This window comes from Opisthocomus hoazin, chromosome Z (assembly GCF_030867145.1).
Source record: "Opisthocomus hoazin isolate bOpiHoa1 chromosome Z, bOpiHoa1.hap1, whole genome shotgun sequence".
Classification (NCBI taxonomy): domain Eukaryota; kingdom Metazoa; phylum Chordata; class Aves; order Opisthocomiformes; family Opisthocomidae; genus Opisthocomus; species Opisthocomus hoazin.
Genome location: NC_134454.1, coordinates 64,893,243 through 65,178,023, shown reverse-complemented (window position 1 = coordinate 65,178,023; position 284,781 = coordinate 64,893,243). Strand labels below are relative to the sequence as shown.

The following is a 284,781-nucleotide window of genomic DNA, read 5'->3' as shown; positions in this document are numbered from 1 at the left end:
TTTTGCTGAAAGTTCCAGTGCTCCCCTTTGCTTACCTCGGACCTGTTACTGTGCATCAGCTGTTTCTGAGCATATATCCCAAGGCTAGGACTGATTCCTGCCCAGATGTCTAGCAGAGCTACAGAGCTAGTGCTAAACTCCACGAGATGCTCACACTGTTGGTCTGAGGAGCAGGTGGTTGGCAGGACAGCATCTCTGAAATGAGTTTTCTTCTCTCTGAAATTGGGAGCTGGCTTCACCTGGATAAAATCACCCTGTTCAGAAGACAGAACAAGCTTAGCTTTGCTCTGCCTTGTGCTGCCAGAAAACAGATGCTGACAAGATGAAGCAATAAGCCAGGAAATGGTAGAGGTATCTCCAGCCTACCCTTGGTTACTCATCTGTGCTGGGGACACCCTTTGCCATGTGATAAACTTACTAAAGGAGCAAAGATGACTGTAGTCTCACTGCCAGCACTGTCTAACACAGCAGGCAGCCTGGGCCCTGGAACGCTGTCAAACTGCTGTGCAGAGCCACCCCAAAAACTCCTGCAGAGAAGACATCTGCATCCTTCCCAGCCTGTATCAGCCAGCAAGTTCTCATGCTAAGAAAACTTGTGAGTGCTTGCTCAAGTTAATTTTTAAGCCATCTTCCCAAGCTGGATTTGACAGCTCACGTGTCATACACAGTTTTTATTTCTGTCATTGTCTGTAAAATTCTTATGTATAACTTGAGCCTGATCAGAAACACCTTCTCCTAAGAAAAATCCAGGGATCCCCAGAGACTCGCCTGGTTCATAACACCACCAGTGCAAAAAGCTCTTCCTTCCACATCCACTTCTTTTGAGTTCTGAAATAGAGAGAAGCTTTACCTCTCCAAAAAGCTAATGAAAAATCTACAGCACTCGGAGTAAAAGTCCTGGATGTGGACTGAAGAAAATGTCACGATATGCAATAAGTCTTCAGATACCAAAATATCCAAGCGAATGGCTTGTGTCTTTTTTTACAATATACTTTAAGCCATTTAACAGGACAAAGACTTTGGCACAAAATATCTCTGTGTTTTGGCAGTACCACTATTTTGATACTCAGTTTGGATTCACTTTCAACTAAAACAGAGAAGCTCAGGCAGCCACAGAAAGGAAAGCACCTATGACCAGAGGCATGTCATGTAAGTGGGCATCAAGTGTCTAAGTATCTTTGGCCTGAGCCTCAAAATGTCAATACCAGCTTCTGGAAGAAAAAAAATCCCAACCATCCTGCTGGACCATGTGAAGAGAGAACTCCAAGACTTATGCTGGGATTAATGAGAGACATTTGTGCCCATGCATGGAGCTGAGCGGTGCCCGTGGCAAGGAGGAGACCCTAGGCAGCCCCAGAGCCACAACAAGCTGCAGGAGGAAACCTCTGCAAACCACCGACTCCTTCTCCTGCATGGGAGCCCACTTGGGGCTTTCTTGTCCCAAGGTCACTATTGTGCCCATTATCACCAAATAATGGGATGTGTGGGTCTGCACAGGAAAGGAGCTATGCAGACTTTTAGTCAATTAATTTCAGAATTGATTCTCTCTGCTGCCGGCATCCTCTACAGCTAGCAGGGCTTTTCACTGCAATCCAATGCAATGCACACACCTTTGAAAAATGATGCTTTCAAGCCTGCCCTGTGGTGCAGTAAATTTGAAAGTGCTCTTAATAATAATAAGGATCAACATTGACTTTAATGGTCCTCAAACCCTTTGTGTAATTTCATTAGCTACCCAACACAGATGCAGGCAGGGGTGATGTCATACTTTTTCCCTTGCTCTGAAAACTGAGTCAGGCGCCAGAGATAGAAACCAGTTTTATTGCCCATAATCAGATTAAAGTTTCTGGGAGTTGGTGATAAATTGGTGATTGCCAGAGTAATCTAGAAATACAGAAGGTTCTAGCGAAGATGTAGCACAGCTCAGATTGGGGCAAAGGTCTTGTGGACTGTATGCAGAGTTGTGGATGCCATCAGATGCCTGTAAGCACTCTGAATCAGCATGGGCAATCTGGCATTTAATGGCACTCCTGTCAATGAAAGCACCAGAAAAGAGTGCAGTTTCACAGCACGGAGCAACCTGTGTGTTCACACTAATGGTGACTCCCAGAACTTCCCTTTTCATTGCAAAGTCCATTGGCACAAATACCTCATGCAGGTACTATACCACCTTCACCTGGCCAACCTAGCACTTGTCTGTGTGTCCAAGATCTCTCCTGACCCAAACTCCTGCCGTCTTCCTCTGCCTGACATGGTGAGCACCACTGAAGGTCTGAGTTTGTCAGCACTTTACCGCAGGCTGCTGTCTTTGCCAAGAACGGGAAACAATAGTGGTAACCTTGTGATATCTGTGGACATAGAGCAATGTCATGACCTCCACTTCACCTTGCAGAACTCAGACCCAATGGATTGAAAACAAAGAAGAAAAAACAGAACAGCAACCAAAGAGAAATGAGGAAACTGGAGAAGTCCAGACCATTGACTGCTTTAACAAGACCCTTTAAATAAGCTGGTAAGATGCAATTACCTCATCATCTAAATATTGCAGCAGTAAAATCAATGCTACTTAAGGAGTCTGACAGTCAGTTAGGTACTCTCTTGATATTTGTGAAAGTCAAGGCAATTCAGTGTAAAACATTGATTCATGCAGAGATATCATTAAAGCACCACAATACTAGTCCCCTAATGGGTACTGAGAAAATTAATTTATTCCAGCTATGGAATTCTGATAAAATCAGACCTCTGAATCTTCCTCTTTAGCTGGATAAAGGGTTGTTTTCTAGGTGAGAGTTCTTCAGCAATGTCGTTGATGTTGGGTAAGAGGTTCACACAAGACCCAGCACATAACTGCCTAACAACAAGTTAGGATATAGAACAACCCTCAGGATGGGCTTGCTGTGTATTAACATCATGACATCATTACCCAGTGGGTAATACTAGAAAATGTGTTTTTTCCTTTACCAGGGTCATAAACACCCAAATCATCAAAATTATCTAAGTCCTTAATATCTTCTGGTTAGTAGAAGAGGCAGGTATCTAGCCGCCTTTCGGCATCCCTGAATATCCAGTGATTTATGTATGCTACAGATGTCAAGTGGAGGAATAGATTGCTGTGAAAGGCTGTGGAATCTCCATCATTCAAGGTTTCTTCAGAGCAGATCTGACAAACATCTGCCAGGAATAACCTGTGCACCATTGCTCCTGTGTGCCAGCCAAAAATGGGCTGCACAGCCTCTTGAGGCTCTCCAGCTCTACAACCCTAAAAAAGCCCCGATACTCATTTCATGGGTTTTTGATTGCGTAGGAAATCTGTCTGGGCTTTTATCAGATATTTAGATAGCAAATCAGTATTAATTTAGTCATAACAATCGTACCTAGAATAAAGTGGATCAATTTTATTTCTGGCATGATGTGACTTCCCTGGAATTATATAAGGGATGAACTTAGTTCAGCATTTGGATAATTAATAATCTATCAATGTCTTGCATTAATGTGGATATTGAGTTATTCTACCATCATTTAAAACAGTGGCATCACTAATGAGACCATTAACTATAGAGATCACAAAGTCACACTGGATTCATGTTTTCATTATTTCTAGCTAAGGTTAGATTTTAGCTCAGCCAGTTAACAAATGCCAGAATGATGCTGGCCCAGAAAATACGCATCTCTTAATTTTCATTAAGATGTCGTGGAGAATGCTAGCAAACAGACAAATGTAGCTGTTTTGTATCACAGAGTCCTGCTAGACAGAGCAAATCTTAAAAGTGTATTATCATTGAGAACATGATACACAGCTGTTTTTCGTATATTATTTTTGAAATTATTTGAACTGTATCAAATTCAGAAGCTAATTAGGATCTAGTTCTGGAAAACACATCAGCTCCTGCTGAACTTCAAATACACAAGTATCTTAGCTGCACTGAAAACAACGGCTAAATTTAAGCTCACACCTGAGCATTCATAGGACAGATTGTCATGACTGCTCATGTGTGATTACAAACACAAAACTTATCCCAGCTTGCTGACAAATTAACAGAGCTTTACAATCTTTTCAAGTTGAATTGGTTTGTGAGTCTGAGGTCAGAGAGAGGAGTCCCCACTGGAAGCTCCATTTCAGACTAGTCAAACACCAGATCCAACCATTAAAATGTTCTTTAACTTTGGGCTTCTTAAAACTCAAACTTTAAGACTGACAATGTGATCTGGAATGCAGAAAAATTATTGCAAGAGTCTCAGTAAAGTGGAACTTTTAGGGTAATCTTTAGATATGACATCATTTGGTGATGTTTTTACTATTATGTCTCTAGCAAAAATGAAGTAGACTTTGAAAGATGAGAATGGCACCTCAGTGCATCATATTATGTGCCAGACTGGCAACATAGAGTCATATTATAATTCACCGGGCACCGAGCCTATTCTTCATTGACATTCATAAAGAAAAAATATTAGGAGATCAGGAATACAGCAGCAGTCAAGATAAAGAACAATCTGATCCCTGCCACACAGTGTGGTTCTTTAAATATTCAGAATATATCCCTGCAGTGATATCAGCCAGGCAAAAGGAAGTATTCTCTTGGGTTCACCAAAGACAGAAAAAATGACCACAGATGAAAAAATATCCCACAATAACAGGGGCAGCACTGGTTACAGCTGTATTGCCATTGCTGGCCATGCACAAGTTCAGACTCCAACTCCATCAAGTGGTTTGCGCCAGCTGTAGCCACATTTTAGGCCTGGGCTGCCTCATGCCAGCTCCTTCCACACTGTCCTTGGTCCTCTGCCTTCCTACTGCTTTGTTGCCCACTAACAAGGCCATCTAGCCAGCAAACCTTCTCCCATGTTTCCGCACCCCACACAACCTTGTGTGTTCTTCTGTAGGATGAGAAATGCTAGGGAAGAGGTTGAACTGATCTATGTCTATTCTAGAGAGCAGCAGATCCAATGTCAGTCAGTGCGTATTAGCGTGAAAAACAAGAGAAGACAGACATAGGGTGCTCTCCTGGAATTTTTCTTGCCATTCTTGTTTTTCCATGCTCCTTCCCTTTTCATGACTCTCATCCCCTTTTCATGATCTTCACTGGTAATGAATCAACATGAGTTCTCACTGACCGACACCAGGCATAGGAGCAGAAACTCTGGAAAGAATCACATTTTCTGTATTTCCTTGCCTTGTCACAACTTCTCAGAGCAAGGCACGAGTTGCTTGTTTCCCCCAAGCCCCATTCCCAGAGACATTTCCCAGTGATATGAAGCAGCATCAGGGAAGTCCCACTAATGAGGAAGCTTGCTATTCCTTCTGTGTGCTGCACTGTAAGTCTGCAGGGAGCTTCATGTACCAGTAAAACACAAGATAAAATGACTTCTTTAATATATTTCTTGTAGTTTCACAGATGGAGTAGAAGCTGTACCCAAGCGAGGTGACAAAGTCTCCCATGCACCCCCACAGCTCTGCTCCCAGAAGCACAGCAAGAAGATCTGGGGGAAGTACCTCCCTGTTTGGTGCTCCTGAGATAGGAAGAAACCCTATATAACCCAGATCAAAAGTGGATGAGTTGTACCCTCACCCCAGGATTCCCCTTCACCAGTAGAACTGCAGGAACAGAACTTGAGCGTGTAATCATAGAATCATAGAATCGTTAAGGTTGGAAAAGACCTCTAAGATCAAGTCCAACCATCAATCCAACACCACCATGCCTGCTAAATCATATCCTGAAGTGCCATATCTACATGTTTTTTGAACAGCTCCAGGGATGGTGACTCCACCACACCCCTGGGCAGCCTGTTCCAATGTCTGACCACTCCTTGAGTAAAAAATTTTTCCTAATGCCTAATCTAAATCTCCCCTGACACAGCTTGAGGCCATTGCCTCTCATCCTATTGCTAGTTATCTGGGAGAGGATCCCAACATCTGCCTCACTACAGCCTCCTTTCAGGTAGTTGTAGAGAGCAATAAGGTCCCCCCTCAGCCTTCTCTTCTCCAGACTAAACAACCCCAGTTTCCTCAGCCGCTCCTCATGAGAGTTGTTCTCTGGACCCTTCACCAGCCTCTTTGTTCTTCTCTGGACACACTCGGGCAACTCAATGTCTCTCTTGTAGTGAGGGGCCCAAAACTGAACACAGTACTTCAGGTGTGGCCTCACCAGTGCTGAGTACAGCGGCACGATCACCTCCCTACTCCTGCTGGCCACACTATTCCTGATACAAGCCAGGATGCCGTTGGCCTTCTTGGCCACCTGGGCACACTGCTGGCTCATGTTCAGCCGCCTGTCAACCAACACCCCAAGGTACTTTTCCACTGGGCAGCTTTCCAGCCACTCCTCCCCAAGCCTGTAGCATTGCATGGGGTTGTTGTGACCCAAGTGCAGGACCTGGCACATGGCCTTGTTGAACCTCATACAACTGGCCTCAGCCCATCGATCCAGTCTGTCCAGATCCCTCTGTAGATCCTTCCTACCCTTGAGCAGATCAACACTCCCACCCAACTTGGTGTCATCTGCAGACTTACTGAGGGAGCACTCCATCCCCTCATCCAGATCACTGATAAAGATGTTAAACAAGACCAGAGGCAAAACTGAGCCCTGGGGGACACCGCGTGTGACCGGTCACCAGCTGGATTTAACTCCATTCACCACCACTCTCTGGGCTCGGCCATTCAGCCAGTTCTTTACCCAGCGAAGCGTACACCCATCCAAACCACAGGCAGCTAGTTTCTCCAGGAGGATGCTGTGGGAAACAGTGTCAAAGGCCATGCTGAAGTCCAGGTAGATGATATCCACAGTCTTTCCCTCATCCACTAGGTGGGTCACCTGGTCATGCATCCATCATTGCACTTGGTTAAGTATTTTCATTAAGGTGTTGGGAACAGCCGTTTTGCACGCCAGGAGAGAGTTACTTATTCATGCCCCAAGGATTTCCTACTCTACACCAGTCTCAGCCACCACTGTGTTATAGCTTCCTACGGAACTGGAAGTTGAGTATCTTCCAGAGAACCCTCTACAGGCTAAGCTCTTATATTTAGCCTTACATGTTGAAATAAATAAGGCTGTATATGAAGCCCCACTATTTTCAAATGTCATTGAAATTATAGTTCTGTAGGTTTTGGCTTTATGTGGCTTTAAATCTCATTTTTAACAGTGTAAGAACACAAAAGCAGAGAGAGGAGAGAGAGGGAAGGGTCAAATTTGTATGCTGCTGAAACTGTGTTGTGCTGATGAGACTATGCTGCTGAAAAATCTACTTCAGGCTTTCATGTGATCTTGATTAATAATTTTTAGGCCCAATTTAAGGATGCAGAGAGCAACTGAGTGTTACTAGCTACACTGTTTACACAGTAAAGTGAAACAGTCTAAGTGCCAGTATCTCGTATATAATTATTTGGCTCATTAACCTCGAACAAGGTCAAATATGAGAACCTAGGTGCATACACTTTCCTTCTTTGTTCATGCAGAAAAGCAACTCATGTTGACATCAGGAGAGATTTAAGAAAAAAAGAAAATATACACGATCACACAAAAACATCAGTAAGTAAACACAAGTGAGAAAACATGAGCAAGTGCACTGACTATGTTAGGGATGGCAAACTGACTCCCCAGCTGTGCTGGTGGTGATGATGAGGGTGCTCCAAAACACCCAGGCTCTGCTATTCCAAAGCAGATTCAGCTAAGACTTAGAAAACCCTTCCAGGGAAAGTCCTTGGCCTGCTGAAATCATGGAGATTTGTCATCTCTCACGGTGCCTGGAACTCACCTTTAAACCCTGGGATACTTATGAGAGCCTGTAAGAGCTTTAGATCACTTTTCTTGGGCTTTTTTGGGGATGATAATAGATAGCCAAGCTGTACAGCAGAAGAATGAAGTCAGTCAAAATTCTTGGTAACTTTGAAAGTTAGGTAGTAGATGCAGCCAGACATACCTTTTATGCTAGTATCTACCCCATATATAACACAAAAAATATTATGGAATCTGTCAGCAGGTAGGTGATTCCACCGTCTATGGAGTTATTCTTGGGTTCATCTCCTGGACTCATCAATAGGGCAGAAGCAATTAGCTCTTACTGTTAGTGCAAATAATTTCAACTATGGAACAAAGAAGCTCTTAAAAATTAAGATTTCAAATAAGGAATCACTGTAATAAGATCATTTTGTGTGGTAATGATGCTCAGACTTCATCCTGCACACAAGGTGGCCTGACTGTGCTTTCAGCACACTCTTTATAATGGTGCTGATTTCTCCTGCATGTGGATCACATTGCTATATCTCACACCGTATGCAGGAAAAGATAAGAAAAGAGACAAAGTCTGTACTACCATTCCTGGGCAAACTGGAATCTAAAATGTTCATAGCCAATGCTGAATAGTAACAGTAAACTCCGACGTTGAGTAATAATTAGACCACAAATAGCCATTCTGGACATGATTAGCGGCCGTGTGTTCAGATACTGGGTAAGAAGAATATCACAGGCTTGCATGGGCTGCTGGTTGGGCAGCAATACTAAGCAGAGACACGCTTAGCATCGCTACAGCAGCCCAGACAGATTCACAGTCGGTCATTCTCATCCATCCAAGGAAAAGACAGGCTCTGTGCCAAAGGGGGTTTCCATCTCTGACATTTCACGGCATGTGCCATCAGATGGCTCAGGGTAGAGTGGGAAGTTTATTAGCAGTGACTGGAAGAGTTAAGACAGCTGTTGCTTTCCACTGCCTTTCTGAAAGCCTTGGAGCACCAAACTTGTGGGGAATGTTATCTCCAAAATACTGGTCAAGAATGCAACTGTGGGGAATTCAAATACATAAAAGGTTACAGCAAAGAGGAAAAAAACTGCTGTCCCCATGCCCGCGGTGGAGCAGACCAGACAGAGTGGGAGTACGGCAGCAGACTAGCTGGACACAAGCTAGACATCAAGGGAAGCTCTTCAGGAGCAAGGATAGCAAAGCCCTGAAACAACTCACCTGCAAAGGCTGCATGCAAAGCCTCGTACAGAGGGTTGCTAACAAAAGTAACCCACCTTGTCACGGTGGCAGGAGACTACCTTGGTGAGCTCTTGAGGGTCTTTCCAGACTTGCAAGTTTTCACGTTACACAGGCAGTAAGTCCATACAGATATCAGAGTCACACCACGTTAATAGTTGCACACGTCTTCTTTAAGTCACATCAGAAAAACAGAAAGTTTGTTCCAGAGAAAGTCCCACAATCTGCATGCATGACTTCACCATATCTCAAATGGCTAAACACCTGGAATGATTGTGCTGTACCTCTACCTCCTAGCAATACGCTGAAATGCTGCTTTTCCCTAGTCTCTGTGGAGTTACTAGTTCTCTCCTTCTGTCCTCTTCTGTGTCCACAGAGGCTTCAGCTATCTCGGACCCCCAGGGCAAACAATTTCAAAGCTTTGGCAGGTATTGAAGACATCTGGCAGAGTGTATTGCCTGGACTCTGTACTCCCCTACAACTTAAGAGAGACACCTCAAAACCCTACCAGCATGTCTTTTTTATTAGAAGCTTTCACCTTTTGATGAAGAGTATTGTTGGTCATTATCAAAGTAAAGTAGATCAAGTGGCAAGTTCTCTGAAAGTAGATCGCAAAAATCATTTTGTGGCAGAACGTAGTTGAGATTTGACTTTTTAAGCAGCTAGAGCCAAGCAAAGAGTCTGGAGTGAATGTGGTGTCCTACCACAAGACTGAAATATGGGAGAACATGAGAAGTCCAAAGCAAGAAGGACTTCCGGGGAAAGACCAGATTCAGTGTTGACAGGCATCCCCAGATGGGTCAGGACCAGCACAGGGCACAGCAGAGTTGCAACTCAAACTTGCTGAGTTTACCACATGCATTTCAGTTTCCTTGAAACATTGCAATGATCATTGACCAGATATTTTTTAAAGAAAGTCTTTTTAATTGAGGCAGTTTTTTCTGGTGCTAATGAAAACCCCTTCATGATTAATTCAGTATCCTGATATTTGAAGAGCACTGATGTTGTGGTATTATATAGCTATCACAGAAAATTACCACTTCAGGACAGATGGTGCAGTGGTGTTGATGAGTAACAATTAAGCCCAATCATTTAAGGCCTCTTCTGCTCATTGAAGGCATCCACTAAAGATATGTATTTGAAAAGTAGATATGACTTTGTTTCTTCTAGCAATAAATAACCCCATAGACTTTCTAAAGGACCCTTCTTATATCTTTAGATTAATTAATTAAAGGGTCTGTATTTGAATTGTGACTTTTGATTCTCTTTCCTAAGTGTTCAACGGTTTTAGAAAAAGTTTCGTGTCTTACCCTAGAGTTACAAAGTACTTGTATTCATTGAAGATTGATCCATTTTGTATCACTGTTTAGTTTCTAATTTTGAACAACCAGAAGAATCAGATCTTTAAAACTTTGTATTTAAGGAACTCCACAAAGGCACAGGGAAGAATGTTCCAGCTCCATCCCTGAAAAGTACAAATGTGTTGTTATTTCAGTACAATATAATCTGTATAAACTGTAAAGTGAGGTGACTAACAAAGATGGTTTCATGAACAAGGGCATTTGGTATTTGCTCAATAGAAGAAGAGAAAGATGACTGAAATGTTGCATTAAATTGTTGCATTAAATGGATAACAGTGATTTGATATCGACTGAAATACAGTAAGACCCATCAGACTCTAAGAGCAGATGGGTGACAAGCATCTCCTTACCAAGAGTAAGCTAGCTGATAATAGGTCTGACCTCAGCCTGGTTGAAATGCTTGCCTGCACCATGCATGTCTTCTTTTACCTTCTCTGACCCACCTCTCAGGTTCTGCCCTCAAGCCACACATGGAGGACTAATAATCTGTCCCATTTTCAGCCTCTAGTAGGATTCCCTCCATGCGTTGGATGCCCTGCCCATCTGGAGTCCTCTGAAGGAAGGGCCTCATAGGAGCACAGAGAAGAGAGGGCAGTGCCTGGTCAGGGTGCTGCATCCCTCACTGTGCAACAACGAGTGATACTGGGAGAGATGGTAGAGCTGATCCAAAGTCCAAGAGGGTCATTATAGTCCATTGCCTTCACCAGGATCTCCAAAAAGTCAGGCAGCTGGTGGGGGGCAGCCAAGGCAGTGGTCTCCGCATTTATATCTAGAAAATCAACACTGAGAGAGAAATCACTGAATTTGGTTGTGGTGGTAGGCTTGAAATCCAGCACATGGGCTGAGCACTGAGGCCTTCAGAGACAGCCTACAAACAAGACACCACCAGGAGGCCCCCAGCAAGCCAGACACTGCAGTGTTGAAGACTGTTGTGGTGACGTGTTAAACAGATGTGCTTAAACAAATCTGCATTGGAAGACAAGACCTGCTCGCACTCTGGGTCAAATGAGGAACAGCAGGGCAGGACTTGTAGCTGCTTACACAGGGCTGAGGAAAGCACAGAACCTTGAAGTCTTGAGCAGAGATGCTGCTGGGAACACCAGATTCAACTGTAAGCTCTCTGCAACCAGGTCCCTTAATGAAAAAGTTTAAACTCAAGGGATCCTCTGTGCTGTCTGTGCTGGTAATAACACAAAATAGTGCTGGAGGAAGCCATGTAAATACAAAGCTGGGAGAAATAGCTGTTCAGATATTTACAGAGATAGAGCAGAATCATGATGGCTCCACAGATGACAGTGACTATTCATCCCAGTTTTCTAATGAGAGCCTATAGCCTACGACACGGTCATGTTAACCCATTGCCCTCTTGTCTCCAGATAAAAGAACATAGGGGACCAAGGGGACAGAAAGCACATGTTAAAGAGCTGACTTGTGCCTTGCGATTATCCTCCTCCTTCCTACATAATAACGTCCTCTTCTCTATTTATATTCACATCTATATTTAATGCTCACTGAAGACTACAGACTTGTGTTTGATGTTCAGCTGACGACATGATTCATCACAATCCTCATTTTTAGTAATGGAAAAAGGCCGTGGTAGAAAAAAACAGATGAGACTGCTTTTCATCTTGGTAGCCATGTAACCTTTATGTGAACTTGGAAAGTCATACAAAGAATGGCAGCCTCAGCCTATTGCGAGTGATTCACAAAGTTTTCTGAATGCTGCGTGATCTCCCCTAGCAGTATTTAATCTCTCCTTCTTTAAAGAACACTCCTTAAAAATAGACAGCAAATCACCCATTCCTTGACCTACCATTTCTGTTTTTGTTTTTAACATGAGATGTAAAAAACATTCTATTTATTATAAAAAGTTTTTTTAAAAAAACAGATGTTATCATTTCTATGTCTGCAATCCTACAAATGAAAAACAAGGAGCATAGGTCAATTACTGACTTGTTTTTCACGCTCTACCCTGCAGCCAGAGCCACCAGTGTTATGACTTCCAAGCAGGTGGCCAGATAGGAGCATGGCACTCCCTTAGTGGACACCAACAACAACCCTCTAAGAACAATCTACTACAGAGTCACTGAACGCAGACAACCAAAGAGCCTCTGATATTGACTCACAACAAATAACAGTCTGGTGCTCTTCCTTACGAGAATAACTCGAGCACCAGACTATTTAGTGTCATGGAACATCTATGCTCAGACTCTCCTATGCATCCTTGCATGGAGAACGCCAATGTTCTTGGGGTTAAAAATATTCCTGTGCACAGAAGCTAGTTGTTACCTATTATTTAGCCACAATTTTATAAATCTCTTTGCACAGAAAATAGATTTACCTCCCTGTTTTCCAAACTAGCCATTTTGCCTTAAAATAACTAACATCGGCCCGTTAGAGATCAGACATAGCTGGGTTAGATGATACTATAATTTAAGAATATAATTTAGCACTAACTTTTTAACACCAATGTGAAAGACTGAAATTCCAGTGGAACATGTGAATTCATTAAACGGAAGTATTTTCATTCTTCAGAATGCGTTCTTTACAGAAACAAGAAATAATATAAATAACCTCCAAATTCACAGTAGCTATTAGGGGTACTACAGTTTTGTTTCAATTAAAAATTCTTTTAATTTCTGAAAAAAGAAATGCATGCATCCATCCTCTCTCTCATTCCTGCCTCCCCCAAAGCAGCTTTGGTCAAAGCTGAGTTACAGTGAGCAAGGAACCCAAAGAGCTGGCTGAAACTGCACCTGCATAGTGCCTCCCTAAAAGGGGCAGGTGACAGAGGCAGGCTCATTTGATAACATCAAATCACACTCCAGCACCACTTGTTTGCTCAAAATCACTCCTTGGTCCAAAGTGTCCTGGAGCTGCTGCCATGCTGAGGAACTGACATCCAGCTCTCCAACACAGCTTCTCCCAGCAGAGAAACGGAGCAGAGCCTCAGCCTCAAATGCCTGCTGCAGTGATGGGGCAGGGCAGAGCGCACGCACGGTGCCCACTTGGGCATGCCGCCCACCCTTGGGAAGGGGCCATGCCCGGGAGCATACAGACCTTGGCACCCAGCCTCCCGCCACCCCAGAGCGTTTCAGCAAGTGTGCCCATGCAGCCCAACCCTCAGACCTAGCCATGTGTCCCCCCTCATACTGATTCCCAATTTTGCAACGTCCACGGCGGTTCAAGTCCCCCAGAGAGTCAGCCTGTGACCTCCCTCTGGTCCATCCGTCACTCCATCTGCCCATCGCTTCCAGTGGGCAGCAGAAGTCTCTTCTGCCTAACATGTATGCTGAAGCGACTGGTGCCAGTGCCCATCGCTGCCAATACCTTCTCTTCCCTCTCTCCCTTCCTCCCTCCCTCACTCTTCTTCCTCCCACTGGAGCTCCCAGCCATCACACAGCCCTCAGCTGCACCAGGGCAGCTGTTGAGGTGGGCACAACCAGATTGTGGGACCAGCCTGAACTAAGCTGGTTCACTCTGGTGGGCTGTTTTTCAGGGGGCTGATTTTGTGCTCCCCTGCTGACGAAGTGAGCCGGGACGAGGAGAGCAGGAGGTTGATGCTGCTGACCTGGCTCTGCTACCACGAGAAGGACTTGTCCAAGTCTAGCCTCAGTGACACCATCAACTGGAACGTCTGGAACTGGGCGCAACATTTTAATCTGCACTGTCACTTACACAGGTGCCTCACAGGAACACTGTGGGGGGTGTTCTCTTTGCATGCTTACACTGTTTCTGTGGACTTCTCTTCAAATAGAATGGCATTTCTCACCTCCCCTCTCTTCTTTCCATCAGCCTTACCTCCTCCCTTCCTCTTGCCATCGCTGCCTGTGTGCCTGACTGGTGGGGCAGGAGACCCAGCACCTAAGCAGGTACTGCAGAGGTGCAGGAGGCGACCCGGGCAATGCAAGACAACACTGCAATGGCTGTACTAGAAATCAAGGAGGTCACATCTCACATGTGAAGGCAATTGCCAGTCACTGTCCCACTGTCCCTTCCCTCAGCACGGGCTACGCAGCACTGCATAAGAGAAAATCTGGCCCATGAACCTCAGAAAATTTTCCCCCAGATGCGCGAAGAGGCTAAAACTAGAAGGACAGATCAGCTGCAGCTCTGTTTTCCTGCTATACCCATCCCTCCCCACATCCCTATTAAAAAGCAATGATTGAAACCTATTTCCCTCCTTGTTATTCCTGCATTATAACTGTTTGTAAATGCCATTTTTTCTTTAATTACCCTTCCTACATATACATGAGAACGATAAAGAACAATCCAACATTGCAATTGAATTACAAACGCATTGCACACGGATGTCCTATTAACTTCATAGCAGTGATGTGTTACAAAATGCAAAGCGCAGAAAAGGGGGTAGTAATTTGTTTTAAATATGTTAATTAGGTGGAGCAAATGCCTATTGCCGGAGAAAAGAAAATCACTGATTGCAAAGTGTGCCTTCTAGCACGGATTTCACAGGGCAAAATGTAGTTAAAAAAAAATACCTTTATTCGTATTACAGCCTTTTAGCATAAATAGCTAATAACCAATTTACATTAATGGTATTGGCACAAATGCAAATTAGGTTCTTTTTGTTTGTATTGCTGAAGTGCAATTCTATTGCCAGACGATTGTATTTGGCCATTTCATTAACTGGAGAGATCTAAGAAACAGATACAGTTCCAGGGCCTGCCCAAGGAATATTAATATGGAAAAGAAATTGCACCGTACACCTGGTTACAAGCTGGGGCCTCACAAAGAGCGCATGTGCTTTTCGCACCCGAGCCTGTTCCTCCATCACGCATGCCGGCACAAAGAGACCATACCTCAAGTAGGCTGGTACTGTCTCCAGTCAGGTTCAGAAACAAGGCCTTCCAGTCTCACGCGGCTTTTCAAGATTCCAGCTGTTTTCCTGTCCTGAGTCACAAGCATCAAGGTCTGGGGAAGCTGGCTGCCACCCACCCCAACCAAAAGAGAGGGCTGGAAAGGCATGACAGTAGTCTGCGGTTGTCCACTTAGGAGAGGGGGGACTTGCATCCACAGGCACGGTGGCTCCGCTGGGGACAAGTCCAGCCAACATGTCAGAAATGGGGCTGTCCCCTCCCTACGGGGCTGCGCTTTCCAGGTCCATCTCTCCCCTGCTAGCAATGCACCTGACTGACTGGTTTAGAGCACCCTCCTCCTCACCATAGTGAAACCGTTCTGCAGCCAAGAGATGCACCGTGTACCTCCTTCAGTGTAGTAAGTGATGCGGAACCTTGCACGGGATTTACACCACTGCTTCTCCCCATTCCCCAGGTGATGGTTTTCCCGCTTGACACCCAGAAAAAGGGATGGTTGCAACATAATGATTTTTATCGGTTTAGATGGCAGGTGGAGAAAGCGGCCTTTACAGCCTACTAAATCAATGCTTCTGCTAACCAAAGATCAAGTGCAAATGTTGGCAAATCACTGGCAAGGCATGTGAAAGCCACACAACCCCGCCTGCTATAGCAATAGAGATTTTCCATTTCAGGCCTCATTCATCTGGGACCTTTCACATTCACAGGGTCTTTCTTTAGTCACGCTATGTAAGCAGGTACTGTATATACTGAAAGCCAATTTTCCCATACACTTAAGTATGCTTCTGGAGGAACAATAAATCATGAATCTATTTCCAATTTCATTACCCTTTATGTGATATTGATACAAAAGCATCCCTTCCCCTCATGTGCTTGCTTCTTAGATGAAGGCTAGAGGAAAGGTTTCATTTCTTCATGCAAATTGGCAGTTAGCTCTTTTCCTTTCAGCAATACAGAAAGCAACAGACATTTTCTACCGCAAGAGGATTTTGGAAAAGGGATGCATGTATTGGTTGTGTGTCAATTCGATTCCAAGCATGCAATACACTGGGCTAAATTTTGCCACCATCAACACCAGTATAATATCTCCAGAATGTCCCTGATGGACACAGAATGATTTTTTCCTTTTGAACACGAACAGACATTTTAAAGAATTGTTACGTAAATATACATATATGTATGTCAACAACAGCTCCCTCTCATCCTTACTATGAGCAATGTCATTCTAGCAGATCGACAGAATTACAGTAGATCTCAGCCTTGTGCTTATGATGTGCTGTGCTGTGCTGCAAATCAAGAATAACTTCACTAAAGACCATCAAATTCTGTTGATGCAACTCCAATGTATATGAGGTCAGAAAAACGCTTTGCGACCTTTGGGCCCTCTTGCCCACTACCTGCACAGAAAATAATGAACTAAGCAAACACAGTAGGCAAGATAATGTCATTCCTGTAGCACACAAAATACTGAAAACAATTAACAACATCAGCATTACAAGATGAGTGTTATGAATGGCCAAGACTTCTGAGATGTAAAAGAGAAGAACCACTTCTCTGCAGAACTGGCACCAGGAAACAGAACCCATCATATGAGATCAACACTCCAAGCTTGTTCCGGTTTGGTAATTACTTAAAGTAGTTATCATCTGACTGCAATTAGGTGGAGTAAGTGAAAGACTTCATGGTTTCACTTCCATTCCCAAGCAACAAGACCAATGCTCCAGCTGGCTCACGTGGCTCTCCTTCATATTATGAGCCATACAAATACTGAACTGAGCTAGTTAGGATGTATGTTAAACTTATATCATCCAGTCCAAACCCCATTATCTGAATACAAAGACTCCCAAGGGGTTCCATGGGGTTTGGATCAGATCTACATGACACATGCCAGGTTTGTAGGGCCAAAATGAGCTGACTGCACCAGTGTAATTTCAGCATAACTCTATTAAAGTCAGCGGGGCTACTCTGATTTATGAGAGTCTGAGAGAAGAATTTAACCATTAGTGGTTTGTACTGGAATACAGCATGCTTCTCATTTTATAACAGTCCTAAAGATTTGGGGTTTATTTTGTTTTTTTAAAAAAACTCTAATTTTTTCTTTCAACTGTAGCTATTACATGTTCTCCCAATGGTTTTTCAGAGGTAAGATACCTCATGTAATGAGCTCACAATTTCTTCCAGTAAAAATATTCATTATAACCTATAATAGGGCAGGAAAGCTTTTAGTACAGTGTACTCTTTGACCAAATTCGGCTCTCACTCACACTTCAGTGGGATTCTTTTCTCACCTGACATCAATAATGTTGCCTGAGAGGAAATGAGAGAGGGGATTGGTCAATTATACATGTATAATTTTTACAGAACCAGTTGGAAAGTGACAGAAATAGTCATCAATGAAGACTAATGGGAAGATTCTGGGGTACAGAAATAACGATTTACTCTTTCACTCTAAAGGCAAGAATGGGAGGACAAAAAATGGATGATCACAAGAGCTACAATCTGATACGGAGTAGCGTGTTTAGGAGTATATGGCTATTAATAAACTCATATGCTGGTATTTCTGTATGAATAGTATCTCCAAGCTTTATGCAGCTGCCACAGCCTCAGCTCACATTTAAGTGAAGGCACCACCTGCTGCTCTGAAGCACTGATCGGTCTGAAAAGCTGCATAAAACTACATTTGCTTCTCCTGAGGCTGGGTGGTTGAGGCAGCTCTGATAAGCGGGCCATCCCTGCTGGCCACCGGTGCAGAGGAACTGCAGGGGAGCAGCAGCCACCTGCATACCTCCCCAACACACAGGAGTCGCAGTATGTTGCAGGTAAATCAAGCCATCTGCAAGGAAAGGGAGTTTTTTGTTTTCAAAAGTTATCATCTCCTGCAAGGGAAAAACATGTTTCTTTCTCACTGGGAGTAGCACTGTTTACAAGAAAAGGACACCAAAATCAGGCCGGTCTTCCCAGAGAAGCCCTACAGACAGACAAAAGCTCAGCAGAGTTTGGCTGCCGATTTCATGTTTCTTACAATCCCTCTGAAGCTTTGAATGCCTTGGTGTCATTATTAGGGGATAAAACTGCATATTCCATAAACCTACCTCAATCTGGCAACTTTTACAAGTGCTAAATTCCCTTTTAAAAGGGTGTTAAAAAAAAAGTACCAAGGCACAGATATAATAGCTTGGATTTAGTCGGTCAAAATCAAGGGCAAGTACAGAAGACCTATTAAAAAAGTGAAATGGCATGTGCATCCGCATCCAGTGGAGGTGGGTGCAGTGATGTACAGCATAGTTCAGACTGCCCTGTTTGCCCAGAGTCACTGCATTACCAGCACTATATCCTAACTAAAGTGCTCTGTAAAAGTGCTTTGGAATACAGAAGTGCAAGAGGAGCCGCATAAAACCAAATTCTCCTCTGTTCTATTTAAAACTTCAAGGCACCAGTAAAAAGAGAATAAATATCCCTCCTCACTTTATGCAGATGGGAATATCTATCATGGAATGACTGATAAGCCTTATTGGAAAGTCAGCCTTCCAGGTGCTGCTCTGTGCTGCCTCGCTGCGTGACATGGTGCCATACCCACAGGGCACAGCTGCAAAGGTGGTGGGAAGATCCCTGACAGCCTCTCTGTGCCGGCTGCGGACCGACCCGGGCTGGGGCAGCCACTACTGGGACGGCCTGAGGAGACGGCAAGCTTGCTGCAATGCTTTGGCCAGGGACCGGGCCATGAGCCCTCACACGTGCCCCATGGCTGGCCCTGCGCTGCATCGTACCACTCGCCAAACCTGGAGTATTTCATTTCAGGGAAGGAAATAGGGATGCTCCCGGCCATCCATGGCATCGGAAAGGATGTGCCAATAAATGCCCTGTCTCTGAGTGTCTCACTCCTTGGACACCTTCTCTTGGAGACAAAAAACTCTTGCCTGTGGTCTTTACAAATCCATAGGGTGTACAGGAACAAACAAATCACCTAGGGCAATTTCAGATGCCTGGAGACCTCTTCCGTGCCCATTTGCAATACCTGCTGGAGGAGTGAGGTAAATGTTCAGCAGACAGCAATCAGTCACTGACAAAGCCAAACGCACTTCAGGAAGAGGACAGGACAGGATTTGCACAGAAAGGCAAACAAGAGGGTGAAGCTGCCACACCAACACAACTTTAAATACAAACTTGTGGTCCAGAACAACTGCCTGCAGTACACGTCATTAAAACTTCTGGAAAAGGGACAGCTAAATGAAACTTCTCATCCAGGAAAAAATATCTCAAGGAGAAAGATGAATCAGGAGCACAGCAACCTCCTCCCGGCATTCATCTTGCAACCATCACCGCCTGCTGAGAAGGGGTGCCTTCGCAGGGAGGAAGCTCCAGTCAGTGCCCCCCACAGATGTCGCAGCTGTGAGCCCTGCACCCCGCAAGCCCGCAGCACCTCCTGCCTGCTCTCCTGGACAGCTCTGCTTTCAACTGCTGGCACTCCAGTCTGCAGCCAAAACACAAAAATACGGGTGCCTCAGGGCCCCTCCGAGGACTGGAGCATCACCAGCCTCGGACACAGACCCAGGTGACCAACAGCATTGAGCATGCAAAAACTTCGGTAAATACCAGACTGAAATTGTACTGAATTGTGTGTCTGTCTTATCTTGAGCTCCTGTCAAATGCAGTCACTTTTCCCTTGCTCACTACCTCGGCAGCCAGTGTCACTGCAGAGGGCAGTGAGCCTGCCGGACCTGCACACTGAGCCGCCTCACACCCGCACACGCGGGGCACGGCCATCAGCCTCTGCTCGCCCCTCACCAGAGGCTCCACTCACGTTTCCAGCTCTTCCCTTCAGCAACAAGTTTCTGGAAGGTCTCACTGATCGCTGGCCGATGGGCTGGCCTCTGCTGCATGGGTACTAATCTCCTCTAACTGCTAGGTGGTGGAATTTTTAAAACAGCTTCTTCTGTGACCAGATTGTTGCCTGCAGTGCAAATTTTGTTTGCGTTGTCTATATGGGGATGTTTGTTTCTAAACTTTATTGTTTTCAACCCATCTGTGTATAAGGACAGGTGTGAAGGAAATCTCTTACTTGATGTTTCTTATGGACATGTTTCTTAGAAATGAAAGTGATTAAAGAAAGTGACCTCATCCATGTCAGTCTCAAAATGGGCTTCATTGCATTGCAAACATAACAAGTATAATTAATAAAGATGCCGTGTTATTTCTAGAGAAGGCTACCTTCAAAGTCGGAAGCAGTGCAGCATCTCCAGCAGCCCGGCATGGAGAGCTCCCACCCATGGGGACAGAGCGATGGGTCTCTGCAGGGAACCCAGCAGGCTGACAGCACAGCTGCCTGCGGCCGCCACAGCTGGTAGAGGGGACGTTTGAGCAGCTGCTGGGGTGCGAATGGAGCCACCGTCCTTCAGAGGATCTCTCTGAGTCAGGCCAGGGACAATTAGGTCTATAAAAAATATTGCACCAATTTAACAGGGACCATCTGCTCTACAGAGGATGCTGGGCAGGATTCATTTCATTACCCAATGAGTCCCTGCAATCCTCACCGAAATCAGATCCTACACTTTGCTTCGTTGCCCTGTAGAGTCCCACAATTTCATCTGGCCAAAGAACAGCTGGTTTCAGTCTGACTGAGACATTTTGGTCTGTCTGGGCATCCAGTCTTGGTACGAAAACATGTGGAAATAGAAACTCCATCTCCCACCTCCATAGTTTACTCCAGAAATACCACCCACCCTGCACTATGGCTCCAGCCAGTTACACCTTTCTCCGCCACATTAAATAATCTTTTAATAACTACTACCCTCTCTCTGCAGAAAAGTTACTCATCACAAGTAAATCACCTCTCTGATAGATAACAAAGACAGCTAGTGCCTTAGTCTTGGATTCTGCAGGCATAAAGCAAGGAGAGCCTGACAGGAGCAGCTTCTCCATAACCTTCTTTTGAGAGGATGAAGACCCTCGGAAGGGAGTCATCTCCTTAACTTTGCCCAGGTCAAAACTGGTGTCCAAGATTTCTCATTTGGTAAGAAGGGACAGCAGCCCTCAGTCTTTGTTGTGTGACTTAGCTTTAATACACTGAAATTCACTTGGTGTAAATGAGTGCACTTCCTCTGAGTGTGCTATTCTCAGCAGTAGTTACTCATCCTTGTGGTGGCCTTCGCTAATCCTTGTGATGGTATAAAATTTTAAACAGAAGCTATTCTACCTTTAGAAAAAGGCAGGTGGATTTGAAGACCTTTATAACGTGTGAAGCCAATCGCCTGCTTGTGCTACATCTTTGTAGCTGGGTCTCACAGGAAAATTTGTCCTGTCATCTGAGAAGTGCCTCAGAAAATCTTGGCTAGAGCTAATCAGTGACCACTTCTGCTGCTTCCAAAGAGAGAAGGGTGAAGAAGCACACCTCTATTTGCTGCTTCAGGGTCATCAGGAGATAATAGCAGTGCAGTCAGCAAATGTGGTGCAATGCACTGAAGATGCCTACATCTCACACCTATGTTTACAAATAGTCTAGTGAAAACACACCAAAGCTCTTGTTGCTGGTTGTTGCCTCCAGGTGACGTTTCCTCAGGAGCAGAAATATGGAGAAAATATAGGTTTCCTTCCACTGGATGGCTCTTTTCAAGAGCTAGAAGCAGTGCCCAAGGTCTCTGCCAAGTCACACCAGGCCCACAAGGCAAACACACTCGTGTGCAAACACAGGCTGATGATAAGGCTGCCCCTCGCTGCTAGAAAGTGTCTCTTTGCACGGTCTCAGAGGAAGGATGGTATAATTGTTACCATATGAGTTGCAGATTTAGGATTTCCAAGCCTGCGACAGCTTTGTGATCTTCAGCAAGTCAATTAATACCTTTCTGGCAATTCTTCACTCTCTAAAAAATTTAAGGATAAAAATGCTTCCCTATTCACGGCAGGTTGTGAGAATAAACACAGCTCAGATGCTGAAGTGCTGAGATAGTGTGATAGTGTATGTGCCATAAAAAGGAAATGTCTCATGAATATGTTGAAGAAGACAGAAAACAGATTAGACTTCAAGGAACAGCATATGTCAGTCTAGCAATGTACAGTCATTGTACAGACATTTCCACAGCTTTCTCCTCTTCTGCCACGAAGGACTAAAATCATGGCCCACTGGCATCATCTTCTTGCCATCAGAGAAACAGTTCTCCGTCAACAGTATCAAAAACTTCAGACAAGATCTTAACCATGAACAAAAAACTAATAGTAAAACCTGCCTGGTGCCTATAGCCTGTCACAAGGAAGTGATGGCGCACGGGGAAATATTTGTAACAGAACGAGGTTTATATCATGACCTTGATGAAATCTCAAAGCCAGGAAAGTGCCTTTGTTGTGGAAGAGAGGATTACCCAGACTTACCACAAAGGCAAGTCTTTCTGGCAAGTTGTATCTGCTTACCAAAATGGCTGGGTCCAAATTTGCCTAAACCTCAGGAAAGGTTTAGCGCTTGTTTTGAAAGACAAGAGATGCTGAAAGGCCATGGTGTTCTAAGCAGCCTGAGTGATCCTCAGGTAAAACAATTGGTAACGCTGGTGAAAAGCAACCTCAGGTACACCACCTTGGACCTCTGTGTCCAAAAATTACCTCTCGGTTTAGTTCATTACTCATTTACTCAGACAGGTTATTCTGAGCCCCTGTAGTGCTGTACGTAATCTGTCCAGTGCAGTACATGTAGGCTTGACCTTTACAGTGGAGCGTCTCTACAACTTCTCAAATAGCCCTTTTTGCTTTGACCTTCTCAGCATGGTAATATTGATAGAAAAATTGTTGTCATGGTTGGGGATAAGAGCCACGTCCTCAAATAAAACAGCCTGTCACACCTTATAGTACTAAAAGATAAACAAAAATCTCTAACTAGAGAAAAGAAAAATTCCGTGAACCTGTAGCAGAACTTCATGCAAAGTGGCTTGTAAAACCTTCCATGGGGCTATGGAAAAGAAGTTCTTGAAAGTTCCTGGGATAAGCCCAGTGAAATAGACAAAAACAGTTTGGGGATAAACATGATGACAAAATTGGATGGACTGAATACACAACCAGTGTTAAAAGAGAAGTGTATGAACCAGGAAGGAAAAAGTAAAAAGCAAGACCAGAACTGGTTCTCCAGTGGTGCGAGAATGTCGTTCTAGGAACAACATTAAGCTGTCAGAATTTGATCTAAGCAGAGCAAATCTGTGTGTCCATTGTCATGAAAAACAAGCGGAAGATAAACACAATGACGAACAGCACAGAATATTTGGGTGCACATAGCCAGAAGTGAACACCTGCATCCAGACTGCTCCCACAGCTTGATCAGGGCACAGACTGGGTTTCTCTGGGTACACTAACCCCTTGTTATACACTGGTGTGCAGCAATACTTTTGCTTGTCTTCTGTTTTTATCAGAAAAATACAAGAAAGCATCAGCAAAATAACAACACTTTTGGGAAAAAAAAAAGTTTTCGTTCTGATTCTGTACTCTGCACACAGAAAGACAGAGTTATATTCTCTTGGGAAGCAGGTGTATTTATATCACATTTCTTCTTTTTCTTTCTCTTAAAAAGGAGAGGCATTCAAAAATAGCATAGCGTCATTTTAAAACAGGTTTATCATCTGGTTTTCCAGTTTCCCTTAAGCTTTTATAATTGCAAAACCAGGCGCATGGGAGGGATGCTCTGTCCTACGTAAAGAAGGTGCCTCATGGGCAACCCAGTCATGGTCACCCAGACGTGGTCACATCTCCTGCCCACGCCTCAAACTCAAGCTCAAGGTTTCTCCCTACCAGAGAACTTCAAAAAAAGACAGTCGTGGTTGCCTTTGTCCCTTAATTTTCAGAACACAGGCTCATAAACGCAAACAAATGACCCTCAGTCCTCACTCACACAATGGTCTTTTTACACTTTTCTGGAATTTTAAAGAATCTTTCAAGGGGGTGTGTGTTTAACATTTACTGTCTTTCCAGCACACACTGCTATCTGGAGCCTTGAGTTAACAAGACTCATTATTTCTCCATAAAGATGTCTTTCTAGACGAGCTTTCTGATCTTCTTGTTTCTGTTTGTGATTGAAAGTGTAATGTCCCAAACAGCCAGTGTAAATCATTGGAGTTTAATTATCAAAACCGTTTTCTCCTCCAAGTAATCTTTGGCTAAACGAGTCAATGTGACAAGTAAAGAAGACAGGAGTTTTTACAGACAGCTTGTATGCACCGACATAATGTGGACAGCAAGTGCACATGTAAGGTTTTTATTTCCGGAAGTTCTGCATGATCAGATCACATCCTTCATACTGGAACAGGCAAAACATGGTGCACAAACCCAAGCACAGCTCCTTTGTCTTCAGATGGGCTGTTCCACTACAGGACTAACAGGATCTTACCCAAACTCATCCACGTGAGGAAACTCCACAGTGGCTCCTCTGGGCATCTTCAGGGGACAGCTGGATGCAGACCCTGCATCCACATTGGAACTGATGATGACAAATCTAACACTGTGTGTGTGTTAGTCAAACAGTAATGTGGCCCTGCAAGAAAGTCAGCAGCTTGGATCTGTGACCTTCACAGCCTGAAGTGCTGAATCTGTCCATTCAAGCAGTTCAAGGGCAAAAAATGTGTACATTTGCTAGAACTGTAAGAATATTTCAAGTTAATAAGCTGCATTAATGTCCAAAAGTTAAATTACAGTCTTTACACTTTCTCTGCCTTTCCTCTGAATACTCAGTTCCACTTGTGCATGTACAGACAAGAGAGATTTTGAATTAATAAATATGGTATTATGGCATGATCCTTTAAGCAACTGAGAGATGAAAGGCTGATTTTTGTTTCAGTCCTAAGCACACTGACATCAGGGGTAAATTTGGTGCTTGATGCAAGGGATTCAGCAGTGCAACTGACATTGAAACTAACAGTATCCACAAGATAAACAAAATTACATTCTCTTCCTTGGACAAGAAATTAAATACAGATTGCAACTTACTCAAAGAGTTAAAAGTCAATTACTTTTTCCAGTGAAATCAATGAGAAGGACTTTCCATTTTAGTTCATCAGACTTGCTGCCCCCTGAGAAGTGTGACTTTATCTGGAATCTTTATCACCATTTACCTTCCTGGGTTGATGGGTTTTCTTCTTTCTTTCTTTCTCTGCCTGATTGGTGATTGGTCTCACAAATACAACATTCATTTTTTTCCAAAGGCAGTTCCACTGCTTTCAATAACTGGATAAAATTTTGAAAAATCACTGATATTTTCCTTCAAGACATTGTAAATGCTGAAACAAAGACCAATATTAGCTGGACGAAACATCCAAAGCACACATGCCTGTTAAAGTGGGGCTGCAGATCTATGGGGACGCTCTAGCCAGGATCAGCTTTCATCCAGTAACCTCTCTGAAAATGATGTGTATACTTGGACTTGTTCTTCATTTGTCACTGTTTGGTTAAGGCAGGTATCACTTGAATGGACTTGCCCCAGGACAAGGGGCAATGGGCACAAACTGAGGCACAGGAAGTTCCGTCTGAACATGAGGAAGAACTTCTTCCCTCTGAGGGTGACGGAGCACTGGAACAGGCTGCCCAGGGAGGTTGTGGAGTCTCCTTCTCTGGAGATATTCAAGACCCGCCTGGACAAGGTCCTCTGCAGCCTGCTGTAGGTGACCCTGCTTCGGCAGGAGGGTTGGACTAGATGACCCACAGAGGTCGCTTCCAACCCCTACTATTCTGTGATTCTGTGTGATTCTATGATTGATCTTTCTCCGTCACCAGTAGCAGTATGCACGACAGCAGACAGTCACTCATAAAACCGCTACAGAATATGGAGTAGATGTGCCTGAGGGAGATCAGGCTAATGTCTACACTTCACTATTTCAAAAGATGTTAATTCTATCTGCTTACATGTACCAAACCGAAATTTTGTCTAGGGGATTGGGTGTTGGCATTGCTGTCTCCAAGATCTGGCCTGGTTTCCAGCCTGACAACTGTCATTCACTCTCAAAACCACATGTCCACACAAACGTGACATCTCTTCTCTTTATTTTCCATAGGATGTTTGTTGCTGATCCGGGGCTAGTGTAAAATTAGTGCACCATCCCAACTTATGTACAGCTATACCAGCCCAGGCAAGCTGAGGATCCGGCAGTCAAATCACCAGGGCCCAATTTCTAACATTATTTAATAACGATCATAACATTTAGCTGCTAAGTAGCCAAAGTAATTAATCACATCACTCTCAGTTTCCCATGCCCTGTAGCTATCCTGCTCCCTGCGGCCACTGCTCTGCAGCCCGCCTGGTGTGCCAGACCACACAAGGGCTCTGTCCAGCTGGTTTCACCCCATTTTGGGCATTTGCACCCCAAGTCTGTCCTCGTAAAGATGGATGTGGAAGATGCAGCAGGGACACAGGTGCCAGTGCGGCAGGGGTGGGAGAAGGAGCTGAGGGTGCAGCCAGCAGTGCCAGAGCTGTGGTGGTAAGGTGTAGCTTGCTGTGTAGTCCCCAAGGGGAGGGGACATGGAGAAACAGGGTTTGTGTGAATAGCACTTGTCCCCCTTGATACTACTGTATGTAAGTACTAAATACATATACAGTATATGCAGCGTTTGCTATCAGTTACCTGAAGGAAGCTATCATTTTAACGACTGATCTTCTCACGGTGGATTTGTTTTAGTCTTGAATTACAACTTGCAGTTCAAGGGAAAAAAATCAGACCTATACTCCCATTAAAAATCTTGGTTTAGACTAGGAGAAAGAGGGAGAGACCCAGATCTTTTGCAGAAGAAGCAAAGAGCATGAAATATCCCATGCAGACAGGCGACGGGTTTATCATCATGACCAAGGCTCTGTACAGCAACACCTGTGTCAGCCACGCAAACAAAGCTGCACAAAAGGCTTTCTGATAGCCGAGGCTGTGATAAGCGGCAGACTCTGTCGTTCAGCAATTACCCGCATGGGACACACACTGCGTTCCAGCATTGGGTCTCCACCAGTTCTGGAAAGTGGAGCTTATCTTGCCGGGCTCAGCTATGAGCCATGTCCAGCTCCGACAGAGGTCCCTCTGCTCTGAGAAGCACCTTTCCACTACAGGAACTCGCCCCTTCTGGTGTGGTCTGCACCCAAAGTGCCGGCATGCACCGAGCAGCCATGAAGGAACTTTATTTTGATCATGTTGTCCATGGAAATACAGTGCTTTCAAGCCACGGTGGTGATTACATAGGTTGTGGGCTTCTGATAATCATGTTTTTGGCTCCACGTAGATGTTCAGGACAGCCTAGTGGCTCAAAGACTGTTTGGGGGCATTAGAGACCAGTTCAGCTCAGCCACAAACTTCCTGGAGATAAACTGCTCAGCCTGTTCTGTGACTCATCCTCCGCCTATGCAAACAGAGCCATTATCTCACAGGGACATCCAGAGAACAAAAGAACCCAGAGATTACTGTGCCCTCACCCACACCAGTGCTGAAGGCCAGGAAAGGCCCCCGAGATCCCACTCTCACTATTCTGCCAGCAGCTGGTCCAGGACAGACCATCAGCTCTGAAAGTTCAGACCGTTTAGGCCTACTTTTATCCTGACAGAGTTTTCACGTGTGCTTATACAGCCAAGATTATAAAACAGGCTCTGAGACCACTAGGGCGAGTTGTAATGTCATAAAAAAACCCAGTGAATCTCATTGTTTCTCACATTTCATAAACAAAGATAATAAAGCCAGATTTTTTTTCCTGAAATACCAATTTAATTGATAAATTAAATTCTGTTGTTCGGCTCCACTCAAGATACTACATGTACTAAAAGGATAAAGAGGACAGAAGTGGAAAACTGTCTACATTACGAAGATGAAAAGAATAAACATTGTGATATGTGCAAGCCCTCTGAAAACCCTACCTTTGCTCTTTATTTTATTTCTGCCCTGTATTTTTAAGAACTCAGCTGAAGTAATAAATATCCCACCTTCTGCCACTGGAAGAATCACTGCATTTCACAAAACAGATGTTCATACAGAAAGTTCATACAGCTTATTTTCAAACAGATTCATATATATTCAGACAGATTATTAACCCTCTGATCTTTTGGAATGACATTCATGTATGTGTGCTTGTACATATGCATTTCCTTCACTACATACATTATTAGCAAACAGAAATGCTTGATTTATAAAAGGACAACAGCTGGCTTACAACAGGATCCCAGTGGCCACTACTTCATGGGATTTTTATAGACCACCATTACAGCAACATCGCTAGCAGTGCTTCACATATCATAAACAGCATATCTCAACAGCACAACAAAGAGCATGAAGAGCTGTCAGAAGCAGGGAAGGTAAGGGAAACAGCCTTCCCACCACAGCAGCAAGGGGCAAAAATATAACTACTCTAGGCATAAAAGCTTGTCACAACATAACCTTCCTATGTGACAGTATGTAGTCTTTGCTATGCATTAGCATTAGTATTTACTATGACAGTGAAGGTGTGGCATCTGAGTACATAGCAAAGGGCCGGAGGTGCAGAGTGTTGGGTTTCCATCAAAGGACTCAGGGTGGGGAAGAGAGAGGAGACCCCACACCAGCCTTGGTGCCCTGCCTGCTGTGTAGGGCAGCAGCCCCAGGAGCGCTGGGGCCAGGGCATCTTCCCCAGGGACTGGCAGCAGCCACCCCTCTCTGTCATCCTCCCTTGATCGCCCATGGGAGTTTTCCTCCCCAGCATGCTGCCTGGACCCCAGGTCTGGTTTGGAAAGATTCCCCCCACAATGTGTTTTCCAAAATCCTGCCCTCTGTCCCAGCAGCAATCCCACAAGGTGCCTCGTCCCTGGCATGCAAAATGCCAGGAGAGCATGGGTCCCATGGCGGAGTGCTACCCAATGTGCCCCCAAGCTGCCCCATGTGGATAAACGAGACCCCCAGCACACTCAGAGAGACAGAGCCCACCTCTAGCATACCTTTGCCCTAAACTCTGGGGACATGGGCATCTTCATACCTTCTCTATCCTTTTTCTTTTAAATCTTGTGATAACCTTGGCAAAGGGGAAAAAAAAAACAAAACATAATCATGAGAGAGCCCTCTGCTGGTAAATTAATTTCTGGATGGAGAAGAAGTTACAAAATTTGGCTTGTGTTGGGTTACTTCTCAACCGCGTCAGCAGATCTGTAAGGTTATACAAAACAGCGTCCTTTCATAACTGCGTTAAGGGAACAAGGGCATCTCAAAATTTATGTGCTTGGAAGATGGTGGTGAACGAGGTCCCCAGGTTAGGGAAATCAAGTTAGGACAGTTCGCTGCTGATTTCCTGGGGCAGATTTCACTACTGAGTTAAAACCCACCGACATTAGAGGTGACCTTACAATGTAAGTCAAAGGAAGATGCTGCAGGAGTTCAGGCTGAAAGCAGAGGAGAGGACACACTCCCCATCCCCTTCCCGCACACTGATTATCCAGATGCATTGTGTACGTGATGAATATCAAGTTCTTATACAAGGCACAAATCTGGCCTGCCATGTGTGCCACACTGGCCGTCATCTGGGTGCTGGGTATGAACACTCTCCAATCTCTGCATTTCAGTCCTACTACAGCAGAGGTACTGATGTGCCAATTCTGTTAGGACAACACTATCACCTTTGAAAAGGCATTTAGGGCTGAAATAAACTCAGGGAAGAGCAGACAGCTGATTAGGTGTAGGCTGGCGGTGGTGTGTGACTGGGAGGGAATCAGTGTGGTGTCCCTCTGTGAGTAATGGGGATCACACCCCAGGGCAGGAAGGCAATGCTTCCTTCTCTACGCAGCCTTATCATAACCCTCCCTGGGATTCTGCCATCAGTTCTGACCATTCGGTTATCCATGACGTACGACAAGGAAAGGGAAAAGCATGAAAAAGCACAGGTGAGGGATACTGCACTCCAGGTATTTCTGTTATCTTTCTCCACCAAGACGATTCAAATTTAAAAATGCCCGCAGCAGTCTTTCCCCTGCCACTGCCGATGGCCGTGAGCGCCATGCCGCGGTGGGTGTCCCCTTGTTTTCAGTCACCGGCCACACGTGGGAGGGAGTGGCACGTCTGTACGGGACTGCCCCTGACAAGAGAGGGACTCCTAAAAAGCACGACTCTGTCAGCACCCTCAGTATTTATAAGTTGCATTAACACCAAGCAGCACATGTTAGGGCATTGATCTAAAAGCTGCCTGATAACAGACAGAGAAATACTACATTGATGATATACGGCAAGGGGAAATACATCTGGGAGATAATGACAACTTGTTGCAGTTTGAAATGGTGACAAAATGTGATTATCTGAGGTAAAAATATGCTACTAATCATCTACCAAGAGGTCAAGCGTACTCCAGCTTCATGGTCCCCCTGCAAAGGCCAGCAATGAAAAGTGGAGGGAACGAGCTGCGTGATGGCTTTTTTCTCACCAAGAACAGCTTTTTTATGTTCATCTATTGAATTCTAAAACAGCCATTTTGGAGAGAGATCCTTAATAAACTGACCTATTCTCTGCAACACTGGTTTCATATTTTTCATTTGTTTCCTAATATAATCAATAGTAAAGGAAAGATTGGGCTGTAAGTAAAATTGCTCATGTGGGCAGTCAATGGCAAGCAGTGAGAGGATGTTTCAAACACTCCTGATGACAATTAACATCTCAGAGAGGGTGTTGCAGCCCTTAGTTGGGCCCGGGTCAGTGCAATGTCAGTGGGAACAACTTCTGTCAGACATCACACCTCTACCACACCACAAACGTCTCGTTTTTTGGAAAAATGCAATGCACTCAGTACGTATTTAGCAGCAGTTAACTTCTTTTCGCAGGGAGACTACAGGATGCGCAGTCCTTACTCCAAAGAGAGGAGCTAAGCCCTGCTGTAGCGTGGGCAGGGCAAAAGAGGCAAAAGTACCACTGGACCCCAAACTACCCCTATCATGAACATCTATTGCCAACAGGACCCAGGCTGGGTACCTTTCCTGATCATCCTCTGCTGAGCATATCTTCCTCTTCGGTGGATTTGAGAAATTACCCCTGACCACCAACAATCCTGGCCACGGGCCAGCACACAGGTTTCTTTGGTCCTTCAAGTGGGCTATTTCATGTCTCCCAGGAATGCCTGCCACACCTGGCAGGATCTGCCCTGCAGGAAAGATACCAAGAGCCTCTTTGTACATGTTTATACTTGGAGCCCAGAAGTTCATCTAAGTGCCATTTGCAAGTAGAGGACTTCCTTCTTTTTTTAAGTAATCTTGTTCCAAAAATTGCAGTACTGACCTCAAAATGGATTTTATCATTATTATTTTATTTATTTATTAAAATGTAGGTTTGCACTTAAAACAGAGAATGCTCTCCAGCTGCCAGCTATCTTACGCCAATTCATTATTCATAATCCTGATATTAATTTTTTAGATGTTAAGCTATTGTCCAATAGCCCATTGTGACATTTTGGGGTGAGGGGCGGAGTGGAAATGAATGCTTTTGAAGTGGGCCAGACTCATTGTACAGGCATTGCAATTGCAAGTACCCCTCACTGCTCCACTGCTGACTTACTCCTCTTCTGCAGGGTGATTTGTTGGACCCAGTAACGCACCCCAACAACCTCCTTTGCACCCGTTTGCCTGCCAGTGTGTGTGAAGGGGACATGATGTACAAAAGGATTAGTTGGTCTTTGCTGTTGAAGGTGGGAAGAGGCATCAAATGACACCAGATTGGAATCAGGTACTTCCACAATCTCTTAACAGTGTTCTGAGGCCTCCAGTTATGAGCAAGTTGGAATTTTCATTATCTAAGTGACAGTCAGGTCTCAGTAGCATGCGACCAGCCAGCTGGGCTGTGGTTTAGCCATGTTGCAAGCGCCAAGAAACTGGGATGGTTTCACGCAGGCTCCCCTGGGACCAGAGTCACTGCAGTCCTGTTCACATGGAGGGTCACTGCACCAGTGTACCTCTCTGTCCCACAGCTTGGGGAACTCGGTTCCTTGCCCAAACTAATGCCATCCGAGCTTTCTTCTCCCCTCACGCCTTTACTGTATGTTCTTGGGCCTATTTTCTGTATAGCTTGCCTTAGCCAGCTTGTTTCAAACCATCCCCCTGGTCTGGGTGACCAAGAAATGTCACTGAAATTACTACGCAAGAACAAGAGAGGAGATATTCAAAAGCTCAGATGAGGATGAGAGTCTCATTTGTGTCTTTTTGAAAATTTCCCTCACTAGTATTACAAGTGTATCTTGAGAAGGATGCCTGATAGTGGCAACCCATCTGGTGAAAAGAAAGACAATGTTCAAACAAGAGATATATTTGCCAAAACCCAGTGCAGAAGCATCACTGGATCACATCCCAGGTGTTAAGTGCGTTCCCCTGGGCACTCTCTGCTCATACACCTTTGCTGTATGCCAGATCCTTACTCAGCACCTTCTTCAAAGAGAAGAAATAAAACCTTTTAGAGAGTCTGGTGAGACACCCAGAATCAGTGTTGTAACACAGCACCCACTTTGCAGTGCCTCCAAAACCAGCTAGCAAATGCAATACTCCTCTCACTTTCTCATTCCGGTTTCTACTTGTTCCATGAAACTAAAATCTCATCTCTACACAAGCTTTGCTCTATAATTCACTCTCTGGTCACTGTTTAAAACATAACAGATTCCAGCCATAAACTGCTTCAAATATCCTGAGAACTTCTGCAAAGCACAATGCAAATTTGAAAAGTTCAACCCTGGTGCTAATGCAATAAAAGAAGGCGAATATGATTCCAGATATACAGTTGGTGTAATGCCTTTAGGAACCGCTCCATCAGTTTGATTTAGAAAATGATTGCATTAAGTTCAAACAACTAAATTGGATAAGAGGAAGACGGATTTGTTGACGTAAATCTTGTCTCTGGGTTCCAAAATCCTCCAAGTAAATGCAAATAAGAAAATACATACAGAAAGAACTGCCAATTTCCCCTGAGGAGATCTTTTTTCAAGGAAGTATAAGTCCATATTGGAAATCAATCCAGTTGTTTATAAAGCAAGAAACCTCTATTGGAATTCAGCAGGAAGGAACATTGGAAGCAAACCATCAAATAGCAGAGAACAAAGGGAAAAAACACCCAAACTATATGCCCTAACCTTATTGTTTTCAAAAAATGGTTCTGATTCTGACCTCATCTGCAATAAATCAGAAACAACTTGGCATGCATCAGCCGAATATCACCAGCTCAAAGCAAACAAAATGCAATGGAAGAACAATGAGGAATAGGCCAGTATCTTCCGCAAGGGTCACTGTGAATAACCAGCATGGGGAAGAAACATGGCAGGAGCAATCTTTGGCAGCAGAAATCCTTTGAAAACTTTGCACGGACCTGACACGGTGTGCTGGTGGCAATCTTCAGCCTACCAACTGACAATGATAGCTATTCACTTTAATATTTCTCCTGCGATAAGAGTCCTGTCAAACAGTATCAGCCTTGTGGCAACAGAGAGCCTGGGCAGAGGCCAAGGTAGGAGACGAAGGATTTGTCTCCTTTCCACTTGTCCCTGTTCCTACAGTTCCCCAAAACCGAGAGGAAGAGAGTCAGGGAGCAGAGCTTGCTGGAGGCACCTTTCCACAGACAGCTGTGATTTTACCAACTGATTCTTCTTCCAGCCCAGCCTTGTTAGTCCCCAACCTCCTGCTTAAATACGTAACTGAATATTGCTTCACTGAATTAGATAGAAGATCTGGGAAATAAGTGCAGTTTCATGCCTTAGAAGTAATGGGAAAAATTATCGATACGTACGTCTGTGTAATTCTGAACAGCTGTCAAGAAGTAAAAAGAAACAAATCTGAAATGACACTGTTATGCATCTCCATATAAAATTCTTTCCCTGTAACCATTACTGCTCTTTCATCTGTTATCCAAGCAGGGGGAAACATTTGCTACATGCTGAATTATCTCACTAAGGTTATTCAAAGCTTTGATTACTGAGCAATGCCCAATGGCTGGTTGGCTACTCTCTCCATGCCCGCAGGCTGGTGTGGCCATGCCAGCAACTCACAGCCCTTCAGACAGGCGGCGACAGTGGCAGTGACGGTGTCAGCTGCCCGCGCTCAGCCTAGGTGCTGGTGCAGGTGAGGGGGACCTCAAGCCATGCACTGGGCATGGGCTTTGGGGAGAGGGATCCATTTTAAGGGTTGCCAGCCTGGAGGAGCGTAGACCCTAGCTTGAACTCACCCCTAATTTGAGCCCAGTCATCATGCAAGCAAATGTGAGTAAGGTAGTTGTAAATCCCAACAAGCGGCATGGTTGCAAAGCTTATTCTGGACAGAGGCTGACAGAAATGGAAAAACCCACACTTTATCTCTTCCTGCACAGGCTGAAATCACAAGGGCATCCTGCCCTTGCTGCGTAGCCATAGGACTTTGGTGACTGCAGAGGACAGGGACTCATCCCTGTGCCAGCAGCAGGAGTGAGCCGCCTCCAGTGTCTCTGCCTGCCCAGGCACCACCGCTCCTTGGCCCGTTTCAGCCCTCTGCCCTGGCGAACAACCACTCTCACGTCTCCAGAAATGCTTGGTGGACTGGGCATACTCATTTCTTGTCCCAGCGGTATGTACTAGCACAACCCTAGCGCTTGACCAAATCTCGAGCATGTTACTGATCCATCAAAGAGTAAAATGCTCTCTCCTGCTCGGCACAGTAATGGAACTGCCCGAGAGCCCTGCCATATGTGGTCTGTGACCTTGTAGACTAGTGCCCACATATTGTTTAGGCATTTCAGTTAAATCAGTGATGCCAACCAGTATCACCTCTTTCACCAAGATGAAACCAAAGTGGGTACAGCAATCCATTTGGAAAAGGCTGATCCCACGCTGGTTTTTGAGGAAGGCAGGGGCAATTATTCTGAGCAAGAGAGAGGGTCTTCTCGTTCTCTTTTAGTGACATACAGCTCAGTCTTTGACAAGGAGGCATGCCCTAATACCAGGGCTCTGATCCCATGAGGACAGCGATGAAGCTAAAGGCCAGTGTTCCTGGCTACTGACCACTGGATGAATGGGTTTATGCACAGAAGAAAAAGCAAGCTGCGTGCCTTTCCTTGGACTTTGCTGGTTAAAACCTGGAGATCCCGAACTGCTGCATGACTACAATATCTCAGCCCAGGAGAGGACACAGGTTTCCTCAGAGACAGGGCTGCGGAAAGTGAAACAACGAGAGATCAAAAAAATCTCACCTGCCGTTCAGCCAATGTTTTATCAAATAAGAACGCTTCATTTCTCCTTGAAAGCCAGTTCTCACTGATGCTGACAGATAATCTTGCACTGTCAGCTCATATTTTTGTGATCTTTCCCAGGGGACTGAAAGAACCTTATTAGTATTACATAATTCAGTCTTCTATTACCCTGTTTAAATTGTGGCTGTGACATAGCATGAGGGGCACAGGTACAAACTGTAAATGCAAAGGAACAGCTAAGCTCACTGCAGGTCTCACTTTGTGTCTTGCAGAAGTCCCTCTGGAGAGGCATCATCTACAGCTACCTCACTGCAAAGGCCCATCACTCAAGCCACAGCAATTCATTTTTCATCACAGGAGAGGGAGTTGGTTGGGATGGCATCATCACAACTCCACTTCCACCTTGAGATGAGCTTAGCCTCTACCAGTGCTTGTCCTCAAACCTTACCCCACTCTTGTCCAGTACCACCCTGATGCAACAGTCTGCTTCCGCTCCTTCAATGTCCACAATCAAAAATGTCATGGACATGCCTCTGAGATATAAAAATGTTTATCCTGCCCCTAGGAAATCTCTAGGTCAGCTGTACATTGCCATGATACTCCCGTAAGAAACGGAAAAATATGTTCATCCAAAAACCTCAGGTTCTGGAAAGAGTGGTTTTGATCCTAAAACGTTCCACTGCTGCCTCTGCTGCTAGAAAGAGTCCTTCTGGCCCTGTGCATGGCCAGCTTTCAGCCCTGATAGCAATTTCTTTTCCCAGGGTCACCTGCAGGAAAAGAAGAAATAGGAATCGGACATCCCGACTCGATTACACTTCAATCATACAGCCATGGCCTTCTCTTTTTGCCTTTGCCAATTTTATACTGTCCTGCTTGCAATGATGTTCATGCTCTACATCACCTCTCTCATAGAATCACAGAATCATAGCATCACAGATTCATAGAATCATTAAGGTTGGAAAAGACCTCTAAGATGATCAAGTCCAACCATCAACCCAACACCACCATGCCTGCTAAACCATGTCCTGAAGAGCCATATCTACACATTTTTTTAACAGCTCCAGGCATGGTGACTCCACCACACCCCTGGGCAGCCTGTTCCAATGTCTGACCACTCTTTCAGTAAAAAAAGTTTTCCTAATATCCAATCTAAACCTCCCCTGACACAACTTGAGGCCATTGCCTCTCGTCCTATCGCTAGTTATCTGGGAGAAGAGACCAACACCCTGCCTCACCACAACCTCCTTTCAGGTAGCTGTAGAGAGCAATAAGGTCCCCCCCCAGCCTTCTCTTCGCCAGTCTAAAGAACCCCAGTTCCCTCAGCCACTCCTCATAAGACTTGTTCTCTAGACCCTTCACCAGTCTCGTTGTTCTTCTCTGGACACACTCCAGCAACTCAATGTCCTTCTTGTAGTGAGGGGCCCAGAATTGAACACAGTACTCTTCTCCAAATGAAAATCAATAGAAGTCACTGCTGGTTTAAAAAAGGAAGCAAACAAACTTTTTTGGTAACTAACAATTGCTCAGAAAGCACTAAAGCACTCCAGATGTCCACACCACATCAGGTTTCTAGAGGAGTTAAGTGTTGTGTCCAGACTGTTCCGCTTCCCCTTGCTGCTTCCACCATGAAAAACCAAACTCATACATTGCGCTTTACTGAAGAGTGTATCAGGATCTACCATTCTGTACCAACCTGGGGAAAATATGGAGGGGGAGTATAATAGCTGTAACAACAAACTCTGTGTATGTATCAGCCAGACCTATACCTATACTGGTAGGTAAATATAGTGCATGAAAACCCCCAGGAGAAGCGCGATTATGGTAACAGTGGCTTATCTGCATGATATTTGATTTACTGAAAAGGAGCTAAACAAACAGTGATATCTCTCTGGCAATGTGTCCTATTTCCTCCTTGAACGGTAAAGTATTGAAAAAAGAAAGCAAAAAGACTATTTTTAGACACTGTGAGTCCTTGCCAACACCCCGTTCCCGTGTCTCGGGCAGCTGCCACTGCTAAAGGTCTGGGCAAGGAGAGTGTCACCACTGCTGGGAGGGCTGGCAGCCTGCATCCCTGCAGCACCTCGCACAGCACCGCGTGATGGGCGCAAGGCAACAGCCACATCCCCACGAAATTAATAGCAAAACTTCTGCTGAATTCAGCCAGGTCAGGGTGTCATACAGAGACTTTTGCAGCAGGCACATCCCCTTCTGGCTTCACTTACTGCAATGGCTAATTAAATACATTTCAACTAGAATTCACACCTGCGGCGCATCATGTTGTCCTGATGGTGAACCTGGGTACAGCGATTCACCCCAGGGATGAGGAAGACTCTGCTGGCAGCCTGAGGTAGAGGAGTCCCCACTGTGGAGATGGAACAGGGAGTCCACAATGGGAAAAAGATAATTCAATTCTCCTTTGAAAAAAAAAAATGCATGTGGAAAACACTCAAGTACATATAATTCACACCTGCTTTTTTGCTAGAAGTCTGGCCTCAGGGTACGTGTAATGATGCAAATTAGAAAAACTCTTATTTGAGGAAATTAACTGTGCAACCACAAAAAAACTCCTTCACATTAAAAATGTGTTTTTCTTATAAAACTGAAGAAATCCTGCTTGGGTGGTAACTATTTTGCAGTCATCTCTGGCATATTATTTGCGTCAAGACGGGGACGGCAGAACTTCTCAGGGGAACCTCACACAGATATTTCAAGGGTTTCTTTTTTGTTTCTTCTCTTTTTTTTCCACTTTTCTATGTGCAAAACCTAATGGCTTGTTTTTCTCTTTTCTCAGAGAATAAAAATGATCCTGATTCAAAGCAGCACTGAAATACAAGGCTCTGCCAGATGTTACATAAATGATGATGTAATGCAGAAGTATTTCATTACACATGCAGCTCTGTTCTTCAGCCCAGCAATGATTTATTACATTTTGTCAATCCCATTTTATGTACCCACATCATTTTTACATCATTTTTCTTCATGACATTGTTACATTCTCACAGAAGCACACAGAGATAACATCATAGCAGTGCAGGCAATGGAGTTAGCATTTTGCAAATAATGTTACTAATAAATAAGTATACCAGAGAAGAGGAAATGGTCTGTCTGAGAGAGTGAAAAGCAAATTTACCTTTGAATAATCTGATGAGGGGAAGAGGCCATAGGTCCAATAAGAAAACTGCGTTTGTATCCTCTCGGAGCATCTTCTGCCTTCATGCAGAAAGGTGAGGAAAAGCTGCTCTTGCCTCTTTTCAGTTTAATCTCACATTCTCTTTGTTTTCCTAATGTGTTCTGTGTGCTGCCAGCTAGCTCTCATACACCAGCTGCTTGGTCAAACAGATTCATCAGCAAGTGTAATAAGATCAACGCTTAAAATCTGTTTTGACCCTGAAATTACCAAGCCTTTGGGTAGATTAGCCCTTTTTTTCTTGATCTTCCATCAAGGTTTGTTAGAAAATCACACCCAGCAACATCGCTTCTCATTGGGAGAAAAAGAATTCCAGAAACTATAAGCTGAAAAGACATGAAAGTCATGTCAAAACAATGCAGCAGGATACTTAAAAGAAGCCTTCCTACAGCAATACGGTTAAAGAAAATAACCCTACTAATGAGCGGGATGCCAAAAATCCTGTTAGACGACTGAAACAGGGAAGCCTTCTTTTCCTGGAGACAGCCATTAACCTGCATCACACAAAATGTTGCAGTGAGAAGCTGCAGCTGATAATAATTTAAAATTTTCCTTTTCAAAGGAGCACAGGGCCAAATTCTGCTTTTGCTAGGTCACTAGAAAAAGCAAGGAAATCTGCTATTTTAAATCGTGTGTGTCCCTTGGGCATATAAAAGGCGTATCCCTGTTTTATATGGAGTCTCTGCAGGTCAGTATTGTTACTCAGTAGTACAGGTCAGCAGAAGACTCAAGCATATGCTTAATTCTCATTCATTTCAATGGTTAAGCACATGTTCAGAGATTTGGCTAAACCAAAGTTTCCTTCTCCTGTTCTTCAAGATATATTTGGGCTGTATTCCAAAGCCCATTAAAATTTGTCTGAGGCCACCCACCGACTGCAATGCATCTGGGATTTCATTGCAGAGCACTCAGCCCACCCTAAAATGCCCGTTTTTCACAAAGATGTGCTTCAACACTTACAAACAGCTGAGTGCTTTTCCAATCTCAATGTCAAAAAACAAGCAGTCCAGAAAGCAAACTGCTTTCTGCTCCAGGGCATCTCTGAGTAGCTGCCTGGTCTGCAGACTACTCTTACTGTCTAAACCAAGTGAAGAGATAAGCTGGGTTTATTTTTATTCCTTGCCTGGGTTTCAGACCATTTGTAATTAATCCTCTAGTTGCACTGGTAGGCTGGGACATGGCGCCTACGATTGTTTGTGGTCCCCAGCTGGTGAGACTACCCTTTCCACCAAAGGTAAGCAGAGAGTAGAAGTGGAGAAACCTCCTCTTTCCACAATTTTTTCCATCCCTAATTAACACAAGATCTTGCCAAGCAGAATCTTTAAAAAAAAAAATTACGCCATTCTGCTTCTATTGTTTATTTACTTACGTAGACCCAACCAGCCATGGCACTGCAGTATGTCATCACTACTGCCATTACGCAGTTCAGAAGAGAGGTGGGTGGGAAAGTTGGGGCACAGAGAAGGAAAAGGACTTGCTCAAGATTGTGCAGAAGATGAATGGCAGAGCCAGAAACTAAGCCAGGTCCCCCATGCCCCTGTCCTCTCTTACCGGACCTCACTATTACAGTGAAATGCTGACTGAGAGCAGAGTTTCACTTCAAGCAAAACATTCACAAGTAGTTTTGGAGGTTCAGCCTGTTGACCAGCTCATTCAGGGTCCACTTCTCTGGGGTGCCCAGCAGCAGGTGAGATGCTGAGCGGCCAATGTGACGACACGTTTCTGGCAGGGCAGAACACCCTGCCTGACTCCAGGCATCACTACTGGGGTCCATCAGGCTCTGAGGACATTTCCAAGGTTTGGCTTAGAAGCTGGCATGGCTTTCTGTGCAGGGGCAGGAAGAAGGACTGGGTGTTCAGCTGTCTCACAAAGACTGAAATAACTGTGAGCATCGCAGTAGTGCAACACAGCCGTCCTCTCAGCCTTGTCCTGTGAAAGGACACATGGAAATGGAGAAAGAACTTTTAAGGTACCATGGCACACATGAGGCTATAACCCCTCAGTGAGCGCAGGCTGCTTATATCTTCTCATCAGAGTAAGAAAAAAAAAAAAGTTTATTATCTAACTAGCCATGAAATTTAAACTGGGGCAAATGGGAGTTTGATTTCTTTTCAGATAAAAGAGATGTTAAAAATGAGAATTTTATCTTGCGTGGAGGCGTGAGGAAGTATGAGACAGAATCCTTCTTGATTACAATCTTCCATCATTTTGATTTTATAATTACTGAATGGAATCAATCAGCTTCCAATTGTTACCTTGGCAAAATATTAAAACATCATTACTTGTCATACTTATTTCACACTTTAGCAAATTTTAATAAACTGAATACATGAGAAATGGTCATATTATCTTTCACAGCACTGGGATGCTAATGACATTTCTATTGATTTTAATTCACATTTGTTGGTCAAAATAACTCAGATTCAGGAAAGGCATGGAATCCCATAATCAACACTAACAAATGAAGACTGCTGAGCACTGAAATGGCTAAAATGGAATCATTAATCAGAAATATCATAAAATAATTGCCAATGAGCTAGGGAGGTCTTGTCTTCCTAATCATCACCCTTTATGGTCTATCGATCCATTTATAAGGGGTACATGTTGGTGACCTCTCCGTGAGAGCGCTAGGATGGAGGTAAAGGAGAGCACCACAAAGCAGGCAACGCAAGACGAGCAGGGGAAGCCGTCTCGGACACAGCTGTCCATCAGCCATGACAGCCATTTTCACCACCCCGGCATTTTGGTGGGAAGCCAGGATGCCTCCTTGGGGATCTGGCCTTGCTGTGGTGGAGTCCTTTTCCTCATGGTGCTCATTGCCCAGGCGAGACAGGACAAGCCATTGGACCTGCCAGCAGAGTCCCTGCCAGCACCAGCCTCTATGGCTGTGGTGGTGAATCCCACAGTACCATGTGTATGCCAGCTCTCGTTCCTGCTGTGTCAGCCCAGTCCATGCAGGGTAGCAATGCCTCTTCCATCAATAGAGGGATGTGGAGCAGTTTTGAGAGGCTTTTTGGGGGTTCTGAATACCTTTTAAATACAAATTATAGGACAGTCTGCTTCTCTTACCACCTGTACTGTGAGTAAACTAATACTCTAAGTTATCCAACTAACCTAAATAATTCAACCTAGTAAGACAAGCAGAGATACTCACTGCTCAATATTTCCAAAAGTTTTAAAAATCTAGTCCAACCAGCACTTTTTGGATGAAATATATTTCGTTGTTTGAACTCATATTGATGCTTTCTCTCCTACTTCTAAGAACAATTTAATAGCAAGATGATGTAATTAGATCTTGAATTACTCAGACTTCATTACTATTGTCAATACATTGCAGAACATTTACTAGTATACTCTGAAAGTTATAAATAATTAAAACTTAAATACATTTGTTGAATTAATACAGTACATTTTGTGATACATTTTTTTCCTTCTTCTCCCATGCTCCAATACTGAGGTGCTATATAGCCTACAGATCTGCAAGCTTTTAAAAATCAGCTCATCTCTAAGCCCTTGAGGAGTGCCATTAACACCAACAGAGCTAGACACAGCTTTAAAGTTGAGCATATGCAGAAGTGTTTGCAAGACCAAGATTTAGCTTTCCTGCCTTCTACTGATCTCCTTGAGCTCCCATGTCTGTCAGTGGAGTAAGTAGGTTTACCATCCCGTAAGGCAACCCAATAATTGTGTCTCAAGCCTTTATTGTTTTAATGCATGCACTCACAGACATACGCAATCCACTGATTTACAGCAGCATTTCAGCAGTCATGGAGCACATTAGCAAAACTGTAACTTAGCTGAACTACTACCAGAAACCTTAATTGTCCCTCTCCTCATCGTCACCAAATGTAAACATGGATGGGCAGGAGTACTATATGACATGGTTTTACTGTGTGTAATGCAAAACAAAACCTTTATCAGTGCCCTTAAATAGGGTGTGTTTGTTCTATCGGTGCTGTGATTTTTGTTTCGGAAGCCTCACACATCATAGAAGTATGGATGTAGTGTTGTATTTCTGTCATAAGCACAACGATTTGAGACCCAGCTTTACTAGGCATAGAGAGTGTATACTTACTGTGGTAACCCTTAGAAACCATGTCTCGTCCTGTTACACAGTATACTCGCACACGTAACTGTTCAGCACTCTCTGCCCTAAAAACTGCTGACTCCTTTGCAATGCGTCATACAGGAGCAGATGAAGTAGTTTATGCATAGCATCCATTGCAAATCATTTAACTACATAAAGAAAGTGAGATATAGGTACTCAGAAAACAACAGGTGGCATGTTCCTTGGTATATTCCTGCAGGAAACAAAGGACAAATTCCCTGCATTGCCCCTGTTGTAGAGATTATCATTTAAGCAGCGAAAGAGGCTCCTCCAAGCTGCGCTGTGAGCACAGGCAAGCCAGAGGTGAGGGTCACTTCTACACCATACAGTACTGAATGAAACACAGAGATGTCAGGAGGGATGGAGGGGACCTCTTCAGAATTTGGCATGGATGAGTAGATGTCTACGCACAACGCGAACTGGGAACATAAGAAAGAGCTGCACAAAGCTGCATCATCTCAGAGTTTGACTCTTGGGTGTTTTAAAAATATATCAGGGCTGACTGCATGTCACTGGGTCATGTTACAGGCTTGGGCAGCACATTTCAAGGCTGTTCAAGTCAAGTTTTCCTGATACTCTCTCCCTCTTCTATCAGACATATCTGCTAGGCTAACTAAGGCATTCTCGTAAGCAGCAGCAACATTGCAAAAGCTAATACTTATTTTCAGATCTATCTCTGCTAAAGGTAAAATACAAATATATACAGCAGGTAAATGGAACTGAGATTGGAGCCATAATGAAGGGAATCATGGAAGCAGCCAGTGAGCTGGACGAGCAGCGCTAAAACCCAATAGATTGTAAATACTAATATTCTCCCACTGCAAGATGATAAAACATGTTTCCCTTGTCCCCTTCCACCTCCTCAGAATGGGAGATACCATAACGCTCAAATGCTTTAGCAGAAGCACATACTACACTGGTTTTTTATGCTTCTTGGTGCTTAAAATCACTACTCCAAGCAAAGCCACTCGTGCACTTGCCTTCAGTTTGAGGCTCCAAGCAAGCTCTCCCAAACAAATTGTTCATACCCACAAAACCAAGAAATTCTGGCCTCTGAATTTCCTTGGCAACAGGTCAGCAGCCAGCAAAACATCCTCTGATATCAGCCCACAGGACTTCATGTCCTCACCAGGAAAATGTGGTACCAAGAAAACAAAACCACACTAACTCACCAGGAAGCCAGCAGCATTTTTCTTCTGATTATAGCAGCTCAGGAACAATCAGGCGCTGTCCTTCACATCCAAAGGCACAAGAAGAGACGCTAAGTTTTATCTTGTTGACGATTTGTTGATTAACGGCTTCTTAACAGTCGAGGTCATTTACTGTATATCCAACATGACTGACGCAACACGCCGTGGTAATAATCTCATATCAGAGCGACATCAAAAATGAGCTTTGAGGACAGAATTCTCCCTTTCCTATTCCCACATAATGGCCATTTATAAAGCTACAACAAGCCTCAAAGTGCACCTTGAAACATCAAATTTAAATATAGAAGCCTGACTTGCAAATTAAAATGAATGTAGGAGAGTTTACTCGCTATAGGTTTTGAGCCTTACGGGCCTCTAATGGTATCACTGTTATAAAAAAGTATATCAGTAAAATAAAGACAGTGACACAAAACCAATAAAGCAGATAAATTTGGAGTCAAGGAATCATTCTTACACTGCCTTAGTCCCTAAAAGAATAAAATGTGTTGCTAAACTAAAGCCTCAACAAGATGTCATCTACTCTTCCTGTTTTCCTTTCCATGGTCACTGGTTACCAGGGTTTCTCCCTTCTAATCAGTTCCTTTTTAATATCTTGTTCATACTGGGTGAAACATTGGCTCTGGAGCACACTGGCTCTGAGATTTTCCATTTACTTCATCAGGGCCAGGACTTCACACTTGGATTTTGCTGTGCCTGTGGCTTGGCATAGCCCTGCAGTGCCCCTTCTGCCCTGCACCTCTGCCTGCTGCCTGCCCTTCCCAACCCTCTGTCCACCACACATCCCCACAGCTCCATCGGTAGCAAGAAACTCTTACCTCTTACTGAGTGCATGGCTCATATATGTGTATGTGTATGGATACGGATATAGATATGGATATGTATATGTATCTATGTGTGTATATCTCTAATTCCAAGGAGGGAAAGATAAAGTACATACCCCTAAACTAGAGATTTTGAATATGTATAAGTTCCACTGCCATATTACCTCACACAGTTATCCTACCCCAGGATGCAGCTGCACAGCCCAGGCCACCTCAGAGCATCAGGACACTGGAGAGGTGTCATCTCCTGGTCGCCAGGATTTGCCTCCCCTCTGCTCTAAATTAGGTGGGACTTGGACTGCAGTTCCTGCAGGTCTGATATGTGGTCAGGTGCATGGGGACATTCCTGTCCTCCCTTCACTGAGGGTCATGGCTCTCCTGGGGCTTTCGTTTTGTGTAGTCCTCTGCTTGTCTGGCCATGGGCTGACATGGGTGAGTCACCACCATAGGGAAGAGAGAGACATGCGGGTTTCAGGACTGGGGAGGGGCTGCAGGTGAATGGGACACTCTCGTAACTTGTTGATATTGCCCTTCTCTGTTATAACCATAATACACTTTTAACATCTTTGTAGATGTATATGGAAGTGTCAATTCTGTTGTTATTATGTATTGTTAAAGAAGCTATAAATGCCTTATGACTCAAGGATCTCCAGTCAGAAGAGAAGAGCTTAAAAATGGAACAAAATTGCCATCCATAATTTAAATGGGCAGCACTCCCATTGAAAAATGCTTTTCAATTTAAACTCTATTAACAGGAAATTAGGAGATCTCCCATCACAGTGTTATTGTTTATTTTAAAATGAAAACTAAGAACATAAAAATACTATCAGCACAAATGTTTGATAGACCCAGAAATAAATTAAACCGTCTATTACTTTTTTTTTTACCCCCAATGTTTATCTTATAGTCTCCCGCAATTTAAATCTAATAGACAAAACTATTAAGAAGGTAGTGTAAATTGAAATTTTGGGCCAACTCCTCATTGCTCTGAAATCAATGACAGAACTGCCATTGATTTCCATAACATCAGGATTTAGACTCAGGTGTTTGTATTAACAGTAAAGACACCAGAAAAGGGGCTGACCCTTGACTCTTTGCATGACCAATCTTCCACCGGTGTCAAGAGGAGAACACCACAATCATCATTTGTAAAACAAAAGTTTCATATTCGTTGTCTGGATTCACTTGTAAAAAATATATCTAGATATAGATGTGATGTGTATGCATTTAGGGATAAACATATGCATACATTCGTGTGTGGCTGCCGGTGCAGCTGTGTGTACCTATATATGTCAGTGTAAGTATCCCACTGCACTGCCAAGGTGGCAAAGAGAGTGTAATATGTTGGCTCTGGGAATTTAGTCCCTGTTAAATAGTTACATGTGCAATGCAGAGTTCAGCAAAACAGATAAGTCAATATTCCAGCATATGGAGTTCCGTGTTTTTATTTGCGGAGCAACCAGTAGCCTGAGGCATAGTTCTCAAGTGTCAAAAACTACCTGATTTAGAAAAATGACAACAACACATGCCTTTTCTTCCAGGAAAGATTCTGAAAATTCCTCTTTTCAATTTCGACAGAAATATAGTAACACCAATCTTTCTCATAACACGCTGGTTCTTCTGTGGCAATGTCTAAAAACAAGAAGTCTAAAGAGATGCAAAAAGGAGAACAAAAAGGCTAGCTAGAATTTTGCAGACCTCAAGAAAAACATAAACTGTAATCGCATTCACAATTAAAATGTTCCCAATCATTGCAAGACAGCCAAGAAAGTTCCTAGCTTTCTTTAATTTATTATTTTTATTTTTATATGAACTGTATTGGCTCAGTCATTCCTTGATCAAGTTTTCATCAAGGTTTGCTTTTCCCATATTGTGTTTTTAGCTAAGAATTTCCACGTGTTTACAGTAAAGAAACGTGACTTTTTGCAGTATGAAACTGCTTGTTTTTCTAGCTCATATCTCTTGTCATATGCCCCAAGGGCTTGGTCTCCACGAACCAACCAAACCCCACAGAGCACCAATAAAACCTGATAATAACTAACAGTGTCAAAACATCTAGGTAAATGGGACAATGCCCTTCAGTGAGCAACAATTTATAGGAGCACTCCTAAAGAGGGAAACAAGTGTATAGGATGAGGTTGGTTCTTCCGTGACTTCAGCAGCAAAACCTGCCCCATCCCCCCAGGCTGACTCCCAGTCCTCTTCTCCCTCCGGGTCGGTGCCCCGAGCCCAGCTCACAATATGCCCTTGATACAGCAGCGTGCTGCAAATGAGAGCAGCTTCTCCACGTGTTTCAGCTCCTTCGGCGCTGGGATGCCTGCGCCACAGGCCAAGCCTGCTCCCAGGTCCGCACGTCCATCAAAGAGAGCGAGAGAGGAAGAAGCAGCACCGGGAGCTGCTGGGCTACTGGGGTTGGGTTTCCTGACACTTTGCCTCTCAGGCTTGGATTTTCTAATCAAGTAAGGTGAAGCCTTCTTTTATGAGGAACATCCAAAATACCCCTCTCCCGCGTAGATTTTCTATGGGGTTCAATCAAGGGTGAACACAGACAGGTGCCAGCCCCTCAAAGGTGTCACAGAATCACAGAATGGTAGGGGTTGGAAGGGACCTCTGTGGATCATCGAGTCCAACCCTCCTGCTGAAACAGGGTCACCTACAGCAGGCTGCACAGGACCTTGTCCAGGCGGGTCTTGAATATCTCCAGAGAAGGAGACTCTACAACCTCCCTGGGCAGCCTGGTGTCCTCCATGGCACCTCCCGTTTCTGTCCAGGCTGTCATTTTCATGAAAATTATTTTAAATCAATGCTTCTACATCTCTAGCTGAAATTAGCCCATAGGTCCAGGTGAAAGGAGCAAGCACGCAGACATAGATGCACTCTGTATGGCAACAACAGCTCTCTTTTTGTGGGGAAAAGGGGCAAAAAGGATAGGTCTTTGCCATTATTGGTACTGACGCCAAACTTCCTGACAGGAACTCATACAGGAAAAGGCATGTTGATTTCTTGGTGCTGCAGAGGATATCAAGCTGCAAGACCTCTTAGCTGTCCCAGTTAAATCCCCAGGCTTTTCCTCAGATCCTCTTGCGCTATGTGACTGCCATCAGAGCTGAAATCTCTCTCTCCTGGCAGCTCAGATGTTCGTGCTGCTCTGAGCCCCCCCACCCTCTCTGCTCCATCCCCTCTGCAGCTTCAGGTTTCTCCAGCGGCTGCATCTCCAGAGGCTATAGGGTCAACACATCTCCTCCTGAGGGTGCATTGCTCGTCTGATGTCCCCACTGCATGGGGGAATCTGCAGCAGCTGCCAGACTGAAGACAGTTTTGCACCAGCATCATCCCAGACACATTAGATATATCTACGGGGTAGGTCAAAAGGAGGAACAGGCCTGCTCTGCCTCCCCGGCAGGACGTCAGCCATGCCATCACGGAAGGTGTGTGGCCACGTCAGCCTGGTGCTGAGCTGAGCAATAATCCTTCTACATGCATGCAGCAGGCACTCACTCCAGCTGAGCCTCTCGCCACAGCATGCTCAGGCTGAGCTGCTTGGTGTCCAACCAGCTTGGAGCATGGGCAGAGCCAGCACCATCCCTCCAGGCTGCCCCGTGGCTGTACATTAATGGCTGTAAGACTAAAGCTCTCCATGTCATGGCACATTTCAAGTGCTTCCAGCTGCTCCAGATATGAGAAAAATGAGCCTTGGTAATACGCTGCACTAGCAGGACGGAGACATGACATCTCCCTCAGCTCACAATCCCAATAATTTTTATCAGGAGACAGAGAGCAGCTAGATGGCCTCCAGTATGGACTACCAACTTAGCCAGCGCTTGTTCCTGAAATCTGGTAATCTCCTTCTTCCATATGCCATCTGTCTTTACACTCACTATCGAATCCAGCCCTAGCACAACAGGCCACTCTGTTGGTTTCAGTGGACCCACCCTTGTGGACCCCAGTGTCAGATCTTGCCCTTTATCATCCATGATCCTACAGGGCTGCCCATCAGCTGCTGCTCTCTGAGTGCACACAAAGCAACCATTCATGCAGGAGCATCCGCTCCAAGCGAGCTCAGTGATCTCAGGCTGTTGCAATAACCTTGCATAAATCCTTTCTCCTTTTCTTTGTTAATCCACATACTGAAGGAAAGGCCACTTCAAAGTGAGACTCTCGCCCTGCCTGACATCATGGCACTTTGAGATAATTCAGAGCAGTTATGATAAATGTTCTGACTGCTGGCATCAAGAAACAACGGGCTCACAGCAACATAAGATTAAACATGTTTCTACAGTTATCTGGGAAATTGTCTTGCTGACCATGTCCTTTCTTGCTACTTTTTACTGCCTGAAACAAACAGAGAACCTTAGAGGGTTGTGTGAAATACAGCTGCAGCACTTTAGACCCCCACAAAAGGCAAGGAAGCTCTGTCAGAAGAGAGTTTTCATTTGTCAGGTAGGAAAGGACAAGTTTGTAGCCTCTGCACCACAGGCTCCTCTTGGTCCACTTGAGAAGGAAGCAGTGCTGCTTACAAGGGCTAAATCTCACTGCAGGGAAGGTAATGCTGCACCGTTAGCTTGATGGAGTGAAGTTACACTCTGTCAAGAAAGAACAAGCCCGGGTGGCAAAAGCCAAAAGGATTTGCAGTAAGAGGAAGCATGTCCTGCCAAGGCAGAATGCAATGCGAGCCTTGATCCCAGCCACCACCTGTGCCAAGGAGCCTGGTACTCTAGCCCAGCCATGAAAACACTCAGCCTTGCCAAGGATCAAGTGAGAGCAGATGGAGCACGCTGGGGAGCACGAAAACATGAGCTCAGAGCTGTAGGCAGGACCAGACTTCGAAAGAAAAAGAAGCAAGAAGTAGTTCATCAGAGCACCTCTATCTTAACCCCTCTCCTTGCGAAAGCCACTCAAACCATTTCCCAACCTCAGCCTGGTGCCCAGGTGTGTTCACCACTTAATTTCCTAGCTAAGTGTGGGCTCGATGAGTGGTCAGTGAGATGGATTGAGAACTGCAGAACACTGGCAGAACTCAGAGGGTTGTCATCAGAGGCACTGAGCCCAGTTGGAGGCCGGTAACTAGAGGTGTCCCCCAGGGGTCAGTACTGGGCCCAGTCTTGTTTAACTTCTTTATCAACGACCTGGATGAAGAGTTAGAATGTACCCTCAGCAAGTTTGCTGATGATACCAAACTGGGAGGAGTGGTAGATACACCAGAAGGCTGTGCTGCCATTCAGCGTGACCTGGATAGGCTGGAAAGTTGGGCAGAGAGGAACCTGATGAGGCTCAACAAGGGCAAGTGCAGGGTCCTGCACCTGGGGAGGAACAACCCCATCCATCAGTACAGGCTTGGGGCGGACCTGCTGGAGAGCAGCTCTGTGGAGAGGGACCTGGGTGGGCTGGTGGACGACAGGTTGACTATGAGCCAGCAGTGTGCCCTGGCTGCCAAGAAAGCTAACGGGATTCTGGGATGTATCAAGAGGAGTGTGGCCAGCAGGTCGAGGGAGGTTCTCCTTCCCCTCTACACTGCCCTAGTGAGGTCCCATCTGGAGTACTCTGTCCATTTCTGGGCTCCCCACTTCAAGAAAGATGAGGAGCTGCTGAAGAGTGTCCAGCAGAGGGCTACAAGGATGGTGAGGGGACTGGAACATCTCTCCTACGAGGAGAGGCTGAGGGAGCTGGGCTTGTTCAGCCTGAAGAAGAGAAGGCTGTGAGGGCACCTTATAAATGCTTACAAATATCTGAAGGGTGGGTGTCAGGAGGATGGGGCCAAGCTCTTTTCAGTGGTGCCCAGTGACAGGACAAGGGGCAATGGGCACAAACTGAAGCAGAGGAAGTTCCGTCTGAACATGAGGAAGAACTTCTTCCCTCTGAGGGTGACGGAGCACTGGAACAGGCTGCCCAGGGAGGTTGTGGAGTCTCCTTCTCTGGAGATATTCAAGACCCGCCTGGACAAGGTCCTGTGCAGCCTGCTGTAGGTGACCCTGCTTCGACAGGAGGGTTGGACTAGATGACCCACAGAGGTCCCTTTCAACCTCTATCATTCTGTGATTCTGTGATTCACTGCTGCTGGATGTGTGCTTTTCTACCAGCCTGCTTTCCTAAGCATTGCCTACAGGTAATTCCACTGGCTTTGCGTTCATCGTCTCCCGAGATATTTTTACGTGTTGGCCACCCTTAGCTACTGATGGACCAGCAGACGTCTGAGAGACATTCATTTCCCAGACTTTTGTCAAAATACGCAGCCAGGCAGAGGAGAGAGACCTAGACCAGTGTCCCACTAGGGAAAAGTCTTCAGTATGAGTTTGACCCAACTACCAGATAATAGAGAATCCACATAGATTAAGACCATTCTAAATGCCTCAATAGCAGGAAAAGTTTCATTCAGGCTTAATTAAAGATTCAGTGGCTAGAAAGTCATTCTAGACAAACCACATGTCATTTATAGCTATGGGTTTGGCAATAAAAATATTCCTGTGTTCACAGTGCCTTTTTTAATTTCTCTTCCCTCTTCTCCTCACCTTACCTGCTTCATAATGATGTTCTTTAAATCAAAAAAAGTCTTTTGTTCAGCCCTATGTTCCAATATGGGCAAAAATGTATCCTCAGCGTAAGATCTAGCTCTCTAGGGACCAGGCACTATTATACCTCTTGTCAAACCAAGACCTGAGGAATACCGGTATGGATGTTAACAACTAACGGTATGGGGAAGAAGCATGATATATCCCAGGACAACATAAAAGAACACAGCTGCCTGTTCAAGCAGTAACATACACACAAGAGCTCAACCATGGTCAGAAACCCTCCACTCTGCATCCTGACAAAGTAGACCGGCTGTCCCCCAGGGGCCTGCAGAAGAGGAGATGAATTTGTAATGTGAATTCTGCCTTCAATTTATGGCTTAATTTTAAAATAACTGGAAATAAAACATTAAGAGGAATATCGCCCACAGTGAGTAGTCTGAAGTCTGCTTTCTATCACCTTCCTACAGCTTCCATTTATCTCTGTCAGCACGGAGAGGTTTCTGAATGTGCCTGTAGTACAAGTTACGCATTGGGCCAAGCTTGTTCCCAAGGCTGAGCTTGCCCACCATCCACATTGTTTCAAGCCCACACATCTGCAGTCCTCCACACCCAGGAGCCTCAGGTCCAGGCGCTTACTCATGGGCCATACACAGCTTACATCAGCACAAAGCCAGACACAGAGAGGCACAGTCTACCAGAACGCAGCACATATACAGGGTTTTCAAAGCACATTTTGCTATATTTCTTCTGAACACATGCCCAGGGGCTTGTTTTTTAAGCCCCTGAGCAGTATTTTGGGGGAGGCAGGAGAACAGTGAAGCAGGTTCTCAGGACTTAGACCTTGTATTGCCTTGAGTCCACCACGTCTCCACCATCTCCCCTGCCTGCATTACCAGCTCTCTTGAATTTTCTGCTACTTACAGAAAATGTAGGTGGGCTGGTGTAGACTGACCATTAACATTGTTATCTCCGTACCATCCAGGAGGTTGAAGAGGACAAGGTTTTTATTGCTAATGTTCACATGATCGTGACTCTGTAATTGCTACCTTCAGTCATGCTGGGGAAGAGGGAAAAATGAGGCTAAATGCTTTTGAATGGGGTTTGTGCGGTTCATCTTCTCAGAAGCACGTGTTGCTTGTTACTCAGGACTGTTACGGGGAGGGAAGAAATACAAAGTAAGAGCTATCTGAAGCTGCTGTTTTCAGATGGAAAGTTAGCATCATGCATTTGTCTCTACTCACACTAGCCATGCTTCATGAGTTTCCTAACGCAGAATTCACTGTGTCAACAAAACAGAACATGTGTTAATTTACATCCTTAGGAAGGAAAGCAGTAAATCATTTCTTATGGTTCAGGTGCTCTACTCACAGCACCTAATTAATTCTGACTGGAAAGCTGCAAAAACATCTGTGAGACAATCTCAAGTACTTATTTCAGGTTTACTATTAAATACAACATAATGAACTAGGAATCGATCTTGAGGTTAAACCACTGGCCTAGGACTGAGGTTCATTCCCCGACTCAGCTCCCTGTGAAACCACATCACTTCCCTGGCCCTTGCTGTGTGTTCTCTCCACAAACCACACGCACTACCCTGCGAGATGCTCAGCTCTCTACACGCTTCGCCGCCACCAACGGGCCAACACCCTTAAGAGGGGACATGGGAGGGAGGACTGATCTCTGCGGTTTTTTGCTTTTCTCAGGCAAAAACCCAGGTCAGACCGCAGACCAGCTCTCAGCAGGGCCACGCACCTGAGCACGGAGCTTGGCAGAGCAGGCTGACCGTCCTCCAGACGGGAGGTGCCGGCGCCAGCCAGACCCCCACCACCGGCCCCCTCTGCACCGAGCATGGCAGAGCCAGGACCACGCCGGGACGAGGGTGCCAGAGCCGCAGCGAGCACCACTGCTCAGTGCCGACAGTTTGCAGCCGGGAGTGGGAGGAAAACCGTCGCCAGAGACCCGTGTTAACGAGTCTGAGTAACAAAAGCTGCTTATATCTAAACAAATGCTTCCTGATAACACAGAATTAAACTGACAGGAAGCAACACACATGTTGGAATACAGACTGACAGACACTTTAGTATTTGTTTTATGTAAATTTGAATAGGCACCATCATCTGTGACCAGTTCAATAAGCAACACAACTCCCATTCCAGCACAGCAGCCCTGTGTATGTTTTCTCAACTTTTATTTTCTGCTACATTGACCTCAGCTACAAATTTCCCAGCAAAAACACAATAGACAGTTTATGTCACATTACAGGAAATCGCGAAAGCCTCTAAAGTGACCCTGATTTTCAGGCTCTTTTCTGATTTTCTATCACCCTTTTTTTCCCTTCTCATTCCTGCTACACAGTTAATATTGGAACTTTATAACAGGAAAATGTCATTTTTAAGTCACAATAAGGTTTTCTTGCCATGTCACTTATTTTCTCTGAATTACTACAACAGAGGCGCTTTTTTTTCTTTCTCTTCCATCACTGTAATTTTTCTAGTTTACATAGTGATATACACGGATATACAACAGCAGTGCAAGACGGAGATTCACAGCAATCCAAGTCACGACATTATTTCAGAGACAGCTGCCCTCCTTTCCTCCCTTCCTCAGACACCAATACTGAAATTTTCTGCAAATTGCTGTGGATCAGTTTAATATCATGACTGAACCGAAATCCATGAACCACTGATGTCTGCACACTTTCCATTAATGCCGCTCTCTGCTCAGTTTTCCTTTGCTGTACGAAAAACAAAAGAGCACAGCTTGCATTAGAATCAGAAGGAAGAAATGCAGAAGCCAACTCTTAGCAATGTCACTGTCCTCTCACACCAAACCAGAAAGAAAAGACATTTTCTGCCTTTCCAATTATTTAGCTAATCCCAGTGAGCTTTTCCTGGAACAGATATCTGTGTCGCCATTACTCAATAAATACAAAGCTATTAAGATATTTTCTAAACAAAACTCTTGATGAAAGCACAACTTGGAATAAATGCCCATCAGCAGCACAGCTCTGCCAGAGCTCCCCCACCAGGACATTTGCCACTGTCCTGAGTGTGCCTCCCCGCAGACCCGAGTCCAGAGCCGGCACCCCGTAACCACTCCTGCGTTTGGGGGCACCCATAAACATCCCTTCCTTCCACCCAGAAGGAAAGTGCTTGATCTTTCTTGACAGACTAAAAGCCCAAACCTGAAATGACCCCACAGCTCTTCATAGAGCACAAATTTAAGTACGTTTGGTTTCAAGGGGAGGGGATTTCTTTTTTCTAATCTATCATAGTTAAGTGTAATCTTGAAATGGCAAAAAGAAGTACATCACTTAGAAAGTGTCACACATTGTTTTTCACTTCAGTTGCCCCCAAGATCTCCTTTAGTAGAAAAAAATGAAAAAGTTTATCCTCCAAAATTTCTCTCAGACTTTTTCTTCCGAGTTTCCCTTGGTCCCACCAGGCTGCAGCAACAACCAGCTTTACTGTTTCACAGGAACATCTCTTAGGCATGCGTTCTCCCTTTTACCACATCACATTTTCATCGAGGAGTACAACAGATAGCCTAGGACCACTGCTAACACTCCAACTACACTTTTTGCCTCGAGCTCTTACCTTGTAGACAACCTGATTTCACAACTCAGGTCTTCAGGAACATCCAATATTTAAGCAAACAGAAACACAGGCTTTGCAAGGATCCTAAGAAAAAATGAAAGAAAACCCCCCACCAAACTAGCTTAATACATATTTAGAACTAAAAGAAACAAATATCTACATATGATTTTATGCCTTGATTTTCTCACCATTTCTGCATGTTTTGCAGGGTTTAAACAGAAGCCCTTTCAAACCCTGTCTAAGAACCCCACTTCCTCCTGTGTATGGCTTCTCTTTCCAATCATAAAGTCTCTGGGTTTTTTTGTCTATTCTTTCTAAAACTTTAGTTTCTCTCTCCTTCAGGCATCCTTGCGGACTCCAACTTTGCTGTAGTTAATAGTCACTTATTTTCACCATTCCCTTGAACAATCCTAACCTGTTTCACCAGCTGTTTTTTCTTCTGCAACTTTGTTTTTCAGTTACCTGCCTCCCATCTTTACGGCAAGGCAGCAGCCATCTATGTGTGCAGTCCTGCTCCACTTGCACAGATGAACATCGACTTTTAACAGCCCCTCAAACTGACCCTGGCAGGGTCTAGTAACATGTATTCTCACAACTAGGGGAGACACGGTATGTTTTCAGACATCACAGAGCTCACACGCGGGCGCCAAGACACCTCTTGGCCAAACCAAATACCACTGCACAAGGCTGATGAGCCAGGGGTGGATCTCCAGTATGGCAAGACCACAGGCAAATCCACACACACATAAGCTCATGTCCTAGGTATGCTTCTGCACTTACAGGTGAGGCAGGACCGCCAACGTGGCTGGATACGTGTCCTCCCCAACGGCTCTCTGAGCCAGGGTTCCTGCCAGAGCGCACAGCCTGGGCAAGGGTGCCTCGCCACCGCCCCAGCCCAGGACACCCAGCACCACCAGCAGCCAGTGATGTCACCAGGCCCGGGTGCACGAGACACGCATTGAGCAGGAGCTCGGCAAGGACCAGCTGAGTGCATCGAGGCCTACGGCTGGGACAACACAAGGCTTGTGCAACGAGCTGCCACCACCCACGAGTTGCAGGCGAGCCACTGATGGGCAGCAACCAGTCCCAGCACGCCATGTATTCCCACCCTTAAAGAGTGTTGAGGATCCATGCCTGCATCCTCTGGTCCATGCAATGTTGTCACTTAATTCACACCTCTATTTTTTGTGTTTCTCCCAATTTTGGTCCCAAAAAGCTCTCCCCTGTGCCACTCTAGCCTTCTTCTTTCCCCCTCTGCACAGCTCTGACCCACTGGGTGGATTCTCACCCTTTGCCCGCTCCCACAGCACTTGGTCCCCCTACTCAGACCTACGGCCATCTACCAAACCTGCCTCTGGTGTGCAGTCTGCTCCCTTGTGCTGTTTGCCAACATCTCCATCTCCCGGACACAGTGCACATGGCAAATAACCAAACACCTTTTTTTTTTTTTTTTGTTCCTGCCTGCAAACATTATTGACATCTTCTGGTCGATCCATGGGCTTCAGGTAACTTCACGCTGCGAAATGAGGGCTTCTGGACAGGAGACAGAACCTGTGCATTCAACTTTCAAGGGATGTTCACAAGGCAGCTGAAATAGCAGAGGCAGCATGTCTCTTAACAACCTTATGCTTGCCATGCAGAGGTCCCCAACTGCACTGCAAATCTTTTTTTTTTTTTTTGCAAAGCTGCAATTAGAAAATAATAACAATAAAAAATCTTTAATTTCTGACCAGCAAAACTCTGAAGTTTTCATTTGCCAACTGCCATACTCCTCTGCGCTCCCATCCCTCCCTCTCTTCCCAGTTAGTCTACCCGAGGTGGTTCCTTCAAAGAATTCTAACCTGCCGCTGGCCATTGCCGAGGCTCATTCAACATACGATGCGAGTAGGAGTGGACTTGAAATAGGCAAGGGAAGTAGTTACAGTCCCCCTTCTTTTCACCTCTCCAGTCTCTTCTCTCTGAGACACTTGATCTGTATCCCTTTCCATTCCTCCCCCACTCCACCTCCCTTCACATCAGTTGATTCCAGATTTCTTTCTCCCGCCTCAGTGCTGAAGCGAGGACCAAAATCATGTGTTGGGATGTCCCAAAACCAGGGAGTTTGATACACGGCTGGAAAAAGGCTGCTAGCTCACAATATGGTCATTTCCAATCTTCTGTCTCAATTTTCCCACTAGTTTCAACCGGACATTTTAGTTCCCTGTGCTCTTCCGTAGCATCTCCGTAAACTGTTACATTCCCTGTGTGTCATCCAGGATGTTGCTATGCTTTACCTGTGAGTGAAGCAATCTCTGTGCAGAGACTCTGGTGGTACACTGGAGGTGGGGTGATACCAGCTGGGTGTCAGACACTTCACTGAGGATCAATGCCAAAACTCACCATTGTGGAGGACTTCCCAGCTTCGTGACCATTACTGGAAAATTCTGAGCTACCTAGGGCATGCATGAAGAAACAGCTATATAATGGCTTCACAAGCAAGATCAGGCTTGGGTAGAAGCACAATGAAGTTGATGCCTTGCCCCAAAAAGCGGGGGCACCAAGGGAGGGAAGCTGATTGTAAGCACAGCTACAGGTGGGAGCACGAAGAATTAGTTATTCAAAGCAATGACAGTGCTCAGGCAACTCACAAGGCACTTACGCCAAGGCTTCCGACTCACGCACTGAATCACCAGGCTGCCGGGGGTGGACTCCATTTTGTTTGATAGGTCTTAAACAAAAAACCTGATCCGAACAATCTGCATAATTAGAAATTCATCTAGGAAACGAGGATCACACCAGACTGCTGAAGCACAAGGTAAAAAAAGAAGAGATACCCAGTGAAGGATGTTGATTCGAAGGTCCGGTAGGAAAAACCTAACAGTACAATGTATACTGTTAAGCAGGTATTTTTTATTGCGGCGCTGGGCACACGGGGGATTTCTCCTCCAAACATGCGCACCAGACACCCTGTTGCTTCAGGTTAAATACAATCACACATGTAAATATTCATTATATTTCTAGGAACTAATTAGCATATGTAAATATCTTTCACGCATGTGTGTTAGCATCTTTGGGTGGTCTTCGGGAGTCCCAAGATGAAGGCCCATCCTCTTCATCACACTGTTTGCTGATTGACATTTGTTTCTGCGCAAACTCAGTTCTAGGATCATGTATATCGTGTCCTTCAGGTTGTTTGGCTCTAGTCTTGTTGCTCTCTTGGCGCCTCCTTATCTCTGTAGCTTGGCGCATTTGCCCTGCCAAGGCCAAGCTGTCATGAGTAGAACTATTTAGGAGTCTATTTTATCCCACAACCATCCCAATTACTTGCTGAGAACCAAGACCACTTTTGTTTCACTTAATTATTCTGTCTAACGACTAAGTGATAGCTTGTGCCCATGTCCTTCCACTACATTCCTTAATGAGAAAACAGGGATTAGTGTAACAGTTACTTCGTTAGATCACTATGCATGCAGAAATACAAGTTACAGTACTAAAGACTACTAAAAAACTATAAAATATTAAGGTTTTTTGTTATAGTTTCACATTTCTTACAATCCCCTCTATCAATGTGCAGCAAAGGTCCTGAGAAAAAGTAAAAGACTGAATGTATTTTTGGTAGAAGAGCTTACAGGCTTGGAGCCATCAGCAGGGAAATCCTCTCCTGCTGCTTGATCCTGACAGTGGTCAGGACAGTAAGGCTTTGGACATAGTAGTACAAAAAAGACAGGCTTGCATAAAAAAAAATGCAATTCCACAATGCACTTCTAACAGAAACAAGATGCAAGGCTGTACATACTGACCAGCTTCTTCAGATGGAAAGCGGTAATGTAATACACTGCAGCCAATCGCTGCAACCTATTCCGTCCGACTCCTGACAGCACAATGTCCTGCGAAAATGAGAGTGAATGGTACAGAGGATTTTATTATTGAGAACGGCTGCAGTACACAGATACAGCCCCACGTTCAGGGCACTGGGCACTCTGAAGCCTGCTGAGCCCTGACAGAGCCTTACTCAACAGCACCGCACACGACACTACCGTGTTACTGGAAAGCGGCAAAATAATTCACTCTCTAAAACTTGTTTGGCGTTCTAGAAAGCGGGCATTCTTTACTGCAGCACTGGATGCGCAGGGTACAGCCCCGCCCAAATGTGCGTGCTGAAAAGACACAATTACTAGGCATTTATGCCATGCTAACATACATGTCCATTACATTCCCGAGAAATACTTATCATGGCTTTTCCTAGAACTCATTAGCATACGTTAATGTTCTTTGCGCATGTCTGTTGGCACCTCCGGGTGGTCGTAAGGGGTCTTCAGATGAAGGCTCGTAGTCTTCATCACAGCTTCCACTGGTTGACCTTGTTTCTGTGCAAACCCAGTTCTAAGACCACGTATACCATGTCCTTCCAGGTTGTTTCATTCCGGTCTTACAATCATCTTGCATCCTCCCTATCTCTGTCATTTCGCACATCTGCTCTCCTAAGGCCGAGCTGACTAAAGAGGGTATTAATCAGGAGTCTCTCATCTTACAACCACCCCAATTATCCATGAAGAACCAAGACTTGCCTTGGTTTTAGTTGTGCAATGATTCTGCCGACCTAAAGTGAGAACTTCTCTCTACATCTGCCACGTTACACTCGCTACATCCACAGGCATCAGCCGTAAGGCAGGCTGAATGCACCACAACGAGTGTCGGGACAAGCACGCTGCCTCTAACGCACCGTAAAACCAAAGCTGAAAGCAGGAGTGCGGGCTGGGAAACCAAACCACGAAAAGCGTGTGGCAAACCCCTCTTTAGCAAACACGCGGCGTTACTTAACCACTCTTTAAGCGCCGTTTCATTCCCGCTCTGTTCGCCGGTGCCCTGGCACTGCCCGCCCAGCGCAACACTGAGGTGCGCAGCCCCACGGGGGGGAAACAACACAGCGCGAAGCCACCAAGCTGCTCCTCGCAACGGGCACCCGCGACAGGCACCGGGCAGGACCCAGGCGGGCAGGCACCGCCCACACCCGCCCGCAGCCCGCAGAGGGCGGCGAGCCCGTGGGCGGTGGCAGCGACCGCGCCCGCCGACGTGCCCTCCGTGCCCGCCCCCCCGCCGGGGCGCCTGCGCGCTGCGCCCGGCGCCTGCGCGCTGGCCGCCGGGCGGCCCGCCTTCTTCTCCCGTCCCCTTCCCGCCTCCCTCCCGCGATGGCGGCCGGCCGGCCGTGCAGGACGAGGTGTCCCGGCGGCGGGGGAGGCGGGCCGCGCCGCGCCTGAGCGCTCGAACCGCTTCCCTCACGCCTCTTCCCTCGCAGGAGCGCGGGGCCGCGCCCGCTCGCCCGCCCCGGCATGGAGGAGAAGTACAGCGGGCAGGCCTTGGCCGCCGGCGGCGGGCTGGGGCCCGTAGATGTGTCCAGCGCCCGGTAACGGCGGCGGGGCGAGGGGGGGGGAGCGGCCGCTCCGCCGGGCGAGCTCCGCCGAGGAGGGCTGCCCGTCGCGATCCGTCCTTGCGGGGAGCAGCGGGCATCGCCCTCAGCCGCCCGGTGTCCGGGGCCGCCGGGGAGCCGAGGGGAGGGGTGGCGGGGCCTGGGCGGCGGCGTATGCGCGGTCGCGGGTGCGAACTGCCCTCTGTGCTCTCGCAGGCTGACTCGGTACATCGTGCTGCTCTGCTTCGCCAAGGTTTTGAAAGCCGTGGGGCTGTTCGAATCGTACGACCTGCTGAAGGCAGTGCACCTCGTGCAGTTCATCTTCGTCGTGCAGCTGGGGTGAGTGTGCAGGGGATGAAGCCTCGTCCGCCGCTGGTATGGCACGCTTTGTCCGCAGTGTTCTTTGTCAGCATCAGGCTTATACCCTGCGTTATGTTATTGTAGATTAATCGAGGAGGAGAAGGAATAACAGTGGATCCAGGACAAACTCTGGTCATTGCACTGTTTTTTCTTCGTATCTCTGCTCACTCTAATTTCAGAATCGTAGAACGTCTGAACTTGGAATGGACCCACAAGGATCTTCAAGTCCAATTCCCTGCTCCCCACAGGACTACGTCAAACTAAACGATATGACTAAGGGCATCATCCAGATGCTCCTTGAGCTCTGACAGGCTTGGTGCCATGACCACTGTCCTGGGGAGCCTGTTCCAGTGACCAGTCACCCTCTCTGTGCAGAACCTTTTCCTAATGCCTGATCTGAACTTCCCCTAATGCAGCTTCATTCCATCTCCTCATGTCCCATCACTGGTCACCAGAGAGAGGAGATCAGCAGCTCCCCCTCCACTGCTCCCTGCGAGGAAGTTGCAGGCTGTGATGAGGTCACCCCTCAGCCTTCTCCACTCCAAGCTCAGCAAACCAAGTGACCACTGCTCCTCCTAAGTCTTGCCTTGAGACCTTTCACCATCTTGGTCACCCTCCTCTGCACACGCTCGAACTGCGTGATGTCCTGCTGATACTGAGGCACCCAAAACTGCACACAGTGCTCGAGGTGGGGCTGCACCACTGCAGAGCAGAGTGGGACAATCACCTCCCTCAGCCAGCTGGCTGTGCTGTGCTTGATGCACCCCAGGACGTGTCTGGCCTTTTTGGCTGCCGGGGCACACTGCTGACTCCTGTTCAACTTACTGCCAATGCAAACCCCCAGATGTCTTTCCGCAGGGCTGCTCTCCAGCCTCTTGTCCCCCAGTTTGTACATAAAACCAGGGTTACTGCGTCCCAGATGGAGAATCCAGCACTTATTCATGTTAAATTTCATATGGTTGGTGATTGCCCAGCTCTCTAGTCTATCCAGATCTCTCTGCAAGGCCTCTTTACCCTCGAGAAACTTGAACATTTTTGCTGCTTTAAAACTGGTCATACTATGACAGTACTGGTAGTGGGAAGCTAAGGTGTGTCCAGATTTTCTTCAGAGGGGTGTAGAAGACAAGCTTTCTTCCTTACAATTTGTATTCTGTAGTGTTGTGAGCTTCAACTGCTATTTTTCCCTAAACGAGAACTGAAGCGTAGAAACTGATAGCAAATACGCACAACCAACCTTTGAAGACACAATCATGTTTCGTGTTTACCTAATATGATGTGGAAGAGTATTTGTGTAATAACTTTGAGAGAGCTGGAACATTTAGAACTTCGTTTTGTCCTTTTCTTTCAAAGTTGTTTACGTTTCTGGGCTTGTCACTTATGTGTTCCCAAGCACTGTAGTGTAATTTCCCATCACTTTTGCTGTTTCTTACAGTTTCCGATAAGAGTGTGTATTTGTCATTCCATATGTGAATAAGCCTACGGCTGTATGTGCCTTGCTAATGAAAACCTCAGAACAAAATTTCTCCTCAAAACTTCTGAGATCAGTTATTTTGATTTTTGTAAATCACAGGCAGACTTCTCATTAGCCATTCTCTGAAGAACTTGCATTTAAAATTGACCAGAACTGAAGTTCACTTGTGATCACCTTCATACTGGTATCTGACACATGTAATGCAGCAGGGAAATAAAACCAGTGAGTGTGGTCAGTGTGGCCTTTTAATGATAAATGCAGAGGAAGCTGTGTTGTCAACTGAACCCGATATGTGAGACCTAGTTATTTAGAGCTGGTTTAAATAAAAAGCCAATGGCTAATACACTAACAGAGAAAACTTTCTCCTTTTAACAGGTCTGCATTTTTTATGGTTTTGTTTCAAAAACCATTTTCTTCTGGGAAAGTGGTAACCAAGCGTCAGGTAAGTTGACATATGTAATACGGATTCACCACTTGGTAGATATTGTAGACAATGCGTCTCTTGCCAAAAACAAAAGCAGAACAAAGGTTACTCCACTTGGAAGATGTGGTTGCAAGTTCCAGAAGCATGTAACTAACTTTGTGTCTAGTGCACTGTAAAAAACAATCAGCATTTTTAGCTTTTGTCAGCTCCTTTTGAGAGTATTGTGAAAAGATTGGTCCTTGGTTCTACTCAAGCATCTGTTCCGAGGATTTGATTTTCAAAAAGAGCTTAGACTACTTAGCCAACTTCGACAGTGTCAGAGGGCAGTTTCTCGACTGCTGGGAGGTCAAAGTGCTCCAGTTATGTCGCCCACACCAAGAGAGTGCTTTCTGCGTGGTGTGCTGTGATGAGGGGCTAGTCTGTGCTCTGCAGACCTGTGTGGAGTTTCCAGTATACCAAGATGTCAGAGTAGGGCCAGGTTGGAACGTGCTGTTTTGTAAGAAACATGTTTTATTCACCTGTTCCATGTTCATCTTGGTTTTGTGTAATTGTGTGCGCAAAAACTCTTGATCCATGCACAAAGTCATCAGTGTATGTGCTGAGAGAATCTGAAAGACAGCCTCGGAAGTGTTCCACACGTCAGCTGTTTTCATGATGAGACATGTAAGGCAGAATTTTAAAGTGTGAATGGGAATAAGGTGCATTTTTGATTTGTGTTTGGAAAAATCTGTCTATTTACAATTTCAGTATTGCTAAAAATTTTAAAATTTTGGATTTTGAAGATGCGGTGGTTGTCGTAGGCACGTTGTCTTGTTTAATGTATTTCCGAAACAAATTACTTTTGTTCAAAAACTTGCATTTACAGTTAATAATGTATCAAATAGCTGAATTATAATCTGCTTCCTGAAGAAAGAATTTAACACATGCATAAACACATGCATGTAGACTTAAGGTCTTAGTCTCTTTATCTTGAGTGTTTTATCTAGTTCTGTTTATGTTTATCAGATACATACAGTAGATTACAAAATAAATGTGATCTTCGACAGGCTTTTTGTTAATAACATCTCACACTGTACTATAGAGTCTAGGACTGTGGTAGAAAAGAAAGAAGTAATTGTAGTTCATGATACGTCCAGACAAAACTTAGTTGCCTGGCAAAGTAGTTAAGAAGATAATCATACTCTAAATTTTGCAGAACTTGCAGAGCATATGTTTTCCCCTCTCTTTCTACAGCTACTGTGCTAAAAGAATGCTAGTAATACAGTGTTTGTTTTGAAACTGTGGAGAAAATAATAATGAAATACCTTTCTTTTGTAGTGGATCAAAATTTTTAAGCATGCTGTTGTGGGATGTATCATTTCACTCTTGTGGTTTTTTGGCCTTACTCTTTGTGGACCACTGAGGTAAATACATATTTACTGTAAAGAAAGTTTTGTCTTTTTAAGCTAATTTTTGTGATCTTTCCTTATCTTGCTTCTTAGTTTTGTTTTGTGTCCGTTAGCCCACGATGCCAGCCTCTTGCTTTATTTTTTAGATTTTAAATGGATCTTTGTGCTTTTTCCTGTGAACTCTGTTGTGCTTGGCAAAAGCTACATATAATTTTGTGTAGAACTTGTAATTTTCTTCATTCGTTCTTTGACAAGATGACAGTGAAGTTCTTCATAGTTCTTAAACTGTTGATGTGAGTGATGCAACAAGATCACTGGCTGTCATACTGACTGTGGTTTTCATCATTTCCCTAGTCTTACTAATGTCACCCCAGTTGTTTATTTAACTGTTTGAAGTCCGTGGCTTGACAGCTAGTGATAGCAGCTTGTATTCCTGTGCCAGGTGGCTAGAATCAGTTTCTGTATTTGTTGCAGGACACTGCTTTATCTGGTCATATGCCTGTGCTGTGTTGGAACTTGGTAGCGTTAGTGCATATACCAGAGTAAAATCACTTCTGCTGTTTGTTAGCAGCACTTACTGAGTAACTACAGGAGAATAACATTAGACTTCCAAAAATGAAGGTTAATGTATTAGAAAGCATCTTCCATTAGAGAGAGGAAGGTAAAGCCTTAAATGATAAGTTCTATGAAGTTGAAATTTTATCCTCTACACAGGAGAAGGCATACCTGAGAAGGATAGGATTTCTCAGTACTGCAGTGCCTTTTTGGATGCTGGCAGTCTTCCCAAACAGAACCAGTAACATAGGCCCTGGCAGGCTGTATTGATGTGCGGAGAATGGCAGAAGCCTTTGGTAAACTTGTCAGCGATTATTGCTTTCGTGTTCTGCTCTGGAAAGCTGTGAGTGTAGTTTGTTAGTCAGCCTTTGCTATCGGCAGGAGGCGGCGTGCAAGTTAGGATTTCTGATTTTCAGCAATTAAGAGATTCTGAGGTTGCATAAACTACTAGACTGTCAACACCTCAATAAATAGGATGTAATACAACAGAACAGGACCTGTCTTTTCTGGGAGCTAGAAATTCTGGTTTAGAGGTGGAATTGTAATGAGAATAATAATTCCACCTTGAGCAAGGTAGTATCTTCTTGTCTTACTAGAATAAAGTACAGTTTAAAGTAATCTATAAATGAATAGTTTTAATGTGTTCCTGGAGTTCTGAAGTTCTTTGTTTCGTGATATGTCTGGCTGTCTGCAGCTAGATCTATTGCTGGTGAAGGCAAATAGATTTGCTTTTATCCTGTAGAATTGTTTAAACTTGCTGTTGAAATCACAGGATAAACCTTTGACTTCTGTGTCATTGAATTTTAGCTGAAATAATATGCATTAAGCTTGTGAGGTGGACGTGTTTATTTCACTATTTTATAGGACATTGTTGCTGTTTGAGCATAGTGACGTGGTTGTGCTATCACTCCTTAGTGTCTTGTTCACAAGCTCAAGTGGAGGACCGGCAAAGGTATTTAAAAATTTATTTTACCAAATGTAAAAAAATACTGAATGCTGTAAATTCAAGTACTTCTTTACCTGGAACAGTGTTTTGGACCTATGTTCGTAGAAATTGTGCTTTTTTTAGTTTAATTAATGGTGAAATTATGAGATGTACTACTTGAAATAATAAAGATGGCACTAAGAGAGAAATAGTGGGTGAAGCTGGTGGAGATCCATGGCAGACATCTGAAAAGTTTTTCTATTTGTAGGTGGAAAAGAACCTTGAGAATGATTTTCACACTTCAGCATGCTTTGTAACAGGGTTTTGGGTTCAAACTGACAAAAGTGCATGTGTGCATGTTTTGGTCCTGGCCTTTAAACACCAAGTCCAGCAGTATGGTCTCCAGATCCTTGCCTAGCCTTTTCAATGTTTGTAGCTTTTCACATACTTTGTTTTTTCTGCCAAAAAGTTCTCCAGGTACTTCAGTGTCTGCATGAGGCTATATGTGCTGAATACTTGGACCCACTCTTTCACTTAATCAGAGCGCTATACTTGAGACATCCTTTGTCTGAGTCACATTACCATTTCACAAGGTGCTCTCTGACTGTGCCTAATCAGCCCTAACTGTAATTAGCTCATCCCAGCATCTAGCAATCTTGGCCACCTTCGTGCAAAACCAGTGATAGTTGGAGGAAGATACCTCATGATGCTGTATGCCTGAGGCTAGAGTACTTGCTGTGCAAGAGAAAATCTGGCTTTGGTGCCACCTCAGGCTGGGAGTTTCGAAATCTCTGTCTCATAACTGCTGCTGGAGTCCCCTAATTACTTCTAGGCTGGCCTTAGAATGAGTAGCGCGGTCATCTGATCTGACACTCTATGCCTGCTGCCCCCCAAATTGAGATGCTTGGGGCATCCAGCATGAAGCTCATCATCTAGAAGACATACCACCCAAACGGTAAATACAGAACTTCAGAGAGGTTCTTTGTCAATGTATACCTTAGTGGGCCACGCTTGGCAGTTAAGCCGCATATCTAAGGCAGCAGAAATAAGGGAGTGATAACTCTGTCCTCTGAATGTTTCAGCTTTATGAAGTGAACTGTGGCAAGGAGAAGTCAGCTGACATTTCAAAACAAGAATGTGATAGCTGTATTTCGCTTCAGAAGCTGAATTGTAATAGTATTTTTTAGCTGTAGAGCTTAGTATCTTGCCAAGATGATGAATACCAAAATTGCAGTGTCTGAAGTCAGGGTGGTGAAAGCTCTGTGAGCTGGGATTTCATAGCTACCTCCATCGCTTCCCCGTAAAAGCACTGCAGGTCTCTGCTTTCTAAGAGCCTTAGCACAGTGCCCTAGCCTTTACCTCCCTGAGACAAAATTCTGCAGTTTGTCCACCAGATCCTGTTTATAGCTCCTTGATGCTACAGAATACTAGATCATCAGGCTTGCGTAGCTGCACATTCTGACTTGTAAATTACAGGCTTCTAGCTTGTTACAATGATGATTTGCTGAGTTATCTGGTAAATCTGGAAACCGGAATTAATATAAAATTATATTGTCAAGGTCACTTTTTTAAAAAGAAAAGGGGGGTTCATGATTGTTTTCTTACTAAACTAAAATACGTTTACATTGATCAGGAAGGAGGGAGGGAGGGGACTGATTTCCTGGATTTTTTTTATCTGTTACAGCACATTATAGAAATATTGGGCTGGTTTTGTTTTTGTTTTTTACAGACAAGAGGTGCTGCTTTTTTCATCATAGCTGTTATCTGCTTGCTGCTTTTTGATAATGATGACCTGATGGCTAAAATAGCAGAACATCGTATCCTTTCTTGCTATGTGGAAGAGCAAGTGCCTATAATTGCTGGAGCAAAGAGAATATGAAGTTGAGCTCACTGACTTAAATATGCTTGCATTTTTCTTGACAGGAATTTCACCTTTGAAGAATATTATAGTATAAGATTTTACTTTTACGTCTAAATACCGATAACTACAGCCAAATGAATGGCATTGCTTACTTTGATAACTTAGAGCCCAGCTATAGATTTAAAGTTGTAGTTCAAGGCTCCCTGTCCATTTGCATGTATCGGATCACTTAGGATTACTTGAAGTGTTTTTGGTGAGATGTCCTGACATCTTCCATTAGGATCAGGTTGCCCAGAACCCCGTCAAACCTGACCTCAAATGTTTTCAGGGATGGAGCATCTGCCACCTCTCTGGGCAACCTGTTCCAGTGTTTCACCACTATTATCTATTCTGAATCTACCCTCTTTTAGTTTAAAGCCATTATCCCTTGTCCTATTGCAACAGGCCCTGCTAAAAAGCCTGTCCCATCTTTCTTATAAGCCTCCTTTAAGTGCTGAAAGACCGCAATAAGGTCTCTCCGCAGCCTTCTCTTCTCCAGACTGAACAGCCCCAACTCGCTTAGCCTTTCCCCATAAGGAGAGATGCTCCAGCCCTCTGATCATTTTGGTGGCCCTCCTCTGGGCCCAGACCAACAGCTCCATGTCTTTCCTGTGCTGAGATCTCCAGAGCTGGATGCGGGACTGCAGGTGGAGTCTCACCAGAGCGGAGTAGCAGGGCAGAATCCCCTCCCTCGACCTGCTGGCCACGCTGCTTTTGGTGCAGCCCAGGATACGGTTGGCTTTCTGGGCTGCGAGCGCACACTGCCGGCTCATGTCAAGCTTTTCATCCACCAGTACCCCCAAGTCCTTCTTGGCAGGGCTGCTCTCCATTCCTCCATCCCCCAGGCTATATTGACCCTGGACATTTCCCAGACAGATGCAGGACCTGCACTTGGCCTTCTTGAACCTCCTGAGATTCTCACAGACCCATCTCTCCAGCTTGTCCAGGTCCTCCGGATGGCATCCTGTCCCTCAGGTGCATCAACCACACCACTCAGCTTGGTATCATCTGCAAATCTGCTGAGAGTGCACTTGATCCCACTGTTTATGTCATTGCTGAAGATACTAAACAGTTCTGGTCCCAATACAGACCCCTGAGAGACACCACTTGTCATCAGTCTCCATGCAGACATTGAGTCGTTGACCACTAATCTCTGGATGCGACCATTGAGACAATTCCTTATCCACCGACCAGTCCATCCATCAAATCCGTATCTCTTTTAATTTAGAGAGAAGGATGTTGTGGGGGGCCGTGTTAAAGGCCTTACAGAAGTCCAGATAGATGGCATCTGTTGTTCTTCCCTTGTCCACTGATGTAGTCACTCCCTCTTAGAAGGCCACTAGGTTGGTCAGGCAGGACTTGCCCTTGGTGAAGCCATGTTGGCTGTCTGGAATCACCTCCCTGTTCTCCATGTGCCTTAGCAGAGCTGCTAGGAGGATCTGCTCCATGATCTTCCCAGGCACAGAGGTGAGGCTGACAGGTCGGTAGTTCCCAGGGTCCTCCTCTCTACTTTTATTAAAAATGGGTGCAATGTTTCCCAGTTTCCAGTCACCAGGAACTTCACCAGACTGCCATGGCTTTTTAGGTATCATGGGGAGTGGCTGAAAGATTGTTTTGTGCTTTTGCAGATATGGTAATCTCAGTTCATCTGCTAGGCTGAAAAGTGATGTGAAGTAGCCTGCAGTAGCTCCAACAACAGTGGACTTGAAGCTGCAAATGGAAGCTGGCTAACATGCTTTCAAAGCCACTGAGTAAATTGGAAGTGATTCTGAATTATATTTTTAACAGATCATCTCATCATAGTGAAGTGTAGTGGCAAAGATGGGCAGTAAAAACAAACAAGGTGAAAGTAAACTTTCTCAAGGAAGAAGGAAAACATGGAATTACAGATGCACATGGTATATTCAGGAATAGTGTCGATTAATCCACGAAGTTTTCAGTGACTATGTTCTCAAGTTTTTAAATACTCTTTCCCCGCCCCCCCCCAATAGTGTTACCTGTTTATTTTCTGTGGAAGTGTTTTCACCTTTCCCAAATTTTAGAGGATCTGACAAATCTTAAAGCTCAGTTTGCTTACTTCTGCTTACTGCAGTCTTCTGCTACCTCTACGTGTTCTTTGGTTTGGAAAAAAAAAATCATCAAATGAAACTTTTCCTTAATTTTTTTTTATTCAGCTGAGGGGCATCATGACAGTGCTCTTACCCATGTTCTGTATACAATCATTGCTTTCCTAGGTGTTGCAGATCACAAGGTAAATAATTTGTATTTTAGTAGGTTAATATTTATCTAAGTTTTCTAAGTAAGAATTTCACCAGCTCAGAGCTAACCGAGGCCTAAATCAAAACCAAAAAGTTCAGCATCTCCAGCCAATGTTTGAACTGAACCAGCACTATAATTTTTACATACTGATTGAGCATGAGCAGCTTCAATACAGCAAGCCAAACCATACAAAATTCAACTTACGCAGCTGATAAGCACTTTGCTGTAATGTGTAACCTAGAAAGTCTTGTTAAAGTTATCAAAGTATTCTGTCATCAGTGTTCTGGACATTCATAATGCTTTGCATACAAGCCGTCCCTTGCTCACTTTTGGGGTCTGTGTTTTGTTGCTGCTGCTTTATCTTTCCCCAGTCTTTGCTTTACATTATGCACTTATATATGAAGACAAAGACTCTTGATACTTCTCAGTAGTATAGTCCTATTATAATTTGTGGCATGAATAAGTGAGTATCAGAATCTTAGTGTATGTGGGATTAACCTGGCTTATTGAGTTGTTCTGTTAGCTTAGTCTTGTTGCTGAAGGGATTGCATTGAGGGTTGACACAGGAGAAAAAGAAATTAAGAGGAGCTGAGAAAGTATTAATATAAAAATAAATCAAATGTTAGAGCGACTGATTAACTGTGTGCAAAGCAAGTGTGATCTCAGGTAGACGAGATGCTGTGTGTGTATCTTGTGATTAATTTATAGAACAATTTTGAAAGAAAATACAGTGAAGAAATATGGTATGGTGCGATTAAAGGTAAGTGAATGAAAAGGTTATGAAAAGCTTAGAGGCCAAAATTACGTGACACTTTTCAGGTTTACATATGCTTTCAACACTTTTGAATAATAGAAGATGGGAAACTGAGTTTTGCGTGATTTTTCTTTTTCCTTGTATGCTGTTCACTGCCAGTTTGCCGCTGTTGTATGTCAGTTTACAGTATTGAGAGTTCTAAACTTCAGGTCATATTAGGCTGTTGTGAGTAGTGCTGAGGTATAACCACGTATGCTATGTTACTGTTTTTAACTAGAGTAACAATTACAGGAAATAGCCTGTCTTTTGGCTTTTGTTGATAAGTTAAAGAAAGCATATTAATCTTCTTTCATGTAAGTGTCACTTTGTTTGGAGTGAGGTATTTGGCTCTTAAGAAATGCTAACGGGATCCCTCTATGTTTCCAGGGAGGAGTACTGCTGCTGGTACTGGCGTTGTGCTGTAAGGTTGGTTTTCACGTAGCTTCCCGAAAGCTGTCTGTGGATGTAGGTGGAGCCAAGCGTCTTCAAGCTTTGTCTCATCTTGTTTCTGTCCTTCTGTTGTGCCCATGGGTCATCGTCCTCTCTCTGACCACAGAGGTAAGATAGTGCAAAAAAAAATCCTATCTTACAATGCTTCTGCTTCCAAAGTGCAATTTAAATCTTCCCTTTAAAATATCTTTGAAATTACCAAAGTTGCCATCTTTATTTTTGTAGTAAGCTATGTTTGAATTTTTTCCTCTATATTTCGGTGTATATCTGTGTGATACCTTAATTTCCTCTTTTGTGTAATAACTTTGTTCCACCTTTCTGTCTCAGATATTATATCCTGGGTTCATATACTGACATTGCACAAGTATTAATGACTGTAAATACAGGGCTCTTTTATTCCTGAGGAGCAGGTTATTGTAATTTAAAGATACGTTCGTTATGTCTGCATGCTTAGGGTGAGTACACCATTGCAAACATGGCGTTGCATATGGCATTGCTTTTAAGCACATGAAAGTATTTAAAATATGGTACAGTAGTGCGTGTTAGCTGTATGCGTCTTTCCATAGCTGGCATGTTGGTTTTATGTGATAAATTGAAACTATAAAAGTATTTATGTTTTGATGAATTGCTGAAAACATTTGTAATGAAAGTGAACTAGATTTAATACTGTACACACGATCACATCTAGTGGTGAACAATCCTGTTTGAAATCTATTTTTTGTTGCAGAGTAAAGTAGAGTCTTGGTCTTCTCTCATCATGCCTTTCGTCACAGTCATCTTTTTTGTTGTGATCCTGGATTTCTACGTGGAGTCCGTATGCTCTGTCAAGATGGAAGCTTCCACGTGTGCTCGATATGGATCCTTTCTTATTTTGATTAGTGCGCTGCTTTTCGGCAACTTTTGGACCCATCCAATAACAGACCAGCTTCGAGCTATGAACAAGCCACCACATCATGAAAGCACAGAGCACGTTCTTTCTGGAGGGGTGGTAGTTAGTGCTGTCTTCTTCATTTTGTGTACGTATTCTTATTTATCTTTTAATAAATCTATTGTTCCTGTGACTGGTAAGCCAATCACAAAATGGATGTGTGCAGAATTCTTTTGGATGAGGTTTTATGGATTCTTTTGAATAAAAAGGGCCTGTAACTTTGTGGTTTTTTACTGTCTGTCTACAAAAAAAAAGAATGTAATAGGCCTGTTCTAGTGTGGGTGTGATGATCTAGTCTTACGTAGCAATGAAATCTAATGATAAACCTCAAGATGAAGCTGACAATCACTTTGCTGCCTGCAAATTTCATGTAAGCTTTGCTTGCTGATAAAACACATCATAAAATAGCTGTGAAGCTTAGAAACAGCAACAAAAACTTCAATGCTTTCCTTGCAGCTGCCAATATCCTGTCCTCCCCCTCCAGGAAAGGGCAGAAGGGTACCCTTATTGGCTATTCCCCAGAAGGCACTCCTCTCTATAACTTCATGGGTGATGCATTGCAGCAGAGCTCTCAGTCGTTACCGCGGTTTATTAAGGAGTCGCTGAAACAAATCCTTGAGGAGTATGATTCTAGGCAGATCTTCTATTTCTTGTGCCTAAATCTGGTAAGTGCATGGGGTTTTTTTCCAAACCCAGTCATGGTGGTACATACATAATACAGTAAGAAGAGTTATTCTTTAAAAAGTTCCCAAGATTGATTGTTTAATTTATAGTGACTCTTGATGAAGTAGTTTAATTAGATGGAATGTTAAAACAGAAGAGTCTTATGCTAATCTTACAGTAAGTGGCAGGTCACTTTGGTTCATTGTCAGAGTGCGGCACTGTTATACCAGTAAGTAAACACTTGTATGATGATACGTTTAAGATTGAGGTATCTCAACGTTACGAGCAGGTAAGCTGAAGCTAGTAAAGCCTTCAAAGATGAGGACAACAAAATAGTAAATGTGTGTGACTGGTTAGTGTTGTTTTGGAGTAGGCTCTTTTTATTTCTAGCTTCTCTCTTTCTCGAATGGGAAAAGATCATGCAGTAAGCAAGATTGACAGAACCTCATTTGCAAAGATATCTCTTTGTTCTTTGGCAATTATGCAAGAAAATAGGGGGAGAAACATGAAGTTTCCATGATAACTTTAAGGAATTCCATTACGGAATATGAAAGATGGGAAAGAAAGTTTATAGGCAGACCAATTACTAACCGTAAATTATACAGGGAAAATGTATGTATTAAAAATGTTTCCTTGTGTACCCTTCTCAAAACTAATTCCTAAGGTTTAAACAGCTAATTGGTGAAGAAAATTTTTACAGAACAGTTGACATAAGACACAGACATAGTTGCTATAGACAGCATTGCTTTTATACTAGTAATAGAACAGATCAGAGTTGTTACATTGTTTAATGACAAAATGCTTAAAGTATTGTCTGCACAACATTAGTTTAAAATTCTAAATGAAAACTTAAATTTACTCCTGTAGAGGGTTGTAGGTCTAAAGCTGTTGGGAGGATGGGTTTGAAAATGTCTCTTTATAGGCTAGGAATGTGTTGCTTACCTTTGTTTCCTTGGAAGAGAAAGAAAATGGTCTAGAAATACTTCGAACAATACCTTTGAAAACTATCAAGTCTCCTATGAGAATGGCTTCCTGGTAGCTGCCAAGACATTAAATTACAAGTTAATCTTCAAGGAGAAATTCAAACTCTCTTTCATTTCAGGCTTTCACTTTTGTGGAGCTTTTTTATGGAGTATGGACCAATAGCCTTGGTCTTATTTCTGACGGATTTCACATGCTTTTTGATTGTTCTGCATTAGTGATGGGGCTTTTTGCAGCTCTCATGACAAGATGGAAAGCAACTCGCATATTTTCCTATGGGTATGTATATTAGATTCTTTAAGGACTATCTGAAAATTATTCTACTTGCTTGTTTTCAGAATGCCTTGCTATAAAGATATGTTTGGGAGGTTTTAATGGTGCATGCCACTAAGAGTATTTTGCTGTGTCTCTTCTGTTTTATTTGTGTTCCTGCTATTCCCCTCTTACTCCTGCGAAAAAATGTCTGAAATGTAATTTTCATTTATCTCTGCAAATAAAACTGTGCTACTGTGAATATTGTTTAGAAATTGCCTCACTCTATATATGTGTGTCTGTCAAACAAAAATATGTGTTGAAAGTCAGTGTTTATATGAGGATTTCAGTTCTGCTGACATAGCTCAAAATTTCTGTTGTTAGGCTGCATAGCAGTTTAGCCGCTTGAAGCCCTGAATGTGCAGTATATAGAAAAAAATAGTTTTGTATTTATAGCTTTATACCATCGGTGTTTCGATAGTCACAGACCTCTTGAGCAGAAATAGATAACCCGGAAATTAAGCCATGATTTTGTGGCATGGAGGAAAAAAGCCAAATCTATCTAAACACTGTATTAAATGTATTAAAACTTTGTTTATTGTAATTTTGAAGTATGTTCAGAGTACCCATTCTTCACTCTCAAAAGGACGTATGTTTTCTTTCAGGTATGGGCGTGTAGAAATTCTCTCTGGATTTATTAATGGCCTCTTTCTGATGGTAATTGCTTTCTTTGTCTTCATGGAATCAGTGGCCAGACTGGTGGATCCTCCAGACATAGATACAAATATGTTAACTGTAAGTTTTGTCATTCTGTTTGAATGTTGTTTGGCAGTTAACGGTTCATCTATAATTAGGGAGTCTAAAGTTGCATACTCAATAGATCTAAACTGTGCCTTGACTTTTTAACGTATTCTAATTTTAAACTACATCTAGTTTTAAAATATGAAAATTTATGGAGAAATTAGAACAGCTGATTTTTTTCTAAGACGTTACAGCTCTAGTCTTTTTCAATGGTGGTCTTTCTGCAGTAAAAGATACTAAGGAAATAATCTGTACAAGACTAAACTTGGTTCTGCTGTTATGTATGCCAGTGTCAATGATTGCAGAAAATATTTTGTACTAGCCTCTGAGAAACCTCAAAAATCAGCCAGAAACCAGAATACTATGCTGAGTGTGTTACTAAACAATGTGGCATAAACAATCATGAAGCTGTGCAGAGCTAATCTTAACTACACCTGTGTCTCTCTACCTTCCACAGCCTCTTCAGGGGTTCCCACTTAAGTTTTCAAGCTTCCATCCCTTTCTTTCAAATGCAATAGTTTATTTTCTTCAAACTATTTCTTTTTATTTTGGAATTCTGCAAACCCAAGCCTTCATTTATCGCGTTTCCAGCTTCACTTGTTTTCTCTCCCACACGCACATATGATTTTGTGCTCTCCTGCTCTCTTCAGTAACAAAGAGAAAGATTTTTGTGTGGGCACAATTAGAAACATGCTGGAGTCGAGGCCTGGGCTTTTTTTTCTTTTTAATCTTCAATATGTGCTCCTTTTTCACTACTGATTTTGTTTCTTGAGGGTGGCAGGGTTACCCCTGCTACATGAGCGCAGTTTGCATAGCCAGGGAAGGGTCTAACAACTGTTGAGCAGGACTTGCTTAACTCCTTTATTAGCTGGAATTACTCTTACGCTTTGCTAGTTTTTCAAGAGAATAGGAGAAAAATAAGTGGACTATAAAAAGCACAACTCAACCAATAAACCAATAATTGCTGTTTTCAGTTAAGTAAAATTTTAGATAGAATCATAGAATCATGAAGGTTGGAAGAGACCGCTAAGAATTAAGTCCAACCATCAGCCCACCACCACCATGTCTGCTCAGCCATGTCCTGGAGTGCCATATATACATGATTTTTGAAGATAAGCATGGGTGTCTTAGATACAATAGACTTTTTTTTAGGGGGGGGAGGAGCCAATGAAAGCAAAGCTCATATTCAAACCACTTTATCTCTTTTTGAAAGTAAATAACATCAATCAACCCTTCTTAAAGCTAAATTTTCTATCTTGTCCTGATTTGTGGATACTAGGTTTTGCATTTTGGTGGTTGTTATTAGGTGGGTTACTTGGGAAGGTTGGGGAGAACGTAGATTTTTTTGAGAGAGGAAGCAAATTCCTTTGAAACCAGCTTCTATACTGAAAGGAATATGATGAGAAATCCATATTATAGTAATCCTCTGTTGCTGTTAATGCTTCCACAGTTTTCTTTAATTAGGTGCACTGATTACCATGTTCCAGAAAATGAACTGGAACACCTGGGAAGATGTAGTGAAGTTAAAAGACTTCTCTCCCTCTTGCAGCCAGTTTCTGTTGGAGGGCTGATTGTAAACCTTGTGGGTATCTGTGCCTTTAGCCACGCGCACTCCCATGGGGCTTCTCGGGGAGGCTGTCACTCACACGATCACAGCCATTCGCACCACGGGCACAGCCACAGCCATGGGCACGGCCATTCCCACGGTGACCATGGGCACAACCATGGACATTCCCACAGCTCTTCTGGAGGAGGCATGAATACCAACATGAGAGGCAAGTACAGATTGTTGAATCATAAATGATACATGTGATTTCCAGCAGACTTTGAAGATTTTCAGAATCGGAACCAGTACTGTGCATCATTGTGAAAATCTCTCTCCAGAAGTGATCTGAAAGCTACTCAGTGTGGTGTACATGAATTTCTCAAACTGTTTCTTTGTTAAGGAGTTTAACTTGAAGAAACATAACTTAAAATGTTTCTTTGCATCGCTTTCTTAGATGTGGGTAATACCTAAGGACCAATAAAAAGCATTAATCTACAGTCTTTGCTAACTTTAATAAACAGTCATTGTAAACCTTACTGAATAAGCTGAAAGTCTTTGTTTCCAAGTTCCATCTGGAACCGAAAGTACAAGGTTTCTCTATCTCTAAGATACTACCATGCTTCAAGGTATGACATGACAGCTGGTCATGGGTAAAAACACTGGGGGAGGGGATAAGAAGTAGAAGAACAAATGCAGACCAGCAATCTTGAATATGCTTCTATTTGTGATTAAGAAGATAAGGTGGTGAAGTTGAAACTTTCTTTTCAAATCTGAAATCAGAAGCTAACTGAGAAGTATAATATATATAAAATTTCTGCGTAGCTGCTACTTAGATTTTTTCCCTAGCGGTTAGAAAGTAGTTATTTACCAGCTGCCTGGCTTATAAAAAAATCTGTACAGGAACGAGTTTTTTGTGTGAGCTTCTAAGAGCATAAGCATTTTAGTGAATAGTCTCATATTTCATTGGTTATTTTATGTCCTAATTCAGTTGGCTGTTCTGTTGTCTAGCAGTTTTGTGAAATGTGCTCTTAGCTATTTCAGTGTTCTTTAAAATCCAGACACATAACTAGCATTAGTCTTACAGATGGTTGGAGATTATTTTTCTGTGCCCATTGAGTGTATGTTGAGAATGCTACCCACCATTAAAGAAGTATAAAATATAAAATTCCTAGCAGTAACAGATAGACAATCTTCTTATAAAATTGCAGCAGAGTTGGCATACAGAAGACACATTAATATCTGTCCACATTATCTGGCCAATGCATTTACACTGGTCTTTTTATCCTCTGTTAGGAATCAGTGAGTCCCTCTATACAGAGTTAAATGATTATGCTGTATGATGCAAATCCCACTAACAGTTTAAAGACTATTCATGTTTGGTTTAGTCTGCGTATGTCTGCCTGCATCATTGCGCTGTAAGAGTAAAAATGGATTTTTTACATTAATTGGTAATTAAACGTTAGAAAAGCTAAAGGTTTTGTTTAATTTTGCACCAGATTGGGCAGATAGTCGCCTCTGTTTAGCTTGAAGGGGTGTCTATTATATTTAATAAACTCTGCTGTGTTTCCACTATTGAATGTATACATACAGTGTAAAAAGAACTGTTCAACTTAATTACTTGGTTTATTTTGTTTTCAGGTGTGTTTCTGCATGTGTTAGCAGACACTCTGGGCAGTGTTGGTGTCATCGTATCCACGATATTTATTCAGCAATTTGGGTGGCTCATAGCTGATCCGCTCTGCTCTCTTTTTATTGCCACATTGATTTTTCTTAGTGTTATCCCACTATTGAAAGATGCCTGTCAAGTGCTTTTGCTGAGGATACCGCCAGAACAGGAGAAAGATCTGCATGCTGCTTTAGAAAAGGTCAGAACTACAATTCTAAATGTTTTCATACACAAACATACAAAGCTATAACTATTCTTAATAATTACTAAACTCAAGTAGTTCAGTCTGACAGCTTCCATTGTCTTAGACATCGTCGTGTCTCCAGTTGTTTTAAATCTGTGTTGCAGAGATGTGGCAGGATTAGGAGCTCTACTGATTATGTTGTTTTGCAACTAAAACAACTTGCACTGTTTTTTGCTTCTGTGGGTAGCTCGTGATTTCAGACAAGTACAGTAACAGTGTGTAAAGGTACTTAGTACTGAGAAAGTAACGTAGCAATTCCCAAAAGCTTGTGGCCTGTTAAAACTTGGTGTGTACAGTTCAGGCTGCAGGATTGTACCTTCAGCCTGTAATGGCAGGTTTTCTTATTTTTCTTTTTGTCCATGTCTTGAAGGGCATGCTGTTTCACAGTAGGTGAGGTGGCAAAAGCAGAGCTGTTTCTGCTAATTACCTTTTCATTCTAGTCCGTTCTCTTCCTGTCTGCTGCAGTATGGTACCTGCTTTGGGGCAGTACTTAGTCTTCACTGCTGGCTCGTTTGAAATTCCTGCCCAGAATCATAGTGCAGATCTCAGTGTGGAGAACTCTCTGTCAAAAGAACTAGTTGCGTGTTCTTTGTGGATGCCATCAACTAGAGGCAGAAAGGAAGACAATCCTGATGGTGTCCTGTCTGTTAGTGGAGGAGGAGATGTGTTCTTGTCTGCATGAGAAACAAAAGAATAAATGGAAATTGGCTGGGAGAGACTTGCATAGTGAAAGGAAAGTGAGTGCAGAGTGGGGTTTCACTTTTTGGGGAGGGAAGACAGCAATTCTGGGAGAATGAGGAAAAAGCAGTTTTTGAAAACAGTCAAAGAGCAATTCATTAAAAGCTAATAGGAAAAGCATTTTTAAAAGTACATCACAGTAAACCAGTGTGCTTGCTGTAGGTTGACCCCAGCAGGTAGCCAGGCATCCACACAGCCACTTGTTTGCTCCCCCTTTTACCAGCACCGCTGCCAGTGGGACGGGGGCAAGAACAGGAAGAGCAAAAGCAAGAAAACTCTGGGAGCAATATACAGGCAGTTTAACAGGTGAAGGAGAGAGGAAAAAACAAACTAAAAAAAAGCAATGCAATGGAAATCAGTCACCACCTGCCACAAGGGGACTGATGCCCAGCCAGTCTCCAAGCAACAGCCACCCTGGAAGCCAAAAACCCCCTGCTTCCTCTACTCCGGTTTTTGTTGCTGGGCACGGCGTCACGTAGCACGCCGTATCCCTCCGGCCAGCTTGGGTCAGCTCTCCCAGCTTCCTGCCCAGCCCCAGCCTGCTCAGTGGGGCAGGGGCAGAGTGGGGAACAGAGAAAGCCCAGGCACTGCTCAGCGACAGCCAAAATATTGGTCTGTTGTCAGCACCGGTTTAGCCACAAACCCAGAAGGCAGCGCCTTAATGGCTGCTGTAAATAAAGTTCGATCTGTCCCAGCCAGACACAGTACAAAGATCAAATAAAAAAAAAAAAACAGATAAATCCTAGGAAGATGTTACGTCTCTGAGTGAAGTCCAGCTATGATAACTAAATCGCTGCTTATCCTGGGTGGTGAGCAGATGTCCTAGAAGTGGTTAAATGCCCAGGTAGCTTTCTGATTAGTCTGTCCATTGATGTTATTGTGATCTGTATTCTGAATCAGTTTTCCCTCATCCTATTCAGCATTGCACTCTGCTGGGTTTTTCATGTAGTTTGACTTTTACTTTCTAGTCTTTGACAGTAGTAGCAAGGTGACCTTTCAGTACTACGTATTTGTGAATACAGCTTAGCTGGAAAGCTGCTGTGCTGTACAGCTTTGTTTCCCTGTGAAATATTTGCCACCAATATGCGTATACATACAGAAGTTTGAAATGTGTTCTTTGTTGCTAATGTGATTTCTTCACAGATTCAAAAAATAGAGGGAGTCATATCCTACAGAGATCCTCATTTCTGGTGTCACTCCGCAAGTGTTGTGGCAGGTACAATACATGTGCAAGTGGTATCGGATGTGACGGAACAGAGAATTGTACAGCAGGTAAGGTGAAAAGTTCATAGACCCTATTGTCTTAATTTCTCACTGTGTAGCCCCTTTGCAGCCAGAGACTCAACTTTGAAGCTGCTCTTCGTGCTTATTTTTGTAGCTCTGAGGTAGTGTCTCAGAGCTGGTCTCTAATGTTGTACTTCCCCTTGCCTGCTAGCTCGGAATTAGTTGCATAAAGAGTTGTTTGCTAAAACATCTGCCAAAAAAAAAAGTGTGGGTTTTTTTTTTCCCCTAACTGTTGAAAGCGGCGCTACATCTTCTCTGAGAAAAGGAGGAGGTGGTGGATTCCATGCTGCAGAACAGGCAGTAAACATCAGGGATATCTGGTTGCTAATCGTGGGTTTATAACTGGCTTACTGATATCTGTCTGCCTTGGGTTGTTTTCTTATCCTTGAAAAGACACTTGCTTCCTTATGCAAGATGCTGAGAATTAGGCGTTACGCAGGCATCTCAAAACCATGCCTTCTGAAGCTAGTATTCGCTTTCCAGAAAATTTAATTCTTTGTGGTGATACTTTTTTAAGCTATAGTATTTCAGAGACAGAATACTGCAAGTTACTGTGAGATGGATATTAAGTGTAATGCTAATGCTAACCATACTATTCTGTTCAGGTTACAGCAATTCTGAAAGATGCTGGCGTAAACAACCTAACTGTCCAAGTGGAGAAGGAAGCTTATTTTCAACACATGTCAGGACTCAGTACAGGATTTCAGGATGTGCTTGCGATGACTCAGCAGCTAGAATCCATGAAATACTACAAAGATGGTACTTACATCATGTGATACAAAGTTGTATTCGCCAAAGGAGGTGTGACTGCTGAAGCTGTAGGGTTCCGTATTCGTATTACTTTTTGTCAGGGGATCTTGCACATAAGTGTACAGAAGCAAGTGTACTATATGTATGAATTTTTTAAGCATACAGTCTTTATTAAAATTGGATCAAAATGCTTTTATAAAGGAAATAAGATAGACTTGAATATTCACTGTATATGTGAAAATTATGGAAATCCTAAATACTGTACTTTGTGTTTATTAAACAGAAGTCTTGCAGCTTGTGAGTGAGCATGGATATATTCCATCTTTTAAGTATGGAACATTGTGATTATAATTTCATTTTAGTAGGGGGAAATGGAAATGGTTTATATGGGAATGCAAACAATCAGATGAAAGATGTTTGTCTTTCAAACATAGCTTGACAACTGAAATTACACGCTTGTTATGGGGAGTAAAAAACATCATGAAGTCATGTTTTTTGCACACTTCGTTAGATAATAGAAATACGCAGTTTTTATACTACGTCTCAGTGTACAAATCTGATTTCTAAATTTAATGCATCAGAGCAAATAGATGATACCATTTTAAATTTGTATCAAATTATTTTTTAAGGCGAGAAATCCACAGGTTAATGGTGAGAAATTGGGAGGGGAACAAAATGCAGACAGTTTTCTGTTTCCTGGGAAGACTCAGAATCACAAAACCACACTGTAAAATAAATTTTTTGTACTTTTTGTATGAATAACTGCAAATGCGGTAGTTTGAAGTTTAAAATAATTAATCAGTGAGCATCCTTTCCGAAACTGGGACAGTGGTCTGGGACTTGGCAAGTTGCTGAAACAAACTGTGAAGTGAAGCTTCTTGACTGGAAAGAGTCTGTTTAAGACAGACTTTAACACGTTGCGGTCTTAATAATGCCAAGGAAAGCAGTTCTCCATCTTGAAAACCCCGACGACAGGGTAATAGCATATGTCTGTAGAGAGGTAGTTGCCTTTACGTCTGTTTACAGTCTTTGTCTGCCCCTTTCCTTCTTTTCTGAAGCTCTTAAATATTTTTCTTGGCATTTAGCGAATCAGTTCAGTGGTTAGCAAGAATGAGTACATCCTTCATCCTGTGTATCGTGGCAGTCTTCTTTTGTCATACTGTTTTCTTGTTCTGGGATTTAGGATCAACACCTGAGTATCATTGCAGAGACTGCCTGTGATGCTAGTGGGGTGTGTGGGTGGAGCGGTGTAGGACTTACACGAACAAATCGGATTCACCAGCACTGCCGTTACAAATGTCCTTGAGCACCTTTGCTTCTCTTGCGACCAGGCTGTTTGTACAGGCTGTATGTTTGTTAAGTTTGCATTCCATTCTCTCCTTCCCATGCTGTGTTAAAACGCTGCCTGTAGTACAGGACTGACTTGAAAAGCTGTGGTCAGAACGTTTCTGAAAGCTGGCATGGCTTCTGCGTCGGGTGAGGCTGACTGCACAAATCACAGCCCCTCGTCCTCGGGGAAGCGCTGCAGAACCAGCTGAGCTCTGGAAGCTGATCCGGTTTTCTTGTGCTGCCTGCCTTTGGCAGGGGTTTTCTCGCCTTGCCTCCCCCAGCAGACTCGGGTTCCTTCATAACAGCGCTGCGATTGCGCCCGGCCTGCGAGCAGGGTCATCTCTTGGCTTGGAAAACGACGTTCAGACAGAATGCTTCGGCTCGCAGTTACATGTGCCACCCGTGTTTGAGGTGGTTCTGCCGGAGCAGACGGCGTTTCACCGGGGGAGCGCTGGCCCCGCCGCGGCAGGCGGGTGGAGAGGGGGCTGCTTCTTTTCACACCGAGCGAGCTGAACGCCACTGAAGGGCCCTCGCGCTTGCCAAGCGTTAGCATCAGCGGGTGCTGGTTTCGCGCTTCGGCAGCAGGCAGCAGGCCCCGCAGCCGGCCGAGGAGCTGGAGGCCGCGGGCGGTGGGCTGGCGCCCGGGTGCCTCGCGGGCGGGTGCGCACTGGCGGCCGAGCACAAGAGCGCGCGTCCGGCGCTGATACTGCGAGTGGGGGGCCCGGGCCCCCCGGCCGGCCGCGGAGGGCCTCGCGGAGCTGCTGCGACGCCAGGGCTGGTGCGGGCCTAGCGGCAGCGCCCTCAAAGGCAAAAGGGACGGACGAGAGACGAGCGGCGGCTGCGCGCCGCCCACCCGGCGGCGAGCCACGCGTGCGGCGACGGGAAAGCTTCTCCAGCGAGGCGCCGACTCCACGCGGCGCGCCTCGGCGCTCTTCCCGCCGAAGCGTCGCGGGGGCTGTCAGGGGCGAGGCCGCTGCCAGCGGGGAGCGCGGGTCTGGCGTCCCGCCGGCCCGCGGGCGCTGGGACGAGGCGGCCGCCAGCCCGCGGTGGCTTTCCCGGCGCCCCCCCCCGCCCGCAGACCCCGGCCGCCTCCGCCCCCCCCCTACCCCGCGGGGGCCGGGACCGTGCGCGTGCCCCTCTGCCCCGCCCGCCGCGGCCGCAGCCCCGCCCCCTTCCCGAGCGGCCGCCCGCCGCGGGTCGCCACGGTAATGCATCGGGGCGGGGCCGCCGGCGACCAATAGGGAGGCAGCGTGCGGCCAATGAGCGGCGGCGGCGGCGGGGTTTAAAGGCGCGGCGGTTGCGCGATGCCCCGTACTCTGAATGCTGTTCCAGGTTGCTCTGCGATGGCGCTCAGGGTTACCAAGGTAGGTGCGGACCGCGAGCTCGGCGCTCGCCCTGGCCGGCCCCGGCCCGGAGACCCTCTAGTTCGGCAGGGCACGGCAGGGCAGCGCGCCCGGGCCCTTACGCGCCCGCCGCTTTCCCCTCGGTGGGGAGGGCGGCGGGGCGCGCGCACGCTGCTCCTCCCGGGGCGCCCCTCGGGCTCTCCACCGCCCGCTCTCCAGTTTCGGGGCGCAGCAGTGCTGGCCCAGCGTCCCCCCGTCCCGTCCCCCCCCCCCCCGCCGCGGTGCTGCTGACTGCCCTGCCCTCTCCTCTCCCCGCAGGACACCCAGTCGGCGACCGGCACGGCAGCGAAGAGCAGCTTGCTGCCCACCGCCAAGCATGGGAAGGTGCCGGCCCCCCCCCGCACCGCCCTGCAAGACATCGGCAACCGCGTCGCCGAGTCAAAGGAGAAGACCGTCATCATCAAGAAGACAGCGGTGCATGGGAGCCATGGGCAGCAGCCCAGCACCATGCCCGCGCCCGCCACCTCCCTGGACAAGCCGGTTGTCAGGAAGACACTCAGGGCTGTCACCAAGGAGCTGGAGCCCAAGACAGAGCCCAAGCCGGACCCCAAGCAGGTACCACCCGGCCCCCACCTGGGCTAAGCAGGGGTGTCACCGCCCCATGCCGTGCCCCAAAAAGGGGGTTGGGAGCCTCCGCCCGGCCCATGGCGGGGCGCAGAGGGAGGTGCTGCCTGTGCTGACCCTGTGTTTCCTTGCAGCCGGAGCTCTGCTCTCCATCCCCCATGGAGGTCTGTGAGCGGGCTATGCCCAAGAATGTGGTGTGTCAGCCTTTCTCTGAAGATTTGCTTGACATCCAAGATGTTGACAAGGAAGATGATGACGATTCGAACCTCTGCAGCAACTATGTGAAGGACATCTACAAGTACCTGAGAGACCTCGAGGTTGGTAGGAGTAGGTCAGGATGCCAATTACAGTGAACCTGTCATCACAGGTGCAGCTGGGAGCTGGTATCCACTCTCACCTGCAGGTTTTCCTGAGGCACTAATAAGTGATCCCTCAGCTTAAATGTAAAGTTAAACTGACCTGGTAGTGTAAACAGATGCTGGTTGTTAGACCAGTCGACTAGTAGTGCTAGTACCATGCTCTTTCTAGCCCACCTTCAGTGAACAAAGAAACCTCGTGGCCTACAGCTGTGGGCTATGCCTGTCCTGAGCTCCTTGATAAGCCTCAAGATGCTACAGGGGTGAGGCACTGCAAGTGCTTCAGAGAAGTGACAAGATCTATTAACCCTGTTCCTTCCACACAGGAGACTCGACCTGTCAGACCCAAATACCTGGCTGGCCAGGAAATCAGTGGGCACATGCGTGCCATACTTGTAGACTGGCTTGTGCAAGTACAGATGAAGTTCAGCCTCCAGCAGGAGACCCTGTACATGACAGTTGCTATCATTGATCGCTACCTGCAGGTGAGTGTCTCTTGCCTGGTGTTGGCCAATGCTTTTCCCCTAAGCTAAAGCATGACGAGCACTGACCAGTAACACTGTGGTTAGATGCACTACCTGTAACAAAATCCAGCTGACCAACAGAGCACTTGATGCTGAGCCCTATGCACTATATAACCCTCTCAGCTATGAACGGTGACTTGATATATCAAAACTGCTCCCTCCTCTCCCTGGTTTGATCTCAAAGCCTTCTGGTACCCCTGCAGATGCCAACAGAGGTAACAGCTGATGTACAGTTACTCTGTATATGCCAGTATGAACATCCTGCCGTAGGACCAACTTTACACGGGCTACCTTGAAAAGCTGTGTTCTGAACCAAGTCATTCAGACAAATCAAATCTGTGCTGCTTCTTTCTACAGGACAATGCTGTTTCCAAGAAGACGTTGCAGCTGATTGGCATCACGGCTATGTTCATTGCCAGCAAATACGAAGAGATTTTTCCTGTCAATAGTGAAGACTTTGTCTATATAACTGATAACGCTTACACAAAGATCCAGATCTGCCACATGGAGATCAAGATCCTGCAAGCCCTGGACTTTGGTCTGGGTCACCCTCTCCCTCCCCATTTCCTAAGGAGGGCTTCAAAGGTTGGACAGGTAGTGTTGAGAATGGGCATTACTGTAGGCAGCATCTGGAAATGCAGTGCTTGACTGTGGCAGCTTGTTAAAGCAGTTCAAAGCTTTTGAGTTCCACAAGAATTTAGCAGCCAGTGTGGTTGAGATGTGTCTCCCATGTAGCAACATGGGAGGCCTTGATTGTCTGCTTTCAGTTGTGTGAGCCTGACACTCCACCCCCCCAATGCCTGCCTGGTACTGCAGGTGACTGCTAGACTGCCACTGAAAGGAGTGGTCCTAGACTATGAGCAGCCTAATACAGCTCAGAACTGCTCTGTGATTAAGCCACTTGAATTTTAAGCCTATAGCTCTGAAAATGTTTGCTAAGTGTTTCTTCCTGCTTGACTCAACGAATGCTTGGCAGGATGCTCTTGCCTTGGAGATTGCCAACACTCAACTCTGATGTACTGCAGGTGGATGTTAAACAGCACTTGCTGGCCAAGTACCTGATGGAGTTGTCCATTGTGGACTATGATATGGTTCACTTCCCTCCATCCAAGACAGCAGCAGCTGCTTCTTGTTTGGCTCTGAAACTCCTCAATGGATGTGAGTGGGTAAGTTATGCTTGTCAGACCACCTCCTAGTTTGGGACTAGGTGTGCCTGTGCACCAGCTTAAAAAGGTTGCTCTGGGCCAAGCGCATGCCTTCTGCTTCTCTCGTGGTATCTCAGCATGTTCTTGTCTTCCCATGGTGCCTCACAAGGGGACAGAAGCAGGGCAGTAACTGTTAATCCTCCCCTTGAGACAGGAGATGGCAGTTGCCCAAGCCCAGCAGAAGACAAAACGCCAGTGTACTTAGATTGTTCTAGCAGGCTTACCTAATGACTTCCTTTCCTTTCAGACACCAACTCTGCAACACTACATGTTTTATGCTGAGGATGACCTTCTCCCTGTTATGCAGCACTTAGCGAAGAATGTAATTACTGTGAATGAGGGCCTCACCAAGCAGGTGGTAAGTCTCACTGTGCAGATGGGGAGTACGTGTGGTTAAGTGTCAACATGTGGTGCTCTGAGGCCAGAGTAGCTGAGCCACTGTGGTCAGACTTGGATCAGACCTGCTCCCTTCAGCTGGAGTGCTCTGTCTTGCCGGAGCAGCACCAGCCAGCTGTGAACGGGTCTGGGGTGCTAGGACAGGCTCAGCTTGATCACCAGGCCTCAGGGGAGCTGGAACAGTGTGAGTTTATAATAAACAGGATAAAGTTAATCAGACTTATCCCTCCACAGACAATCAAGAACAAATACGCCTCCAAGAAACATGGCAAGATAAGTGACATTGAACAGCTGAACTCTTCTCTCATAAAGAAGCTAGCCAAACCTCTGATTAAGAAATTGTAACTTCTCTGTCAGTTAAAGTAGAACACTTTGTACTGTGTGCCCCTCTGTATATAAATGTATTGTATTTGTGTGTGTTAATACTTTTAATAAAGCACTTTTACTTTCTGTGTTCACTGGTGCTACAGCTGGCTTCCTCGGCAGGGGCTGGGGGAGGGGGGCTGGGGGCAGCCCTGGGAGTGGCGGCAGGCAGAGCGTCTGCCAGATCAGCCCAATCACAGTGCAGCCCTACTAAATTAATATTTACTGTAGCCTATTCTCAGTTATAGCTCCGGCCACAGCGCCGTCTCCACCTTCCCTTAGAGGCGACCCTTGCTCTTTGCCCACCCCTTTCACCGCTATTTTTCGGTCCCAGTGACAAGCGCTCAGCCGCGTTGCCGCCCCCCTCCCGCTATTCACCTGCAGAACCCCCGTCAGGAGGGGCCGCCTTCCCCCCCCTGCCCGCCGCCGCCGCAGGGTGTTTTTGCAGGCAGGCCTCGGCCGGGCCGTGGGCCCGGCGGCGGGCGACCCGCCTTTCCGCTCCGGGCCCGGCCTCAGACAGCGCCGGCCGAGCGCCGAGACGACGACGCGGTCGAGGATTGGCCGGAAGCGTCCCAGGCTGCCGGGAAGCCCCGCCCCACTAAGGCAGAAGCAGCCGCCGGCCGCGCTGCTGGAGTGGCGCGCGCGCGGGCTGTTCGAACGTGTCACCATGGAGGCGCCGCGGCCGGAGGCGACGGGCGCCGGGGCCGGGGCGGGGGCCGGGGGCTGGCTGGCGGCCGAGCCGGAGGCCACGGTGGACGTTCTCCAGTTGCTCCGGTCAGTGCGGGTGGGGGCCGGGGAGCCGCTGGGGCTGGCAGCGGCGCGGAGCAGGGCGGGTGGGCTGCGGCGGCCCCCCCCCACCCCCCGGCGCCCGCCGGATCTGACCGCTGTCGCTCTGCCCCTGCTGCAGGCTGAGGGACCAGATGAAGCAGCAGCTCAGGGAGTGCAGCGCTGCGGTTCACGCCGGTAAGCCCGCCCCTGCTCCTGACCCCCTGCGCTCCCCTCGGTGTGGCGTTGCAGTGATAAATAATACGACCTGCGGACCGGGTGTACTTACATTATTTATCGGGAGCGCTCGTTGTAACAATGAAGCGTCTTCCTTACCAGAGCGTCTCGCAGCATTTTCTAGACGGCTCTTGGGGGCGGGTGGGAATGCTTGTGGAACTGCCCTGTGGTTATTGCCCCCTGCCCTTTCTCTGTTTGGGTTTTCACCTCGGACCCCCCGAACTCTCTGGCACGTGATGGCCGTTTTCAGGAGTCTGGTCGATGGGGAGGAAGGGGAATCATGGAATGGCTTGGGTTGGAAGGGACCTTAAAGATCATCTGGTTCCAACCCCCCTGCCATGGGCAGGGACATCTTCCGCCAGACCAGGTTGCTCAGAGCCCCATCCAACCTGGCCTTGAACACTGCCAGGGAGGGGACAGCCACAGCTTCTCTGGGCAACCTGTGCCAGTGCCTCACCACCCTTGTAGTGAAGAATTTATTCCCAATATCTAATCTAAATCTGCCCTCTTTTAGATTAGAGCCGTTGTTTGGCACCGTTAGGGATTTAAGGTGTTTCTTCTTGTTCCCATTGCATTTCCATTACTCATGCCCTCTTCTGCTGAACCAGCCAGCTGCATACATAGAGCAGTGCTGTGAGCCAGCTCTGGCATGTCTGAAAAGTGCTAGGTGGAAATATTTTAAAGCCAAATTCTTTCTCTCGTACGGGTGATTGATGGTGTAGTCTTGCTGACAGTAGAACAGATGATAAGGCATGGAGATAGGAGTAAGAATTGCTGTTACAATAATATTGTTATTATTATATATAATTTAATAATAATATAATAATTATTATTGTTATAGCCATCCAGCTGCTCATCTTTTATGCTCAGTAGATTATACTAAAAAGTCTCTGTTGTGCTGCTTTTAGTGATGTATTTTCGTTGCAGGTGAAGAAGGTTACCTTGATCACACCACTGGAGAAAAGTTTATCAGGAGGTATGTCATTGGATAATTTCAAACATTTGACGTATTTTAAAATAAAGAGGAGAAGGGTTGAGAACTGAACTTGGAGGTTCTCTTCTAGTTACTCCTTCTTAGTAAATCTCTGGATTAGTGATAAGCACTTTGCACGAGACTGGTGAAAATACAGGAAATTAAGAGAAAATATGGGGAAGAAATATTTTACTCAGTCTCCTAATGAAGTTCTGTATCTGATGTGGCTTCTAAATTTGCAGTCCTTCTTGTGATGGCTAGAAGTCACTAATATAGCTCCACATGCTAAAATACTCATGGCCTTAATAATTGGTGGTTTATAGGAAAAATTCTTACTTTAGACATGTTGGGAGCAAGTTAAAAGTGTGATGTTACTTTTCAGTTTTTTGTTGTCCTCACACTGTTTGGGGTTTTGTTTTTCTTCCTTCAGTACCACAGAAGATTTGGAAAGAGATATGGAGGAAGTAAAAGTCTCTTTCCAGAACAAGACATTAGCCTTGCAAAGGTATAATTTTTTCCTGTTGATTTTGAGGTTTTCTGTTTGTTTACATTCATGGACACATACATAATTCTGATTAAAATAGGATTTCAAAGTGATATGGTGTGTGTTACAGACACAAGAGATTTTAGTACCATTGAACCAATAGAAAGGCAAATGGAGATACCGTAAAGGAGAAAAAAAAATTACAAATTGAAATGTGTAAACCCAAAGGTTCCTGCAAAATTGTGAATGTCTGACTGTATAAATCAGTAAACATATTTCTTGGCAGTGTTTTACAAATGCCTGTGAAAAGGTGGAAGTTGATAGGTGTTGTACACCTCCCATGTTACACAGCTGCTCAGCTGAATTCCCACCTTTGCCCAGCTTCCCTTCTGCAGACTCTGGGGTTAATGGTGTCCGAGTATGTTTGGCGAGAGACAGAGGAGTTGTCACTCTCGCAGATACTCATTGATAAGTCTTACTTGTCCTGAGAGTTAAGTTGCATTGTTTAATAATTGGGATATTTAAAAGGTACTGAGTATTTTATATGTGTAATTCCAGTGTGAAAGTGGACATAAATGAAACCTTGAAAACATCTCTTCCGTTACTAATCTAAATCTACTTCTCTCAGTTTCTTGTCAGTTACATGTTTCTTCCCCACACTATGCAGGATCCAACTTACGTTTGCCCTGAGAAACAAAATGCAGCAAAATGACAGTGACTCACGGTAAGGTGTTCTTGGAGAAAGGATGGCTAGAAAGAAATGGACTTTACACAGTTTAATGTGACATGTTTCTACGTTACTTTGCTGTACCTTTTTTAAAGGCAAGCTTCCTTCTTCTAGTTTTGACTGAATGATGTTCTGTCCACCTGGCTAGAACCAGCATGATCAGACCTTTTATACCCTTGGTGGGTTTACATTTGGGCTCTGAATTAACCAGCCTTTGATTACAGAGATCATAATTTTTGATTCACTAGTGAGAACTGTTTGTAGTTAAGAGTTTTTTGTCTTAATAGCTGAGCACATATTACAGGCTTGTAACGGAGCCTTGTCTCTGCTTTGCTGCCTTCGTTAATTAATCATGGAAGAGATTAACGTCTTTGAAAAAAACCTGAAAGTTTCAAACATGTTCAAAATCAGCTTTTAATTTCCTGTCTGATATTAACGGGTACACGTGTATGAAGTGTGGTATGAGAAATTTAATTTTCGTCAGAAATGCAGCTGAAAACATCCCATCTCCATCATGTCCTTGCCGTGCACCAGAATTCAGGAGCTCCAGTTGTTAGCCATTCTCAGCTGGGTAGGCTTCCTTGACGCCTTCCAAGCTCTGTGATCTGAAATGTTGGACAGGCTTAACTGAAAAATCAGAGAAACTGGGAGGGAAATAAGGGGATTGTTTGGTCCCTGCAACAATAGTATAATAACTGTAAAAAAGAAAGGATTCTGTTTTGGGGAAAAAAATAAAGTATGCTTTATTTTGGTGTTAGGGAAAATGGGGATTTTTTGTTTAATCCAAATAACCTTGATTAAAACGTTTATGCTGTTGACTCATATTAACGGTCTGAAGGTGTGCAACTGTGTTTCCTTCCTTAGACTGATCATGGAAACTGTGAAACACATAGTAATGCTCAGCACAGCAATAATTGACTGTCAGCAGGTAAGTGGCCCTTGTAGCTTCTGTTGCAGTTGTGCGGGTCTACAGACCTCAAGGTGGGCAGGTGAACTGTGTGAAAGTGACAGGGCTGCACAAGTCGTTTGAAGCTAAGTAGGTGGCCCAAAGGTGCAGTTTCTGCTGGTGCTAAAATGACTGAAACGATTACTTGAAGTGACTATGTAAGGAAGTCGGCTTCTGGAGCTGCCCTGAAGTTCTTTTGTGGATTGAATTGGCATCTTTCAATATTTTTCGGAGCCAAGCATCTACAATATACTTCATTGTTTTCTTTCAGCAAGCACGTGAGAAGGAACAGAAATTGATCGACATTAAAAGGAAAAGATTGTGTAAGTGTGTTAGTTATACTGACTTTGGTTTATGTTTGAATGTACAGTTTGTATGTTAAAGTTCTTGTAGCAATATTAATTTACATCTGAAGTTACTGCGAAACTCTCAACATAGTTATAAAACTTCTGAAAAGGTAGGAAGTATTGTAAAAACGAGCTTATGTGTTGTCTCCTTGAGCATGAGACTGACGTGTTGGAATGAGAGATGCAAGAAGATACTCAAAAAGAATGTGGTGGCATTTCATTATTTAGTGTAAGCTCCCCAGAAAATTACACAGCATTTAGTAATTTAAATCAGTCCTACAACACCCAAAGGATTTCTCTTTTTTGTCTGAACGCACCTTTATGAAATGTTTGTAGAATAGGGGAGGGAATTTACTTACAAAGAACTCTTGTAATAGTACATATGTTGGTGTCTGGTAGGCTTGTTAGAGTGGGTCAAATTTAGATGTGAAGTCAATCTTCAGAACTTTATAAGGTCATATGATCAGATTTGCCAACAGTTTTAACAGTTGTTGTTTGTTTCATGCATAGGAAGTGGTGTATATGTTGACAGCAACAAATAAACACAATGAAATGTCTGTGTTAATACGAAAAATGAGCATCCTTAATATCTTCAGAAATAAGGGAAGGAATGCTATGTCAGCATTCTTTCAATGTATGAACTGTCCCTAAATGGTTTTATTCAGTCTAATTTTAACCTGATTTCCTACAAAAAAGTAGTAATACTCACTGGTGATGTCCGTGTGTCCCTTGTATGACTTTGGCATTTGCTTTTGACCAAGTCTGAAAAAGCTAAAAAGGTTTTAAACGCCTCTGACAATAAAAGTTGTGACAACTGAAGACAGGCCGTAGGACAGACATTGAAATTATTGTCCATGTCTGGTGGAAATGCAGGCAGCATGCAAAGTACTTTCTGTTTTGCTAGTGGCCAGGGAACCAGTCGACTGACACCAGGTAGCCACAGCACGTGTTGCCTCTTGTGTGAAAGGAATATCTGGAGGTGTGTCGTAGGGGAGGGATGGAGTGTGAAGTTAGGGTTATTGCAGTGGAAGTGCCTTAGATGTCTGTGAGGAAGAAAGCATGTCTTTAGTTCTACTGCTCACCTAACTACTTCTTAACGCTTCATTTTCCTAATAATGGAACAGTGTTAAAAAAAGCCGGACAGCAGAAATTACAGCAAATTCATACCATGATCAGAAAACAAAAGGAGGAACAAGCAAGTATGAAAGTGAACGAAGCGCTGGAGAAGATACATAATAAATTACAAAAAGAAAGAAAGATGACTACTGTAATTCAAAATGTATTCCAGGTAATGTGTTTTAGATTTTAGAAGTAAATTTGCCGTTTTGCATTATAGCCGAGATAACATAGTGTATGGTAAGTGTAACTTCAAACAAAGCTGTGTTTTCTAAAAGCTTTAAGTAAGGATGGTAATGGGAAAATGGCGGTATGAAATGAAAACTTTATTGCTTTCAAGGTGAAAAGCATGAAATTGTCACAATATCCTTTGGAATAATTAGTTACAGAGTTTAGAGGCAGTCTATAAACCTATCTTTATTGCCTCGTTCCCTTAAAGGTACAAGAATAATGCATTTTCTCAGAGAATGTCTGTCACAGCAGTGGCTATATCTCCTTACACTGAGAGCCAGCCCTACACCCTGCCAAATCAGTTCCCCCATCTCGTGGTTAGGAAAAATAAGTAGGTCTGAGTCTCGTGATACTGGTGAGCCAGGCCGCTGCTCCTCGGTCTGCCCCTCCCCAGCACGTGCGTGCCTCTGTCTGTGTCGCCCGCAGGAGCCTTGCGAAAGCCTTGGCCTGCAGCCGTGGCCAGTCTCCAGATACTTTGGCGGTGTAGCTTGCAGCCTCCCGGTTTCCCACGTATCAGGCGCCGCTGACTGGCAGGTCATCTGGCGTGCGGAGTCATGCAAAGTGAGGAAGAAAACCCCCAAGCTGGGATAGGGTGGAAGGGCCTCCTGTGGCATCCTCTGCTCGGAGGGGCTCTGCTAAAGGTCACATATGCTGTGCTGCAGTCTGGTGCTCTGCCTTTCCCTCCGTGACTTGTCCAGCCTTCCTTCGCCTGGCCCTGCGGGTTGGTGACCTAGGCATGAAGGTGGGAGGCACAGTGAGTGGTAAATTGCAGTTACAATGCTCTTGTGTTTATCTGCAAGTGGATTGTGAAATCCCAGTTAAGCACGCACAAAGTTTATTTAAAAACTTTAGAAGGAGGAAAAGAGAGAACATATTGGAGGGCTTCAGGTAGAAGACAGGATGTAACCATGCTGTGAATTTGGATGATCAGGAGAATTTCAAGGACCGAAAAAGAGCCACATATTTTTATGTTGCATGCTGTGCTATGCTACTACTATCTCAAACTGAGAACGAGAAATTAAACATTTTAGTGGGTTTTAGATTAGATTTGTACTGGTTTTGTATTCCAGAAATCTTCTGACCTGTAAATAGAGCAAATCTTCTTTGGTTAAATTTAATAATTCCCATTTTCAATCCAGAACCGCAGGGTGAGAATGTTAACTGTGCTGTGTTGTGTTTGAGGCAAACTTTACTGCATGTAAAGTTTTACAGGGGAAAAAAAAAAATCCCCTCAATTCCTAAGTTTAAAATAGGGATGGTGTGCAAGCACCTCCAGGAAATTCAAAGGACTGGGTTTTGGGTTGTTTGGGTTTTTTTGCCTGTGTGTTGACAATAGGATCTAGAACGATCTCCTCTGTCCCCCCATCCTGCCAACTTAAAACACTGCTGTGAATTTCAAGGGCTTCTGAAATAAAAATTAAAAAACAACTGCTTTTGAGAGATTTTACGCAGAGTAGTCCTTTTTGAAGGCTTTCTTTAACCAATAATCTTTCTTTCTTATAGAATATCATAATTGGAAGCAGAGTTAACTGGGCAGAAGATCCATCCCTAAAGGCAATTGTTCTACAGCTTGAAAAAGATGTCTGTTTTCCGTGAGTCAGGAGAAAAGGAGTTTGATTTCACGCGGTGTTTGTAATCAGTGTCCTAAACTTGGTAGATTAACATGCATTATGATAGATTAATATGCATCATGAAAGCACGCTTCAGTGAATTGAAAATTTAACCTTCCTGGAAGTTTTTCTCCCTGAACAGGCAGAATGTGGCCACGCAGCTCTTGGAAGCAAAGGGTTAATTCCTGGTACACAGTAAATGTTTGAAGAGGCGATGCAGCCAGTGAAACGCCCAGAAGAGCAACTTCACAGCTGTCCAGTTTCCCGCGTCCTCGTTCCCCTCTGGAAGGCGGCAACAGCACAAGAATAACCTTGCATATTTCAGGCTTTTATGTAGAATTGTCCTTAGACCAAGGCTCTGCCGTCTCTGCCCCTCTTCCCGTGGGCACCGCACGGGGGCGCGCGGCCCTGCTCTGCCCCCGCGGAAAGCCCACGCTCATCACTCCTTGGCTTTTTTTTCTTCTTTTTGCTTATTAAAGTATTATGTATCATTTTTACCGCCTACATCAATTGCCCTGTTTGTTTTGACACAGCCCTACCGCCGGGCACCGCCCACCGCGGGCGTGGCCCCACCCACCGCGGGCGTGGCCCCACCCACCGCGGGCGTGGCCCCACCCACCGCGGGCGTGGCCCCACCCACCGCGGGCGTGGCCCCACCCACCGCGGGCGTGGCCCCACCCACCGCGGGCGTGGCCCCACCCACCGCGGGCGTGGCCCCACCCATCGCGGGCGTGGCCCCACCCACCGCGGGCGTGGCCCCACCCACCGCGGGCGTGGCCCCACCCACCGCGGGCGTGGCCCCACCCACCGCGGGCGTGGCCCCACCCACCGCGGGCGTGGCCCCACCCACCGCGGGCGTGGCCCCACCCACCGCGGGCGTGGCCCCACCCACCGCGGGCGTGGCCCGGCAGCGCCCCTGGTGCGCGGGCGGCTGTGCGCGGCAGAGGGGGCTCAGCATGGGCAGTAAGATGGCGGCCGCTACAAGGGTCGTTCAGGTAACGGCGCTCGGCCCGCGCCCCGGGGCGGGGAGGGCGGCGGACCTCGCCTGGCCTGCGGCAGCCGGGGACCCAGGGCCCCGCCGGGGAGGCCGGTGTCCTTGGAGCGGGGCAAGACGCGCGAGGCGGGGCCTCCCCGGTGTCGCCGGTCATTTGATGCCAGTGCCCGGGTCTCTGGCAGCGAAGGGCTGCAGGGCAGCCCGCGCCCTTTGGTTCAGGAGAGGAGGACGCTGGCCGGCGGCTGCTTTCCGAGCCGTCCCTCCTCAAGGTGAAGGTGAGACGGGGAGGCTTCTCCAAGAGGCGTGTTTCAAAAACAGCCAGGCTTCGGCTGCCGAGCTGTAAAACTCCTTCAAGGAACTCTCCACTGTCATCCAGCCGGCTGAATAAATACCTACAGGCAGAGCGCAGAGGGCAGTTCCACCTGCTAAAGCTCTGTAAGCTGGGTGTCAGAGTGGCGGTGCAGAGAACAGCGGTATAGAAGTGGTCGTTTAATGCGTTGCATGTTCCAGTTTGTTGTGAAGGTCATTGTGTATCTGGAAATATGTTTTATTCTCCTTGTTTCTCCTACTACCTTGCCGCCTTCTAGGTAGTCAAGCCACATACTCCGTTAATTAAGTTCCCAGACAGAAAAAGTAGTCCCAGACCTCAAAGTAAGTATTTTCATCTGTAGACACAACTTGCACCTCCTTTGCTTACATTAACTGCTTTGTGTAAGAACCAGCACACAATTTTTCTGTTTCAGCTATGCAACCTTGCTGATTTTGAGCAGAGTTTCTGAAACATGGTTGGTTTAGTTTGAAGGCAGCTCTTTGACTCTTCTTTTTCAGATGCTGTGCCACTGTGGGAAATACACATGCTACATGCATGTCTTTATTTCTTGTTCAAGGCAGATTCACGAAGATTTCCGGTGTTGTTTTCCTCCACATATATGAAGTCCCATTTTTCTAAATACTAATATTTGCCTGAAATGGTTGTGCCCCCGCCTGTTTGAAGCAGCTTTAGGTATTTGGAGATATTTGCAGAAACAATGTTGCGTTTTCCTCATCTCTTCTTGGAGTGCGCGATGTCTGTGGTATTTAAAAGCATGATTATAGGTGGGAGAGCCATACTACTGTACCTTTTAAGAAGTGTTTTTTTGTGCTATTAACTGAGAAAAAAATAATTTCACTGCAATCTTTAAAATTAATTTTTATACCTATTTCTGTGTCGATATTTATAGGATTTCCAATACTATTGCATTTAAACAGTGATGCTATATGAGCGATACGTTGTTTTAATACTCCTTTTGAGTCAATAAAGCATTTGAAACTAAAGTAGGAGACATCTTAAGAAGCTCTGTTATGTTATTCTCACTTCTTTAGAAATGATATCACACCACTTTATTTGCCACGGATTATCACATCTGTGATTTAGGTTTAAGTTTAGGTTATCTATTAACGTTACGAAGTAGCTACAGTGCACATCAGTGCCACTTCTGACTTAACTGTGAACTTTCAGGAAGTATTTTCTGCAATAACTTTCTGTCAGAAATCTGTATGTTGCGCACAGTTCAGCCGAAGGCACCACCTCTCGTGCCAGTGAACTGCTTTCTCAAAGGCCTGAGAACATGTTACTTACCTCTTGTTTATCTCTGCGTCAGAAGATTTTTGTGGCTGTAATTTTTAAGTACGTTAGACTTTTCTACTTTGATGAGGTTCTGTCATCGCGTTAGTAAATTACAGTCTGCCTCATCTTGCTTGAACGGTGTAGTAATAACTGCGTTTCAGTGTACCAGGATGTTACTTCTGTGTAGCCAAACAGAGCTCCGCAGATCAAGACCAAACTTTTAGGGTGCTTGAAAGGCCAGCCAGATTATTCTGCCGTGTTACTACTGCAACATGATGGTCTCAAAGAGGGAAAGGAAAAATGTAGTAGAGACTGTATCTGAGCTAAAGCAACAGAAGTATTAAGTATGGTACTTTTGTGTCTTGACTGCTGATGTTTTTAATTGGCTAATGTGTCTACTATGCAATAGGGGAAAATCCATGACAAATCTCTAGACATTGGTGTATGAAACAAATCTGGAGAAGCTGTTTCTTGTTTTTCCATATATAAGCTGTGTTATTTCTTGAAACAAAAATACTTTGCCCCCTGTTCAGAATATGCTCCTTTTGATGGGCTCTCTTCCCCCTCGCTCTGTATGAGAGCTTCCGTTGATCCTGAAGCGCCTGATGGACTTGGGACTTTCAGACACAGTCTGCTGACCGAGAACGTCTTGAGTGTGCCTCTCAATGGTGGCTGGTTTATTGTTTTTTGTTTGTTTTTTTTTTTGTTAACCAGTGGTGGCTTGATCACATTGCTGCAGGTGTTTGATGTCCCAGTCCTGCCATTAACTCAAACTCACTATGGCGAAAACTGGTTCCTCTCCTTTCTCCTCACTGATCTTTTTGGAGGCAGGCAGGCAACTCTGTGGTATTTTAACTCCTTGCGTTCTTTGATTCATCCAGTCTTGATGCTGCTTACTTTATAATTATGCAGTCCCTCTCTTCCAGCTGTTCAGATGTTGCATTTGTCTTGCTCATTTTTCAGGAGCACTGAGAGGGACTTCCCATGGAAGCATTCTGCTTTGTCAGGTGTTTTAACCTCACGTAGAGAGGTCTGAGTGCTTGGGAGGTAAACATGCTGCTGTGAGACTGTCCTGCCTGGTGGGGTGATTGTGTATTTCCATTGTCAGATCAGCAGTGGTGGGACAGACGGACTTTGACAACACTGCCCTTTTGTCATCTCTTCCCCTATCCTCAAACTCAAGGCAACTTCTCTAATGCGAGTTCCTTCAGCCTAGCTGCTGGCCCTCACCTGCAAAGTACTTCACGCACTCCATGGTCTCTGCATTTCATAACATTGATTGCTGATGCCTGATGTTTGGTGGTCATTCTGCACATCATTAACAAAATTTGATACGATGCCATATTAAAAACGGGTACGACACTGCACTGTGTGTTGCGGTGTCTCATGGTTGGGAGCTTTATCCTTCTGTAAGCCTCCACCTCTTTTCAGTTGTCTGGCTTTACAGTCACAGTAAACAAAAAGGCATCATCTCAGTGGGTCTTAGTTATTTATCTTAGTTATCTTTCTACGTAATTGCCTGCACTCACACACAATTATGATACTTTATGCTTTTTTGGTAAGAACAGCTTCCCAGTGAAAAAGCCCTTGTTAGGATACATGCTTACTTCTGCCACTCGAACGTGCTTTCTTTTACTGAATTTTGTCACTATGCTCTTGATACATTTAACAATAAAAACAGGCCGTGAGAAGTGCCAATTCTTTTAAGTATTTGTTGTAGTGAAGAAAACTGTCAATAACTGGTAACTTTTTGGCTGCTTTTTAATTACTTTTACAGTCTTGTTATGTCTCTGTCAATGGTTTTGTAATGTGTGTTTCAGTACAAGAATCTCTACAAGCAAGTGTGACATCTCTCCATGCTTCAGAGGCACAGCAGTCTGTAGGAGGCAGATCACCACCCTTTCAAAATATTTCACCTGTCAGCAGAGTACGAAGCGCACCAGACACTTCTGAATTAGCAAGAACCTTACCTCAGAAATACAGAAGGAAACTCATGTCGGACGAGGAGATTGAATATATTCAAGTAAGTTTCGTTTATTGCTGTGTATTGTCTGTATGTACCTAGCATTTAGCTTTGTTTCTACACCTTCTTCAAAGTCTCAGATACGGTATTGCATTGTAACTGTTGGTAAGGGCGCGCTCCCAGCTTTCATAGCTTTGATACACAACACCCAAGCTACAAATTCTTAATACGCAAGGTACCCAGCTCTGTAATTAATAATTAGTAGCTTGTGATACCCCTGATCAGAGAGATACAGATTTAAAACAGACATGGAGTCAGCTAGCGATAGTTACAGCCTGCGTTAGTCGCCATCACTACCTGTTTTGTAGCAGCTGATTAATATATAATGTGAATGTGCTGGACAGGAGCACGGGAGTCCATTCTCAGACCAGCAAAGGCTATTCACCAGTCCAAAATATTTCTCAAACTAGTTTTTAGAAGTTATATTTATTGGTAAGTTAGCTCTTCTATTTCTAGTAGTGGAAACATTTTATTAAACTTGATAGAAATATTTTCTGCAATAATTGCAAGTATGGTGTTGTACATGAAAGGCAAGAAAAACCTTTTGATCTGTAACAACTCTCAGATGCAAACACTGATGCTTAAAAAGGGAGAATGCACGAGATTTGAAAAACTTGTGAGAAGGATGTGAGTTTGAAACTAAAAGATGCTTACATAGCTTTGTTGAACGACAGGGACTCCTACAGTGTAATCAGATTGGTAGAGGAGATCCGTTTTCCTCCATGTAGATTGGTGGGGTATTATAATTGGAAATAAAATGAGTTATTTGTCATAGTAATACACTTACTGACCTCTACCATAAATTTTGTAGCGGTAAGTTGTGAATTTTGTTGGCAAAATAATGAATTGAATGCCTTTCTGATTTCTGATGAAGATTGCAGTGGCTCGCCTTGGCTTTGTTTTTACTTTGCACTTTGGAATTCGGACAGTGAAAGTAATTCTAAAACTTGTGTTGACCACTGCTGTGTTTATCAGGCCTCTCTAAAGTGGGCAGGAGTCCGGTTTCTTCGGGGTGGGAGAGGTGGCAGCAGCAGTAATTGTAGGTTGCAGGCGTTGACCTTTTTGTATTCTCCCCTGAAAAGAACAGAGCTGCTGCTGGCAGGTGCTGATACTTGACGCTCTGCCTATGTTCTTAGTTAGATTAAAAACCAGTGTGTAAATACGAAGTTACAGCTAGGTCTGTGTCTGTCGGTCGGTAACAGTGCCAAAGGAGATTTCACCTCCATTTCCCGCTCTTTTAGTGGTGTGTATTTAACTGTCTGCTTTTCTTTTACAGCGTGGAGGTCCGGAATAAGTGTGGAAGACAGTTCGTTGGCCACTATTAAAGTATTGTATGCACAATAAAGGTGTTTCCTCAGTACTGAAAATTGTTGTATACCGAGAGCTTCAATAAAAGCCCTGTGAAGGGCGAGGAGGCTGAGACAAAGCACCACGTGTTAATGTGTGACTGAGGAGGAAATTCTGTCGAACAGACGCGATGCTCACACCATTAAAATGTTTCTCTAATTCGCCATTTGCAATCCTGCCAACGGAACGGAAGCCGCTTTATTTTTCTGCTGAAAGAGACCGTGGAGTCTCGCTGCGGGATGGCGCATGCCGCCGGCGTGGGGGTCTCGGGGCTGGCAGCGCGGTGAGGGCGGGCTCTCTCGGCAGGACCGCAGCCTCCGCCTCTTCCTGCGGGCCCGCGGCCCGGCCCGAGGCGCGCTGGGTGCGTGGCAATGCGCAGGTGCAAGGCCTCAGCCGCGCCCCGCCAGAAGCCGGGTAAGGGGCGGGGCGAGGGCGAGGAGGAGCGGGGCCTCGGCCGGCTCTCGCGAGGCGCCGGCGGCGTCAGCGCGGTGGGCGGGGCGAGGGGAGAGGCGACGCCGGCCGTTGCCGGGGCCGGGGCCGGAAGCGGCTCGGCCGGCGGCGGTGTGGCGGTCCGGCCGGCGGCTCCCCCGGTGGCCCGCTCCCCGCTCCCGCCCCGCCGGCCATGGAAGCGCGGGCGCGCGCCAAGCGCTACGAGAAGCTCGACTTCTTGGGGGAGGGGCAGGTGAGCGGCCGTTGGGGGGGGTCGGTCGCCTCTGAAGGAACGGCTCCGGTGAGGGCCCCCATGTTACCGACGGGGCTGGGCCCCGTGTTGCCCTCCCGGCGGGGCGAGGGTGCCGGGGCAGGCCTGCTGACAGCGGGGTCTGATGGCCGCCCCGGAGGGCAGGGTCTGGCGCCGGCGGGTCTCCGGCCTGGGGCTGTCCCGGGCGTGCAGGGCCTGCCCTCTGCCCCGCCACCCCTCTGCCCCACCGCCGCGCCGACCCGCGCTCTCCCCCTCTCTCCCCCTCTCTCTCTCTCCCTCTCTCTCTCTCTCTCTCTCCTTAGTTTGCTACCGTCTATAAAGCAAGGGACAAGAACGCAAACCGAATCGTGGCTATTAAGAAGGTGAGTGTCAGGGTATTTTCCTCTTGTGTGATCTGGTTGCTCTCGACCTCCCTGATGTTTTTTTTTTTGGCTGACTTAATGGGTAGTGGGAGAATATATGTTTTTGTTTCCAGAGTGTTTTGTTTGAATGTCTAAGTTAACCTGTTTTTAATGCATCTTTTTTTTTCCCCCCTCCCAAGAGACTGGCTTCAGTCCTACTGTGTTTCTGAGCTTCTGAAGGGTTACCTGGTCTGTAACTTGATATTTTGGTTATTTGACAAATTTATTTAAAGAAAAAAAACACCACACATTTCCAAACTTCGAACTTTGTTAGTCCTTTTTTTTGTTTTTAATCTTTCCTCCTTCCGTGCCTGTTTTCCTTCAGTCCAGGAATGTTATCCCTGATTAAGTTTTTTAGAACTGATGGTAGTTTTTTTGACAAAATTTGACAAAAGTGATCTTAGATCTGCAGCTTACTTGTTTCAATATATATGCTGAAAATGTCTGATGTTGTCATGAAGTGTTTCACTTCGTGCTATCTGAAGGGATTGGAGGATGTTTTTGTATTAAAAATAGGTGGTTAGCTGTGCTTTGGGGGTGTGAAAAATGCACATTGCAGTGCTTTGGTTATTTAAAGGGCCTGCTTTACTAAATGACTTGAAGCCTATGAATAGTAAGTAATTTTGTTTGATACACTAATCCATCCTGCATGGTTGCTACTAGTAGCAGCTGTTGTGAACAACATTCTTGTTTATATCAGAATCTTATCTTCACTTTTATCAGCTGGAAATACCGGTGGCAGGGTTCTGGACTTGAGAATTTCAGGACAATAGGTGATTGAGATAGAAGGACTTTAAGCTAGCCCAAGTTTACGGAGTATGCTCGTTTTCCTAGAATGATTCTAAGATGGCTGTCAATTGCTTTGCACTCATTTCTGCTTGGGGAGAAGCTTGTTAGTGGTGTATATATAATTTTGTGGCTGCAAGGCATCGTACGCTGCCAGTTGGGATTAGGTCTGTTTTCAGTGCTGACATGACTATTTTTGAGCTTTTATAAAAGCTAATGTTGTAGAGACAAGTTATTTTTTAAGGGGAAAAAAAACTCCAAACAACCTCAACTGTAGCTGGTAAAGCGCTTCATGTTACTGCAACATATTCTGTCTGAGAAGAGTAAAAATGTATCCCCAGCTGTTGGGGGAGATGGTTTAACCTTATATAATATGAAACATTTGTTTGCAGATTAAGCTGGGACATAGATCAGAAGCTAAAGATGGTGAGTTTTGAAATAAATTCATGCTGCTGAATCTGTGCTTTGTTTGTTTTTGTAAATTGGTACATTAATTTCCCACACCATAACTTGGCTGAGAAAAATTAGCTCAGTTCTTTCGGTGTAAGGCTTCATCCCTTTCCAAGCTTCAGGGACAGAAAGAAGCAGCAGAGATCGCTACGTGTGTAGTAGATGTCTAAATATGAGTATGTAACCAGCTAGATTCTCAGTTTAGATGGAACACAAACTTTAATATAGCATACAATAAGAATCTTTACAGCACTGAGTTTGGAATTCCTTTTTGCATGTCTGTTCCTTAAAGACTGGTGAGAGTATTTATCTCTGTTTTCACATACTTCCTTTGTTCTATTTTTGTGATTTCTGCTGAGATAGAAGTTAATAAAAACAAGATCTTATAATTCTTGTCACTGTGTGGGTTGGTTTTATGCTGAGAAATCAGGTGTATAGAGCAGTGTCTGTTGATTGTGTACCCTGACCAGCCACATGCCTTTAGACACGAGTATTGCAAGTAAAAAACCAATAATCCTGTTGTTCTCTTACAGCCTGTGTGGTGCAGTAGAGTTTTGTATGTGCATAGGCTGCCATCCTTCAGGGGTCCTGCATCAGGTTACCAACTCTCTGGTGAAGAATCATTGCTCTGAACTCTCCAGTTTTGTTCTAAGGGAAAAATTTTGTTCTGGGGTGCATTAAGAAGAGTGTGGCCAGCAGGTCGAGGGAGGTTTTCCTCCCCCTCTACTCTGCCCTAGTGAGGCCCCATCTGGAGCACTCTGTCCAGTTCTGGGCTCCCCAGTTCAAGAAAGATGAGGAGCTACTGGAGAGAGTCCAGCGCGGGGCTACGAGGATGGTGAGGGGACTGGAGCATCTCTCCTACAAGGAGAGGCGGAGGGAGCTCGGCTTGTTCAGCCTGAAAAAGAGAAGGCTGTGAGGGCACCTTATAAATGCTTACAAATATCTGAAGGGTGGGTGTCAGGAGGATGGGGCCAAGCTCTTTTCAGTGGTGCCCAGTGACAGGACAAGGGGCAATGGGCACAAACTGAGGCACAGGAAGTTCCGTCTGAACATGAGGAAGAACTTCTTCCCTCTGAGGGTGACGGAGCACTGGAACAGGCTGCCCAGGGAGGTTGTGGAGTCTCCTTCTCTGGAGATATTCAAGACCCGCCTGGACAAGGTCCTGTGCAGCCTGCTGTAGGTGACCCTGCTTCGGCAGGAGGGTTGGACTAGATGACCCACAGAGGTCCCTTCCAACCCCTACCATTCTGTGATTCTGTAATTTCTGAAGAGAAACTGGGCGCTTGTCTCTGAGTCTCACAGTTGAGCTGACTGCCAGAGCCATCATCCATCTGGCCTTCAGTGGACTAATGTCATTTAAGCATAGTGGTTACTTTTGGGCTATACAGTGTCTAGCTATAGTTCAAAGGTGTTATTAAAAGTAATGATCGTGTTTGGTTTCCTTGTGCTATCTGATATCCTGGTGTACTTTTTTTTGGATCTAAGGCTTTGCCTACCTGCAAGCAGGCATTGTTGATTTAACTCTAAAATAGGTAATTAAAATAGGCAAAGCAGAAGTCTAAAGGAATCCGTGTAGCTTTGCCCAAAGCTTTGCTAGAGACTTATGTGTTGAATTGTATCCCGAGTTTGGGGAGAACACTGTTTTTCAGTTCACGCGCAGCTGAAACTTCCTGTGCAATGTACAACAGAAGCATTAGCTTTACAGTCAATTTTTGTACAAGCCATACATACCAGCATTTTTGAAGGAATTGTTACCCTGCAGTAATCACGGTTTGATGCAGTGCAGTCAGCGTGACTGCCAACGTGCACCATCCACACTTTCCTCTTAAAATTTCGCTGTTAAAGAATTCAAGCAAGGGTGAGCAGGTTTTGGCTACTCTGCCTTTTATACAACAGCAGAAATATAGAAAAACGTGTGTGCCTTGCCTTATTAAGTAATGCTATGTCAAAAGGAAAATAGATACATTCATGAGGTTGGTCAGTGTGCCTCTTTCTGGAAGTGAGACACATTGAAGAACTGGTGCTTGCAAGATGTAGCTTTTCTTGAAAATAAAACCAAAGCTTACAATACTGTGAAAAAGGTGATTTTTTTTTTTTCCCTAGGTTTTTGTTAGAACTTTCCTTTATTCCCAAAAGGAGGGAATTGTTGCTTCGTGATGTAAATCTTGATTACTGTGGTGTAGGATTTATTTGCTGTGAAAGAAAGTGTATGTCCACTTCTGTTCTGCAGCAATCTGCTTATCTGTGGCAGTGTGTTTGTTATTTAACAAATTGTTGAGTGGTGAGAAAGTAGTTTGTAGTAGTAAATCGTCAGTAAGTAACAGAATGAGAGGTTTCTTTGGAGCTTAATGCAAATTCCTTAATTTTGTTCTGTCTCTTTTTTTTTTTTTTTTCTTCTCTAATTTAGGAATCAACAGAACTGCCCTCAGGGAGATAAAATTGTTGCAGGAACTAAGCCATCCAAATATTATTGGTGTAAGTAAAATGAATGCTACTTCTAGAATTAGTCTTCAAATACTTTTGATACAGGTTCAAACTGAAATCTTGAATTATCTGGGTCATGGAGATGCTGCTTATTTTTATTTGAGCTGTTTTCTCCAGCCCCAAATGGTCAGTCCCAAATGGTCAGTAAAGCAATTGTTACAGCAAAACACATATTTCGGTAACAAAGTCAAAGTAGTTTCTTTTGACATCCTTTTACTTTTTAGCCCGGGGCTATGTGGGTATTAATGGTGGGGAGAATTGTGGAAATCTAGATTACCTGATTTTGCATCTCTCTGATAGACTTGCAAATGAGTGCAGTGCTGAATTTACCTGATTGTTTGCTTCACATGGAACTGGTGACAGCAAAAAGCAGGCTGTTGTAAGCAATGGTAAAGTGACATTCATGTGGCTTGCTGGGTTTTAGTACCGATATCTGAAACCTCTGGTGGCAGGAGTAAAACTTGGTCTTTTCAGTTACATGTAGGTTGATTTCCAGCCACAGATACCCAGCAGCAGCTAAACATATTTTAAAATTAGCTAATAGTGATAATTAGATGGTCTGCCATAAATATTAGACCAAAAAAGAATTTTCTAGATATTTAATTGAACTTTTTCAGAGTGGAAATACAATTCTCTTCTGGATTGTGAACTTACTTTCAAAGTGGTTGCTTTAGCTATCAAAGTTAGAAAATGTTCAGGGAAAGACAACTAAAGTGGCAAAGGGATGGAGCATCATCTTTATGAAAGTTTGGGGTTCCTCATTCTGGAGAAGAAAAGGTTGGGAATGGGGAGGTCTGTAAAACTGAAGTGGTAGGTAAAGTGCATGCAGAACAGATACTTGCAAAACCCCACAGTACCAGAAAGAAGAGATGTGTTTAAAACATATTTGCGTTGGGGTGGGGGGGTAATGTTGTGTGGTAATTGTACTACTTTACACAGTGTATACAGTGTGTGGAGAATTTCTCATGTTTGTTGCCAGGAGCATTGCAGAAGCAGGTAGCATCAGCAGTTCAAAAAGGAATTAGACAAATTCATGATCAGCAGGTTGTACCCCTATTAGCCGTCCTGGTAAAATTGTTGTAGATGTTGGAAGTGTAAGGGGCATGAACTGCAAAAAGTTGCCAAGCCTGTGGTCTCACCTGCATAGCATCTCCTTAGTATCTCCTGTTACCATGGTTTCTGTAGAGTAGCCTGAGCACGGTCACTGCTGTTACGAACGATGCAAATTACTGTCTGCAGCTGGGTAATTCACATGGTCATCATACTGAGGCTGTAAGGAATGAGCCACACTGTGGAGAGCATACATTGCTGATCATGGTGGTAGAATACCATGCCAGATGATCTGTTGTTCTTGCTCAGCATCATGTTTGTGTTATCTCAGATTAAAAACTGATTCTGTTGTTACACAGCTTCATCCTGAGAAAGGGTGAAAAAACTGAGTAAGGATGTGGTATTGCAAGTCAAAAACCTTAAGCCAATTCAGCAAGCTGAAAATCCACATGCAGACTATAACGGTGCAGAATTTTAGGAAAGGGGAAGTATGAGAGTATGATTCATCATAATGTTTTTTTTTTTTTTACAGCTTCTAGATGCATTTGGACACAAGTCCAATATTAGTTTGGTGTTTGATTTCATGGAAACAGATCTAGAGGTAAGATTTCTTTAAAGACTTTTATACTTCAGTATCTTTGAAGGTTTGTGAAAGCACGGGCTTACATTTGCCCGTGTTAGATAGGTAACTTTCATTATGTTGGTTGATTAAGATCGTGTCTTAAAAGCAGTTTGAATAATTTGACAATTTTTGAGAGTTCTCAGTTGATAATGCCTTTACTCTTAAATACTTGTCAGCACGATCTGCAAGAAACAGATTATGTTTACCGTGTCAGTTCTCAGGGGCTCCAGTCAGAGCATAGAACCTCAGTCGTAGATCAGCATCTCAGAGTGCAATTGCTAAGCATAATATCATCAAACATGTTCAAGTAAGTGTGATACTGAACTATAACAAGTGATGAGCTGGTACTCAAATCACACGCACCTGGACCATTCTTGTAAATGTAACTGCTAGGTACTTGCAAATCTGCATCTTACAGACATAGTACTACCTAGCGTTGTGGTATGCGGAGCATCTAACTATTGTGGTGTCACTCAGGCCACCGTTTGGGACTGCAGCCTGTTGTGGTTGGGCATGTACTGCATACATGAAATTTTGTGTAGTCTTAGCTGTTTTGTAAGTCTCAAACAACTTAAAGCTTAGGAAGGGCTATTACTTATTTATACAGTAATACTAGCAAGCAAGTAGTGTAGAAAATACTTTCAAACGGTATGTTTACATAGCATTTTAATGTTAAAAAGAACATAACAAGTGTAAGTAGATTTGTTAAAATACAGTAAAGTGGCTGTACCTCCTGGTCGTCTTGGAAATAGACAACTGTTGCATTTACAAAGACTAGATGCAGAGGTTGCGTGGAGAAAGAGGAATAAGTGGGAACATAATTTCAAGTTTACTGACACATCTGTCATTTTTCTGTTTACATCTTTTGTCATGTAAGTTTGGGTATAAACCTGGTACTGAGATAAAATAATAAACTTGTGTTTCCCACCCATTTTCTCGTTTGCTGGTTATGCAAAGTTCATGTAGGCTATCTGGACTCCCCATTTGAATTTCTGATTTCCAGAATAGACCTGTTTTTCTGGAAAAAGGGTGAGAATGGTTGAGAATATGTGACTGACAGTTAAACTCTGGCTTAGAGGATGATACTACTTTTGAGTTGAAAGAATGGAAGTAAGTTAATCTTGCATAGTAAGCTTTACTATCAGTCTAACACTTTACAGGTTATTATAAAGGATACTAGTATTGTGTTGACACAATCTCACATCAAGGCATATATGCTGATGACGCTTCAAGGATTAGAATATTTACATCAGCACTGGATTCTGCACAGGGTAAGCATGTACTAAACTGACAGCCTTTATGCTGTAACAAAAGTCACATTTGATGGAATTTGAGACTAAAGTCTAGTGAATATAGTTTCAAAGTTCTTAGTCCGTAAGCATTCATGCTAGCTGTTTGGAGAGACAACAGGAGTACCAGAAATGTGAAGAATTACTGTTGTGGTTATCATTTGGATATTTATATAAAAGTGTCTCAAGTTACATGTGACTTTGATTAGTGCTGTGAACTGGTCTGCCGTATGGTGCCATGTTCTGGGTTTGTGGCTAAACCGGTGCTGACAACAGACCAATATTTTGGCTGTCGCTGAGCAGTGCCTGGGCTTTCTCTGTTCCCCACTCTGCCCCTGCCCCACTGAGCAGGCTGGGGCTGGGCAGGAAGCTGGGAGAGCTGACCCAAGCTGGCCGGAGGGATACGGCGTGCTACGTGACGCCGTGCCCAGCAACAAAAACCGGAGTAGAGGAAGCAGGGGGTTTTTGGCTTCCAGGGTGGCTGTTGCTTGGAGACTGGCTGGGCATCAGTCCCCTTGTGGCAGGTGGTGACTGATTTCCATTGCATTGCTTTTTTTTAGTTTGTTTTTTCCTCTCTCCTTCACCTGTTAAACTGCCTGTATATCGCTCCCAGAGTTTTCTTGCCTTTGTGCTGTTCTCTATATGGAGCGGGGGGGTGGTGGTGTTTGTGTGAGGATGGAGTGAGCAGGTGGCTGTGTTGGTGCTTCGCTGCTGGCCAGAGGTTAACCCACAACACACTGTTACTGTATTAAACTGTATCGCTTTCCCAATTCCTACAGTTATTTGAAACACTTGCAATGTTTTTTTATTATTCATTTGACAACTACACACTTAAGGCAGAACTGCTGTTCCTGCAGCAAAGCTGGAACACATCTAGAGGAAGGATTTTTTCTTTTTAAACTCTGCAGCTTAAATATGATAATATTCAATTGGGTGTGTTTCACAATGATTTTCATGCATAATGTAATACTTGATTTCCTGGGGGTTTTTAATGTCTGTTTTCCTCACAGTGTAGCCTTAGGATAGAATCAAAAGCCTGCATTTTACATTACTGTTAGGGCATACCTGCTGGGAGGTTCATTATATGTCTGTTGTTATCAACACTGACAAAATTCATTCTTTGCTTTCTGTACTGCCAGGATCTTAAACCAAATAATTTGTTGTTAGATGAAAATGGAGTTTTAAAATTGGCTGACTTTGGCTTGGCAAAATCTTTTGGAAGCCCGAACAGAGTTTATACACACCAGGTAGTAACAAGGTAAAACATTCTATTTTGCTTCTTACATAGTGATGGTGTAGCTGTTTTGCATTGTCTCTGGAAATGCGTCATGTCAAATCAACATGTTCAAAGTCTGGCATTTAGCTCGTGTGAGACGACTGTAATGGCAAGAGCCTCATAAAGAAAACACAAAGGTATGCTTTAAGAATCAGGACTGCAAAATATGGAAGGTATTTCCTTTTGTCTGCTGTAATGCTAAAACTAGTCAGGCAAAGCTGGTTTGTTTCAACACCTTTATTCAAAACGCAGAAATGATACAGCAGTTTCAAATGCAGCCTGTATCAGGTTATTGCATTAAACTGGATTGTTCTTAGGCAGTGGAAGTAGCTGTTTTAAATAACTGTAAAGGTTCATTTTGCATAAAACTAGTCTGTATACTTGGGTCTGGCATGGAGATTTTTGGAAGCTGGAAGGAATTCTGTCTTTGTGTCACTTCTTCAACATAAAGTTTAAAGAAAATTTTGGTTTATAACATGCAAAACTGCCTGTTAAATACTTTTCTCCTTTGCACATCTGCAGTTTTGTTGCTCGTTAATCAGCACAGTTGAAGCTGTATTTAATCTGTGGTTATATTTGACCTCGTGGTAAGGAATGCTTGTTCAGTCTTTCTTAAACAAAACACTTTGCAGGGTAGAGTACAGCTCGTCAGTATCTGAAAAATATGTGAGCGATATCCGCTTTGTATTTCTCGCATTCCTACAATACGCATCATTTGACATGAGCAAAGCCAGGTGATTTTCCCAAAATGTGTTTTCTTCTCAGGTGGTACCGAGCCCCAGAACTATTGTTTGGTGCCAGAATGTATGGTGTTGGTGTCGATATGTGGGCTGTTGGTTGTATTTTAGCTGAGTTGCTCCTCAGGGTGAGTCTTCAAATGTAAGCCTTTTTTATTTGCTCTTCAATGCATTACAACTTCATACATGGGCTTCCAGCAGCAGGCAAAGGCAGTTAGGCTATTTAGGAAAGGAAGAAGAGGAGGGGGGAAAAGACTTCCAAAAGCTTGCTAACTGTAAGGAAAGTTATGTTTTGGAATAGACTGAGGTTTCATAAGCATCACAATCACTGGAAGTCTTTAAAAACAGATGGGTAAAAAAATGGTGATAAACTCTCACAGTCTTGCCCTGGGAAAGGTGGAGTAGATAACTCTTCCAGTCCTCTGAGTGTCATTCTTTCACATGGCCTTGTATCAGTTTTCATCTGCTATCGTTCTAGAAATGTGACATCACAGATGTATGTGTACTCTTGTCCCTTATACCTTGTTTCCTAATAACTGTGAATAGTTATCACCAGTACCTTAATTGTGGGTTTATTTGTCATGAGTAGAAGACTGGTCATTTCTAAGCTGTGGCTAGTTGACAATACTGGAATGAAGCTGAAGGTGAACATCAGGCTAATCCTATGCCACTCCTGAGTACGGTACAGAGATGTAATGGTCCTTAAGTATGTCTTCCTGAAGTAGACCACTTATTATCCAGCTCTTTGGAGAGGACATGAAAGTGTGAGGTGGGGAGTAGAGGGTAGGGGTGCAGACACAGCTGAAAGCCTGAAGTAGCCTGCAGTATTATTTATCTTCCTTGAGAAAGAGGTTTCTGCTTGGTTTTTGCATTGTACTTTACATGTTTGTGTGGCTGTGTCATGAACCAGTTGGGGAACTGATCTGTCTGAAAACCTCTTAGAAGAAATCTTTTGGTTTGGTTTATCCCACAAATGGACGTGCTGGTACACTTTGGCAGTTCAGAAATGGAAATGTAAAGTGGCTGTTTAAGCAGCATTAGCAATGTATACATAAATATGCATTAGACCTGCTAGAGTTGGATTAAACTCAAGGAAAAGCAGGTAAGAAATAGCGCAATTCTGTTGATTCTTTGGTTTTTCACAAAGCAGAAGATCTGTTATGGTTCAGTTTTATCACTGTGAAAGTTTTAAATTTTATCTGTCCTTTTTCTTCCTGAGTGTACTGGCTTGAGGGACAATGCAACATCTAGGAGCTTTACAAAAGCAGTTTATTTTCAAGGGTCTTTCATGACACCAAAATTTAGTACACTGCCTAAGCAGGGGTGTTCATTACGGTATTTCTGTCCTACTTAGTTAAATACTGCCCCTAATGCTTCATAATTTTGCTTTGGTCACAAAGTCTTTTTTCTTGCATTGTGTGCCTGATGTGCAAGCTACAAGTTGAGTTGGGCAAATACCCCCCTTCCTGTCTTCTGCCTAGTTTAAATGAGATGTGACACTGATTAGGCAGTTTCTATCCTAGTGTGTCACTTCTCTCCCTCATGCTGGGATCTCATTCCATCAGTCTAACTGCTGCTTGTATAATCCAATTATAATTCACTTTAAATATTTTTAATAAATATATAGCCTAACCTCAGGGAGCAGATAATGGAGAGAACTCTGTGACTGACAGACTTTAAACTGGCAACTGAGGTGTAAAATCTTTCTTCTCCTGTGTTTAGTTATTTTACATTAATGTGGTGGTGGTTTAAACTTAATGTTTGGCACTCTGCTGTCAAGGCAGTGATATCAAGCCAGCGCTGCAAGAAACCTTCAGAATGTTTTTGGACATCACTAGAAAGCATCAAATATTCAATGTACCTCTCTGTGGGCAGCTGGTATACAAAGATGTTTTGCCCTGCAATTATGAGGGATAGCTCAAAGCTTCTCTCTAGAATTTCAGAAGTTAATTCAATCAAATATTGTTCCTTCTTCCAGGTTCCTTTTTTGCCCGGAGACTCTGATCTTGACCAGCTGACAAGGATATTTGAAACACTGGGAACTCCAACAGAAGAACAGTGGCCTGTGAGTCCTTTTATTTAGCAGACTGATGTTAGATTTACTTGATACTTTCTATTTTAGCGTTTGGAATTACATTGAAGGGTGTACCAGAATACTTGAGTAGTTTTATGGAAGGCAGCTGCCTGATCTCACAAAGCAGAGCATAAGCAGCTGATATTTATTGTTTCTCTTGGCAAATCTCTGATCAATATAGCAGTGTTGTCAGCATTAAGCAGCAGTAATGAAACTTCTCGGTTTCTTTTCTGTGTGTATCCACAGTTTCCCATGGCTATTGGTGTGAAATTATGGTTATTGCTTAATGTTTTTGAGGTGCTTGATTGCTTGTCTGCTTTAGTCTGAAAGGCTTTAATGACTTTCAGAAGTAGGAACAATTTATAGGGACTTAGTTTTGGGATACAGTAAGAAACGCCAGACCAACAGCTTTAGGGATAAACAGTTTATTGCAGAGTAATGGTACTGTAACACATACAAATTAGTAGTACAGTTATCTCTGTTGAGATGACAGTAAATTCAGTAATACCAGGCCAAACTTAGTGTCAGGGCACACAGTGACCTGCCTAATCATGTTTATCAGGCAGACTGACAGGACGTAGGGCATAACTTACGGTGAGTGACTTGGGCCAGCTGAGGGGCACAGGAAGTCCTGAATGCCCTGATGGAGGAAGTGGTCCCCTGTAGTGTGCCATCTATTGATGACAGAAGTTTGAGCACCTGTATCAGTGAGGCAACACAAACACAATTTATCATTGATGGTGACATCTAGCACTAGATTGAAGTCCATATAAGTCACACCCTCCATAGCCCCTCAGAGGGACTGGTGGCTTCTGACCAGCCGCTTGTGGTGCCGATTGGGTCTCTGATAAGTTCGGGTAGTGCAAGGCTGGGGTTTCCAGGTTACAGCTGATGGAATGGGCCTTTACCTCTGCTGGGAGAATGTGTAGCGCAACGCAGGGTGTCGGCAGGAGCCGTTAACACTGGGCTAGGGTGCTTTCACAGAGGCATAGGGGGCTTTTTAACTTAGGGGGGCACAACAGGTTTTGTTGGTAACTATAGCAGCCTCTTCAGGGAGAGAGGAAGATAACAGAATGGGCACAGCAGAAACTACCTTTTGTGACAGCAAGGACAGTGTGGAGCTGAGTGCTGCACCTGTAAGGCCAGCAGCTATTAACATTAAATGTCCTATGAGTGGACCCTTTTTGACTACTTAGGCACCACCATTTCTCAGTGGAAGGTTGATAGGTCTTTATCTGTTCATTCATAACCAACTTAGCTATGCTCAATTCTAAATCTGTGGGATTGGCCAGCGAATAGCCGGGGTCCTCAGTCATCTTGGGGCACTTCTCTTTGAACATAAGCTGTTGATGCCCGAAAGACAGAGTCTTTATTTTCTGCTGGAATTTGTAGTCAGATTCCAGACCCTAAAGTGAGGGTCTGAGCTGCTGATTCTGAAATTTATGTGGTATCCCTCCTCATATTTGCAAGCCATCTTAAGTAATCTACAGTAACAGATGTGTGATAGTGCTTGCTTAATTTGTCTAGGTGTATGTTTGTGAAAGGGCGTGTAGAGATACTTGCAGTGCCTCTATTAGCATCGTACGAAGTTTCAGTAACTGATGGGATTCGTAAGTCTGGTTGGGCTTCAAGAATTTGATGTATTGTTGTTTGAATCCATATCAGACCAAGTATTTCCTTCCCAGTCTTCTTGGTCAGTATATAAAGCTTTATGTATTTTTGTTGCAAAAACTCCCTTTTCTGTAGCTTCCAGCTGCTGGTCATGTTTTTCTGGGGCGTGTGGTGCCACTAGGGGGACCACGAGACTCTCCGATTTCTCCACGAAAGCCTGCACGCTTTGAACACAGGCAGTCTTGTCTTCAGATGCAGGCTGAGTGTCCTGCTGGGCTTGAGCTAATCTTATTGTAGGGAGACAGCTTAGGCTTTGGCTGCAGTCACATGGTGCTCGGCATTTCTGAAACGGTGAATGAAGAGGAATAGGCAGAGTAATTTCCCCTTCATGTTTTTCAGTTTCTGAATTTCTCTAATTAAAATAGCTAGGGAAAAGCTAGGTGAGGCGATTCTGCCCCTCTGCTCTGCTGTGGTGAGACCCCACCTGCAGTCCTGCATCAGGCTCTGGAGCCCTCAGCACAGGAAAGACATGGAGCTGTTGGAGCGGGTCCACAGGAGGGCCACAAAACTGACCTGAGGTCTGGAATGCCTATTCTGTGAGGAAAGGCCGAGAGAGGTGGGGCTGCTCAGCCTGGAGAAGAGAAAGCTATGGCCTTTCAGCACTTAAAGGGTGCTTATAAGAAAGATGGGGACAGACTTTTTAGCAGGGCCTATTGCAGTAGGACAAGGGGTAATGGTTTTAAACTAAAAAAGGGTAGGTTCAGACAAGAAGAAATCTTTTACAGTGAGGGTGGTGAAACACTGGAACAGGTTGCCCAGAGAGGTGGTAGATGCCCCATCCCTGAAAACATTCGAGGTCATGTTCGATGGGGTTCTGAGCAACCTGATCCTAATGGAAGATGTCCCTGCTTATTGCAGAGGCGGAGTTGGACTAGGTGAGCTTTAAAGAACCCTTCCAACCTCAACTATTCTATGATTCTCTGAAAAGGGAACAGGTACTTACCTCTGTCAGAGAATCTGCTGTCTGTGGGCGGGGCAGAACAACCAGTTAGGGCACCCACTTACAAGGCTGGGGCAGGTAATGATCCTGTGTACCATATTCCAGTTCTGACACCAGAGGTGGCCCAGCTGAGTTACAGGTTCAGGATGTGGTAACACATGCCACACCAGTAGCTTTAGGGATAAACAGTTTGTCTGAGAATAATGGTGCAATAACAAATACAAATCAGGAGCATAATTATCTGGGTCGCGATCACAGTAAATGCAGTAATTCACTAATACCAGGCTGAACTTAATGTCAGGGTGCACAATGACCTACAGAACGGTGGTTATTAGGCAGGCTGACAGGAGGTGGGGCATGGCTTCTTCATACAGGCAGCTTGGACCAGCTGGTGGGCATGAGGGGTCCGGAATTCCCTGATCACACTGCTCTCTTTTGCACTTGAGTTGTGGAAGCACTCTCTGGTCTTGCTAACCAGTTATCACATCCCACCTCTGCTCCCTCTCCATGTCACTTTCACTTTGTGTGAGTGGTGCTTGAACACTATGGTACGCATCACCAAATGGAACTATAGCCATGTCGTGTTAAAGGGGGGTAAGGGGAGTCTGATAAGTGGCAAAAGGAGATCCCTCCCGTTGAGTCACAAGATTCAGAGAAGACCCCCTTGCTTTCTAAACTCCCTCTCAGAGGAGAGTCTAGGTGCGGCTGGATCCACTCCTAGTCGCAGACTTGGTCGATGGTTTATGTCTAAAGGGTTAAGTGTGTAGCCACTTCTCAGATTCAACTTGCCTGCCAGAGCCCTTCCAAGGACTTTGACTGAGACAGTTTCACAAAGTTGAAACAACAGGTAATTTATTCAAGCAACAGGTATCACAGATTCGGAATTGCTGTTGATAAATGCACTGTCTACAAAAGTTGAGCTCAAAGTAATAGTTTAGCGCTTTAGTTAACCGTGTGTTCCTGGGGATACGTCTGACAAAGTCAGAGGCGCGACTCTTACCAAAAAGGCGTCCCTTCTTGGGGGGGGGCGAGAGGTTCAGGCCTGTCGATCTGTCCGTCAGGTGAAGTTCTCGCTTGGCTCCTCCTCCCAAAGAGAGTTTTCAAGTGCCAAGTTTTACATACTTGGAAATCTTTTTGCGAAGTGGGACTGGTTGGACTAGATGACCCACAGAGGTCCCTTCCAACCCCTACTATTCTGTGATTCTGTGATTCTGTGATTGGCTCTTGGCATGGAATGTCGTGTGTCAGAAGCGGGACTCAGCAGTGTGACACGCCTTCGGAGCGGGCATCTTGGTATGCGCATCCGGGGGCCAGCTGTGCTTTATCCGAAGCAACTTCTGGCTACTTCCAGATCACTGGGTTTACGGTGATGGGCTATCCCCCCTTACTTTTGTCTGGTAAGATAAGCACCAGTTAATTACTTCCTTTGTTAGCTCTTCGACTCTTGACACCTCAGTCGAGAGAGGCCTCAGTCAGAGTTCTGTCTTTCATCTTGCATTTGACAAGTCCAGCAAGGCCATCAATTACAAGCCATACGGAGAAATATCATAGAAGGCACTAGTTACCCCATGCAATTCTGTTGTTGCTCCGGGATTCTAAATGAAACATGTGAAGATTTTTGCAATGACATTTCTGCTTTCTTTGGAGAGAAAGAGTTAAGATGTAGGTGGGGATAGGAAAGAATAGAAAATTTGCTAGCATGACAGATGATGCATTCCTAAATGAATTTGCAAACCTATGCATTTCAGTAATTAACACTGCAGTGTTAATATTTTATTTTGCTTGCATATACTTACTGAATTGTGATAGCCAAAGGTTTAAAACCCTATTAAAATACTATTTCTGTTACAAGATCTTTTTTGTGATCGAATTTGAATACAGTGGGATTGATTTCATACCTACAGGAGAAAAAAGTATACAGTTCATCAGTTGTTTAACTGCTTGGCATACTTTCCTTCCCTCCCCCCACTCTCCAGATAAAGTTTTGGTTGTGCATTTCAACAGTAGCTCAAAACACTCGTGATGATAAGCTAATTTTGAGGAGGACAACAATGTAACATTAACTTGGAGAAAATGCATACTGTCTCTTTTGTGAATCTTGTCTCTTCCACCACATCAGTTCACAAAAGAGTAAGTTTTACTATATTTGTGTGCACCCGCTCTAAAGTTCTTTCATGCTTCCTTCGTTGGCAGTTTTTCCTTTTGGACTGGTCACCACTAAAGCAAGGGAAGGACACATCACTTGGAAAGGGAAAGCGTGAAATAACTGTAAAAGTTACTTAAAGTCTTTATGACCTACTGTTCCTACATTTATTTCAGTGACCAAGTATTAGCAAGGTGTTTTGAAAGGTAATTTACTTTTGCTGAAAGACGGCCAGATGAAGTTCACTTTCTGTGAAAAGCCGAACTGTTTCTAACTTGAAAAACATACATTCCATTTTTGGTCTTTGTAGGGGATGACGAGTCTTCCAGATTATGTCACATTTAAGTCTTTCCCTGGAATGCCACTGCAACATATCTTCAGTGCAGCTGGTGATGATTTGCTCGGTCTTCTGCAAGGCTTATTCACATTTAATCCTTGCACTAGGGTTACGGCTACTCAGGTATGGTACACTTGCAGTATTTCCTAATGTTCATTAACCTCTTGTTACTATCACATAAATGTGCTTTGACACCAGTAAGCTACATTTGAAATGAAATGTCATATAGCTCTGTCTATGAAATACTAGAAATGTATTTCCAGTGTTTTATAGAGAGAACTCTGAAAGGCATGAATAGTGCTGACTGATCATCTCCATTCCCAACGTAGAGCGAAGGGTAGACAACTAAAAGGTCTATGAGTCAGGGCCTTCAGACAGTCGTTATGTCTGACATCCAAAATTCAGTCACCCGAAGCTTGAAACTTAAGTTTTAACATAGCATATCTTCTTCTCTGTGTTTGAAAAAAATTCATCCTTACTTTCTCCATTCTCTTCTTTAAACTTTTTTGATTCTTTTCTAACATGAAATTCTGATCTGAATATCCTTTTCCATTATACTTGGATGAAGCTGATTTCAGTTTCTCTACTCTTTGATGGGGAGAAATTAAGGACTTTGAATGAAAATCCTGCAGAATGTTCTAGTTCAGAATACTGATTTCTGCTACGAGGAAGATACAGCAGTTGGCACTTTCAGAACTGTATTTCTGTCGCCTTACACTGTTAGGGAAGCGTGTAAGAAACAGCTGTCCTCTTAAGGCCAGGACTCCCTCATCGCTTGTTAGACAAGGCAGATCCTAATCCAAGGGATTAGTGCATGTGTTACATGTCTTTTTACTATAAGACTTTTTCAGAGCACATTCAGGTTTTTTTGGTCACCATCTTTAAGAACTTTCAATAATAAGTTTCCAAACAACTAGTTCTGCTATGCTTGGGGCACCTCTGTACTACTTGATAAGTAAGAAGCCATTTTATAGGGCATACTGTAGGATGGTGACTTGAATATTGAATATATATGATTTTTTTAGTCTAGCATTCTTACTGACAATGCCACAGTTCAAGGCAGGAAACAACTTGTGCTTACTGTGTTGGCATGACTTACAGCTGGCATTGAATACCATGTAACTGGTATTAGCAAGAGTAACAATTGCGTAAGAGACAGCTTAGCCTCTTTTTCGTAACCACAAGTTATGGAAGCTGTGGAATTCCTAAAATTTAGAACAGGGTATGTAATTCCACTACATGAAGTTAACCCTGCTCACTTGTGTTTGTCTTCTGCTCTAATACAAACTATGTTTTTCTCACAGTTCACAGTGTAGAAACAGCACAGTTAAAGAATTTTTGGGGGAAAGCCCTATCGTAAAAGTTAGCAGAACAGCTGCTGTCCAGGTCCTGGATCTGATCCAGACTTTGGATATATTCTTTTAATCTTTCTTTATTCCTGCTTCCCTCTTTATCCTCTTGTCTCATCTGTCTATTCAGAATGTAAGCTCTTCAGAGCTAGCAACTTGCTGTTTGTACAAGACCTCCTGCAGTGTAGTGAGTTTTTTTAGGATGTCTGAGCACTAGTTAAAAATAAGAGTTCGCAATTATCTGTTGGCTAACAAATCAAAGTGCTCTGGGTAGTCACTGAGAACACAAAATCTTGATTTGCCCCAAGGCCACCTTCTAGTATAAAAGTGTCCAAGTAGTTTTGAAGTCTGAATTGCAAGTGCTTTATTTCATTATAACCTCTTTATAGGTGGTGTTCTGACACTTTATACTAATTATGTGGTTATTTTTCTTCCATTGTCATTAAGGCATTGAAGCAGAAGTATTTCAGTAACCGACCAGGACCCACTCCAGGACATCAGCTGCCAAGACCCAACTGTCCTGCAGAAGCTGTAAAGGAGCAACAAAATGCACTTTTAAATTTAAAAAGGAAAAAAACAGAAGGAATAGATCAAGGTAACCTCTTAATGTTTCACCTGTTCTAAAATAGGAGCTACATGCTCAGAGAGAATATGATATTTCCAGTTTAAGAACAAAAACTCTGAATTGATTGCATCCCTGAGCGCCAGCATCAACTGAAGCCCTTTAAAGATTTATGTTTTAGGATAAATGCTTTAGAGTGAGAATGACTTAGTTCTGTGTTCTCGCAGAACTGGTACAAAAAAGGCTCTTTCATGACGCTTAGGAATTTGTTTGTTAAAAGAAATACCTAATTCCATTAATTTCTGTAATGGAGTGTGGTACTATCCAGTAAATTATAGGCTATTATGATGCCCTTTTTTTTTTTTTTTTTTACTGAGGTGGAAATAACTGTACGTCACTGAAAACAAAATAGGGGTGGTGGGGAGAGGGAAACATAGCATGTTGTTCTTTCAAATGGCAGGCTGGAGAATGTAAATTGGATTTAGAAGAAAGATTTCTGCTCTCTCTTAGACTAAGGAAGTTAACTGTTAAGACTGCTCTGGTTAAGGAACATTAAGCACATTTCTGTGACCCTTTTAAAAGGCAAACCTATTCCCTGATGCTTACTTCTGTATGGGGCCTCCAGTCTTCCCCAAACAGTAGCATGTACTTCGTATCTTCATGGCAAGAAAAGCTCTGAGGACTCAAGACCTGTATCTGACACTAAATTACTCAGACCTTCTACAAGAGGGGCAAATACAGGTTCTTAAACTTGGAGTCGGTCTTCTTAACAGCTGGAATACACTAGATAGCGGCTGTCAGATTTGATACGAGTGATGTCTTTTTTGAATGGAGATGCTTCCATGAAAGTGCATTTCCTCTTGAATTCAGAGAGACAGCTGCATTATTAGAGTTTTAACTTCCTTTTTAGGCACTTTAACTTGTTGTTTCTTAGTCTGTGTAAAACTAAATTGCATGAGTTCACTAGCTTAAGATTCCAATCTCAAAGGAAAATTTAATTAGTTGACTGTTGCATGCTCTTTGCTGACCCCAGTGCCGTGGGTCAGCTGACATGTGGGAACTTGTCAAGTTACCATAGATCAGGTAATTAATTTAAGCTTTTTAGCTCCTTTTGTGAGGACCATGTAAGGGTCTGTGATTAGTGTTTTGGAGTACGTGCCCTAAAATATGCCAGTTAACTGAAGGACAGGAAAAAGGAAGAAATGCTTCCGTGAGTTCTGTAACTTAACCATTTGAAGTCTTGCATTTGACAGTGAGCAGAGTTTCCAGAGCTGTATCAAGCTACAGCACTAATTCCTTTAATGTCTGTCCGAAAGTCTCATCTTCAGCGGGAGGAAATCAGACTTGTGTGTTAAATGCCAGGACTTTTGAGATTGGCTATAACTAAGGCATTTAGGAAGTCAGCATTACGTTTTGAGACATTTGAGGACCAGTATAAAAAGCAGTATCATTTCCATTAAGTGGAAATGGAAACATAATGCATTTTCTGATGCAGATTTTCCGTTAGGTTCTGTTACTGCCTTAGCTGGGCTGGCGGAACCAGAGGGTCTCAAAGGTAGATCTTGTAGTGCCAACGAAAATTGAAGGAAAGTGCCAGTGTTAGAGCTAGCAAATCTGCTACCCTGGATTTCATTTGACATTCTTACGTGGTGTTACCATCTAAAGTTAAAATGTGGACATTGGTTGGGAAGAACAATCCTGCAGTCTTTGTTTAAATAAAATACGAAGCACAGCATATTTTTATTGCTATTGAGTGTGGAAATGTGTGAAAATCATTTCAAAGAAAAATAAGTTGCATCCCCTGAAATTCTTAGGCTGGCCTGTGCTTGCATCCTGCACAGTACATTCTCTTTCCCTTAGCCCTGTGGAGATAGCAGTCTGGAGCTTAGCAGAATGGACTGAGTGACTACTGACGGGTGCCCTCTTATAAAATGTTGGCACTGGGGACTGGCTGCCAGGAGAAAGAATTTATGCCATCCTCATAAGTGCTGCTTTTGCACAAGAGCAAAACACTGTAGCATGTGGTGCGTGTTCACCAGACTTAAATGTGCAGCAGCTGTACTTCTCAAAAAACAGCTGCATTGTTGTCGGGGAAAACTATCACTAGATGGATGACTGCCTGTGAAAAGTATTAAGCATGCAGCGTTTTTAGCTATTGCTACCGGTTATTTCTGGTCGGTGAGGTATGTGGAGACACTGATGCTGCGATGACATCATTGTCCATCTTCTCCACTCAGGCAAACACTTAATCAAAAGCAGCTCTCCTTCCCCAGGACACCAATTTCTAGTCGTATTAATCTACATTTCTATGGAGATGTAGGTTTGCAAAACAGAGAGTCTAAAAGATACAGCACTAAACTTTGTCCTGAGGTAACGCAGTATAAGGCATCTATCTAATTTCAGAACTATTCTACATTGGTTTGGAAAAAAAACCCACAAACCACTCTACTGGTAGCTAAGGTTAAGAATTTGTATTGTTTGGGCAGTCATTTAAAGTTCATGGCTGTGATTCAATGTCAGTGTATTTTAAAGAACTCTGCCTATAGGGCAGGCAAAAACAGTTGGATCCTTTCGTAGTAAGCTTCATATCCATCCCGAAGGCAGCTATGGTTTATTCCACCTATGTTGTAATTAAGTAGCATGTGAAGAAATGAGAGGACAAGATCTAGAATAGAATCAGAAAAGCACGGCTGCTTTCATCATCTCTGCGGCTGATACTAAACAAAGATGTGGTTAAAGAATGAGGCAGAAACTAAAAGGACTGTGATTTCTTGCAGACAGCTTATTGCTGGGTAGTGACAGCATGTAAGAAAAATCATTAAGAGCGTATGTGTGTTGGGGCAGTGTTAAGCCTTAGGGTAGCTTCCCTTTCTTAGGTTCAAAAGTAGAATTAACTGCCTAGATTTTTACACCAACAAAAAGAAATACTAACATGTATCACCAATGCAATCAACACTTAATTACAGAATTTGGGACCCATTTGGAGCACATGTACTTATTCACGTGAGTTTCAATTCTAGCAGTCTTCATAGATTCATTGGGAAATGTCATCGCGTACTTTCGCTGCAGGAAACAGCATTAAGCAGCTCAGAGTAGATGTATCTCAAGAGCGGTATCAAATGAATGCTAAAACCTTGAGCAGGTGGCTGGACCCTTTTAATGTGGTAACAATATGATTTACACTTTTCAGGATTGCCAAAAAAATTGGTTTTTTGATTGCTGTGGATGGTGGATGAAAATAAGTGAAAATGGCCCAAGTCCCAAGCATTGAAAAAACGCTGTAATAGTCACTGGATGGTTATTTTGTAATATTTTCGTATGTAAAATGTGAATTTAATATTTCCTCACTGAAAGAAATGTTTCATTAAGCCTGCTTCTTTTTTATAATAAAAGCATTTTTAAGTGAAACACAAAGATTCCTTTCTCTGGTTTGCTGTCTTGTTACTTTGACTTGTGCTTTGAGGTAGTAACTGTCAAAACTGCTTGCTGGCTACAGATTTATGCAGGCTAGTTTTGCAGAACCTTTATGCTGAGTCACATGCTGTCCTGTACAGATGCACACCCTAAGGAGAAAAACTACCAATAACACCCTTCTCACCTGGAGCTTTGGATGTGCATATGATTGTCTGCCAGTCCTATAATAAATGCTGGAAAAACTGTATCATAATAAAGGAAGGGCAGGATGCTTCTTTTTCTTCCAGCTAGTATGGCAGTGTCTTACCAAATGAGTTTTCATGTGCTTTCTCAGCAGTCGCACGGTAAGACTTTCCAAGGACGCAGCCACTATATTGAAAACAATACGATGCACAGATTGAGTGTCAAGTGTTGGGGTTTTTTGTCAGACTCCGGTTTTCCAGTGAAAATTCTCCCAGAGCATTAAATACTGTTTCCTTCACAGCCTCAAGCTTGCAGTAAGACATGGAGGGAGATCCAGCTGGGAAAACTGTACTAGCCATCCTGTCACCCTGTGACTGTCGAACAGTTCATGGTGCAGATACTGGGCTTAGCTCTGAGGCCCCGTGTCCAGGATGGCTGTGTTGCAGAGTGGCTGCTGGGTAGCCAGACTTCTGAAGTGGAGAGAAACAAGCCAGTAGGTGCTGTTGGTGCAGCTTAACAGCATGCCCACCCCTGTTGTGCAGTGATCTCAGGGATAGCTGGGTTGTCATCTTTCTGACTTCGAACCGTTTTCAGCTTTCTGTTTTCTAATGTGTGTGGTGTGTTAGTAGAAGACTTCAAAGCTTATAGAGGAAGAGCAACCATCTGCTTGCTCCTGTGTTAGATTTTACTCCTACCATGAGTCGATGTGAAATATGCTGGCCTAGTAAGGGAGAACAGTTACTGGTCTCCCGGTACACTGATGTGTCCTGTATTGGTTGTTGGCAGTTGAAAGTTAAATTTCGTACTACAATCTAATTGACAGTGTAGAGAAAATGTTACATGACAGACATTAATGTACAGACATTAGTTACAGCAGTTTCTACTGTCTGCGTAATCAGACATCATCATCCTGAATGCAGGCTGGGGGATTAAGAGAACTGCAGTCCTAGTTTTCACAGGCATATGTAGAAAAATATGTTTGTCTGAATAGGGAAGAGAGATCTAGGAGTACTGTAAACTTTTTTGCATTGAACTTACTAGGGCGGCATTCTGACTGGACTTCAAAGCCTGGAAACCTTCAGCCTCTAAAACAGCTACTGCATTTTTCAGTGAGTGTCTTAACTGTTGGGTATAACAAATAGAGTTGGGCTGGCAGTGACAATTTTAAGTGTTCTATCAGCTCTGCTTTGAGAGTAACACCATTCCCTTGTCAAATGCTGTGTGTGCCTAGACGATACCCTTCCCTGAAGGAAACCTTTTGCAGCAGAACAAGTAGCAATCCTCTAAGCTCCTGTTGCAGAAGTTGTAGAGCAGGTAATGAGTTAGGTGGGCAGCCGGTGTTTGAGTGTACAGAGCATATTTCCTGTGCTCTGTAAGAGTGGGTTGGAGAGAGGGGGCATTTTGTGACCAACGCTACTGTCTTGTATGCTTTGAGTCATGTCTTTACCACAGCAGATGCTCTAAAATAGCAATGCTTCTACATCATGTAAGTTTAGGAGCTGTTCCCTTCCAGCTCCCGCACCGCAATTCATTCGGCATACTGTGCCCTGCCTGTACGGCTGGGGGCTGTTCCATACTGTGGGGATGTGCAGGAAGTCTGGTTTTCAGCTCAGTTCAAGAATGAAGCTGCCTGTGTTGGGCTAAAGTTGTTTTTCGTTCAGTGGTGGTGTTGTGCATAGATAAAAGTGTACGCAAATCACAGAGGAAGATAAGATTAGAAGAAGGATCAGCACATTATTTTTTCTTAATCTCAGGCTTTTGGATAGTTTGATTCAACTTTTGTGACTTTGGTCAGAACTGTGGAAGGAATATTTGGGACTTCTGGTGACTGTAACTTAATATGCAATCATATGCAATAATCGTCTAAATACTGTTTCATTTGTGACTTTCTTACCTTGTAAGCTTTATGTCATACTAATCATGCTTCAGCTTTGACAATCTGTCTTTTTATCACATCAGTTCATTAAATACACAGCTGCTGCAACCTACTTGGCTTCTGTTCAGAACCACAAGAATCGAGGATGGTTTGTCTTGAGCCTGCAACGTGCATGCCTGTGCAACGGTCTGGGTTGTCCACTTGTGCAGACTGAAACAATCTAAATGCCTTCTCTCTTGTGTTGAGACAGTTCTGCCCTTGCCACCTTTTTATCACGAGTTACTGCTATTTTTTCCTGAAAGGTTAGTACTCGTCTTTGCAAACTTGATGGCTCTTACCTCGAGACTTAATGGAATTTGAGTAACTTCTATGTGCTGTACTGATATTGTTTATATAATTTAATTAAAACTTTGTTTTCTTCCTTCCACTGTTGCTGCATTTATTGTGACAACAAGCTCATTGTATGAGCACAGAAGGGGAGTGTATGAATACAGAAGGGGAAGGTGCTCTCTGTTTTAAACAGAACTGGTTTCATTTTCTCACAGATACCAGGATGACTTGTGGTGGCATGGAGAACAAGAACTGCTAGCCATCAGGTCCTCATCTTGTTTCCCTGGTTCTTGACTGGTGCTAACGCCGCGTGATCCCTGCAGCCCTTTTTGTTTTTACAAAGAAAGCTCAGAGTCAGACTGAGTTGTAACACACAGTTGCTGCTTTGCATTTGTGGTATGCTCTTATCCGTGGTGTGGCCCTGGTGCTGTCAGCACTCCAGGCAGCAGTGCCAGTTCTTTACTTTCACCTGTGTTTGTTCTTGGCTTTTGTGACTGTTCTTGTTCTCTTGACTTACTGCATGTACGCTGCTCACTTAACTCCTGCTTGGCCATTTCTTCTGGTGAACGAATGTTTATGCTCCATGTGCTCCAATGTAGTGATTACAGGGCCGGTTTCACCTGTGACCTTCTAATTCTCACTTGCTTCTCCAAGAGAAGGGAGGGATCATTACAGAAAAGGCTGTAGTTAGGCCTGCTTTTCTTTGAATCCCTCTCTTCCCCCTTGCAGTTCATACTCAACTACATCAACTTCTCTGAGGTAAGGTATTTTCTCCACATAGCTGTAATAAAATCACAGGATAAATACAGGGATAGGTCTGGATGTCACTTGTCAGGCTGAGATGCAGAAACTTCTCGGAGAGCTAAGCTGGATGCTTCAAACGCTTTTGGCAGGCTGTTTTGACATACACCTTGCTGATACCGAGTAGTATGAGAGGCTAGGGAAAAGACATGCATGGCTGCAGTCTCTTTTTAGCTCCAACATACAGCACTGCCCAGGATAACCTCCTGCTGATTCTGGTCTTCCCAAAGACCTGCTGGGAATTAGATTTGTTCCTCCTGTAGCCCACCACCACTGCCAGGAAGGCTCCAGAAGCAGCTCTGTTCTCACTAGCTTGAGGACTCCACTTGGCCAAACTTTGTCCATTGTACCATGCAAATTTCCCATTTTTGAGCTTCCTCCCAGCAGAGCTGGAATAAAATCTCAGTTTTGATGCTGTTGAACTAGCCTGTCATCTCTGTGGTCAACTCTAGTATTTTCATTTTTTTTTTTCCCCTACTACTTGTGAGCAACTTACTTAGAAAACTTCTGTTTATTTCCTTTTAGAAATTCTTATTCTTTCAAATAAAATGACAGAGGTTGTGGGGGGAACGTTCTGTCTCTTGCTTCCAAAGATTGAAACCCACAGGCAGGCAGGTCCTGCACGATGGTTCTCTTGAGAGGCTTGCTGTGTGGTCAGCACAGAGACCATCAGCGCTATGACCGTTTACTCTAGTGCTGCCAGCTCAAACTGTGCACAGAAATCTTCACTCCAACAGCATTCATTACTGTTATAGGAACAGAGTGGTACGCAGAGAAGGGAGCAGGAGAGGGGGCATTTCATTCTTAATTAGAAAGCATTTGTGGAATGTGGTTTATTGTCTATGGCAAGATATTTGTGCCACTTCAGTAGGGATGCTGGCAGTTACACTAAGCTGACTGGTAACAGGTTGTGAGCTGTGCTTTGAATTTGGGAAACCTCCAGTTTGGGCCGGGCTGGTAGGCAGGCGCCCTTAACGAACACTTATGCCATCCTGCATGGACTTGCCATCTGTGAATGAGTATCTCTCTCTCTCCTTTTTTTTTTTTAAAGGAAAAAATTCGCTGACACCGCAAACTAACAGATAATTAACACGGTATTGCGATCTGGCAATTCTTAAGTCTACTGCTGGGCTGACAAATGTAAAACTGTCTTTTTCTTGCTACTTGAAACTGACCCATATGTTCAGGAACTTCCTCTGGCTTTCTCACATCAGCATCGGGAGGAGGTCAACAGTGCAGAAAGACAGTGCCACCGTGGTTTTTATATATGATGGTAGACACCGATTTTAACCCATCAGACTTAACTGCAGGAGTTGAAATGCCGATTCAGAGCTGGATGAGTTTTGCCTGCCACTAGAGGCGGTGTCTGACAGGGAAATCAGGGGGATGAGGCAACAGCTGGCTGATGTTCACCTAAGGCTTGTCGATGTTGGAGAACTGGGCTGTCTCTCAGCACGCAGCTCGAGCCTGCTGAACTTCGTATTCTTGTAGAACTTCTTCTTGTAGAACTTGTTGAACGAGACCCCCTACAGTGACCTTACCTAGTAACTCAGGGGCTTGCAGCCTTCCTTTCTTCCACCTGCCCCTCTGTAACTCCAGTGAGACTCAAGCCAGCACCAGACTCCCTGGCGCTGGCAGGCTGCCCGAGCGTCAGAAATGTGTAAAGGTGCTGGGAAACGCTGCTGTCTTCTCCTAGCACAACGTTTCCTTAGCGGCATTGCCCGGGTTAAACGTCCATCTCCGTTATTTGTAAGGTAAAGGTATTAGCCGTGATTAAGGAACCTGAGACATCGTATAATAAAATCTTGATTTAGGAGTGAAAAGCTGCACTGCATACAGTTGCTGAGAAGTCATAAAGAGTGACACTTACAATTGGGAGTACATGGCATTGAGTTAAAAAGGGTCAACAAAGAGCGTGCAAATGCAGCACCTGGCGAGTTTAGTGCAAAGCTGTGTAACATCACTCTTCTGTACTTTGGTTACAAAAATTAACCTACTCAGAAAGGTTTAGCTGGTGCATTTCCTTAATGGGCAATGCAGACTTTAATCCACTTTGAACTAATATTGGAGTGAAGAACTAAGCAACCAGTCTGTTAAACTATCATTCTCAAAGTAAAAGGGTTTTTTTAAGCAAATCTGCAGGGAAATACCAGCCTTCTGGTTTTTTAATACTAAAATCTTCAAATGTTGTGAAATGCTTTCTTTCAAGTCAAAAACTGATTTAAAACATTTCATTTGGTTGGAATCTAACCAAATTTGACTATTTAAGTGCATGGATTATTTTTTTTCCTTTGGAATTTTTTTTTAAACTACTACCAACTAGAAAAGATTAGTGGGAATTACAGAACACTAACAAAGATTCAGTGGAAGATCCCACTATTTGGCGTTACACCCAACCCAATACTCTGGAAGGGCCGGTTACATGTGGGTGTCTGGCCCCACACGCACTGGCAGTCTCTGTCACCTCTGCCACCAGCGCCATCTCGGAGGTGTACGCATACGCGCCGGTCGCTCTCACAGTGTGCTGGCAGGTCATTCAGTGCTCTCTTTGCTGTTAGAGTTGCTCTGGGTGCCTCCCTGCACCTCCACAGACGATTCTGAAGGTGATCATCTGATTATAGCAGTAACAAATACTACAGTATATAGGTCCCAAGCCAACGGGTGCTTTTCTGAGGGCTGCTCCTGGGAGATGTAGTCCCCTGCCACTGGAGAGGCTGGCAACAGCTTGAAAGCTTAGATCCTAAAAGCTAAAACATCAAAAGACGACACAGAAGTTACTTTTTTTTAAGCTGAGTAGCAACTGGAGAGTCGAGTAAGGTGTAGCTGCCCAGAACTCCATGCTGAAAGAGTAACTGGTGACTCGGTGCTCTTGGCAAATACTGGCATGGGCCGTGCCCTGCTTTGAGCCAAGTATTAAAACACCTCTGAGATGCTTCAGCTGGTAATGGTGCACCTTTGTGTCCAAGAGGGCTATTTCCACTTGCTTTTTGTCAGGTCTGTGGCTGGGCTATACAGTGCTGTGGCAGCTGGTCCTGGCACGATTCCTGGGTACGCTGGCTATTCCAGCAAACATCACAGCAGTTAGGTCAATAGCTTGTGCAAGAGGTTCAGTTCGGATCTGAGTGGTGGTTTCCAGAACATGTGCACGCACGTGCACAGACACTTCCTCTCCTTCCCGTAACCCCATTTTTGACTGATGTCTAATTGCTATGCTCAAGCCAAATGTACGTTTACCTAAAAAGCCATTTTACATGTTTTGTGTTTTAACAGGCATATAAAGTCTAAGTTTACACTATAAAAACAAACTAATTTTATGTAAGCAGCCACCACGATGTGTATCAATCTGGTTTTGTTTTCTTCCTGATTGCGTTTACATTTGGAAAGATTTTCTGTATTTCATTCCACCTGAAAAACAGCCAAATGGTAGATTTCTCCTTCGCATTGGGTGCAGACTCTTTGTGCTCTTCTCTTTGCCGGTTGGCACAAACCAACATTTTTCAACTACTGAAAAATCCTGAAAACGTAGAACAGTGAAAGCATCGTTCCAGGTTGCAGCTTCATTTCAGAAGCTATGAACAAAACAGCACAATTCCTAATATTCTTACCCTAACGCACACTGATGTGGTTCATACGATGCGAGTAGTGAGGAAGCGCAGAGTCCTGGAGAATTGCTGGTAAGTTGTGATTTCCCTGTACTATGCCAAAAAAGCTTTCTGCTTCCCCACTGCAACATCTTTCGAGTTCTCTATAGTGGCAGCAATGCTGCATTCTCCTCACGGTGATGGGGGACAGTGAGAGGCTCCGCTTCTGTTACAATAACCTGTGCAGAAGTGAGTTGGAATGAGTAGAGGGGACGGATGTAAAGCTGCAACACCTGCAAGCGAAGCCGCAGTTGGGATCCAAGGTTAGTAGTGCCTTTCCTGGTGAGCGGAGCAAAGCTGATGTGCCACGGAAGGTCGGCGGTGCGTACGAGATGGGGCTGGAGACCTTGCCGGCAGAGTGTTGTAGGCTGCTGGAAGGGAAGGCGGGTCGAAGTGACGTGGGGCTTCTGGGGCTGTGGGATCTGCTACTCTGCTCCACAGGCGTGCACGATGAGCGAGGAAAGTGGCTTGCTCCCAGGGCGCAGCTGGCGGCATACCACAGTTTTTTCTGGGAAGTGCCACGTGGTTGGAACTCCTCACCAAATGCTTTCCTGTGTTCCTCGCTCCCCAGCCCGAGCTGAGACCAGCGTTTTAAGTCCATTCCTGGGTAGTCCTTCGCTGTCTTACTTACCATGGGGCCACTTCTTTGACCCTATTCTGACAGACTCATTAGATCTCTTTAAATCTATGTGTATAAAATGTATAAAATTCCTTATACGAAGCAAGGCCAAAGCATCTTGCCTTTCTTTACTGATGCTGTGGATTCCCCGTCACTTAAAAGCTCTAAATCAGAATTAGCTTCTCTTCAAGTAGGCACCCTTTACCCTGCCGAAAGGAACAGTTTGAGGCAGGAATTACTGGCTGAAGATTTCTGGCCAGTAAATCAGATTAGGGAAACATAACAGCCTTGTCTGATTTCAGAATATGTATTTGATGGGTAAGCCTTATTCTGAACGCATGGATAGTTTCAGAGTGACAGTTCTTTTCATGCAGTAACATCTGCTCGTTGCTTTGCTGTTGGCCTGCTTCCTGCTTGCCAGCAACACAGCAGGGAAGTTCAAGCTTTTCTGGTGACAAAACTTTTTCTTAAAAAGCCAAGGCGCACATCCCAGGGGTCTGCGGTCCTCTAACTGATTGGAAAGTCCATTACAGAACTCTGCAGTTATCTTCAGTGCAGAGGCTGGATTTGTGTCAGTGATAACGGTGCTGTCATTAACAGACCTGCATTAACGGTGTTCCCCACCCGTGCTGTCGCAGATGTGCTGACGTGGGGTACAGCCACCCGTACTCCTCCGCCACACCCATACGTTACCGTCACCAATCTCTCTTTGCAAGACAGTTTCGCTTTCACACTGAACCTCAGATTCTCCTTCACGTTTTCAATTGGTTTTGCAGACGTGGAAATTAAGCAAAGCCTGACCAGTCAGCGTCTCGTGATTGTGTAAGAAGTCTGGCACAGAAACAGAAGGCAAATGCAGTTTTGCCAAGTTCTTTCTTACTATGCTGTGCTGCTCACGTTCTTGTGTCTTAACCGCACACTTCAAGAACCTGCCTACATTTATGAAGTTAAAAACACCAGTGGTTTTCCTTTGCCTGTTTGCCGGCCACGCTGCTTTCTGGTCTGTGTGTGCTGAGACTCCAATCCCCAGTACTGACTTGAGGAATCCTCGCCTGAGGCTGGGGCTTCTGCTGCTCCTTCAGAGCAACATTCAGCTCTGAATTCAGCTTCTGTTGCTCCTTCAGAGCAACATTGCTTCAGAGCAATGGTGGGGAATGCCACCGATTCACTGCTGCTTCAGAGCAGGAGCGTCAGCCGCGTCGGTGGGGTCCTCGGGGGTGCTCGCAAGCTGCTGTCCTTTGCAGCTAAATAACCATCTGGTTGACAGAGTTAATCTCACCACAGTGGTAAACACGTCTCTCGCCGAGTAGATGCAGGTACTAGAGCACCATTAAAAGCCAAGCCCAGGTGTGCTTTTCTGAAGTGCACCTTCCCAGCGACTCCGCTCTCCCCGGCCCCCAGCGTGATGCCAGGCGATGTGACGCCTGCTCGCCCAGACGAGGGCAGAGCCGGGCCTTCCGCGCAGCACCTCCCGAGGCACACGCCCCGCGGGCCTTGCTGGCAGCCCTAGCGACGTTGTCCGCGCCGGACCGCGCTTTCACGGCTGTTGGTCGCTCCTCTAAAGCCAGGGCGTCCCGGGACTGCGAGAAAAGCGCCAAACAGCTACTTTAAAAACGCTGCGGCGCACGGCCACGGGGCCACCGCGCAGAGAGGGCGAGGGAGTCTTCCCGCAGGGACCCGCAACGGCAGGGACAGCGGCGGGGGAGACCGAGGAATCCTCCGCTCCCGGGAAGGGCAGGGCAGGGCAGGGCAGGGCAGGGCAGGACCTTTTAAGACTCTGAGGTAAGAGCGCGCCTGGCCCAGCGAACTGGCTAAAGCGCAGGCCGCGGTCGCCGGGCACCGCCCGCCGCGCCCCAGCCGCCGCCAACCCCAGGACGCACGCCCCGGCGCGGCGCGCTCCCCGCGGTCCTCCCGGCCCCGCCGCGCAGGCTGACGACAGCGGAAGGCGGGCGGCGGGGCCGGGCCGAGGGCGTGGCGGCCGGGCGGCCCCCGCCCGCTGCCCGGCCCGGCCCTGCCCGCTCCCGCAGGAGGCAGGCGGCCCGGCAGATCGGCCCGCCGCGCCGCCGGCATGTCCGCGCCCCGCTGCGCCGGCCAGGTACGGGGCTGGGGGTTCCCCCGGGGCAGCCGTCCTCCCCGGGGCGGCGAACGCGTTACAGCGGGAGCGGCGCTTGGCGGGGCGGAGGGCGGCTTGTGGGGAGGCTCGGGGAGTGCAGGCGCTGGCGGAGGAGGCGAGCGACGGGGCGGGTGCGGGACCCGGCCCGAGGGGCGAGGAGCCGGTGCTCCGCGTACGCCCGTTGCCTTGGCCGGGCCCGTTCCGCCGAGCGGGAGGAGGGTGGCCGCAAGGCCCCTTCCGGGTCGCCCCTTCGGCTGCGGTCGGGGGGGGGGCTGCCGCTGCTGCCGGCTGTCCCTCCAGCCTGGCGTTGAACCGCGCCTCCCTCGGGCACTCTCTGTCGTGCTTCGTTCTCCCAAATCTCAGTTTCTGCGACGGAGACCCGTTACTGCTTGTCCCTTCTGCGGCAGACCGCACAGTGAGCTTGTTCCTCCCGTTTTACCTATCTGAACACCTTGCGGTCCCGGTTCCGCCGACATTTCTTCACTGGCCACTCTGCCCACCCTCGGTGTCTGGTTGTTCTCTGTTCTTCTGCGTGTGAACCACCCGGGGAAAAAATCCCAGGTCTTTCCTGAAGGCTGAAACCCCGGGCTAGGCTTGGTCTTTGCTGCGGCTCTTCCAGTCGCCGGCGGGCCGCAGAGCGTGCCTCCACGCGCCCTGCCCGGCCGGACAGCCCTGCCCGGTCGTGGTGGGGGACAGCCGTAACGGCGAGGTCGGCTGCTTCCCTGGAAGCAGGGGGTCTGCCCGGCTGCTGCTTCGCCTGCCGTTTTGGCAGCGTGTGAGGCGGCTTTTGGAGCGTCCTGACAGCGTGCTGCTGGTAGGCGTTGTTACTGTCGCCGTTCGTGGCTGTTTGCGTTTTCGTTACGTTTTTTTGTGATGATGCTCCTGGAGAAGTAACTTAGTGCCAAGAGGATGGAACCATTGCTGAGACTCGCGTGGTGAACGGCACGGCGTTAGTATGACCAGACTTTGAGACGTTCTCAAAGCTGCTGCTCCTACCCCTCATAGTAATATCTGATGGTAATGTGTTTTATTGACACTGGTGTGCCACTTTGGAGTCTGTAGACAAACTGAACTCCTTAGTGAAGTTGGAGCCGAAGCAAAAGCCCTAAAGTGGATGCAGTCGTAGCACCAAAATTATGCAATGCCCTGGGGAGATGTATTCTGCTGGCTCAAGCTCTATTTTTGATGTAAGTCTTATCTGTGCTAAATGTGGCGTGTTGCTGCAGTTACACCAGCACACTCGGTGCGGATAACCTTTTTACAGGCTAAGATGATAAATGGCGTGAACCACCTTTCAATAGCGTGCAGCATAGTTTTTTTAAAAGGAGAAACAGTCTTTGCCTTCATGACTTGATTTATTCCAACGTTGAAGAGGGAATGTTTGTTTAACATGATTAACACACAAGAAAAACAAAAAGGATAAAAGTTCTTCTTTCTCTCTCAACCCATCTTCCTCAGGCATTTTATGGGTGCTGGTAATCAAGCTGGAAGATTGAGAAGGAATTGGGCCTCCCCTTAAATGTTGCCCCGAAGATGAATTTAACCCTGTCTCCAGAAACAGAGATGATGTGCTTGAGGAAAGATGGAGCTTCATACAAGCCCTGAAGAACAACACTCATGTTGGGTCCCTCCTTTTTTCCCTAAAATACACTAGTTTAATGGGTTTGAGTTCCCATGGGGTGGGGTTTTTTTGTACGAAGTAGTTTTGCCCTGTATATATCTTATATCTACCTCTGTGTATTTGCTTTTCTAGAACTGAGAGCTTTGGTATTGTCCCTCAGAGCTGTGAAAATGCCGTTATCGTGTGTGGATGTCTGTAGCTGATAACAAAGTTTAGTTGTGAGTTAACATCACTTTACTATCCGTTTTTTCTCCACTCGTAATACTAGCAGATTTTCCTGGTGTGAAGTAGACAATGAGTGATCAGTACTTTTGGTTTTGGGTCAAACCATGCTGAACGTCCAGTTGATGCTGCCAGTCGGAACAAATGCATTCGAGTTTCACAGCCCAGGTTCCTATTGTTAAAGCGTACAGGGGCAAGCTGCCAGGCATCAGTGTACTTTGGTTATGCTGATTTTGCACTCAAAAATTATTTAAAATAATCTTAATTGACATTACCATGACTTGTATCCTTGCCAAGTAGACCCTGGGAACTTTCTTTAAAGGCACTTGGCCATTTATAAACACTAATTCCTGCAGCTGGTTTTTATCGGGCGATGTACAACCTTGTTTTGAAGAGAATTGCGATTTTTGGGTTTCTGAGCTCTAATAAGCTTTCTAAATGTTTCTTCTTTTGCTAGTGTTCCATTGGTAGACCTATTTTGAGAATACAGTGAGAATACAGTTTGGCTTGGGCTGCCACAAAGCTTTTGATTACATAAACCCATCTGCTTAAATTGACAGGAAACAGGATTTTACATTTGGCTTTTCTTCAGAAGTTATTCTCAAGAGAATAAAGTTGAGATCATGGTTAAGAAAAGCAGCTGTTGCGGAAAATCTTTATTACAATGAATATGTTTTTTCCAGAGTTAAATAAATGTAATTTAGATAGTTAACATTAGTTTTCGGGGGGCAGTATATTGTAGCTGCGTTGTTCAAGAAGATGGATTTTTCAGTTAGAATTGGTAGTTACTAAAGCTTACAAAGCTATTTTTGTAGGTCTGTTAAATCTTGAGTGCTTTATTTAATGCTGTTCTGCACTTAGAAATCATATCATGTAGTAAACGCAGTAAGATGTGCTGCAAGTTAGAGTATCAGCTTTTCAATTTTATACCCAGACTTCTAATTCTGAGGGCCTTTAAAAACACAAAACAAAACAAACACAGCTTTATTTGTAAGATTGGCCTCGGCCAGTCTTATGGCTTCTGGGGCTCATGGCTTCTGGGGCAAGGGAAGGAAGCCCCCTGTGCGCTCCAGGGCTGCCTGCCTTCCCGGCACTGCCTGTTTGCATCTGCAGGTTGAGAAAGGGCTTGCAGTCCTGTCCTCCTGGTCTCCTCTCTTTGTTACACGGTGAAAAGGGTGGCTCTGTCATCCTTGTCTGGGTTTTTGTGTCCTGTGAGGACACTGGGGCACTGCTGGGGCATGCGCCTGCTGTGATGCGCTGCAGCACGATGGGGTGGTGTTGGCGGCGTTCCTGGCTCCGCTCCTCGTGGTGCTCCCCAAAACACATCTCTGCTTCTTCAGGTGGTCTTCCTGGATGAGGAGGGTTTGGTTTGTCATGTTTAATCTGAACCAGTCAGTTAAAAAAAGAGAAATTTAGCTGTGGGTTTTACCCCCTTCTCACGGCTGCCTTTCCACAGCCCTGCTTTTAATCGTGATTGAAAATGAAACTAGCTGTATGCGGTCTCAGGTGGAGTATCGTAGTGTGCTCCACTTACAGTTAGGAAAAACAGACTGAGGAAGGACTTTTTCCTTCCCTGTTTGTGGAAACATTGAGTTTTTGTTTTAAACAAATGGTTGCCTGAACAACTGAATTAGCAAAGCCTGGTTTTCTGCAGCTTTGTCCATTGAGGTTGGTATCTTAAGTTGATTCCCTTACTAATAAATACTGAACTTGTGTTGGAGCCTTTTCCTTACTCAGGGTTGAGAGATCATTTTTCTCTGCTAAACCTTTTTCCTATTTTCAAGGACGTTGTAAGAATGTAATATCTTTGAGGCCCCCATCTGCCAGCCGTAGCTGGATAAGATTTGCTGCTGGATTCAAAAGTGATCAGAAGGGGAGAGAAAAGTGACCAAAACACACTGAGATCCTGTAAGTGCTGCATCATTTGACACTTGCATGGCTGGGTTGGAACCTTTCCCTGGCACTGTGTAACAGGCAGAAGATACTCTTTCTCATTCCAGGCAGAAGATACTGTTTCTCATTCCTTGCTTAATTTTTCATTGCTGCCTGATTTTTTTTTTAGTCTTTTCCTCTCACATCCCACAAGTTGGTTGCATTGTGCATTTAAAGAAACAGCTTAAACACAGCTCTACAGCTGTGGAGTGAAGGCAGTGTAAGAGCAGGGCCTTCACTTTTAAGGATGAGGGAATACTTTTCTGCAGAAGGCTGTAAATCCTACTGCTGCTTTTGTTTTAATTTTTGAAGTGTAGGTATTCCAGAGTATGTTTTTTTCCTGTTACCGAGACTGCCATTAGAATAGACGCACTCGCGGTTGTGGGTACAAGACATACTTGTTTCAGAGGAGCAATTGAATGAAAGCCTGAGTTGTGGCTACAGTACAAGCTGAAGGCTTCCTCTGGAGCTGGTGCATGCTGTCATCCTAAACACATGCTGAGGCTGGATGGCGTTCTCAGCTTAGCCAAGTGAAGACACGTGGACCGTAGGTTGCTTCCAAGGCCCTGCTCATATCAGAGTTAATGGCGCTTTCATTTCTTTCTTAACTGCGTGGCCTCTGATATGTTTCGACATGTTAGAAGCCCAGTCTTCCAGATTTTTAGGGTGTGATCGACCATTCTGACAACTGAATCTGACCTGCTGCATTGTTCAGGTCACCCAAGAGATTAACTTCAACATCAGTGTGTACTATGGCATGAGACACAGGGACCGAGCCAGTCGGAGCTGTGGGGACTGCAGCGTTTGCCCATGACAGCCTGTGGGGAGGAGGTGGCTCCATGCTTGTTTTGAAGCGACTCCTGACACACCTAGCAATCTCACCGTCGTTTTAATTAGTGGTAACTTCGCTGGGACTAATGAGTGCACTTTAGTGAGTGGAACTTCCAGCCATTAGAGGTGGTGTATGCTGAAGTATTTAAACATATAAAGTGTTCATAGTCTGAAGATGGAAAGTTTTACACTTCTTTCTGCCTGGTAGGACTGATGCAAAATGTGTCGACCCGTCATCTCTCACACTGAGTTTTAACAGGGACCATTCTTACCGTTTTCTGAAGAGACCTATCTCATGTGTTTTTTTCCCCATGGCTTCTTATGTTATAGTCGCTTGCACAACAGTGGTTCAGGAATACTATTCAAGATACTTCTTCAGTAGTCATTGTATTTAAAAATGCTCATCAAGAAGTGTTATGGGTTTGCATGACAAGGTTGTGGTAGTGGGGGGGCTATAGGGGTGGCCTCTGTGATAAGCTGCAAGAAGCTTCCCCTATGTTTGATAAAGCCTGTGCTAACTGGCTCTAATACGGTCCCACCGCTGGCCAAGGCCAAGCCAATCAGCGACGGTGATAACGTAATTAAGAAAGGGAAGAAAAAAAACTCTGGGTGAGACGGCAGTTAGAGAGAGGAGTGAGACGATGGGAGAGAAACAACCCTGCAGACGCCAAGGTCAGTGCAGAAGGAGGGGGAGGAGGTGTCTGAAGTGTCGGAGCAGAGACCCTTCCCTTGCAACTCGTGATGAAGACCATGGTGAGGCAGGCTGTCCCCCTGCAGCCCATGGAGGTCCACAGTGGAGCAGATCTCCACGTGCAGCCCGTGGAAGGGACCCCACGCCGGAGCAGGTGGATGCCTGAAGGAAGCTGTGACCTCGTGGGGAGCCCGCGCTGGAGCAGGTTTGCTGGCAGGGCTTGTGACCCTGTGGGGGACCCACGCTGGAGCAGCCTGTTCCTGATGGACTGTACCCCATGGGAGGGACCTGCGCTGGGGCAGTTTGTGAAGAGCTGCAGCCTGTGGGAAGGACTCACATTGAAGAACTTTGTGGAGAACTGTCTTCCATAAGAGACACCTCGCACTGCAGCAGGGGCAGAGTGTGAGGAGTCCTCCCCCTGAGGGATAAGGAGCGGCAGAGACAACATGTGATGAACTGACCGCAACCCCCATTCCCTGTCCACCTACACCGCTCAGGGGAAGGAGGGAGAGAAATGGGAGTGAAGCTGAGCCGGGGAAGAAGGGAGGGGTGGGGGGAAGGTGTTTTAAGATCTGGATTTATTTTCTTATTATCCTGCTCTGATTTGATTGGTGATGAATTAAACTCCCTTTTCTCCCCAAGTTCAGTCTGTTTTGTCCGTGACAGTAATTGGTGAGTGAACTCTCCCCGTCCTTATCTCGACCCTCGAGCCTTTCATCATTTTTCATCTGCCCTGTCCATCTGAGGAACGGGAGTGATAGAGCAGTTTTGGTGGGCACCTGGCATTTATCCAGGCTAAACCAAAACAAGAAGTCAGCAATGGGAAGGTGTGAGCAGGCTCCATTTTGAACCTTCCAATCTGGAAACATGTGTGAAGTTGGCTGTTGTGACACTGATCTAAACTACAATGTCTTCAGCAATGCTTCAAGCAGGTAGATTTTTTTTTTTTTTTTTAATATGATGTGGTGAGAAATAGTTAATGTTTTGAACCAATTTGTTGGCGTTTGTCACTTTGTACAAAGTGTTCATGTCCTCTTGGACTTGGTACTGGAACCACCTTTTAAAGACACAGCGTCCTTGTGGAACAGCTCAGAACTGTCAGTTCATTCAAAAGTGAAGCAGCTGTTCCAGCTACATGCTCTTAAGTCAATGCATGCAGAAATTTCATTTTAACTGCTGCTTCACTCCGATGGTACATGGACTTAAGCAGTTGCTGCGCTGCACTTGGTTCTTTGTCCCTCACGATGCACCACATTGCATCTGTGTGTGCTATTCTGCCTCTAGAGTGCTGGTCTTGAACATCAGAGCTCACCTGGAGAAAATCTGCTCACTGTATGAAGTGATGATGTTATCACAAAGGCCTTAGCATCACTGGCTGAAGCCAGGCATCGCAAAGGCCTTTGTATGATTGGAATAGTGGGAATTTGTTGTTCTTTGCTTAGAAGAAGTTACCTCTAAGTCAAGGGAACTGTCTTTTAAGGAGATAAGAATACCCTGAGAAGAATGCTTGTTAACGCTTTGCTAGTTTTGGCTTGTTCTGGCATAGAAGTAGTGTCTGAAAGTAACCTATCTTTCATTAAAATACACTGTAATACCAAAAGTCACACCCCCTCGGCAAAAGACCCCGGGATCTTTCCTCAACAAACATGTGCGGTATGAAGGTGCTGACCAAGTGTTATGTAAATGGTGTGACCAGCCAGTGGCATAGGACTGCCCCCTGGGCTGAAACTTATTGATAAGAAGTTGAATAAAGATTAATGTCTTTTGTGAATCAGAAGTGCTAGTATTATCCAGCATCTGAACTTGTACAACTTTGTAATAGATCGATATCTCGTCTCAGTGTGTGAGACTGGTCATTGCACACTGGGAACGAACTTGCACTTTTGCGACAACAACGGTCTCAAATTGTCAGACTTTGCCATTGCCTTTCATCTTCCAGTTGCTCTATTAGTAGCTCCTGTGCTGTGAAAGGCAGAGAAGTGCCTGCAGCATGAGCTGGAACAACTTGCAGATGAGAGAATGGTGAAATACGAAATGAAAGGAGAGGACAGTTGAACCTGTCGAGCCATGGAGGTTGCTCTCAGTGAAGATTGTCAAGGGATCAGTGCAAAGGAGCTTCAGGATCAGGTCACTGACGAAAACAGTGGCCTGTTTTCGTCAGTGACCGAAGAGTACATTTTAAATTGCTCCCAAAAGCACACAGGCATGATGGAAGGACTGGTGGAGCGGAAGCTGCTGTGGAAGGTGAAGTGACCCAGATGGCATGGCCCCGGTGCAGAATTATGCCGTTTAAGTACAGCCAGGTAGCTGGTTGCCCGCGCAGAGTGTGCATGGGGGACAGGCAGCGTGGGATGCTGCGGGGCAGAGTCTCGCCCCCTCTTTGGCTGTGTGCCGGGGAGGGGAGTGAGGTGACGCAGTTTGGGCTGCCGTTGGCAGTTGGGCTGATGGTGCTGCCGTGATTTTGTAGGAGAGACTGGGGAAACTTTAGGGTGTGCAGCAAAAAAGCCCAAACAACTTAGGGGCTGGGAGGAAAAGTCTTAAAGCATTCAAATGAGACTGAGGGCAAATGGTTTTGGGTTCATTCTTTGACAAGCAGGGCGAAAAGACCAGGTAGTTAAAAGGCTTTCTAAGCTAGTGAAGAAAGCCTCACCAAGTACTAGTGCCTGGGAAGTGTAGCAGAGAAGTTAAAAGGTGGTGATGGGGGTGTTTTCTGGTTTTACTGACAGATTAAGTAACCAGACTGACAGACAGTCCACCTCATGCTGCCGTCAAATCCAGATGGTCTGTGCTAATAGAAATAACTATACTACAGGGGAGTTGGGTGATGTGATATACTGCGAGGCTCAGGTCAGACTAAACAATTGTCTTGATTTTTCTAAAATCATCAGAAGAGCAGTTCGGCAGTCTTTGATTTAGACATTTTCCAGTGCCATTGTTTTCTAGTCCTGAGCTGAGTCACCACTTGGCAATGTTTGAGAATGGAGATGGAAGCGAATCATCCTCAGTTCAGTTTAACTTCAGCTTTGCCAGCGCCTGGCAGTGGCTTGGCCGTGTTCTGGCTCTTGGCATATCTGCCCTAGACGCTGCTTTCTCACCTAGGTTTTGAGCTGCTCAATGCTGTGTGGCAGTTCTGCCCCATGGTGCAGGGCACAAGCCCTTGGCTTTGAAAGCTCAGCTCGGGGCAGGAGAGCCTCCCTGGAATGCAGTGTTCATGCAGCGTCTAGGCCGGCGTGACTTTTCTCTGAAGTCGGTTTTCATTTTGCACAGTTTGCAGTGTGAGGTGTGCTCCCAAAAATAGGTCGGCAGTTGATTAACTGGTATGCTGGTGACAAAACCTCTTAGCTTAAGCTGCATGGTGAGCCTGAATATTAAAGAAGCAGCACTGGAAAACCAGTTAAGTCAGACAAAGGATGAAATAAAGCCTCTAAAGTGAATTTAGTTACTTCAGAGGGGCAAACCGCAGTGTAATCAAGCGACCGGTTGAAGAAACCTTTGCAAAATGTGTATGCATAACAGCAGGGGTTTCAGTAACACTTTGAGCCCAGCTCCTAAGGCTTGGGACACCTGGCATCCGACATCTCTTGTTTTCATGAACCAGTGCACTAGCAAAACGTCTGGCTTGCTAGGCGCTCTTCCCTGAAATGGAAAGTCTAAGGGCAGGTGCGTAGCCGCCTCAGGACGTTGTTCGTGCAGGGCTGGCTGCTTTGCTCTTCCAGCTTGCTTAGATGCTGCGTGTAGCTGCGAGAGCAGATGTTTGGGTGTTTTTCATAGACGTTGCTGTTAACAGCTCAGTGACCGCATTACCTGCAAATCTTACAGCCCAGATAACGCTGGTAGTCAAGTAATCAAGTAACGCATGAAAAACTAAGCTGTTGTAGGCCTCCGTGAAAAGAACCTTCAGCAAGGCACATTCCTGTGCTCGGAGGACAGGCCGGAAGGCATGCGGTCTCCCCGGCCGCTCGGGCTGAGCAGTCGGTTAGGAGGGAAGAGATAAAACGCTGATAAGTCTTCATTTCATTTAAGTGTGCACTTTTTTTTTTTCCCAATGCGCTCTTCTTCACTTTGATTTTTACCGTTTCTGCTGAAGTCTCCCAAAAGGAAGAATGCTTTGTTGTGATAAGCTTTATACTTCCCTATGTTTTGTATAATTTAAAAATACCATAGGCTGTTTTGGGCAACGATCCTGAAACTCCTCACTTTGTTTTAATGGCTACACAAAATACTTTCAAAGACCTTTGAGATTTTTTTGGAAACGTCTGTGGAAAATACCTTCTAAAAATGTTGCTCTCTCTGCAAAAGCAGTAGGCAGGACATGTTCACTTTACTTCTCAGTCTTGTATGTAAATAGCGCTGTGTGTGCTTAACATTACTGTCATACCTCATTCCACTGATTTATCAGATTGGATCACAGCTTGCAAAAATCAAGGCTTGCATGTGTGGCAGATGTTAAGTGTGTTAAGTGTAATATGTTAAGTGTGTTAAGTGTAAGATGTTGGTGGAGTATTCATTGCAGGGAGATGAGAGCTTGTGCTCAAGTTGGTAAGCCTGCTTTTACCCTGTTGTGTTAACCTGTCTAACTCTTGTTAACCACAGGTCCTCCCCAGGCTGGCTGGGATAAGATGGGAGTGTGCAGCTGTGTCCAGGCCTACCTGTACCTGGAAAGGTGGTTTGCACGGACTAGGGCTGTTACATAGTCTGCTTGCTTCTGCTCCTCACTGTGTGGGTGTAAAAATCACTGTTCCTCTGCACTGTCAGGAGCTTGCTGCACTCAAATCAAGGTGGTGTCAAATAAGGTGGTAGGAAAATGCCACTGAAACATCTGTCCAGAGCAGGGTCAAAGCACACGAGACTGCTGCGAGGCATTTACCTCTGCTCTTCCTTCCTGCCCTTGCACTGTGCCCTCGCTTGCCGTGGTAAAACCGTTTCTGTCATTGCGTAATAAATCAGCAGCTGAGAAGGATTGATATGTCATGTTTCTTCCTTGTTTTTTTGTTTTGTTTTGTTTTTAGCCAGTAAGTTACTTGCTTGGTCACCGGCAGCAGCAGAAACAGCTGTCATCAGGGCTGCTGAGGTGCTGGTGCCAGGGTGGGAGTGAGTGAGTGAGTGGCCGGCAGAGGAGAAAGGCTGGTAGGAGCCAGCAGCTGTTTAGCCAGCCTGGCTGCCAGAAGAAATGTCTGTGAAACTGTGCCTGGGGTATTTTTGAACAGAAAAATTTCCCTCGTGGCTTTCCACAGATGCCGTTGTGAAACCAGTCATATCAGCCACTCGGATCGTGTTGCAGTCTGTTTTCAAGTACACTAGGTTTTCAAGTTTCGGGGTCTTGGGCAAGCTGGCACTGCACCCTCCTTGAGCTCCAAACAAGTAGCACTGAGCAAAGTGGGTGGCCGGTCTGTGTTGTGGAGGCCCCGCGTCCCAGTGGGTTAGCATGAGGGGGCCGGCTGGTTGTAAGCATTTGTGGAAAGCGTAAATATTTGGGCAGTGCTTGTAATTATTTTCAAACGTTGGTGTTCACCTGCTGAGGAGACATAAAGCTAGACAGGGAGCTGTGGCGGCTGTGCTCACTGCCTGACTTGTGGGAGCCTTTGGATGAGAAAGACTTGAAGCCAGAACCTGCTGGAGAGTGACAAGCTCCTGCCAGAGCAGCCTGGCCTTCGGATGCCATTGCGCTGGGCCGTTGGAGACCCTGGACTTGGAAGGGTTGTTGCATTAAGGACCTTTGTATAGTCAGAAAAGAAGGACCTTGTTAGAGTTAGGAATGTGCTTTGAAACTTTGAATCTCTAGGCAGTCAAAATGATTAACGAAAGTACCCTCTGAATCAGGGACCTGACCTTGGACGTCCTGAGAAACATGCATGTTAGTGCTTAGTTTTTAGCGAAGAGGCAATGCCCAACAGTAACCCGTCTTTGTTATAATACAAGATAACACTAAAAATTACACCCCCTAGAAGAGAGACCTCGTCCCACCTAAGGGCCCTTCCTCACTGAGTATGGGCAGTGTTAAAATGCTGACTAAGTGTTATGCAAATAGTGTAACCCACTGGCTGCATGGGGCTGCCCCGCGGGCTGGAATTTACGGATAAAGAGTTGAATACAGACGGATGCCTTTTCTGAATCAGGTACGCTAGTTTTACCTAACATCCAAACTTGCGCAGCTCTGTAGTAACTCAGTGTCTCATCTCAGTGTGTGAGAATGGTCACTGCGCACCAGAAACAAACGCGTGTTTTTGCGACAACAGGATCGCAGGGCTTTGAAGGAGCTCAGTGGGAACAGACCAGGATTTTCACAGCCTGCCTGCTGGCAGCGGTCACAGACCATGGGATGTCTGGGTGGTCTCTGTCCTGAAAACCACACTGTGCCTTCGTTCTGCAGAACCCATCCTGTGGAAGACCTTTTGTGCAATGATAAGCTAAATGTGTAGAAGATTTGTGATGTTACTTGCCTTTTTTCACAGCCAGGTTTTTTAACATGGGAAGAATTTGTTACCGGCTCACGCTTCTGCACTGGTGGGTCCTGAGCCCCTGGGCAGACCCTCGCTGCAGTCGAAAGGCAGAGGCGAGGCGAGATGGGCCATGCCCACAGGAAAGCGTGCGGCATCAGAGGGACTGCGCCACGGAGCTGCGCTTTGACCGGAGCCTTTTAACAGAGAACTCATTTATGTGGACTTTGAAGTCTGTCACCCAAAGATAACATCTTTGAAACCTCTCGGGTCAGTAGGTTGCAGCCAGCATCTTGATTTTTGGGACAGAGACTGTCTTCATTTATTTTTGAATAACACCTAATTCATCGTGGCCCACTCTGGAATGTAGTTAGTCATAACCCAGAAATCCCCAAACCACCAAACTGGGCACTGTGGCTGAATAACCTAACCAACTTTCTATGGTTTCCATGGCCATTCAGAGTGCTTAAAGGAGTGCATCTGAAAAAAGATGGAGGCACTGATTTTTAGGGTACATGGTCAGTATTAGAAACTATCATTAAAGTCTCTTTTAACTTGGAGTGGAACAATGCATAAATGAGCTATATATTCTATTTAAGTATTTGTTGCTTTAAATAGCAGCTCCAGGGACCCAGGACTGGAATAGCAGACATGTTGCTGGACGTAGATGAGGTTTCACTGGCAGAGCCGTCTAGCACCTGGCTTAGGAAAATGTTGTTCCCCTTACAAATGGCAAAGCTGCGTACTTTTTTACTTCTGCACTATAATTTTTAACGTTATGGTGAGAATGGCCAGCAGTTGAAGTTCATCGCGGATACTTTGGATCTGGCTGATACAGATCAAAAGGGCCTTTGGTCTTAATCTTTTTTTTTTTTTTTTTTTTCCATATTTCTGAAGTGGATGGATTGTACTTCAGTTGTATGTTTTTGTTTTGTCATGTTATTTTTGCATTTGTTTGTTGAATTGGTAACTTGCCATAGCTTCCTTATTTCTCAGACTAGTATTGATGCTTCAAAAGTTAATTTAATTTCAATACATATAAAAAATAAAATTGCCATTCAGCCACCACTGCCTTCTATTTTGAAAGCTTACTTGCATGATGTGGTTATGCACGTAGTATTTTTAATTTCCAGCTTTGGTGCCAACGTGAGCCCATTCTGTTTATTCCCCACAGTTGGAGCTTTGTGTGTTTTGGGGAGGATTTCTGTTCTGCAGCAGCAGCAGTTTTAGCAGCTGCATGCTTTGAGGCCCCCATCTCTTCTGACGTGAGATCAGCAGTGAACCGAGAAGAGGGCAGCATGGGAGCCGGGTTGCACTGTCCCCATTTTATGTCTTCTGCAAACTGAAGAGCTGTTGTGGAGTGAGGCAGGGCCCCATCCGCAACTCCCTTCCCGTGGGGCTGGAGGCAGGAAGCCTGACCTTGGGTGTTGCAGCAGATAGTCAGGGCAAGGAAACGATAAGATGGGAGTCTTTTCAAGACACTTCTTCAAAATGATTTGGGGCTCTTTGATCAACCAGTCTGGTTGTGAGACTCTGACAGAGTTGTATCAGATACACGTATCTGCATACGTGAAACCCCCTTCCACGCGTCGGATGCCCATTGATGCTGGAACAGGAACTGTCCTGGGGGGAAAATAGCATGGGGTGGTTTGGCGCCTGAAGGCACGTACAAGCCAGTGAAGTTTGCCTGGATGATTCAAGCGGGGCAGTTGCGCATTTTGAATCCCTGGGCAAGGGCTAAGAAAAGCCATCCAGCTTGTACAACTGCTTCCTAGAAAGCAGGGGGGACCTTTGAACATCCTTGCAGCCCCTCCGAGGGCTGAGGAAGCACCGGGAAAAAGTGGCCTTGGTGTGCCTGAGCCCCCAGCACCCTGTGCTGCACACTAGCCACAGCCAGCCCCTTGAAAATGGGAGTGCCAAGGGTTGCTCTGGGTCGGCAGCAGTGAGACGTGGAAGAGGGGTTCCCTGCTCCTGACCGCCTGCTGATGTCCAGAAATCCCTCCTGTGGTCGCGGCGGCTGGGTTAGGCACAGGAGCCAGATGGAGCTACTGTCTACTGCAAGCGTGGGCCTGGCCAAGGACAGTGCTGCCTTATGTATAAAAATAAGGCTTTTTTTTTTTTAATATATATAACTTTTCTAAAAGTAGAAGGCGGGAAAGGTGGGTGCAGCTTCTTTGAAGGTTAGTGGTATTGTTGACGGCAAGGAAATTATGAGCATCAAGCTAGATCCCTTTCAGGATTTATTCGGTACTTTTTTCTCTGTTGAGTAAGGCAATGACATGCTTTTTTGCTATACTTCCTGGTTTTTCTCTTGGTGGACCCTCAGTTGCAGGTAGAAAAGAGCTAAAATACACAAGGAATTCTATCTGTAATGATGTTTAAATGTTGAAGACAGTATCAGCTAAAGTGTAGTCTGATCTTCCTTGCAGCTGTCAATTTTTTTCCTTGCCATCTTGCATGTGGAGTCACCACTTTCACCTTTGCAAAGTGTCTGAATGACAGTGAAGTTGTGGTGGTTCTCTGGCTTTCTTCAGTACAAGATGGTGCCATTGTATTTTGGGCCCTTCAAGCTCTGCTATCTTTTGCTTTGTTTGCAGTAAACCAAGTATTTCCAGATTCTTTCTCCACTGCCCAAAATATTTGGAACTGTTAATGTAGTTTTTTATTTGTTGGTTTGAGTTTGTTTAGGGTTTTTTGTAGCTGTTGTCTGTTTATAAAGCCTTAAAAACATCTATCCCAGAGTGGCTTAAACAGCTTTCCCTCCCCGCTTTAATTTGCTCACAGTCTTTAGTAGCGTAAACATTCTGTAGCAAAGAAAAAAAAAAAAAGTTTTTTGTCTGTGTGTGTACCAGAAAGGGCACCTTAAACAGGGCAGTATGGTTCAGGTGAGTTGAAATGGGTCTGTACAGCTTGTTTTGAAACAAAACCTCCAGCTTGTCATAGAAACAAAATGATTTTGTCTGTATGTTAAAAGCAAACAGTTTTGGAGTCTGTGCCCTTCTTGTGCAGATTTGCTTTTTCACTATGGAGGGGGGAGTGTATTGCAAGAAATAGAGCCTTACCATTGCCATACCTGTTCTGCTGGGTGAAACATGTCAGGACCACGAGCCGCACAGAGATAGTGAAGAGCGGGATTAAGGAATTGGGAGCGGTTCCTCCTGCTCATCCTTAGTGGGTGGGAAAGCTAGAAACCGATGTGCTTTAAACTTAGTGACTGTTGATAAACAAGACAGTCTACTTCCACTTAAAAACTGTTCAGCTGGGAGGAGAGAACTTAAGAAATTCTGGAGTTTTACAGGAAGTGTGTCGCAGCTTCCCTACCTGACTTTTGCAATAGAAACCTAAAGGCGGTGGTGGAATGACTTGTGTTTTTTGTCTTACTTTCCAGTTGGCCTGCTGCTGTGGTACTGCCGCTTGTTCCTTGTGCTGCAAATGCTGCCCCAAGATAAAACAGTCAACCAGCACCCGCTTCATGTATGCGCTTTACTTCATCCTGGTGACTATCATCTGTTGTGTCATGATGTCAACAACAGTAGCTAATGAAATGAAAACGCACGTAAGTAAAAGAGAGGAATCCACTGCTGCTCCTGGAAGGAAATGGGGCTCCTTCCACAGCTCTTCATGTATAGGGGCACTCCCTCAGAAAAGGCGGTCAGTTCCCTCCACCCATTCACTTCCAAACCCAGGCGGGATGATTTTCCATGCTCAGCCTCTTCCTGTCAGTTACTCACCCGTCGAGTGTGTTTCACAACAGGAAGAGCCGAGGATTGCAGGACCAGCACCCTTCCTCCATTTGTGTTGTGCTGAAACCTGCTCCAGTGAACCCGTCCCAGGTCTGCGGTGCGGGTAGCGTCACTGGAGGCTGTTAGGGAACATGTTATAGTAGCACAAATTGGTTCAGTCTCAGAGACCGAGTTTGTCTCTGGCAACTTGCTTAGTAGCAGAAGCAGCAAATTAGAAAATAACTCTTCAAATAATGTGTTTATAATTTTAATTCTGTGTTCTTAGGGCTGTGTGACAGATTACTGCAATGTACAATGCTGCAGATCCTTTACAGGGGGTTTTCTTCAGCGTGCTTTGAGTCATCATGTTCACATGGCCTCTAACCACAGCAAATACTGTTCGTCTCTAATTGTCTTTTTAATTAAAAAGCTTCAAAAGCATGAAAGGGGCTGTGGCTAAAACTATATTTTTAAAACTCAGGTTTCTTTTGGAGTCTTAAAATAACTTTCCTGAGCTAAATGCTCACCAGTCTGCTTGTGGTCACACACTAGACCTGTTGTACCACATCTTTGGTTTGGTTTCTTAAGCCACCCAAGTTGCTCTTGGTAGCACAGATCCTCTCTCTCGCCCTCTACAAACGATGAGAAGTCTGTTTTTAAGTAGAGGGAGCAATGGCTGGATTGCTTAATTCTTAAAAATTAAGTTTCTGCACCAAACTTGGCATTGGGCCTGCTTCAAGGTTGTGAGTGTGCTTGCCCTGGAGGTTCAGAAGGCTTCCTTTGCTGCAGGCATCTAGCTGTTCTGTGGCACCCTCCCAAGAGGGAGTGCACAGTTAGGGCTGTTTCCTTGTTTAATCAGTTGCTGGCTGAGTTGATTCCTTGCTTACCTTCTGCGCTTGACATTCAGTTGTCTCTGAAACTCTCCACAGCAGCCCAGATCCAGACGCCAGTGGTAGCACCCTGTGCCTGCAACGCAGATGAACCAGCGGGCTTATGGTGGGGCTGGTTTGAAGGTTTCTGTGATCTGCTGCCAGTGACCGACCTTTCTTCCCATTGTAGCCTCTGTAGGTTCTGTCCGAATTTTCTTTCGTTTAATGGTACTTTACTTGAGTTGCTCTAGTGCCACCTTCTTACCCTGGCCACCAGAAGTTGCTGACCGCCCTGTAAGAGCACTCAGCACAGACATGACGCTTGCCTGTGAACTGTGACTTAAAAAATGTTCAACACGTGTGTGCTGATATTTTTGCCAGGAGTTACTTTGACATGCTAGATGCTTAGCTTGGCAGTAAAGTGAATAACCCAAGGAACTCAAGTGTGTGGGAGACAAATTACGTGCTCACATCCAAATGTCATAAAGTAGTTTTCCATCAGTAGTGTGGTTTTAATGCAGCTTGTATCCCAAACAAAAAATACTCGCTCTTTATCCAACAGAAAAGTGATTCAAGAAGCCTTCAACAACGTGCTTTTCAGTATTGCCAAATTTCTTTTGCAGTTCATAGTCTTGAAAGCTTAGTGTGGGAAGAAATGGCACAAAGAGTAGCTGTTAGTGTGAAGTGGTAAGATAATCACCCTCTTAATTTAGAGCATTTGATGTCTTTGAATGGGAAATGGACCATCTGAAAGTAGGCTTTCTTTATCTACTCTCTAATTTAATAATTATGTTCAAGGCTGTTAAAAGTTCAAAGACTCCTGAAGCTAATTCAGCCAGCTGTAATAGAGTGTACCTTGAAAATATTTATTCAGACTAACCAGTCTCAGCTTCCCAATGATGAAATGTGTTTTGAAAGTGGTGGGCACTTACTGGTTCCTTCTCTTTTGGCTGGATTGTGGAACACTCCTGGCTCCTGAAGCCAGACTGTCAGCAAACACTTTGCATGATACTTCTGGGACCTCACCCTCTCTTTGTTGAGAGGAGAGAGAACTTTAATTACTTTTAATTAGAATGTTTTAATTTTTGTATTAAAATAAAACAATAAAATTTAAAATTCTAGTGCAGTCCTTTATGGAGCCATAACCTTGACAGGGAATTGTGTGTGTGCTTTATCAGTTTAGAGATCACATACTCGTGCTGATGTTACGTGAGAGGAATCTCTCCCGTGTCAGTGAGGAGTTTTTTCGGTTGATTGGCTATAAATTCCCAAGTCTAAAGTAGTTTTAAAAGTATTTGTTGTAGCACTTGGTCCCTGGCATTATTTTGAGAGGAAGCAAGAGCAAATGTATGTCTCTTATGGACACCTTAAACAGAGACTTTTAAAAATGTTTAGGACAGTTTCTCAGTTCCTGAGGTGCCAGATTCTGCAGGTGCCAGCCCAGAGCTGGGGACCTGCTCTGTGCCCTGCAACATGGCTGGAAAAATGAGGCACTGTCCCAGGGAGCTCAACTTCCACATCCCCGCCAAAGTTGGCAGGTAGACAAAACTGTGTGTCAGTGGGATGACATGGTACCTGTGTCATGTTTGGTTGTGATTTCAAAACCTTGGTTCCTAATCTAACCAGCAGCATTTTGAAGACATCGTATTTTGTGGTGAGCCTTAAGAACTGAACAGTGTCTACTGGAGGGGGAATTTTTTCTCTGTTCTCACTCTTTTTCCCCATCTCCTGAGCTGTTCCTGTGTCCATGGGACACCGAGGGAGAGAGGCTCAGAGGGTTAAATAACAGAAAATGTGAAAAGAAACAAAGACATTTGTGTTAGATCTCTGGGGAAGAAGCAACAGGCAGTGGAGGGGTAAGGAAACAGTGGATGGCGTTGACCGGGAAAATGTTTTGAACAGTAGCGTGTAGAATAGATTTCAGAGCAGCGAGGCTGTGTATCAAGGGAGAAGATGGAGCAGAGCTTCACTCACGACATGAGAGCCTCAGTGATGGCGACAGAAGGACAGAAAAGACCAATATGGAGCTACACAAAATGGTTTAGAGACTTGACCGTTCTAAAATGAAGCAAAGCAGGACCCAACTTGAAGTGCTTCTATGCCTTGATCCATATATTTATTTTTTTTACCAGTTACTCTGTTTTTTTGTAAAACAGGTACAGCTTTACCTGCAAAAGTTCTGTTGAAGGTAAACCTTGCATTTCACAGGCTTTAAAAGGATAATTGAGAGAAGAAAAGGGAGAGAATTGTTTTGGTCTGTCGAAATAGTGTTTTGATTTTTTTTTTATTAAATTTTTGATGTTAAAGCTATTCCAAAACTAGTGGTTTAACTCTGCAAATATCCATGTCCTACTTAAATCATGACAAGAAAAATAAGAAAGACGTTTTCAGGAAAACAAACACCAGTAAAAACCAATTCAGTTGTGTTGAAGCGTTTCAGTTCTAGATGGTTACATGTGCTGGCAGAGTATGCTTTCAGGCTTATTTCCCCAGCCAGGTTTATGTCTTGGCCCTTAACTCCAATATAGTATGTTAAAACCCAAATTTTCTACCAAAAATTAGTTTTTTAAGTGCAAAGGCCCGTTGCCTATTTTTGATAAGAATTTAGTCATAGATGCAAGATGGCATGTGTTTTGGTCCTGTTGTTTTTTTGTTTTTCTGTTCCATTGCTCATCTGCTAAAGACAGATGCTTTTACCTGTTTTTTTTGCTCATCTGCCCACCTACACAGATTTTCTTTCATTCTTCCTCCAGTTCCGTAACAAAGTTCGTCTGCCACGTTCTGCCACTGTCAGATGAGGACATGCAGATGAAAGCAGTCTCCTTCGGGCTCTGCAGGCCCATTTCCACACACTGCTTCCTTCCTGTTCCCCCTCTGATGCTATTTCCCATGCTCGTGCATTCAGATGTTTGGGTGCAGACAGACCTAAGCTCAGAGGTGGCCAAGCCCCAGCCAGCTGGGGCCTGGATGCAGCATGGGCACGCTGACTTGCTTCTTGTAACTGCTTTTATTTTGGGCGCCAGCGGCTCGCAGTGAGAGGAAAGTGAGTTCAGGGCAGTCCATCTCTGTTTCTGTTGCCATCGTCTCAAAGGGTTGCACTGTGTTTGGGAAATTACCAACTTTGCTGTGATAACATCATTGCTAGCGCAGCAACTGAGGCATTTATGTTGTCTGCGTGGATACTGAGTTTCTGCATCAAGAATGTTTTGTCCCCTACTTGGAGGCCGAAGAACTTCGCTTACGTTGCTTTTAAAGGTATAAAAGTAGATATTTCACTGTATCAAACCTGTCAAATAACTAATCCCCAGCTTTTAACTGCTGGCATAACTACCCAGCAAATGGAACGTCCGGTAAATCATATAGGCTGGGCAGGCTGCTCAGCAGCTGAACAAGTTTCAGAGATACAGAATGAAAAGAAAAAAAGATTTAGTCTTTTTTTAACTTTCTGTGAAGAAGTCACAGAAACCTTGATAAATTGTTCCCAGCCGTAGACCATCCTCTCACGAAAACATGCCCTTTTCATTATATCAGTCCTTTTGTCCCCAGCATTGTGCTTGTGTTTATTTTCTGCTGGGGTCCCCAAGAGTTTGGTTTTATTCTTGTTTTGTTCCTTCAGGAGCATGGGTCTCCAGAAAAGGCATTAAACCCACAGGGCTATGTTACTGCATAGTGTTGTGCATACTACATGACAGCTGAGCTCTTTGTTGCATGTGTAGGCACAAACTGAGCTATTGTTCTTGTGAATCCATCCATTTCTCGCAGCCGGATCTGTAAGGAAATTAGTGGTAAATTGAGAAAAGAGCATACAGGGTCAAAAATCCCATCAAGATCTCGGTAGAAACCTGTGCAATTAAAGAAGATGCTCATTTACTATTACCCAAAGATCTGTTTTTAATTAGCTAGTCGATTAATCAAGTTCCGTAGTATGTTTTTGTTTTGTTCTAGAAGTCTCATAAGCAAAATGCTGCTTGGTACCAAGTATAGATATTACAGAAAACCATCTCCTTGGTCACTACCATCATGTATATCAAACAAATACCTGATTTTCTCAGAAATATTGTTAGATCAGTGTTATGGATCTTTTTAATCTCTACCAACTGAAGGTTATTATAAGCAAGGAAGTGGAAAGCATTAATTGGTAGTCCAGTTGCTTTCCCTGGCATTGCTGTGGTCCCTTGTCCTGTCTTGGCATCACCGTGGGATTGATAGGTCTCTCTAATTATTCCAGTCAATCCATTTGCTTGCTTTGAATGCTGTCACATTTGCCCAGCCTGACATTTTATTGCCTTTCAAGACCTGGGAAAGGCATCGTTGGTGCTCTAGGCAGTGTCTCGGGAGCTCTCTAAAAACTCTTGAATGCAAGTTAGCCACAACTACTCGTTTACTGGTCAGCATCTTATGCTGTGTCTGCTCATCTCTAGTTCTGAAGGAGCATCTCAGAGTGGCCCAGCTTGAATCCATTCTCATAGCACCATGCAGCTGTGCTAAGACCAGCTTTTCATCTCCTCGGCTGGTTCTAGCCCACGTAGGATCAGCTCAGTACCATAGTTAGGCTTGCTACCCTTAGCACAGCAACTCAGTGTTGCTGTGAGCCACTAAAATATTTGCTCTTTTTTGTGAACTGCTGTGAGGGTTGTTGAGCTCCTGACTGGTTTGGGTTGCTGGCACAGGATGGGAAGTTGCATACTCTGCTGAGGGAAGCAGGCTTTCAGAGCCTGATGGCTGGAAGCCGGCAGTTTGTGTGTTTATCCCTTATTTCCTGCACCTTGGATGGCTTTCTACCCAGCTGGGAACATTGCCTGATTGCTTGCTCTCGAGTCCCGTTTGTTCTTTCCTTGTCCTGGTTTTGTGTGCTGACCTCCCTGCTGAAGAAAGGAGAGACTTTTATCTTTGCTAATTTCTTGGAAGTGTTCAAGGATGGTGTTGCCCACAATCTTTGCATGTTTTTCCTAAGCAAAATCTGGCCTAGCTGAATGCGCTCTGAAGTCTGATTCCCATTTTCTTTGCCTGAGTTGTTTATTTGTGCACGTTTTGTCCTGGCACACGTTGTCTTCCCTCTCCTCCAGTTACCTGTACAGGTAGCAAGGATCAGCTCCGGAGGGCTTGGTGTGTTGCTAGACTGGTCTCACCAGCCTCAGCTGAGGGCTCTGAGTGTACAGAGAGACCCTTCTTTCTTTGAAACGAGCAGTGGTTTTATAATTAAATGTCTGTGTTTCTGCACGGCTGAATAGCTCCCTGGCTGTGAGGGAAAGTCTGCACAGAGGCATCCCACAGGAGTGGGTCCTGGCCACGTAGACCTGCTTTTTCTGAGCACCCAGCATCGTATTTGCCTGGTGAAACTGAAGCCAAAATGTGCAGCTGTTTGCTTTCCCCTTGCAGTGAGAGCAAGGCCTCAAAGGCAAATATTTAATGAGTCAAGAGAAAGGTGGATTTTTCCTGCCTGTCGGTTAATTTAAAAAAAAAATCAGGGCAAGTGGCACAACTCCCTTTCAGCAGCTGTGATGGAGGGGAGGGAGCTTGCTGCCACTGTGCTGCTTGGGCAGCTTTGGTCTGCGTTTCCACCAAGGGCAGCAGGAGCCAGAGCTTCATGCCCTGCAGCCCCATTCACACCCCTTCATCTGGTAAAACTGCCGGCATGGCTCGTGTAAGCTGGATTACTGCAGCCATCAAAGTCCTTTGCTGTAAAGCAAGGGAAGAAGGGAGAGGGTCTCCGAGGTGAGGGGATAAGCAGTGAGGGGCAGGGGTGGCTTAAGCCATCAGAGCTGAAGGACGGGTAGGGGGACTTGTACCCCAAAGCGTCTGGAAGGAGTTGGGAGTGGAGGCTCTGTAAAACTCCAGTTGCTTGTGTTTCACATTTCTTTATGTCCCTTGAACCCTAAAATCCAGGCTGAGGGGTATCAGGAGTGAAAGGTGTTAAATGAAGCCAGTGAAAACTTGATGGTGCATAGATGTAGACATGCTTACTTATGAGGAGCCCTGTGTCCTATCTAATGGTTTATAATGTGTTGTGATTTTTTCAGATTCCCTTCTACAAGCAGATGTGCAAGGGTATTCAGGCAGGTGAGATGTGTGAGAAGCTGGTGGGATACTCTGCAGTGTACAAAGTCTGTTTTGGAATGGCCTGTTTCTTCTTTTTATTCTTCTTGTTCACCATCAAAATTAACAGCAGCAAAAGCTGCCGGGCGTACGTACATAATGGGTGAGTATTTGTTCGATTGCTTAATTTCCGTTTCTCTTTACAAGTTTGTGCTGCCTACTTTCCAGAGGGGTGTAGCAGTAGGCAAAAAAACCCAACCAAAACAAAAGCTGATTTTCTGCTTTAGTCAGAAATAATGCAGTCAGGTGAAAACTAAAGTGGCAGTCAGTCATCAAAGGCTGTTTTTTCTCTTTTTGGGCTTTAGAGATTTCTCATGGTACTGGAGTTGAAGACCTCTCATTCCTGTTATAAGCAGATGATTTATTCTTTTTGCTCTCCTCTTGTCCAGATTCTGGCTTGTTAAACTTATACTTCTGGCAGCAATGTGCTCAGGAGCCTTCTTCATTCCTGATCAGGACACTTTCCTCAATGGTACGTCCTTCTTGTTTTGCTATGGTATACACTGCTTTGTGAATGCTTATAAATCTTAAAGGTCCAATTAATGTGAATATTGCCATGTTTCTTCGAGTAAGCCAGTATAGTCCAGGTGCAAAAGGAATATTTGGAGCTGTTTGGGGGCAACTCTGTGTGCACAGAGAACGTGGCTGTGCTGTAAAGAGCATGTCTTTCGCTGACGAAAGAGCAGGCAAAATGGGTAGGTAAAAATGCCACTGCGGTGCTGTCTTGCAGATTTTTGAAGAAGCGGGGAGCTGTAGTGGTGCACAGAAAATTGTTCACTCAAGAATGCATAGCCACGTGTTGGTTTGGGTTGTACAGGTAGCTCTGCCGCAGCAGAGCTGCCGGGGACCGTGCTGAGTGGTGGAGAGGTGCCAACGCTCAGAAGGGCACGGTGACCTCCCGGGCGCTGGTGATTGCTGTCTGGAAACATGCAGTGCCACGGAAGAATATGGGATGTTGTTAGCTTTCAGGCTGGTGGCGTAAATGCAGTAAGGTGAAATTAGACTTCTTGGGGTGTGTTGTGAGTGCTCTGCTGAGGATGCCATGCCTGAAGCATTTCCAGTTTTGGAAGACACCCTGACACTGCACAGGCACGCTGATACTGGCCCAGTGCTTAATTGCCAGCTCTGGGGGGGGATTCTCACAGGCCTAGGAGCAAATATCCCAGTGGTACCAAGGTGAGTTTGTACTCTTCAGTTTGCCAGGTACCTGTAAGCCCTTAAGCTGTTGTGTCTGGGCGGGTGGAAAGGGATGGGGTCAGTAATACAAAGGAGCGGTTGTGTCTGCTGCCTGCTTCCACTAAGGTTTGCTTGGTTGCCTGTGTTTTCAACACTGACCTTCTCTAGCTGGGGTGTTTGGAAGGGGAAGAGAACAGAGTGGGCAGACATACTGTGGGCACAGTGCACTGGGAAACCAAGGTAAAGCCACTTCAAGTAAACCACTGATAGGTGTAATTCAGCTTCTTGCTCTTACTAGCTGTTTGTTTGGTCCGTGTTCGTTTTGATGTCCCAGAAGTGAAGGGCTCCTTATCCCTATCCCTCTCCTGTGCGAAGTCGCGGGACGGCTGTATGTGCTTGTCCTTAGTATCTAATCACTGTTTGGATTAGAAAGAAGTAGTGGTGCAATGTGTTGTACTCATGAGCAAGCAAGCAAGACTGCTTATCATCTTTGCAAGCGACCCTTTCCATGGTGAAAAGTCATCAACAACTGAAGTGTCTGGGGAAAAGGGGAAACAACTTTTTGTGCTGAGTGCTGTTCTCAACAGCAGTCTAACCTGGTGTGGAGATGAAGCATAACAAGCTTGCTTCCCCAGATTAGCTCTTGATTTTTCTCTCTAAAGCTCTGTTCTGCGCATCCTGCTAAACTCCAGTCAGCCCCTGAATTTCAGATTTACGGATGGTTTGGGTATCGTGTAGGTTTGTTTTCTCTTTCCCCTTCCTCCCATCAAGAAACTTACTCTTTTTTCCTTTTTTTTTTTTTTTTTGAGCATTCTCATAGTTTGCTTTTTTTTTCTTAAGGAAAAAAAGTTGTTACCGTGCTTCCCATGCTTAGCAGTTTGTTAATCATGGAGGAGGAGTATTACATACAAGCACCGGTTTGTGTGGGCTGTAGTGTTAAATCCACATTGGCCGTGCTAACCTTATCTATGATGGATCCGTAAAATATCCCTCAGTGTCCTGCCTGTGGCAGAGGGAGATCCTGAGAGATTAGTTTCTCCATAGGTGGTCTGCTTTTTCCTACTGTGCCTCTCCCAAACACACATGCACACCTTATTCCCTGCCTATTTTTATGTACTTTTTACATGCTAGCTTCTTCTGGTTTTTTTGTTTGTTTGAAGAACAGCATGCTTATGAAGTGCATACAATAAGTTTAGCAAAACCAGACAAATGTTATTTTTGCTTGCTTTCAAATAATGAGCTTATGGTACAGTAAATAAAAAAAAAAAATCTTTACATCATCTGCTAAAAGTAACGTGCCCTAACTGTCTGTTCTTCCACTTCACTTATACAAGCTTTTTTCAAAAGGAAAACACAACAGCAGGATATGCCTGAACCTTGCTAATGCACTTTCTTGGTCTTCACTGAAATCAGCTGCACGGCTGGAGTCATTTATAAGCTATGCGCTGCACAGCAGCACAAGCTGTATATGCCACTAAACATTTAAATTGGTATCTGTATTTCCTCAGAGACTTCTGATGCTGCACATAAGAGATCTGTTGTCTGAAGTATCCAAACAGCTACCCAAATACAGTGTATGTAGGTCAATTGTGAAGTAGTGAAATAACCTGTCTTAAAACTAGTCAGTGAATACCAAGTGTTCCCGTTTCTTTGGGAGTGGCTCGGGACAGCATTTGTAAATAGATAAGCCCCACCTATGTTTTTCTGTGGTACTGGAATCTGGAAAGGAAGAAATTGCCCGTTTTACTACTGAGTTCCAGTACCTTGCAATTTCAAGGTTTAGATTCCTGTGAAATGCCTTCACACCACCTCCCTCCCGCCAGTCATAAATAAAGGTTTCAGTATTTTCTGTCTGAATATAGTAACTCATAGTCTCCACAAAAACTATCTAGGTTAGGGAAACTCAGTAAATGTCTTAACAGGCTTATTTTGAAAGTGTAGCAGATTGCAAGCTGAATTCATCAGTGAGCTGATCTGGAGCTAGCTGAGCTGACTTTTCAGCTGAATCTCTCCATCTCCTGCTACATCTGTAGGCTTCAGATATTCAAACCGCGTAACGGCTTCACTGCATACAATAATTGCATTTTATCTCAAGGGAAAGGTGACTGCAGTTTGACCTATTTTCTACCTCTCTGCCTTGCAGCCTGGCGCTACGTAGGAGCAACAGGAGGTTTCCTTTTCATTGCCATTCAGCTCATCCTGCTTGTTGAGTTCGCACACAAGTGGAATAAAAATTGGTATGTGTTGGGCAAGTAGTTATTTGCATAAAATTCTGGTGGACTCCTAAACAATACATTTCTCATAACAAATAATTTAAAAGGGGTATGTATGTAATTTCTGTAAGAAGACACTTTAATGTCGATATTTAGAGCTGGTCATCTTTGCTCCATCTACTTTCTCCTTCACCAGCAGAAATGTTTCCTCCTTAATAACTTTCACTCTGATAATTTGTTCTTGACCTGAATTGCTCGGATTCCAAAAAGTAGTTCTGTGTTGGGATGCAAAAACCTCTTACTTTAAATTGTTTTATATGAAAACGTACCTGCTAAGAATCAGAGTGGTGCAAGAAGGTAGAATTGGATTTACAAAATGTGACAGTGAAACAGTTTGCAGTGATGTAAACTGGTAAATCCTGATTTTTTGGGTCAGCTTAATGCACACAATTTTTTTTCTTGACATGAGAACTGCTGCTTTCTCTTCAGCTTCTGTGCTTTCATCTAAATATGCAAGATTCCATTATCAACCACATATACTCCATTTCAGCATTGACTTGATTTCTGGTTTAAGCATATTTGCTGTTACCTTCCTAGTCTTTAGCCTCTCATCAGTTTAAAATATTTTAATTGTCCTTCCCACGCAGGAACTCCTACCTCCACCTCCACACTTTCTGTCTCTCATTTCTTCCCCTACAAATCTTTGCAGTCCTCTCTTGTTCTAGTTAGCATACTGGCTGCTATGAAAGAGGTTTAACAAACCTTTGGGCTTTATTAGATACCTGTTTTCAGGGAGGAAGAGGTGAGATGTCTTTATATCACAGATATTTTTACTGCTAATTACTGTAGCTGGTTTTCTGTGGATAAAAGATTTCCAGGAGCAACATTTAACTTTAGCACTCTCTCCATTAGATATACTTTTAAATTGAGTCATGGTTCCATAAAACAAAACAATAACAACAAAAAAAAAAACAAATGAACTTTCCACGCAGCAAAAAGACCTTTGTGCCAAAACAACTTTTTTAATTGCTACTCCTAAAAAAACCCAGTGATCTTTGCAAGAGGTGTTTGGAAGGTGATGAGAGGAAAACAAAGTGGACCATGCCTTAGCTGAGGGAGACTGGTGGGATTAGACCCAAATGCAGAGGAGAGGTTTTAAGGGAAAGGGTAGTAAAACTGTCAAGGTGGTGCAAGGGGCAGAAGAGAGGCCATGCCAAGCAGTGTGCCTTTGCTATCCTTGTGTGAAGAGCACTGCGCGCTAGCTGAGCCTGGAGCGCTCCAAGTTCCCGCTGAGGAAATCCCTGAAGTACTGAGTTGCGATGCTCTGATGAGGTTGATCGCAGAGATTGGGAGTTCTAGGAGTCACGCTGGGCTGTAATTACAGAAACAGCTGGGCAAGATAATACAGCAGGTAAACACTAATACTAAGGAATGCTTCCCTCTGTTTCATGGGAGAAGCCTTGCGAGGGCCTGTGTTGGTTTAGTGGTGTACACATGCTTCAGGAAAGGAAGCACTGTCTTTTGTGTTTGAGGATACCAATTATTCCATTATTAGAATTTTATTTTTTTGGAAGGGAAGACAAAGATAAGGTGCTTGTCTCTCTTTCCGCAGGACTGCAGGTGTAGACCACAAGCAGATGTGGAATGGTTTGCTCGCCCTGGTCACTCTTATGTTGTACTCCGTTGCTGTGGCAGCCCTGGTGCTCATGGCTCTCTTCTACACACGCTCAGAGGGCTGCATGTACAACAAGGTCCTGATTGGTGTTAATGGTGGCCTGTGCCTCTTTGTGTCACTGGTGGCCATATCGCCCTGTGTCCAGAATCGTGAGTCCACTGACCTCTTCTCCTCCGGGGTTTCTGGTGCTGCCACAGTTGTGTGCCTGGAAGCATGAGCTGTCTTCTGGGCAGAAAGTTTCATGATAGTTCAGAGCTGGGGATGCTCCTGCCCCTGTCCTTTTGTGTACACTGTGAAGTGCTGTTGTTGGTCATCAGCTGAGCTGCTAAAACTGCAGAGGCATTTTGGGTGTGCCATCGGGCAGTCATACTGTAAAGAAGGCTCATGTGCTGGTGGCTGCTAATGCGTTGTGGAGCTTACATAACTCTTGCAGTGATGAGGTAATTCAGTCAAACTCATTCACTGCTGTTTTACCATTTGCTTATGGCTGCTTGTGATTTACCAGCTGTGAAGTTTGGGCCTGGAGGAGCTGACAGCAGTATTTCATGCTTCAGTATATTTTATGTATGCTGTTAGTGTTTTGCATACATTGGACCTGGAAATAGTAATTTGAGTGACTGCAACACAAATTTTACGGGCAAATAAAACTATCGTGGCAGCTTGTCAGTAGCTTTTGGAAAGTTGGTGCTTTTGGCGAGAGCAGAGGGGTGATTCTTTACTTGTGCGGGAATCTTTAATGCCTTTCTAAAACAGCCAGCAGAACTAAAGGACAGACTCTTTTCTCTTTACATGCTGGGGGAAATGTATCTAATCTGCCTCAAAGACTTGCAAACTGCTTTATGTAAAACATAAAAGTAGCTCTGCTCTTCTGGAAGATAATAGTATGCTGTTCTTTAAAGGATATGCGTTTCTTTTTCAGTTTGTTAAAATGTCTGCAAATATCACTTATTTTCCTCTTTCTTGTAAAGGCCAGCCCCATTCTGGTTTGCTGCAGTCAGGAGTTATCAGCTGCTACGTCATGTACCTCACTTTCTCAGCGCTATCCAGCAAGCCACCAGAAACTAGTAAGTTACCTAACGCTTTATGTAAATTCTTTTAGACATGCCATGTATTAAAAGCAAGAATTGAGCAAACCTGGATTAGAAAACTCAGGGATATGGGAGTGCTGGATTTGGTCTGTTCTGGCCTGTGCAGAAGAGATTGCAAATACTAAAAAAAAATATGTGCAGCAGAGAGACTATGCAGTTGGCACTCTTCATGTACCTTAAATGCTGTCGTCTAGGGGAGCTTAACTTACCCTGGGAGAGTTGCATCTGTTGCACCAGAGGAATTCCAGCCTGTTTCCTATGGACAAATTTCCCAGAGTCTTGTAGTCTATTCCTCATATGGCAAGTGCATGTTCTTGTGTGATAGGACGTGAATAAATACGTCATGTATTTGGTCACATGGTGGGAAAGGAGTTGGAACAAATGGCTCCTGGATGCCTCTGGAAGAAGCTGGGTGATCAGCTCCATCCAAAAGTTTACTAGGTCCACCACCAGTTAGGTGCTGGCCATTAGAGTGGATACTAAGATCACTTCTTTTCTCCTAGAATTGCTACGCTAGATAGCCGTAGCTCTGGACTCCTAACAGAGCAGAAACTTGAGTGCTGCTTGTCTTTTGTTTTGAGAGGAAACATTTCTGGGAAAGGACTTGGAGTTATGTTGCAGTTGTTTGAGATGATGTTGTTCTTCAGCAGAGTTCCTGTACTCCACTTGCTTTCTAACCATTGGCATTGCAAGCCAGGATTAGGGAAGTCCCTAGGGTTTGAAGTTCTTTACACTAAAAAAAACCCAGCAAGACTTTACAAGCACAACTCAAATGGTTTCGTTTTCCCAGGTAACCATCAGAATCAGCTTTTTGGACAGGGAGCGTTCTTTCAGTGAAAGAAGACTTTTATTGTTAGTAATGCTAAGACTGCCTTCTTTATTGTTGCTCAGCTTTTAGTCCTGAATAGTTGAAACAGCAGTAACTAGAGGAAGGTACTCCCCTGGCAGGCAGGAAGAGTTTTTATAGACACCTCCCAAGAAGAAAGGGGAAAGATGGGGGAAAGAATCTCTCTCTGTCACGCTTGTGTAATCACAGGCACACACACACACAGAGATGTATGCTAGAGCTAAGAAAGAAAACCAGACGGTATTTAGGTGGAAGATTTACTTATGGAGATTAAGCAATGGTTTTGAATTAATAGAGAAGTTAATTTAGAAAGTATCTGAGTTACTCATAAGACTTGATATGGTGAAAAAAAAAAAAGAAGAAAAAAGGAAAGAGGAAGAAAATGATGTATGGTATTGAATTATTTCCCTTGTGTTACTCTGTGACATTCAAAGCTTTCAGCAGTGCAGTGAATGCTCTGATTCTTCTTGTATGTGTTGCAAGTGTGGTTATTGTGTTTGTCAGAGTATGCATCAAGCACACTCTCTCTCAGACCTCTTGGATCAGGTGTCTTCCCAGGCCAGAGAACTGTCATGGTTGTCATCTGCTCTCAAGATGCCCCTTTCTCCCCTGTCTGTGTGATAAGGACTTTCATACTGGCCTGTGCAGCTTCTACAGTGGCATGTGCTGGAGAATGTGTGGGGGGCTTGCACTTACTAAGGTGTCCCATGCCCTGTCACTCAGATTTGCCGTGAACTTACCTAATGTTGGCTCCTTCCTCAAGGAGGGACTTTCAAACTAACCATCTTGCAAATTGGCTGCCTTTCAAACCAGGCCTGAAGAAAATGCAAGCTACAAGTATTTATTTGCAACACGCAAAAAGCAGAGTTGCAAATGTCTTTAGAAGGAATGAGCAAACAAAAAGTAGTACCTGTTGAACCTGTGCTTATCACAGTGTGCCATAGTTTTTTGACACCAGACTTAGCTAAGAGGCCTGCCAAACAGCGCTCCTGCCTTGCTGCAGAGGTGTCCCTGATGGACGCAGGTGGGGGATTCTGCACAGCTCTGGCCACAGCATTCCATAAAGGCTTGTCATCCCTTCTTGTGCTCCCACCCCCGTGCTGTCCCTGCTGTGTGCTGATAAAGCTGTTTGTGCATCCCTGCAGGGCCGCGCAGAGCCCTCCCCCACCGGGTCAGGGGACCAACTTTGGGTTTATTTTTAACCTGGGTGTAGCCTTTGCTGCATTTTGCCCTCTGCCCCCACAAACAGTTGTGCTGTCCCAATGAGGATGCAGTGTGGCCGCTGGAAGGAAAGAGGAGTGGGAACACAGTTTGCCTTAAAGAGCATTGGCTCAAAAAGCCCTTGATTTGAGACAAGGTGAAGCTGTAATCTCTTGCTTTGGGGTGATGCTGTGGGCTACTGCTCTGCCTTGCCTTGGCTCAGGGCAGACGGCAAAAAGCCAGATATATCTTGGAACATTGAGGGCTGAACTGGTTTCATTTCAGGGACCTAGAAGTAGTATGTACTGAGATGTTAAGATAAAATCTTACCTGGGACCCAGAAGTAGTATTTGCTTAGATGTTAAGATAAAATCTTGCCTGTAACTAGTGCGTCTCCTTTTCTTTGGTCTTCTGTATATCAGTCTGAGAACAGGGCAACTACACAGGACCTTTATTCACCGAGTATGAATGTCATAGTTGTCCTCAAGGCACCCCTGCTGTCAAAGAAATTTACGGTCTCAGGTCTGTACTATCTTGGTCTTATATGGTTCTGTAGTCTTGAGCGAAGTGTTGGTAAACTTCCAACTTCTTATTTCTTCGTTCACCAAAACATCTTGTTCCTTGTTTGTCTGCTCTGGTCAAACAAGAAATTACAGTATCCTACTAAGTTGCATTTTTGTTTTGCCTTAAACATGAAATCTGTTAGACATATTTGCACAACTTTTTTCTGTATGATCTTTTCAAAACATAGAGACAACTGAAACTTGCCTACCCAGTGGCTGAAGTAATAAAAAAACTTCTCTGAAGACCTTCAGTCTGAAGACTACTTTGAAATGCCATAAAATGAGCTTTGCTAACTGTTCTTTTTGTTTGTTTTCTGAAGTCCTGGATGACAACAATCAGAACATCACAATCTGTGTCCCTGAATTTAGTCAAGGCCTGCACAGAGATGAAAACCTGGTTACTGGCCTGGGTACTACCATTTTGTTTGGCTGCATTTTATATTCTTGGTAAGTCTGGGGGTTTGCAGTTTCCTCACTGTAAATGCGGTGTTGTGGTCCAACGAGCAGAGGCTTATAGCAGGTTTCATGCAAACAAAGTAATGGGGAGAAGTAGAATAGAACTGAGCTGGAATGTTCGTATTCTCCTCAGTTTCAGAATGCTTAGATGTTTTAGCCACAAAAACGAGGTAATACAACTTTTGAAACAAATATATTTCATTAAAACCAAATAGAGCAATTCATATCTAGAGGTGGAGGGAAAAAAATTCTGTCTGTCCATGATCCCAAACCGTCTCAGAGTGCTTTGATTCCGTATTTACTCTTTGTATAAGAAAAACTATGCGGTTATGCCCATCTGAAATTCATGGAGCCTCCTGGCAGAAGCTACAACTATTCCTTGAGGGTTTTTAAAACAAACAAAACGGTTTGGCAGGGCTTAGGGCTTCCTTTGAACGAGTGATGAGCACAGTACTGCCATGAGGATTTGCCAGTGATCTCCTGCTCTAGAAAAATCTGTTTGTGCCCATATAGTTGTGATGCTCACCTTATATGTTTGCAGCTCACCTTAATAAATTGGGTCATGCTCTGGGACGGGGATGAGGGAAGTTGCTGATGACTGAAAGGTGATCTATCACTTGTTTTGGCTATGCGGGTTGCCGGGAGACAGCACTGCCTGTCTGCTGCAGGTTCTTGAGCAGGTTCTGCTTCTGAATCTGTCCACATCAAAATTCACATACTGAAACTCCTTCGTAATTTTGAAGTGAAAATGAGAGACTTTCTGAAGAGGTACCACAGCCGCTTTTTTGCTATCAAATATGCATGTGTGTTCTGTTTAATTCTGCTGTCAGATATATGGTATCCTGTATTGTGGATCTAGTTCACATTAGAACAGTATTTCCAGTGCCTCAGGAAGGTGTTTGGGGAATGCAGACAACCACCACGTAGCCTTCAGGGGAAGTGCACCGTGTAGCTGGTGAGAGAAGAATGCCTTCAAGGGAGGTGTTTTGGAGTACTGCATACTAAGGTGCAGTGTGTACAGCGAAGCGTTAACACACGTCTCCCTGTGGGTAACGGGAACTTGCATTACACATCCTGAAAGGGGATCACTGGCAAGAAATGTTTCTAATCAGGAGAAACTAGAAAGGATTCCACTGCCAGACAGCTACAGTCATGCAGGAAAGTGATTTCCAGCAACTGGTATACTGCCAGTAGTGCTTGGTAATTTACTTGTGAAAACTGGCTGCTGCCAGTGACCGGTTACTTCACTGGCAAAGCCTTTACAGACATACTGAGACAGAGTGATGGCTGTGAAGTTAATATAAAAGCATTGGTTGTGCGCAGCAGGGGAGATCTCTTCTGAATTGCAGATTGGAGTGCTTCACTGTTTGCTGCTGTCTGATGGTGATGAATTCACCACCTTTCAGGAGTGACCTGCTTTTAAGCTCGTGATTCAGCCAGAGTTGGCCACTGACTATCTGTCGGGCTGGTTGATACTTGTGCAGAGCAAACTTTTCACAGGCGTGATGCTATATCCGGGCAAATGCTTAGCTTAGGCATGGAAGCAGACTGTTGATGTTTGTTGTGGTGCTGAAAAATCACCCTGTTGGGTATATACTTATGCTGAGGGTTTTGACACTATCTTCTTTTGCTCCTAGTTTGACCTCAACAACACGTGCAAGCTCAGAGGCACTGAGGGGAATATATGCAACACCTGAAACTGAAGTGAGTTCTTCCTTCCTCCCACAGGATTTCTGTGCAAACTTCCTCATGTGCTTTTCTTGCTGTTGTTTTCGTGGCTTAGTAGTCTGTAATTAGGTGAAAACAAAAGCTTGTTCATGGCATGTATGCTGGGTGCCTCTGAGTATGGATTGGTCAGAACACTTGTCCACATTGGCCCTTCTGCAGCTCTTGCTGGTCCCGTGGATGTACCTTTACGTACTGAAATAATTTGCTGCTCCTGCAGTTTATTTAACATCCTGCAGACTTCCTGTAAATCTTGTGCTCCACAGGAGCTCATGTCCTCACATTTAAAGGCAAAATCTGCTGGGAAGCTATCAGATAAAGAAGCAGAGGCGTTCTGAAACGTTTCCAGTCCTGGTTGCCTTTGTTCTCATAGCAGCTATGTTCCTGTCTCTTATTTGTGTTTCCACACATGAGTACTTCATTTCTTTTTGCCCATAATTTCATCTCAGTTTGTATTTCTTGTCGCTGTTACAGCAGTACAGATTTCTTCATTCCGCCTACCTGTTTCTTTGGCCTTTTTATCCTAGAACACCCAGAGACACTGGGAAGTAAGTGAATTTTTGCTAAGTAACAATTACCCCTTGCGAGTGTCACTCTTCAAACGCCTGTGTGTGTCTGGAGGATGACTGTCCATCCCTAGCTCTGTCTACATTGACGTCACTTGCATCTACAGTTTTGACGTCTGTTTTTCAAGCCTTTAACCAGAGAATCCAAAAAGGCAGAGGTGTCTGCTGGGGCACTCGGCGTTTGTGGGAGCCGGGCGCGAGGAAACAAAGCACGTTGTTCCGCTGCGGGAGCCCATCTGTGCTTCCCTCTGGCAGGGAAGCCGGGCACCCGGTGGCTCCTCGCACCGTCCCCGGCACCCGTGGGCGGGCAGCCTGCCAGCGGGCTCAGCGTCGGCAGGGAGCGGAGGGCTTGGGGCTGCCGTGCACCCGGCAGGGAGTGGCGGGCATGGCGCAGATGCTGGACACGGCCCCTGCACCACCAAGGCCCGTCTTCTCTGCTGCCGCGCATGCCGACGGGATTGTTTCCAGACCATTTATTTCTAAAGAGCGGTACCAGAGCCGCTGAGCGTAGATACGAAGAGATGACTGGTAAAGAGCGGCCCTTCCCTGTGGCAACGGGCCTTTGTCTCCCAGCACGGCGCGTGCTGGTGGTGCGTGCAGGGGCTGTTGGCGTCGGCGCTGAAGGCACAGGGCCTTACGAGGGGCAAGCGGTGTGTGTGCCAGCCTTGCTAATTGCATCACTCTGTGCACGCGAGGACTGAACTGCAACTGACTAAAAAGCTTGAGGGAACCCAGCACTTGCTCCAGAATCCGAGTGTGGCCCAAGGGGAGCCCAGGCTGGCCCTGTAGGTGAGGCCTGGCACAGCAGTAGAAAGATATGCAGAATAAGGGGTTTGTTTCAACTCTCAGCCAGTCTCTTAAAAAAGAATGAGCTTTTTTGCTTTTCATGAGTTTCTGAGCCCAGTGAGTACGTGTTATCATGAATACGCAGGGTAAAAACTGTGATTTGATGTTTCTGTTGGGCACTTTACTATCTGATTTTTCAGGGTGTTAGGAAAACTTGCAGCTGGCCCGTGCCAGCCAAGGAGAGTGACTAGAACACAAAGTAGAGAATTACAAGGGTGAATGCTTACTCATGCGCATGAGGTGTCCCAGACAAATTGGGGCACCCCGAATGTGGTTCTACACAGGGTCCTTTTACCCCTCAAGCATTCAGATATAGAATGGTTTTACTAATCACGAACACCCACGCCACCGATTACTCGTCATAGTAAAACTTTGCAAAGCAGCTGCATTTCTGCAGCATTATTGCCACTTGTCTGTTGATCCAGGTGTCCCTGGAGTCAGTCTTGCAGTAGTTGCCTATAATGCTGGGTTAGAGCGGCTAGGATGCTAGCATTATCTTGGTTGTTCAGGGCTATCTTTTATCCTTCGTGGACAGCTCTAAGCTACCAAGTAGCAAAGTCCTTATTTCCAGGGCTGGGCTGTCCTTTAGTTTGTTTTACTTAAGCATGAACAATACCAAAGTGTCCAGTGAAGCTCCACTACCTCATTACATTGCAGTGTGTACTGTGAGCTGATACATGTTAACAAAGTAACACTTCCATACTGTAAAGACTGATTGAGAGAATAGTTAGGGAAGGGAATTTTCCTAACAGGCTTCATTGTCTTCATCAGACCACAACCAAAATAAATCCCAGAGTAGGATTTTATCAGAACAAATAATGTTGGTGATGCACTACAGAAAGTGCTGACTTATACTGTGGTCTGGTGCAGAAAATGCAGTTACTGAGATGTTTATTGGATGATCAGCACACTTTTGCTGTTCACGTTACCACTCAATACAAGAAGTGTCAATTTCAGCTTTCCTTTTTCCATCAGTTGAAAAAAAGGAAAATCTTCATTTAAATAAAACAGTGAAACCAGCTTTCTCCTTTTACTTACTCTGCCCATACTCATTCTGGCTCCATTTCAGCAAAATCTTGCAAAGATAAGTACACATCCAACTTAAAGCTTGTGCAGTTGTGATTTCCAGCCCATGCAGCAGGGCTGTAGAAGTTCTTTATACTTTCATTTCAGTAGAGATTTTTTTTATTTAAGACCACTTAGATGCAAGTCTGAAGAGGTAAGTCCCCTCTGAACTGCTAGTGTGGAACCACTGTACTGTAGCTTTTCCACCATTTTGTTGTTGTTATTATTTGCACCAGTGTTTGACCTTGAGTTACGTAAGATGGATGGAGTAATTCTTAAAGAGTGGTTCATTTGCTCCACGTGTTACTGAGTAGGTTTTTCCGAAGCTTAGAAACTGCTGTCATGAACCAGCTGGAAAATCTTAATTTGAGTTTTGTTTTGGTTGGAAATACAAACCAGACTTTTCTAAATTAGTGTCTGCAATGTAGACATAACAGACTTTCCTTCACCCACTGTTCTGCTTCTTTGCTGTAGCACAGACTCTTACCCTTCCTGTTGTCTGTTCCACAGGTAGCTCGTTGCTGCTTTTGCTGCCTGCCCGACGGAGATGGTAATTACATTTCCACTGCACAATTTACCTCACTTGTGGCTTTCAGACAAAGCCGAGAGAGTAAGGAGACAGCTGCAGATGGAGAGCTGCTTGTATCTTCGTTCTGTAGCATATCAAACTGAAGCAGCTGAAGTGCTTAAAGTTAGGCTAGGGAAGGAAGCAAGAGATGTAACAATACCATTTTAAAACAACAGGCTAGTTAATAATTCCTTAAAGGACGTTTTGTTACTGCAACATACAAAGAGTAATCTCCGCTCTTTGCGTGCTTGTGGGTGTGACTGACTGCTGGATTTTTGGCTCAGCAGCTCTGCAGGGACTGCAGTTCAGGGGTCAGTTAGGAAGTGAGTGTCTTGTGGCAGACCTGGTACAATCAGGGTTATCAGCTTGGACTTGCCGGAAGAATATTGTACAGGTAGAGCTATTTAAATGGCCCAAATGCTCAAAAACTAGCTGGTAGGCCAGGAAGCTGATACAAGGCAGGATTTCAGTGGCAGTTCAGTTTCTCTTACTAAAGGCTTAGGCCCGTGCCCTGAAGGCATGGAAATGTTGAAGTGTTGCTCTGTATCATGCTTGCTTAAATCACACTATGGGTGTTTTGCTGTGTTCTTTGTGAAGCCAGCTGCTGTTCTCAGTTCTCATTAAATGTGCAAGAGCTTTCTTGTTTCCTGACTCTTACAGCTGATGCTGAAGAGCACACTGAAAAAAGAAGAGGCCAGACTGTGATTTACGATGAGAAGAAAGGCACGGTGTACAGTTACGCCTACTTCCACTTCGTTTTCTTCTTGGCTTCACTCTACGTGATGATGACAGTAACTCACTGGTTCCAGTAAGTATATTTCTTTAAAGCTGACAAATCAATGTCTCTCTGCATTGAGAGAGGAGCTGTGAACAGGAACTTCTGCCATTAGTGTGTCTCTTCTCCTTAAGTAAGAAGATGGAAGAGACGTTGCAAGTCTTTCCAGGGCAGTTCTTGAGCAAGGTCTTGCACTATAAGGGCTGCTCTCCCCTGCTTTGTGTCTGGATTAACCTAGTTGAATTCTGTGACCCACTTGGAAAAACAGAGGATACTGCAGTCTGATGTATGAATAGTGAGCTCATTGCTTCTTTCTCTTTTATTCCTTAACAGTTATGAAAGTGCTCAGATTGAAAAATTCTTCACCGGAACCTGGTCCATCTTCTGGATTAAGATGGTCTCCTGTTGGGTTTGTGTCTGTCTGTACTTATGGACTCTCATTGCTCCACTCTGTTGCCCAACAAGAGAGTTCTCAGTGTGAACACTCAGAAGCTCCTTCTATGTTTTTCTTTTTTTTTTTTTTCCTGTTACAAATAAAATACAACAGTCATTTTGTAATGAGGAAACACCTATTGCCCACTTACCGTAGTGTACCAGGTAGTAACTTTTTAGTCAGACTAAACAAATGATTGAAGACTTTTTTACCTTTTTTAATTGTCATGAACAAGCATTGCTCAAGGGAACAAATCTGTTCCAAACCTTTGTAATGTTGATGTCTGTAGTGTAGGAAACACGGTTATTACATAAATGGGGATAAGTGAAATGCTTTTCAAGTAACTGACAATCTTTCTCTGGCTTCACTGGCAAGAAAAGAAAAAAATATGGTGCAGATGTATCTTGCTTCTTCCTGTGAATGTTGGATATCTTCTAGCAAATACGCATTTGTTTTTATACTCTTTTATTAACTGTGTCTTTTACAGTTTGCGGTGATGATTTAGACTGCTGTTTTGTACAGCATATAATTCTTGTAAGTAGTATCCAGATAATTTTTTCCAAAAACATAACTAAATACTTGTGTAGAAATAGAGAATATGTAAGAATTTGACTGCCAAAGCATCTACTAAAAATTGTTTATCTAAATATTAAATATATTAAGTTATTGTATACCTAGATTGAGAAAGGAATTTACCAATGACAATAGAGTATTTATTCTATTATAACTTTAAAAGGCACCTGAATATTTTATGCAGTTCAGATCTGGTCCAGTTGTTAACACAAGGGGAGTTTTACACAGAAATTGTTGAACTTTGAATTTTGGCCAACATTGCTTTGCTATCTCACTTAAACTGCAAGTTGTGTGTACTGCACGGGGATTTAAGATACGGTACATTCTTTATTCAGAATGTTTGCTGTTGAGAAAATGCTAATTATAGGGGCACTGCCAGTTGCTGTTAAATTTGAAGGTGGAGTGCTCATTTACTTTTCTGCCATGCTGTTTTAACTGGTGCCCAGAGATCTCCCAGGATCTTCAGTTCTGTTTCCATTACTAGTTTTACAATGTTTTAAATGCGGTGATGGTCAGAAAAGGACTATAATGTGTCATCTTACATTTCTGCCTGTGTGTCAGTTGGAAAGTATTCTTTCTAACTGCTACGTTTTTATACTCCTCTGTTGATGTTAGTTTTGCTGTTGGGGTGGGAGTTAGCCAACCAATCCATTACTAGAGACTAAACTTCTTTTGGATAACTCCGATTCCAAGCAGTGGGTTAAGCAGTCAGAAAAACAAAACCAGAAGACACAAATGTTAACAGCAGCTGCCTTAGTACAAATGACTGACTTGGCAACATTAGACCCTACCATGTCACTTTTGCTTGCTTTAAGCAGGTGATTTGGTGGTAGAACAACAGCTCAGATGCCCTAAATGCTGGAGAAGGTTGAACCCATGACAGTTATCTACTTGCCAGTGGGACGAATTTATGACTTGTGCTAGTCCTAGAGGTTTTGTCTTCTCTCTCTCTCTGTATACATATACACACACACATACAATTTGAAGTATGCAGGATACAAACAAAATCGAACAATTTAGTAGTTCTTTTTTTGAAATATGGTTGAGCCTTAAATCTTCACCCAATGCTTTCTGCAAAACAAATAAAAGCACAAGATAAAGGCCAATGAGATGGCCAAAATATTTGCATGCCTTTTTTGTTTTGCTGCAATAATTGATGGCTAATGCACACCTGGTGAGTAATCCTAACGTAACAGATCTCAGTTCTGCTCTTGCTTTCGTTACCATTTTTAGCTGTCTTGTTGCTATGGTATCCTAGGGCTTCTGTCCTGCTTGGAGCAGGCTAGGGGTGCTGTCTTCCCAACCCTATGCACTCTTACCTCAAACAAAATGTACAGGTCTGCAGTCCTGTATACTTATACCACCTACCCCAGTGATTAGGAGCCTCAAAATACATCTGTCCTGAGATCTGAGGGAAGGAGGAGTCTGTCCAGAGGCGACTCTCTTGCTGCTCTAGTCCTTGTTTGCGCCTGGGGAAAAAAAGCAGTTGAAGCTTAGCTTTGGCGTTGAGTTAGAAAAGCAACAAATAGCTCTGGAGAGAGAGGCAGGTTTTTTCCTTGCCTTTAGCTTCAGCTGGGAGGTTCTGATTCTTGCCAAGAGCTCTGCTAGCATGGGGGCCCATCAGTGTGTCTCTGCCTGCATCTGGAGTCCAGCCACGCAGATCCTTCTGCAGCAGAAAAAGGCCTTTGTTAATGCATTCACGATGTAGAAACCCTATCTGTCCCATCTCTAAGATAAGAGCTTATGGGCTGTGCAGTGATGACCAACAGCTGTCGCACCTAACTCACAGCAGCTATTCTGACAGACAATCTCGGTCCAGTACTGGAGGTCTGAGCTGCAGCTGAGACAGTCCAGGCTCTTGCTCCCCCCTTGACAAGTGCTGTTCCCTAAAGCAGAGGCTCACAGGAGTTGCCTTCTAGTGTCATGTGTTGTACTATGAGAAATGAAGCATATTTTTTTAAAATTAGCAATGTTTTGTATAACAGAACAATCTGGGCAAGGAACTCTGCAGAAGAAGGCATGCACCGTGTCAGGTTATACTGCAGGGAATGGTAACTGTTCTTTGGTTCTGATAGCAGGCATCCCAGTCACAGATGTGGATATCTTGATACCTATCTTGTCCAATGGATGTTCTTACTCTTTTACAGAAACACTTCTTCTCTGTAGGCAGTATCTGCCTGCGTTTCCTGCACCTCCTTGTGCTCATTTTTTTATAGTTTGTATTTAAGGAAGTAGATTTTGCACAGAGGAAACAGGCTTGTAAGAGGAAAGTCCGCAGTGAGGCATGAGTCTGTTCTTCTTACACAGCACTTGCCACACTGAGTTGCTCCTTCATCCTTTCCTTCCACGAACTATTGACCTTAAACATCTAGATCTGCGGGGATCCATAGGGTGAGAACAGGGCAGTGCCTGACTACACTGCTTTGTCTGCTTCTGAGAAAACATTGTGGGAGAAGATCCCAGAAATAACTTTATGGACCTGTGTGTCCATGCTGTGGCCCCATGTCTGGCTGTGGATCTCCAGGTCGTTCTGAGGAGTCAGTAACTGGTGGCATCTGGGTGTGCAGAGCCTCTAGTTCCTCAGTGAGGCATGGCTTCCTGCTGGCCAGGCAAAAGTTACAGCCTCAGCATTCACTCTAAAATCTGTACTGTGAACTTCCGTGTGCAACTACTTAATAAAATCCTTGGCTAGGGGCTGGGATTCAAATGCCCAGTTCATAGATTCCAAATAGTTCGCACAAATGGGCTTTCAAAATCTTATTAAGAAGTGCCTTTATACCTACTGCTGTGATAGCTAATGGTTCAGGTGGCACTGAAACTGGAAAACCTGACCTGAGCCTGTGACCGGGTGGTGCTGCCTTGTACATTACACCAGTGTGTACCAGACACAGTCAGACCCGTGGTGCATGTGGAAGACCGAACAATCTGTGCTTGACAAACCTCTGGGGATGGGACTGATTCAGATATTACTCTGCAGTCGAAGATGAACTGGGAAAACTCATAAATAGCCTGATGCTTTTGTAAATTAATGAGTAGTTGTTGCTTACATTTAAACTGTAAACAGTTAACTTTCTCTCCCCATGCCTGACTGTGCAGGTAACTGCTCTGCTAGAGGCGGTTAGCTGTACGGTGTCTGTCCTGCCTTGCGCCACGATTGTTCACTGGATTTGCTCCCAGGTGTAGGTGAGCGGTGCAGCGTTTCTGGCTCCTAGTATTTGTGGGCTGTGTGAAATGAGGAAGCTGTTGTTACAAAGGCAGGAAGACTAGAGAACATGTCCTGTGCTAAGCTTCCTCAGGTTAAAATTTTATTCAAACTAATGCTATCGTTTAATGGATGCTTGGAGGAACAGACCGTGTTAGCAGAAGTTAGTTCTGCTGGGAAGGTGAGGCAATTTTACTGGCATTTTCCTACTTTCTCAGATTTGCTATTGTTATAAAGGTTATTTGGAGCCTCACTGCTGCACTGCCATCTGAGACTGGAACAATTCTAGTTTTTCACATGAAGGCAACAGAGAGCCACAACCGTGACTGGTTCTTGTTTGGGATAAAATCAATAGGCCAGACTCAAAGAGCAAGTCTCTGAATCCAGATAGCTGGACTAACAAACGAGGCTGTAAAACTTTATGAAGAACCTGTGGAAAGCAGACGGATATGCTGTTTGCTGTTTACCATCTAGTTCCTCAGAGCATGCAGGCAGTCCTTGCAGCTGGATGCCAGCTAAGGAACTCCACTGTGACCACACATCAGAGTTATTGCATGTTTGTGATACTCTTAGCTTTGTGCTTCAAGCATTTCCACGAGGTTCAAAAATCTCGTACTTCCCCAGCTGATTCGGGAAATCCTGGCTGAGTTGGGCCACTTTTGTCTGGAATGGGTAGTTCAGTGTTGCTAATGTATGCGTAGTCCAGAGAGAGGGAATCCTCTCACAGAATCATAAATACTGCGTGTCTATTTATTTATTTATTTCGTGTTTTAGCACCTTTTTACAAATCTAGAAGCACTCTGAGATTATGAGCTATGCACATCCAACTGCTTCATCAGCCACTGGTGCAGCCATTTCTGGGCTAGAACGTTGCAATTATGAAGCAACCGTTGCACTTGCGAAAAAGCTGTTTTTTAACAGTTCTCTGGTTTTGACCAATGCACTGGGAAAATTTGAGAACTCAAGATAATGCTTCTTGCACCTTGGCTAGCAGCCCACATTGTCATTGGCATCTATGAACACATTGGCAACAAAACAGTCCACTGCCTGCTTTTAAAACGTGCTATAAAGAATTTGTGCGATAAACTGTTAGGCTTTTCTCCTAAATCAGTTGATGAAGCAAAATACCACGAGACTGTACCTGTATGGCTGGATGAGCAAGATTATCTGCAGCTAAAATGTTGCTCTCATCTTTCCTTCCGGGTTTGAGAAGCGATGTCTTCTGCTTGCAGGCTGTATCACCTCATTTTATTTGCCTTTTTCTCCTTGGATTTGTTTTTGAAAGGCATTGTAAATCTGCTTCACTCCTATTCTGCTTCCTGTCAAGTGGGGTGTCTTTGGTGTTAGAAACGAGTGAAAACTTCTTTCCCGGGTTTTGTCAATCCTTTCCTTTTCATAGCAAGATGACCTGCAGCATTGAAGCAAAGTTAAGGACAATAATGTCTTACGTGGGTCGGTTTTCCTCTGTGGAGACTGCTTCTTTGTTTTCTGAGGCGGCCTACAGGTGCTTGTGGGAGGAAAACACATAATCAGTGCCATGACGTTTAACTCTGTGTTTTCGATTTTGTAAACAGTAGTTTGAACTGAGTGTTCCGCGTGACTGTACAAGGGGATGCCAGGGGCCTACTGGTTAGAGAGCTTTGGCTTTTTGTGCTCATAACAGAATATGTAGCTTGGGAATTGGTATGGGGATGCAGACACACTGCACGGGGTTTGGAGTAGAAACTTTGGGAGACTGGCATGACGGCTGCTGTCTAATGCCCAGAGAAACTCGGTATGTTTCAAGTAGGTCTTAAATCCAGTTTTGTTTTGGTTTCATTCTCAAACCTGGTTTCAGCTCATTCCACACCTGTTCAGTAATGATGTTGTTTAAAAGTTGGAATTTATTTCAGATGTAAGCCACGTTGGCTTCCCTTCGTTTGCCAGTCTCCGACAGCTCCAAGTGCCGTAGTGTGCAGCTGTTTGCACAAGCTTTTTCAAAGCCACAGTCGTCAGCTTTGAAACTGCTCCAACATCTTAAAGCTTCCAGGGCTTTTGCTCGCCAGAGCTGCAGGGTGCAGCACGTGCTTTTGCCAAAGAAGCCTCAGCGCGAAGCCAAGAAGGATTTTGGAAAGCTATGGGGAAATAATGTCTCGTTACTCACACCGTAGCTTTTTTTTCCCCTTGCTGATAGATGTCCAGGTGCTTAGGTGTCATTGGACACCCATGTGAACTTAAAGTGAGGAGAATCAACTTTCAAAGAAAATTGTTCAACTTGTCATATACAAGCTGAGAAAATACCGACTAGGAACTTTTTGGGTTCAACGTCTGCTTTTTGTTTACCACCAGTGAGTGGTGTTCAGTCTTGTATATGCCATGTTTGAAAACTGGATGCAAAGTAGTCAAAATGTAAACACTTTTTCTTAATGGTGAGGGGTTTTTAATCTGTCTTTTTCAAGGTTCTATTAAGCTGTAGCCCAGTGAAGTGGAGGCTTGCTAGTTTGTTTAACATTTTTTGTGACTGTCGTGATCTGTAGTACCTGTAACACTTTGACTTTGAAGGGTTGGTAAAGGTCTCAGAATTGTAAGATCTAAATTGTAGTCAACAGCTTTGCCTTTTAAAAGCATGTTAATTGTTTTTATGGACACTTCCTTTTGTATACTGAGTGAATGTATTGTTATAGATTTAATGTTTAATGGACCAATAAAGTTTTTCTTACATTTGAAATTAATTGCCGTGATATATAAAAGTTGAAAAGTCAACTCATTCTAGGAGAAACTTTGAAAATGTATAAATAGATCAGCTAAGCAGTTACTGAGCCAGTAAAACTAAATTGTTTGATCTTTTCTGTTCACTACATTTGGATGATGTTTAACAAAAAAAAGAATGTTGGCCTGTGGAGTATTACATGGCTTCGCTGCCCATGTTATTTTTGTACTCCTCCAGAGCATGGTCTGAGAAGGTGGCAGGTTGCACAGGTTTGTCTGTGGCATCGGCTCTGTTCAACCAAGCTCTGATACGTGTCAGATGCCTCTGACAGGGCGGAGTATTTTCCAGGCCAAGTATAGCACTGAAGCCCATGCAGTTGTTTGAAACAAAGATCTCTGATTCCGCGCCCCCCTCCCTTGCCCAGGCAGTGGAGCAGGCAGCTGCTGAATTTGATATGTAGACCGGCACCGGGGAAGGTGCTGTGTCTCCGTGGGTCCTGGTCCTGTGCTCCTCACCATCCGCGTTCGGGCTGTCGTGGGGCCCTGTTCCAGCCTGTCTGGCTGCAGCCTGGCTGCCGGTACTGGCTGCACCCATGCCATGCAGCTGACCAGACCCACGCCGGGACACGGGTTCCTTGTGGGTCCAAGAAACTGCTGGCCGGGTTTCAAAGGGTTGAACAGCGGTTGCTGTTCCCTGTGCAGCTCTGGTGCGTGTAGCTGGGAGGCTGCATGTTGTGGCTGAGGTGCAAGGCACAGAGCAGCTGTGAGTGGTGCTGATGGTCTGCGAGAGCCGGCACCTTCGCTCGGCAGCCTCCCCATCCCTGCCTTCACCCCACCCTGCAGCGTCCCAGCCGGATGCCTTTGCTGGTGTTTGGTCAAACCAGGAGATGAGTGGGTTCAGGGTAAGCTGGATGGAGAACTGGCTGAAGGTCAGAGCGCTAGGGGTTGTAGTGAAGGGGGCTACATGTGGCTGGTGACCAGTTGCCAGCGATGTTCCTCGGGCCTCAATTCCAGGGCTAGTCCTGTTCAATCTATTTGGCAATGATCTGAATGCAGGAGTTGAATGCACCATTAGCAAGTTTGCCGAGGGAGGTGCTGTTGGCTCTCTTGAGGGACAAGGTGCCTTTCAGAGAGATCTAGGCAGATGGGAGCACTGGGCAACTACTTAATGGGATGAAGTTTAACAAGTCCAAGTGCTGGATTCCGCACCTGGGATGGAGTCACACCGGGCACAAGTATGAGCTGGGAGAGGCATGGCTGGAGTGCAGCCCTGCAGAGAAGGCCCTGGGGTGCTGGCTGGCAGCCGGCTCCACAGGAGCCAGCAGCGTGCCTGGGCAGCCCAGAGGGCAAACCACACCCCGGGGTGCATCAAACACAGCACAACTGGCCGGTCAGGAGAGGTGACTGTGCCGCTGTGTTCAGCGTTGGTGCAGCCTCACCTGGAGTGCTGGATGCAGTTCAAGGGCCCTGCTTGATGTGAAGGTCCTTGAAGGCATGCAGAGGAGGGTAATAAGCTGGAGAAAGGGCTAGAAGGTATGTCCTGTGAGGAGCGTCCAAGGACTGTGGGCTTGTCTAGTTTGGAGAGGAGGATGAGGGGTGACCTCATCACTCTCTGCAGCCTCCTGAGGAAGGGATGTGGAGAGGGAGGTGCTGATCTCTTCTCCCTAGGATCCAGTGACAGGACGCCTGGGAATGGCTCAAAGCTGTCCCAGGGGATGTTTAGACTGGACGTTGGGAAGCATTTCTATACTGACGGTGTGGTCAAGCACTGGAACAGGCTTTCTGGGGAGGTGCTCGATGTCCCAGGCCTGTCAGCGTTTGAGGCATTTGGACAATGCCATGAACAACACACTTTAACTTCTGGTCAGCCCTGAGGTGGTCACGAGGTTGGACTAGATGATCGTGGTAAGTCCTGACTGAAATACTCCATTCTATTCTATTTTAGGGAACCGAAGCATTTGAAGTGTGCTTGTCGTGTTTTTTTTAGCGCGCAGGAAAGAGTTAAGCTTGGGTGAGATGTTAGACCCAGGTGCAGGAGCCTCAGGACTCTGAACTGCGAAGCAGTCGCAGCTGAGGCCCCAGCTGAGCGCAGCCCAGCTGTGCAGGCTGTGGGAGCAAGACAGAGCTACACGCTGGGTTTAAACGCGTGGGATTGCATGGGGCACATGTGGAGCTATGCCTGCATTGCACAGTAGTCCAGAAAGAGGTGGTGGTGCAGTAGGAGCTTGTTTAAACACTTACATGCAGGGACTGTACAGTCTCTGGTGGAAATGTGAGGGGCAGGAGGTTTCCCAAGCCTGAGCTATGACTCCGGGGCAAATCTTTGTCTGCAGCAGCCAGACTTTGCTGTTTCTGACCTTGCAGTCTACCCAGCAGTTGGTATGTCCACACAACAGACGCAGTGAGCTCCAGCATCCCATTGTAAGGTCCCAACAGCACCTTCCGAAACAAATAAAATTTCTGGCTGGCTGAGGTGTGACTGGTTTCTGTGGCCACCAGCTGAGCAAGCCAACCTGTTTTCTGTCGAGAAAGGCTGGAAGATCACAGCTTCATGCTGTTACCTTCGACAGCAGGAGAGCCAGACCCTGCATCTCATCTTCCAGCGTCCAGTGGCCCACGGCTGTGGCATGGACTGGAAGAGAGCCTGGAAAAGGGCAAGCCAGAAGGTAGCAATGGGCAGTGGCGAACGGCAACGCTCCCTGGCAGCCGCTGCAGCTGGAGGAGGAGAGCCGGGGGGGCCGGGGAGGCTCAGAGGCAACTGCCCTCTGCACGATTGCGCCCACGCTGCTCAGAGAGGAGTTCTGCCAGGAGAAGGGGCTCTTGTCTATTGGAATGCAAATGCGTGATAAGGAAGATGCAAATTTGCTTTATGGTCTGTGTTCTTGTTCATGGAGGAACCATACTGCAGTTACAGCCTGCCTTCAGCTAGGAAAAGATGTTTTTTCTGATCTCTTAAGCACGGTTTGATAATGCCCTCTGTGTGGCTGCAAAATAACTATCCTTTCAGCCCTGTGTTGAAAACCTGGTGAGTGAAGTTGGGTTTGGTGAAGCCAAGGGGACAGGAGGACTGAAACTGGAGGACTTTTCATGATGAATCCCTATGCCAAGGTAACACTCCTGCGTTGTGCTCTGTGCTGTGGGACCCTGGGTTCCCTTGTGGGACAGGTCTCAGTGCCACGCTGCTCCCAAAAGCTCGGGCAATGGTGGATGAGCACACGATGAAAACTCTTCCTCTAGCCGAAGCACTTGATAGCACCATAAACCTTAAGGGTATTTTTATTGTAGTGAGAACAGGAAACTTCTTTTGTTTTGATACTCTCACCTGATAATTTAACTCAGCATTTCCCCTGTGTTCTTGTGCTGGGAAACAGCCATGGCTGTTCATTTTCTGAAGGCTACTTCTGATTTTTGAAAACCTCACTGTATTCTCCCTCTGTGTATTTCCTCCCTCCCCCCAGGCTGAAGCACTGTTTCCCATTGTCCTTTTTAAAGTAATTATCCTGCAGGCTGCAATATCCTTCTCTGCAGCTGTCCTTGGAGCTTGTTGTCCCCTCCTTTCCTAGCTCCGTTTTGCAAAAGGATGCAGTAGAAATGTACATGGTATCCAATCCCTTTCTACACTTCAAATTACAGAGTGCATTGTGATACATTTTTTTTGGCTTTTTGTTTTCCAGTCCTTTCCTAATGGTTACTAGCATTTAATTCAGTGTTTTGGATCTTTAATTTGGTGACTTATTTTCATAAGATTGTGGTACCTGCTGAGAGAGCTTAGCCCTGAGTGGGGACAGCGTGTCAAAGCCTGCTTTGTGTATGTGAAAGGATTATTTTCTCTCTATAGGTGATTCTCCATTTATCTCTGTATGTCTTTTGTTTTTGTCCCGTGCAAGTCATGAGATGTGACTGCAACGCCCTCTAGTCAGCTTCAGCCTTTTTTGCTTTACAGGATGTGGTAGTGTTACTCAGTTTTCTGGGAGTGGGAGGGCAGGGAGGTCTAACAGAGTGCTTAGGATCTGAGGTCTGCCAAAGGTAACTCAGTCTCCATAGGAGGCAGCAGCTCTAAAGGAGATAAAACTTTTTCCTGGAAGGGTATTAAGAAGCCCTTGGCTTAGCCAGACAGCTCCCAGCCACTTCATGCCCGGATGCAACCTGTTGTTTCTGACACATTCCAGACAGACAGACAAAACTGCGCTTTCTTCCCCACCCTGTTTAATAGTGAATCTAAAATGGCAATAGATTCAAACTTCTCCTGAGAATGTTTTAAGCAAGTGTCATTCTGTTACATGCTGCTGCCTAGATTTTAGGGCAAATTTGAAAACAAGTGAAACCCCAGTTTATTTTGTTTCCTTTTTATTTTCTCTTTTATACAAAAAAAGGTCTGACATAGTCACATCAATAAGAACAAGCGGCAGTGTGCACTCTTGCAACAACAATCATATAAGGATTTAAAATATATTGTTTTATTGTTCGCAATAGCAATGTTAGTTTGCCTTCTTAAATATCCCCAACGCCAAATTGCTGAGCTTGAAATTCTTGAAAGTCCTCTGGGATGGTGTCTGAAAACAGGAAAATATGCAGAAGTTTAGTCTTTTCTGACAAAATCAAGGAGCACTTAAATTAATGAATTACCCACCTACTTTTTTTTTTTTTTGTAGTTAACATGCCCTCTCTTTTGTTTACACATTAAGAACGGACTGGGAATGTTTTCAGTTTTAGCTGTACACCACTGACAAGCAGAGAGAGGCTAACAAGACAGTGAGTGCTACAGTGCCAGCCCATAACGGAGAACTGTCAATCTTCAAATGACATTTCTAACCAAAAGTTTTGTGGCTTCCACTCCTACATCTTTATTTATTAAATGCTAACCAGAAAGGCAGAAAAAGTGGTTGTCTTGCTCTGCACCCCAGACACATTTGTATCGTCAGCGCCTCTATTTCTCATGTATCCTAACTCAACTGCCCTGTGATGGTTTCCCACAAGGACGGACAGAAACATTAACCCAAGGACCAACAGCAACTGGTAGAAGAACTTCAGAACTGGCGAAGGGAGCCGGAGATGGGTCAGTGTCATAAGCATAACCACGGTTCTGTCCGAAGCATTGAGTTTGCAGTGTGCTTTTGCCAGATCCCAGAACATTTTATCTGGAGAGCCACAGAGCTAACTGCAGAGCTAAAGCTGCAGCCAAAGACGGAGCCACATCAATGAAGTTCAACTGCCTGACCTCAGCTTTGGTTATTTCCACTCTGATGCTGGACAGGTAATGCTAAACTCAAAAAAGGAAGTTTTATACACAAAAAAACGGTCATATACAAAAAAAGGGGTAATTCATTTACTTTTTTGTTAATAATTTCTTTTTTTGAGGCTTGAGAATTCTTTTTAAGCTTCATCTGCAAATGTAGGAACTTGTCTGAAATGAAAGCACGGATACCTGGGGACTCCAGAGACTTCACTGAGTGGGTTTCATTGGCTTACTACAGCACCTGCAGCGAAGTCACTGCTTGTTCCCTGTACGGAAAGTCTCTGCAACTTCAGTGGCAGCTTTGAAACATGCTTTCTGGGATATCACATACTGTTTGAGACTCTTATCAAGTAATTTTTAATTGTAAGCACCACTGTCTAGAGGTTCTCCTGTTTAACCACGACCTGCAAGTGCTAGCCTAGGTGTACGGAGTGCCCAAGAACCAGGGTCCATCACCAGAACAAACCACAGAGCCAGGGTCTGGCAGTGCAGTGGTGGTGCCCACTGCAAACCTGGCCCGGGCTTCTTGGATCCACAGAAAGTAGGCAAGGAAACTATTCCAGCTTGGCTGGTAACTTATTTTCCTAAGGCTGCCTTCGTTAGGTAGGGGCTGATGCTGAGAGGAGGGGGGTAGCCCCTCCAACCCCACTGCAAGCTAGCTCAACTGCTGCCAGGGCAGAAGTACCCTGACGTGATCAGCTTCTGTGTGAGCGACCAAGGTTTGAGTTATTCTGTGTAGTGGGAGATCCGGGCTGAGCTGCGAGGCTCTTTCTTATCCCAAGAGGAACGAGCCAGCGCGCTCCCACAGAGTCTGAGAAGGATTCCTCCATGGGAGCAAGGGCATCTTACGATCTTGTGCCCCTACAGACACAAGCAACCAGCAAGTACATGTGTGACACTGGCGCCCGGTGACTGATCCCACCGGCTCTCCAGATTTATTTCACCTTGTTTTCAGAGCTCGAGGCATCCTACGTACATGACGGCCTCAGTATATTGTGCGTGTACAGCTCTCACAGTTGGCTGGTTTTAAATAACGCTTCTAATTCTCTGATGACAGCTATACTACTTAGTTGGCACAGTCTCTGCAGCGGAGTGACTGCTCTGGGAGGAGCGGTGGTGAGGTGTTAGTTCCCCTTTGGCTGGGCTGCAGCGTGCTGCTGGTGTCAGGGGAGGCGTTTCACAGCTGTGAATAACTTGTAAATGAAAAGCAAAGGAAAGGATGCAAAACGGCTTAATCCAACAGCCACACCACTGGTTCTTCATGGTCACTTGTTAGTTGTTAGTTAAAACGACATAAGAGCAACATTACCATTGCAGCGATATTTCAGGTTGGACCAAATAATGTTTTCCTGAGAGAAGCAGAAAACTCCAAGCCGTCCTCCACGCATTGTGGTGTCTATGGTTACACCAGAGTCTGCCACAAGGTCAGAGCCTTCATAAAACCTCGCCCTGAAGTGAAAGCAAACAGAAGGTCTGTTAGTTCTTTTCCAAGGGCACAACATTCGTTAAAGTCATGTTGTTATCCATGGTGACTCTAGCCTTGGACATGCTATCCTCCCATCTAGCCCAGGCGAGAAAAAGCAGGTAAGATAGCTCCTCTGTGGGCTGGGAACCGGAGCAATGCTGCACGCTGCCAAGAGCTGGGCAGGGAGGGTGTTTTGGTGGCCGTTGTTTCTTCACACATCCTACAAAGGCCTTGGAATGTTTTTTCCCATAGTCAGTCAGGCTGAGAGCTTTAGCTCTTGAAAATTTCCACAGTTGATATTTACAGGAGAAAGGGAGAACCAGATTAGATCGGCTGAAGAAGGCCAGACACACTGTCTCACACAGCTAAACTTCTCCTTTTTTTAAAAACAGGCAAAGTTTCAAATGAACCATTTGGAATCTTAAACTTGACCATGAGATTTCTCTAAAAAAGTTAATATAATTAATTCCAGGAACAGTTTTGATGATCTGGCATCTTCTGGTTAGAAGCCCATCAGTAAACTCCCGCACTGCCCTGGGAAAGCTGTGCCCTGCCAGCTTCCCAACGTGCGCCCTGTGCTGAGGGCTGGAGCAGGACCACGCTGGGGCCAGCTGAGCTGCTGCAGCCCCGTCTACACCAAGGCCTCAGCCTCTGGGGCACTGGGTGAATGGCAGACAGCATGGTGAGCCTGGAGGGCCCTGTTTTGGATGAGGACACTGCTGGTCTGACACACTAGAAAACAGCAAGTGATGAAGGGAAGGAAAGTTCCTGTGTCTTTTCATAAAGTAAGAAACAAAAACCCAATTCCTGTTATGTTCCTGAGTTTATTTCCTGATTTGCTGAGGCAGTTCAAAAGTATCTGTACAATGAACAGAACTTGTTGTCTTTCAAATTTCCGTGGCAGAAGCTGACTCAAGTGACTTTTTCCTAAGCTTTCTTGAAGCGTCGGAAAACCGCTGCTAGACACATTATGGTCTGTGGCATCTGGCCCAAACAGGCCAGAGCGAGATGCGGACGGAGAGCTGGCAGAGGTTCGCTTTAGGCCTGGCTGCCTTTAGTTTTTGAAGGGTTCTGTGACACTGACTTTGCCACCTTTCCCAGTTGCAGGGGGCATTAATTAGGCTGGCTAGAGAGACTGCAGCCACAGGCAGATGTTTGCTTGTGAAGCAGCTTCACGAAGAGCTTGGTCTAAAGAAAAGTTCCCACTGAAAATGTATTCACTTCTGCCCTGTGGCTGGGAGACGACAATTGACAGTATAAATGTTCTTAATGCATTTCAGCGTAAAGTCAAACATGCTCACTCTAATTACTGCTAAAGATGATGCTCCGCAGTGGAATAATTATACCACCAAGTTACTACATCTCAGCTGCAGGATGGTGACTTTTTGAAGAACAACTGACTTATCTGTATATCTGTTCTATTACAAGGCTGCGAAACCCGAGCTGATGATGCCAGAGCAGTTTATTTTGCATTTTAACATTAACCTTGATCTGCAGATATGATTCCTGCTGATCTGGATGTTGCAGAGGGAAACATTTACTCCTGAATGGTGAACTTTTTTTAAACAATTTTTTTTTTTCCCAAATAACAAAATAAGAATAGATAACATGCATTACATAGCCTTGACAAACTTTCTGAATATCTGCTTCATAATCTTAAATCTATCGCATCAGGATAATTAGTGATCTTAGTTAGGCTCACAACCCTTAAGTGGACAACTTTGATGGGGTCAGTACTGGGCCCAGTCTTGTTTAACTTCTTCATCAACGACCTGGATGAAGAGTTAGAACGTACCCTCAGCAAGTTTGCTGACAACACCAAACTGGGAGGAGTGGTAGATACACCAGAAGGCTGTGCTGCCATTCAGCGCGACCTGGATAGGCTGGAAAGTTGGGCAGAGAGGAACCTGATGAGGCTCAACAAGGGCAAGTGCAGGGTCCTGCACCTGGGGAGGAACAACCCCATCCATCAGTACAGCCTTGGGGTGGACCTGCTGGAGAGCAGCTCTGCGGAGAGGGACCTGGGTGTCCTAGTGGACGACAGGTTAACCATGAGCCAGCAGTGTGCCCTGGCTGCCAAGAAAGCCAATGGAATCCTGGGGTGCATCAAGAAGAGTGTGGCCAGCAGGACGAGGGAGGTTCTCCTTCCCCTCTACACTGCCCTGGTGAGGCCTCATCTGGAGTACTCTGTCCAGTTCTGGGCTCCCCAGTTCAAGAAAGATGAGGAGCTACTGGAGAGAGTCCAGCGCGGGGCTACGAGGATGGTGAGGGGACTGGAGCATCTCCCCTATGAGGAGAGGTTGAGGGAACTGGGCTTGTTCAGCCTGAAGAAGAGAAGGCTGCGAGGGGACCTTATAAATGCCTACAAATATCTGAAGGGTGGGTGTCAGGAGAATGGGGCCAGACTCTTTTCAGGGGTGCCCAGTGACAGGACAAGGGGCAATGGGCACAAACTGAGGCACAGGAAGTTCCGTCTGAACATGAGGAAGAACTTCTTCCCTCTGAGGGTGACGGAGCACTGGAACAGGCTGCCCAGGGAGGTTGTGGAGTCTCCTTCTCTGGAGATATTCAAGACCCGCCTGGACAAGATCCTGTGCAGCCTGCTGTAGGTGACCCTGCTTCGGCAGGGCGGTTGGACTAGATGACCCACAGAGGTCCCTTCCAACCCCTACTATTCTGTGATTCTGTGATTCTGTGATCCTGGAATACGTAAATAAACTATCATAATTCCAGCAAAAAATTTTCTAAATGATCAAAATGAAGAAATTTTGAAATGCATTGTTTTTCAGCTCACTGACCAGTAGTAGCTTGGAAAACTGCGTATTAAAGCCAGAAAATGGCTTCTTAGGGTAGGACATAGTTACAACAGCCAGCTGGTAGAAAACTTCAGTTAGAAACCGGCTTAGCTTGGAATGGTCTTTCCTAGGAAAAGACCTGCAGGCTGAAGCTCACAAGTCCAGCCTGTTGTAAGGCTCCATCAGTGCAAAGCCCAGACATACTGTAAATTCCCAGATTGTCATCTGAATTAGGTGTTGAGAAACAACAGTTTAGGCAGACGTGTGTCTGTACTCACCTGATCTGTCCTCTCCTCTCTTACCTGATATAACCAATCTGGGGTCTGTGCTGCAAGAACCAGCGGTAGGAGACTTTGTCTTTCCACCCCACGTTTCGAGGGTCCTTCCACAGCAGCCTGACCTGATCACTGGTGTCCCCCGTGTGCCAGAGGGAGTTGCGGAGGTGCTCGCCAGGGCCTGTCTTGGATTTCACAGCCTGCAGAAACACAATTTTCCAGTGCTGACCACAGAGAAATGTCACGTTGAGGAGCTCTTTCTGTCGTGGGGAACAGGTCTGCAGAAGCACCCTCCCTCCTGCTCACAGGCCCCTAACGTCTCTTGCACAATCGCAGCCACTGCTTGCATGGAAAAGCAGCTGAGTGCCTGGGCCAAGGAGAAGGAGGCAATTTGCCCAGTTATAGTCAGAGCACAATCAGAGCAGAGACTAAACGCCCCAACTGATGAGCAGGGGCAAGACTGGAGATGAAGTTCCTTAAAAAATGGTGCTATTAACAGGGCTGTGTGGCAGCCACCTGACTTGGCCATTTTGATGCTGGGAGAGAACATCGGCCAGGCAGTATGTCCAACACACAGTGTGATGGCTTGGTCAATGCATGGCACCATGGCTTAGCCCATCACAGTCCGATGGCGGCATGGCATGGCCAACTCACGGCACGATGGCATAGCCAGGCTGTGGTGACCACCGTGTCCCCAGCCAGGAGCCAAGACCAGTACCTTCAGCTGAATGCCGGGCTCTGCAACAGCTCTGAAGGGAGTCGCTTGCCAGTACGTCTGTTCCGTTTGTTTCCACATCACCACATAAAAGCTAGAGCTGTCTTGATAACCAAAAATAAAGCCAGCGTAGTCGTCATCTGTCACTGTGTTCACGTGAAAAGTGCCCTCAAAGTCAACACCATTAAAAGCTGTGTAACCTGAGAATACACGCAGGTTAAAAACAAGTCTGCAGAAAATGCGTTCACATGCTTTAAGTTTTCTGCTGTAATACTTGAATCTCAGAAAGGGGTACGTACCAACAGCAAGGCCAGGATCGCTGTTCATAGTCTGCACAATTTCCATGCCCTGCAAGAGTAAATTAGCATGCGTGACTAGTTGGGTTCACTAAGCCTGGCAGCCTCTTCTGGCCTCCCTCTAGCACCCCCTCCATCCGTCTCCTCTGTGTGTTCACTGCATGTCTGTAACACTAGCTTTGAATTAAAACGAGAACTATAATCAGATACTGATGTTTCAGCTGCTGTATGCCCTGAGTCAGGACGGATTTTTCTTTTCCCATTGCAGAACTGGCCATACTGATACTTTCTTTCCCTGCCCCAATCTTCTGGAAATCACTGACCAGGGCCAGAATTGGCAAACAGACTGGGGCGGGTGGGAAGGCAGCTGGGGTGTGGAAGAGAGCTTTTATAATGCTCAGCTCATACAGTTTGATCATGGAGTTTGGGATTAAACTGACTGCCAGGACTAGGTTAAGGAAGGTGTATACGTCTCAGCTGGCTTGGCAGAGACTTTGGCAGTGGGAACAAATTGCACATTCCTTGTGACTCAGAACACACTAGCTTCCTGAAGGCTAAAATTTGTTAGTGTAAATAACAGTTATTGGACTCCATCTAGGAGCAAATACTCTGCTATACAGCGGGTTGTACTTTCAAATTCTTGAAAGGATTCATGAAACTGTTTGCTACAGAAATATTTCAACAGGGTGACACAAATGTCTCATATTTGCTGACCTGGCAGCAGTGAAATCCACCCAGAACAAGTTGACCAGCCTGTATTTTAGATTACTAGAAGCATCAAGCTTCAAGCTATCATATGCTAAAAGACAGTTCCTTCATTGTAACTCCCCTAAAATAGTCAACTAATCAACAGCTTCCACTTTTCACTTGTTTGCCAAAGGCCCAGCAATTACAGAGACCGCTTTGCTGTGGTTTTCAAATTATCTTCTCAGACAGGTAAGAAAGACCAAATGTATTTTTACCTGGTTCAGAACCACCCAGTTGGGATCAATCTGTGCATCCCCCTCTGGGTCCAGCACCACGGTCTGATAGGCCCTGAAGTCTGTCAAGGTGATCTCTGCGTTCTCAGGGCACACATCGATCCGATCAATCACTGTATCCTGGTCAAAATCAGACTCGCAGATATCCCCGACTCCATCACCTGAATGCATCAGAGAAGGGAAAGCAGATTTATGGTGCAGCAAGTAGTCACACCTGGCCGAGCCACAGGATCAGGGTGTCTGAGAAGCAGGTGGAGTCTCAGCCCCGATGGCTGCAGTGCCCAAGGAGGGGACCTGAGGACCCCTGCCTTGACCCCTGTGTGTTGGGGTCCCTCCTGGGATGAGCGTACGCACATGTGGTGACTGTGTTGGACCCTGGTGCACATGTGGATGTAGTTCTTAAGCACCAAAATGGCTCCTAGAACGCCCACCTTACCATTATCATCTTCCTGGCCTGGGTTAGGGACCAGCCTGCAGTTGTCAGGGCCCGGGGGCAAGAGGTCAGGAATGCCATCATTATCATCATCCTCATCACACTCGTCACCCAACCCGTCCTTATCTGTGTCCAGCTGGGAGCTGTTAATGACGGTGGGGCAGTTGTCTGTGCTGTCCTGGTGCCCATCGCCATCGCTGTGAGCACAGACACAAAAAGAAATGGCATGCCAGCATCAGCTCCTGCCTCTGCATTGGGGACAGCACAGGTACCAGAGTGGAAAATGTGCCGGAGGCAGCCCGGAGCTGGAAACAGACCCGTGCAGCACCACGACCTGGTGCTGCTCGGCTGGCTGAACAGCAAGGAGACACGGAACAGAGGCCGTATGGCAAGGTGGCAGAAAGATGAAGAATAAGCCTGGAGCTATGAAAATACTCCAATAAGGAAAAGAAAAAGAAGCCTTACATGGAGTGGGAAATGACACCAGAGCCCGAGATACCAAATGACGTCCACTCCTAAAGAGCGTGTAAGGCTCATCCAACAAGTTCAGCGTCACCAATCAAAAGGCATCCAGGAGACAGCAAGGGCTCAACAGCTGGTGTCCCTTGTCACACATGTTGTCCACAAGTGTGTTGGTGCTCAACGTGCAGGCGTGAGCATGAATGAAAGTTTATGGGAGACTTTGCATGAGCTCTGGAATCAGACTTGTTTGAAAATAAGCACCACTTTCACCCTGCTGCATGGGAAGTTTTGTACATGGCAGTCCCACAGAGGAGCTGCAAGGTCAGAAAGAGAGGAGAGAGTCTGTAGCTCCCCAGCACACCTCCAGCCCATGGGTGCATCAGCTGCTTACAGTAAAGAGCTACCAGGAACGGGGACACAGACTGTGGAAAAGGTTTTGGAAGTTATGGGGTAGCTGCCTTGCTTCTCCATGCCAACATTTAAGTGTATCTGTGCAAAAAAAAGGCCTGAAGTCAGGTGTGTTTTGTACACACACCATAAACGACATGGCTTCTGATGATAAGCAGGCATGTTTCCCCTCAGCAGATTTTGCCCAGCACAGGCAGAGCAGAAGTGGCACACAGCCAAACTAAGGCAGTGCGGCAACTTATAGCTATGTATATTCCCACCTATCTCTCCCTGCTTAAGAAAGGCACTTCAATTTCAGGTCAGAGCAACTAATGTCTGCACATTCTTGAGATAAAAAGCAATGAGGACCACGTGCATATACCTGTTGGAAGATTAACCTCAGGCAGAGCTACAGCATTTCCACCAGGCAATGCTTCACACATATTAGCTAGGTTTGAGGGGAAAAAGAAGAAAATACATCCTTTTTTAAAACAAGATAAGAACAAGGCCATATCTACTTAAAAGTAAACCAGCTCCGAGCTGGAGGCCCAAGGCTGGGAATGCTCCCCGCACAGGCAGGAAAGAGGGCTCCCCACACTTATCAGCCCAGAGAGCAGCAACCACCAGCGGCCCTGGAGCGAGACCCTGCAGCTGCCTGTGGCCGGAGAAATGCTGTGCCAGCACAGGATTTGTCACTTCCCTTTCCTCTTGCTTTAAGTGAGGAGCGCGGGGTCTGGGGAGGACTTGCCACCCCCACAGCCGGTTATGCAGAAGCTTCTTCCAGCCAGGTGTTAGCAGTTTGTCATGGGACATGCTCCTCTGAGTGCTCAGGGCATGTAAAAGCCACAGAGGAGCCCTGACACTCTTGCCGTGCTAAAGAAAATGTTTTACGCTTGGTAACAGAATTCTGTTTCTGAAAGACTAGGTCCTTACGGAAAAACGTACAGCCATTAACTGTGAAATTTCTGCTAAAGAAAAAAAGAAAGAAAAGGGGAATGAAAAATAAAGAAAAGAAGAAAGATGTTACCTCACTAAGATGCTCTGAGCAGTGCTCTGCGTTTTCCAGCCAGAGAACTGCTCTGGAGGTCACTTCCACAGGAACTCATAGGAAGCCTGTGCAAGCACGGGGCTAAAGGTGAAGGGCTCCGTCACTGTACTGCTACAGCGAAGTGAACCAACCGGGCTGATAAATCATAACATTGTTTTTGAAATAACACCTCTTTGAGGAGGTAGTGGAATTATATCCAGGCTAGTCTGAGGGATTACAGGTCCCCAGGAATCACTAGCAAGCTTCAGCTCAAGATTAGCCTCTTCCACTTCCCTGCTGCAGTTACAAGCCATAACAAAGCATACCTGTCCTGATTGGTATCACAGGAATCTCCAACCAGGTCATTGTCAACATCTGACTGTAAGAGGAAACAGAGAAATCTCCTGTGTCAGCTGCTGACAGCATCCATTAAAATGGCAGTATTACACCAAAACACAACCAAAACAAATACAATTAAAATAAAAGCATGGAAAAACATTTATTTTACAAAACATATTTTCTTGTTTGCATCATCCATCTAACCAAAAAAGTTAGTTCTGTTAAAGAAAAAAAAAAAACAGACAATGAATGAACAGGGTTAAATTTGATTGGAGCAGTTCAAGCAAGGTGAGTAGTTCATGCAAGATTTCTAAACTACTGAAAACAGGTAACCCTCATTTCTAGCCAAGGTTTATTTCTTAAGCAGCTTTAAAAATCTACCATGTATCTTTAAAGTTTATAGCATTTTTTGTAACTCACAAGGGGCTTAATCAGAATTCAAAACATATGAAAAGTGTCACTGATTTCTCACCTAGGAGCAGTGAAAGTTTTGCTAAATAAGGACACCAGGATTTTGTCCTAATTAAAGAAATACCAAGTGTTAACTAAATCACACCCCTGTGAGGGGTCTGGCATTGGACTCTGTGGGACAGGAGCATGCTCACATTTCAGAGGATGACAGCAGAGGACACTGGCAGGGCAGAGGTCTAACAACATCCCAGGCTATGAGAATACAGCTGGTGGCTCCCCTCTCCCGTGTCAGGAGAGTTTGAAGCTCCATAAAACTTTCCTGAATACATAGTATTAAAAGAGAAATACTATGGCTGCATGGAGTGCCTCATTCTCCTGCATTTTTTTGGACCTCAGCAGTCCCTCTCCCTGAACGAGGGTATTTTTTCCTTCTGCCTGCTAACCTGGTTTGGGTTACTGACTGTAGGGCAGCTGTCACAGGCATCACCAACACCATCATTGTCCTTATCCTCCTGGTCTTGGTTGGGGATCCTCTGACAATTATCCAAAAGGTTCTTAATACCTAGTGAAAAGCAGATTGGGTGTTAGTTAAAAACAATTCCAGTATTTGTTTTTGGACAACATAAACATCAAGAACAGTAAAGAGACTACTCCTTTTCAGCGACTACTTTATCTTGCAATGGCATTATAAACCTGCACAGCAAATGTTTCTTCTGTGTGCATCCATTCATTTAACAGAAGTTAGAAACACCTTGCTAAAGAACAGCTGTCAACCCATCACACACACTTCATTTATTGCACACTATTTATTCTATCCTGTTCCTGTATCACAGCTTACAGGATGGGACGTTTCATCTTCGTTACTACATTTGAAGGGCTGTGATTTTTTCACTTCTTTCAAGCCTCCTACAGCAATGAAAATAATACATTATGTAGCTCTTGGTCACCTGGGACAGGCAGCAGCTGGATACTCTGGGACATGTTTGCACCTTTAGGGAATTACTGAATGACCAATGACCGTAACTGATACGTAAAAACACGGCCGTGGTTTACCTGTTACAGTGTTCAGTGCTTCCAATGGAGGATAAAAGATATACATTAATCTAAATGAAAAGTATTCCAAAGACAGGTTTCACGAAGAAAGATAGAGTGTTGCAGTGGGTGACAGGAAATCTCCTAACAGACGGCATGTTCTGGGCAAGTTTCAAGAACATCAGAAGCTGGAAGTGAAGAACTACCAACCATCTCCATCCATGTCATCATCGCAAGCATCTCCTTTCCCATCACCATCTGTGTCCCTCTGGTCATTATTCAGGACATTGCGGCAGTTGTCACAAGCATCTCCAAAGATATCTTGGTCGCCATTTCTCTGGTTAACATTGGGAGCCAAGACACAGTTATCCTGCAAGAGACACAGATCCAAATCAGACATGAAATGGGCTCCAAATCCTGAATTTCTACTTTAGTGGATTTATATAACTCTTGTATTTATTTCTACTTTCTCAAAAGCTTATTATTGTGAGCAGTTTGACATTTTATGTGAATATTAGCTCTGGATCAGATTTGACTCGCTCCTCAAAGCTCTGCTTTGAACCACACCGTGGGAATTCTAAACATAAATACCCAGTATCATAAGGTTTTATTTATAACTTTGACTTCTGATTCTGATTTCAGATGCATCCACAGTGAGCAACCTGTTTTGGTGCCTCGGCTTTCTTACACTGTCCTTCTCAAGAGGCGAAGTCAGAGACCCCGACAGGGTTTGTAGATGCTCTTGGTGAAAGGCGGGTGCCCCCTCCTGGTAGAGACTCAAACCAAAGCTGAAACACTTGGGAAAAAAAGCACTTTTTGACGCAAAAATGTTCAAGTCTTATTTTTCTGTCAGCCAGGCTGCTATTGACTCTCTAAAGCCATCAGCAGGCATATGGAGAAAATTTTATTTCAAAGGGATGTAAACTTTCCTCTCCCATCTAGTACACCCATGACCTCATCCTCTTGCACACATGGAAGCAGAACAGAGCTTAGCAACAACATAGAAGTTACTTGATTGCAAAGGCGCTGAACCTGCATATAGATTTACAGTTGAAGGACGATTTATCATCTTTCCTTATAGAGCATTAATAAAACCAGTTGTTTCAAGCTACCGGAATTTAGGGTTCACCTCTGTGGCAAAACAGCCTGGGACAGACCTTCTGTGATCACTAGTCTGCCCTAGCTCCACATGGACATTCGCACCCTGGACACAGTGATCTTCCCGCCTTCCTTGGAAGTGCATGAAGCAATACCACAGAAGGATCTTAATGCAGAACAACAGCAGGCATGTGAAGATACGGGGTGAACACCAAAGAGCTTTTACGGTCTGAATTTATTCTCTGCTATATTCTTCAGTAGTGTACCCACATGGAAACCTCTTTGAGAACAGGAGTCAAAGCTTTTTCAAGTTATTGGCAAGACACCTATTAATTTATGTGGGGTTTGGATCTCTCATGGAATGTGATGTCAGGTCAGCCTGCTCTTTAAAAATAAAGACATTAATGCAAGTAATATTCCTGAAGGCCATGCTACAGGTCAGCATGACAGAAGGACACAAGTTTTGTATATAAAAAGCTCTAGAATTCAATGTTAAAATATAATAGTGGAGTACACACTGGTGGGATTTAAGGCTGGGTGAGACAGCCTCTTTTTTGTTAGGTCTTATAATAGCAAGCATTGTATGAAAGAAAAAGACTGGATTTAGAGAGCTGCTGACAGTGATGAGTGTGGGATAATCTGTGGCAAATAGTAGTGAACCACATTTCAAAATCAATGCCTATTGCAGTAACGTGAAATCCTTCTGTTTGCACAGACCCCTGCAGCCTGATCTATGCACAGCACCTGCTCATTGGGAATGCCATCTCCATCCGCATCGTCGTCACAGGCATCTCCAATCCCATCACCATCGGCGTCTTCTTGTCCAGAGTTTGGAACAAATCTGCAGTTGTCCTAAAAAAAAATGAGACATGTCTGGCATTCCGTAGGTAAACTGGATGCTTTCATAATTTTAATGACTTTTTCTATTACTGTTTAAATTAATCAATAATAAAATTAATACAATTTATGAAGAGGAATTCAATAACTTGAAAACATATTAATACATCTGATCATGTTTCTTCCACTCTTCCTCTTCACCCCTTCACGCTCTAAATTATTATAGGATTAAGAAGAATTTCTTACCTTTCTGCAGTTATCAGCAGAGCACGAGAGTTCTTCATTAGGGTAGCCATCGATGTCAACATCTTTTCCACAAATATAACCATCACCAGCCCAGCCAATGCCACACTATCAATAAAACACCACTGTAGTACTACCAAAAGGTTAATGAGTCACTGTAGCAATATTCAAAAGCGAAACCCCACATCAACCTTGAAAACACTAAAATACAGAAGGCATGAACAGATACTGAAGTGCAATGAGGTATGCTTCAGCATGTCTCAATATGGAAAGAAAATCTTTGCTTCAAGCTCCTTATTTCTAAGCACAGTTAGAAAGAGCTAAGACGATGTTAAATGTGATATGTGTCTGCAACACCTAATGATTTCAGTGGGAGCTACAGATGTCTTTCAGACACTGGTCAAGAATCAATTTTGGTTCCTCACCTGCAGGTGGAGAACAAGAAAAGAGGGGACCTAAGCAGAATATGCACCTAGCATCTCAGCAAGGGGCTCATGGTTAGATGGGATGATTGTGTTTTGTCCAGTATCTCTAAAATACATCTGCAACTAGAGCAAGCTTTAAGAGACAACTGCGATGACAGTTACTAAGTTTGCATGAGCAAAGCAAGTGCATCTGCACACAAGTTTCTCCTAGCCAATTAAATTGGTACTGCTTCAAAACACTGCCTAATTTGTAACTGCAGATACATGCATAAAACTGTTTGTTGAACTCTGGCCTCCCCTTAAAACGAGGACTTGCCTAACACAAGTATCTACGCATCTTCCCATTAGAGCACACACTTCAAATATCGTAGATTTTTCTTATTTCAAATAGATGTACTTAAAAATAAGACCAAAGCAAGTGCTAGTAGAAGCACGCACTGTACCCAAATTTAGGACACAGGATTAGTCTCTTGTTTCCCCTTGCAAGTTGGAAAAACTAAGTAACATACTTCAGTTAGACTCTTACAATGGAAGTTCATATCCCACTTAGTGCTCCTCTGCTCCCAAGATTGGAAAGCACAGTACAGCCCACCTGTGCCTAGAATCTGGGGTCTCACTTGGAAAAATATGATTTCTATCAGCAGGCAAATACAAGCATGCTGAGTGTGCAGAGAGGATCCCTACTCACAGCTATGTAGCTGAGCGCCAGGAGAGGAATTTGCTCTTGTGATGTCTTCTGTAAAGTGATACTTGATGGCACTTTCTGAGGAGACTACAGAATATCTATAAAAGCCATTCCCAAAAGATCTAATTACAGACACTGTAAATACAGTACACAAGTATGGCTGCCTTACAGACATGCTGCAAGAAAAAAACAATTGCAAGACAGACTTAGCCTGGTTATTTTTGAAGATGTTCTGGGCCAGTGTGCCACAACCTGGTTAGAATTGTGTAAAATGACCACAAAGACTTGCCCAGTTCCAGCCTAAAAAAGCTATTTTTCACTGTACAAACGCATGAATTTATGAACTTACAATACACGTCACCTCTCCTCGCCTCTCCTCAATACAACGGGCATGGACACTGCATGGATTGAGGGCTCGACTTCTACAGCTCCTCTCAGCCTGGCATCCCCGGACTTGGTCTCCTGTATACCCTGGTTTGCACTGGCCACAGTGGTAAGACCCCTGTAAGAACAGAAAGTTACTAGCCAGCCTTTTAACAGGACTCCTTTTTCTTTTAAAGCAAGCATGTGGGCGAGATTCATGTCACACTGCTTATGCTGTGCAAACGTAGTTTTTAATCCATTGAGGCCTCTTGCACTGTGAACAAACTTTATTTTCTACATGAAATTCAGGTTTGGCTCCCACAGTGCACGCTGGAAAACACACCCAACTCCTGCCAATTTAGACCAGTCTTTTATTAAGACAGAGAAAAGTCATGTAGCAGCAAAAGCTTCTTCATGATGCCTTGTCCCTGCCAGCATCACTCTGAGCTGCTTCCAGGTGGCCAAAACTTTGAGTGAAATTCTAAGTAGCACCTCCTTAATCAGACTGGATGCTCTTATTTCAGTGTAAAGCAGACCCATCAGTTTAACTAAACTGGGCGCAACATTTAATCAAAGAGAGACAAGAAGTTCATTATGTCTTTGCCCTATTTTATTTTAACTTAAATGCTTTTAAGCCAATTTCAGCTAAGTCTTATTCTCCAGAAAACAACCCAGGAGTTGAAGACACAGTCATTTACACTGCAGTAAGAACATGCATGCAAACTTTTGCAGTCGCTTACCGAGATGCATATATATATATTTTATATTTGTGCCACTCTCTTGTGTAAACAAACCCAATGGAGCTAAGCCCAGAAATACTGGTTTGTGCTGGAACAATCACTAGATGAGATATAAATGGATAAACACTGATAAAAAGGGATGTTCTTCAGGTATCTAATGTGGCTTTTGTCTCAATCTCACAAACTTGTAGATTTGTAAACTATGACATAAAAGTTAATCGAAAACACTCTTTTCCTCATAGGGAATTATTATTTTTGACGCGTCAAGGAACAGAAGCAGGCAGATCTCTGACAAACTTGTGTATCCATCCCTTTGTGAAACTGAGGCGCTTCACACCACTTCACTTGTCCTGTACAAAGCCTGTTGGAGGAACTGTCAGGAATGTCCCCGTCTACCATGATACAGAGATACATACGCTGCCCAGCTGGGCACTATTTTTGTCCTCTGTTCCTAGCTTCATTCCATATTTTAACTCTGTGCTGTCTGCATACTTTCAGGCTGAAGACGAAGACATACAGATGACTGAAGAGTACAATAATCACTGGGCCATGCAAATGGTATACAGCCCATATAAACATACCGGCCCGTGCACTTTCTCCTGATGGATGCCAGGGTAATATCTTCTGGAGTCTGTTGAATTTGCTCAGTATATTCTGTCCTATATCTAGCCCTGGTATGCATTAAAATAGCCTTTAAGGCAGCACTTCCAGACCAAACTGCTTCTAAAGGGAGAGAGGAGTAAAAAGCCCACGCCCCTCTGTTTTGACAGAAGGCAGTCTGACCACCTCCGGAAGATGACTAGTCATGCCTAGTCATGCAATAAGACACAATATGTGACAGAAATGTTATAGATAGTTTAAAAAAAAAAAAAAGAAAAAAAGAGAGACGATATTGAACAGTGAAAGCAGTCCTAGAAAAAACAAGGTTATTCACAAGGAAAGCTCACCAGTTCTAACACTACTGGTAGCCTCAACAATACCTAGCTGCAAAAAGGACCACCTTTACAGCTGCATGATAGTTTTAACCCTTCTGTTGTTAGGCAGAAAGCCTGCTCTGCGTAGCCAGCTACAGCAGAATAGTATTTGACAGTGGCGTGTTACATATAGAACAACTAAGTGATCAGGCAGGTCCTGCTTGACCAACCTGATGTCCTTCTATGACAAGGTGGCCCACTTAGTGGATGAGGGAAAGGCTGTGGATGTTGTTTATCTGGAGATTAGTAAAGCCTTCAACACTGTCTCCCGCAACATTCTCCTGGAGAAAATGCTTGTGTCTTGGATGGGCGTACTCTTTGCTGAGTAAAAAAACTGGCTGGATGGCCAGGCCCAGAGAGTTGTGGTGAATGGAGTTAAATGCAGTTGGCAGCTGGCCACAAGTGGTGTTCCCCAGGGCTCAGTGTTGGGGCCAGTTTTGTTCAATAACTTTGTCAATGATCTGAATGAGGGGATCGACTGCAACCTCAGTAAGTTTGCACATGGCACCAAGCTGGGTGGGAGTGCTGATCTGCTCGAGGGCAGGAAGGCTCTGCAGAGGGATCTGGACAGGCTGGATCGATGGGCTGAGGACAACTGTAGGAGATTCAATGAGGCTGAGTGCCAGGTCCTGCACTTGGTGCACAACAACCCCATGCAATGCTACAGGCTTGGGGAGGAGTGGCTGGAAAGCTGCCCGGCAGAAAAGGACCTTGGGGTGTTGGCTGACAGCCGGCTGAACATGAGCCACCAGCGTGCCCAGGTGGCCAAGCAGGCCAACGGCATCCTGGCTTGTATCAGGAATAGTGGGGCCAGCAGGAGTAGGCAAGTGATCGTCCCCCTGTACTCAGCACTGGTGAGGCCACACCTTGAGTACTGTGTTCAGTTTTGGGCCCTTCGCTACAAGAAGGACATTGAGGGGCTGGAGTGTGTCCAGAGAAGGGCAGCGAAGCTGGTAAAGGGTCTAGAGAACAAGTGTTACGAGGAGCGGCTGAGGGAACTGGGGTTGTTTAGTCTGGAGAAAAGGAGGCTGAGGGGAGACCTTATCACTCTCTGCAACTACCTGAAAGGAGGTTCCAGCAAGGAGGATGTTGGTCTCTTCTCCCAAGTAAAAAGTGATAGGATGAGAAGAAATGGTCTCAAGTTGTGCCAGGTGATGTTTAGATTGGTTATTAGCACAAATTTATTCACCGAAAGGGTTAACATGCACTGGACCAGGCTGCCCAAGGATGTGTTTGAGTCACCATCCCTCGAGGTATTTAAAAGGCATGCGGATGTGGTGCTTAGGGACATGATTTAGTGGTGGACTTGGCAGTGTTAGCTTAACGGTTGGACTCATGATCTGAAGGGTCTTTTCCAACCTAAATGATTCTATGATTCTGCAATTCTAAGTAAAAGGTCCAATTTGCTTCACAGCATTAAAAGGGTTGTATACCCCTTCTACTGGATCCCAACATCTTTCAAACCATTTCTACTTCTGCTGTGCTTGCTCTCTTGGATTTAATATCTACGGGTATTAAAAGTGCTGTACCAACTGCAACTCTCCTCTATGTACTTGTTTAGAGGATATCTAGTACTGTATAAATACCCTAAAGAACTGAAGACATTACTCCTATAAAAAGAGTACTCAGGGGAACAGCTTGCTGCAGCAGTTCTCAGGTGCGAAAAGATGAGGGGAAGCAAAAGTTTAATCTTTCAAAGGAAGTTTCTTACAATAACTTACTCATAAACACACATAACTGGATGGTGCGTGGAGAAGAGTTCCTGTCGTTTCTCAGGATAAGTGGTAAGGATACAGCTCATATGGACATGTTAATGACAAATCAAGTACTGACTTTTTTATTATTATTATTAGTCAGGAAAAGAGGAAAGGATTCTTTGGTTCAGATGAAGCCAACAAACAAATTATATTATTCATCTCTTCAATCAGAGCCACAAATCCAATCCTAGCCTCACATAATTTTAAAAGAATCAATTTTTTTAAAGCCACAAATGAAAAGGTGCCTTACCAAAGTGTTTATGCAATGAGAATTTGGAACACAGAGTCCAAGTCCACCATTCTGACATTCATCAATATCTAAGCAGACCTAGCAATAAAACAAATCAACATGTAATAAAAACAATGCCAATTTGAGATCTAAGTCTGAAGAAAAGCCACCAAAGTTTAGGCCTAGAAAAGAGTCATAGCCTCTCCTGAAACCACTCCCAGAACGGCACAGACATACCGATAGACTAATTTTCCAGTTGATCTCCAGATACATACCAAGCTTAAAGAGACACTCCGATAATTTCCACCTTGCGATGAGCTTCTTGTTTGCCCACAAGAGTTTATACAAGAACTATGTTCCCCTTCTAGGGCGCTACAGGAACATGCAAAAAATGACAGTGATATAGGCCTTTTCTAGGTTTACAGAAACCTGCAGAGCTCCCTTTAACATTGATCAGAGATACCTGTGAAGATAATGACATTTATCTTGCCTACATACCAGTCCGAGTACTAGACTTTTAATACTCCCACTAAAGCCAAGCAAACACAACTCTGATCTTCTAATTGAAACACTCTGAGCTCTGCCTAACTGCACAAGGCAATTATAGAATGACTGAGGTATAAATAAAACGTGATACTGACACACTGAAATAAGCCAGTGTCTTGAAACGGTGGCTGCTGCAGGGATGCTGCCACTCACCTGCTTATTGCTCTTGGCGTAGCTGACTCCTACCCCTCGCACAGTTTGTCCTGTATATCCCGAGGGACAGGTCTCACATCGGAAACCCGGAGCAGTGTTCACACATCGCACTCCAGGGAAGCAAGGGTTGTAACGACACTGCAGAGGAAAAAAAGAACCGAGCGCACATTCGTCCTTCAGTAGCATCCAGACTCTGACTATGTGCACAGTTCTCTCAGTCAAAGGTAACGCTACATACAATGTCTGTATGTCTTCCGTTCAGAGCTGGCTTACAGAGTAAACAGCCTCTGCAGGTATTTCTGACCCCAGTAGGTCTTCAGCTATCTCTGTAATTTAAGTAACATTTGCAGTCTTCCATTATAGCCTGGAGTTGATGCTGATCCCCAGTCCTTAACAGTTGGACCTGATGATCTTAGAGATCTTTTCAAACCTTAATGATTCTATGATTCCTTTCACTGGGCAGGTTCAGTCCCCTCGGAGGCTGAGAGCCTTCTGGAAGGGCCCAGACCACAATATCAGGAAAGACATGTAACTCCAACCCACTGAACGGTCCTGCAGTTGTACATATAGAAGTGGCAGCAGCATTTTCCCTCATCTGTATTTGGGCGAATCTCATAGCCAGAAGTAATCCAAACGTGAACCAGATGAGCAGGGATGTATCAGTGGCACCCACATGTTTCTATACTGGAGGCCCACAGACAATCCTCAGCACTTCTCCCAAAATACCACATGCCCACAGCATCACCCTTGGCCTGAAGACACCATTCGTTTCGTTGCCTCGTGGTTTTACAGAACAGCTGTGACCCATTTCACTGGCCTTGTGGGTGCCAGTCTGGGAACCACAACCCACACTGCTGCCTCTCCAACATCAACACTAGCTGCTAAGTAATATTTGTAAGAGTACTGAAAACATCAACATGCCATCACGCTACATGTGTCTCAAAGACAACAATAAATAAGAAACATGAAAAAGAAATATGAAAGAGTTTTAAAATATGCCCTTTTTTCCCCCCTCAACCGCTAACAGAAAAAGATCTGCAAGATGGAGGGAGAACAAGCCAGCAGATACCCACCTACAACAAATATGCAACTTGTAACCAAACACACACACAAGGGAGCAATAAAAGGTATGTTTAATATCAAAGTGCGTTTGACAGAAAGATCTGTTAGAAGCAGGTCCACAACTAGCATAAGGAAAATGTAAAACCTAGGACAGACATTTTGTCTTGCTGCGGATTTTTTTATTGTAGGCAGCAGAGGGCACTCAAATTACACTGTACACAGAGCAGAGCTGCAGCTCCCAAGATACAGGGTATCAGCATACGAAAGTAAGTCTTCAAACTTTAATGAATAAGGGAGCATATTGCAGAGATGCTAACAGCCTTAGAAAAGATGATGGCAGCTCTTAGTGAGGAAGCTTCTGGATTTCTTTTTGTCAGAATCTGTACACGAACTTCTTTTTAAATGCCAGTTATTAGGTAGTACAGAAATAGTTTATTCGGTAGAAAGGTGTTCTCGCAGAAGAGATTCCTAAAGAGCTTTTAAAAAAAAGACCCTCTTTCCCTCTTAGTCTCAGCTAACTCAGGAAAACAAATAATATGACAGATCCCCTCTTATTAGACAATGAAAAGCTGTTGCCATTTATTTTCTCTTTTTTTTTCCTCCTGTGCAATCTTAAGTGTTATCCTTTCCTCCTGTGCAATCCAGCTGTTAAAGGAGCTATTTACGGGTGAACAAAACCGCACCAGACTAGGTGGCATTTCAGTAGCAGTGTCCATGTAAAGACCTCACATAAGCAAGACTGTATCTCTATGACACTGTTTTGGCAAAATTTCCTTGCTGTTTCTAACATAAGATCAGGTCTGCCATGTATAGAGGTGGCAAGAACATGAAGGAAGGTCAATCTGCAGTGGCAGAACCTGGCTGCTCACAGAAAATCATGTTAATGTCGGGCCACTGCAAACTAGTCTTTCTTTGTTTTCCCACCACTGCTGTCATGGGTAGAGCTGCTCCAATCCTGAAATACCACGCTCTGCCTCAGCCTGGGTACAGCTCAGGAGGTGGAACCCATCCTTGAATCTCTCACCATGGCTGTCTGCGGCATGAAACTTGCACCACAGCTGCCTCACCTTCACCTCTTGCACTCACATTTCAGAGCTCCACCTCTGTTTTTTGCATCTCTGTTGCAGCAGACACACTCCATGCCATGGGAGGCAAAACAAAAGACATTGCCTACAACTCAGGAAACTGCCACACTCAACTCACTTTCTCTCCCCAGTGTTTTTCACAGACAGATACAAGTTGGGCACATCACAGCCTCTCTGCTGAGGGCCTACAGGAGTGAGTAAACAAAAGAGCAGTCAAAGCACATCTCCTGCTGGCTAGGAAGGAGAAAAAAAGGAATTGCTTTTGTTGTTTTACATCATTAGGCAGGTACTGTGCTATCCACAGGCACAGCTAATGACCTAATTCTCCCGGTTCCATGGTTTACTATATTCAGATGCTTTACCACAAAAATCACTAGAGAGTAATGGCAAAAATCATCACACAGAAAAAATGAGGTGAAGCTGTAAGCAGTTTTGTTGTTTGTGTTCTGAGTGTCACACTTCAATTAACACAGGTTTTATTTAATTGTTTAAGATATTGTAGATTTATTAACTCAGTCCTCAATACAAGCAAGCTCTGAATTTCTAACATATAGCAAAAGAAAAAAAACTGAAGTCAACATCAGCTTTCAACACAACCATAAAAAAGCAAAAGGAACAATAACAATAAACGTTTATTTTCTTTCTTAGACTTTTAAGGTAAGGCTAAAAATATGGCTCCAGTTTGGGTTGAAGAGAAGACTTTAGTCTCCAAGGCTGGTTTAGGGGCACTACAGTTTAAAGAAACAAAGCCCACATTAACAAAACGTGCTTCTGCAGCTCTGCCTGTAAGAGAAGCTACTGCATCTTCTTGTGGAATAGAAACAACTACGTCAAAAGCTTGTTTGGGTTATTTTGGATTTTTTTTCCAAGCACTAAACTGCTTTAAGTGACTTCTCAACTCACCAGGGTGTTTCAAGTTTTCACACATATGACCTCCATAAAGTTGCAGCAAGAGCAAAATAGGGAGGTAGAATCAAATCAGAATGAATTAATATTCACTGTGCAAGCAGTCAGCAAAAGCTGAAGACAGCAAGTATCAGCAACCCATGTATGGAAAGATTTTTTTTAGCTTTTTTTTCCTTTTTTTTTTTTTTAAATTCAGTGAAAGTCACTATTTTACCTCATCGATATCTGAGCAGGTAACTCCATTTCCTGTGAGCCCTTCAGGGCAGGGGCCGCACTGAAATCCGTCTGCTGTTTCCACGCACCTGACTCCCCTGAAGCAGGAATTAACTTCACATTTGGGTTTACTGCGCCTAGGAAGCTGAGTTGGAAAATTCACAGTTCCCAAACCTTTAATGCAGAAAGAATAACAGTTTCAGTGACTGAAAGAAACATCCATCACTGCTTTTAACTGGCAAGCGCTCTGAAGAGATCCCCAAGACACTGCACAGCAGGGGCTTCGTGTTTCTGCACTGTGCTGCTACCAGCTGTGCTGTGGCTGAAGAGACTTCGTGCTGGGAACAGCCCAGCAGCTTGCTGCGTCCCCAGACAGAGGAAATGAAGGCTGTTTTGTTAGGTCCACATGCTTCTCCTGGCTACACATGGGAGCCCTCCTCCTAAGTTAGTCCCAGCACAGATCTGCTACTGGCTGGGGGACAAAACTGTGAAAGCCAGTGACCTCAGACGGCCCAAGGGACTCAAGAGTGATGGTACAAGGCATTTCACTGGCTAAACTGGCAACACTACCACTTCATAAGAAAAACAGTGCCATGGTTTTGCAAAAGCATATCTGACAGTCTACAAATAAGAGGAATAAAGTAACAGCAGCCTGTAGCCCATGAACACGCAGCAGGACACACAAGTACACTGGCTTAGGTGCACAGATAACAGCCCTGTGGAAAAGCAAGGTTTTCTGAGACTCTGGCAGGTGCTGAACCTTGGTACTGATGCACGCACAATTTAAAAACATTTTCTTTGCCACTTACACATAAGGATTAACCAGGCTGGAGCTCAACTTGAGTTTTGATGAGGCTGACAGACCACGAGGAGAAATCAGCTAAAAGGCCTGATGAGTTTAAGGCCTTTGACTCCACCCACTGCAGGAGGATTTTGGTTTTTACACTGAGTGCATGCGTGTCCTGATTGTCAGTTGTGTAGAAGGGGCATACAGTGGTATTTGCAAAAGCATTTATTTCCTCCATTTAGTGAAAAGACGGAGGCCACCTTTCAGGTCTTACTGCCATTAACCAGTGACTGCCTACTCGGAATCAGATGACTTTTGGGTAGACTGCACAGGATCTTCCTCACACCGATCCTGTGTACCAGCTAGAGCAGGACATGATTGCTCACTTGTCCTTCTACTAAGATTGTTCGTGAGATACCTGGCAGGCAATGTCTTTCTCCTCAGGAACATGTGGCACAGCTCTATGGCAAAGCAAGAACTGACAGTACAGGGTGAGTGGTACTGCTTGGTTTAGTGGGGTTTTATCTCCCAATAGGTAACTGTCAGGTCTATGGAAACTCAAAGTTTTTTCTCTAATGAAAATCTATTTTAAATCTGTGTCCAATACATCTAGAACTCTGGACACAGTACTTTTAAAAAAGTATTTCTTAGACACCACATAAAGCTGAGGCAATAAATATTGGTTTTAAAACAACTGTACATCTCATCTGGTTGCCTTTTATAGGCAATAACAGGAATACTTACCACATGCTTGGCACTCAGCTATGGTATTTCTCAGAAAAGTTGTTTCTTTGACCTTGAGGATACAGAAAATAAACATTATTTGAATACAGACAGCTCCATTTTGCACCTGGCTGCCAGAAAACCATTCTCATTTTTCCCCAAGATGCCACTCAAACCATGTAACATAGGTACTCTATCTTGAAATTAAATGCTCTTTGTACTCCATAAAACTAAGGACAGTGATAATAGTTGTACTTCAGTACAGCCTTCATCAATAGGACCTTTAAGAATGACATGCTTAACTAAAGGCATGTGCCACCAGCAATTCCAGTTCTGACACCCACCAGCAAGTGCAACAAATGCAACTTCAGTTCTGGGCAACAGACCTAACTCTACCTAAGAGTGGGCTAGGATGGCTGCTCTAGTTCCCACCCACTTAAGACACTGGATTTTCTGGATCTGAATAAGCAAGTCCCCTGCACTCCCACATTCAGTGATTCTCCATAGCAAGCACAGGGTAGCAGGGCCTATATGGTTATTTCTTCTCTGCTGTGCCGTGCCTCTGAGGCAATGAACTCTACACAGGAGTTTATTGCCTATGTGAATTCTACCCTGACTCTCAAAAGTGGCAAGCCTGGGATATTTCACGCTAAAGACTTTATACAGTACCTGTTGTCTCAGAAGGTCTTTCACATCTCCCAGTATTTGGTTCATCTGCATCATCTGACTCATCAGCTGCCTATTAAAATCACCTGCAGGGAAACAGCAATGAAACAGAGTGCACAATGCACATTATTCTCCTTCATTTGCCACGATAATTTCTGAGATACAAGATGGAAACACCATGAAGAGCCAAGAAGGGCAGACATTACTGTTTCTTATGCCCTGTAGGAATCCCCAGAGAAAACACAGTATCTAGTTCAAATTTGTAGAGTGATTTGCATGAACTCAAGGCTTTTCTGAACTCCATTGTATACCACAGAAACCGGCAAAGCAGAAACCTCTCCACAGAGAGAAATGCAGTATGCGTTTTTTCTGCCATTGTTTTAGTGTCTCACTAGTAAGGGTCTCTAGTGAGACCTAACAACACTGCCAACTAACGCCGCCAGCGTTACTGGTTCCCCTCAGGCCTGAGACCAGCAACCCTAAGTGAAACCTTAGGATTTCAAGACTGGGTTTTTGTGATAACCCATTTAGGACAGGAGGGCAACGCCAGAGCATGAAGTATCTCTGCATACAATGGGAAGTCACCCTCCATAAGTGTATTCCACATCACCACAACCAGAACCAACCCAAGATCTTCACAAGAGACTCTTATCTGTTAAATGAAACATAGTTTTGACTCCCTGCAGTGACAGAAGAGCAGCAGGGAGCATGTTTAACACTGCAGCTCATAGTAATTTCTGTTTGTAGCTCACTCCTGAGTTTGTAGCTCTCTTGAGCTGCTATTTGTTTACTTCTCTAAGTCTGTACGTCAGAACAAATTTCACAAACATACGCTCTTTCATGTTCTAAGCAGGCAGGACATTTTGATATTATGCCCAATGGCTTCAGGGGGGTTTATTCATGTGTTATTTTTGTGAGTACTGAAAATTGCTTTTCTTAATGTTTACTTCATTGTTTTGTACTTCAAAGCATGCCTAACTGTTTCCAAACATTCTAGTGGGAATCGTCCAACTCCTCACATACTACGTTTTCTTCATTTCAGATTTTCTCATCAAAACACTGAACAAGTCTAAAGACTCGGGAACCACCTGTTCCAGAACCTGCCTCTGTCCTAGTCCCAACCTTGTCTTATTTTCATTTGGGAGGAAAGTGGCAGGACTTAATATCATGGCTATTTCAGAATCCCATAGTGGAACTTGTCACACAGGCTGTTGGGACAAATGCTGGGGTCTGTTCTTGTTTTGCTTGGGTTTTTTTAAATAAAGAATGGTTTAGGCATTATTGATTGAGATATGCAAAAAAATCTCAACATTTCAGATGCTGTTTGTTGGCTAGCATCTAAATCAAAACCAGACCTACTCTGTACAGTTAAGTTTTGCAGACTGTTAAACTTTAAGGTGGACTAAGCAGGCTACACAGCCACAAACTACATGTCCTGTTTGCAAATTTAGGCAACACAGCAGAAACAAATGAGTCCTGACAGCTGGGTTTCTTTTCTCTTCCATTTAAAGCCAAGTCCTATGGTAGGCCACACCTGTAGCAGAACAACCACTGATCAGTGGCAAGAACTCAGAGAGGCCTTTCAGGGAGCTGCTGGTCCACAGTATATTGTGGGGTGGCTTTTCCCAGGAGTGAGCAGGGTAAGCAAAAGGTACAGTCTAAAGCTATAGCTACCTGGACCTACCACGAAGTCTCAACTACACCACACCTACTGAGGCAGCTCACCCTATACTCTGAGTCAGTAACAACCTGAATAACAGAATGGCTTTCACAGCAATAGTCAAATTCAGAGACAGATCTGAGAATTACTGTCCAACAGGGAACTGAACTCCTTTGACAAGCTTATTCTCTGTAAGCCTGAGGTCGTGTTAGGGAGCTACCCTGTCTTTCCCTTCCCTGGACCTTGCAGTATAAAATCATAGCATGGTTTGGTTTGCAAGAGACCTTTAAATGTCATCTAGTGCAACCCCCCTGCCATTGCAGGGACATGTTTCACTAGGTCAGGTTGCTCAAATCTCTGTCCAACCTGACCTTGAACACTTCCAATGATGGGGCATCGACAACTTCTCTGGACAACCTGTTCCAGTACACGGTCTTGAATAGAGAGCAGGCAGTCAGCTTTGCAGCACAGCTAAACGGCCCAGGCAGGGAAAATGCATAAACACTAGCTCATGTAATTGCAGGCCACCTAGAAATGCCTCATAGATACTTCTTCTAGCTCTCTTGGGAGCGACGCTGGCTCAAGCACCTCACCTGCCCCTATCTGGCAAAGTCAGAGTCCTGAAGTGTCATTCAAAAAGACTGTGGTTTCTTGGCCAGAGATCCAGCCATGATTAAACTATGGATGATGGCCAAGAAGAGAAAAGTTTCCTGTCAGCCTATAATCCTCCATCAAAGAAGTGGCATATGCAGGTCCAGAAAGGTAGGTCCAAAATAAACAGAAAGAGATATCTCCTCTAACATGTGATTAATTTCTTGCCAGGAGACATTCTTTACCATGGATTCAAAACTGACTGGATAGATTCATGGAAGGAAGCATATACTGAATACAAAACACGAAGACTCCACCTCTGAGTTGAGAGCTCAGCATACCATGAACTGCTGGAGAACAGAAAAGCATTCATGGAAAACCACACTATAATTCCACTCTCTTATACTATTGCTCTCGGGTCTATATTGGCACACGGTCTCTAACAGTAGCCAGGTTAAAAGAACCTTCGGTCTGGTGCAACATAGCTATTTTTTTTAACGCTATGTCAGGTTCAGGTACCCTACATGAATTACATGACCTCCAAAGATCCCTTCTGACCTGATTTTGTAGTGATGATTACAGGCAGCACACTAGTCTCATATACCAAACCCAGTGCATCTTGCAGTGTATTTTCTACACAGGAAGATCCAAATACACATGTTCAACATATATTCTTATTTACAAGGTTTAGGTGCCTCAACCTCACAGACTGAACATGGAGGGAATGCTGCTGCTACAGTAGTGAGCAATGACCATGCACACAGTCAAAGCCATGTACAGTTATTCAGGTCCAAAACTCTCCCAAACATTTTTGAATTAATATGAAAACACATACTTTAACCAAGATACGAGTAGCCCTGAGGAGAGGGACTTGGGGGTACTGGTGGATGAGAAGGTCAACATGAGCCAGCAATGTGCGCTTGCAGCCCAGAAAGCCAACCGTATCCTGGGCTGCATCAAGAGAAGCGTGGCCAGCAGGTCGAGGGAGGGTATTCTTCCCCGTTACTCTGCTCTCATGAGACCCCACCTGGAGTACTGTGTCCAGCTCTGGAGCCCCCAACATAGGAAGGACATGGATGTGTTACAGTGGGTCCAGAGGAGGGCCACGAAGATGATCAGAGGGCTGGAGCACCTCTCCTATGATGACAGGCTAAGGGCGTTGGGGCTGTTCAGCCTGGAGAAGAGAACGCTCTGGGGTCACCTTATAGCAGCCTACCAGTACCTGAAGGGGACCTACAGGAAGGATGGAGAGGGACTTTGTGCATGGGTGTGTAGTGATAGGACAAGGGGGAACGGCTCTAAACTAAAAGAGGGCAGATTTAGATTAGGAATATTAGGAAGAAATTCTTCACCATGACGGTGGTGAGGCACTGGAACAGGTTGCCCAGAGAAGCTGTGGATGCCTCCTCCCTGGAAGTGTTCAAGGCCAAGCTGGATGGAGCTCTGAGCAACCTGGTCTGGTGGAAGATGTCCCTGCTCATGGCAGGGGGGTTGGAACTAGATGATCTTTAAGGTCCCTTCCAACCCAAACCATTCTATGATTCTATCATAGGTCTCACACCCCTATACAGCTAAGCATTTGCATTCCAGCTTCTTCTGGCTGAAGGCAAAATTGTGGTTATCTAATACACTGCTCCTGTAAAAGGGCATCATGAAGCATGTACAAAGTGCAAGGCAGCTGAGTTAATATCGCTGTTGGAACATTTGCACGTTTTCCTTTGGTGGATTTGACTATGTAGACTTTGAATATATCATGTGAGTTGTTTTGTTATTAATATAACACTAATTCCACTTGATGGTCACAAGCACCTGAATTTGAGGGGCTCAGCCAGGTGGAGGCAGCAAATGAGAGACAGTATCTCTCCGTATTACTACCATTTACATAATTGATTAAAGAGCAAGAAGTTACAAATGAGAAAGCTGCAAGTCTGCCATCTGGAAACCTTGCCCACAGAGTTGTGAGTTTTTCCAGGAGGAAACACTGCATTAGCCGTACTTTCTGTGTGCAAATGCCTGTTGATTTAGGGAAAAAGAGAGCTCTTTGACGATAAAGCTTTATTTTTTGCCTAGGTGTATCTATGTTAAGGAGTAAGAAAAGAGAAGCATGTGCAACTGAGGATTTACACAGCTAAAAGGCAAAACAGATTCTGTTATGACTACACACCACTGATCCCCACATTCATGTAACGTAGCCAGGATGCTCTCATATAAAATTTGTGTATCTTGTCTCTATTCTAATCAGAAGCAGCGATGCTGCAGGGTTGGGTTTGGCAGGGGGGACACGAAAGCATGTGAGACAGAACTTCTCGTGGATCCTATTCAAACCCTGAACTCACTTTTTTACCCCATGGTTGTCGCATATTAACATATTACAGGCACAGTGTGAACCCGTTCTTCTACCTCACACCTGCAGCAGAGAGGCAGATCAACAGGGACTAGGGAGGGGTACAGATGGGGCACTCCAGCCCAGGTTTACGTGTGAAGAGATTAGAAAGCACCCTTGCCCATCACAGGGGATTGCACCCAGCCCCCAGGGACCCGCAGGGATCCCAGAGCCTCAGCTCCTTTGCTTCCTCCCTGTTCCCAGTTCAGTCTCCACAGTGTTCAGCACAGACAGAAAAGGAATCGGTTTTGGAGATTTCCAGTCCAGCAGGTGACAAAAGCCTCAGCTAACTTGTGGTAGGACTAGTGCCGGCTCTGCAATGGTTTTTCCCACGCGGCTCTGTAGCTGTAGCACCAACATGCTCTGCAGTCTCCTGTGTCCTTCTTCACCTCTTGTTCCTCCCCTCTCCAGAACACTCCAGTGACCAACAAAAGATGAATACTGGGCATACAGACAACTACATTGATAGGCCTTGCTACTCTATCCATCCACCTATTTTCACAAAGCCTGTAGCAGTGCATCACATTTAGGACTACTTCCTGTCTGCAATTGTCTGCAATCTGAATATTTAAAATATTACTAATCTGACACAAACAGATCATGAACATAAAAGTTTTTCTTCCAAATTAGGACAAAGGGCCTCTTTTAATCATTACAGACTCCTCATTCACTTGGACAACAATTCGTTGCTTTATCACAAGCAACAGTGACTGTGTTCTCTTCAAACTGAGCGATTTCTAAAACATTTACAGAAAATTTTCATAGCTGTAATTAGTCAAACAATTGTTACTACTTGTCTATAGAGCTTCTCCACTTTTTTAATATTCATCACATTAGCTTCTTTGGAGTGGTATCCTAAGAAAAATTTTAACTCCTGGTTGCAGGTCTTACCATTGTACTGAGGAACAGGTTCAATTTGTTGAAGAAAACAATCCTGCAGGTTCCCCACTTCAGCAAGTGTTCCTCCAGTTACCAGCTTCAGCTCATCTAGTGTATCCTGGACTCACAAAAAAAAAAAACCCCACAGAGTTCACAATTCTGGTACAACAATGGAAAAAAATGTGAAGTATCAGAGAAAGTAAAATTATTATTTAGAGAGGTTGTCCGTTTCCTAAGCATGCAGGGCTCCCATAGGTCGCTTCAGGACCACCCATCACCATCTAAACTGTAATAAAATCCGTAATCTTTGCCCTGCAGATTTTCACATAGCTGTGGTTTTATTTTGAACGTTTTTTTACTATTCCAATTCCTGTGATCTCACATAACACAAAGTTCACATATTTTTATATCCGTGGCATATAATTTTTGTTGTTGTTGAACTGAATCCAAAGCAGTCTTTTTTCCCCCCTCGCCCCAAACAATTTACATTCATGTCAGGAATGTGGGCATCTTAGTGATTCTCCATACAAACAGGCTCATTTTCAAGCCCGCAATGAAACAAAGCAAGGGCACAACCATGGGGGCAGAATGCCTTTGCACCTTCTAACGCATATTTTGCATTAATGATGATGGGAGGTGCATGTGGAAGTTACTGTCTACCTCGGACTGCTGGTACAGAGATGACAGGAAGCTATGCCATCGCCTGGTTGGCAGACAAAGGAAGAAAAGCTATTGTCGTCAAACAGATGGGGGCTGGACTCTCGCACCACATGAGTCCGCCCCTTCTTTTGTCTTCTTAGTCCATGTGGCTTATCATTAAGAGGAAAGTCACATACACTGCCCAGGGTTGCTCACTCATACTGAACAGCTGTAGAAGCTGACAAAGAGCTACCCTTACTACATCAGCTACATCCTTGCAAAACTTCCAGTCCCCAAGAAACACCTACACTGAAATGAGAGAGGCAGTAGTTTGTTTTTTTTAATAAGCAAAAAATTGTGTTTAAAACGAATAGCATAACTATTACTGGGTTCAATGAAGCTCAGATTTCACCTGTTCCATAAGGAACCTGTATTTACATTTATTTCACAAGCTAATACTCAAGTATTACTGAAGCATCATTGTACAGAGCTTGCCTGCTGCGGGGGCTGAGGTCTGGATTCAGTGATGCAGAGGATCCCTGAGGATCCCTCTAAGTGCTCAGCCTGCTCCCAGTTTTCACGCTCACCTGTGGCTTCTCCTGGAAAGTGTGCAACTCTACTGCCGCCGACCTCTGAGACAGCGCTGAAAATGCTTTTGGCAGGTCCTGAACAGCACCTACTTGCAGGCAGTCCAGATACAACTCTATGGTGCTCGATCCCTGCTGCAGGCCACTCAGCGACAAGATGACAGCATGGGGTTTCCCATCAGCCAGCTGGATGTTGCTAAAGATCACTGAATTCAACCTCCCATCCCTCTTCAGGTAGCGCAGCACCACTAGAAAAAAATACATAGAGGGACTATCAGAGGGCAGCAGATAACCCAAGGCTGATAAAGAAAGATCCTGTGGAAATCTGCAATTGTGCTGGTATCTTTCCACATGTCAGCTTTTGTGAATGCATCGCGTACGCATATATAAATGGTAATAATAAATGGGACATTGACTCTCGGAGCAGGATTACCAGGACTCTTGTATGACTCCACATTTGTAAAGCACTGCTCCCTGCACAGTTTTTTCCACAGCTTTGTCCAGGCCTCTCTAATTGGCTTAACCAATGTCACCTTACAGGCCACAACATGCTAAAATACAAGGGGTAAAGGTAAAGGGTGTAGTGGACAGCCAGCAGCCAGCACTTTGGCAAGTACATATCTGATAGACCTAGAAATACTGTGTAGCAGAAATGTACAACTAGATAAATCAGTTTCAGTGATGCATACTGCATTCAGTGAAGCCAGCTGACAAAAGAAACCAAAGGAAGCATAATTTCAAGCCAAGAACCTGCACTTCTCTGTAACAAATAGTAAGCAAAAAACCAAATATAATATAGAAAAGACATATTCCACCTCTAAAGATAACTAAGCCCCCTTCTAACTCTCTTTTAAGGCACTAGTGAATGACTTACTTGATAATTCACACAACAAATTTTCATTTTATAAAGTGAAATGCACCATCAAAAAACACAACAGCAGACAAACAACAACTCTTGCACGCTGCGTAATACTGAAAAAATGTCTCTTTTCCTAAGGAAACTGGATTGGTAAGCTAGGATCTGCAAGCTAAATCTCTTAGACCAGCTAGCTAGCTCTCTCCACAAAAATCTTTCCCTGGCTCTCCAAACACATATCTGCGGAAGCAATGAGCTGGAGTGCATCTAGACAGTGTACCCTATAATATCAGACAGGCCTTGTTTCAAAGATCCCACTGACGACCAGCCTGCATGTCCCTTATTTCCTCATGGTAACAGTTCCATGCACTGAGGACTCAAGCTGCACAGATACCGGGCACCTAAACAGTTAAGTGCTGGCTCTTGAGAACATCTGTCTGAGGTTGGCAGAGGGCTGCTACCATTGCATCAAGTGAGCTCACAAATTTGACCTTCAAGAAACACCTACATTAACAGGAAGTCAGCTAAACATTGTGGATACAGTGGAGGGAAAAACTCTTACTGGCTTCAGAGGTAATAACACCTACTGAAGTCATCCCATTTCTATTCATTTAACAAATTACCTTCCCATCTCTCCACCACTAATGTGTCCTCTCTGATGCTGTGGTATCTGTGTTTGCTGGTGACCTTCTGAGTTACCGGGTGTGTGTTCCCTACTATATTTCTAATTGCTCAGTCTAACGATTAAAAAAATCCAGATTTATGCTAGCATGAATGGGGCAGGCTATGTCTCCAGCTTTAAGGTCTACACTAGTCCTAAAGTCTCAGCAGCTGTGATCAATATGAGGAATGTTTTCACTCTTGTCTATGTCAAAACATTTCCAGAGCTGAGATTTCCGCAAAGGTGCATGAGGTCACCAGTAACTTGCTAAAAGGTAGCACTTCTTGGCAAACTCAAAGATCTGGCAATATAGACTACGTTGCAGGCATTCTACTTATGTGAGTATTATGCATGGCTGGTCATATGAAGGCAATATCTTTGGATCTGCGCCCTGCATTCAGAGTGACCAAACGCAGCAGTAAGCTAGAGAAAGAAAGAGGAGACGGTGGCAGGGCCCAGAACAGACCCTGCCAGAATAGTTTCAGGACAAGGAGCAGTCTGATTTGGAAGAAGGATCAAGTATTCCTCCCTCAGTCAAAGCCAAATACCCATCTGGTAAACTAGACTAGGCTTTTGAAGGGAGATTTTGCTGGACCACGGCCTCTGCTTCTGTAAGATTTAACTCATCCACGCACCTGCATTATGTGTTTGCTGCTAGGATATTCCACTCTGACATTCGTGAGACTAAGTGGCTCACCTGTACTGTTTAAGAAACAGATTTTCAATGAAACTACTAATCCCGCCAGTAAATAGGAACTGCTTCACAGAACTGCTAACTTAAACCCCTTTTATGCACTTACTGCTGTTTGTTCCATAAAGGACTCGTTCAAAAAGGGTAAGAAATCCATGGATGCTATTTGCCTCTGAAAAGTACATGGGCCTAACCAAAACAACGTGAGCAGCTGCCCAGTAATTCAGATCTATGCTTTAAAAAAAATTAGGCATTATGAACATTTTACTGTCAGGTATACCAAAACACAACCAGAACATGAGCAAACCATCTGGAATACAGCTCTCAAATGTGGCACTTTAAAGGATAACTAAGGCCTGCTTTGGGCCACTTAGATGAATTTGGGTGGGCAAGTGTAAATGCCATGCAAATGAAACACTATGCACATATGCACCCATCCAAAACCATAGACATTTAGACCCTGCATTTTGCTAAGATGGCAATGTTGGCTCACCACTTAAGTGATGACTTCCAGTCTTGAGAGGATCACAGAAGGCCCCCACACTCCCTGCCTTCAGCTCACTTGACGATCTCCTGGATGTGGTTTAACTTACTGTATGAGGTAGCCACCAGGGACACTTCACACTTTCAGGGAAATCACACATGAAAACACTGCCTACTACTCGCACGCAGCCACACGCCTTAAACAAGGTGCACTAGAGTAATAAGGAGCCAAAGAGGCCTCCATGGAACAGCCTTGCTGCGAAAAGCATCCTTCTGTTTGATCAGTCCTCCACAACAGGTAGGATACAGATGTCCCCCACCTACTCAACACTCATCACTGACAGGACAAGTTTCTTCATGTCGCCTATCTATACGTTGCCATCCCGTCACAGACGCTTCTCAAATACAACACTAACATACTGAGGACAAAACCAAAAGAAGGCACATAACCTTCCACCAGAAAGCCTCTTCAGTCTGTTAGCTGAAGCACATCAGTAACCATCAGGCACGCACATATTCTTGAAAATCAAGAGTTGAGTTCGGTATGCTCAAAATTGCATGTATACAGACATATTTGTGTATATACATATGCACTCCTACATATATGTATAACATTTGCACACATAATTGCACACGTATGAAAGGGAGAGAGGAAGTATGTGTTATCTTTCATTTCTCTAGCAATTAGGTAAATCAGTGTTAGGAATTGTATGACACCTACCACGAAGGCTGTGTGACCACATCTTACCCACCCCCAACACACACATCGTATAAAAGTTCTTATACCCTGACCTCAGCAGGATTTTGGCAGACCTGATGAAACAACCAAAGTTTTACCTAACTCATCCCCCATATTTCTGAAGCAAAAGGTGTGCTTTTCTTCACCATACAGAATAATTGCCCTATGTATAAACTGAAATTTCTCAGTAGAGCTTCTGAGTACATGGGACTCTGCAGTCTGATTACAACATCTGCAGCAGCAAATTATCATAGCAATGATGAAGTCAACCGAGCAACAATAATTTACACCATTCGACAATTTTTCCCTAAACCTTAAAATTGCAATATATCCTAGATCAGGTCTAGAGAGCGATGAAAGCTCTCCATTTCTAAAAGTCTGCTGAAGCTCAAACTCTGACTCCCGATTAACTAATTTCAATAAACAGAGAACAAACACCCTAATTCACCCAAAAGATCCTGTAAATGCTAGGAATGTTTGTCTTGCATAGTCACATCTAACCTTCAGGGTCAGCAGAACAAGAACCTGCCTTTCATATGCATGAGGCGGCATGTGCGTGTGTCCCTCACATTCCTAAGTAATAAGAACCAGTGATTGTCCCAAGGGGAAAAATAAAAAAAAGAAAAAAAAAAGTTAAAAAAATGGAGTCCTTTTTCCATACTCCATTTTTTCTATCCTTTCTCAGCATTGCTCAGAGCAAGCGCTACGGCAGAGAGGAGGTATCAGCTGATTGCCTGGTCAGCTTCCCCTGGACAGGAAAGAGCAGCCTCCATCAAAAGCAAGGAAAGAGAAGGGGAGTGAGGGGGGATGTACCCAACACTTTCACCTTGTGAGGGGGGGGCCTAAGTGGTGACAGCATGCAACAGGAACGACTAAGCACAAAGGTTAATCACACAGTTTTCAACATCCATCTGTGACACACCAATAATTATGGATCCAACACCAGTTTTCCCCTACATACCCCCAACAACTCACCTTTATTCATCCGTCCCATTACCGTAAACTCAAAATACTTGCTGTTGTCAGCTGACGAATACAGGCCAAATATGGTGGCTGTGCTCTTTGGCTGCAGTTTGAATGTTGAGAGCAAGTACGCTTCATTCAGCATAGGATCACCAAGTGCTTGTTGCAAGAAGTTCGTTACCACTCTCTTGTTGGAATATGGAAGAAGATCAAACACTGGAAAATAAGCGAGTTTCAACAGCAATTAATAATAATGTAATAATGACCAAAGAAGAATGTAATTTGAAGCCACTCCCTGGACATTGTACGCTCTTCACTAGTTCTGTACAGATACTTTAAAATGAAACCCTACCTAAAATAAATAATATGAAAACAAAGATTAACAATACGAAGACCATCTTTAAAGATCACCTAGTCCAACTTCCCTGGCATGGGCAGGGACATCTTAAGCAACGTGATCTAGTGAAAGATGTCCCTGTCTATGGCAGGGGGGTTGGACTAGATCATCTTTCAAGATCCCTTCCAACCAAAACCGTTCTATGACTCTATTGAAATATCACATAGATTTTGTTGCAATTGATCATCTTTTAGCAACTTGCTTTTGAAGCAATTATTGATAAGTTACTGACATAGAAATATCGAGTCTTCAAATTGAGGTACTCAAATATGTTCAGGTATATTTCTAAAATTCTTCTCTTCTGAGGATGCACCTTAACAGAAATCGTTTAAACTTCTTTCTGCTTTCATAAATTCAGATGCTTCTGTTCACATTTCAGCTAGACTGAGGATCCAGCATCAAAATTTTCAGACAGATGTCCAGTGTTCTTATCCTAAGAACTGTTTTTGATGGTATTTGCAGGGCACCAATTAAAATGCTAAAAAGCCACGTCAGCAATACAATGTTCCTAACCTCCTTCTCGCTTCACTGACTTCTCGGAAGATACAGTATATAAGTAAGACTTATTTTTCCCTTCTGGCACAGATAACGAAGAAAGACAGGCCTGACAAAACAAAAAAAATAACCCTGAAGGCATAGTGAAAGCTGTTTCAAATGTTTCTTTTAATTTTTGCACCATGCATCAGCAAGGAGTCTAACATTGTACTTGTCCGTACGTCAACTAGCCCCCTTATGGCACTGAAACAACAAACTGGGGTTTTCCTCAATGTTCCTAAATCCATGGTGTCTCCAAACTCAATAAACTGTTCCACAAGGTTTCTTGATAATCTCCTATTTCAACCCACTGCTATTAAAGCAATATACATATTATACCCTTCCAATAAAGTCTGATAAATGACTACGCACAACTTGTATATATATAAGGGCATATTTTGCCACTGTATAACACTGCCACTCCACTGGCCTATCACAGCTGGACCATATTTTACTCCCACACCATCACAGTACTGTAGTGCTGCTGACAGAGAAGAGCCCTAAGACTAGACAGGCAGCAAAGGCTCATGACAGCACATTGCGCCTTACCTTCATTCGAGCCCATGGTTGTACCAGTAAGTTTAGTTTCCCAGGCCAAAAAACAGTGGACCTTTGCAGATGAGTCTTTTCTACCCAGCACGACCTCAAAGCTGTTGTCGTTGGCTAAGGTGATGGGCCCACCCTAGCGATCCAGCGTTTCCATACGCTACAAGCAGGAGGAGACTGAAGAGCACTCAAGAAGGCAATCACATGGGCAAACAGACCTAACCACAGCCATGTAGGAAACCCCTTCCCTTGTCTTCGAGCCTGGGTTCATGCTGCTTCCATTGCTCATTCTGGAGGATCCATTCACCTAGACACTAATGTCATCCCCAAAAAAACAAAAATGAGGAGATTTTTCCCTTCATCGCATGAAACCATTGAAATACAGATCATTGCTTATGTCTACACTTGTGTTGGGTCCAAGGATCCCATGGCTCTGCCAAGAGTTTTCAGGACACAACACTAAAAGAATCAGGACCTTGATTTGCATGCATTTGTAATACTGTTGTCAAACAACTAAGAAACACGTACCTGAGATGGACATGGTCAAAGGACTTCTCTTTCATTCAGTTCAGATTTACAGCATCGCAGGACAACTACTGCTCCCACTGAAACCAGTGACCCACGCAGCAGAGGCAAAAGGCTGGGTATTTCATCGCGTTTAGCACACGTACAGCCCAGCAACTGCCCAAGCAACAGACTGAAATGCAACCCACTACTCTATACAACAGCATTTTGTGGGTAATAATCTTTCATAAAACAACGCTGTGTCTTCTCAGCTGGGGCACCACACACAGTACTTAAGGATTTGACAGTACAAAATACAACTACATACATAAAATACAACTACGCAACTGGAGAGTTGAGCGGAGAGGAACCTGAAGTTCACCAAGGGCAAGTGCAGGGTCCTGCACCTGGGGAGGAACAACCCCATGCACCAGTACAGGCTCAGGGCTGACCTGCTGGAGAGCAGCTCTGCGGAGAGGGACCTGGGTGTCACAGTGGATGACAAGTTGACCATGAGCCAGCAGTGTGCCCTGGTTGTCAAGAAGGCCAATGGCATCCTGGGGTGCATCGAGAGGAGTGTGGCCAGTAGGTCAAGGGAGGTTCTTCTCCCCCTCTACTCTGCCCTAGTGAGGCCTCATCTGGAGTACTGTGTCCAGTTCTGGGCTCCCCAGTTGAAGGAAGACAAGGAGCTACTGGAGAGAGTCCAGCAGAGGGCTACGAGGATGATGAGGGGAGTGAAGCATCTCTCCTACGAGGAAAGGCTGAGGGAGCTGGGCTTGTTTAGCCTGAAGAAGAGAAGGCTGAGAGGGGACCTCATAAATGCTTACAAATATCTGAAGGGTGGGTGTCAGGAGGATGGGGTCAGACTCTGTTCAGTCGTGCCCAGTGACAGGACAAGGGGCAACGGGCACAAACTGAAGCACAGGAAGTTCCGTCTGAACATGAGGAAGAACTTCTTCCCTCTGAGGGTGACGGAGCACTGGAACAGGCTGCCCAGAGGGGTTGTGGAGTCTTCTTCTCAGGTAATATTCAAAACCTGCCTAGACGTGGTCCTGTGCAATCTGCTCTAGGTGACACTGCTTTGGCAGGGGGGTTGGACAACATGATCTCCAGAGGTCCCTTCCAACCCCTACCACTCCGTGATTCTGTAACTATACCTTTTGTCCAGTCCTTCTAGGTCTATTGGCTGATTTTATATCACTTCCTGTGAGATTAATTAATCTCCACCACAGTCAACACTTAAAAATATAGGAGAAATCTTATAAAAGTAATGACTAAACATTGGCAAAGGCCAGTTACAGAAAACATTTAATGAAATTTGTGTATTTACAAGAATGCTCTATTGGTTTGGTAGTTGTGTTCTATAAAGTACATTGCCTCAGCCGGATATTTTGGCACCATGTTATCGAACCCTCTCTTGGCATATCTGCACTGACCAGCATGTAGACACAGTACATGACTGACTGGATTCATCCTTTAGCGTAAATTACACACATGCTAGCAGAAGTGGCTAGCAGAAAAGCAATGGGGTTATGAAAACTTGTGCTACATCCTTAGTAGAGTTGGCAAAGAGAGACAGCTTAGACCTTACAGAGACAATTACTTGTTTGAAGGAACAAGAATAAAAGATCCATAAGGATTTCAGATTTCGTTTTTAGAAGAATCTCATCTTTTTGCTCCTCTTCCTGGAAAGGCAGGCTTGAAAACAAATGGATAGAAAAGGACTGCCGAAGCTGAAAGGCACAAGCAGCTGGTTTCAAACTGTGCAGCAAGAGCAAGGACTTGGCCATGCCTCTGAGCACAAGCATGCATACCCACCCGGCTAAACCGAGCCCACCCGTGAGCTGGGCCAGGAATTCTCCCCACTCCTGGTTTCTCTGTTTTTCAGAAGGCAGCTGCTCACCTTCCTGTGAAAACGCTAACAAAGTATCAGCTACACCTTGAGACAGTGGCAAACTACTCTTTGGGGATCTGCCCCAAAACATCAAGGCCAGCTCTTCAGATGGGAACTGAAAGATATGATGGGAAGCCTTAAGAGGAGGTGGCATGGAGGAATGAAATTAGTGTCACAGGAGAGGATGGAGGTCAGAATAAAAGATCCTTTCTTTCCCTTAATTCTGCTGCCATGTCACACCGGCTTTCTGAGACCTTCCAAGATTCTTACTCGGTCACAGTTAACCACAATAACCATAAATGTAAACACTGCTCCACTGCTGTTCCGCACTTTTCAAGATAATTAATGACAGCTTAGACAGCCGGAGTGAAACCCTAACCCTACCGCAACGATTTCTGACTGACTGTGAGAAGGTGAAAATTTCACAGGTTGAGAGCGGGGTCTTTCACTGGCCACTGCCCCTGACAAGCTGGAAATCTGACTCCGTTTTTTAAAATACAGCAATACCCTGCTTCTCAAGACGACAATTTTCTGAAATATTTTCCCGTCGAGAAGGGCTCTAATAAAGGCTTTTGAAAATGCAGCTAAATGAATCTGATCGGCTGTCTGATTTAGATCTGCTTCACCGAAGTAAGGAATGATGGATTAAAATGTCAAACACCATTTCGTAGGACAATGGCGGGGGTTAAAAAATCCAGAGGGAAGCAGCTTTAAGTCTCCCGGAGCGGAGCTCCTGCTGCACCCAGTAGCTGAGCTGGTTCCAGTCGGGAGCTGCTCCCAGAGAGCGGCACCGCTCACTTTCTGCGCGCCCGGACACGGAGCGGCTCCTGGCTCGCTGCAGGCGCGCAAGGCCGCCGCAGCACGCCCGGGCTTGGGGGGTCCCTTTCCCCCCCCGCGCTTCACGACGCGCGGCTTTCCCGACGAGCTGTCACGGCTCGGCGACTCACTTCCCATTGACGAGAACCTGCAGCTGAGAAAGCGCTCTCCGGGCGTCCAGCACCCGCACCACCGGCCCCGCAAGCCCCGCTTCTCGCTGACGCTGGGGTGGGGGGGGACCCGACGGGGTGGCCCCACCGCGGGCCCGGCGGGGCAGAGCATGGGGCCGGGGCACCCGGCGGCGGGGCGCCCGACGGGGGCCGCTCTCCACAGCCCCGGCTCCCGTCGCACCTGCGGAGCTGGCGACTCGCCCAGCCCCGCTCCCCCCGTCCCGGCTGCGGGGACGGGCCGCCGCGACCCGCGGGGCGGGCGACGCGCGGCCGCCTGAGGGGCGCGGGGGCGGCGGGGCCTTACCTCGGGGGGCGGGCGGCGCGGCGCGGGCCGGGCACAGCTGCAGCGCGAGCGGCAGGAGCAGCAGGGCGGCGCCGCGCGCGCACCCCATGGCGGCCGCGGGCCGGGCCGGGCCGGGCAGGGCGGAGGACAGCGCGCCGCGCCGCTCCGCTCCCCGCCGTTTAACGGGGCCGCCCCCGGGCCCGGGGACGGAGGGCGGCAGGCGGCAGGCCATTGGCCGGGGCTCCCCCGGCCCCCGGGGCGGGCGGGGGCCGCGCCGTCGGGGGACCGCGGTGGGGAACGGCCGAGCCCTGAGGGGCGGGGACGGGCGGGCTGGGGGGCAGACAGGATGGAGCCGGCGCCGGTGAGGGTGGCTGAGCCCGGGCAGCGCCGGAGGTGTGGCCGAGGTGCAGCAAAACCGACGCCCGGCGGGACGCTGGGTGCAGGCTGCCCTTGCTCCGGTGCGCGGGCTGTGGCTCGGCAGGGGTTTGACCAGCCCGCTCTTCCTGACCAAGGAGTGTCACCGAACGGAGTCGTGCCGATTGCCGGTCAGCCTGCTAGGAACCCAGTTTGCCACAGTCGGGAAAGCGAGGAACGTGTCAGCTGCTCCCCCATTTCACTGAGAGCTCAGGAGCACTGGAAGAGCTCAGACTGACTGGACAGAGGTTGCTGAAGAAGGTTGCCTGGCTCAACAAACCCCCAGAGCCGATGACTTCACCAACGTTAGTTTTGAAAGAAACCTTCTGCAATTTTCAGTATTGTTTGTGCCCCCAGCTTGTCGTTATCCCATTGTTTCTCCTCCACTCCAGAAAACTCTAGCCTCTGCACTGCAGACATTGAGAAAACCGGCAAGCAAGCAAGCCCCTTTGGGGCTGAGCAGCTGTTCAGCTGGTCTCCTCCATGCCCACGTGAAGCTGCCCACTGGGCAGGCCACCCCGCCTCACCCCGGCCCCGTGATTTCTGCTCGCCGAGGAAGGGGTCTCCCACGGGACCCCGCGGCAGTAGAAGAGCTGCAAGGTGCTTCTCCTGCGCGGGAGCCAACGGTGTGTGGTGGGCTTCCCAAGCTGCTGCACAGCCCTTGCTGTCCTGCGCCTCTCCATGTGCTGCTGCCCTGCAGACGGACGGCTGTCACGTCAGAGGAAAACGAAGGAGCCACAACTGGCCCCCGCGCAGCTTGCTGCCCAGCACGCAGCTGGAGTAGCTGGAGCTGTCTGATGTTATTTACATCAGAGAAAGAAGGAAGGCAATAGGAGGGAGATTTTACATGAAGTGAGAGAACTAGTGTTGGTGAATGTTCAGTCTCACGGCTTGGCATGCACAGCTAACGAGCCCTGCGGAGGACAGCCCCTGGGGTCTCACTGTGTGCGAGATGCAGCATGCTGCGGGGCTGGGGCTGCAGGGCTGGGGCTGCGAAGGGTCTGCCCGACCGGCTCCGCCACGCCACGGAGCATGGGAGTGGGCTCCTCTCTGACACGAGCACCGTGGGGTTTTCAAATGCCTTCAGCTGGCCTGCGTTCACATGCCCTTCAGCTGTCCCCCCAGCGTGGTAAATACCCCATACGCACCCTACTCGGCTTGCTGGCGTAACAGTGTTGACCCACTCCTTCAGTTGCTCATTTCTTCCTCTGCCCATCGCCAGACTGAAGGGTGCTCCCCCACCTCCAGTGTGTCCCAGCGTAGTGCCATTCCTCCTCCTCACCCTGCCATTCCTCCACGTGTGTCTCCACACAGCAAGAAACGCCGCGGATTCACTCCCACCATCCTTGCCCCTGCGGTGGGAGTGACAGGGTGATGTGGTGTCAGCGGGCTGGCAGAGAGCTCCACTGTGGAGGGAGAAAAACGGAGCGGCAGGTGCCGAGTGGCCTGGTGGTGCAGGGAGAAAGAAGGAGGCTGAAAGGGCCTAGAGTGGAGTCAAGGACATGGAGCCAAAAAAAAAAGAAGCAGGAAGGACTTAGAGCACCGCAAGCTCCTGAGAAAGAAGTCTCAGTGCAGAACTCATCCTCAGCCTAAAGGACGGAGACAGCACAGGGCTCCAGAGGCTAACACATGGAACTAGAGCAGCGCTGATGTTGCTCTACTAAGAAGAAGCCGTTCATCACCAAAGAGCATTCTTTGAAAACATAGGCTTGAATGCCTGACATCAAAATATCATGAAGGTCTGCAAAACACTGCAGTTCTGTATTGAACTATTCAGTGACTACAGCAAACAAAAAAAAGGGGGGAATAAAAGGATAGTAAAATTTTGCTTTCATCTATCTAAGGGAACACCATCAATTGTTTGCAACCATTTCCTGTGTAATTTATTGGAGTCTATCAGAACATACTGATTTCGAAGATCCGGTAATAACCTAACAGTACAATGTATGCTGGTACGCAGGTGTCCTTTATTACGGCACCAGGCACACAGGGGATCTCTCCTCCACACATGCGCACCAAACACCCTGTCATTTCAAGTTAAATACAGTCACAATATACATATTCATTATATTTCTGAGAAATGCTTAGCATAATCATGGCTTTCCCAAGAACTAATTAGCATACGTTAATGTCTTTCACGCATGTCTGTTGGCACCTCCGGGTGGTTGTCAGGGGTCTTCAGAGGAAGGCTCGTACTCTTCATCACGGTGTCCACTTGTTGACCTTTGTTTTTGAGCAAACTCAGTTCTAAGATCACGTATACCATGTCCTTCCAGGTTGTTTTGTTCTGGTCTTGTTGCCCTCTTGGTGCCTCTTTATTTCTCTAGCTCAGCGCATCTTCTCTCCCAAGGCCGAGCTGTCTGGTGTGGAATCTCTTATCCTACAGCTATCCCAATTATCCACAGAGAACCAAGACTTGCTTCGATTTTAATTCATCTGTTCTGCAATGTTTCTGATGACTTAAACTGATAACTTATATCTACATCCGCTACATCTACTACATTCGCTACATTCACAGGTATCAATCCCTCTTTTTCTTTTAAGGATTGTAGCCTACATGTATTCGAAACAGAGGTTAGTACAACAGTTGCAGCATTAGATTATTATGTATGCAAGAATATGAACTGTAATAATAAAAACTGCTAACAACTAGAAAATATCATTAAAGCTACTTTGTTATAGTTTCATGTTTCTTATGATCCCTTCTATCAATACAAAATGTTCTCTTGAAAAATTCCCTTCTCTGACACAAATATTTGTTAAATAATTTTAACTGACCATGTTTCACTTCTGATTTACAAAGGACTCTCTTGCACTGATGCTGATCGACCCTGTGGGAGGAGGATCGTGTTTGTTGCATTATATACTCATTAGTGTTAGATTTGTGAGGGCCATATTCTGTTCGTGCTCTACATCTGCTTATTCTTTGTGCTTTTTCAGCACGAATGCACATGGAAGCAGTATGTGGCAAACAGAGCATGCCACACAGTGCAATGTAACAGAAGGGAACCAGTTCACAATCTATAAAAACAGAAGCTTAAGTCCATGTTTAGATGAACATAGCCAGTACACATAAAGGTCACTGCAACTTCTCCAGTTTTCATTTCTATGCAGAGTTTTATTACTGGAGTATGCTACAGGCTGAATGGGATTTTGTGCTCAAGCACAAACTTCTTTAAGGGATTTTCACAAATGTGCTGGTTTTGGTTAAGACAGAACCGATTCTCTTTTAGGAAATTGTCCTTACAGCCAAGTTCTTCTAGATAACTAAAAAAATTTAGGTAACTAAAAAAATGCAGTTACCTAAAGCTGGCTGCATATTTTACAGTGTCCACCCCAAAGCTGGTAACACCTGATATTCACAGTTATATTGAGCTAACAATAGGAATCGAAGGCAGAAAAGGCCCCTGTTTATCACTACAGCAGCCAAGGTCACCGACAGAACTCTAAGGTCCCGCGAGCGAGGAGCCATAGAGGGTCACACTTGCAGGGAGGGACGGACAGAACAGCCGACCCGGTACTGACCAACGTGGTATTCCGCACCGTGCACGTCACACTCAGTTTAAAGCTGGGGGATCACGAGGGTCTCACTCTCTTCGTCCATGGCCGGCTTCTGCAGAGGACCCTGCTGGCTGTCCTGCCTGCGATCCTGATCCAGATCCCGATCCGTGCATTCCAGAACACAGTTCCTGCCTACCGGAGAGTCCGGTCCGGGATTTCCCGTGTTCTGTGTATTTTGCATTCTCTGTCTTATTATTAGTAGTAAAGCTGTTTTCATGTTCAGTTTGTAAGTCTCTCTCCCTTTTCCTCCTTCTCCTCTTCCCCTGTTGCGAGGGTGGGGGTTCACAGCAAGCATCTGCCGCCCTCCTTATTGCCGCCCCATGCTGAGTGGGGACAATGAAGCACAGCATTTGTCTGCTGTTGGGAGGGGCTGTCTGACCTTCTAGCTGTCATTTCCAATAAAAACAATGGAATGATAGCTATTGCTATTTCACTCTTGTGTATTCGCTGAAGTAGAAACTCCAGCTTAACTCACTTAACTGTTAAAATGTCTGTCCTGCTTACTTTACACAAATCGATAAAATTCTAAGTGTACAGAATACAGGGGAGCTGCCAACATTACAGGTTTTGCTTTACACAACTGTCCGTGACTTGTCTGAATTCCAAGTAATAGGGTAGGGGAAGTAGAAAGGAATCCCTGCTGCTTTCAGTTTTCATATTTTGCTCCTAATATGCAGTAGGAGACTCACTGTTTTTATGGGATTATATGGATGATTAAAAATCAGAATTCATGGGCAATTAAGATACGGAAGTGTTAATGCAAGTGAATTATCAGCTCTAAACCACATCCTTCCATATTTGTGTCGACCCTTCTGGGGTTTGGTCCTGCCACATTTTCATGAAAATTTTGTGGAACATAAGGTTTCGAACACAGGTTTCAGAAGTTTTGCTTTTTCAGAAACACACATTGAAGCCCCAGTTTTTCAAGACAAGGCATATATCCATTGTCAGTGCACCTATTTACTTTTCATTTACACTAATAGGAATTCCACTAAGGCAACTGAGAGGAAAAAGTTCCTGAGGAGCTTGTGGATGGGGGAGGGAAGATGGAGATTGCCTTTTTTTCCATCTTTGCTCTGGACTGCACAACAACAGCAGAGAGATGAATTGTGCCCTGAGGCAATGTGAAGAAAGTTTACTCTCCTCTCTACCTCCTAAGCCTTCTCGGGGCCTGGCTTAAGAAGAGCCATAATCTGGCTCACCCCTGTGACAGACACAGATGTTTGTGATCACAGCCGCTGGCAGCCACCTTTTCCTTCAGCGCTTGCAGGTCTCAGAGAGGCGACCGTACAGTGCGCAGCCCAAAGCAAAGTACCTGGGCAGGCTGACTGGGAGGTAGTTGGTCCCTGTAGGGAGGGAAAGAGAAGAAAGGTGTCTTTCAGAAAATGTACCTTAAGTACGTCTTTACAGGGAGAAATGTAATGCAGCCATTTAAAAAACCCCAAAAATAATTTACTACTGTTAACATCGTCAGTTGTGTATTTTTCTGAGGCAAAAAATGGCTACGTGCTTCTTCTCCCATGTTCCTTGTGAACTGGAGCTGAACGATCTCAGATCTGTGTCATGGATTTTTATCACGACACGTTCTGCCACAAATTCACGCAGATGCGAAGCCACTGGCTGGGGGTGGCGGGGAGGACAGAGGCAGCTTTGCCCTCACCCTCCTCGTCTCTGTGCATGGGAGACCTGAGCAAGGGTGGTCAGTGCCGGGTTTTTTAAGTCAGTGTGTGATATTTTTTCCTTCTGTGGGAAGGACAGAAAGGTTTTACTTGACTTACTGCTTAGAAGTGCTGTGGCGCGTCTGCACGAACGCCGAAACGGAGCGGCCGACAGCTCGATGCCTTCAAATGTCCACAGTAAACCACCCACGCTGGATGGGTTATCCTTGTCACCTGGTCAAAACCGGTACCCTGCCATCAGCGCTCCTCACTTCTATAGCCAAATTGCTGGCGACTACTCACCGCATTTCATCGAAAGCCACCGCTCCGTCTGCGGGAACGGAGCCGGGGAGCTGCGGCTCAGCGCTGCGGCAGCGCCGGCCGCCCCGTTCCAGGCGGGAAACGGCGGCGCCTCAGGTCACCCCTTCCGCCGGGCCCGCCGCCTCCCGGCCACAGGGGCCCAGGCTCCGCCGGCCGCCGCCCGGCCATAGGGTCCCAGCCCGGCCGCGGGCCCCGAGGCGCGCACGCCCTCCGCCGCCTTCTCCCGCCCCGAGGGGCGGCCGGGGGCGCTCGGGCGCCGCCATGCGAAGGCGGCGGCGCGGCGCTCCCCGGGCCGGCGGACAAGATGGCGACTCCCATGGAGCTGAGCTGCTGGGGAGGCGACTGGGGGCTGCCGTCGCTGCACCCGGAGTCTCTAACCGTCATGGTAACGGCCGGCGGCCGCCACCCGCCCCGGGAGGAAGGGAGGGGAGCGGGGAGGGACGGCGCCCCGGGGCTTGCCCGCCGCCGGCACGGCCGTCCGCGGGGCTCTTCCCCCACCGGCCCCGGTAGCCCTGAGGCCGGGCCTGTGGCGGGAGAGGGACCCGCCGCTGCCGCCGTGCGCGGCCGGGGGTGGGACGTGATGGCGGCTGGGCCTGCGGCGGGGCCTGGCAGGGTGGCACGGCGAGGGCCCCGGCTTCGTCCCGGCAGGGAGCGGTGGCTTTCGATGAAATGTTGTCTTACACTTTTCTTACAAATAGTGACTGGATTTTTTTCCCCCCGCAATCTTTATTGCAGGCGTACGCCAAGTTTTCTGGTGCTCCTCTGACAGTGAATCCTATAAACAACTCCTGGAGAGCTCCGAAAGGTACCACTTGTGCTTTTCTTCTCCTTTAGCTGTGCCGTCAATGTGGGCTGCAAGTTTCTGCGTTGTTGCGGACTTTGGTTCGTTTTTGTGTCTGGGAGTGTAACCTGTCCCAGTGAAGGCTACCTGCTTTCACCATGCGTCGATACACTGCTTTGCAGGATCGAGCGGGATGAATTAGTGGGGATGAAATAACAGAAGAAGTAAGTGAAGTCCCTCAAAGGACACTTTATTAAAATGTGTATGGGTGGAGCAACAGACAGTCAACAAAGAAGGGGTGCCAAGTACGTACCCGTTTCTGTCAGGCAGTCTAAATTGATGTTATAGTGAAAGCAAACTTTTAAGCTTTTTACGTTTTGCATATTTACAATGAGAGTAACTAGGCTTGTGTATGGAAATAGTGTTCTTTAATTACATATAATTTAGTGGGCTGGTACAGTTGGAAGTGCAATGTGAGCCTCAAAGAGTATAACTTGACACCAGCTGGCGTGTTTGGTACTGTGCTGAGTTGGAGAGGTTGACTCAGAAAAGGTGACTAATGACCTAGTTGATGGAGAAGTTGAAGATTGGGTATCTGAGAGGACTTCTTTGTGTTGGATGCTTGTACTCATCACTTACCTGCGTAAGTTATTGTCCTGGTGTGTTCCAGAGAGGTAGCGGCAGTGTTGAAGTACTGTGTTACGTACATTCACCACATCTTCAGTTTAGGCATTACAGTATCCATGCAGAGGTTGCGCCTTTGACTGTTGTTTTTCAGTGTATTTTTTTCTCTTAGCAGAAAATACCAAAAACTAGCTGAGTGTACTTGCCAAAAGTTCAGTGTCTTTCTTCATAGCCAAAATACATAAAATCTGTTAAAAAAAAAATCCACATAGTAAGTAAGTGTTGCTGATAATTGGTACTTCAATAGTATTTAGCAGCACAGTCTTGTTAGGCTTGTTGTGGTGCACTTATGTTGTGAACGTGCTGTAAGATGGCCGCTATTAGAGAGATCATATACTCTACAGTCTTTGATCCTGCAATCTATTGAGTCAAGGCTGACCAGTAAGCTTCTGGCAGAAGAAAAGTACTTGGTTCTGGAGTAGTTCATGGTTATGCAGTGGTAGCTTGGGCAGTGGTTGTAGCAAGGCTAGAGAAAACAAGTAGTTAAAATGGATTTGGAGGTGAAGGAGAGGGAAAACTGGAGTAGAAGAAAGGAGAGACCCAGAGGAGAATGAGTTGAGAGGGCCGTTGGACTGGGTTGGAATTTGTGTCTTAAGATGAGCATCTGAAATCCAGACAAGTAGCCTGCTATCTATATCTCAAAGTATCAGATATCTATCAGAAGACATTGGCTTGTTATCAGTTAAGGCCACAATACACTAATGATATTTGTGACTAAATATATGTGTGGAACTCCCCTGCTACATAAAGCTTAGTTTGTTTGTACGTGTTAGCAAGATCAGAGCATGCTATGGTGAAAAGAATCATAGAATCGTAGATTCATAGGTTGGAAAAAAGCTCTAAGATCATCAAGTCCAGCCGTCACCCCAGCACCATGCCTGCTAAACCATGTCCCAAAGTGCCACATGTACGCGTTTTTTTGAACACTTTCAGGGATGGGGTCTCCACCACCACATCAGGGCAGCCTGTTCCGATGCCTGAGCACTCTTTCAATAAGGAAATTTTTCTTAATATCCAGTCTAAACTTCCCCTGACACAGCTTGAGGCCATTGCCTCTCATCCTATTGCTAGTTAGTTGGGAGAAGAGACCAGCACTCATCTGGCTACAACCTCTTTTCAGGTAGTTGCAGAGAGCGATAAGGTCTCCTCTCAGCCTCCTCTTCTCCAGACTAAACAACCCCAGCTCCCTCAGCCACTCCTCGTAAGACTTGTTCTCTAGACCCCTTACCAGCCTCATTTCCCCTCTCTGGACACACTCCAGCACCTCAGTGTCTTTCTTGTAGTGAGGGGCCCAAAACTGAACACAGTACTTGAGGTGTGGCCTCACCAGTGCTGAGTACAGCGGCACGATCACCTCCCTACTCCTGCTGGCCACTCTATTCCTGATACAAGCCAGGATGCCGTTGGCCTTCTTGGCCACCTGGGCACACTGCTGGCTCATGTTCAGCCGGCTGTCAACCAGCACCCCCAGGTCTTCTTCCAGCGGGCAGCTTTCCAGCCACTCCTCCCCAAGCCTGTAGCGTTGCTTGGGGTTGTTGTGACCCAAGTACAGGACCCGGCATTTGGCCTTGCTGAACTTCGTACAGCTGGCCTCGGCCCATTGATCCAGTCCGTCCAGATCCCTCTGCAGAGCCTTCCTACCCTCGAGCAGATCCACACTCCCACCCAACTTGGTGTCACCTGCAGACTTACTGAGGGAGCACTCCATCCCCTCATCCAGATCATTGATAAAGATGTTAAACAAGACCGGACCCAAAACTGAGCCCTGGGGGACACTGCTTGTGACCGGCTGCCAGCTGGATTTAACTCCATTCACCACCACTCTCTGGGCTCGGCCATTCAGCCACTTCTTTATCGAGTGAAGAGTACACCCATCCAAACCATGGGCAGCTAGTTTCTCCAGGAGGATGCTGTGGGGAACAGTGACAAAGGCCTTACTACAGTCCAGGTAAATGGCATCCACAGCCTTTCCTTCATCCACTAGACAGGTCGCCTGGTCATAGAAGGAGATCAGGTTGGCCCAGCAGGACCTGCCTTCATGAACCCATGCTGGCTGGGCCTGATCCCCTGGTTGTCCGTTACATGCCCAGTGAGCGCACTCACGATGAACCACTCCGTAATCTTGCCAGGCACTGAGGTCAGGCTGACAGGCCTGTGGTTCCCAGGATCCTCCTTCCAGCCCTTCTTGTAGATGGGTGTTACACTGGCAATCCTCCAGTCATCTGGGACCTCCCCTGTTAGCCAGGACTGCTGACAGATGATGGAGAGTGGCTTGGCCAGCTCCTCCACCAGTTCCCTCAGCACTCTAAACAGGAAAGTAGATGAAGTGACTGATTGCTTTCTAGTTATAACTCATCCATATAAACTATTGACTATATTATTTATGCCTTCTAGGAGATGTACCAGTCCTGATATCAGAAGACATTGTTATTTCTCAGCCGGCAAAAATACTAAACTTCTTAAGAAAACAGGTAGGTCTCTTTCAAAAGATTTGTTTTCTTTCACTTGTAGTGACTCTGCATGTCCCCTGTATAGACTGATACAAGCTTCCGAAAACCAGGAACTCAGTTCAGACCCAGTGCTTTCCTGTTTTTCGTACATGCATGAGAATTGCAAAATGGTGGATAACACATTGCTGTTTGAACGTTTGACTGTTAGTTATGTGAAAGATTTAAAAATAGGCACGAGAAACTGTTCTTTGAAAAGGACAACAAACTGCCCTTAATTGAGTAGTTGCTCACTGAGCACCCTGCTCTAAATTATGTGTCATTATGGCTTTGCAGACCTAGAATATCACAGTTTGGGCAGTGTGGCTTTAAATGCTTAAATGAGTAATTGTTTCCTAGTGCTGTTTTTTTGAAGGATAATGCATGCAGTGTTGTTTTTAATCTGCGTAGTTTTTCTATGACTTGTGGTGTGAAAAAGTCTGCAAGCATTTCTTGATGCACATCGTGTTACTGCGTAGTCAGCTCTTGCTTGCTGTTTGCAGATCTCTTAATGTTTTATTCACAAAGAATACAGCTACACAATTTCTTGTTTTCATGAAGTCTAAAGAAGTCTAATACAGCATGGCAACATCTTTTTAGTTCTAAGATGGTCTTCCAGCCTGATATTCTGCTTTTATATTAGAAATTCATTTCCTGCCTAGTCAAGAAGATTATCTGATGAATGCTGTGTTAGTGAAACTTTAAATCTTTGGAGGGAGAAAAACAGAATCTGAAAACTGCACATTTGAGATGGGATTTTAGACAGTTGTTTTAAAATTCAGAAGTTTCATAGCCATTTGAATAGCAAAGATTGCTTATTGTTGGGGGGGGAAAAACTGTTTGAGTTAAAGTATAACAAGAATATGCTTGATTTTCAGATATCTAAGGGTCAGCCCTGATCCTTTGTTTCTAAAGTAATGAAGCGAATCTCATCTTGCTCCCCAAAACTTTAACAGCCCTTTTAATGTACCCTAAAAGGATCCAGTGTCAGAATTAAAAGCTGTTAGCTGTTACTGCATTAATTTAACTGTGCGTTTGGTCGCTTACATTGTTAGCATCCAATTTCTAAACTTTTAGAATGGTAATTAAAAGAAAAAGAATGCTTTTTTTTTTTTTTGTGCTTACATCAGCTTAAGTGCCAGATGCTTCTTCAAAAACAAAGATGGGGACTTGGCAGAGGTTTGCTATATCCCTAAATACTGAAAAATTTTCTCTGTATCACTGGTCAGTTGCTTGGAAAGCAGTCAGAAGGAGACACAACAGTTATTTGGGGAATAGGAGGACCCAAAAATCTAAGAGTGGTAAAGTGGAAAAGGGAGATGCAAGGAGGTTTGACATAGCTGGCCTGAAGAAGTAAAGAAATTCTAGTGAACGCGTGCTTTCTGTCCCAAAAGATTTTGTTGTATTTACTAACTTGATAGCTGCTAAGTTTGAAGCAACTTTGGGTTGCCTTGATGATCTTTTTGGAAAGTTCTGTGTAACGTTATTTGTAGTATGTATTTCTTTTTTTAATTTGTAGAAATATAATGCGGATTATGAATTGTCCGCAAAACAAGGAGCTGATACACTGGCATACATTGCACTGCTTGAAGAGAAACTGCTTCCTGCTCTGGTAAGTATTGAGAAATACTTCATAATGGTCAGAATTTTTGGAATCGAATACTACAAGAAGTACCCAACACAAGACATTAAAGTCTCTCAGCCATAGTCCTGGCCAGAGTGTATTTGCTTTATTAGTCCAGTTTTGGAAATACTGCCTAGCAACTTTTGAAAAGGAAAGAAGTGTGTGTTTGTGGGGTGTGAAGTAATAATAATGAATTTATGAAAGACATTCTGAAAGGGCAGCTGTGATTTTTTTTTTAGATGGTTTTTGGGAAACAGTATCATGTAAACAGCTTATTGTGGCTGTGTTTTGTTTCATTTGATTGTTTTGAAAAACTTAGAGTTAGGTGGAGTATGTCTCATGCGGGGTGCACAACTCTGGAAGCCTTTGGAACTGTTCGGTTGGAACTTTTGAGAAATTAAAATACCAATTAGTAATTTCATTTTTCAGTTCTAAAGAACACATGACCACATGCCCTCACCAGTTTAGTGTAAGTACATTAGAGCTATAAAAGCCCCCAGACATTGGATCTTTTGAATGACTTTGACTTCAGTTTGTGCAGGAGAAAATATTCTGACCAGGTGATGTCACAGACTAGCCTATTCAGCTGGCCTGCAAGGTTTCGAATTCATCATTTCATAATATCTTTAAGATTTATGTAAGATTAGAAAAAAAAATCTAGAAAGTTCAAACCTGATCTTGTACATCTGCAACTTTTTTGGTAATGTATTTTCTATGTACAGTGTGTCTGTGGGAGTGTGTGTATATATACTTAAATGAACATGAGTGTATATGTAATTTTATGCACATGCGTGTAGGTCTATGTAATATCTTTGTTGTTTCTCTTTACGTGGAAGGTAGGTGTTGCTTTAATTACATACTCCTACCCTCGAAGGATTCGTATAATCCTTTATGGATTCTCACACTAATTCCTGGTGCTTCTGCTTCTCTGACAGAGATCTTGCGCATCAAACTTGTAAGAGATGTCTACTATTCTGACTCAAATTCCAATCATATTTTTCCTTGTATTGATACAGCTGCACACTTTCTGGGTTGAAGCTGAAAATTACTGCGGTGTGACAAAACCATGGTTTGCCTCGAGGATTGCCTTCCCACTGAGTTTGTATCTGCCTGGAAAGATGTCCAGGGAAGCACTGAACAGGATCTTGCTGACCAGGGGAGGGCCTCCACTCTACAGCCTCACTGAAGTGGAAGCACAGGTATGTGTTGTGTAGTAAAGAATTTGTAAGTTGGTGCTGTCGCAGATAAGAACTGAAACAGTCTACCACACTGTCAAATGGTGAACGATGAAGCGCATACTAACCTTGCTACATCTAGGGCTCTTAGACAGTCTTGTGTCTCATCAGATATACAGGGATGCCAAGGAGTGCCTAAATCTCCTGTCGCAGAGATTGGGAACATCTCAGTTTTTCTTTGGAGATACGTGAGTGTGTTTTTCCTTTTTTTGCCTTAAATGACTAACAAAACAGGTACGATATGACTCTGTGAACACTTTAACTTTGTGGGATTTTTTTAACCTGAAAGAATGTTGAAAGTGCTGCACAGTAGTTTCATGTCTCACACTCTACTTTTCAGATAACTGAATGACCAAACAGGGCAGAAACAAGAACTTTGAACTAAGGCAATACGGTTTCTCCCTTATCCTGCATTTTTCAGGAGAGGCAGATGCTGCCCCCAGCTGCTAAGAAAATGTGGGGTGCTTGAGGAGTTAGTGTAGCACTAGAAAATGTTTTTCCACCACTGAATGTCACCTCCTGTGTTTGTATGTGGAAAAAATGCTTTAAGCCTGAAATGTTACCACTGCCTTCATGGAAGGAGCGTGTAGGTCCGGGAACACTCCTCTTCTGTGGTACATGCACAGACCAGGAAGCAGATACTGCCAACAACGTAGTGCCAACAGCTCCTAAAAAGGGCGATCTGTTCCTTCAGCCACTGGAGTGAGACCATTGCATGAGACAGGATCCTGGTCCCCTGGCATACAGCTTGGCTTTTCTGGTGCCAGAAACATGTTTTAGAGGGGCTTGTTTATCAGTGTATGTGACAGCATGACTGCATTTTAATGCTGAAGTTAAAGTTCCAGCTTGCCAACATGTCTCTAGTTCAGACGTACTGAAATCAGTAGATAATCTGTACAAAGCACTTACCAGATTGGTATGAGAAGACAGAATGCCAGAAGAGTGGACTGAGTTCTGTCCTGAGTTGTGTTTGGCATACACAGAAAACAGTTACATTGTAGAGGTCTTAATGTCTTAACCTCAGTCACTTTGATGTTTTGTTTTGTCACTCTTTTCAGGCCTACCACCTTGGATGCCTTTGTGTTTGGTTTCCTTGCACCGATTTATAAAGTGTGCTTTCCCAGAGTACAATTACAAGAGCATTTGAAACATCTTCCCAATCTGTGTCGATTCTGTGATGATATTTTAAACTGCTACTTCAGGGTAACTGTCTCAGGTAAGTGGTGTTTCTTTTCCCCTTTTTGTCATGTGTAGTCTTGTTTGGATTAGGACACCAGGATTTCACCTGTGAACCAAGGCAGAATTAGATTTTATGTAGTTTATACTAGAACTTCTCTGTGGAAATGAGATAGAGAAACTTCCAAAGTTGTGCAGAAAGGACTGAAAATTAAAAGTCAGGGTTAATACTCAGTTTTAGACTCTGTCAGGCATTGGCAAAATGCACCTGCATCTGTGCTATGGCTCATGTGTACTGCTTCTGTCTTTCTCACATGCAGTGGCTTTTCCGCTTAAATTCTTCTTAGGATGAAAATACTGCATGAACTTTCTCTCCAGTGTTCGTCTATTTTTTAAATATTTAAAAGCTTTTTTGAATGAATACCTTTTCACTCTTCATCTTTCTACCTTCACTCTCCAGGCCATTCTCCTGCTGGACAGGATACAGCAGATGCTAATCTGCAGAAACTCACACAGCTTGTAAATAAGGAATCCAACCTGATTGAAAAGGTTACTTTTGCTTCAGTCTCTATTTTTCCTGCTTCGTTGTGGTTACTTGTTCACAGATACTCTTGCATGGCAATTGCAACTGTACAATGGACTTCTTAATTGCTTCTTTTCTAGTGAGTTGGTGTAGAGAGTCAGGAAGACTATTACATAATTTGAAAGGAATAGTTAATGATGCCTTGTTACTTAACAAGTATTTTTATTACAATCAAGAGCATTGTCTTGCAAGTGCACGTACCAACAAAAGAAGGGTGCCTTTCTGCAAGGGCGCGTTCCAGCAAAGGATGAGGCAAATTAATATGCCCTAAATTTCAAAACTCAGAAATGCTCCTGCAAGTTAAGACCAGTTGCCAGCTCTCCTTGCTCCCAGCTGAACGCTGTAGTCACTAACCTACAGTCACTCTTTCTCTTGCTTGTTCTACACCTGGCTTTTATTTCTTTATATTCTTTGTTTCTAAGGCTGTCACTCAGCTCCTGTCAAAATCTGTACAACTTACGTGAAAAATACTTGTGAAGAATTAGTCTTCCAATGCAGACAGAACACTTTAACTAAAAGTATAGAAATTGTTGCTTCCTGAAAAAGATCGGTGTATGAAATAGATCATTAACTATGATCAGCTTCTGTAGCATTACGTATGGATTGTATCTCCTCTTTGTGGTATTGAAATGTGGCTGTGGAAGTTTAAAGAATGGGTTACGTAGACATTTGTCAGGCATGATTTAGGTAAAGGTGATCCTACCTTGAGGGAACAGGATGGGCTAGACAACCTGTGGAGATCTACCCTGTGCTGTCTTCTGTGTTTCTGTTTATTTTGTAATAATTAGACTCTTTTTGATGCACAGGGCATTAGATTGATTTCCGATGAAAATGTAAAATCTTTATATTCAGAGATTAATTTTAACCTGTCTTTCAAAAGGTCTTATCACAAGTTCTTTATTAAATACTTTTTGAAATTTGCAACTAATCTAAATTCACCCAGGGCCTCCAGAGCATTTCCAGTTTGAAAAAAAGATTTGTTCTTGCAAAGTGCTGAACGTGCAAAAGCATCCATTGGCGTTAGCAGTTTGACTTTGATCTGCTTTCTAGCAGCTTTTGGCTATTATACCGAATTGAAACTTTGACCCATTAGAAGAAGGTAGCAATGTTACTTTCTTCATTAATCTTGATGAAATGATTTGAGCAGAAGCACCCCTGTTTGCCCTGGGTTTGATGCAGCATATGCTAATGGAATGAATAGCAGCTCTAACACAAGTGTATAATTCGGACTGGAGAGGAACCAGGGCATCAGTTTTGGCTGGTCCTGAAATAACAGGGTAAAAAACACCCCAAACCAGCATTAATAATGGCAGCCCTGACAAACAAACTAATCGTATAATCTGTATTCTACTGTTTGCCAGATCCGGCTCTCATTATTTCTCTGCAGATGGACGACAACCTGCGTAAGAGTCCTCAGCATCCGCCTCGAAAGCTAACAACGCTCAAGCTGGCTGCAGGTGGAGAAGAAAGCAGTCCATCAAATCGTTTGTCACCTTGACAGCTTTTGTTGCCCATACACACATTTGCCTTCAACTCTTTGAGCGCCACAGTAAATTTTTTCACATGAATGTTGTTTTGCAAGGGAGGAATCTGCTATAGGTGCAAGGGAGGGGTGTAGTGAAGAAATACAGCTTTACAGTCTCCTATCTACCTGTGCTTTTAAGAAATTGCATAGTTCAGGCTGGCCACGCACTAAGCTGAGCAAACGAGGCTTATTCCTGCAGGTGTTAAAGTGATTTTGTACAGCATATTTTTGCCTTTAGCTTAGCAGAAATGTTGACCAGAAGTTAGAATTCTACTTATGGAATGTTCACCATTATTTTGTGGCTTTTGGTTTTACTTGTAATCATGTTACTGTATGTGAGTGGGTATACTCTTGTATATGTATGAAAATTACAAAGCCCAGTTGCAAAATCGGTGAAAAGACTGGGGAAAAAATGAAGTGTTTCCCTGTGTGGCAGCTGAGAAATGACAAGCAAGGAGAGCAAGTTAAATATTTTTTATTGTACTTTCATGAACACTCTTGGGTCAAATATTTTAAGGTTCTTTGTATTTTTGAAAACTTGTTATGTTGTACTTTGAGGGGGATTGTTGAAAAGTGTATGTGCTGTGGGGAGTGCAATGATGTACAATACTCACATTTCACAGGTACCTGGTATTAGTCCTGTGTGAAACAGTCTTAACCTGTGTACAGGGTAATGCCACATGCTGCAAAGCTACTAAGTCAAAATCACAGAGGACTGGTAGTGAGATGGAGAGGTTTGATAAGATGCTGTCAGGACAAGAGACTTGACTAGCAAACATAGTGTGGCATTGGATTGAAAGGAACTGGTTAGAGCTTTGTAAGAAAGCTTATGTGGGCTTTTAAATTTGTCACAAATGGCTGTGAATTGGTCTTACCTTATTTTTTTATAAGCACTACATACAAGAATTAAAAAACGTCCACATTTGTTACTGTTTGACCGCCTAGTTTACAGTTCTTTTATCTCTGCAAACTAATACATTGCAGCACATATTTCTTCTGTTTAAGTAAAGGACTTCTGTCTTACTACATTTTCTCTTAGCAGCAGCCCTGCCAGTTCTAGAGACCCAAGCAATTCCATTGCAAGAGACATGCTGTAATTCTTACTGGCAGCATACTGGTGGATGCTTCATGAGTGGCTGTGAAGAGGATTAGTCAAGGAGATTGGCCAAAATGGCAGCGCTTCGGATACAGAAGTCTGATAGCTGTATGTGTGGGATGGCTGTTCCATTTTTATCCTTTTTCTGGCCAAATCAAAAGTCTTTCAGCTTCCCTTCAGCTACTAGTCACATTTGAGATACACAGATAAATTATTCCCTATTTATAAAGACAAGACTGTAGATTGTGTACATACTGTACTTTCAGACTTGATACGTAAGGAATGTAATATCTTTAACATTTCTTAACTGTAATTGAAATGTTTGGTTTCTAATGAGCACTTTAAAATAACGTTTAAGCTTCATGCTCTTACTAGAGTGTTTGTTTCAGTGATTTGAAATTAATCTGTCTCATGATAATTGTGTAAACCAACAGTCCACTACATGTTGAAATTTTTACTGCCTGTATCTTGATAAGAGTCACATGGCTTTTCAAAGTCTATAGTTTATAAACATGGCTATGGAGAATATGCCTTAGTTTGTTGCTTTTGTGAATATGTACACAGTCTTTAAAATCTCTTTGTAAGAAGGTCATTGTTCCAAGATTAAAATTTTGGATTTTTAGTGGAGTTTTGCTAGTGTTTTTTATGGGAATTATGTCAGATTTTTTGAACATTTTTCTTTTTCATTGTGAAAAGGTTTATCTTGTCTGTAAAAAAAAAAACAAACAAAAAAACCACATTTTAGCATATCCATGGGATCGGATTTTAAATTTTAATTACAGCTCTTCAGTACCAATCCTTTCTTACAACTGCTGTGGGAAGGGGTGAATAGGGAAACACAGGTTTTCTGATCTTAGTGAATGTCAGCCTTGGGCTGTGTGACAGCAAAATTTTGACAAACCAATGCCCGAGTAACTTCATTGGGTGGGAGGGGGCTACAGGGCTGGCGGTCACAGCAAACGTTGCCTGCAGTAGTGCGCACCGTCCCAGGCAACCAATGAGGTTGCACAGCCCTGCACTGCCTGCCTTTTTTAACTTTTTATCCAAGGTGAATTCAAAACAAAACTACTTTATGTGGAAGGTGTCCTTTCTGTGGCCTGACTGCTTGGGCTTGCCTATTAGTTTACCGGCATATTTTGTGTGCCTGAGTTTTGAAGCTGGGCGTTTGCGGATGTCCAGCGTGAGACCAGTTTGAGTAGCTGTAGCTATCTGCATCTGGAGCAGTCAAAGCTGCTTCTCTGGCTAGCGGAGAAAGATGGGGTCCAGGTGGGATTCATCTCCTTTAGATGCCTGGAATAGTGAAGTGAGTCCTGAAAATGTGCGTGTCTGCCAAGGGTGAAGGAAGCCTTCGCTGCCTACCTCAGCTACAGAGTGAAAACCTGCCACAGGGACTGGCTTTTCCTCCGCTGCCTGAGACTGCAGACACCGGGGCTCAGCCCTTCTGGCCAAGCAGCAGTGGTGGGGCCGCGACAGCATTGCGTGGACCTTCTTGCTATGGAGAGTGTCTGGCTGTCATACGTGCTGCAGCTCTGCAGCCTGGAAACACTGGGCTTTGTGTGTAAGCTCCTGCAACGTGCAAGCGCGGGATATACCCCAGGGTTTCCCTTGTCTTGCTGCTACCAGGGCAGCTGGTGGGCCGCCTCCTCCCTGCCCGCTCCCTGGACGGTAGTGGCTGAGACGAGATCATTACCTGTAGAGCATCTCATCCAGCCTGCCACCTTTCCCTGGTGGAGAAGGCTGCCTGCTGTAAGCGAGGTGAACCCCTCTGGCAGGTTGCAAATTTAACACCCCTGCTTCCCGGCAATCTTGTGGTGAAAGCCTATTTGTAGGTATCTGTAGGGCTCTGCTGTGTTGTTCTGCCAGCTGCTTGTAGGAACATGTAAGACCCGGAAGAAATAAGATGAAAAATGTTATAAATTAATTGCTACAAATATGGTCTACTTAACATTTCCAAGACAGCTTTAAAAATGTCTTTTCACTCCTCTGAAAATATTGATGCGTTAGGCTTTTACATATGCTTACACATTGGTGAAGTCACATCACTTTTGCTAATGTCGCTTAGCACTCCATAAAGAAAAAGACCCAGTTGTGTTTGGTTCCTGCTTAAAATGGTTTCCAGACTCATTTAGGTAGGTTTCCTCTCTTGCTTGGTATTATTCTTGGCGTTGCAGTAGGAACCATTCATGGTGCTTTTTTCTTTTTTTCGTACAGCAAGGCAGAGCAGCTTTTCGTGCTAGCTTGGTGAACTATGCTCTAGCTAAAATCTGGCTGGTCCGTGCTGTTGGCAACAAGTGGACTGATTGCTAATGTACTGAAAGGCCTTGTTGACTGTCAAGACACTGCACAAAAAAATGTACTGTTTCACAGTAAAAATGTCCACTTTCACAAATCATCTTAGTCTTGTTAGTGGCTAGCCTGACTCAGCAACATGCTCCGTAATCCCGTGCTAACCAATGCCAGCGAGGTGATGGATTTTGGTGGGCTTGCTAGAGCACCGGTGCAGGATCAGGCCGTGCAGCATGGCAGGTGGTATTAGAGCAACGCAGAGGGCTGAGCGGGTCAAACACCAAAGCACGCAGCCCAGAGCTTTCCACTCGGCATCCAGCCTCTGTCCTCGTCCAGCCTAACCGAGCCGGTGGAAAAGCCGCTCTCGTCCACCCGGCTGGCCCGGGCATTCTGCCCACCATTGGTCCTCTGGCCCACGTCGTCGGGAGCTGCCACGTGTCTACCCACGGAGCAGCAGCCTTTGGAGCTTCAGCTGGTTAAGCAGGCGAGGGAGCACGCATGGGGCAGCTTTGTCGGCAGCACTGGGGAGCGCTCGTCCGCACTGGGGAAGGTGAGATGTGGCTGAGCACTGGCAGGTTTCTGGGAGAGAAGTTATTCCCCAGCCCAGCCACCCGCCAAAGCATAGGCCCACCTGATGTCTGGCATACAGGCCTCTCGGCAGCACTGCCGTCCTGCATCTGTGACACCCGCCATGCAGAGATGATGATGATGATGATGATTGATGATGATGATGATGATGATGATGTGGTGGGGCTTGATGCCCTTGTAATACCTTGTCTCCCTGTCTGGGCAGCAGGGCAGAAGCTTTACCGGTCTCCTCCTTGCAGCAGGAGACCTGCCCAGCAACGGGGAGGGCCGGGGGCAGCCCGTTCTGAGGCAGAGCTCTGTGTCAGAGGTAGCTGCCGGGCAGGCAGGTGAGTTTTTGCACCGCCTCAGGGATGTGTTAAAGCAAAGGAGAGGAGAAGAAGGTCTAGTGTCCCCTGTACCACACTGGTTTGCTGTTTCTGCGTGGAGCAAAGCTCTCACGAACAGATCCCAGATCCCAAGTGAAGTCAGATCAAGTTGGAATGAGAAGCCAGGAAGGAGAAGGAAAGAACAGGGTAGCAAGGGAAAGGCATTGGGGCATCTGCTTTCACCTCTCACTGGCCTGTTGTCTGAGAGACTTACCGACTGTCACAGTGCCTGGGACTGTGAAAAACTGCTTCACTGGCTACGACGTACTACTCTTGTGGGCAAAAGGTGGGGGGAGTCCAATGATTTACTGCCGGTTTCGGAAAATAAAGAAATTACTTGTAATGTGCTAGGCCAGTTTGCCTCAGTGCGAGACCGGCCAAGCAAGGTTTACTGAGTTTCACTGAAAGCTAAGCTGAGGCCAGGAGCTGATGATGGGACAACTTCAATTCCACAGCAAGCCAGATCTTGCAGGGAGTCAGCCTGTGACACAAGGCTGCTCCTCAGCACTGCTCAGCTCCCTTTTGCTCATTCCCTCATTAAAATCACCTGGGGTTTTTTTCACCATGAATGTCAATGTTGCAAGATTTTACAGTGTTGAAGTGTTGCGTGTGGGGTCTGCTGGTGATTTACTGTTACCAAAACACTGAATGTTCCTGGTCCTTCAGTTAAACCAAGAGTGCAGAGGAGCTGCATGCCTTGGGTATCAAGCGGGCTCATTAAGCAGAAGCAGTCCCTCTGTAAGCATCCGGTGCTCAGCTCGAATTTGCCAAGCCATTTTGACAAGGGTGCCCAGGCAGCCTGCCAGTTCACACAAACGCCTCATGGTTTTTGTTTCCAAGAGCACAGAGGTGAGAGAGGGAGAGCGTGCACAAGGAAGTGTGAGTCTCTGCATGGCTACCACTCACCTAAAGCAACCTTCCGGTGACGGAGGTGGGAGTCCAGCTTCGCTTGCGTTGCATTCTGCTGCAGCGAGTGATCATTTATCCGTTGCTGCCAGCTGATTTACGGCTGGCACAACAGCAATTGTGCAAATGGTAATAACGGTCGTGTTGGGAGCTGCACTTTGCTGTTTGAGAAACAGGCTCTTGGCCTTACTGTGCTGCAAACAGCATCCCCACATCTGCCCTCTTACCTTTGGTGCATCAGTCTCTGTTGATTTCCACACAGCTGTTGTCGCCTACCCGTGTTTCCATGTTCTTTTAGGGTTTCGGCACTTGAATTATTGCTTGTTTAGGTAATGATTTCAAACAAATGTGGCTAATCTTTTCCCTATACATTTTAGTTGTTCTTATTTTAAATATTAAGTCTCCTTCTCCAACCTTTTTCCATTCCTGCAGTCAGTTATTTCAACTTACATTTAACTTGGACTTGAGCACCGCAGCATTAACAGTTCAGATGCTGAAGGGAAAGTCTTGAAGTTTTCATGTGGGGTCCAGCTATGGGGTGTCTTTGTGTTTTGAGAATTATTAAAAGCACCAAAATAAAAAAAGGAGGGGAGAGAGAAAAGATTCTCTTCTCGCTGTTAAAAGGTCACAACTAAGAGCAAAACCCACTGGGAAATCCTGACCTAAACATACATAGCCCAGTTTAACCAAATTGTTGTGGAGGAGAGGAAGGGCTGCAGCACCTTCAAGGCCAGTGACACGTTCTGCTGAAAGTGTTGCTGTTGGAAAAAGCAAATTTTTAAAACCTGTACATTCTACAAAAAATGTACTGTTTTGGACAGGAAAGATTGCTCATACCTAGATAGGAATTTGGAGGGGGGCGGGGGGGAAGGCAACTGATGGCCATGAAACAGGCACAGATTTGCCTGGAATAGCTAATACTCTGTGATTACGTGGGAGAGGGATTTCAGCTCTCTGCTCTGAATTAAGAAAAGAACTGATTTTGGCTGCTCCACAACTCTAGGCAAGTGTCTGAGCCAGTGGATTAGTAGCTTTTCTGCAGTAGGCAGAGATACCTTATTTTTCACAAAAATCCTTGAGAGGTCCTGTTTCCTCAGTGTAGGATATGAAAAACTCAGAAATCCCCCTGGCTTCCATGGGGTAAGAAAGCAGTTTCCCATCTGTTCTGTCTGCTTCCTTAGTGGCTCACAAGCGTTATTCTGTTTATCTGGTCTCCTTATTTTAGCCGAGCCAGGTAGCTGTCTTCACAGAGGGAAGGCTAAGTGTTGAAATTGTGTTGGCAATCAGTGGCACCCAGTGTAGAGAGCATAGCAACGGAGTGACGTGCTCAGAAGCACTGAAGCAGGCAGGATGCTTACTTTTTTTTCCCTGAAGAATATTTTGTGGGAGGCACGGTGCCTGCTAGATACCACCTCCAGCCACAGACAGGTCTTGAGAGCAATCTCCAAGGGCTCTGTGCTGCTTGCAGCCCTGTGCAGTAGACATCAAATGCCACCAAAGAGTCCAGGGAGAGCAAGGTCAGCCGGGATTACAGTCCCCTGGTGAAAGACAGTGCGAAGAGTAGGGCATTACCCACATTTCTCCTAATATGACAAACTCAGCTTTCTCTCAGGTCAGCCTTAGGTCACACTTCGATATGCTTCGGTCAGTTTGGTGTAGAAGGCTCCTGACTTACATTGGCATGTTTTGACACTAGCGTTGTGCTAGTTTTCTCACCTGTGGTCTCACCAGCCTGAGGAAGACAGAACCTGAAGTTGACAGCTGCCCATGTCATTGCTTACTGGGTTTGGTTTGAGAAGTTGCAGCACATGTTAGGATGCTCCTGTCACTGCTTTTACAGCTCTTTCCCAGGGATTTAATGACCAGTTGGCAGTAGGACAGGTGGAAAATATGGATGCCCTGTCTTTGTCTTTGGGCATCAGAAATTCACCCATAGCCACAACAAGCGCTGACTCTGAACCAAGCCTGACACACAGCTGAAGCGAGAGAAGCTGGGACAGCAGTGACAGAAAAGTAAGGGCAGAAGTCTCTTTTACTAACCTGTATGGTTGATACAGGAAAACGGTGGAAGAAGAGCCCATGACAATTTTAGGGCCTTTTCTTTGATGGTCCGTGTAGATTTTGTTCAGAGTCTTTATGCACTGTGTTTTTCTATTTATCAACCTGGTGACAGTCCTCTGCGATGTGGTCAGTGCTTCCTTACTGGGTTTCTGAGCGGGCCAGATTCCTGGAAGGAGCCTTCTGGATGCTGGCTGGCTCATCTGGTCGCAGCAGAGGTGGATGTTCCTGAGAAATATGAGGGGCTGGTTTCCAGAGCTGGGTTAAAGCACACGCCAAGTTTCTGAAGTGATTTGTAGGCTGGAAAATCTTTGCAGAGTATGAGTTTGCTGTTTTATCTGGCAGAGTGAAGGAAGATTTCCTTACCTCCTTCACAGTAAGGGCACACGTTTGTAGAAAAGTCCTGCCCGCATCTGCGTAGGACTGCGTTTTCCAGTCTCAAGTTTCTAAATCACAGTTCTAGCACTCAAAATTCTTGCAAGCCTGTTGGTTTCTTGTGCCTGGATAAGTCTGACATAAAAGAAAAATCAATTTTGAGAGGTGCTTTTTTCACCATTTGAGTAAGAAGGATGTCCGCTTGCGTAGAGGGAAGAGTCTTATTTCCTGTATCACAAGATACACACTTGGAGAAAGAAATGGCAAGTGTCAGAATGACATCTGCTCTCTGAATTGTCAGGCACTATGAAGGGTTTTCAACAACCTGAAAGCCTGCATTGTTTCACTGCATCTGCTGCCCTGTTAGGGCGTTATTAAAAGTGCGTGTTGCCACAAGGGGAATGGTACAGAACAAAACCAGACACATTTCTTCCAGAGGATATTTGAGTGAAATGAAATACACTACACTCCTGGAAGTTACCCACAGGATTAAAACAATCTGATATTCATTAAGCAAACAGCTACTAGTTCTTAACAATAATGATATCCTTTGCATTCTGTTAGAGTCAATTCAGTGTGGTCTGAGGTTTTAATAACCTACTCATCTATTTTCAGCTTTAGTAACACATCCTGCCATTGTAGGTTTACCAGATGCCTCCCTGGGGCTTGGTTTGAGATAATTCCTGCAAAAATTTAGGTAATTCAGCATATGAAGGTGACACACCTTGGAAAGAGTTGATATAGAGTTGTTTTACATTGATCTGGATGCACGTAATTTGCCTACTTGTTTCTTCTGACTATATCTGATAGCATATATATATACAACCCTCCCATGTTTTTACAAAACTAATTTTTTCCTGGTGAACTTTTGCAGAAGCTTCCAGTGCTGTCACAGGTCAAACATCAGCACTGAATAGATGGGATAGCTTGATCCACCATAAGCAGTTGGCACTGCTTGTGCTCCTCTACTCTTCACCCTTTTTCAGGACCTTCCAAATTACTCAGCAGATAAATTCTGCAAGAATTTACTGGTAACTTCACATACATCAAGGGAAGGTACCCCACAGTGCCTGGTGGGGTGTTGCCTTTCAGAAGAATAGGACATTTTCCTAAGCTCTCCTTTACCATATAGACGAGGGCAGAGTGAACTAAGTATTTTTGTAAAGAAATAGATGTACTTCTGTTTAACTCTCAGAACAAAACAACGTGAATTCTGACATCACTGGTCAGGCTCAAATGTTGAGGAAGGTTTTTGCAAAGGGACAATATTATTTCTTGGACGTGCAGCTTATAATATTACCCTTACAAACCAATATGCACTTACAACTTACCTACATTGTTTCTAACCGTGTTTTATTATCTCCTCAATTGTACACTGGAGCAAGACAATGAACAGTCTTTAGTGCTTAGTTCTTCTTATCTAAGTCACAGAGCTGTAGGCTGGGCAAAGCGACAAGATTTTCCAAAGGTTGACCTCTGTATGTCCCAGCCTGATGTGCAGCTGAGTCACCTCTGGAGACTGATCCCCAAGGTGTCCTTGGAGGGCCCAGCAGCTAATGGGGTCACTTTATCCATCCATCAATGGTGAAAGCAAAGAAGTTGTCTTACAGCTCACAGTATTGCTCCACAGAAACTGGAAAACAAGAGCTGAAGTAGGCTACCATACTGGGAGCCCGGCATCGAAGAAAGGCATGGAGAAGCAAGCAGTGTGTCCACAAATACAAAGAAAGGATCATGCATGAGGACCTGACAACATGTTCATCACTCAGAGTCAGAGCAGCCTGTGTGCCTACTGCCTGGGTTTTGCAAGGTGTGCTATAGCATCCCGTGCCAAAAGTCTATTCTTTTTCAAATACTTTATCACAAGACAAAGGTACCCAGAGTATTGGAATGGAGAGCTGAAATTTCCATTGATTCCTCACAAGAGCAGTCAGGTAGATATTCTAAACCACGTGTTCTCTGTCGAACTAACACAGTAATTTTTTCACCACAAAACATTTAACGGTAAGAATTACCTGAGTTTTTTGACAAAATGATTCAGACAGAGAAACAAAAGCTTTATTTCTTGATAGAAGCATTTATCTTATTACTTCCTAATGATTTAATACTCACCCTTTGAATTTCTTTGAATAATATTAGTTATGCTAGAGTATGAGGGAATTTTATTTTCCTCCTTTCCAAACCTCTTCCATCACCAAAAATCGAACATAGTTGCAGCTGTCTTCCTCAGGAGTCAAGCGCATGGGGCAGAGCTGTGTGTTTTTCTAGAAGGTACTGTAAAGTATTTAAGGCTTTGGAAAGCAGAGCAGAACTTCAGTTGCTGTGGAAGTGCCAAACCTGATGATGCCTTGTCACAACAGCTAGTCTCCCTTCTCAGCAAGCCTTGAGCAGAGTGATTGCAGATTTTCCCAGGAAGCAAAATGCTGGCTGTCACAGTATGAACAGTAAATGTGCTTCGATTCTGTTCAGATTCCAGAAGTCAAGTTCTCAGTCATATTAAAATTCAATACTTATTAAACAAAGACCTATTGTATATAAATGAGGCCAGCTGATCAGGCCCTAGGTTTTGGGTAAACCAGAGTATCATACTGTTTCAGTACTCACTCACAGAAAAGACTTTTTCTCTCCTGAATCACTAACCCTGTAAACAAACAGCATGCCGTCCAGAGGACATTTTATAGCTACTGACACCTGTGGCTGAGTTTAAAAAATGCAGTGTAAAGGTTATGTAACAAAGCCTGTTTGCAGCCTAGAGCCCATTACACCACTTCTCCCCAGATTCCACATTTAAAATTCCATTTGTAGCATGGATGCTCTTAACTAGTGGCATTTATTTATCATGAAATCTTTTCCTCCAGGTCAATATTCCTACAGACTAATGGAAGAGAACCTATACCCTATATTTAATGAGTTGTAGTGACTTCTGAGCAGATCTGTTTGGGCTATTAAATGATTTTACAGCATAAAGAAGCTCTTTCACATTTTCAGGTGTCGAGAGGAAGCTAAAAAATATTTCACCTGCATGGGAGAGTGTGCTACTCCTTAGTCCTTTGACTTTGTACAAGCAAGAAACAGAACTATCAGAGTGCACGTTCTACTGGCTGTTGATCTCTGCTGGTGCACAGCTCTTACCGAACTTGAAAAATACACCTGGAAATCAAATATACATAGAAATCACAGAACACAAACAGACCTTCTTGTTGGCTTGCACTTCAGATACTTTTAAAGAAGATGGGGTCCTAGCTTTCCTTACCCATTCAAGCTTTGTAAACCTTGACCAGCATCTCTCTCACACTGCCTTGCTCAAAGAAAGAAAGAGGAGATGTATAAAGTTTTACTGTTTTTGTCCAAAAGCAAGAACACCAAAGATACCTTTTCAGTTGGCCCAAAAAACCACTCTGCAAATTAAAACTTTCCATTACTTCTCCCTCTATGCTAATAGATAAGCATTAACAAAAAAGCATTCCATATAGAGTACCTCTCACCATCAACGGTTTTAAGAGCCTTTCCCATCTGCAGGGTAAAATGAAACTAAAGATTTATTTTGCTAGTGACTGGTATAGGTAATAACCTAACATGAAAACTAAAATCTCTGCTCTAGACATAGGACTCTTTCATCTATGTCAGCTCTTTATCTGCGATATTAAATACTGTGTAGAATAATGAAATATGTTCATAAAACTGCATTTCCTTAGGCTTTTTCCCCATACTCACCACTAACTTAATTAATACAGTTGGCAGAGACTAGCAGGAGTTGATTATGCTTAACCTCTATAAACATTTGCAGCATGCAGGGTGCCTACTCCTGTTTGAACTGCGTGTAATATTTGGATAGTAAACCATCTGTTTCTCATGCTTTCCCAGGGTGCAAATGGGATCCAGGAAAAACAGAATGTTTTGCTAACTGTAAACCAGATACCACAATGGTATTCTGACTCCCGTTTCCTTTAATGGCTTCAAAGTCTTTAAATTTGAATCACTTAAACACATGATGCCAGTAACATGCATGCAAAATACATCAAAGCCAAAAAAAGAAGGCATTTCATTAGAGCTGATGCTTCTATTTGTGAGTAACCATTGCAGAGCACTACTTTACATGCATTCATTATTGTGTTCCTCCAAGAGAAGACATTACAGACGTTTCTCTGAAAATGCCATGTTTTAGAGACCTCATCAATTAAAATGAAAGGCTCCATCTGAGCAAGCACATGGTGTACTGTGGCACTACTTGCAGCCCCTTGCACCACAAGAGCACCCCGGGTCTGCTCTTTGCACAGATCTTTGAGGAGGCAGAAAATGTGTCCAATGCTGGGGCGTATGTCTGGCTTGGCGTGAGCAGTGCCATGACTGCTGCCTCAGTGCCCAGATGTGCCCACAGCTGGCGAGGAGCATGCTGCGAAGGGGGCAAAGCAGTCCCACTCAGGGATGGCTGCAGGGAGACATCTGTGACAGGATGGCCAAGACTCTGGGGAAAGGGAGGAAGGGGCCCCTTGGGAGGAGGGGCTGCCTGCTTCGTTGTCCCCAGGTGCGGACCATTCCTTGCAGGGTGACTTCAAGGGAGCCCAACGCCCAGACATGGCCTGCAGCTGGAGCAGGAGCACTGTGGTACCACCGTGGCTACTCTGGCAGCTCTGGGCCACTTCCTTCTCTCCTTCTCCCAGGCCTGAGGTCGTGTTCTGCAGCCTCCTAGACCAGGGTGGTCAGACTCTGGCACAGAGGACCACCGCAGTGTTGGCTTCAAGGGGCTGCTGGAGGTTTATCGTCCCTCCCCACTCAGAGCAGAACTGTTGCTAAGTTGGACTGGACTGTGTCCAGCCAAGTCCCATAAAACCTAGAGGGAAGTAGCTCCACACCATCTCCAGTGAGATGTTCCAGTTTGGCGCTGCCCCCCGGGAAAGGACTCTCGCCTAGCGTGCCATTTGAACCCCTACGGCAAGACCCTTTTGGGTGTTAAACTCTTTCTGTTGTGTTCCTGTGGAGGGCTGAAATTCACTGCTGCATGTTCTTTCCACTCCACTTCCCAACTTATATGCACACAAACCACAGGCAAGCAAAAACCGCACCCAGGGCAGAACCTCAAGTGTTACAGGGCAAGTGGGCGTAGATAAGCAAGCATAATTTCTTTCTTCAAAAGATCATCAGAGTAGGCTGTTCCCAGAATCTTTTCAGGGTTTGACAGGCAGAGCAGTATGCTGCAGAGAAGAGAGGGTGAGCTGAGGATTTTATTTCAGTCTGTAACACCAGGCTTGGAAGCTCTACACAACATGGACAAAAATCCTGGTTGAAGCAGCACACAATCAGAGCACTGGTAAGGCTTCACAATGCTGGGAGGACCTGGGAGGTATACATATGGTACATTATTCAGCACAACAGCTTATTTGAGGGTGTAACATATGCCAAGCGAAATGACATCAAATCTGAAGAATCTACATTGCACATTGCTAAGCTGATAACCATGACAGTTCTGAAAAGTGGGAGGAAAAGGATAAATAGAGCATTGAGCAGAGGGTGGAGAATGAATTTTAACAACTGGAATATAAAAAGTTTTCTTGGTGAAATGAGGGAATGCAAGTAGCTGAAGGAGGATTCTGTCTTCTTGGGGTGTCAGAAAATTTCAGGGATATAGAGTGGGGTTTGGCCACTGTTGCAGAGACTAAGCTGTGTGGTTAACTGGCTAGTTTTTGGTGAAGAGAGATCTCATTTCTTGTGGTTTGCATAAGCATGAGTAATCTTTTCAAGAACTAAACACTTATTATTAGTAATGTTTAGGAGTTACTATAGATTTCTGTCATGAACTTCTGGTATATTGAGCAAGACACTATGTCATGGTTTAACCTGGCTGACAGCAACTAAGCACTGGACAGCCGCTTGCTCACCACTCCTCTTGTCCCAGAGCGGGAAGGAGGGGAGAAATGGACAAAAGGTGAAACTCGTGGGTTGAGATAAAGACAGTTTAATAAGACAACAAAGGAAATAATAATACTACTAACACTACTACTAATAATGAATATGCAAAATAAACTATATACAACACAAATTTCTCACCACCGCACGACTGATTTGCAGCCAGTCACTGAGCAGCGATCGCAGAACCCGCAGCTTTCCTGGAGCTCATGAATTTCGCAGATTTCACCAAACTCATGAATTTCATGTAATTCCCGAAAAAGACAGAACTCCCAGAAAAGTTTGAACTCCCACAAAAGAGAGGATTTGAACTTATGGAGAAGAGGATAAAAGAAAGGGATTCCTGCCCCCCAGCCCACCTCCATTCACAGGCTGAGCATGCCGTCCATGGTAAGGAATATTTCCACTGGCCAGCTGGGGCTGCCTGCCTGCCTGGCCTTGCTCCCTCCCAGCTCCTGAACACCTGCTCACTGGCTGAATGTGAGAAACTGGAAAAAAAATCCTTTATTACCAGTTATTGAAACCATCAGTGTTATCAACATTCTTCTTGTTGTAAATCAAAACCACAGCAGCCACTGGGAAGAAAATTAACTCTATCCCAGCTGAAACCAGGACACATTATAAGTCTTATGCTACTCTTTGCAATGAAGTATTTTTCAGTTTTGCTGGCTTGTTCACTTCAGCAGGGGTTTGTTTGGCGTTGCAACCCCAGGAGTGATGGTAATAGCTTCCACTGAAGTGCATCCAAGTATAAGCTACATAACATCCTTTCACCCACCACCAGGTGTGAAATAAAGGAATTGCTCAAGTGCATTAAGTAACTATTTAACTCAGATTTGAACATGTAATGAAAAATCATTCTGTAGCCAACTGAAACAGCATGGAAGGTTTGAAGAGGTAGATGATGACTACCTGAATTGGAATCCAGCCAGAAAAACCAAGGTAACGTCCCGATGCAAAGATGCAAAGGCTTTACTAAACACTCACTCCTACAGAAAGGCACTCCTGAAATGGGAAGAGCAATAGGTGGTGAGCACCTCTCTTTCACGCCTCATGGCACAGACAGCATCACTTGCAGGTCACTCCCATCACACTCCTTCAAAGTGGACTTTGCTCAGTCAGCCACTGCCACCACAAGTCACAGCGTGAAGGTCATCTTTGGAGGGCTCTTATCCGAATACTGTCCTGCTCCATTTGCAAGAGATGATAAGTGATGGTGTGGTTGCTATTGACGTTAAGTATTACTGCCTAGCACAGATTCAGTCCAGACGGAACAGTTTGAAACTCCAGCAGCTCCCAGTCTGGAGTGAGCCTGGGTGGAGGCACTGACTCGGGGCAGCACAGCCCAAGCAATACTGTATGTGGCAGGCACAGCTGGGCTCACACGAAACACGCTGGCTGAAAGCCACTGAAAATGTCCTCAGGCAGCTGTGCTCTGCTGCTCACTAAACATGGAGCTTCTCCTTTTGCTGGAGCAGCTCTGGCAGATGAGAGTGAACTCATCGCAGAATGATTTCAAAGCGTGATTGTCACCCAAATGCTTAGCAGCCCAGACCAGCAGGCAACTTTGGGCATCCTTTAACATAACAGTCATCACATCACTCCCTGGAAACCACAGAGAGAAAGATGAACTTGGGCTTTCCTCACGCTGAAATGCTGAATATACGTACCTGTGATCATTCAGGGTTGCAATACTGGCTTCATGGCAACAGGGGGACTTCCACACAATAAAACTTCAAGGCCAGCACGTCCAGCCTGCTAACCATGTGGAGCAGCACCAAGCACGCATCCAAGATCCTAATGTGGGTTTTTAGATGCTGTTGCCTTTTAGATATTATCTCAGCCTCATCTCAACTCTGTTCTAATTTTCATCTCCCACTGAGAGTGCAGGCATCTAAAGGACACCTATGGTGGCACACAGAGCCAGCATTCACAGCCCTGGAAACCCCGTATCAAGCTCTCGGTGTGGCTGAGAGCCACAAGACACACACCGTGCACAGCAGGAAGCTGAGATATGGTTAAGTGACTGGCAGGGAAAGGATGACCAAGACTCACTGCTTAACTGTAGGCTGGGGCTGTGCACACAGCTGTATCCCGGGCTGTGAGACACTGCAGCCCTTCCTGCTGCAGCTCCAGGCCACCCAGCCACTGCACAACAGCACAACTCTGAGAGAACAGGACTCCTGTTTGCATGGCTGTTCCTCCAGGGATGCGGCCAGCCCTCTCTTCCTCACAGAGTTTCAAAACCAGCATGACAAGCTCTCACAAACTGGCAGCTAAATTTTACTGCTTTCACACGTTTTTGCACAGTAGAATTTCCCCCGGGAGATAAAAGCAGCGGCTCTAGCCCGTGTTTCTACTCTGCTCCATTAGCTTCCCAGTTTGCCTCCCTGCATCTACTAATGTTCACTCCAGATAAATGGAAAAGAGACATCACCTCCTAGATGGCACAGGGGTTAAAAAAACCCCCAAAGGCCAGGTTTACAGTCTATCTCACCATGCTGCCTTCCCCGTGACTGCTGGTGAGGTCCCCAGGGCCTCTGAGAGTGCACAGAAAGCGCTGCAACATGTCGCATCTTCTGTTTAGGCACAATGTGTCTTCCTGACTCAGAATCAGATTAAAGATTAATCTTCCTCTGAGCTGTTTCCAGAAAAGTCCAGAAAAGTCCCAGTTCACCCAAGCACTGACCTAGCTGCCTGCTGAACTTTGCTGGTCTATGCCCAGAAGGTGCACTGGGCACTGCAGGGCTCTGCTCCATGATATGGACAGCCCTGTGGTATCAGAGAGTCTTGGGTAACTCTGTGACTTGCAAGAGAATGCGTTTCATTGGTTGTCACGTTGGGAGTTTAGGCACATTTTACTTTGCTTGACTCTCTTCAGCAACTGCTGTTCTTATCCACTAAGCGGGGATCTCCACCCTCCCCAGATCAGACCTCTGCTGGGAGATCAAAAAGGACCCCAGCCACCCTATTCCACACAGACTGAGAACCATGACCTGGTGGCAAATAAGCATTTAAAACTAATACATGGGCCTAGTGTTACTTATTGTGGGGACTTTTGGTCCCCAGCATCAGCAAGCAGTTCACAGTCTCGGCACACGGTTGCAGGACCCTGGGCTCAATCTGATTTGACGGTAACTGTGCTCTGGTGGGACGTGATAAAGAGCACTGGTGTGATTTAGAGGTACCTCAGTCTGTAGACTCAAAAAAGAGAGGGAAAATGTGCAATAAAGAAACTGTTAAGAAAAGAAATAGAGGAAGAATTTATCATCAAATGGAAAGACAGCCTCTTGAGGAATACAGAAACTATGTTCCTACTGCGGTACTTTGGAAATCAGAGATATATCAGAGCAATTAGAAGATACACTTATTATTTAAATGGCAGTAGTACTATTCTTATGCTTATGTTACCCAGTCAAGAAAAGAGAACTGACACCACGCCTGAAGCTGACAGTGCCCAGCTTTCCAGGGGCTCCTGGCAAATATTTTGAACTCCCTGTTGTCTACCTGGTCTCTTCTTCACGCTGCTGGGAAAATCTCCACAGAGCAGTTCTAGAAGCTCTCCTGTTCCCAGTGGGCTGCCCTGTTCTGTGGACAGGATTGGGGCTTGTGCTATGGGACAAGTTGGTTACATGAGGCAGCCTTTTCCCTGCAGGTGGAGACTGTGACCATCTTTGCTTTTTTTCCCCTTCTCAAGCCGTTCTGGGGACAAAATATTGCTGTTACTACAGCATTTCTGCCAGTCTCTGAAAAATCAGATGTGCCATCTGAGCAGGGCTGATTGTTGTATAAACACTCAGCATTTTCTGACACAAACACCCTTTGCTTTCTTCTAAACAAAACCACTCAGCTGTGTCCCTGCCGCGGGCGAGAACATCAAACTTCTCAAACATCAGCAGTTTTCAAAATGGAAAGTTAACACTAACTGAAAAGGCAATCAAAGTGTTTTCATAAGGTGATCTTAAATATATGCCTTTCTATTATAAGCCTTTATCATTTCTCTGACAAAAATGTAGGCCAGTATTCATTAGAACAACCCCCTCTTTCCAGGCCAGGATTGCTTGGACAGCATTGCAGAGAGTTCATAAACTGTGGAGCTAATGAGTACTTCAGCAGCAGATGAAGAATGTGTGGCAGATCTCCTGGTGGTGTCCTGCCCCGCCTGGCTATGACTGCAGAGCCCCACAGCAGCCCCCTTGATGCACGCAGCACATTTCTCCATCCCCAACCCAGAGCTCCCTGTCTCCTCCCACAGCAGCGGTGCTTTGTCTCCATTGCCAGAAAACTCTCTGGACGTGTTCCTGTGCACCTGTGGAGGAAGCTCAAATGCTTCAGCTGTGTGAGATTGCCACCGTTGTGTCCACGCACTGCCTTCCGTGGACTGCGTGGGGAGCACCAGAGGGGAGGCTCTGCAGCAGATTCCGCACGCTTGTGTCCACATTCACTGTAAACCAAAGCACCCTCTTCTCCGTCTGTGTTTCTAGGCACTGCCCTCTTTTGTAACAGTACTTACGCTCAGCCAAAATGGCAGCAGCTACAAGGGAGAGAGAAAAAAGGGAAGGAAGGAGCTGAAGAGTAGTCACCCTCCCTGCTGTTCCTGGACTGAATAGCTAATACTCTTTTTATATTCTATCACACTGGCTGTTAGCAGTACAGATGGTAAAAAATACTCCCGAGTGCAAAGGAGTGCAAAATAAAGATATAACCATGTGGAACCTAGACAGGCTGACTGTGTGGGGTAAGCAGAGTACATTTGAATACAGCTAAATGGCAAATCATCCATTGAAAACTGCACAGCATAGCGTAGGTTTGTAGAATAAGGCGGCTCGTCCCAGCAGTTTGAAGAAGGATGCAGGGTCATGGCAGATACTTGGCTAATCACGAGCTCCCTGTGTGATGTGGGGGCCACAAGAGCTAAAGGAAGACGTGAAAACAGGCCTGCATCCAGCTGCGAAGAAGTTGCCGCATGTCTGTCTTTGACATCAGTGCAAATCCTGGAGAGCTCAGCTGGCTCCTGATGCCCACAGTTCAAGAAGAATGCTGGTGAATCAGAGGTTGTCAGAGCAGAGCTAGGAATGATTAACTGATCTGAAAATGCCTTCTAGTAAAGGACTGTAGGAGCTCAAATCTGTGCGGCTTGGCAAAAAAGAGGGGTTTGGATGTTCTTGATTGCAGTCTAAGAATACTTGTAAGAGGACAGAAAAAGGATGTTAAGTTTCATGGTTCTGGCAGAGAACGGTGTAGGCAGATTCAATGGCCAGATGTTGAGGTGCAATAAATTCAACCAGAAATATGGCACTGTATTCTTAATAGGCAGAATATTTAGGTTTTGGGACTTCTTTGCAATTTTGTGGTGGTTCCATCTCCATGGAAACTGCAAAATGGAAAGTGCTGGTTTTCTGACTGGTCTGCTCCAACACAAGCTGGAATGAATTCAGGACGCTTCCCTGTCCTGAGTTTTAGAAAAGCTCGGACTGGATGGTCACAGCATCTCTTCTGGGTTTTCAGTGCTGAGATACATGCTTCTTCCCTGGCCCGGCTTTCTTGAAACTGCAGTTCATCTGCACGCACTAGGCCTGCATTTCAGCTATACAATAAAGGCTTCGTCCTGGGTGTAGATAACTCAAGGGATCTGCCCTACAAATGGAGAGGAATCGAAAGTTTTCAGTGCCTGAAATCAGATACTGCTATTGTCTGTAGCAGCACGCAACTTGTTTGCTGATGAGCTCATTAATCCTTTGCTCTCTGAAGATCTTGCCTTTGAGGTTAGATAAAAGTTTTTCTCTGAGGAGACTTCCTCTTCCTTGGTTGCTTTTCTTCCCTAGGAGCAAAGGTGAAGCCCATGCAGAAGGGTGTGTTTTGAGTCAGGAGTTTGGCATTTGTTGAACAGGGCAGCTAGGGCATTCCCTCGATGTCCCAAGTCATGGTAATGTTGGATAATTTCCAATCTCAGCCCCTAAAAGATTTACTTTGCTTAGGGGGGTGGTTGCTGAAGCTGTTCAGCAGCTGGAGGGGAGTTGAACTGCATTTGTGAGATTGTGCTCATGCTCTTGCCTCTTAACCCTGAAGCTTGAATGGCTCACAAGATCGTGTTATTTGGCCCTGGGACCAGGTGATGCAGGAATAAAGCTGTGTGCATTACAAACACTACCATTTCTGTCTGCTGCGTCAAACCTTTTAGAGGAATCCAGGTGAATACTTCCAAAGCCCTCATCAAGATTAGCTTTTACACGTGGCCCGTTCGTGCTGCTGCATTTCCGCTGCCTCCTTCCTGAGGCACTCCAGAGGCCAGAGGAAGGCGTATTAGCTGGAATCTGATAATGGGAGTGAGACGGCAGTCTATACAGGCTCCACAAAGACAGGGCAGACCTGCTGAAGATCTGTACGGTGAGAGCTAAACCCCTTACCTACATTTCTGTGGGAGAATTTGACATGATGGCTTTGCTACTCCCCAACAACCTGCTTCTGTTTCCCTGAAGGGGAGGTTTCTGGCTCTAGATTTGGGGTGTGGGAAGGAAAACAGTTGCAGTGCTTTGATGGGGAAGAACTCATCAGTGAAACCTGATCTTTACATTGGGGTGGAGGTGGAACAAGGAGGCAGTGGGGTGGAGAAAACTTCAACTATTTTGATACATTAAAGGTGGCAGGTGCCTATTTTCTGACACAGTTACACAATCATTTTGCATATCCCTTTTTTTCTGGCCCTCAACATATGGGAAGAACATTATTTCTTCCTTTTTTTGAAACAGATGGAGGCTGCTGGTCGCCACAGCTCTGTCGAGAGTCAGTTCGGTATTTGGAAAGTACATGGACTTGGTGAAATACATTCCTCTTATGAACTGGCTAATCTTTGAAATTTGAGTTTTCTGAGTTTCCTGTACCATCTTCAAAGAGATACAGTTGATCCTTTTTTTTAACAACCATGCTCTAGAAGTCAAATAACTCAGAAAACAGGAAATTAAAGGAATTACTGCAAAATCCTGCAGATGATTCTATTTTTTTTTTACAGCTAATAAAGATAATATGTTTTTATACAAAACCATAGAATAAATACATTGATGGAATTTTTTTGCATGTCATTTATTTACTTACACTATACTTCGTGTCAGAGTCCTTTTTCTGTAACCTTTATTCATAATAAAAAGGGTACCTTTCATGTAAGCTCTTTAGAGCATATGTCTCACAAGGACTTCATCGTGACACTCTCCGGAAGCTTGGCAGCTTATCAGTGTGATCTTTTGAGCTCAGCATTCAGGAAATATGCTTCTACACACATACCAGCAGAAACAGGAGCAATTTTTAAATAAGATAGATCCAGTGATGATTCCCAAAAGACTAAGGCAAGAGACCAGAAGGATGCATTGTCTTAAAGAATGAAGAAAACTCTGCTAACAGATTGGAAACATTACTACTCTCTGTAGCACTCCAACATCTCTGTAGAAAATGATTGGCACGTCTCTGCTGGGCTGGAGACAGCAGATGGCACAGTGTGCCTTTACCCTCAAGAGACTGTTGGGTTATGTATGTGGAATGAGGTTTGTTGGTCTCAACCGAGGCAGGTCTCATCTCAAAAGCAGTCATGATTGCTTCATATCCTGGCTGAAGCTCTAGCAGAGAAGTCAGTTCTGGATGTATGCAGCAAATGAACCGAACTGAAGTGTGGCTTTCTACTGGCATACTCTGACGAATTAATTTTCAGTTGTTTTTCTCCAAAGAGACCATCCTCCTCCAGGCCTAGCACCTTCCACAAGTACCAGGAATCTATGGCTTCTCAAAAAATATAACATGCTACTCAGTATTTTGTGAAAACAAGTACCAGTGAGATACCCAGAGATATCCTGAGTGGGGTTGTGTTGGCATTAGTGTGTGACATGGGACTATGCTTAGCTAGTGAGAAAACCTGCCATATGGTATCCTTTGAAAATCTCCACTATCCTGATACCTACTTCGAGGTGCAGAGATTTGTAACAGAAATGTTACAGTTCTATGACAAAGTGGAAATATACATGTGAAAGCATGTGAAAAACCAACAGAGCAAGGGTTAAAAGAATGGACTGTGCTCATATCCCAGGACATGACCATAAGCAACAAAGCTGGTAAACAGAGAGGAATGTGTTGTTTGCACCAAGACCAGAGAGCCTGTGCTCTGACAAAGCCACATTCCGGTGCCAGGGGGATGACAGCGAAGTGTACCCTCGTGCACGTGCTGTTCCTCTTCTAGCTTGCCCAACAAGACAACAGACCACAGCTGCGCAGATACCCAAGACTGGGAAAGAAAAGAGTCAGGAAACTTGCTTATATGCCTTGCTGTGTTGGAATAGGTATGTGTGAGCATGTCGGTGGGTAAAGGCAACTTACACAGAGATCTGTAAAACAAAATCCCACTTCCCTTTCACAGGGTCTTGTGCTTAGTCCATGGAATGTGGAAAGAGGGGCAGGCCACTTGGGAAGAGTACAGGAATGTGGTGAGAGTGTGCAGGGATGCGACGAGGAAGGCCAAAGCCCACCTGGAATTGAAGCTGGCAAGGGATGTCAAAAACAACAAGAAGAGCTTCTTCAACTACATCAGCAGCAAAAGGAAGGCTAGGGACAATGTGGGGCCACTGCTGAATGAGGCAGGTGTCCTGGTGACGGAGTATGCAGAGAGGGCAGATCCACTGAATGCCTTCTTTGCTTCAGTCTTCAGTGCCAAGGCAAGCCCTCAGGAATCCCAGGCCCCGGAGGCAAGAGAGGAAGCCTACAGAGAGGACGACTTTCCCTTGGTCGAGGAGGACTGTGTGAGGGATCGCTTAAGCAATCTGGATGCCCGCAAATCCATGGGCCCCGATGGAATGCACCCACGAGTGCTGAGGGAGCTGGCGGATGTCATTGCTGAGCCACTTTCCATCATCTTTGAAAGGTCCTGGAGGACAGGAGAAGTGCCCGAGGACTGGAGAAAGGCCAATGTCACTCCGATCTTCAAAAAGGGCAAGAAGGAGGACCCAGGGAACTACAGGCCGGTCAGCCTCACCTCCATCCCGGGAAAGGTGATGGAGCAGCTTATCCTGGAGGTCATCAACAAGCAAGTGGAGGAAAAGAAGGTTATCAGGAGTAGTCAGCATGGATTCACCAAGGGGAAATCATGCCTGACCAATCTAATAGCTTTCTATGATGACATGACTGGCTGGGTAGATGAAGGGAGAGCAGTGGATGTTGTCTACCTAGATTTCAGCAAGGCTTTCGACACAGTCTCCCACAATATCCCCCTAGGGAAGCTCAGGAAGTATGGGCTGGATGAGTGGTCGGTGAAGTGGATTGAGAATTGGCTGAATGGCAGAACTCAGAGGGTTGCCATCAGCGGCACTGAGTCTAGTTGGAGGCTGATAACTAGTGGTGTCCCTCAGGGGTCAGTACTGGGCCCAGCCTTGTTTAACTTCTTCATCAACGACCTGGATGAAGAGTTAGAATGTACCCTCAGCAAGTTTGCTGATGACACCAAACTGGGAGGTGTGGTAGATACACCAGAAGGCTGTGCTGCCATTCAGCGTGACCTGGACAGGCTGGAAAGTTGGGCAGAGAGGAACCTGATAAGGTTCAACAAAGGCAAATGCAGGGTCCTGCACCTGGGGAGGAACAACCCCATGCACCAGTACAGGCTTGGGGTGGACCTGCTGGAGAGCAGCTCTGCAGAGAGGGACCTGGGTGTCCTGGTGGATGACAGGTTAACCATGAGCCAGCAGTGTGCCCTGGCTGCCAAGAAGGCCAGTGGCATTCTGGGGTGCATTAGGAGGAGTGTGGTCACTAGGTCAAGGGAGGTTCTCCTTCCCCTCTACACTGCCCTAGTGAGGCCTCATCTGGAGTACTCTGTCCAGTTCTGGGCTCCCCAGTTCAAGAAAGATGAGGAGCTACTGGAGAGAGTCCAGCAGAGGGCTACAAGGATGGTGAGGGGACTGGAACATCTCTCCTACAAGGAGAGGCTGAGGGAGCTGGGCTTGTTCAGCCTGAAGAAGAGAAGGCTGCGAGGGGACCTAATATATGCTTACAAATATCTGAAGGGTGGGTGTCAGGAGGATGGGGCCAAACTCTTTTCAGTAGTGCCCAGCGACAGGACAAGGGGCAGTGGGCACAAACTGAAGCACAGGAAGTTACGTCTGAACGTGGGGAAGAACTTCTTCCCTCTGAGGGTGACGGAGCCCTGGAACAGGCTGCCCAGGGAGTCTCCTTCTCTGGAGATATTCAAGACCCGCCTGGACAAGGTTCTGTGCAGCCTGCTGTAGGTGACCCTGCTTCAGCAGGAGGGTTGGACTAGATGACCCACAGAGGTCCCTTCCAACCCCTACCATTCTGTGATTCTGTGATTCTGTGATCTTACACTAATTTCCTACACAGACAGTAAATAACACCTGAATTTACAACTGGGAACTTCACCTAAACAAGCCCACCCCTGAAGCTTTGTTAAGAGGTACTTGCCTTTCTCAACAGTCGATCTCAAAAAATAGTAAATGACAACCTATTACACCCAGAGGCCATGGGAGCTAGCTCCCACCTGCGAGACATTTTGATTGTCTGTTGCTTGAGAAGGATGACAGAAGGTGGGTTAGAAAATTAAAAAAAAGCATATTTGCACTTTCAAAATGTCATTAGTCGAACGGCTGTCTAGACCTGTAACTCCAAACATGTAAATCAATGCCCATTTGGGACCTCAGAGCACACACTTCTTCTCTTTTCACCTTGTAGGAAATTATCAGAAGCAGTCAGAAGGAAAAATCCCTGCTGTTCCTGACCTGGAAAGAATGCTGGGGCTGAAATGCTATTGCCTGAGGGGCCAACAAAAACAGCTAGGAGGAAAAGTCAACCCCACAGTGTGGAGGGGTGGGAGAGGGGACAGGATGGGATAGGTTACTGCAATAGCAGAGAAAACATTCAACACCACAGCATTCTGTTCCAGCAGTTAATGGAAATGGCTTCTGAATGAAGAGAGAATAAATAAAATGCCAGAAATCAAGCTTTACACTTTATATGCCTCATTACTAGCTGGAAGGTACAAAGGCACAGAGAAAGTACTTATAATGAAATGGGATAAGTGCCCATGCTTCTGAAAAATAAACAGAAAAGTCTGATATATAATGTAATAATATAATAATATTTATGTGCAATGGCAGGAACAGAATCTGTAGTGGTAGTTTTAAAAATAGCAGATATTCTATCATCTACAACATAAAGACTCATGACAACTTGAAAAAAACAAAGCAGAATTAACTGCACCCATGTTTTGCAATAAAATCCCAGTGTGGATATCAGACATCTGCAGTCATTATGAAGAACTGGGACATACTATGGCTAAACTACTCAGCAAATTCCAGACCACAGTCTTGGTAATCTCCCAGGTTTTTCACTAGGTGCCTATTAGTAAAGCCCAGGGATCTGAGAGGATATCCAGATTTAAAATTGCAGTGTCTATTGCTTTAAGCCTGAAAGGTGATACATATTTTTCTAGCATGTTGTATCTGGAATTCTCAGTGGTGATCTTTCTGGCACAGACTTTTGTGGGACATGCTTTTTTTGGTGGCAGACCGCCACAGTGAAATTTCAGCTATCTAAATGCATTGAAATTTAGCTTTTGCATGCATCCATTACCACAAAGCAGGCAGAACCTGACGTCCTGAGGAATACCTGCATCTTCTTGTTATAGAGTCTCTTGACCGCTCTGGCCTTTTCTCGTCTAGTACAAAAGCTGTTTATAGAATACATGAAGTGCAAAAAAAGTTCTTTCTCCCTTATCTTTCTGATACCCTCTGCAGGTCTTAGAAATCCGAACTACCAAAAATTTCCTGTTTCTCCGTCCTTCCACTTCTCCTTAAAAATCAGTTCAAACTACCTCAAGGAAAACTGAGACCTGTTGCTATTGAAGACAAAATCCATTTACATTTTAGGCACAGAATAACTCCCTCCTCTATTTGCCCAGATGTATCTTTTTCAAATACTTTCTCATCTTCTTTCTCTGATGGCTTATAAATCCAGGTCATTGATTTCTCCTATGTTTACACCTTCTGTGTGGTATAAAGATAGCTAGCACATTAGCACATTACATTTTTAAGGTGTAGGACCAGATGGGATTCAATATGGTAAGGAACAAAGGGCAAAGACAGGAAATCCAACCAGCAACTAGTTGGTAACTGAGGGAAGGGAACATTCCTGCAGGGAACAAACTAAGAGATGGCACGGAGCTCGAGTTTGCTGTATCATTCCTAAAGAGAAAGTCTTGGTCATAATGCCGTCAAAACGTGGAATAAAAAACGTTGATATCTAGACACTGAATAGACTTCTGTCTGTCCTAAATGGACAACAAATACAAGGTGCTGATCTTAAGACTTCTAGATGTGCTGAACTCTAATACAAATTCTAGATGATACGAGTCTGATGCGCTTTCCATGGTACACAAGTTTGCAAGAACTTGTAATTTTGGGGCTCAGGTTTTCCCTGCTTGTGCTCAGAAAACAGCTTCCCAGCAGGTCACACTAACTGCTGGCCATAACACAGAGCAGGAGATCAGATGAAGAGCAGGTCGTCATTTTGAATATTTTGGCTCCATTAGGCTGGTGTCAGAAGCAACAGGCGATCCAGATAGACGCTTTTTGCTGGGAGTTTGAAGAGGGGAACTGTAACTCTCCTTTCCTCTTAACTGCAAATTATGGCCAGAATATTTTCCTGTCATGGATGGTGAAATGGAGTTAAAAACCGGACAACAACCCCTTAGATCAAGCAGATGGGTAACAGCTAAAAGCTGACTCAGCAGAGAAAGTCTGCATGATCCCATTCCTCCGTTCCTGCTTTTGCTTGGCTTAGGTGGATGTGACAGAGTAAGGACAAACCACAGCGGGATCCAAGGCTGAAGGGGGTTTGCAGCAGGAAAGCATTTCTTGGCACAAATCAGAGCCAAGAAAGAAAGAAAAAAGAAGTAGAGCTCACAAAGGGGATGCGTTTTTGCAGAAGCAGAAAAGACAAGCCAGGAAGCTCCCCACACTCCACGTGTGCAAGGAGAGGCTCATACTCAGAGAAACCCTGTTGCTTGCAAAGCTTTGTCAGACCAGAGGGGCGAAAAGATGAGCAGTTCTAGGTTTTAGCAAGGACCCTGGGGCAGTCTAATGCAATACAACAGCAATACAAGGAGTTAGTTAAAACAGAGTACTCACAAGCTCATCAGAATAACCTCTTTGGGCTAAGCATGCTTACTGTGACACTCTCCCATTTCCTCACCAGCCCTGCACCAGGCAGTTTCTCCTTGTTCTTTCTCTGCAGAGCCTCCAGTGTGTCTCCTTGGGTGACCACACTGGGAGCTAACAGTGTTCAAACACGTTTGCTCCTCCACCTGTGCTGCTGTTCTGGACTCAGCTAGTCACTGCTTGGTATGTGATACAGAAGCACTGATACACTAAAATTGTTTTCCAAAAGCAAGAGCTATCCACACATTGTGCTGCCATGCACATGCAAACGATTATCCAGTCACATCAAGTATAGTTTAGCCATCCAGGTTATTTATGTCCAGACTTCAAAGACTGCTCTACAGGGCAGGGAATATTCAGTGGTCTCTAGAACTAGTTATTGAAGTGTTTTTCTTTGAATGCTCTCATTTGACTACTACAAACCCATGAACTATAATGAGGCAGCTGTTTGAGGCTGCTACATCCCCATGCTGCTACAGAGGATCCACTTTCACTTCCCAGCATGAATTCTTAGCTCACAGTGACCTGTGCTACACGTTAGGAAGGACTGTTGTTTGGGAACACATGCAAAGAGGAAACGCTTTGTAGCTTTCTGCAAGCCCAGGGGTATTACCAGACTATGAACATCAGATTTCTGCACTAACGTACAGACCTCCAGACTGATGGCTCATGGGAAGCTTCAGGTGTTACTTTGGCAAGTACTGGTTTCCAAAAAAAAACCGGAGCTCTTTTGTGCGGTGGCTCAGAAATGAAGAGTGCAAGAAAATACTTGGTAAACACATTACTCATGTGGAGGAAACAGCTCTTTCGCATTTCTGGGAAAAGAAATTATTTAGTCTAATTTCGATGTTGGAGTTTGCAGACAATCAGTCTAACATAGTTCCTTTTATCATCACAATACTATGTTTTCCTTTCCTAGTCCTTATTTTTCTCCCTGGTAGATATGACGTATTACACTCTTGGGTTTCTTTAAGAGCTCTTTTTCTCTCTCAGTGCTGGTTTCTAAAACCATTCATTTTTATCCTGTCCTTGCTTTACTGCTTAAGCATTTGTAATGTTTTAGCATTCCATCTATTTTAACTGAAAGCTTAGCCAATCCAATAAAGGCTGTTTTCTCCCTGTTTAGACTGATGATGTGGCAGGATTTGAATCTGATCCAGGCTGCTATGGGGTAGCTGGCTTATCTTGGTGGGAGAGCTGGAACTCCGTGTTAATCGCTGCAGGAAGAAACTCTTCCAGGGCCATGCACATTCCTCACGGCGCTTCCTGCTCCGACCATCCTCACACCCACTGGAAAAAGAAACAGCGCGGAAAGGAGGCGGTGCTCGTAAGCTGTGCTGTGCAGCTAGAGCAGGATCTTCTCAGAGGAACAGCCGCTGAGCAGCCTCTGGCTCCACCGACTGGCGTATGATACCTTGAACAGAAGCGAAGCTGTGAGGGGGCCCTGACTGATAAGGCATGAGGAATTTCCCCCTTGGTCATACATAACTGGTATAAAATCTCCAGTTCAGTGGCTGAGCACTCGTAGCTGGTGCTGAATGCACAAGAGAGGAGCTTTTCTGCCTGTCTCGGGGTTGTGGCAAGCTGGAGAGCTGGCATCTGAGGGGCAGAGAGCAGAAGCCTCCAGCAACCTGCAGCTGGTCAGGAATGGGAGACGAACAGAAGTCATAAGATGGCTGGTGTTCACATTTAGCACTGCCCCATTAAACAGTATTCTTTGCTAGAAATAGCACCAACCTCAAGTATTTGCCCGTGGGAGGTATTCCTGTCAGAAACTTTTCCCAATTAAGTGAGGAAAGCAGGGTGTTAAAAAGTGCCCAGTGTGGGCAACACTCAAGGAAAAAAAAGTGAAGTTGGTGTGATTTAAGCTGAAGAACAATAAAAAAATAACTGCAAGAGAGAGCATTCCCTTTTGTTTTTTTGTTTTTTTTTACACTGTTTCTCCAGAATAGCAGCTCTGTGAAAGAGATGTTTTTGTAAAAGACCTGTTGTATATTGCACCAGTTTGAAGGGAGGAACAGTTTGTTCCTTCACTGTGTTACCACTCGAGCCAGTGCCCTGCTGGAAGATGGGTACATCAGCAATTTAATTGATATGCTGTGACTCATTAAGCACAGCAGTTTGGGGAGAGCTCAGCATTTGGAAAAGCAAGGTTATTCAAATGCTGATGCACTCTAGGTCCAGATACAGTCCCTGTCTGACGGTGCTGTCTGATACATGTATCCAGGCAGAGGAACTGTACTGAGGTTTTTCAAATGCCATGATGCTCAAGTCAGGATCTGATCCACAGAGCACCTCTCACCTGGAGGCTTAGCTCAGCTCTCTGCTATTGTTTACTCTGCTCTTCTGAACTGCTTAATATCCTAATACTTTAACCTAGTGAACAGAGTGAAGAAAAATACTTCTTCTTGAAGTATTCCCATAAAACTCTAGCTGACTTCTTAACTCCAATGTGGCATTGGGTAACTAAAGTACCTACCCTCAGGTATCCAGCATACTGATCTAGTAAGCTGTACAAGGAGTATCTCTCTTTTCTCCACTTGAGATTCCAGATGATCAAACATCCTGCACATAGTGGATTCAAGTTCCTAGAAGCCAATCTCTTCCATTTTCCAGAGGGATATGAAGCATTACCTCAGACCTTAAAGACACACTCCCTGCGTCAGGAACTTCATCCTGGGGAAGAGTTAAAACATATTCCAACCCAGATACTTGTGGACAACAGGTTTTAACTTGGCCTTTTCCAGGTGAAGGCTGCTAATAGACGAGGGGTTATCTCCATTCATTACCTTGTTAACTTGATGGTGCCATAGTTTCCTGTGTCACTCTTTTGTTTTTTTCCCCGAAGAGTGCTTTTTTTTCCCCTGAGTCCTTTTGGGATGTCCATTTGTCTTCATGTTAAGGTGCACCTTCTTGATTTACTCATTGTACCTGCACTCCCCAAACGCTTGAGAAGATGGCTCATTTTGAACAGAAAGTTAATGCTTTCAGCAAACAAAATCTTTTTGCCTTCTGGGCAGAATATAAAAAAGTCCATCTGCTTATTGTTATTCCTTCCTAATATTTTTGCAAAGGAAAGCCCCAGTGAGATTCCAGGTCCACATCTGTCAAATACACACACAGACCAGAACCATGCCACCAAACAGTGAGCTGCTGAAAAAACTTACTTTTAAAATGTTCTTAATGCGTTAAGGCATTAGCTGATATAAAAAAACTTTCCACCTAACCTGAACACAATTAATTATACTATCAGTAAAAACAAACATAATTTTTCCAGTCAAACATAATGAGTTAAGGCAAGTCCACTCACTTCTGCCTAATAAGGATCCCAAATTGTTTTGCAAGTGTACTGGTTTTGTCTTAAATCCTATCAGTGCAAATAGGTAGAAACCAATTAGCAGTTGTTTAGTGTGTTAAGGTGTTAGTAATTCTTATTATATAATGAATCAATATTTTTGCATTAGCCTTTGGTCACCGATTAAGCAACACACTTAAATACAGACTTAACTCCAGTTATGGGAACAGTCCTCCGAAGTTAGGCATATGTTCAAGCATGTAAATTATAAAATGCATGTCATGTTCATCGTAAGTGCTGTAAAACCAAAGGCACTCTGAAGAAAGAACAATTCAAGCTGACTGTTCAATTCTACTGTTGTAGCTTTTCAAAAGGTATGGATATTTCAATTTCTGTTCCTATCCCCACTACCATGCTGTTAGTTAACTGAAAGTCAATTCAGAACAACCTTGTAGGCAGAGCAGCAAAAAAAAAGCACTGCAGGTCCTAGAGCAGAGTATTAGGCAGCAGTGCAAAGCACAGCACGTAACGGTGGGAGAAGAGATGTGCCCAGGCCTCACAGCCACAGGGAGCCCCTTGCACTGCCGTTGTGGCTCTGAGCCGCCTGTGTATCAAAGCTGGGCAAGAAGTGCCCTCAGCCTGTAGCATGGTAAGGCACAAAGAGCATACTCTGCACAGAGCTCTCCCTGAATCTGGAGGTAAGCAGTATATACTTCTCACTGAGGTTTCAGGCCTCCAGCCCATGAAGAAGACAAGCAAAGCTGAGCAGTGCCTATGGAGCAGTCATGACTCTGGTCAACGCCAGGCTGACCCAGGTGCTTTTAAGCTGACTCAGCAGAGTTCACCAGCACCCTGGGCAGGGTCTGCAGTCTGGTCAGCCCTGACACAGACAGCATGATCGCCTGTAGGGTTTCTGTGCTACCACACCAGCAGCCTGCCCATATCTTATCTCCTTGAACAGAGGATGCAGGCAGCAATTCAGAGTTGAGGACAACAGTACCACCTTGCACGTATCTTTCACTTGTAAAAAATGATGGAAGTGTTACTTTTTTCTTTTTTCCGAAAAAGAAGAGCCAAAAGATTTCATCTTCTCCCTGAAGTGATTAATTCTGGCAAGTTTCATCCTTAATGCAATAGCAGACATTTGAAGATAGGTAACATTCACTGTATCATGGAGTTTTATTGCCTGCCTTTGTAGCACTGCTGTTTCTTCAGGCTGTCCTTTATTGTACCAATCAGTGACCTACTAAATGGCATCAGATTAGTGAAGCACTGTAAATTCACTGCTTCACAAACACTGAACTTGACAGAAATCCCCATGTGAGCAGAATAATGCATTTTGAACCAAATAACTCATTTTAAACATGCTTTTCTAATGTCAGTAAAGGTAGTACCTATTTGAGGGAAAAAAAAAGGTACAACTCTTATCCAGGACTTCCTCTTTGCCATGTGTGTGTCAACTCTGTTTCGTCATTTTGATATTTTTGGGGTGGGAGAATTTGACTCCACTATTGCATCCACTGGAGAATTTGTAACCTACCTGATGTTCTTACCAAGAGGTCAAAATGTGGTGACCAAGATCAAAAGTGATTTCCTCTATGTTACTGCTGAAGGCACTCTGTATTGTCTTATTCATTTTCAGAAGAAGGAGGAGAGAAAGAAAACTTGCTTGTCCGCTTAGATCTGTGGAGAGTGTTTTATCCACTTAACCAGCAAAACAGGACATAGAAGACCATCAAGTTTATAATGTGTTACCCCCTCACCGGGCTATGAAGCCCATGAAGACACTCAAGCACAATGTTTCTTCCTGTGGAGACTAAGTGGCTGAAGTATGCAGATGCCTGTGCCACTCAGACCCTCTGACTCTGGCCCCTTGCCTATGCTTTTGACATTTCTACACCTCTTCCACTGTGACTCACTGTCCTCATTTCAGCTGGGATAGACTTAATTGTCATCCCAGCAGCTGCTGTGTTTTTCATATAGTACGAGAAGAATGTTGGCAACACTGATGGTTTCAGTTGTCTCTCTGAAATTAAGGCCTTTCTCCAGTCTCCCATATTCAGCCAGTGAGCAGGTGTTCAGGAGCTGGGAGGGAGCACAGCCAGGCAGGCAGCCCCAGCTGGCCAGTGAAAATATCCCTTACCATGGACGTCATGCTCAGCCTATGAACGGGGGTTGGCTGGGGGGCAGGAACCTTTCTGCTCTTCTTGTTTCCACAAGTTCACATCTTCTCTTGTCTGGGAGTTTGGTCTTTTCTGGGAGTTAGGTGAAATTTGTGATTTCTGGGTTTTGTAATTGCTGCTCAGGGACTGGCTGTAAATCGATCACTGGGTGGTGAGAACATGTTATTGTATATCAGTTGTTTTGCATATTCATTATTAATATTAATATTATAATTAGTAGTATTAATATTAGTATTTCCTTTGTTGTCATATTAAAATGTCTTTCTCTCAACCCCAGTTTTACCTTTTGTCCATTTCTTCTCCCCATCCTCTGCTCATCTAAGGGCAAGGGTGAACGAACAGTTGCCCAGGGCTTAGCTGCCAGTTGCCAGGTTAAACCACAACATTCCCAATCCTGTTGAAATGAGAGGAGTACAGCTAACACACCCACTGCCTCCATCAGTTGGGTTAGCAGTCTGTCTATTTGTAACCCACCAGGGGATGAGCTTCATGGTAGCATGGTGCATCTCTGGCATCCTCCACCCCAGAAGAGTCCTTCCAGCCCCAAAGTTGTGGGAGTGGTTGTTGGATGGAGGAAGCTCTTCACACAGTTCTTGGAAGCCTGCACCACACAGGAGGGGTAGAACTGCTGATGGTCACCTTGTGTTTGGCACACAATGCAATTTCATCACTTTGCACCAGTCCCCCTCCAGAAATGCCACTGCCAATGGCAACGTTTCTGTGGAAACACATCTCATCTCAGCCACATCAGTTTGGCTTTTTTTCGTCTATCACCAGCACCCTCTTGTTTGGCAGGACAACCAAACCCAAAAATTCTTATCATCGTCCCTTTTGTTTTTTGACTGTCTCATGCTATGAGTACTCAAGCTGTAATCACAAGTATCTCCTCACCAGATCCGTGGTTCTTTCTTCCTGCTACCAGCTGCCTGCACTGAGCAGCACGCTGCAGAAACACAGATGTATGCGAGGGCCCACTGCCTGTGTTGGTGGCACAGGAAAACTTCCTGCTCTCCTTTCTTATTACCAGACGAAAGTTATCACAGATATCTTGTATGTATGTTTTTCCCCAGACAATTGTTTTGCTTTCACAGGCTCAAATCAATTGCTTCTTTGACAATAAAGTAAAAAAAATCAGTAAGATGCTTATTAAATCTACAGCTGGTAAGAAGCTGCCTGATAGGCATTGCAATTTTGGGGTCCTGCAGCATAGTCATTTGCCCTGTGGCTGCAGCCACCTCATGATAATCTTTCCCAGTCAGCAGTCAGAATATCATCTCTAGAGGCCTGCTTCAGTGCCTCAGAGATACAATAACTACCTCCATTTCACAAGATAGGACTTTCTCAAGAGCTGGTCTGTGTCCCTGGAAGTTGCTCTTCAGGCATGCCAGGAGCTAGCGAGCATCTCAAAGCTCGATGGTATTTACTCAAAGTGTGAAAAGCGTTTTTCAGAGTTTCCCTTCTCTGATGTGAATACATGGCAAAACCAAAGCAAAACTTGTCTCCTCCCAACCAGCCTCCAGAGCTCACCAGACAATAAACCATGACCATACAAGTGTCTCCCTTTGGCAGAGAGGGTAACATTAGGAACAGTATACCGGAACTGTTAGTCTTATTTTTCAACAGTTTTGGAAAGTGTCTGGGTGTCAGACAGTACACAGCAGTCTCAGATGCAATGCTAAGTCTACCTCAGCTCCGTACAGAAATGAAGTGGAGTTAATTTTTATGCAAACGTTCACATCACAGTTAGTTGTTACTTGTTTTTGTGTAGAATTAATCAATATACTCTTGGAGGAACATACACAGCCTCACATGAACACCTACTTAGTGCCTAAATTGAGGATCTGCACCTGAGCTCAACCCCTCCTATCACCTGACTGAGGTGATAAGGCTGGGAGTACAAGTGCTCTTTGACTCACTAAAGGAACTGAGGGGGAACCTGTAGAGGACAAACTGGCTCAACAGAAAGCTGAATCATGTTCTCAGCTGCCGTCTCTCTCCATCCACCCCACATATACCCCTGGGCAAACACACTCCTAACTTCAACATCTTGGTCAAGTAGGCCTTACATTACCCATATAGCTCTGTACAGACAGCAGTGATGTATCCAGGGACATGCCGTCAGTGCTTGTCCTCGAGCTTTGCGTTCAATACCACTAATACGTGCCTAAATCTTAACTGTTACTGTGCATTAAATCTGCCAGATGCAAGTCAATATATTCTTTTGCTAACATTCACCTTCTGTTTTGCTGTTGACAAGACATCTCCACGGCCTCCTTAAACCAGCACAGGTTAAATATATATGAACAATTTTAAAACAAGAAGCCTTAAGAAGAAAGAATTATATATTACTATGGCAGACTGTGTATTCAGCAGTGCTGAATGCAAGCAGAGAGCTCATTGCTGCGGGAGGTGCAGAACCATAGCAGCTACTTGCCTTTCATGTGAACAAAGTGCAAGGAGGGAAGGCTCCTGCACAAGACATGAGGCAAGACAGCCTCCCGTGTGCCAAGTCTCTGTCCTGAGCCCAAATATACCCAAAGGCTGCAGCATGGAACTTGAGATTTAAGAGAAAGTCAGTAAAAGGACTGAGGAGGATTAGGGCAATTTTTGAAGTGGTAGAGCAACTAAAGGTCCAATAGGTTGATTCAGAGCATCCAAGTCAGGACCTTCACCCTTTTCACTGAATTGACAGTAAACTCGAAGGGAGAGCCCTGGCTTTAATCTGCATGAAAGTGCTTCCCAATATATTCTCCTATTTCTGGAACGCCCATTTCTCATATGAGCCTTTTTTTTTTTCCTGTCTCATGGTCTTTGATCTGCAAATGATGGAAATGATGGAAAGTCCTTGACTGTAAGGCCCCACTTCAGCTATTTCCTCCCCGTGGATACATGTGATATGACATTTATAGATGCAAGATTTTATGTGCATGCTTACGTGGATGGGAAGTCAGTGGCTAGGCTGAGACACACCTGGAAGTGTGTCCCTACTCTGAGCCCATTTTCTGCCTACACCTCTTTTCCTTTTTGTCTCTCCCTGGGTGATTTCACTCTGATACTACTTTTGTTTTTTAATGTCTTTTCTCCTCTTCCATCCGCTCCTTTCCTTTCATTCACTTCTGTTTCATCTCCAAGCTCCCTGAACACCTTTGTTTCCAACACAGTGGTGGCAGCACAGGGATTGCTTGTCTATTTTTATTTCCCTTTTGATTTCCTCCCCCCCTCTCCCCCCCTACGCCCTCTCTCCAGTATGTGTTTTTCTTCTTTTAGTTCCCCCCTTCTGAGTCACTTTTCTGTTTTGGTCTTTGCAGAACCATTATCCTCTGAATCGTCTTTGCTCTTGACTATTCAACACCCTCTGGGCTGACTCAGTCCAAGCTGTGTGGGAACTGATTGGGAGTGAATCAGCAGCTCAGTGCTCAGAAGGGAATTAACAATCTATTTACTCCCAGATGATTCCTGTCTCTCCACCTCCATCCCCAGTGACCATTTTCCAAATAAAACTATTTATAATCCTCAGATGTATGAACAGGCAGAGTGCTAGAAAGGGGCTGGAAAAGTTGCATGAAGGCAGTAGGTGGCTGAAACCATTGAAAGTTTCAAGTGGCAATAGCTAAAATTAGCTCAAGTGGAGAGAAGATTATTAGTTAGGAGACTTAAGGGTCCTACGCAGCAGGTGGTCTGTTTCCAGAAATCAAAATATTCTAAAACCCAGCAAATATATTTCACATAGAAGTGTTATTTTTATTCAGCTCTAATTACAAAAATGGTCTTTCCTCGTGCAGAAGTATCATTAAGCAATAACAGAAACAAGTACATCTACCGGGTGGGAACTTGTAGAGTATACAGAAACTTATTGTGACAATGTTTTGAAGTACAGTTTTTGAATACTTCATCTCCAGCACAAAGGCCCTTTTCAGTAGTGTAAGATGGAGCAGCCAAAGGACGAAAACCACAGAACAAGCAGAAGCTATTCTTCAGCAAAGCCAGATTCCTCTATCTGTGATCCTGGGGAAATGGTCTTGTTAATAGGATGCTTCCTAATTTTTTTCATAGTTTAATATTATTGTAAGGCCTGCTGTTGCCACTAAATTGGATGCGTTAACAAGCAGGAATATACTGTCGACTCTTGACAAGAGGATAAACCAGGAGCTAGTCTATTAAAGTCTAGATCTTACAATGGCATAAAGGGGATTCTGTAGAGAAGAGGGAACAGTTTCTGACTGGCTCTTTCTGCAATGGCTGCAGTCTGAGTTTGACAGATGACCCTCTAGATGAAACTGTGATGTCTTTCCCTTGTTTGTAAGTACAACTGGAAGGAACTTGTTCTGGTTTGTTCCCCTTTAAAATCACTGTGATTAGAGACTCAGAAGCAATTAGAAAAAGCAAAGCCTTGTCATTTCCCTCAGTTTTTAGGCTTAGAGAACAGGGTGATCACCCATGAAGAATAATTCTTGAAAATTCAGCAAGACTCTTGTGCTTCACTCATTGTGCTTTGCCTCAGCTGAACACATGTCCATGTCTGGCCTGTAATTACAGTACTGACAAATAAAACAAATTGAAGGGAGAGTAAAAAACGTAATACCAAAGCTGCAATAGCAAGCTTTTTACTTTGAGGAAGCACTCTTTGATTTGCGAGATAGAGGGTCCAAACCCTTATTTAGGAGGAAATGCCTCAAAATATTCTCCCTTCGGCATCTGATAAACATTAAGTTTTTAACAAGTTCAATCTGAAATGGGCTTTCAATGTTAGTTCTAGAGGCAACTCTCCTTGTAAATACACTGTCACAGGCCTGCCACAGAAGAACGGTGAGAGACCAAGCCAGCATAAATTGCTAATAACCCAATTACTTGAAATAAAAATGTACCACTGGAGAACCACTTGCTTGGCTTCCACTTTTAAAATGATTCCCAGGCGATTAGAAAGCAGCTTAAGAGAGCTGTGAATACAGAAGAAAAAGAAGACGAGATGGTTTGGATTTTTGACGAATTTTACTGTGCCCACCAAGGCAGGTAATACACTGACTTCAAGAAAAGTTTAGCAGATAGTTGAAAGAATTACTGGTCCTTCAGTTATCACTTGTGCATCGTTAGAGGGAAGCAAAGAGAAATAGTTTTTTGAAGCACACAAATGATTTCTTACAGGTCAAACACATTTCAATGGGTTTTACATTTTGGAGGCTAAAATTTTAGTTAACAACAACTAAGCTTTACAGAGCAATCTCTGGAGAAGAGCAATTCAGCTGTTCAGGAGCACGCTGACCTGCTAAGCAAATGTACAGAGGGTTGGAATTACAATATATTTTAGGGTCAAAAAAATAAGAGATCTTACTATTTCCCTTTTCTTCTTCACTGCTTTACTCGAGGAACAGTCCCATTACAAACGTCATTTGTTTGGCTCTTGCACAAATAGATTATTAATGAAAAAGTACCCTAAGATGGCCAGCTAAGGTTTCCAACTGACAGTGTGTTTCCGTGTCACATAATGTGATTTTGCTTCACAATGATTACTGAGAAAAAAATGAAAAGAAGGAACTCTGAATTAAGAAACCAGAGCTGTTTTCTCTTCAGACAGAACCACTAAGGCATGGGCATTACCATTCCACAGAATAATCAATTGCATTAGCCTTTCAGGTGCTTGTGGTCCCAGTGCAGTGGGAGCAGGATACAGACTCATTCTAGGCTCCTTTCTTCTGCCTGAACTTTTTTTTTTGAGGACCATTGGTTCTGCATATCAAATTCAGAAGAGAAAAATATTTTCAGTTTTAGAATTTAAAATCACTGTATCTCCCTCTTCCGTTTTCTTAGTTTTCTTGTTAGTTCCAATTTTCAAGATATATTTGATATTAGAAGTCAGGGAGTATGTTGAAGTGAGTGGTGTGGATAGTTAGGGAGGCTGTATACACTTGGAGTTTAAGCGTACACCTTCAGACCTGAGTCCTTTAGTGCTCATTCTGCTGTGGCTTGCTGCAGCCATAGCAGAGTCAGCATGATGGGGGCAGGTCACAAAACCCCACATAGAGGTCTGCTGAGGCCCACTGTCTTAGATACCGGTGGCAGGCAGGGACATGTGTGTACCCATAAGTGAAGACAACTATAAAGCAGCAGCTACTTGCCTAACGTTTTACTGGGACTAAAGGTCCAGGCCAGGCAGTACAAATATCAATCCACTGTCTTTTCCCATGGCCTCAGCTTCTGTCAGCACAGAGCCTGGCCTGGATTGTCTGAGGCATTTAATGGCAACTGGCATTAGAGAAAAGTAAAATGGAGAGATAAATCAGAGCTTCTCCAGTGATGGCTGCTGCTGCCTAGAAAGGAAGAGGGCAACAAGAGGAAAAGAGTTTTAGGCTATGCAGAGGGAAAGGACAGCTTCATGGAGGCTAAAATACCTTTTTATGCACCTGCAGCGTAGGGGCATAAAAGAGTCGATTGCCTGATGGCCCATCTTAAGCCTTGGGAAGATGTGCTGTGCTCTGCACCAAGATCCCCAGCCCTGTGGAATGGCAGAGTAATTGCAAGATCAGTCCTCTCTCACACTGTTTTTCGGCAAAGGTCTGAATTTGTTTTCCCAAAGTGATGATCAGGACTGACTCAGACTGCCTGGTATTTGAATGGTATTGGGAAGCTGGCCTCTGTAGAAGCTAATGACTTTAGTCAATAACATAGTGAAGGTTTTTTTTTACTACTACTCCTGGCATGCATTCAGAAACATTACCATACCAACAAAATAATTAAATAGCACAATTTGCTCAGAGTAGACTTTGAGATGACAGCAGCTGGGACCAAACAAAACCTATTAAAGGCTCGCTTCACAGGTGCTATTTCTGGCTTCCAGCTGTCCTCAGCTAAGTGGGTCTGGATACTGACTTACCCCTCAGATCTTTCAGTCTGTGTCTCACAGAAAAGCCAGTGAGACTGCTGGTGTCTCCTTTGCATGATTTTCTTTCTGGAACGAATCACATTGTGTCTCTTCTTGCATATCACACACTACATGCTTCTCAGGACAGGGAATGATCACTGCTGTCATCTGACAGAGAATGAAGTAAATTAATTGTGCAAGTGCACATCACTGTGACCCACAGAGGATCACACTACCACTTCTGCACCACAAAAAGCAATTACAAGCCATGTCTAGCACAGGCAGATTCCCTGAGTGCTGCACACAGAAGAGCGCTACTGGCAGTGCACTGCTGTATTTCCTCCAAGACTGCAGCAAGCTAAAAGACAGAGGATGTGGCTGGAACATCATCTTCTGGCTCGTCCCAGCTGTCAGGTATTGATGGCACCTGGCCACTAGGCATTTTTATTTTATAAGAAGGATCACATGTGAATGGCAAAGTCACATATGAGCTGGAAAATCATCTTTGCCTCCCCAGCTCCATACAGAGCAATGCTAAGAGAGCATAAAGGTAGATGAACTACTGGTAAGTTGAGCTAGAATTCTTTTTTAATACCAGTGAAAGGAATTTACCTCCTGTAATTTCATCCATTTCTGGCAAACCTCTCTTCCAAAATTTTATATCTCCAACTGAGCAATACCTTTGTACTAGTTCTTGACACGGCATGTCAGAAAGGAAAACAATGCTGCCCTGTTTTCTTACAAATAATCTTTTCTCACCCTCTACAGGAAAGCAAAAGATAAATACAGCACATCCATCCTAATAAAAGGCCATATCTGTGCAAAATTAAACGAGCTTCTCAAAAGCCATCAGACATAGCACCGTTTTTGAAAACAGTAACATGATAGGATCGTTATCCTTGAAATTCCTTCTCAGTTGAAGAAAAACAGAGACACTCCTAATCAAAGATACACCTAGTCTTGGGTCCTGGTAACACTTCCCTTGCAGTTTGACAGTTCTGTTCTTCTTGCCATAAATTGCCCTCTTAGGGACAAAAGGTGGCCAGGACAGCAACAAAACAGATTCTTGAAAAAAACCTATTATTTATAAATTATTTATTGGTAAATATGTGTTTCTCATCTCCAGAATACCCAGATGGGAAATGGATTACAGTAAGCAGTAGGAAATAGAGACCAGGAGAGTTGCTGTGAGTCCACTGTTATTCCACAGCGACTTCAGTGGCTTGGATGCTGAAACAGGAACCTGTGCCTGATGACAGTCAGAGTGACACAAGGCTACTGGAAGAGAGAAGCAGATCCCAAAACGTCTCCAACAATAGGAAGAGAGTGAAAATCCTGAAGAACAATGAAAAATACTCTGAACTTAGGTAAGAATATACAGTTACCCATTGATAGGGTGAGAAAAATTTGTTTTGCAGCAGTATTTCGGGACTGGCTCTGTAGTTTTCACTGGATTATAAGCTGAACAGCATTGTTCTATTGGACAAAACCCAAACATTTTATGGGAGTACATAAACATAAGTAAGACTTCAGGGAAAAAAACTCCTGTTGACTCAGAACTAGATGGTCTCCATTTCTTGTAGTATATGTCAGGGAAAAAAAAAAAAAAAAACAAACGCAAAAAAGAGCAGACTAGTTGGAGAGCATCCAGAGAAGGAGAAGTTACTGTTCAGAGGTGTGGAAAACTTAACTTCTGAGAAAATAGAATAAAAATCAGATTTAAGCAAATAAAAGATTGAGCAGAGACACAGTAATGTAAAAAAGTATCTGCAGACTGGAAGGCAATAGATCTTTCTGCATGTCACTTGTAAGAAACATCACTGCTTATATCATAGCAAGGAAAATTTACATTTGGCACAAGGAAGAAGTCTGGAGCCATGGGGTACATCAAGTACCAGATTTCTTTTCAGAGAGGTTACAAAATTTAAAAACTTACTGGACAAAAGAACCTCCTGGAGCAAAGCAATGATGAAATCTGCACACCAGCCTTCAAGATTGTGGGCCTAAGAATAGCTCCGAATGTTGCCACAGAGACGGCATAAGATGCTGGTTAAGACTGCCTTAATATTTATAGAAGGAACTCCAAGGCAACTTCTTAATATTTACAGAAAAAACCCTAAGAAGTGGCAGAGTGATGTAAATCAAACATCAGAATGGATATATTAAAGGATAATGAAAATGACAGAAAAACTGACAAGCGTGACATAAGTTACCTAGGATGCTATCAGAAATTTAGAGTTACTTTTTAACATAGAGAACATTTCAAATGCAGCAGAGAAGCATATTTTTTCTTTTTCTCTCCTCCTTGTATACAGTGTCTTGTTTTCATGTCAGGTAAAGATGCAATAAGAGGGAAAGAGAAAGAGCACACATACTTTACCTTCAGAATAGGTACAAAGTATCAATGGGAGTCCAACTTCAGGCATAGTTGATAACCTTGGACAATCATCTTTTTGCCTAAGATCCCTCAGCTGGAGCATACTCTGAATGGACTGCGCCAGACATCTCTGGACACATCCATTACTCACTGGAAAATAACTGTTGATGCCAGGCTGGCTTAGCAGTTGCTCCTTACCTTCATCTGTCTCTCTGCCAGGCCAGTTCTAGAGCTCTGGAAGAAGATCAGTAGACACAACAGCTTATTGGATCAGTTCTCCTGTGGTCATTTTACAGATGAGGGGACAGATCCTGACTATGCTAAGCAAATACTGAGCCTCAGCTGGCCCCAGCTCCGCACTAGGTGCATGGCAAGTGTTTCTCAAGGCTGGGCTAATGCTACCCGGGCTGAGAATACTAAACTTCATTGAAGTGTATAAAAGATAGAATTTCAGAACAGGCTGGGTTCTGAGAGCGAGACTCCTGTTGCAGACCTACAAGCAATAATCTTATTGAGGAAAGAAGTGAGCCTTCCTCATGCCCCCAGAGCACCGGGGAAGTCTGCAAGGCAGTGTCTGGCTCTGAACTGTGCTTAGTTCAGATAGTGACACAGATTGTGGTGTGAGGAATAAAGCTATTGGTCTTGTCCTGGATATGAATGTGCTGAGAGCCACTCACTGTACAATTTCAGCTCTCCTCCTCTTTCCTGGATGGAAGTTACAGCAACCAACTCCCAGGCTGCAAAGGGTTTGCTTTTTCATGAAGAAGCTCTTGGTTGCTAAGCAGTAACTCTGTGGGCATTAGACCTCCACAATGTCTTGGGGATTTGCCTCACCAGAATGTCATGGTGAAGCTCAAACATCCCACTGAGATGTGATTACATGCAAAGTTTCCATTATACGGTGCTAATTTTATTGCAGTGTCTTAAAATAGTTTTTTTGAAGGGGTCAGAGAGCCGACGTTTTTTGAGAGCTTGGGGAGGTGGATTCAGCATTGTGAAGTCTAGTGGGAAACCAGTAACTAGCAGTGTACCCCAAGACTCAATACTGAGTACGATACTGTTCACATCTTTATTAATGAATTGGATGATGGGGCAGAGCATACCCTCAGCAAGTTTGCAGATGACACAAAACTGGGACGAATGGCTGATACGCTAGAGGTCAGGCTGCCATCCAGAGGGACCTTGACAGGCTGGAGAAATAGGGTGAAAGAAACATCATCAAGTTCCACAAAGGGGAACCGCCTTCCCTGACTGCCTCCTCCAGGTACCCTGTGGTAGCTCGGGCAGTGCTGGTTGTCCGGCAGTAGCAGAGCGGGCAGGGGGTGTTGGGTTGGGGGCAGTGTCCCTGGGGGGAGCCGAGGGGGACAGGCAGGTTGGGAGGGCAGCCCTTGGGGCTGGCGGTCTCATAGGGCTGATTCTGCTGCTGCTTTTCAGTCCACAAGACCCTTTGGGAGGCCCGTGCCTCCCCTCTCGCACCATTTTCTGGGGCGTTCTTTGCTTTTCCATTTCTAGTGCCAGCAAAGCTCAGGCCCTTTGAACATCCCTCTCAGCAGGACATGGTGTCGGGTGCTGGGGGGGCTCTAGAGCAGAGCAGCTCTGCTGCAACAGGCAGGGCGGTGGGAAGCGGCAGCAGGCAGCCGGTGCTGCATCTGCCTGGGCGATGTCGACAGTGCAGCCCACGTCAAGGGATGTTTCCACACCTTCTGCTTGCAAAACCCAAAGCACAAGCCATTGCAGGGAATGCTTTCCAGCCTTCCCACCTCCCCCTTCCAGCCACGGGCACAGACCTGTCCAAGCCCCCTGCCCATCTGCGGGGCCACCTCTCCCGAAGACCTGGGAAGCGGGGTGCCATGGACAGAGGCCGTGGTGGCAGCCATGTCCCTGCTGGGTCCTCCTGCCAGCACCTCTGCACCCAGACAGCTCCTGTCGTCCTCCACCCACAGCCCTCAGCCCTCCCACCCTTTCTCCAACACTTCTCTACAACAGCAGCCCGACTCCTCCAGCCCTGAGTCCCATGGCTGTGGCTGGAGGCAGGAAACACTTTTTTACCTTGAGGGTGATGGAGCGATGGTAAATGTTGCTCGGAGAACTGGTGGAGTCTCCATCCTTGGACATAGTCCTGGGCAGCCAGTTGCAGGTGGCCCTCCTGAAGCAGAGGGATCAGACAAGATGAGCTCCAGAGGTCCCCTCCAATCTCAACCATCCTGTGATTTTGTGATTCAGGCAATGGAGCTTTTATATTGGTAGGTCTTTGGGATTCAAGAGGAAATGAGACTGCTTTCCAAAGCAGCATATACAATGAAAGATATAGACCCATCTCATTCAAGTTACTGAGTAACTTGGAATTCTGTGGCTCAGAAATGTTACCCTGCTTTCTGTTGTTCCCCCTGGAAGTTCCAAACAGCCCATTTTTCTGAAAATGAAATACTCTTCCTGCCCTCCTCAACCTTAGTTACAAGAATTGGTGTGCTGACACAAAACTGCCCAAACACTTGTCAGGGGCACCAGAATAATTCCAGGAGTGAGATCAGAGAAAACAGTGTTTTAAAAATTTGTCAGTCCTTCTTGTGAAGCCTATGTGCATGATGTACTCCCACACATGCATACTTAACTCTGTGGACCAAAGCAGGAGAAAGTGAGAGCACTTCTCACATTGCTGCAGTCACTGAATTAGAAACTTGCAAAACCAGAAATCAGTGCTATCACTACAGGCTGCAGGAGAAATGAGAGAGCAAACATGATGCTTGCTATGGCTACTAGTTTGCTAACCTGTAGATGTTGCTCTTGGTGAGTGCAAAGATCATGGAGACAGAGTATAAATATTCTAAAAGTAAAAATCAATCATGTACTGGACAATCCATGAAAGGTAGGTAGGATTGGACAAGCTACTGCGTGACTGTTAGTATGGTTATGACACTGGTGAGCCAACCAAACAGACTTTGCTAGCCAAGCAGTCATCATTCAGGAGGGATTATATACCATACACTCTGATGCCACATCAGAGCTGGCCTGCGTTCATGGTGCAAACACCTTTCCCAGCTTAGAGAGAGCAGGGAAGCTCACACAGAAGGGATTACAGAGTGCCAGCTGCACACAGCAAGTTAAGAATTTCCTGATGAAGCAGTTTTTCATTTAAAAAAAATGTCTATTTGTCGAAGCTGGACTGTACAAACTTCAGTGAGACTTGCAGAACAACAATTGCACTCTTCCAGAAGTACAGCAAGAGACACGTAGCTGTGAAATTGCTCTAAGTCGCGCACACATCACACTTAGCTACCATTTTTGTCTGCGGCTAGGAGCTGTTGCTTTGTGGAGATCAGCTGTTTCATGCACTAGCACATTTTGCACCCTTTCTGCCACCTGATTTGAAACTTGCCATTCTGTCATTCCTGGTTTGCTGTTCCCTTAAGTGTAGAAGCCAGGTGCTGAGAGGGGCTATCTAATGAATTACTGTGCTGCATCTCCGCAGGGCTAAGGAAGTGCAACTGCACTCCACCATCATGGTCCTTTTCGATGGCCCCCTTGGAGGTAGTCCTGAGGAAGCTGGCATCTGTCCTTCTTCTTACCGTTAACCTTGCTTCTGCGGCTTTATTCTCCGTTGTCTACAAACCAGACTGGAGACCTCAGGTGAAGCAGGTGGTGAATTGAGGACGGCTGTTCCACAGCTCTCAGCTGCAGGGGAGTATCCAAGGAACCAGACTACATCAAGCCATAGTGTGGGAACTGTCACTCTGGATTCATTTCAGTGCCACAAATATGACAGAACATTTGCTTTTCCAACATGTACGTATATGATCCATTGGGTTCATATTCAGCCTAATTAACTGTACATTCAAAGAGGAGTTAGACATGCTGTTACATGTCTGTTGCAGGTAGTCAAAAATAGCCCCATGTCCTAACAACCAGCATATCTCTCTTGCCTGTTCCCTCCTTTCTTTGTGCAGCAGAAGTCAGCATTCCTATCCTTCTTGAGCTACAACTTTATAACACCTCCAAGTTTTTGCTTCCCTGTGCTAATATCCTGCAGTCTGCACATGGATGGTGCCAGTCATGGATTTGTTGTTTGTTAGCATCCTCTTGAGGGTTACAGTCACAATGCTTTTATTTTAACCCATTACTTCACAATCTTTAATGTCCTTCATAGCCACTGCACTGCAGATAATGGAGCTGCCTTGCAGTTCCATGATGGTACATGAGCAGAGCATGTGCACCACCTCAAAACACAGATACTTCTCTATAAAAGGCAGATAACTGTTTTAAGCTTGAAAAGTTAAAGCCAACCCGTTTAACTCAAGATAAAAATCATATTAATTAAGGGACGGGTTTCACTGATACGAAGATCTTAAATTATTTCTAGTCTTGTTTGAAAAACAATAGTGTAAAAGTGATGACAAAGATAGAGCTCTATATAACTGCTTGGGCTTTCTTGTAACTTGCTTTGCTGTTAGCAGACATCCTGCTTTTTCTGAGATGAGGAATTGTTCTGGTTTCAGCTGCCGCCGGCAACAAAAGCGCCAGGCGGCCGCCCCTCCCCCCGCCGGAGTGCGGAGGAGAATGGAAAGAAACAGGCAGAAACTGGTGGGTCGGGATAAGGGCAGTTTAACGGAACAGCAAACAGAGGGAACAGCAACACCAACGATACAGATAAGGAGGATACACAACACAAACCCCAGAACAGAGCCGCTCTCACTGGCTGCCGCTGTGCTCCCGAGCCGCGAGTGAGTTCCCGCCCCCCAGCTCCTCCCCACCGGAACCCAGCGGGACGGCACATGGTATGGAATACCCGGCTCCGTTTGGCCAGGTTGGGGTTGGGTCAGCCCGCCCGGCTGTGCCCCTTCCTGGAATCCGGTGAAAATTAACCCTGTCCTGGCCGAACCCAGGACAGGAATACACTACAAAGAGGTTGGAAAGTGAGCATTCAGTAGCAGAACAACAAATGCTTCCTAACCGTGGGCCACAACCCCATGGTACTCGTCGGAGTAACTGCAGAAGAGGAATTCCCTCCCCTCCTGCTAAATTGAATGTGACCTACCTACCTGTGTCATGTTAACTCAAGCAGCATATGAACTTTGGGCATGATTAAGGTCCAAAGTAAGCCCTTCCAGTACGACAGTATCTTGCAGCAGAAATACTGTTCAGATGGGCTTTAACTGCTGGGCTTCTTCCATGAGGACTTCCAGGGTCCAGCAGCTGTGAAAGAATAACTGGAAGAAGAGATGACGGCATTTTTCCACCATGGATATGCAAGTGTCCTGGGAATCCCGCACTTTAAGGAATTGTCTGATTTATTGCTCTTTAATTGCCCAAATGAACCACAAGTGATCATCAAGCCAAATTTATTCAGGCTCCACTGAATTTACTGAATGTGTGCAAGAATAACTGCAGTGCCATGCAGCAAAGCTGAGTCTTGCTGCATTGCAATTGCAGAACGTAGCATCAATTTCTGCTGGAGAAGCATATAATAGAAATCATGTCCCCGAGCTAAAAAAAAAAGTTTTTAATTTGGACTCAGTGACACAATAGGGTCTTTTTTTTTTAAGCCTCAAAAAATGCCAGGTTTGACTTCCAAAATCTGCTTTTTTTCTGTAGAGAGTAATGCCCTTGCTGTACCTGGGCAGGCTATTCGTATATGTTCCTGTGTCATTCTGCTGTGACCGAACCACAG

General features: G+C 44.9%; 8 protein-coding genes and 2 long non-coding RNA genes across 21 annotated transcripts; 7 read left to right on the top strand and 3 right to left on the bottom strand.

Moving 5' to 3' along the window:
• Positions 1 to 57,601: 57,601 nt before the first annotated feature.
• Positions 57,602 to 59,743, bottom strand: LOC142358879 (uncharacterized). The gene is made up of 3 exons (XR_012761918.1): positions 59,520 to 59,743; positions 58,498 to 58,584; positions 57,602 to 57,951 (listed from the first exon to the last, which is right to left on the bottom strand). It is a non-coding gene; the product is annotated as an uncharacterized LOC142358879 (long non-coding RNA).
• Positions 59,744 to 59,851: 108 nt separating this feature from the next.
• On the top strand, positions 59,852 to 81,174 carry SLC30A5 (solute carrier family 30 member 5). Of its 3 annotated transcripts, none has more exons than XM_075411114.1 (16): positions 59,852 to 60,101; positions 60,321 to 60,443; positions 62,311 to 62,377; positions 63,677 to 63,762; positions 65,167 to 65,254; positions 66,957 to 67,044; positions 69,302 to 69,378; positions 70,567 to 70,605; positions 71,357 to 71,645; positions 72,014 to 72,222; positions 73,323 to 73,480; positions 74,119 to 74,248; positions 75,804 to 76,029; positions 77,439 to 77,665; positions 79,592 to 79,720; positions 80,338 to 81,174. In XM_075411114.1, the coding sequence occupies exons 1-16, from the start codon at positions 60,028 to 60,030 to the stop codon at positions 80,506 to 80,508; spliced, it is 2,181 nt and encodes a 726-aa protein (XP_075267229.1). In that variant the 5' UTR covers positions 59,852 to 60,027; the 3' UTR covers positions 80,509 to 81,174. The 3 variants fall into 3 exon arrangements, with proteins under 3 accessions (XP_075267229.1, XP_075267228.1, XP_075267230.1); XM_075411113.1 differs by having other exon boundaries at positions 70,567 to 70,737; XM_075411115.1 differs by lacking the exons at positions 66,957 to 67,044; positions 69,302 to 69,378 and having other exon boundaries at positions 70,567 to 70,737.
• Positions 81,175 to 81,413: 239 nt separating this feature from the next.
• CCNB1 (cyclin B1) lies at positions 81,414 to 86,635 on the top strand. Its single transcript, XM_075446851.1, has 10 exons — positions 81,414 to 81,458; positions 82,525 to 82,591; positions 83,144 to 83,175; positions 83,473 to 83,769; positions 83,913 to 84,095; positions 84,461 to 84,619; positions 85,016 to 85,252; positions 85,684 to 85,824; positions 86,111 to 86,221; positions 86,494 to 86,635. Exons 1-10 carry the CDS (start codon positions 81,414 to 81,416, stop codon positions 86,602 to 86,604), a joined length of 1,383 nt encoding a protein of 460 aa, XP_075302966.1. The 3' UTR covers positions 86,605 to 86,635.
• Positions 86,636 to 87,316: 681 nt separating this feature from the next.
• CENPH (centromere protein H) lies at positions 87,317 to 94,551 on the top strand. Its single transcript, XM_075410930.1, has 9 exons — positions 87,317 to 87,396; positions 87,530 to 87,585; positions 88,552 to 88,600; positions 89,028 to 89,102; positions 89,749 to 89,805; positions 90,673 to 90,736; positions 91,026 to 91,077; positions 92,226 to 92,389; positions 93,952 to 94,551. Exons 2-9 carry the CDS (start codon positions 87,543 to 87,545, stop codon positions 94,042 to 94,044), a joined length of 597 nt encoding a protein of 198 aa, XP_075267045.1. The 5' UTR covers positions 87,317 to 87,396; positions 87,530 to 87,542; the 3' UTR covers positions 94,045 to 94,551.
• A 386-nt stretch (positions 94,552 to 94,937) lies between these two features.
• On the top strand, positions 94,938 to 100,048 carry KGD4 (alpha-ketoglutarate dehydrogenase subunit 4). Of its 2 annotated transcripts, XM_075411644.1 has the most exons (4): positions 94,938 to 95,053; positions 95,640 to 95,703; positions 98,479 to 98,681; positions 99,958 to 100,048. In XM_075411644.1, the coding sequence occupies exons 1-4, from the start codon at positions 95,015 to 95,017 to the stop codon at positions 99,973 to 99,975; spliced, it is 324 nt and encodes a 107-aa protein (XP_075267759.1). In that variant the 5' UTR covers positions 94,938 to 95,014; the 3' UTR covers positions 99,976 to 100,048. The 2 variants fall into 2 exon arrangements, with proteins under 2 accessions (XP_075267759.1, XP_075267758.1); XM_075411643.1 differs by lacking the exons at positions 94,938 to 95,053; positions 95,640 to 95,703 and adding an exon at positions 95,113 to 95,327.
• Positions 100,049 to 100,572: 524 nt separating this feature from the next.
• Positions 100,573 to 124,799, top strand: CDK7 (cyclin dependent kinase 7). Of its 6 annotated transcripts, XR_012761886.1 has the most exons (13): positions 100,573 to 100,710; positions 101,031 to 101,090; positions 102,308 to 102,341; positions 104,773 to 104,840; positions 106,432 to 106,500; positions 107,667 to 107,792; positions 108,950 to 109,068; positions 109,852 to 109,951; positions 111,802 to 111,888; positions 116,962 to 117,111; positions 118,785 to 118,932; positions 122,090 to 123,605; positions 124,456 to 124,799. XR_012761886.1 is itself a non-coding variant. In XM_075410926.1 (12 exons), exons 1-12 carry the CDS (start codon positions 100,651 to 100,653, stop codon positions 124,461 to 124,463), a joined length of 1,029 nt encoding a protein of 342 aa, XP_075267041.1. In that variant the 5' UTR covers positions 100,573 to 100,650; the 3' UTR covers positions 124,464 to 124,799. The 6 variants fall into 6 exon arrangements, 5 of the variants coding, with proteins under 5 accessions (XP_075267041.1, XP_075267040.1, XP_075267039.1 ...); XM_075410926.1 differs by lacking the exon at positions 122,090 to 123,605; XM_075410925.1 differs by lacking the exon at positions 124,456 to 124,799 and having other exon boundaries at positions 107,682 to 107,792; positions 122,090 to 124,449.
• A 6,981-nt stretch (positions 124,800 to 131,780) lies between these two features.
• Positions 131,781 to 175,969, top strand: SERINC5 (serine incorporator 5). Its single transcript, XM_075447173.1, has 12 exons — positions 131,781 to 131,858; positions 146,999 to 147,166; positions 154,222 to 154,400; positions 154,687 to 154,769; positions 157,617 to 157,710; positions 159,299 to 159,510; positions 160,330 to 160,425; positions 163,380 to 163,506; positions 165,153 to 165,219; positions 168,228 to 168,267; positions 168,946 to 169,093; positions 169,394 to 175,969. Exons 1-12 carry the CDS (start codon positions 131,832 to 131,834, stop codon positions 169,539 to 169,541), a joined length of 1,389 nt encoding a protein of 462 aa, XP_075303288.1. The 5' UTR covers positions 131,781 to 131,831; the 3' UTR covers positions 169,542 to 175,969.
• Positions 175,970 to 180,302: 4,333 nt separating this feature from the next.
• On the bottom strand, positions 180,303 to 221,686 carry THBS4 (thrombospondin 4). The gene is made up of 22 exons (XM_075447092.1): positions 221,599 to 221,686; positions 216,446 to 216,649; positions 212,041 to 212,288; positions 210,827 to 210,932; positions 205,305 to 205,387; positions 204,657 to 204,708; positions 203,127 to 203,299; positions 199,860 to 199,997; positions 199,182 to 199,259; positions 195,447 to 195,599; positions 193,991 to 194,095; positions 193,652 to 193,759; positions 192,020 to 192,179; positions 191,221 to 191,339; positions 190,354 to 190,406; positions 188,155 to 188,348; positions 187,701 to 187,879; positions 186,742 to 186,790; positions 186,446 to 186,642; positions 185,755 to 185,927; positions 182,502 to 182,641; positions 180,303 to 180,509 (listed from the first exon to the last, which is right to left on the bottom strand). Exons 1-22 carry the CDS (start codon positions 221,684 to 221,686, stop codon positions 180,448 to 180,450), a joined length of 2,862 nt encoding a protein of 953 aa, XP_075303207.1. The 3' UTR covers positions 180,303 to 180,447.
• Positions 221,687 to 227,783: 6,097 nt separating this feature from the next.
• Positions 227,784 to 239,348, top strand: MTX3 (metaxin 3). 4 transcript variants are annotated; one of them, XM_075411460.1, is made up of 9 exons: positions 227,784 to 227,916; positions 228,267 to 228,336; positions 231,391 to 231,467; positions 233,002 to 233,094; positions 234,123 to 234,305; positions 234,453 to 234,529; positions 235,400 to 235,557; positions 235,978 to 236,066; positions 237,488 to 239,348. In XM_075411460.1, exons 1-9 carry the CDS (start codon positions 227,836 to 227,838, stop codon positions 237,596 to 237,598), a joined length of 939 nt encoding a protein of 312 aa, XP_075267575.1. In that variant the 5' UTR covers positions 227,784 to 227,835; the 3' UTR covers positions 237,599 to 239,348. The 4 variants fall into 4 exon arrangements, with proteins under 4 accessions (XP_075267575.1, XP_075267576.1, XP_075267577.1 ...); XM_075411461.1 differs by having other exon boundaries at positions 237,462 to 239,348; XM_075411462.1 differs by lacking the exon at positions 235,978 to 236,066 and having other exon boundaries at positions 237,462 to 239,348.
• A 40,862-nt stretch (positions 239,349 to 280,210) lies between these two features.
• Positions 280,211 to 283,826, bottom strand: LOC142358826 (uncharacterized). Its single transcript, XR_012761885.1, has 3 exons — positions 283,785 to 283,826; positions 281,166 to 281,262; positions 280,211 to 280,306 (listed from the first exon to the last, which is right to left on the bottom strand). It is a non-coding gene; the product is annotated as an uncharacterized LOC142358826 (long non-coding RNA).
• Between the last annotated feature and the right edge of the window lie 955 nt (positions 283,827 to 284,781).

Coding starts and splice junctions, on each gene's coding strand:
- CDK7 (XM_075410924.1), top strand. CDS start 100,651: ATGGAAGCGCGGGCGCGCGCCAAGCGCTACGAGAAGCTCGACTTCTTG. Junction 109,952..111,801: donor TAGCTGAGTTGCTCCTCAGG/GTGAGTCTTCAA, acceptor TCCTTCTTCCAG/GTTCCTTTTTTGCCCGGAGA. Junction 111,889..116,961: donor CAACAGAAGAACAGTGGCCT/GTGAGTCCTTTT, acceptor TGGTCTTTGTAG/GGGATGACGAGTCTTCCAGA.
- CCNB1 (XM_075446851.1), top strand. CDS start 81,414: ATGCCAAGGAAAGCAGTTCTCCATCTTGAAAACCCCGACGACAGG. Junction 84,096..84,460: donor AGTACCTGAGAGACCTCGAG/GTTGGTAGGAGT, acceptor CCTTCCACACAG/GAGACTCGACCTGTCAGACC. Junction 84,620..85,015: donor TCATTGATCGCTACCTGCAG/GTGAGTGTCTCT, acceptor TTCTTTCTACAG/GACAATGCTGTTTCCAAGAA.
- CENPH (XM_075410930.1), top strand. CDS start 87,543: ATGAAGCAGCAGCTCAGGGAGTGCAGCGCTGCGGTTCACGCCG. Junction 89,806..90,672: donor CAAAATGACAGTGACTCACG/GTAAGGTGTTCT, acceptor TTCCTTCCTTAG/ACTGATCATGGAAACTGTGA. Junction 92,390..93,951: donor TAATTCAAAATGTATTCCAG/GTAATGTGTTTT, acceptor TCTTTCTTATAG/AATATCATAATTGGAAGCAG.
- SLC30A5 (XM_075411113.1), top strand. CDS start 60,028: ATGGAGGAGAAGTACAGCGGGCAGGCCTTGGCCGCCGGCGGCGGGCTG. Junction 65,255..66,956: donor CAAGTGGAGGACCGGCAAAG/GTATTTAAAAAT, acceptor TGTTTTTTACAG/ACAAGAGGTGCTGCTTTTTT. Junction 79,721..80,337: donor AACAGAGAATTGTACAGCAG/GTAAGGTGAAAA, acceptor TATTCTGTTCAG/GTTACAGCAATTCTGAAAGA.
- MTX3 (XM_075411460.1), top strand. CDS start 227,836: ATGGCGACTCCCATGGAGCTGAGCTGCTGGGGAGGCGACTGGGGGCTG. Junction 235,558..235,977: donor CTTCAGGGTAACTGTCTCAG/GTAAGTGGTGTT, acceptor TTCACTCTCCAG/GCCATTCTCCTGCTGGACAG. Junction 236,067..237,487: donor AATCCAACCTGATTGAAAAG/GTTACTTTTGCT, acceptor ATTTCTCTGCAG/ATGGACGACAACCTGCGTAA.
- SERINC5 (XM_075447173.1), top strand. CDS start 131,832: ATGTCCGCGCCCCGCTGCGCCGGCCAG. Junction 131,859..146,998: donor CGCCCCGCTGCGCCGGCCAG/GTACGGGGCTGG, acceptor CTTACTTTCCAG/TTGGCCTGCTGCTGTGGTAC. Junction 159,511..160,329: donor ATCGCCCTGTGTCCAGAATC/GTGAGTCCACTG, acceptor TTTCTTGTAAAG/GCCAGCCCCATTCTGGTTTG.
- KGD4 (XM_075411643.1), top strand. CDS start 95,210: ATGCCAGTGCCCGGGTCTCTGGCAGCGAAGGGCTGCAGGGCAGCCCGC. Junction 95,328..98,478: donor CGTCCCTCCTCAAGGTGAAG/GTGAGACGGGGA, acceptor TGTGTGTTTCAG/TACAAGAATCTCTACAAGCA.
- THBS4 (XM_075447092.1), bottom strand. CDS start 221,686: ATGGGGTGCGCGCGCGGCGCCGCCCTGCTGCTCCTGCCGCTCGCGCTG. Junction 210,933..212,040: donor CTTTCCAGGAGAAGCCACAG/GTGAGCGTGAAA, acceptor TTGTGAGTCCAG/GATACACTAGATGAGCTGAA. Junction 180,510..182,501: donor CCTGAAATATCGCTGCAATG/GTAATGTTGCTC, acceptor TCCTGTTTTCAG/ACACCATCCCAGAGGACTTT.